At 41.4% G+C, this 288,358-nt stretch overlaps 2 protein-coding genes across 4 annotated transcripts; both read right to left on the bottom strand.

Annotated features, from left to right (window-relative positions):
• Window positions 1–182,632: 182,632 nt before the first annotated feature.
• faxcb (failed axon connections homolog, metaxin like GST domain containing b) lies at window positions 182,633–252,938 on the bottom strand. Of its 2 annotated transcripts, XM_048531385.1 has the most exons (7): window positions 252,834–252,938; window positions 252,164–252,285; window positions 247,034–247,169; window positions 222,562–222,758; window positions 200,628–200,845; window positions 197,979–198,095; window positions 182,633–183,587 (listed from the first exon to the last, which is right to left on the bottom strand). In XM_048531385.1, exons 1-7 carry the CDS (start codon window positions 252,864–252,866, stop codon window positions 183,289–183,291), a joined length of 1,122 nt encoding a protein of 373 aa, XP_048387342.1. In that variant the 5' UTR covers window positions 252,867–252,938; the 3' UTR covers window positions 182,633–183,288. The 2 variants fall into 2 exon arrangements, with proteins under 2 accessions (XP_048387342.1, XP_048387341.1); XM_048531384.2 differs by lacking the exon at window positions 252,834–252,938 and having other exon boundaries at window positions 252,164–252,638.
• Window positions 252,939–258,524: 5,586 nt separating this feature from the next.
• Window positions 258,525–282,385, bottom strand: coq3 (coenzyme Q3 methyltransferase). 2 transcript variants are annotated; one of them, XM_048531753.2, is made up of 6 exons: window positions 282,102–282,385; window positions 276,156–276,302; window positions 270,533–270,632; window positions 268,559–268,801; window positions 262,951–263,110; window positions 258,525–261,864 (listed from the first exon to the last, which is right to left on the bottom strand). In XM_048531753.2, the coding sequence occupies exons 1-6, from the start codon at window positions 282,308–282,310 to the stop codon at window positions 261,653–261,655; spliced, it is 1,071 nt and encodes a 356-aa protein (XP_048387710.2). In that variant the 5' UTR covers window positions 282,311–282,385; the 3' UTR covers window positions 258,525–261,652. The 2 variants fall into 2 exon arrangements, with proteins under 2 accessions (XP_048387710.2, XP_048387711.1); XM_048531754.2 differs by lacking the exon at window positions 282,102–282,385 and adding an exon at window positions 281,853–282,070.
• Between the last annotated feature and the right edge of the window lie 5,973 nt (window positions 282,386–288,358).

The raw sequence follows: 288,358 nt of genomic DNA, 5'->3' as shown, positions 1-288,358 counted from the left end.
ACTTATCTTATGATTTGAATTAACCACTTCAGGAACAAACTGCCTTTTACAGCACACTATCAGCTAGGCGAATAGTTTGTCTTAAGCACTCATTCTAATTCTTGCTGCATCCAACTGATTGTTGTAACTTTAAGGAGCCTATGTAACCTTATGGGTCAATTATTGATTTTGTGTAATTTATTTTCTGGGAAAATGGTATAACTTATACACAAATCACATGAGAAATAAAAATCTGTAATATGCAGTTTGAAATATGAGTGCTCAGCTAGGCCACTGCAATAATGCCAGATGGCATCATGACATTTCTGAAACTTCCTTCAGCTAGCTGGGAACTGATTTGAATGCTAAACACTTCCAGCAGGAACAAAGCATACATTTTTGAAAAACACAGTGGATGCTGGAAAGCTGGAATAAAACCAGGAAGTGCTGAAAATACTCAATATGTTTGGTTGCATCTGTGAAGAGAGAAACACAGTTAACTTTTCAGGTCAACTATGACTCTTCTTCAGACCTGCTGAGATGTTTTCAAGCACTTTCTAATTAACTATTAATGGTCAGTGTTTTGGCAGTGTGCTAGTTTGCATTCTATGTCTTCACCTGATTTCTTTTAAATTAGCTCCCGCCGTTTTCTAAAGTCCCTAAACATCAACAAGAGCAACCTTGCAACATCATACCAAAGCTAGCCCTATTCTCAGCTGGAGACCAGAGACTCAAACTCAGCACTGGAAATTTAACCCCTGCTCAGCGTATCAACACTCAAGAAACTTGATACACTCCAGGACAAAGCATCCTTCTGGTTTGAAACCACATCCACAAACATCCATCCACCACAGTAGCAGCAGTGTGTATTATTTGCAGAAATTCACCAAAGCTCCTTAGACAGCACCTTCCAAACTCACGACCACTTCCTTCAAGAAGAATCAGGGCAGCAGCTATGTGGGAACCCCACCACCTACAGCTACCCCTCCAAGCCACTCACCATCCAGACATGGAAATATATCACCACCTTTTCTGCATCATTGGGTCAAAATTCTGAACTCATTCCCTAATAATATTGTGCACCTACAACTCATGGACTGCAGCAGTTCAGGAAGGCAGTTCATCACCACCTTCTCAAGGGCCATAAGGGACAGGTTATAGGTGCTGGTTCAGCCAGTGATGCCCATATCCCATCAGTGGATTAAAAAAAAGAACTTTCACGCCTTTTGACCTCCTGGCTATTTACCAAGAGGCCAGGACTTTGGCACTGCTATCCACCTACCATACCATGTGGGAAAACAGAACCATGTAAAAGCATATTAATGGCCAGCTAGGCCACTGGTGGCAGGGCTAAGTTTAGCTACTTTGAGGCAACCTCCTGGCAATAAATTGGGAGGTTATGGACAGGGACAGCAATATGTTAAGCAGCAAAAGGACCCCGCTGTCAGACTAGGTACAGTATGCAATGCGCAGCACCCTGGGGTAAGGTTTCTCCTGCCCCTCACATCCTCAACTCCTCACCACTGTTGTGGACTGGATTTAACAATTATTTTTAAATTAAAGCTAGAAAAGCACACAGAGCCAGAGAATGTTTCCATTTTGAAATGCCCACTCCCTTACTTACTTGTCATGATAGCTTGCTGCAGTTTACAAGCTGATAAGCGTTTGCTTAGCCTGTCTTCTCTCCATAATTTGGTCAAAACCTGCTTTCTGACATTCACAGGTACACTGAGGCTATTAATAGTGCCATATTATTGCTCCAGTTTAGCTGAAGCAGCTAAATTGTCCTTCATTGCTAGAGAAATGGAGCTTAAAACAGGGAGGTTATGCCGCAGTTGTATAGCGTATATATACTCCACACCTCCAGCACCGTGTATAGTTTTTGTCTCCTTACTTGAGAAAGGAGGTACTGGCACTGGAGGGGGCACAGAGGAATTTCACTAGGGGTGATTCTGGAGTTGAGAGGGTTGGCTTATGTGGAGTGATTGAGTGGACAGGGATTACACTCATTGGAATTTAGAAGAATGAAGGGGAATCCTATAGAAACATATAAAATTGTGAAAGGAATAGATAAGATTGAAGCAGGGAGGTTGTTTCGACTGGCAGGTGAAATGAAAACTAAGCAACAGAAAGCCTCAAAATAAGGGACAGTAGATTCTGGACTGAGTTGGGGAAGAACGTCTTCACCCAAAGGGCTGTGAATCTGTGGAATTCCTTAACCAGTGAAGCAGTTGAGACTTCCTCATTGAATGTTTTTTAAGGCAAAGATTGATATATTTTGGAACAGTAATGGAATTGAGGGTTATGATGAGAGAGTGGGTAAGTGGACCTAAGTCCATGAAGAGATCAGCCATGATCTTATTGAATGGCAAAGCAGCCTCAAGGGATCAGGTGGCCTATTCCTGCTCTAATTCTTGTGTTCTAATGTTCTTAATTTAGCGTGGGCCACATCTATAGCATATCTAAAAATTAACATAAAGTATGCACACTATTAATTGTGCCAAAACACAGTAATTAGTGAATCCCTACAGCATAGAAGCAGACATTCAGCCTGTCGAGTCTACACCAATCCTCTGAGGATCATCCCACCCAGACCCTCCCATTCCTGTAATCCTGGATTTCCCATGACTAATCCACCTAGACTGAACATCCCTGAATGCTATGGGCGATTTAGCATGGCCAAATCAACTAACCTGCACATCTTTGGGCTGTGGCAGGAAACCAGCGTACCTGGAAGAGACTCATACAGACACGGGAAGAAGATGCAAACTCCATACAGATAACCACCTGAAGGTGGAATTGAATGCAAGCCTCTGGCACTCTGAGGTCCATTATAACACAGATCCAAAAATCACCTTTTTATGCACCAGTACAACAGCACTTATTTATTTAACGTGTTGCTTGTGTTTGAGAATTGACAAATTTCATTTCAGTTTGGATCTTTATAGTTTGCAAAGGGGGTTCCTTTATTTCAAACTGAAGCTACATATTTGAGGAGGAGTATGCACTACTTACACCCCGTTCTTGCAGTTGTATTAAAAATGAAAGGAAATAGAAAAATGGAATAAAAAAATTAATAAAAAATATGAAAGGAGGCAAGCGAAGATTAAACAAACAGGAAATTAAAAAGGAAAATTGAGGAAATGGAAAGCAACTGTAGAAATATGAACCTAAAGTCATGACTCAGAAAATATAAGGCGGCAAAGGGCCATTGATATGTAAGGCTGAAAATGATTGGCTCTGAAACAGTAACTCAAACAAAACAACAATCTGTGAAGAACAAAGTTTAAAACAGAGAAAGTGGTATTAACATGGTCAGTATGATTTTCTTCAAATTCATGTTGATAGCAGCCAGCAAAGGTCAGAGACACTGAACTGAAAACAGAAAGCTACCTGTGTAGTCATTTTTTCCTTCAACGTTCAGTTTTATTTGGAAGATGTATTAAGCAGTGAAATAGCTGTAAATTTTGCACACTGTGTAAGTGTTTAAACTACTTAAATTTTGATTTGTCATGAGCCAGGACTGCAAGTAAATTCATTATAAACATAACATTTTCAACAGCCATTATTTCCCCAGATTAATCAAAGATCAATTGTGAATGAAAGCAATTGACTTTCTTGTGGCAAATTTTAGAAATTTTAAATAAAGATCTAGATCCCGCACCTATTGAAGAGGGGCATGAGGCTGATTCAATGTCAGGGAAACATGTTGTTGGAACTGTTAGATAAAACCTGAACTTTTTAACGTTGGCAGAAGGTAAGTGGGAGGTGCAGAACAATGGCATGCGAAAGAGACATGTTTGATCTGGAGTTATGAAGGGTGTAGTTGCAAGAATTGCAAAATGATGGAAATAGAACTGAGGCCGCTGAGGAGGGAAGCCTTTAGAGAAGGAAATCTGTCATCCATACCTTGTCTGGCTGACGTGTGATTCCAAATCCACAACTACATTGACTTGGATCTACCCTCTGAAAACCATTCACTTCAAGAGGTAAGATAGATGGACAATAAATTCTGGTCCAGCCAATGACCCAATAGCCCATGAACAAATAATAAACCTCTTGAGAAAAGTTTCTGCTGAGGGGACTTGCTCTGTCCATGGTACTCACTTAAATGCACCTCCAAAGTCATGAGTCATTGCATGAGCCTGGCCTTGTGATTATTGTCACTATACATTTGGATGCCAGTTTGGGTGAAGGAGTGATAGTGCGGATATACCCAGATGCCTACAATTGGGTCCGGCTGACTCCAAACTCCTGCTCAGACTGTGGTTCCTTTAGGACAACATTCTGTCACTGTCACTGCTCCATAGAGTCAATCAAATATACTTGCCTTTAATGTTTTATCAATGATGCAAACAATGAGCAACCTCCATCTATGGTTTCTTTGTTACATGAGGAAACACCTTTACTCTTTGAAATGGTACACTATAAATGTCAACTATAGTATAAGTAAAGATATTTGTGAATGAATGGAAGTCATAGAAACTTTTTAATGCCTTTCGATGTAAGTAATGAAGATGGAAACGTGGACTTGTTGGCCATAACGAGTGAAAATAGAAGTACCAATAAAGTAAGCACATTTTCCTAATGCATATCGAAACGGCATTTCCTAAAGCAATCAGTTTTTCAGTTTTCATCACAAAAAGTACATTTGACTAAAGTCTAAGAAGGAGACCAACATGGCAAGCTTACGAAGATCTTTGACCTGGAATTTTGAGCTGGATTTTAAATGGGCTCACCAAACATATTTTCAACAGTGAGACACTTGAAATAGGTGGGTGCCCAGCTCACCATCTTCCCATCCATCCCTGACCTGACCCCTATAATACCGGAAGAGTGGGCGGGCACCAAAATTAATAAGTATTGATAGCTCTGTTGACACCAGTACCATACCCTGCCCATGCCATTGTATGGTTGGAATGGGTATCTGGAACAGAATGGGCAGCACTTTCTTATTAAGGTTTAAAATGGCAGAAAGAAAGGAGGTTGCACTGTCTTCAGAGGATGCCCTTCACACATCGGGGGCAGCATTCTTGTTGATACTATACTTCCTTGTTTCCTTCTTGGCCGATCACTAAAATTCACCCATACCAGCAACACTGGTCCCTTTCCTAAAATGTCTGAATTTTCCCCATTCAATACCCAGGACCTTGGGTTCCAGAATCCACTGAGGCCTTTATCCTCAGGTGGATTGTTGTTTCAGTAGACCCCACTACTGAAATCTGGCACCACTGGTACCGCTGCATCCGCTGGCCAATCTGATTGACCAGTTGTCCCAGAGGAAGGACTGCACCCTACTGAGGGACAGAAGTTCCACACTGTACCAATTTAGCGTGACCCCTCTTTTCTCCACTGCCCATCCTCCCACAACACTGCCAGCCTATTCAATTCTACCCAACTCTGCTTTTGTCTCCACAGTTGCTGCCAGACTGGTACTTTATATTTTTATTTTAGATTTCCAGCTGTCACAGTATTTTGTTTTTGGATACACAGGGACTCTTCAGTTAAAGTTGTAGTTGCAGTTCTAACAATCACAACTTTAAGTAAAATAATGACAAGTCATCTGATTTTCCCATTAAAACTAACATAAAAGCTGTAGTATGTTTAAGCAAAATATGTATGTATGTAGCAAAGTATGTTTAAATCCTGTCTCTGTTAAAGATCATATAAATCAAGGATCATGTGACTGATGGTAATGGAATTTCAGGGAATGATAAATATTGTGCTTCCTATATACTGCAGTGATTAGGCACACTGATGTGTAGATATGACTCTTGCTCAACAATTTTGTGCTCTATCTACGTTAGAAGGCACATGATAAAAACACATCTGTTTTACACTAACTGCAATGTGACTCTCATTCATTGACTAAATTACAAAAGAGTCATTAATATTTTCTGACAGTAATGCTGCTCCATGTCAGGTTGTGTTCTAGAGAACACACTAACCAGTTACAACTAAATTATTGATAGGTGAAGCAACATCCGTCATAAATGAATAATGGAGTTGAAGTCATTCAAGCCAAATCCAGCTTCTAACCAAAGTGATACTAATTGTTTAATAGAAATTTACTTGAAATTTCAATTGTGGTGCTCTTTTTGACGCTAGCACTTCCTCAACACTAATTTGGTTGATGTAGAGAATGATGCATGTACGCTACCCTATACTTAATAAACTGCACTTTCCAACAGTTAAACACCAAAAAAAAACAAAACAACGTATTTGGTTCCTGCCACAAAGTTCAACACAAATTCTATCTCCCTTTCAGTCATTGTTTTAAAATGAATCCATTGATTTGTAATTTCAGCTTCCGATTTGCCACTATACTAAGCTTACAACCTCTTATATTTTCTGTAATAATGCCTATTTCTATATCTATGTCCCTACCCGCTACGCCCCTGTCACCTGTCACTACCCCCACTGAAACTTTCATTCATGTCCTTCTTACCTTCAGGCTTGGCAATTCCATTGCTTGCTGGGCATCCCGACAATTCAACCATCCTCAACATCTATAAATTTGTTGCAATATATATACATTATGTTGCAATAGCCTATCCTATAGGCTATTAAATAATATTAATGTTAATAATTATTAATATCCTATCCTATCCAATATCCTATCCTCTGCAATGACCATTTCACCCATCATCCCTAGTACATCTGTTGTTGAATTCTTATGTTTGAATTCCATCACAAAATTACTTGTATTTATCTCTGTAACCACCTAGAGCTTAAAATGCCTTCTCCTCTTTCATTCCGCTCCTTCTCCCTGTTCCTCTGAATCTGGACTTTTAGTATTTCCAAATGCCTCCACCACCACCCCTGATTTCCACCCTCTATTCCATCCTTTCAGTGTTAACAAATCCTGGTCAAACATGCTTCTTGATGTATCATCATATAACCTCCTACTTTGAACCGTCTAATCTCCCACACACCTGCCACTGGCTATGCAGCACACCCTTCATGAAAGCACAGCGCCTTTCATGTCAATTGAATGTAAATTGAATCTAAACAGCTTTTTTTTACGCCTGGAACTTTTAAAACTAATAAACGAAAACATTTAAAACACATTTGAAGTAACATACACAGTTCTTTTATCCCTATCAGAGATAATGGGAACTGCAGATGCTGGAAAATCCAAGATAACAAAGTGTGGGGCTGGATGAACACAGCAGGCCAAGCAGCATCTCAGGAGCACAAAAGCTGACGGAAGGGTCTAGGCCCAAGACGTCAGCTTTTGTGCTCCTAAGATGCTGCTTGGCCTGCTGTGTTCATCCAGCCCCACACTTTGTTATCTTTTATCCCTATGATTTTTTTTTCCTAGCTTGCACATAGCAGTGAGTTGTAGATTAAGTTAAAATTCCTATAAAAACCCAAATTTATTCTTTTACCTCTCCATTGATGGCTGTGCCTTCAGGAGTCCAATTCTTTTCTTGCTGTCCTTAGTCTGTTTGGCTGCTGATGTCCCTTTAATACCTCTTTAAAGTTCTTTGCAGATCAACATGGTGCTTAATCCTCCTCCTGGTATTATCTTCCTTAGATTGTTCTTTCTTTAAGACTTTGAGATGATCTGCATGTTAAAACTGCTCTGGAAATGTAGGTTATTGCTTTTGTCTCAATTTTTTTATCTCTTTGACTGGCTTGGAGAATGCAGTATTACCATATTCTGTACAGTTGTGTCTCCATTTGGGTATTTGTGTGACCTGAGACTAGTACAGGTAATACCTCTAAGGCCATTTCACAACACTTTTCAAATTACTTCCCTCCCATTTCATATTTTATTTAACCTACTAAATAAAGAAGCAAATTGATAATAGCTGAGGCAATCAGGAAGAGACATTAAAACTGACGTAAAGCTAATAGATGGAAGCAGTGAGAAATAGTAGTGAAAAGAGAGAAAAACCATCTACACAAAACAAAGAATACTTAAAAATGAAGTAGGTTTTTTTTGAAATGGAAGAAAAACAAGCAGGGTGTAGAGCAAGGCAAAAGATTAATAATTAAAAAAAGAAGTCATAGCAAAGCATTGGAGGTTCAGAATGTGGAAAGCTAGCAAATCATAGAAATAATTGGAAGAAAACAGTTAAATATTAGGAAATGAGCATTTTCTGACATCTTCCAATATCAAAACCAAACAGTTGAGGTGGGAAAAGAGGGATGAGTTCAAAAAAATGAGGTAATAGCATCGGATCAATGGAAATCTAATTTCTAGAAATCTAGGGAGAAAAATCTAAAGTCTTGGAATAGGCCTGGAAACTAAAAAAGGCAAAAGTCAACATCTTCCAGGAAACAAATCAGCAAAAATAAACAGACACAAAGTAGGAAAACAGCAAGTCATATAACAATCTATAAGGAAATTGGGGATGTATGCTCTAAAGGCTAAAATTAGAGATGTTATTGTTGACAAAATTCCCATGATTGAACCCATATGCTGTTCTAGATACTTCAGGAAAAAGTATACCGAGATGACTTATATAAAAATATTCAGTTTTCCAATTTAGGAAGACAGGAGCAAGTGTAGATTATTCAGCACATCAAGTCTGCCCTACCATTCAATAAAATAGTGGCCAATCAAATATTTTAATGCCTTTTATCCACCTCATCCCCACAAGTTTATATGCCACTGATAATCAGATATCAATCAATATCAACCTTGAATATATTCAAAGACTGAACTTCCACAACCGTCTGTGGCAGAGAATCACAAAAATTCACAAACTGCTGAGTGAAAAAGAAATTGTCCATATCTCAGACCTAAGTGGCATCCTCCTTATTTTTAAATTCGTTCTGGTTCTCCTCAACCAGGTAAACATCCATCTAGCCTGTCCCAGTAAGTAAATGATTTGTATGTTTCAATAGATCTCTTCTCATTTTTTTTTTCAAAATTCTGGAAATTACAGGCTCTGTTTGCTTTATTTCTCTCTATAGAACAGTTTTGCCATTGTTGCACTCCCTCTAAGGCAATGCCTTTCCTGAGAATAGGAGACAAAAACTGTTCATAATACTCCAGGTACAGTCTAATCATGCTCCTATATTACTGAAGCAAGACTTCATTAGCACTACCCAAAACCTCTCACAATAAAAGTCAACATTCTATGACCCTTCCTACTAGCTTGCTGCAATCTGCATGTAAACTTACCGATAAGAACAACAAAATCCCTTTGTACAACTATGTTTTCCAACATCTTACCATTTGAGAAATACTCTGCTCAACTGACTCCTCTACCAAAGTAAATAATATTATAGTTTTCCACATTATATTCCTTCTGCCATGTTCTTGCCCATTCACTGAGCCAATGTGTATCCTTCTGAAGCCACTTTACATTTTCCTCACAACCAACGTTCCCACTGAGCTTTGTTATTATCTGCCAACTTGGAAATATTACTTCAATTATTTTATTCAACCTGTTCAGACATATGCCTGGAGTAGGTGGAACCTGAATGCAGGCCTCCTGTCTCAAAAGTAGAGATTCTATCATAGTACCACAAGATGCAACTGGTCACCAACTTCATATATTTTATAATCAACCTGTTCAGAGATGTCATGAATCAGCTCTGGAGTAGGTAGGACTTGAACCCTGACCTCCTGGCTTGTCCCCAATTTCAAATCATTGATGTATAGGAGATTATGAACAACTGGGGCTCACATATTGACCCTTATGATACCTCACTAGTCCCAGTCTACCAGTATGAAAATGATCTATTTATCTCTAATCTCTGTCTTTTTGTCTGTTAAATAATCTTTAATTCATGCCACTTCATTACTTCTTTAATTTTTATAACCAACCTCCTGTGGGATCTTTATCAAAAACCTTCTGAAATGTAAGTATACTAAAAGATCAGCTCTCCTTCATCAATTTTATTAGTAACATATTCAATAAAGTCCAACAAATTCATCAAGTATAATTCACATATTTATGCTGACAATGCTTGATCGGATCATTGTCAATCAAGTGTCAATTTATTCCATCCTTTATAACAGATTTGAGTATTTTCCTCACAACTGATGTAGGGTTAACATGTCTATAGTTGTCTGTTTTACCACTTACTCCCTTCTTAAACTGTAGGGCGATACTTGCTACCTTCTATCGGCAGAAGTCATTCCAGAATTTATAGAATTTCGAAAATAATCTCGAATACATCAATTATCCCTGTAGCCACCTTCTTCTGACTATCAGGTCCTGGAGATTTATGAACTTTCAGCTCCTTTAATTTCTCCAGTACTGTTTGCTCACTAATGCTATGGTTCTTCAACTCCCCATTCTCTGCACTAACTTGGATTTCTAGTTCTGGGAGATTTCTTGTATCTTCCTCAGCATAAGCAGACAAAAAGTAATCATTTAGCTTCACTGCTATTTTTCTATTCCTCGTTATAAATTCTCCTGATTCTGTGTGTAATGGACTCACTTTCATTTTAGCTTAGTATTTCTTTTTTACGTGCCCATAGAAGCTTTTAGTGTATGTTTTTATGCTTTTTTTGATTGTATGCATATTCTATTTTCCCATTCCTTGTCAGTCTCTTGATCCTCCTTTGCTGTATTCCACAAACTTGCCAATCCTCAGAAATACTTCCATGTCTAGCAACATTATCATCTTTTCATTTTATACAATCCAGAATTTCCTTTGTTAACCACTGTTGACTGACCTTGCATGAGTTTTGACAACTTGAAGGAATGTAAAATTGCTAATAATTATATGGTAGTATTTAAAAATATTGCCTAGGTACTGTCATGCCTTTTAATGAATTTTCCCAATCTGCTTCAATCAATTTGTGACTCATACTTTTATAATTTCCCTTATTCAAGTTTAACAACCTAACTTCAGAATGAACAATTAACTTTTAAACATAATGCAAAGCTATATGATATTCTGGTCACTCAAATCTAAAGATTTTTTTACAACAAGATTGGCATGACAGTACCTAGGCAAATTTAGACCTTTAACATTGCGTAACATTAGACCTAAAATAATTTGTCTTTCATTTGGCTCATCAACATACTGCTCAAAAAAAACCCTAATACACCCCAAAAACTCACCCACAGTTTTAGTGCTTAATTAGTTTACCCAGTCTACAAGCAAATAGAATTTATCCATAGTAACTGCGTCATCCATTCAACATGCCTCTCTCATCTCCACATTAATACCATGTCCCACATTCCCAGTTCTATTTGGTGTCTAATAAGTAACTCCAACTTATGTCTGCTGCCCTTTGCAGATTTTGAGTTCCAACAAAACAGATTCCATACATCGTTCTTCTGACCTGAGATCCTCCCTTATTAATGTACTGGCTCTATCCCTTAGAGAAACTCCAATTCCGCATCCTTCTTATCTATCCTCTTCAAACATTGAATATCCTTCAATATTCATTCCTAGCCTTGCTCACCACACAACCCTGTTTCTTAATGTCAATTAAATCATACCCATTTATTTATTTCTGCTGTTAGATTTTTTATGTTGTTGCATCTGCTGTGTGCATTCAGGTAGAGTGCCTTTAATTTTATCTTTTTGACATCATTTTACTTTTTAAATATACTCGACGTTAGCTTAATTTCTCCCGTCTTTTAGTTCCCCTCACTGCCTTTCTACTTCCTGTTACCAACTCTACTTCTTTTCAATTTGAGTTACTCCTCAGAATCCAATTCCCCTAGTTTAAACCCAACCTAACAGAACTAACAAATCTCCCTGTAAGGTTATCAACCTGAGTTCCTTTAAGATGTAACCCACCCAACCTACACAGGTCCCACTTACCTCATAATTGACCCCCCTTCCTCAGAAATCTAATGCCCTCCCTCCTAAACCAGTTCTCCAAACATTTGTTCATTCGATTGATCCTCCTAGGCTCACGAACGCATGGAACTATGGGTAATCCTGAGATTATTGCTCTCATGATTCAGGATCTCAGCCCTCTTCCTACCTATGTCATTGATACAAATGTAGACCATGACTTCTGGTTGGCCATTGCCCCACGAGCATGTCCTGCAGCCATTATATGACATCATTGACCCTGGCACTGGGGAGGCAACAGACCAACTTGAAGTCATGCATGTAGCTACAGAAATGCCTGGCTGATTCTCAGATCAGGGAGTTCCCAATAAATATTACTCTTCCATTGTTTTTCATCCTCCTTTCTACAACTGTGTCAACAAAAGAACCATGGGCTTGTCTTTGCTGCACTCCCCTGAGGAACCATTGCTCTGACCAGTTTCCAAAATGGAATACAGATTAGCAAAGCAGGACACACACTGCGTTATCTGCCTAGTTTTGTAGACTGTCTAATAGTATCATTCTCCCTCTGCCTGTACTATAGTGTGACTGCCTCTTTATAGGTGCTAACCACATAATGTTCTGCCTCCCAGCTGCAAAGTAGTGACTGCAGTCACTGCTTTAATTTTGAAACCCAGAGCTGAAACTTGTGTAGCTAGTGAGAATTGCTGCAGATGTGTTCCTTTTTTCCATGCCTTCACACATATCACAGCATGGCACTTAGCCCTTCCATCCTATCAGTCCATAGCTCACGAAACTATTTTTTACTCTTTGCAAAAGTATGAACCTACAAATGTAAACTTAACAAGTTATTTCTCAGAAAAAGAAAGAAAAATGTCTAGAGACTTAAACACAAATTTAATAAACAACTTCCACTTTAAAGATTTGAAATATTGACCAATTCTACTTACCAACAGCTGCTTTCTCTACATTCATGATGTCATGCCACCTTTGGTTTCAGCGCAGGAAGTCATCTCAATCCATGCCTTATTTCCTCTCTCACTTACCTCTCACTCTGGAAATTTTGTTTCTGGATGTCAACCTTAATTTAAAGCATCTCTTTTCTCGTCTGCCCCAAATTCCCACTTTAATCCAAATTCCCACTTTAAGCCTCTTTCTGTCTCACTCCAGTGAAGTCTCTCTCTCTGATTTTGCAGCATACTCTGTCTGTCCAATAAGCTACTCTGAATCAGCCTATTAACGTAATTCCTAAAATATATTACATTTTTTCAGCACTGAGCATGGTGGTAATTGACAGAATGAGAATCCTGATCCCTTCTCATAACTGGCTGTCTGGATGAAATCATCTAAAGTCAGAGCTATAGTTAGAACGTGCAACTAAAGCAAAACCAAGACTAATTGGGGATTGACTGGAATAAGGAATTCACTCATTGTTCTTTTACCTTTGAGACTTCGTTTGAATTCATAAGAGTGTGATCTGAAATAAGTTTCAGTTCTCCCAATTCAGTTCTGAGTAGGTTCATGCTATATTGGAATGTGAGGCTGGATGAACACAGCAGGCCAAGCAGCATCTCAGGAGCACAAAAGCTGACGTTTCGGGCCTAGACCCTTCATCAGAGAGGAAGATGAAGGGTCTAGGCCCGAAACGTCAGCTTTTGTGCTCCTGAGATGCTGCTTGGCCTGCTGTGTTCATCCAGCCTCACATTTTATTATCTTGGAATTCTCCAGCATCTGCAGTTCCCATTATCTCTCATGCTATATTAGATAAGGTTATCTATAGTTTGACACCTGCTTGTGAGGAAAACAGATAATTTATAAAGTTGTAATACATAATGCTGTACTTAAACCATTCATTGATGTAGCAAAAGTCTCGTATTCTATGTGATCAGAGAGCACTTGGTCTTTACAAATGAGTGCTGAAAAATGAATCTCTCTTCTGGCAACCTTCTTCAACTTGATGATTACAAATCTTCATTACTTAAAAATGACAATTGACAATATGGAAAACAGAAATATATTAAAAATACAAGTTATGGGAATTTCCTGATCCAGTATGTTTAGTTTATAATAATGAACTGAACTTACAAATGCTCAGCTCATACTTAAAACATTGATAACTTGCTACTTACACACTTTTAAACAGAGTTCTAAATATCAACACTGATCTATTGGGAACCTAGAGTGATCAGAAAAGCTCAGCATCAATTCTAACCAGTCCAGTCAGGTAATCACAGCAGAAATAGGAATCGGAGTTTTACAATCAAACCCAGCATAAATCTTAGTTTATTTCAGTGCAGATCATAACATTTGAGAACTGTACAGGTGCACAAGCATATAGTAGCCTAATTCTCCTGAGTGGCATACATGGTATGCTCTTAAGCGGTCAGATAAACATACGGGAAACTTGATGCATCCAGAAAGTACATCACTACATTGAAGTCGCCATAGTTTTACAGACCATAGGGCTAGTCTCCCATTAGAGAGAGACATGATGGTGGTTTGACTTGAGAATCACCACTCCTCAGGCAAGGCGAAAGGTTGAGAGGTGAGTCTTTCCAGATGACTCCAGACAGTGCTGGAAATGAACCCATAGTGTCAGCATCATTCTGCATCACGTGCCAGCTGTCCAGCCAGCTGGCAATGACAGGAGTTCTGTTTTGCATTCATAAAACACTGATATCTGTGTAGAAATAATTATTTATGAGTACACCTTTCTGATCTTTCCAATATAACTTCACACCTGCAATAAAAAAATGAAACTCCCCTAGGTTACAGCTCATTAGATTTCTTTTTTAAATAATTATGACATAAAGACTTTGTGGGCTCCATTTCTGTCAAATGCCATTTAATTCTCATAACCCTTCTTTTCCAGTTTTATTTTCCTTTCCACATGTGAGGGCCCTTGAGTGAGAAAAGGAGAGATTCATCAGGCAATTTCCAAAGATGAGGGATTTTAGCTACAAGGCTAGGTTGCAGAATCTGTACTTCTGAATCTGTGAAGTGGAGACTGAGGGAAGATTTGCTGGAGATGTAAAGGAATACAACAGTTTGTGAAAAGGTAAATGAGGAAAACTATCCCATGAGCTGATTAGGAACAGGAGCATATCCTGGAACTCAAGTTTTCACACGGCATCATGTTTACCTATGCCACATGGATTGCAATAGTTCAAAAAGCCTCCTCACTACCACCTCCTCAAGACCACCAAATGTTGGCCCACATCTCATGGATGAATTTAATAATAAACTAATTTATACAGATTTAAGGCTTTGGGCAAGAAATGAAGAAGAATGTGTGGAAGAAATTTTTCATTCAGCAAGTGGTACAAGCTTGAGAACGCATTCCATGGGGATGATGGAAGCTGAGATAATGATTTCTAAACTATGTCACTCAGAAATATTAACTGATTCCCTCTGCACTTGCTGGGAAATTCCAGTATTTCCAGTTTATATATTAAAGAAAGTTCCTTAAATCTGATGAAATTTGTTCATCAAATTCTATCTGGAATAGAAACTAGATTTTTCTTATTACTTCATTGATGTCTCATTTGTCAATAATATTCATTGTTCCAGGCAGGAGTTTCAATTCTTTGTCAGGAACCCAGCAACAAGATCAGTCTCCTCGTTGACACCACACTATCATTAAATAGACATTACCCATTCAGCCAAGAGAAGATTTCAATGCACAAACAGTTGCATCTGGAGATGGAACATGGTGGCTTTGAGTCATTTGAAAATGAGAGTAGAAAGCATGACTGAATCTGCCCCTTGTTGGGGCAGTGGCTGCCCAATGGGAAAAATGTCATTGAAGTGACAGTCAGGAATGGGAGAGCAGACTCAGGCAGCCCTCAAATTTTCAGATGTTCTCCAGAGTGTCCTCACCAAGGGTGTAGGCAAGAGGCGACAAATTTTCTTCCTGGGTTCTGGTCAATTGAAAGAACACGTTAGAAGAGTTCAACCGGCAGAGCAAGACCGAGAGGACATGAATCCAGTGTATCAAGTGTTTAAGTGACCTCCTAATCTGGGGCATCAATTGTTGAGTGGTATCAAAGTGACAAACATCTAATCCATTACACAGCAGCAGGTTTGCAAATTCAGCAAGCTGTGTGCGTGTAGCATTCCCTAACATTGTGAAAGCCCAGTCACATCTTTGAAATGTCAGACACCCTCACAAGAGAAAATAATAATCTAGGAGCATTAGTGAGGAATGTAACAACTCATGCCAATGTCTTAATGTTGAAGAAGGAGAGCCTACTCATGTTTCCTTCTCTTCTTATCCTCTGTTTCAGTAATCAACTGTCTTTTGTTTACCTCAAAGTGTAAGAAAAGTATGTCAGTGTGGCTAGCTACCCTGGTTCATCTGCGTGCTTCCATCAGTGCCTTCTTCTTCTTGACTCCCCTATAGGTCCTACTGCTGGGAATAACCAAAAGAGCCAAGGGAATTATCCTCACCTGTCTTAGGGTACAGAGACTTCACAGAACTACCATTAGCACATTGCACCAATTACCACTGCAGATATACTCACCTACTCGGTGCTACAGTCTAGACTACTGCAGGGATCACTGGCTGAGCATTTGATCACCAATTAGCAGCAGGAGGAGGAGAAAGGCAGAAGTGGACAGTCCTCTTTGGAGGACAGAGGATGCAGCTTGGACAGAGCCATACTTTGCAGGGTGAAGAGCCTGGGCCTTGGCTGTCACAAACAAGAAGGGACTTCCTAGAGCACAAGAGGCTGATCAGTTCAGATTATCAGAGATCCCTGAGACATTTCAGGGCCATGGACAGTCAGTGGAGAATTTCGTGCAGCACATACACCCAGTCATGTCACAGGAATTCGAGGTTACATTGAGAAAGTGGGCCCCTCTTGATGAGCCACATGCAGCAACACTCTGACTGAGTGCAGGAGCAGAACACCAATGTGTGCAGAAAGAGGAAGACTATCATGCATCAACTGCATGGCATTACTAATAGTGCAGAGAAATGAGGAGTGGATTCTAGCTGAATCCTAGTCAGTATCCTGGTCAATAGTCAGCAGACCCATTAAGATGTTGAGTTAGTCAAAGACTGATGAGGGCACCACTCATGGTCACCAGCATCAATCTTTGGCTCCTGGCTCCCTCCAACTCAGGAACTGTCCCTGATAACAAAGTGTGTGGCTGGATGAACACAGCAGGCCAAGCAACATTTCAGGAGCACAAAAGCTGACGTTTCGGGCCTAGACCCTTCATCTGAGATGAAGAAGGGTCTAGGCCCAAAACGTCAGTTTTCGTGCTCCTAAGATGCTGCTTGGCCTGCTGTGTTCATCCAGCCACTCACTTTGTTATCTTGGATTCTCCAGCATCTGCAGTTCCCATTTTCTCTGATCACAATTTTACCCAGGAATTGTCCCTGCCCTGTTGACCCTATAATGATGCAGCAACCTCCAATGGGCACATCTGTGACAAGGGCACCTCAGCTGCATACAGATACAATGTATCCTGAACCTTTGACGGGGCATTGCATAGGAGCAAGCATGTGCACAAGATACTTCCAAATTGACTGGATTAGATGGGTCACCTGGGTGATGTTTGCTCTGGTTTTGTCAATTTATGTAGTTATAAAATGTTGTTTTTTGATACCACACTGACTTCTCTATATTCATGGGCTGTGTTGGGATTGCAAAGAAGGGTAAGGGCCTACCGGGATTCAGAGGGCATGGGCCTGTTCCTGTTCCTGGGTCTTTAAAATAGGACTATGGTGGCATTCCCTTGCACTGTATCCGTGGATGGAAATGGGATTATCCCGGTGTGCACACACTGGCTGGAAAACATGCCTCGGTGTTTAAGGTTCTGAATGAGAACTGTCCTGCATGGAGCTGGGAACTGCACTGACCTGCCAGTCACTGTGAGGTCTGAGATGGTGTCAGTGATATCTCTCCAACATGTGGATATCAGTTTTCTCTGAAGACCCCACTTCATCCCTCTCTTCTTCATCCCCATCATTCTTTGAAGAAGAGCACTGTAGTTCCCACCGCCTCTTCCAGCTTTATGCTTGTTTTAAATTGTCACAGTGTGGAGTATGCAACAGTCAGAGCCCATATGAGACCCATATAAGACATCCTAGCTGGTTTGTACTAGGCAGCATCACCCTTCATCAAAACAATGAAAGTACGTCCTTAACGTACTAATGATCTGCTCATCGCAGACTCATGTTAATAGATTTTCTGGTCGTGGTTGCTCTGCTGCTCTGTCTGTGTATAACTGTCAAGAGCTATATGGCAATAAACCTTATCCCCAGTAGCTTCCCATGGAGCTTGGATGTTCACCTTAAGAGACATGGCACCACATAAGGGAGTTGTGAGAGCTGCCCTGGAACAGAGGGCAACATCTGTAAGATGCATTTCTTGTGGTCATAAACAACTGGATGCTCAGCAAGTTGGACGTTTATCTGTTGAAGTGATCTGGCTGGTTTGATGGCGTTTTGATGGCTACATAAATGAAACCAATGACCCCAAACCCAGAAGATTCCATTTGATAGTTGCAGTGCCCTCTGTGCCCAAATTGACCTGCCTGTATTAAACTGGATCTATTACCCTAATGTCTGGAGGAGGATATGAGTGACCTGCTAAATTACATATAGGGGTGCCATACAAGTCTGCAGCCGACATGTGGAATGTCTCAGATACACAAAAATTAAGAATGAAACTGCAGGTAGAGAATTTCCATGGGGACCATGGGGCATCAGATCAATGTGTATCTTGGATCAAATATCAGAGAGAATCTGCCTGGAAAGAGCAGCTTCCTTTAACATTGGCATTTTGTCATCAGAAGCTGGGAAACTCTTGGATACTCAATATTACAGGGAGTGTCTTCCTCTCCTTGTAACCACACCCTGAACTCCTGTATGTTCCTCCTGACCAGGAAGATGTTTCTGCTGAGGTTCCTACTCATTGCACAGTGTCAGAGTCTCCTGCTCCTGTCTCCAGTTACTGAGTCACTGGTGGTTCGTGCACCACAGTTTCCTCTGTTAAACTCTGCTGCCGTCATGAAGCTTGTAGTTTGACACACAGGAGTGTTTCCTACTTTCACAGCCTCTTTCCCTCTCTCCTTCCCAAACACTCTCATCCCTTTCTCCATTTCCTAACCCTGCCCCCTCTATAAACCTCCACCGCTCTATAATACCTGTTACATTGCCTGTTTTACTCAGTCCCCGTTAACGTCAAAAAACTGATCCATGTGCTTTACGCTCCAAAAAATTCCACCATGACCCAAGTCATTTTAGATATATTTTTCTGGAAAGACTCAGGTGCAATTTAGCAAAAGAAGATTCCTTCTTTAAAAATGAAATGCAATAAAGGTTACCAAGAACGATATTCATTCTACTCCCTCACTGTCACGCCCAACATCCTCAGTTTAAATTTTAATTTAAAAATCTCCAGCTGTTTTCCTCATCCTCTCTTCAGCCACTTAGTTTTCATCACCTTCTCCTCCCCATGCCAGAGTCTCCCTGAAAATAAAACCGTCCTACTTTTTGAATTTCACTCCCTTTGAACTGAAGGATAACATTCCGTTTGCCTTCCAGATGACCTGCCAAATTTGAATGCAAATTTATTGTGATTCATGGACAAGGACTCCGAAATCCCTCTGTCATGTGGCTTTCCATGGTCTTTCTTTATTTAAATAACATTCAGATCTTGTACTCTTCTTGCCGTAGTTGATGGCATGTTATGAAGCATTGCATTGTGGGAATGCTCCTTCTCTGAGTGTGTCATTTGGATGCTCTCCAGGCTCAACACTGTTTCTCAGCTCTGCAGCACTGATGGACCACTCAACTGGCAGACTGCCGCATTGATGGACTGCCGCACTGGCGGACTGCAGCACGGAAGCAGGAAAAGCAGCATTGACGTTCACTTCTGGGAATATCTGCCCACACCACTGTATGTGCATTTTGGATGCTGACCAGAGTGAAAGGGGTGAGAAAGATCTGTTAGCGCAATTGCTGTTATCATATGACCAACATAACAAACTGGAATAGTAAGTTTAACTGGAGGTTTGGACCCACTGAACATGGAAGATAAATCCTTGTTTCAACTTGTTCTTTCTACAGTCCAAAATGTGCAGGTTAGGTGGATTGGCCGTGCTAAATTGCCCTATAGTATCCAGAGATGTGCAGTATAAGCGAATTTAACCATGTTAAAATATGGGGTTATGGGGATAGAATTGGGGTAGGGTCTGGGTGGGGTCCTCTTCAGATGGTCAGTGCATACTTGAATGGAATGGCCTCTTCTTGCACTGTCGGGATTCCATTATTCTAATTACTGCTGCAGCTCTATTTATCTGCTAGCATAGGATTTTTACTATTTACCTGAACAGACAGACTAGGCCTCAATAAGGAAACATATTGTAGACATTTATATTACCAGACTTTTAAATCTTTGCTCATTTTTGTCTCCTGATGATCCTATTATCAGCATTGATATAGCAAAAAAGCTGGTTGAAATACTTATGCTGTCTGTAACTGGATGCTGCTTTTGTTTTAAATTTCATACATTTTTCACTTCTTTAAAAGCAGCTAGTCTAGAGAAATTGTATAATTGATCTACAATGAATTAATTACCAAAATGTGGGGCTGGCTGAACTTATATTGGCAAAGTCGTAACAGTAGCCATTGCTGCTCCATTTAGCAGTTCATTGGGCTGTACTTTGAGCAGCTTTTAGTGCATTCAGTCTTGTGTTCAACTCTCTACGTAATTACTGAGAGCAGACTGCATGGCTTCAGTGACAGGTTTGAACAAGGATGTTAGCCTTGAACTCATCAGTATTTTTCCCCCATGCTTCCCATTATGTTGAAAGTGTGATATAATAGAGGGTTTCTGAAAATGTATTCCATTTTGCTTTTACACTCTGTGTGGGAATGCCAGAACTGTCTGTTCAGCCAAGTTACATAGCTGTTTATTTATAACTGGGTACACAGTGTGGCTAATGGTAATATGAGGGCAGCGTGCATTACTTATTTAAATGGAAAACTTCAAGGATTCCATCCTAACCCTGGTAAATACCAGACAGTAATCTGTATTACAGGCTGTGCTGTGGTGGCTGCATGTTAAGAATTATGTTCGGGCAGTTATATCTGGTGATGATGGGATCTGGCTGATGTCAATACCTGATATTGGATGTCAACAGGATACTTTGTGAAGTGATTGTTCTGAAAGATGTCAGGTATACCAGGTTCACAGAGCTGAAAAGCTGAAGTATTCTCTGTCTGTTCCTCATGTACTTCTCCCAGTCCATCATGTCTGAGTCTTCAGCTGAAATTGCCATTGGTTGAAAAGCTTTGACTTAAGAATTCTGATGATAGCAGTGTCAAGCTGTTGAGTTTCCTGCCACCTTCTAAGTGCAATGTGTGCCCAATTAAGGTGTAGGACATCAGGATAAGGTTGTGGATATCTGTAGAAAGGAATTGATTTCCATCCAAATCCAGCACCCCATTCTTCTCTGGGAATACCATTCCCACTCCACTTACCTGGCCCCAAATTATCCATTGTTGATCGTCTGGATCAGCCCAGTGACCATCACTCCTCAAGATGCTGCCAAGGCCACTGAGCTGTCAGCCTTTTATTGGCTGACAGTTCTTAAGGCAGGATTTCCTCCCAAATAGGTCTTAATTCATCAGGAGGACCTGTTGTTCAGGTAAATGCCTGGAATAGCCACAGAGTAGCTTTGGGCCTTCCCTGGAAAGGCAACATAGACCCTCGACCATTTGCATCCCTAAATTCTGCCCAATGGTTTCACCCTTCCCAATATTTAGTCAAAGGAAATTTCTCTTTACGTAGCATTGGAAAAAACGAGGGAAATGGAGGTGAAGTGGAACAGGGTGTAGTCAGTGTGTATTTGGAAACTAACAATTGTACTTCTTAATGATGTCACTGACAGGCAGTATGTGAAGGGGAACAAGGATAGACCCTTGGGGAAAAGGGAGGAGGAACCCAATAGTAATGATGGGAAATTGGGAAGAAAAGCAATTGCACATGATAATCTGGCCACAATTTGATAAATTAAGAAACTTAGAACTAAGAGCAGTCAAACCCAGCTGGAAGGCAGTGAAGAGACATTGGAAAAGAATGATATGGTCAGCCGTATCAATAAATGCAAAAATATTGAGAGGAAAGGAGAGCGAAAGCTTGCCTTTTTCATAATCACAAAGGATATTGGAAGAGAAGATTTTGCTGGGCTATGAGGAAAGCACAAGGTAGTGAGATTAATTGAATAAGCCTTTCAAAGAACCATTGATGGCCCAATGGACCTAATTGCTCCCTCCTGCTGTTGTGTCCTTCCATGATACTTGGATAGACAAAAATGTTTTTTGCTGTCTGATTGTTCAAATATTTGTAGTTTTATGCCAAATGAACACAGAAAAATTGATCTCCAAACTGTACCTGTCCAATTACCCTCAGCTAGAGAAGGGACATTGTCATGATACAGCAACGGTACTGTCATTGATGGTCACATTGGTACAGTTATAGGAGTTTAGAGAAAGAAGATAACTATTGTTTTTCTTCCCGGTGTTGCAAGGTTCATGAGGCAATATTACAATTTTTGTAATTGTAAGTCCTGCTTCTGAAGAGTGAGGTCCTAGACACCCTAATGTCAAACTAAAGGCCTCTGTCAATCTGATGGTTACAGAGGAATGGGTCTTAGGAAACTGACGGCTTGGTTTAGAGGGAAATCAGAGGTTAGGAGAAAGAAATGGAAACTGAAATTAGGGCTATATTTGATGAGCAGACATCTAATGCTGTGGTGAAAGTCGGGACGAGGTTCAGGTCACAGGGAGGGGTGGAGGAGAAGGAGGAATGCGCACATTTCCTGCCTTTGGTATTCGGTAGCAGGTCAGTTGGCACTAAAACATGCTTGTTGGATGCTTAAATATATAGGTCTATTTATGCTGGTTTCCAGTAAAAGATGCAATGTGCTTCCTATATGAATTATGTGAAGTATTTTAATTGAAAGTTGCATTATTAGCTAAGTTTTAGTATCATTGGGAATGAGACATGTACTGAAACCCTGTCAAATCATTGTACAATTCTGTTTTTTTTTGCTCTGTTTGTTAGTCTCTTTTGTGAAGAGATATTGTTTGTGTTTTGCCTTCCGTTTAGAGTCATAGAGTCATAGATGTGTACAGAATGGAAACAGAGCTTTCAGTCCAACTTGTCCATGTCAACCAGATATCCTTCTAAATCTAGTCCCATTTGCCAGTAGCTGGCCCATGTTCCCTCTAAACCCTCCTACGCAGCTACCTTTTAAATGTTGTATTTGTATCAACCTCCACCACTTCCTCTGGAAGCTCATTCCATACACGCACAACTCTCTGCATGAAAAAGCTGGTCCTTGGGTCCCTTGTAAATCCCTCCCCTCTCACCTTAAACCTCTGCCCTTAAGGTTTGGACTCCTCAACCCCAGGGAAAAGACCTTGTCTTTATAACTTATCCATGCCCTTCATGATTTTATAAACTTCTATAATGTCACCCCTTAGCCTCCGATGCTCCAGGGAAAATTGCCCCAGCCTATTCAGCCTCTCCCTGTAGCTCAAGATTTCCAACCCTGGAAACATCCTTGTAAATCTTTTCTGAACCCTTTCAAATTTCATAACATCCTCCCTGTTGTGGGGAGACCAGAATTACACACAGTATTCTAAAAATGGCCTAACCAATGTCCTGTACAGCCACAACATGACCTTCCAACTCCTGTATTCCCGCCTTTCAGTGAAATTGAAGATTGAAAATGACTGAAATGCATATAAACATGATTGCCATTTCACAAACATGTTAATACTTTTATACCTGCTACTTTGTACATTGCTGAATAATTACTGTGTTGACTTTTTACTTAGATTTCTGATTGCTTTACTTCTCAAAAGTAAAAGGGTTTTAGGCAGTAACAGAAATAAAATAGGTTTAGCCATTATAGAAAATATCACCAGAAGTCTTTATGAATAAAATTTTCATTTTTATATAATCAAAGATATTAGTAAAGCATCCCAGGTGTAAGAACCCTAACTTCAAGTATTCTTTGGGAATAGAATTGAAATAGTTCTTCCTATGTGAAGTAAGTCTACTTATCTTCTAAAAAGTTGTTAACTATTCAATGCAACATGGTTATGTACTAATATCCAACTATTCAAGCTGCTACATGATCCCTCTTCACATCGTTGACCTTATGTTTTATTGTATACACACTGCCATCTCTCCCTTAACCAGTAAAAACAAATATAAGTTTGATACTTTTCATACTTCAAACCATGCCAGTGCCTGAATTCCTATAATTGTTACAATTCAGGGTTAGGACATACAGCACGAGGTCTGAGAGAAATAATTGGCCCAGGAAACAGACAGCCTCTGTCCGCTTATTCATGCATCCTCACTGCCATCCTTGTTATTAAACAGAGCTAGCATCTGCCAGCTGCAAATTCCCAACCCACTGTCAGGCAAGGGGGGAAGAACTGCCAGTAATCAGCCATGCCTGCCCTAGCCAGCTCATTACAAAGGCCTCATTAATGTTCGGAAACCAATACATGAGGGTGCTCAGCCAACTTTCTTTCACAGGACTGTATTCTGGGGCCTTAATTGACATGATTAATGAAGGCTGTGGGTGCAGTGGAATTTGTCCTCTCCTTTTGATTGGTTAGGAAAATTGCTATGATATGCAAGGCACACGTTGGCGAATTCTGCTTTAGGCTTTTGTTGACATCTTTCGATTTGCCAGTCTGATACAGCACAGTTTTGACACTTATACTAAGTCTGCTGTCAAGACCATTTCCCCCCCCCCCAGTTTCTGTTTATGAAGAAAATGTTAATTTTAAGGTAAATGATATGTTTACCCTCTAGTTCTTGGTATGCTACAGAATCCATCACTGCCAAATCTTGTTTAAAATGAATCTAATTCTGTTTAACATGCACAGTCACCAGACACGCAATAATTTGTACTCATTCTTTTTTACTTAATTCCTACATTTTGTTTCTCAGACATTTCTCCAAATTGATGGCTCTTCTTCAAAACCCTTTGACAACAGCACTTGCCTATTTATTCTGCAACTGCAGTGAATAAAGACTGTTCTGTGGTCCTTCACAGCTCTATAATTTCCTTTCATAATGTTAAGTATTATTTTTATAAAAAGCAGCTTTAAGAACATGAGAAATCACAGAACAAGAAAAGGTCATTTAACTCATCAAGCACACTGCTTCTGCAGATCATGTACCAAAAGATTCTTTATTGCAATTCATACTTGATAGAGAACACGACCTTTTTTCAATTTCAAATGACTAGGTGAAGGGACACGTCCCATATGAGACATCATATTGCAGCAACATGAAAATAGTACAAAAGAGTATGAGTGACCCTGGAATTAGTGATTAAGCCACTTGAGGAAAGATGGACTGATTTTGATCAAGCTTAAAGTAAAACCTATTGAAAATTCCTCTAAAGGTACAGGAAAAAATTTTAGTTTACTTCATCTGGAGGAAATGGGTTGGATCAGATAAGATGCTTGTTGTACATAATGTACTACTTTAATTTCTATTGCTTTCAATGGAAAGTCAACCATGCATCTCTGACAGCATTAGTTTCCCACCAACCAAATGAGGTTAGAATTACATTTGCTTCCCTAGCGTCCCCCCACATGCACAGTAAGCCCTCCGATCAGTTTTACAGTTTAAAAGTAGCAAATAGTAATCACTGAAGACAACCGGGAAACCACAAAATCATATAATTAACTTTTAGAAGCTAACAAGTAATAACTCTCAATGGAGAGATCACCAAACATAGTTACTTTTGGTAACAGGAACTCTTATCAACAGTTGGAAAAATTACATTTGCTACTGTTTTCTTTATGTTTATATCAATTTCTCATCCTTGTGAGTACTTGAATGAAAGTAGTATTTTCTTACTGAAATATTTGGCTTTTTTTTCTTTTGTGTGCCAAATATGTGTCATAATTGCATAAAGCATGCTGAGACAAGTAGTTATGTTATGAAAACTCAATTGCACCCCTGCAGTCATTGTTACAATTCAAGCCTCCACCAAACACATGAAATTGTGTTACTGGCAAAAAGGCAGTTTCTGTAAGCAACCTGCTTCCTTTGAACTGAAACATTAACTGTTATACATGTCAAGAGCAAGATAATATATGAGACTAACAATTACTTCCTTACTTTCGTATGTTGGACAAGAGTCCAGTTGGAAAACTCAGTGCCTTCCCCATCTAAGCAAAAAAGTATTAAATGCCAAGCTATCCAACCTATAAATAACGTCTAAAACTGCTTACAAATAAATGTCATTCTGAAAAAACATATACAATTATTTACTAATAATACAAATGTTTAGAAAACTGTAAACAGTGAATGAGTCTAAAGAATCAAAATACGTTCTTCATAATGCCCTTCACAATCAGATAATTTGCAAGTTTTTGGAAACTAAAGTTTTTTTTAATATTTCCTTTGGAAAAGTGTGTATGTGGGTGAATAACTCCTACAATGACTCGTAAAGTGCAAGTATCAATCTCAAAAATTCTAATGAACTGAAAATGGGACTAAACTGTAGGTGGGTAGAAAGTACTTATCCTCATCGATCAATCACAGACTAGCAATCTGTGGGTTAGAAATTCAACAATATTATGCCAATTTACTCTGACAATGATGACAAATGTAGCAGTGGGAAGGCCTGAGCTTGGTTTGCTTGACTGCAGAGGCCACTACTAAAATAAGCAGGGCTCTTTCTAACGCAGCAATGACATCTGCTGATGGATTTACCCAGAATATTGCATGGAAAGAGGTATTTTTGGACGGCAAATGCTGATATAGGCCACTTGGCCATGAGGTATGTTTCTATCCCATTGACAAATGAGAGATTTTTCAGGATGTAACTTGCATGGAGATAAAGGTAGAAAGGTAAATGCACCTGGATTTCATTTGATAACGTGCCACAGAAAAAGTTAATTGTCAAATAAGAACCAAGGAAGTTGAGGGTAAAATAATAGCATAGACAGGGGGATAGTTAACAGATAGAGGGCAAAACATTGGTCCAAAAGAGGAATTTTCAGTTCATAGACTGCCACAACAATCAGACTCAGCTATTTATGATTTATATTACACAGTACCTGTTGACAGTGGTGTTGCTGACAATTGTGCATTTGCACAAGCCTGGAAGCTCTAGCGATAATGGGAACTGCAGATACTGGAGAATCCAAGATAATAAAGTGTGAAGCTGGATGAACACAGCAGGCCAAGCAGCATCTCAGGAGCACAAAAGCTGACATTTCGGGCCTAGACCCTTCATCAAAGAGGGGGATGGGGAGAGGGTTCTGGAATAAATAGGGTGAGAGGGGGAGGCGGACCGAAGATGTAGAGAAAAGAAGATAGGTGGAGAGTAGAGTATAGGTGGGGAGGTAGGAAGGGGATAGGTCAGTCCAGGGAAGATAAACAAGTCAAGGAGGCGGGATGAGGTCATAGGTAGGAGATGGAGGTGCGGCTTGAGGTGGGAGGAAGGGATGGGTGAGAGGAAGAACAGGTTAGGGAGGCAGAGACAGGCTACGCTGGTTTTGGGATGCAGTGGGGGAAGGGGAGATTTTGAAGCTTGAGAAGTCCACATTGATACCATTGGGCTGCAGGGTTCCCAAGCGGAATATGAGTTGCTGTTCCTGCAACCTTCGGGTGGCATCATTGTGGCACTGCAGGAGGCCCATGATGGACATGTCGTCTGAGGAATGGGAGGGGGAGTTAAAATGGTTTGCGACTGGGAGGTACAGTTGTTTATTATGAACCGAGCGGAGGTTGAACACTTCAAAATCTCCCCTTCCCCCACTGCATCCCAAAACCAGCCCACTTCTTCCCGTTCCCCTACTGCATCACAAAACCAGCCCAGCCTGTCTCCGCCTCCCTAACCTGTTCTTCCTCTCACCCATCCCTTCCTACCACCTCAAGCCGCACCTCCATTTCCTACCTACTAACTCATTCTGCCTCCTTGACTTGTCCGTCTTCCCTGGATTGACCTATCCCCTCCCTACCTATACTTTTCTCTCCATCTTCGGTCCGCCTCCCCCTCTCTCCCTATTTACTCCAGAACCCTCTCCCCATCCCCCTCTCTGATGAAAAGTCTAGGCCCGAAACGTCAGCTTTTGTGCTCCTGAGATGCTGCTTTGCCTGCTGTGTTCATCCACCTTCACACTTTGTTATCCTAGAAGTTCTATGCTGGCCCATAATATTCCAATGATATTTTATGTAAAAGAACTGCATTTAAGAATTTAAGCAGTGCATGTGATGTCAATAGACATGTTCTTTACATCAATGTTTTCCATAAAAAGAGACTAATTTATCTATGTTCGCTGACAATATAAAGATACGTGGGAATGGATGCTGTGTGCTATTAAAAACAGACTGCAAAGAAATATAGGAGAATAGTAAACTATATTACACTGTGTTTAGGTGAGATAAAACTGAGAGCAAGAGATCAATTTTTTAAGAGTGGAAATGAAAGCTGGTGAACCATAAGTTTCAGTTCAGCATGACGTCTGTTCCATATATTTGAATAAGAATTCTTAGTGAAATTTGTAATTGACATAATCCATACTCATCTACTTTAAATCTGTTATCATCAGCACTCTCCTCAAAGTAACACTTGACCCCACCAACCTTGCAAACGATAGTTCCATCTCCAATGTGCCTTATTGTTTCAGTCCATGAACATGCTGTGATCTTTCAAATCCTTTGTCACCTTTCCTGAAACTCCATGATTGAATCCTTAAAATTGGGCTTTTGTCCCAGTACAGGATCCACAGAACCCTTAGCAAAATCACAAATCAAATCAAATCAGATGTGACTATAGGAGAGATAAACTTTCCAACTCACCTTTCTTGTTCTGTCTGCAACTTTTGACACTCTTGACCACATCATCCTCCCCCAGTGCCTCTGTGCTGTTGCCTAGCTGGGTTGGACAGCTCTCAATTGATTCCCTTCTAATATATCTACTTGTACTTGGGTCACTTTGAATGGTGAAAGCAGAATACTACAAAAACTGCAAGCCTGAAATAAGAGCAATTCATGCCAAATCTGGCTGCACCTGTGGCAAAAGAGGGAGAGAGGGATAACATGTTGTGACCTTTCATTTGAACCTATGAGAATCCCCAATTTTAGTCATTTGCCATTTTTCATTTGCTCAGGCCTTAATCTCTTGAGCTCCTTCCATATGCTCACTTCCTCTCTACCGTCTGTTAAGACAGTCCTTAAAATGTATTTCTTTAACAAGGAGTTGCTGATTTGTTTTTTTTTATTTCTTCCTGTTGGAGTGAAGAGTAAAGCTGGTAAGATTAAGGAACAATGGATTAATAAATATATTGAGGTTTTAGTCAAAAATAAAAGAGAACTTCTTTTTAGGTATAGACAGCCTGGTTCAATTGAATCTCTCAATCAATATAAAGACTGCAGAGGCATTCTTATGAGAGAAATCAGGAAGGTAAAGGGGGATATGAGATAGCATTGGCAGATAATGTTGAGGATAATCCAGAGATTTTACAATACATTATGGGTATCTTAAAGATCAAGGAGGTTGTCTTTGTGTTAAACCTTAAGAGATGGGAGAGAAACCAAATGAATATTTTGTGTCATTTTTTACTGTGGGAAAGAAATGGAGTGTAGATAATGCAGAGCAATAATCTTTGATGTCTTAAAAACAGTTCACATTACAGAAGAGGAAGTTTGGGGGGTCTTAGAGAATATAAAGATGGATAAATCTCCAGACATGATCCAATGTATCCTGCAATGTTGTGGGAAGTAAGGGAGGAAATTACAAGATCCCTTGCAGAATATTTGCATCATCTATAACTGTAAATGAGGTGCCTGTTGACTGGAGGGTGACTAATGTACCTTTGTTTGATAAAAGTTGTAAGGAGAAACTGGGGGACTATGGACCTTCTGTTGTGGTAAGTCGTTGGAGGTGATTATAAAATATAGGAGTTATGGATATTTAGAGAGGCAGAAATTGATTAGGGATAGTGAGCATGGTTTTGTGTGAGGAGAATGGTGTCTCACAAACTTGATTGAGTTTTTTGAGGGAGTTACTAAAAAAGTTGATGATAGCAGGCAGTTTACTTTGTATATTCAGATTTTTGTAAAGCCTTTAACAAGGTTCCATATGGTAGACTAATTAGTAAAGTTAGGTCACATGGGATTCAGGGTGAGCTTGCCAATTGGTTACATAATTGGCTTAATGGCTGGAGGCAAAGATTAATGGTGGAGGATTACTTTTTGGATTGGACCCTGTAACCAGCAGTGCTCCACAGGGATCAGTGTTGGGTCCTCTTTTGTTTGTCATTTATATAAATGATTTGGATGAGAATACAGAAGGCATGGTTAGTAAGTTTGCAGATGACATCAAAATTAGTGGCATTGTAGACAGTGAAGGTGTTCTAAAATTACAAAGGGCTTTTGATCGAATGAGTCAATGGTCTGAAAAATGGCAGATGAAGTTCAAACTGGGTAAATGTGTGGTATTGTAATTTGGTGCAACAAACAAGGGTAGGGCTTAGACAAATAATAGCAGTGCCATGGGAATTGGTTATAGAGAGAAGTTGGCCAGGATAGGACTTTATTCCTTGGAATGTAGGAGAATGATGAGGGGCACAAATTCTTTCTATCAATCTATATATCTATATAAAACTCTTCCCATCCATGTACCTATCAGAATGTTTGTTTTTTTTTAATTTTGCAATTGTACCTGCCTCAACCTCTCTCTCTGGCAGCCAATTCCATATATGCACCACTCGCAACATGAAGAAGTTGCCCCTCAGGTCCTTCTTAAATCTTGTGCTTCTCATCTTAAACCCTCATGATTTTATACACCTCAATAAGGTCATCCCTCAATCTCTGACATTCCAAGGAATAAAGTCCCATCCTGGCCAACCTTTCCCTATAACTCAGGCCTGCTAGTCCTGGCAATATTCTTGTAAATTCTCTTTGCACACTTTCCAGTTTAACTATGACTTTCCTATAACAGGGTGACCAAAATTGTACACAATATTCCAGGTGCGGCCTTACCAATGATTTAACCAACTGTAACATAAAGTCCCAACTCCAATGCTCAGTGTCTCAACTGTTAAATGCCAGCATGCCAAATGCCTTCCTCACCACCCTGTCTACCTGTGGCGCCACTTTCAACAAATTATGCATTTGTACTCCTAGGGAGCTGGGTGTGCAGGTACATAATTCTTTGAAGTTCATATCACATATAGACAGGATAGCTAAAAAGGTGTATGGCATGCTTGCCTTCATTGCTCGATCCTTTGAGTATCGTAATTGGGACATTAAGTGAAGGTGTTCGGGAGATTGGTGAAGTCCCTTCAGGAACGCTGTGTCCAGTTCTGGTAGCCCAGTTATAGGAAAGATATTGTTAAGCTGGAGAGGGTTTAGAAGAGATTTGCCAGGATGTTGCCGGATACAGAAGGTTTGAATTATAAAGAGGGGCTGAGTAGGCTGGGACTTTTCTCACTGGAGTGTCGGAGGTTGAGAGGTGATCTGATAGAAGTTTATAAAATAATGAGAGATATAGATAGAGTTGATGGTAGTTGTACTTTCCCCTAAGGTGGGGGATTTCAAGGCAAGGGGTACATTTTTAGGGTGAGAGAAGAGATATTAAAAAGATATACAAGGCAAATTTTTTACACAGAGGGTAGTTTGTGTGTGGAATGAACTTCCTGATGAAGTGGTGGGTGAGGTATAATTACAACATCTAAAAAACATTTGGAAGGATATCTGAATTAGAAAGGTTTGGAGGGATATGGTCCAGGAGCAGACAGGTGGGACTAGTTTAACTTGGGACAATGTTTGGCATGGACTGGTTGGACTGAAAGGTCTGTTTCCATGCTGTATGACTCTATGACATCTTCTAAGGTGGCTTAGCACCAAATTTTCCAATGCACTTGAGAAGTACTTTAGAATGTTTTACTACATTAAAAAGCAATATATGAAAACAATAAATATTCTTCGTGTAGTCATTGGTGATGATGATAACCAAATACAGTACAGTTAATTCTTAGAACACCAAAGAAAATTGCAAAGAAATATTACCAAGATGAAGGGAAAGTATAAAAGGTGGCAGATGGATGTTAGGGTTAATAGCCGTGAGTTGATGCATTAATGGCTGTAATTATAATTTGATTGAAAATAGGCCCAGGGCTATAAAAGAGCACAGGGACTTCAAGGAACAGGTTCGCAGCACAGCATCTCAGACTGATGAGGTCATGAAAAGGCCAATGGGATTCTATACTTTATCATGAGGTAAAGAATATAAAACCCAAAAGATTTTGATGAACCGATATAAAACATTAATAATACCTCCATTAGAATACTGTGTATGGTACTAGGTTCTGTATTTCCTGTGGCAACTGCGCTAGATTGCTGACTTGTAAGAAACAAGACAAAAAATGAAGGAGTTGAAAAATTAAGGTTTCCATTACATTAGCAAATGTTAGAGATAGCTGATACTTCCCGGTAAAGACATCTAAGCCACCTTAGAAGATGTCATAGAGTCATACAGCATGGAAACAGACCTTTCAGTCCAACCAGTCCATGCCAAACATTGTCCCAAGTTAAACTAGTCCCACCTGTCTGCTCCCGGACTATATCCCTCCAAACCTTTTTAATTCAGATATCCTTCCAAATGTTTTTTAGATGTTGTAATTATACCTCACCCACCACTTCATCAGGAAGTTCATTCCACACACAGAAGAAGGAATCATAGATTCTAGAATTAAATGTAAAATAATTAGGAGCAAAATAATCTTCTTTATAGAGAGTTCCAGGCCATGGATTCACTTACATTACTGGGAGTCTTAAATTCTTGGCCGCACCCCCTCAGGCAAAGTCGAAATAATACCCTGAAGTTGCTGGTTGTACAGATGAGGCCTCAACGTATTCAATCCAGCTCTAATTCTCCATGGTGTCTATATTACTCTAATTCTAGTATCACACCCATCCATACTTTTCATTGGAAGCCATTCACAACCATGGCTTCAGCTGCTTATCTTTGGAATCCCCTCCTTAAACTTTTCCACATTCTATTTCTTTCTTCTCTTAACATGCTTCTTAAAAACTACCTATATGTTTTAGTACTGCTGATAATGGCTCTATATCAAATCTATCAAATCTTATGAAGTGTTTTCAGACATTTTCCTACATTAAAAGCACAAGATAATGTTTTATTGTTGTTGCACCCGGTTCTCCCCTAATTTCTCAGCCTCAGCCTTCTTCTTGGGCCTTTCACCACTGCCTTGAAATGAGAGTTAACCAGAGAGGTTTGCACAAATTCTGACCATTCCATAAATTTGTGAGCCTTTTGTGATCACAATTTTGAAAGAAGTTGAAGCAAAAAGCAAAAACATACCATCTCCTGTTGACCAGAGTATAGAATGATTCAAAGCATTTCCTTAACCTAATCTTCTATCATCCTCTGTTGCAAGTATTTCTTCAAATTGTTTTTTCTATTTTTCTATTCTTGCTCAATGTTTCCAAGTGCCATACATGTCAACTGAGACAATGATCTAAACCAGCCCTTTCTGTCTTCAGCGTTAATACTGCGGGTTGAATCATATAGAAGCCTGGGTAACATGGGCTGTGGTGTGATGTGAAACAGAATCAGGTAACAAGTGCACTGAGACTCATCGTAATGTAAGGACCTTCCCATTCCAAGCATCATGCTGAGATTCTTGTGATGCAGCAGCAAGCTGACAGAAATGATTACTCACTAAACACCTTATTAACAGCCCTTATTAAAATTCAGCCTTCCGACTTAGCAAGTTCTCTATAAAAGCTCAATTTTGAGAAAACCAAAAGAACTGTAAATCTGTAAGATCTGAAGAAGGGTTGCCCGACCTGAAACATTTACTCTGATTTCTCTCCACAGATGCTGCCAGACCTGCTGAGCTTTTGGAAGCAATTTTTGTTTTTGTTTCAATTTCAGGAAAACATGGCAAGAAACTGAAGTGAGTACCTGAAGGGTCCAGCTCACAGCTTGCTCAGAGCTGCTTCCATTTTGGAAACCAGACATCAACTTCTCAGGGTAGGCTCCATGGGCACCAGCCACATGCACCTCATGTCCAGGGATCTTAGCATCCAACATGTGCCAACCTCTATGAACCCTCTTGACACATCTTACGCCCTCTTATAGATCACTTCTGCACTATAGATCACTTCAGGCTGCATTGGCAACTATTGTTATAAAGCTGCAGAAGGAATACCATTCAGCGATACACACTGAGTTCATAGACTGGACCAGTCTTCATTTTCTCCCATTGCACTCAGTCTGTCTGAACTTACCTGGACATTCCCAGCATATCTGTTCTGCTCTGCATTGCCTTGTTGCACTTTGCCCCTCAGCCAGAGAGACCAGGTTCGTGTTACTACCCACCTACACACACCTCCCACCTCAAGACCCACACCCATCTCCTACTTACCAGCCTCATCTCGCCTCCTTGACCTGTCTGTCCTGCCTGGACTGATCTATCCCCTCCCTAACTCCCGACCTACACTCACCTTTACTGGCTCCATCTCCATCTCTTTGACCTGTCTGTCTCCTCTAAACCTATCTTCTTCTTTATCCATCTTCTATCCACCTCCCCCTCTTTCCCTATTTATTTCAGAATCCCATTCTCTCCCCCATTTCTGAAGGAGGGCTGATACCTGAAATGTCAGCTTTCCTGCTCCTCTGATGCTGCTTGGCCTGCTGTGTTCATCCAGCTCTACACCTCTCTTATGTTAAATGGTGATGTATTTTAATGCAATACTCCATGCATTAAAAGATATTCCATTTAGCCTTCTAAATTAACTTATTATTTAGCTTATGTTTCCCCTGCCTTCCAGGCTCACTTACAGGCACTTTAACTCCTAACTAAATTACAGCTCTCCTTCTCTCTGAACCACTTGTCATGATCTCATCCCCCTGTCAATCTGGTTCAAATCTACCCCAACAGCATCAGAAAACCTCCCTGCAATTCCTGATCAGGTATAACCTGTAAAACTTATACAGGTTGCGCCTTTCCCAGGTTCAGGAATCTAAAACTGTCCCTCCTGCACCATCTCTTCATCCACACAAACATCAGCTCTATCCTTCTATTTCTGTACTCATGACTGTGAGACTGTGAGTGTGATCAGTAGATTACTGCCTTTGAAGTTCTGACTTTCAATTTCCTGCCAGCGACCGACATCTTCTTGCAGGGCCTCATTTCCTTTTCTTGCTATGTTCTTGGCCCTAACATGAGCCATGACCTCTGGCTGTTCACCCTCCTTCTTCGGAATGCCCTGTAGCCATTCTGTGACATCCTCGATCCCAGCGTCCTGGAGACAACAAACTCTGCTGGAGCCATGCCATTGGCTGGAAAAGTATCTGTCTGCTCCCCTTGTTAATGAATCCCTAATTGTTTTTCCTCTTCTATACTTCTTTTTCCCATTCCCCAAGCAGTTGGGCCATCATGGCCTTGGCTATGGCTGACCTCCACAAAAGAACCTCATTTTCACGATTTTCCAAAGCTGAAAAGCATTGCAATTGAGGTGCATTTGGGGATTCCCTCATTATCTCTGCTCCCCTTCTTAAACTATAAGAAATAGGAATAGGAAAAGATCATTCAACCCCTTTGAGCCTACTCCATCATTCAACAGGATCATGGCTGATCTGATATTCCTCACCCCTAATTTTCCACCCTTTCTCTGTAGCCTTTGATTCCTACTGATCAAGAATCTATCTATCTTTGCCTTAAATATACATAAGGACTCTGACCCCACAGCTTCCTGTGGCAAAGAGTTTCAAAAAATCATATCCCTCCAAGAGAAGAAATTCCTCCTCATTTCAGTCTTAAATTGGTGCCCCTTTATTCTGAGACAATGCTCTCTGATCCTAGATTCTCCCAGGAGGGGATATATCTTCTCAGCTTTTACCTTGTCAAGACCCTTTAAAATCCTATAATTTTCAATGAAATCACCTGTCATACTTCTAAACTGCAGTGAATAGCATCCTAACCTGTTAGTATTTCTCCATAAGGCAATCCCTCCATACCATGAATCATTATAATTAACCCTCTCTGAACCGCCTCCAATGAAATGGTATCTTTGCTGAAATAAAGAGACTAAAACAGCTCACAATACTCCAAATGTGGTCTCATCAGCACCTTGTACAGTTGCAATCAGATTTCCTTAATCTTATACTACAATCCCCTCGGAAGAAGGGTCAACATTCCATTAGCTTGCTGAAAACCTGCTGCGCCTGTGTGCAAGCTTTCTGTGTTTTATCCACATGGACCTCCAATTCCTCTTGTGTTGCATCTTCCTACTGATTCATTCCATTTAAATTATGATCTGTTCTTTTTGTTCTCCCTTCCAAACTGAAATCTTCATATTTTCCCACATTTTATTCCATTTGCCAACTTTCTGCCCATTTACCTTAACCCATCAATAATGCTTTGTAATGCACCCCATCCCCCTCTCTGATGAAGGGTCTAGGCCCGAAACGTCAGTTTTTGGGCTCCTGCGATGCTACTGGGCCTGCTGTGTTCATCCAGCCTCACATTTTATTAACCAATAATGCTTTGTAAACTGTTTATGTCCCTTTCACAGCCTGCCTTTCCAACTAGTTTGATGTCATCTGCAAATTTGGCAACAATATATTCACTTGTTTCCTTCAAGATGTTACAAAATATTGTATACAGTTATAGTCCCAGTATTGATTCCTATGCTCCCTTTGCAGAGCATATGTTTCCCTTTGTTCAGTGGATAAGATCCTGGGTTCTATAATACTGGAAATGAGCTGAGTGTTGCGTGATTCATTTAATCATTCCACCTCAGCAACCTTTTGTGAGATATCTTGTCTAATGCCCTCTGGAGGTCCAAACACAACACATCCACTGGGTTCCCCTCTGTCTACTCGCATTGAGGCTTCAATAAAAATCTCCAATAAGTTAGTCAGACAGAATTTCCCTTTCATGAAATCATGCTGACACTGCTTGATTAGATTATGATTTTCCATCTGATCTGTAATTACCTCCTTAACAATTGAATCCAACATTTTTCCAACAATAGATGTTAGGCTAATTGACCTATAGTTACCCACATTATGTCTCTCTCCCCTTTTTAATGTGGGTATCACATAAGCAGTTTTCCAAATCTCTTGCTCTTCTCCAGAATCCAACAATTTTTGGAAAATTACAACACATGTATTCATTATCTCTATAGCTACCCCATTTAGGATCCTGGGATGCAAGCTATCAGTGCCAGGGGACCAATCTACCTTTAGCCCCTTTAGTTTTTCTGTTATTACTTCTTTAGTGATGGTGATGTTATTTAATTCCTCCCTTATATTCTTTAGTATTAATGGAATGCTCAAAGTAACTTACACCATTCAGACTGGTGCAAAAAATCTGTTCAGCACCTCTGCCATTTTCTTGTGCCTCATAATAGTCTCCCCAGTTTATTTTGTAAGGCACCAATGTCCACTTTGATCTCTCTCTTCCATTTTATATATTTAAAGGTGCTCTTTTTGCTAGTTTTATACTCCTCGCTTTTTGCCCCCGTAGTTTACTTTTTCAATCTTTTATTTACGTCCTCCATTGCCAGATTCTGAATTTACCCCAGTCCTTAGAGCTATCTCTGACTTTAACCTCTTTACATGCTTTTTCTTTCAACTTAATACTTTCCTTAACTACCTTGATTAGCCACGATTGGTTCACCCTTCTCTCAGGCTCTTTCCTCCTTACTGTGATATATTTTGCCAAGAGTCATGAATTACCTCCTTAAATATCTAGTACTGCTTGTTTACTGTAATTCCTGTGAATCCATCTGCCCAGTCTACTTTAGTCAATTCTACTTTCATTTCATTGTAATTCCCTTTAAGTTAAACATAGTTGTTTCTGCCCTATGTTTCTTGTTCTTGAAATGAATATTAAATTCTATCATGATTACTACTTCCTCAGGAATGTTTTATTTAGAGGTCATTTATCAAAACTGCCTCATTACCCATTACCAGATCCAAGATAGCCCAGTCCTTAGTTCGCTCTATGACGTGCTCTAGGAAACCATCCGTTATGTATTCAATGGATTTGTTGTCATGCCTACCATTTCCACTTTAATTAACCCAATCAAGATGAAGATTAAAATCACCTATAATTGTTGCTCTATTCTTTTTTACATGTAAAGAATATTTGTTGATTTATATCCGTTCCTACAGTGTGTCTACTGCTTAGGGGTCTATACACTTACCGACATTTTCTTTCCCTTGTTGTTTTTACCTCTGCCCAATGGACTCCACATCATCAAAACTTAGACGATCCTTCACAACTTTCTTCATTTCATTTCTTATTAACAGGGTTACCCCACCACCTTATCCATCCCTCCTGTCTCTCCAAAAGTACCCCTGAATATTAAGTTTCCGGTTTTGGTCCCCTTGTAACCATGTTTCCATTATTAGATCATATTCATTTCTCTCACTTTACACTGTCAGTGCATTTACCTTTTTCTGAATGATTTGAATATGGTGATACAAAGCCTTCGAATTTGTTCTATTATTGATTTTCCTATAATTTTATGACATCTTGGTACAATATGACATTCAGGCATTCTGTCCCTTCCTTTTATTTTCTGGTAACAATTAACACCACTACTAACCTGCAATCCTACCATCTCCTTTATGTTGATTTTATACTTTGCTATGCAACTGAATTCACCCTCTACTATTTAAAGGCCCATCTACAGCTCTAGTTATGTGATTTTCCAGGACTCTAGCCCCAGCATGATTTAGGTGGAGCCCATCCTATCAGAATGGCTTCCTCCTTCCCCAGTACTGGTGCCAAAGTGTCGTAAATTCAAACTGTTTCTTCCATCACCAAAGTTTGAGCCACAAGTTTACCTGTTTAATCTTGTTGACTCTGTGTGAATTAACTTTCTGATTTGATCACTAGCTGTTCCTACTCCTTCAGCAGAACATCTTTCCTCTTTCTGCCTATATCATTGGTACCTACATGGATCATGACAACTAGATCATTCCCTTTCCCATCCAAGTGCCTCAGTAGCCCAGACAAGATATCCTGAGCCTGGGCACTGGGCAGGTAACACAGCCTTCAGGACTCTCAATCTAGAATGCAGAGAACAGTGTCTATTCCCCTGACAATACTATCCCTAATTACCATTCCATTTCTCCTTTGTGCCCCCTCTCTTGAACGGCTCCCTATACCATGGTAATATGGTCAGTTTGCTCATCCTCCCAATAGCGCCCTCTCTCATTCATACAGAGAGTGTGTGAGCAAGAATCTCAAACCTGTTTGACAAGCTCAAGGGCTGGTGGTCCTTCAGCACTACCTCGTGGACCCCTTCACCTGCTTCGCCTGTAGCCATACCCTTCTGTCCCTGACCGCTGACCAAATTCAAAGTGGTCAATCTAAGTGGTGTCTCTGCCTCCTGAAATACAGTGTCCAGGCAACTCTCCACCTCCTTGATGTGTTGCAACAGTTGAGGCTCATCAACTTTGAGCTGTAGTTCCTCAGATAACCAACACTAGCCACAGAAGTAGCCACTATGAACCACAATGGGGTCCACCAGCTCTCATGTCCTTGTCTGGCCCTGTATCTCTATATTGTTTACTTAGATGTTTTAAGTAAAATTTCCTACAGGTCTTTTAGCTTGTGATCTGTCAATATTTCTCTCTTTTACCTTCAGTCTGAAAGTAAGCTATAAAAGATGGTCAAATTAGCAACTATTACCAACCAACAATTCAATGTCCTTCATTGATGTTTCACTGTATGCTCCTCTCAGTGATGTTGGCTACCTACCACGAGATCCTCACCCCACCATTCCTCTCCCAAATTCTCAAACTTGTTCATTGAACATGTTTGGAATCTGGCTGACATCTGGGAAATATATCAAAATGAGATTTAGTCATGAAAGTTGGCTGGACCTTGGCATCTCCATTTACTCCACTTGAGTGACCCTCTTTGGGGGGTCATAAAACTGCTTTCTTCCTTCTCTGCAACCTCATTAAAATTTGCTTGATTACTTCAGCACCCAGAGTTTACTGTATCCTTGAGACAGTTGCCATTTGCTTTCCAGAATCAGTATTTGAACTTTTGAAACTAAAGTAGAAATTGCTGGAAAACCTCAGTAGGTCAGGCAGTAATAACAGTTCTAAAGAAGGGTCACTGGACCCAAAACATTAACTCTGATCTGTCTCCACAGATGCTACCAGACCTGCTGAGATATTTTCAGCAAGTCCTGCTTTTGTTTCTCATTTCCAGCATCCACAGTTCTTTGGCATTTTTTTAATATAAACTTCTGAATTTCGTCCAGTTCCAAGTATTTTGATTTGGGAAATTCCCAGGAGGGAGCTAACAGATTTCCTTCCTAACAGCACCTTGGCTATTCTCACCCACCGTGGACTCTAGTGGTTCAAAAAAGCATCTCACCACCACCTTCTCAATGACAGTTAGAATTGGACAATAAAGGCTGATGTATTCAGCAATGTCTTCAATGTACAAATAACACAACTATTTATAGGTTCAGAATAAAATCTTCAGCTCCAGGAAAGCCATTCATTTAATGCATCCAACTATCTCCAGCCCCCTTAGAATTCCCACAAAAATCATACAGTGAAACATCAACGAAGGACATTGAATTGTAGCTGATTTCTAAGACATCTACGTAAGCAATAACTGTGATAGATGCCATTTCTTTGTGCTTATCTAATCATTTCCAACCTGAAAATCCCAAACAGAAAACTCAGCCCCCATCTAAACTTTAATCTTCTTCTCTCTCACTGTGTAAGGGAAAATAATAAATCAAGCTTCAGGAAATAAAATTTGATGGGCAAGTGAATGAGAGTTCTGAGTTGACCACGCATCATCCTGAACCAGTCTTGCATCCCAAATAACGCAATTTAATGAAAGTGTTGTTTTACTCAAAAACAAGAGATTAGATTGCATAGAGAGCAAGCCTGGATTCAGAATGAAAGAATATGACAAAAAAACACCCAAGTTCTATAGCCTGGATTTCAAATCCAGAAATAACAAATGCTTATCCCCAGTGTGATAGGCTTGCATGTGCTGTATTAAGTATACTTAGTTGCAATAAAAGAGAGTAATCTAAAGCTGGGACCTAAGCCTGTGGATGTGATAAAGCAAGCCATTGTTTTGTAACTAGAGATTAAAGAATGCTTTTGCTATCCTATTTGCAGTTCCTTTTTCCACAGACAGCATTATCCCTTTCAGCTACAGAAGGCCAACACCATTAATGACAAGGATAACAATAGCACAGTAACCAATACTGATCAGAGAATTAGCTTACCCATCGTTAAAACCCTTTAAGTCACAGAGAGATAATCACAATTTTTGCACCATTCTCTTACAAACCAATCTAAATAATGAGTTAGTCAACCAAACGATTGTTTTCCTCATGATTATTGATAAGGAATGTACAAACCAGAGTTGGGAAATCAGGTGATTGACCCGACACTTACCCTTGTTCTAAACCCTTCCCTTAATCCTTACCCTAACCCTAACCATTACCCTGACACTAACCATATTCTTTATCCTCAGCCTAACCCAATCCTAACCTTCATCTTTATCTTTGCCCTAATTCAACCTTAACCCTTTTTCTTGCTTTCCAAATCTTACTACTCATGATGTTCGGGCTATTTTGCGCAAGATTTTAAATCATCCATACTCGGGCATTTTTTTAGCTGGATTGTTCTGTTTGCTAGCTATACTAGGAGACAATCCATATTGGTGGACCTGTTAAATGGACACAACCTTTTAAACATATTTCTCAAAATAATAATAACACATTTTATGGTCTTATTATGTTAAAATTTTGATTTAGAAGTTTGCAATGCCTTTTATTCTTTAAAATATATTTTTCAGCTAGTATTTCTTTTGTGAATCAGCTACTTTTAAGCCAGCCTGAAAAAAATAATCATTACTACCTTTTACTGCAAGCGATTTTTCTAATTCAACTTTTTTATTGGTTGCAATCCCATTTCTATCTTGATTCTTATGGGAGGGTGAGTGAGAGGAGGTGTAGTTTAAGTAGCTATGGGAATAGGTGGGTTTGAAATAGACGTTGATGTTGAGACAGTTACCAGAGATGGAGATGGAGAGGTCCAGGAAGGGGAGGGAGGTATCGGAGATGAGGTTGGGGTGAAAGGTGTTAAAGAAGTTGATGAACTGCACAAGCTCCTCATGGGAGCACAAGGCAGCGCCAATAGAATCATCAATGTAGGGGAAGAAGAGGTGAGGGACTGTGCCAGTGTAACAGTGGAAGAAGGACTGTTCCACATATCCTATGAAGAGATAGGCATAGCTTGGACCCATACTGGTTCCAGTAGCCACCCTCTTAGTTTGTAGGAAGTGAGAGGAGTTAATAAAAACTTTTACTTGGCAAAACTTGATTGGTACAAATGATAATAAGTTTATCTTTTTAAACAATAGGTACTTTGATGATAGTATCAATCCAACAGTTTTCTGTATCTCAATTTTAAATTACAAGCAATGACTGAATAAATATACACAGTTATTTTCTACTTAGATTGGGTTCAGCAGTTAGTTCCTTCATGAATACTTAAAAGAAGTTAAAACTTTTTAAAAACTGTCAAAGTGATTCATCTTAAACTTCAAAACCTACTCAAGGCCCCTAAACCTGCACAATTAGTGGGAACACTGGGTTTCTACTTCACCCCATGGCTGTGGACAGCTTTGGAAATGGTAGCTTTATCACCGACTAATTTTAAACTGACTCATTGAGATGTGCTGAGTGTACTTCGTCATGAAAATGTACATGGTGTTTCATTGCACCAACATTGGAATAATCACCAGGCCTAGACGTATTATTAGGTGAACTGTAGACCACAAGACATGATGGCCCACTAATGAATTAGTTTCCACTATAGCACCAAGGCTAAGTACCATGGAAGCTACCAAAGAGGTCATAAGAACTCATGTAGCTCCTTACTGTCCTTCAGAGATCCAGCTAAGTGTCTTTTTAATTTTGACTTAGATATACTAGTCAACATCCTTTGCCTGTTAATACTCTCAGAACAATTCAGGCTGGGTGAAAATGAGAGGAGATGGTGGTGTAATGACAATACTGCTACACCCCAGTAATCCAGAGATCCAGTCTCCAAGACCCGTGAGTTCAAATCTCACAACATCCAATGCTTTTTAAGTTCAGTTCATCATTTTAGAATTGAAAACTAAGTTCAGTAATGGTGCCCTTGAAGCTATCGCTGTTTTTGTAAAAATTGTTTGTTCTTTAATATCTTTTAGGGGGGAAATCTACCATTGTTTCCTTTTGTAGCTACATAAGACTCCATACACAATAATAATCGCCTTCTGAAGTGATCTAGCAGTTACTCTGCTCAAAAAGCCATTACAGTTGGGCAACAAATGCTGACCTTACTGGTGGTAGCAATATTTAAAAAAAAACAGTACTAGACGAACAGATAGTCAGCAAATTGTTGGGGTGTGCACCTGGTAGATGCCACTGTGCAAATAACATACCTACCTGAACAGGTGATTTAAATAGAACAAAAGCAAAGTTGCTGGAAAAGCTCAGCAGGTCTGGCAGCATCTGTAAAGGAGAATACGTCTCGTAATGTTAACTCTGTTTTCTCCTTTACAGATGTTGCCAGACCTGCTCTGCTTTTCCAGCAACTTTGTCTTTGTTCCTGGTTTACAGCCTCTGCAGTTCTTTTGGTTTTTATTAGGTCATTTAAATGTATGCTTTGGAGCAGAAATCTGTCAAAACAATAGTCCCCAAGGCAGCTCAGGAAAAGACCAGGATGCTTTCAGTTTCCATTTCCTGTTGTTGGGTTCAGGAGAATCAGAATCAGAAGACATCTTAAAGCATTTGCACTCATTCCTTTTCTTCATTTCCAGACAATAGGTTGGCCATTGCAGAAGCATTGATTGATTAGGCACCAGTGTTGCACCCTCTCCAAGGATGTTAATATTGCCATTCTCGCTTCTGGTGTGGAACCTGGAACTTCCCCTTTTGGCACACTTGGATCCTTCTCAATAAATTTCCATTTGCATCTTCCACCTTCCTGACCCTCCTACCAACCTGTCCTTGTCCTCCCAAATGCTTCTAGAATGTCATTGCAAACCTACCACTTTCATGTTAAGTGCAGTTAAGTGCAGTGAGAAATTGTGCCTAAACCTAAATTACCTATATACATCGACACCAGACACGGGCATTGTGCAGACCCCTGGATTCCATCAAATCCTTCAACAATCTTTCTCCAGTCTGAATTTTCTGAGAGTTTTTAAATACTCACTCATTGTGTCATCATGGAGTGCAGCAGAAACCTCAGCAAATTCCCAATTAATGTTGTATCGAGACAATTAAAATGGCCTCTTGCACAAGAGTTCTAAAATGTTCTTACAAGTTTTTTTTGTGAGATATCTTACTGAATGCCTTCTCTTTACAAATGTTGGAGTGTTGCAAAGTGGCTTTCTACCAGTTGAAGGTCCTTCTGGACTAATCAAGAGAAGCAGTGTTTACAAGAACAGCTTATAACCTATGAATGACTACTATTTCGATTGACTGTTCGATAGAAATTGGAGATATCTCTTCCCTCTTGCTCTTGTCTCCTTTCATTTTACTCCTACGAAGTAAAATGATTTACTTCATTTTAAATATGTTCTGTGTTCTCCTTTGTCATACGTTTTGGCAGAAAGACTGGATTGATTAGAACTTTCACCAGATGCTGAAAGGTTGGTTGTTGGAACTATTTCCCTGCCTGATATCTGGGAAACACATATGAGCAGTTTCAACAATTAGCTTCATTTTCACAAATTAGCAAGTTGTAAACATGAATCAGTGCTGACTGCAGTATGAAAGAGTGGCTCAAAATCAACTTCAGGGGGTCTTTTCCCTGGAGATTGTCTGAGCTTAAGGGGAAGGAGCAATTAAGAGAAATGAAACACAGAGGGAACAGAAGCACTTACGTGTCTCTGAGCCCCACAAACACTTTAACCAGAGTACCTTTGACATTTTTATGAGTGGCTGTAAACGTTCCATTACGATCCACTGCTTTAAGCCATGTTATCTAATGTCAAGCATGGAACGTTCTTTGTCAGTTGGCAAGAAGACAGCAAACTATGCATACATAGTATACGTTCTACCAACAAGCCCAGCACGTATACACAGCTTCAGCAGCCCATCGACAGACAGACCATCTGCCAATCCATCAACATACCTGGCAAGTGTACATAGGTTCTGCCAACCCACCAACATGCCTTCACAATGGATTAAGGATGTATCACACAGGTTCCAAACATGGACTGAGTTAATATGACACAGACTGCTCCGATAGACCAAGCTACATAGCACGAGTTCCATTAAACAGCCTATGTGATTTACTCAAGCTCTGTCAATTAGCAACTGAAAACTTGCAGTGAGATTTTCCCTCTCTCACAGGGCACACCTTGCCTTCATGAGCCTCCTGAACTGATAGGGCCTATTTCCAGGATCAACTCAAAATGAGAGCAAGGATAAACAATATTCATAATGCTTTACAAGGTGCTAACATCCCATTTCAGCCCAGAGGGAATAGCATAAAGCAATCCTACTAATGTTCAACTAATATTCAAGTGCCATTTTTTCCTTTGTTAGTTACATTATTTGACATGGCCGTTACCATACCTTCACAAATACTCAGCCAGATGTCAGATATCAGCAGTCAGAAATTTCAACTTTACTATTCAGCCACAGTTGAGGTAAAAACGATGGCAAAGGAGATCTTAGATGCCCACTTGTGTTTGAATGAATCCCACTGAAGAAATCTGACATCAGTGACATCTGGTCTGATGGTAATAATGTTGTAGATAATAACATAGCAATTATTATGCACCTTCAATGTTTCAGTTTCCATTGATTCATTCTGCATCCATAAACCAATTCAGAAACTCAAAATCAGTTAAAAAATGTCAATGAATTTAAGATGATGTAGAACAAAGGCTATCCATGAAGAGGTTCTTTCAATCAAATACTTAAAGAAATTAATAGAAAGTTGAATGACAAACATGCTATTATACTGCCAATGCTTTTGGGGGAAAAAGGATCATGTTTATATTCAAACGGATAATGTGCGCTTGAAATGGAAATACAGCAACTTGCATTAGCACAAAAGAGGTTACCTTCAGCTTTTTATGCATCTTACTTAAGGAAAATTTCATTCACACTATCCAGATCAGGAAGTGACAGTTCTTTTCCTGGTGCAACATTAGACAGAGTCTGATTTGACAGGTGGAAGTGGGGAAACAACAGGCTCACTGTACCTCTATATATTTTGGCATAAAACTAACAAACTGTCACATGAATCCATTCTGTAATGAGGACTGTCTTCTTGCTACTATCAAAAGCTGATTTTCATTTTTGCCAGTAGGCATATATAAACATGCATGACTTTGTAAATAAGTAGATTACCTACTCTCACTTCTGCATATGTATTAGGATGATTTACTACACAATGAAGCTTTCACTGATTCTTTCGCATTTTGTTTATTGAATTTCCTTTGCAATTTACTGTACACATACAGCAATACCAATGTCCCCATTGCAGATCTCGGAAATTATATTTTGTAATATTGTGCAGAATATTGTAGAGGAATGAAAATAGAAATGTGGAAGGTGGAATCATATACAGCAGAGACTTAGTATTATAATAACCAATCTGACAGCCACATTTATGATACTAAACAGGCTGAGATAATTAAGTGGGCTTTGATAAACAAATGAGGAATGGACGGGGAACAAATAAGAATGAAATAGAAAGGAAAGTGGCAATCAAACAAGATAAGAACAGAGGCAGATGGATTATAAAGAAGATTAGAAGAAAAATAAGAGACGCTTGCAGTGGTTTCACAAAGCAAAGGGAAAAGATAAAAAAATTCCAAGTTCAGATTTTTTAACACTTTCATGGGACTGATAAAGTGACAGCACCATTTAGTTTTAGGATAAGTGTGATTTCCTGAATACAGGCTGCGACTCACAAACTGAGAAACAATTCTCGTTTGGAAGAAATTATACTAAAGGAAAGAGTAAATAAATTGAGAATTTTCAGTTTCTCAATGATAAAACACACAAAAGAAATCTGTAGAAACCCAAGCATGTTACACTTGATCAAGGCATAGCCATACATTGCAGTGACCTTTGAGCACTGGATGCTGAAATGAATGTGTTCTTTGTTTTGTGCAATAGGGTCGGCCTTTAGGTCATTACAGAATGGCCGTAATTTGTAGAGATTAAATGTGTTACCTCACTATTAGTTGCTACTGTCTGATGAGGTCCCTTTGCTGGTTGAAACTGTGTCAACCCCGGTTTACAAAAAGGAAACAGATGAATTAAGATTCCTATACATAAAGTTCCCAATCTCTGGATTTGGCCTGGAGTCTCCAGGAATTGAAAATCATTTTCCAGGACACTGCGGTACGTAACCGCCAGGAAACATCTCAAGTGCAATTAAGTGTATATTAGTTTTCAGTTATTTTCTTTTAATGTTTTTTTTCTTATAGGCTACAAAATATTGAAAATAGGGATTAAAGGGCTGTTTGGCTGACAGTCAACCATCAGTTAGGTCAGAGATAGTAGGAACTGCAGATGCTGGAGAATCTGAGATAACAAGGTGTAGAGCTGGATGAACACAGCAGGCCAAGCAGCATCAGAGGAGCAGGAAAGCTGATATTTCAGGCCTAGACCCTCATTTCCCATTTCTGAAGAAGGGTCTAGGCCTGAAATATCAGCCTTCCTGCTCCTCTAATGCTGCTTGGCCTGCTATGTTCATCCAGCTCTACACTTTGTTATCATCAATTAGGTGATAAGTCTTTTCAATTTGCAATTGCTTGGGAAGGCTGTCCTTTGCAAGGATGGGATGGGATGTGCTGGGTGACGTACGGATGGAGAATGGGAGTTAGTCATGATAAAACCTTCAGCAAAATATCAAATCACAATTAGAAACCCGACCTATGAAGCAATGCATCTCATATTTCTGTGATGTGACAGTGCATTGAACATGAGAAGATTCGTCAAACATTCCCTATTGTTTGAATCAACTCTGCAAGGTTGAATTCATTGAGTACCACCCACTGTCAGAGCTGCCCACTTGAAAGAGATAGTCGCTGGGTGGGTCTGCAGGATGGTGCACATTTATAAAATTATTTCCTTTGGGAGTTTTAGGGTCTCTTATTAACAGCTTTTACCCTCCCTGCCCAGGGGCCATGGTGAGGAAGAAAGATGAACATTTTAAAATTCTGACTCCCCATTCCAAACCATCTTCTTCCTGACTATTCAAATGTTTAATCTCTTAATCAGAGTGTTGATGAAGCTTCCATCAAAGGCAAGAGGAAACTGAATCAACATTGATAAATTGCAGCCTGATGCTGCTGGTTTCATGATGAACAGTGGATTGAATAATGGGAAGATAGGAAGGGAATCATCTGTTAGTTGATCCAAGATAGGATCCATCAGCTGGTTGAGTTACATTTTCCCAGGGTAGGGGAGACCAGAATGAGAGGATATAGGATAAGGTGAGAGGGGAAAAATTTAAGAGGACCCAAGGGGCATCTTTTCATGCAGAGGGTGATGTGTGTATGGAATAGTCTGCTAGAGGAGGTGGTGGAGGCAGGTAAAATTGAAACGTTTTAAAGGCATCTGCATGGGTATTTGAATGGGAAGGTGTTACAGGGATACGGGCTAAATGCTAACAAATGGGACTAGACTAATAAGACTATAAGACCATAAGACATAGGAGTGGAAGTAAGGCCATTCGGTCCATCGAGTCCACTCCGCCATTTAAATCATGGCTGATGGGCATTTCAACTCCACTTCCCTGCACTCTCCCCATAGCCCTTGATTCCTTGTGAGATCAAGAATTTATCGATCTAAGCCTTGAATATATCTAACGTCCCGGCCTCCACTGCACTCCGTGGCAATGAATTCCACAAGCCCACCACTCTCAGGCTGAAGAAATTTCTCCTCATTTCCATTTTAAATTTACCCCTTCTAATTCTAAGGCTATGCCCATGGGCCATAGTCTCCCTACGTAACGGAAACAACTTCCCAGCGTCCACCCTTTCTAAGCCATACATAATTTTGGGTATCTGTTCGGCATAGATGTGTTGGACCGAAGGGTCTGTTTCTGTGCTGTACATCTCTGTGACTCTATCACTCTATCTGCTTTATAAAAATCCCATGTGTGCTACAAGGAACAAGAGTGCTGCCCACATGTCCCTCAAGGAGTTTGTGCTCCCCCAGAAACTGCCTCCAACCTGTCCTAATTTCACTGGCCAGCCCTGATCTCCAGTCTTCAGCAAAGTCTTCCTATCATTGATTAATGGACAGTACTCCTTCAAGTACTCCTCCTGTGGGGTTCCACAGGGCTCTGTCCTTGGGCCTCTACTGTTTGTAATTTTTATTAATGACTTGGACGAGGGAATTGAAGGATGGGTCAGCAAGTTTGCAGACGACACAAAGGTCGGAGGTGTCGTTGACAGTGTAGAGGGCTGTTGTAGGCTGCAGCGGGACATTGACAGGATGCAGAGATGGGCTGAGAGGTGGCAGATGGAGTTCAACCTGGATAAATGCGAGGTGATGCATTTTGAAAGGTCGAATTTGAAAGCTGAGTACAGGATTAAGGATAGGATTCTTGGCAGCGTGGAGGAACAGAGGGATCTTGGTGTGCAGATACATAGATCCCTTAAAATGGCCACCCAAGTGGACAGGGTTGTTAAGAAAGCATATGGTGTTTTGGCTTTCATTAACAGGGGGATTGAGTTTAAGAGTCGTGAGATCTTGTTGCAGCTCTATAAAACTTTGGTTAGACCGCACTTGGAATACTGCGTCCAGTTCTGGGCGCCCTATTATAGGAAAGATGTGGATGCTTTGGAGAGGGTTCAGAGGAGGTTTACCAGGATGCTGCCTGGACTGGAGGGCTTATCTTATGAAGAGAGGTTGACTGAGCTCGGTCTCTTTTCATTGGAGAAAAGGAGGAGGAGAGGGGACCTAATTGAGGTATACAAGATAATGAGAGGCATAGATAGAGTCGATAGCCAGAGACTATTTCCCAGGGCAGAAATGGCTAGCACGAGGGGTCATAGTTTTAAGCTGGTTGGTGGAAAGTATAGAGGGGATGTCAGAGGCAGGTTCTTTACGCAGAGAGTTGTGAGAGCATGGAATGCGTTGCCAGCAGCAGTTGTGGAAGCAAGGTCATTGGGGTCATTTAAGAGACTGCTGGACATGCATATGGTCACAGAAATTTGAGGGTGCATCCATGAGGATCAATGGTCGGCACAACATTGTGGGCTGAAGGGCCTGTTCTGTGCTGTACTGTTCTATGTTCTATGTTCTAAGTCCCAGGCTGTAGCCTCCTGTCGCAAAATTTCTGCTCCCACCCCACGTCCCTCCCCCTGCCCTGTCGAGGCAGGCAGTCAATTGCACTTGCATCCGGCAGGAGTAATACTCAATGGGTCTGGCATCAACTATGCTGACAGAAACACAATTTATAGTTTGAGCTGACTATGACTTTCCACCATGTTTCCAACCTTGTTGAACTTTTGTTGGCCAATACTCTGCCCTTTCCACTCTCCTCTCAGTATTCAGGTCACAGGTTCTGTATGCATGTGCTTTTCTACGAAGCAGTATTTGACTACCGGATGGGAGCAACAGAACTGGAGGTTATACACAGTTGCAGACTGTGATTTCAAGCCTTTGTTTCGCTGAAGCACGTCATCCTCCAAAGAGTAGAGAAATGCAGGTATTTTCATACCTAAGCAACATAGTGTCAAATATCACTTGCAAACAGAATGAGATAACACAGTATAGCGTTAAGACATTTATTGCATTGGCAGTCTGCCTTTCTGTCTTTGGAAGAAATTACGGCTCTTAAACGAAGGAATTCAAAATTCAGTAGAAAAAAATAATCAGAACTGTTCAAAAATTGAAGCTTGATGGCCCATAGACTAAACAGCCAAGACTTCCTTTATGGGTTACTGGAGGAAATCTGATGAGGTGGGACTTTGACCCACCTGACTATCTCACTACTGACCCCAGCAATATTTATGTACGTTGTCAGATTTTTTGAAATGTTTCTGGAAGTATTTCCACCTGCACTTATGAGCTGACGGCATGTTACTGACACCCAGCAGCTGCAGACATTAGCTGCTTAGTAGGCCTCAGGCCTGATAATAATAAATATCATATCAACAACTCCACAATGTCATGAAGCTCAATGAAGGCATTTATTATATTCTGATCTTCAATACTAATAAAGAGCAAAAGCACTTAGTGAAAAGAGATCATTTGGTTGTTTAAGCCAATATTCTCTAACACAGCAGGAACCATCTGTACCTTGGAGAGAGATAATGAGAAATGCAGATGCTGGAGAATCCAAGGTAACAAAGTGTGGAGCTGGATGAACACAGCAGGCCAAGCAGCATCTCAGGAGCACAAAAGCTGACGTTTCGGGCCGAGGCACTTCATCAGGAAAGGGGGAATGGGGAGAGGATTCTGAAATCAAAAGGGAGGGAAGGGGAGGTGGACCAAAGATGGATAGAGGAAAAAAATAGGTGGAGAGGAGAGTATAGGTGGGGAGGTAGGGAGGGGAGTCGTCAGTCTGGGGAAAACGGACAGGTCAAGGAGGCGGGATGAGGTAGTAGGTAGGAAATGGAGGTGCAGCTTGAGGTGGGAGGAGGGGATAGGTGAGAAGAAGAACAGGTTAGTGGGGCAGGGAATGAGCTGAGCTGGTTTTGGGATGCAGTGGGGAGGAGGGGAGATTTTGACGCTTGTGAAATCCACATTGATACCATTGGGCTGCAGTGTTCCCAAGCGGAATATGAGTTGCTGTTCCTGCAACCTTCAGGTAGCATCATTGTGGCACTGCAGGAGGCTCAGGATGGACATGTCGTCTAAGGAATGGGAGGGGGACGCCCAGGATGGTTTGCGACTGGGAGGTGCAATTGTTTATTGCGAACCAAGCGTAGGTGTTCTGCAAAGCAGTCCCCGAGCCGTCGCTTGGTTTCCCCAATGTAGACGAAGCCACACCGGGTACAGCGGATGCAGTATACCACATTGGCAGATGTGCAGGTGAACATTTGCTTGATGTGGAAAGTCTTCTTGGGGCCTGGGATGGGGGTGAGGGAGGGGTCGTGTGGGCAAGTGTAGCACTTCCTGTGGTTGCAGGGGAAAGTGCCGGGTCTGGTGGGGTTGGAGGGGAGTGTGGAGCGGACAAGGGACTCACAGAGAGAGTGGTCTCTCCGGAAGGCAGACAAGGTTGGGGATGGAAAAATGTCTTTGGTGGTGGGGTCGGATTGCAAATGGCGGAAGTGTCGGAGGATGATGTGTTGTATGCGGAGGTTGGTGGGGTGGTATGGGAGGATGAGGGGGATTTTCTTTTGGCAGTTATTGCGGGGGCAGGGTGTGAGGGATGAGTTGCAGGAAATGCGGGAGACATGGTCGAGGGCGTTCTCGACCACTGCAGGGTGGAAGCTGCGGCCCTTGAAGAATGAGGACATCTGGGATGTACGGGAGTGGAACGCCTCATCCTGGGAGCAGATGCAGCGGAGGCAAAGGAGTTGGGAATACGGGATGGAATTTTTGCAGGAAGATGAGTCAGAGGAGGTGTATTCTAGGTCGCTGTGGGAGTCGGTGGGCTTGAAATGAATATCGGTTTCGAGGTGGTTTCCGGAGGCGGAGACAGAGAGGTCCAGCAAGGTGAGGGATGTGTTGGAGGTGTGTTGGTTTCACGTGGACCATCTCCAGCACATCCCTCACCTTCTTGGACCTCTCTGTCTCCATCTCAGGCAACCACTTAGAAACCAACGCCCATTTCAAGCCCACCAACTCCCACAGCGACCTGGAATACACCTCCTCCCACCCACCTTCCTGCAAAAATTCCATCCCCTACTCCCAATTCCTTCGCCTCCGCCACAGCTGCTCCCAGGATAAGGCATTCCACACCCGTACATCCCAGATGTCCTTGTTCTTCAAGGACCGCAGCTTCCCCCCTCGCAGTGGTCGAGAACACCCTCGACCGTGTCTCCCGCATTTCCCGCAACACATCCCTCACACCCGGCCCCGGCAATAACCGCCCAAAGAGAATCCCCCTCGTCGTCGCATACCACCCCACCAACCTCCACATACAACGCATCATCCTCCGACACTTCCACCATGTACAATCCGACCCCACCACCAAAGAAATTCTTCCATCCCCACCCTTGTCTGCCTTCCGGAGAGACCATTCTCTCCACGACTCCCTTGTCCACTCCACACTCCCCTCCAACCCCACCACACCCGGCATTTTCCCCTGCAACCACAGGAAGTGTTACACTTGCCCCCACACCTCCATCCTCAACCCCATCCCAGGCCCGAAGATGACATTCCACATCAAGCAGATGTTCACCTGCACATCGGGCCAATGTGGTACATTGCATCCACATGTACCCATCGTGGCCTAGTCTACATAGGGGAAACCAAGCGGAGACTTGGGGACCGCTTTGCAGAACACCTCCGCTCAGTTCGCAACAAACAACTGCACCTCCCAGTCACAAACCATTTCCACTCCCCCTCCCATTCTTTAGATGACATGTCCATCATGGGCCTCCTGCAGTGCCACAGTGATACCACCCGAAGGTTGCAGGAACAGCAACTCATATTCCGCTTGGGAACCCTGCAGCCCAATGGTATCAATGTGGACTTCACCAGTTTCAAAATCTCCCCTTCCCCCACCGCATCCCTAAACCAGCCCAGTTCGTCCCCTCCCCCCACTGCACCACACAACCAGCCCAGCTCTTCCCCTCCACCCACTGCATCCCAAAACCAGTCCAACCTGTCTCTGCCTCCCTAACCTGTTCTTCCTCTCACCCATCCCTTCCTCCCACCCCAAGCCGCACCTCCATCTACCTACTAACCTCATCCCACCTCCTTGACCTGTCCGTCTTCCCTGGACTGACCTATCCCCTCCCTACCTCCCCACCTATACTCTCTCCACCTATCTTCTTTTCTCCACATCTTCGGTCCGCCTCCCCCTCTCTCCCTACTTATTCCAGAACCCTCACCCCATCCCCCTCTCTGATGAAGGGTCTAGGCCCGAAACATCAGCTTTTGTGCTCCTGAGATGCTGCTTGGCCTGCTGTGTTCATCCAGCCTCACATTTTATTATCTTAGAGTTGTCCTTTCCTTGGTTAACTGCTGCCTAAATGCTCATCCTTGCCTTTGTTACCAAAGATTATTCCTGTGATAACTGTGGCTGGCATTCCACATTCAGATTCAGTCAAAACCAGGTCATCTGAGGGTGAAGTGTTCGTCATGTACCTGACACAAGACTCCATAAGAACATAAGACATCAGAGCATATGTAGACTATTTGTAATATTGAATCTGCTCCAATTTGAAGAAGATCATGGCTGATCTGATAATCCTCAATTTCACTTTCCTGCCTTGTCCTCAGAATCCTCATTTCCTTACTGATTAAAAATCAATCTTTCCCAACCTTGAATAAACTTAACAACTCAACCTTGAAGCCCTCCATAGAAAAGAATTCTTCCTCATCTCTTCTGAATGGGCAACGCCTTTTTCTGAGATAGTGCCATCTGGTTCCATACTCTCTCTCACAATGGAAAACAACCTCTCCGCAACTAACTCATCAAGGCCCCAGAATTTAATACACAGCAGTAAGGTTGCCTCTCATTCTTCTAAACTCCAACCAGCACAAGTCCAGCCTACTCAATCTCTCCTCAAAAGAATGTCCCTCCACACCCAGAATTAATGTTATGAATTTTCTCTGCACTGTACCAATTCTAGTATATCTTTCTTAGATAAGGGGCCCAAAATTGTTCACATAATTCCAGCCATTGTCTAACTAATGTGTTATATAGTTTTAGTAAGACATCCTTTCTTTTATACTCAATTCCCTTTTAAATAAAGGCTAATATTCCATTTATCTGACCCCAATTATTTGCTGAACCCAGATCTAGCTTTACCTGATTCATGAGGAGTAGTCAACAAATCCCTCCATGCTGTAGCATTCTGCAGTCTTTATCCAATTAGATAATATTTAGCTTTTCTTTTCTCTGCCCAATGTACATAATCTCACATTTTTCCACATTATCTTCCATCTTCCAGGTTTTGTTTGTCTCTCACTTCAACTATCTATATCATCCATTGTGTCATCCTCACTACTTGTCTTCCCATTTATTTTTATGTCATCTGCAAACTTAGTACTAGTACATGCATTCAACTCGAGCAAGTCATCAATATGCAGTGTAAATAATTCTGGCCCAAATACTAATCCTTGTGACACTCCACAGATGAACAAGTTGCCATCCTGAAAATGCACGCCTTGTTCCAACTGTCTGTCTTCTATTGTTTAGCCAATCGCTTTCCATGCTAACATACTATCTCCAACATTTATCTTACTAAATAGCCTTGTGTGTCATACCTTATCACATGTCTTTTGGAAACCCAAATACATTACATCCATTGATTCCATTTGATCTACCCTACTTGTTGGATCCTCAAAGAGCTCATTAATAAATATGTCTCACATGATTTCTCCTTCATGAGGCCAAACCGACTCTGAATGATAACATTATGAATGTCTAAATGCTTCACTATTTCATCCTTTAAATATACACTAATTTATTTTATTGTAGATGTTCAGATAATTGTTACCTGTAGTTACTTTTTCTAAAGGGTGTTACATTAGCAGCTTTCCAATTCCCAGGGACTTTTCCAGAATCTGAAGATTCTTTGAAAATTACTACCAGTGCACCCACTAGTAGCTAATTCCTTTAAAATCATAGGATGCAACCCTATAGGTCCAGGGCACTTATTGTCCTTTAGCTCCATTAGTTTCCCAAGCACATTTTCTCTTCTGATAGTTACTGCGTTTACATCTTCATTCACGTTAGCCTCTGCATTGTTTAATCATTTCCAACTACAATTAGTGGATTCTACCGTGAAGACTGATACAATGTATTTGTTCAACTGCTCCACCATTTCCTGGTTTCACATTGTTATTTTCTCCGTTCTTGTTGTCCCAAAGCAATTACTCTTCTTGGAGTTTGGCTGAGGCAGGAAATCCCAGGAAATACAGTACAGTTGCCTTGGGGACATTCACCAAGCTTCCCTAAAGTGATCAAATATCCCTGCTTAAGGGAGACCCTGTCCTTTGAGTGACCGTAATGGAGAAGATTTATTCAGGAAAGCACCAAACACAAGGAAAGATTTCACTGTTTCAGGATTCTTGGGAATTTTACAATGGTCTGTAGCAGAGAAGTGGATCAGCAGTGAATTATGCAGTGGTGTGTTCATGTGGGAATGCTTTCAGGGGAACTGGGTTCTGATGAACTGCTCATGATTGACTGTCTGCAGTGAGATGCCTCAATTTCTCCTACTTTCCTCCTTCTTCTCCTTTTCTTCTTTGTCCTCCAAAACCTCCTCCCAACCTGCTCATCTCCTGACAGGAATGATGGCCTCATGAGAGCAAAGGAGTTGGAACCGGTGTGGAGAATGGATGTATAGGGTCACTCACTCAACATCAGAATGTCACTTAAATGGCTGTGTTCGTTAAGCAGGAGTATTTCAGAGAAAGCACACTCCTTAGCAGCAACTAGTTGTTTGATGCTAGGCATGACCTTGATGTCGATATCAGGCACTATTTAGTTGTTGCTTAAGAGGTACATACCTTTAAATGATTACTGCTGCTGTAAAAGAAGTCCCAAAAAGACTTTATCAAGAATTAACAAACATTTGAGCAACATCTATTTTGAAAGTTATTTAAGGGTTTCATCTAAAAACAAAATATGCTCCACTTGATAGAGTTGCCAGAAGAAAGCAGAGTGCTTTATCATGGGTGCTTTGTCCAGGGTTCTCCTTGTTCTGGACAGAGGAAGAAGATAGTCTTATACCCACTTAATAGCTTGTATTATCATTTGGTGTAACTATTCTTCATCATTTCCAACAGTGCAGCACTGTCTCAGTACTGTGCTACAATAGTAAATGATTACTTTTGCAAATAGCTGCTCAGGAATTCATCAGCAGCCTGTTATCTGAGATAATGGCAACTGCAGATGCTGGAGAATCCAAGATAATAAAGTGTGAAGCTCGATGAACACAGCAGGCCAAGCAGCATCTCAGGAGCTCTCTGATGAAGGGTCTAGGCCCGAAACATCAGCTTTTGTGCTCCTGAGATGCTGCTTGGCCTGTTGTGTTCATCCAGCTTCACACTTTGTTATCTACCAGTCTGTTATCTGTCCAGGATGTTCTACAGCTAAAAATGCTTATATGCTTTCATTGATAGAATCAGGCCCAGCATCAGAGGATTCAAATCCTACTCCAGGACTTGCACATAGAGATTCTGAAATTCTGTAGGTATTTACAGAGCCTTCTGCTGTAAATCCAGCAGTGTGGATCCTGTGCCCTTGAATATGTGTTATTTAATTGCATATATAATAAGTCTAACATCTGTAAGAGACATTGATCCTGTGAACATTTCCTTTTATGTTTCTACCAGTTTGGTGGGTGGCACACTTTGGTACGGAATTTGTGTATGTCATTTCCTGCCTACTAGATGATTTGGCACCAATTCTGTACCTGTCAGACAGGGGAAAAATCATCAGATTTCTAGGCCACAAAGTGCAGCAGTTATACTCAACCAAACTATCAAAATGTCAGATCAGTGGGTATGAACAAATGTGTGAGGAGCTGTGGCCAAAGGGAGCTTGGGGAGATAGGGTTTTAACATTATAGCCACGATTCTTCATTGCATGAAAATGTGGAATTATCCCTGATAAATATGAAACTATTGTGCTAAAGCCAAATACCTTGAGCATTGCACTCACTTCTGTGCAGTAGCTAAACTTTCAAATGCTGTAGGCTATGTAGAAAACAACAATAAGTCTCATCCCTTTTGGCAGAGGATTCAATTGTAGTCTTAAAAGAAGAATAATGAGAAGAGACCTTGTAGGAATATATAAAGCATTAAATGGAATTGAAAGGAATTATCTGGAACACCATTTCAAGGTAAACCACAGATGTATGACAAAAGGACATAGATACAAAGTTAAAAAATTGTAAGTTCAAGACCGGCATAACAAAGCACTTCTTTACACAAAGAGTATGTAATACATAATACATGAAATTGTCTCTGGGTAGAACAACGGCGAACGGACCTGGAATCATTCCAGAGGCTGTTGGCTGCTGTGGTGGGAGATTTGTTACCTTTACAATACTATTCAATTGATCAGGCTCATCAGTCATTCTGCCTTCAGTGGGAATCTCATTTAGAAATATCTGACACTTCCCTCACCCAATCCCACTCACCTGAGGAGCACAATCCTTCACCTGCCTCATACTTTGTAATGCAGATCTATAAGCTTTTCTCCTTTTTCTGATTGGAGCCAAGAAGATGGCTCCTATTCATGGATTACAGAAAATTTACCCCTTAATCCTTAATGTGCCAAATAATTCCCTGCAGAAGTGTAAGGGCCATCAAAAGTTATTTCCCATGCTGACTTCTTGATGTTACCCTCAATGAAGCAACATCAGGGATACTGATCTTTCATGATATGTGTTACCATCTGTCTCCAGATGATGTTTCTCAATTTCCTACAGTTCTAGATGGGATATCTCAAGTTATTAACCGTTCTGGTGAAGAGAAGTGAACTGGCTTTCCTTTCTTAAATCACCAAATGACACCCCATGCCCCCCTCGGTTGGTTGTAAAATAGTTCATTTAAAAAGGATCCCTTTCCTTATGGATATCTTTCTCCTAGAACCACTTGAACTCATGTTTTAAAAGGCACCAGTTTAACCAAGCCTTTTTTAAAGTAACAAAAAGAATGTGTTCATTAGTTACAAAATACAAGAAGAAATAATAACACATCACACATACAAACACATTAGAAATATAGAGGTCTGTCTAAAATATGAAGTTTAAAAATGGTATACAGATCAGTCACTGAATTACTTGTGAAGATGCTCACTGCTATTGCAGTGGATGTTGATAGTAGCATTGATGTCGGTAGTTGAGTAGTCAATTTCAAGTTTCTGACCTGTTTGTGTTGATGAAAACTCCTCAGCACTGATTCCTTTTGCCAGTGGCTGACTAGCAGCACTCATAGAATACCTGGAAGCTGGCCAGTTTGGTCTATTGAGTCCACACTGAACTTCAAAAGAGCACCCACTTGAACCCACCCACCCACCTACTCTATCCCTGTAACCCTGCATTTCCCATGGCTATTTGCACATCCCTGAATGCTACAGGCAATTCAGCATGGCGAATCCATTTTTCCTGAACATCTTTGGACTGTGGAAAGAAACCACAGTAACTGGAGGAAATCCATGCAGACACAGGGAGAATGTGCAAACTCCACACAGACAGTTGCCCGAGCGTGGAATCAAACCCAGGTCCCTAGTACTGTGATGCAGCAGTGCTAACCACTGGGCAGCCATGCCGACCATCACTCGGAGTGAAAGAATTCCCTTTGCTTCACTTGAAGTGCAGGGATGTTTAAATGGTTGTTCTCGGAGCTGTGATTCTCACAGCACACTAGTCAACATGCTAAAACGGCAGCCACTAACGTACACAGACCAGGGTTGAAGCTCACTTTTAATCAAAAGGGGAAAATACAAGTATGTCTCTTGCCCAGATTGCTGTAATTTATTTGACTCTCTTCACAGTTTGAGATACTCCCAGGAAATTACAAATTCAGTTTGCATTTCTTTTAAAAACTTCTATGACCCTTCATCAGGTGTGATACAACAGAGTCTCTGTCCAGCTGACCACTGAATTTACAGCTGTAGTCAACTTCTGGTGTATGTCTTCTTTTTAAAGAACAAGATCTGTGGTCATGACAGACAAAACCATAAGTCCACCCTCCCTATTCCTGTGCCTTGGTATGTAGTAAAGTTTTTAATGCGACTATTCAAAGGGCAGGGAGTTCTCCAAGTGTCCCTTAACCAACTCCACCAAAAGCAATTTATTCAATCATTAAAATGCTGTTTGTGGAAAGAATTGTATCTCAAAACTATTCAGAAATGTTTCAGGAAGATGTCAAAGTGCTACATTTTCAGATGTTTGATCGTGATACAGTTGTTTGGAAAGACCCAACTCAACTTTGTTATTTGAGATAATGGGAACTGCAGATGCTGGAGATTCCAAGATAATAAAATGTGAGGCTGGATGAACACAGCAGGCCAAGCAGCATCTCAGGAGCACAAAAGCTGACGTTTCGGGCCTAGATGAAGGGTCTAGGCCCGAAACGTCAGCTTTTGTGCTCCTGAGATGCTGCTTGGCCTGCTGTGTTCATCCAGCCTCACATTTTATTATCAACTTTGTTATTTTATTATTTTCTTTTTCAGTCACTGTTGTGCAATTGTATTACAGTCAAGTGAGCAAAAAAGAAGAAAAGGAACAGGACATAATGATTTAAGGAACAAACAAGTCATCCCTCAAAATTTATTGAGTGGTCGTAACTTGACTCTTCTACATTTTTGTGTTTTTGGTTCAACTCTCAACTGAAAATCGCATGGATAAAATTTGCAAAGCTATTTTTATCTATCATCAAATCTGTTTTTAATCAAATCAGCCAGATCAAGTAATGCTTTGTTACTGAATTTACAAGTTCGCCTGAAATTCTAATTTTCTTTTACACAGATAATATCACTATTGAGGCAATTTTAGAACACTGCCACATAAAGCCTGGCGATATGAATACAATGTGGTGAAGATTAGTGGCAAGCCAGAGGATTGGGAAGCATTGAAAAACCATCAGAAGATAGCTAAAGAAAATGCTATACCCCAGAGTTAAGAAGCAGACAGCTGAGGAGATTGTAAAGGTAGTTATGGTGATCTTTCAGGAATCACTGGAGTCAGAGATAGCTAGAAAATGGCTAATGTAACACTCTTATTAATGAAGGCCAGGATGTAGAAAACAGGAAATTATGGGCTGGTTAGCCTCACCTTGGCCAATAGTAGGAATTTAGAGTTCATTATTAAGGATGAGATTGCAGAATACTTGAAAGTAAAATAGGGTTGCGTCAGCACAGCTTCATCAACGGGAGGTGATGCCTGACAAATTTGTTAGAATTTCTTGGTGATGTAGTGAGCAAGTTAGACCGAGGACAGTCAGCAGACGTGGTCTGTTTGGATCTCCTGAAGGTCTTTCACAAAATACCACACAGATGGCTGCGAAATAAGATCCCATGGTGTTAGTACTGTGTGAATGACAGATTGAATGACCGGTAGAAGACAGAGAATGGGGATAAGGGGGTCTTTTTTCAGAATAGGGGCCAGTGATTAGTGGAATTCCACAGGGGTTGGTGTTAGGATCACAACTATTCACGTTATACATTAACTATTTGGCCGAAGGAACTGAGGATGTTGTTGCTAAGTTTGCAGATGACACAAAGATAACTGGAGGGATAAGTAGTATTGAGGAGGTGGGGACCTCCTGGCCAACACATTGCCTCTACCTGCTCCTTCCCCGCTGAATTTATCTCCACTTACTGTGACTCTGTTTTCTCCCCTCGGTCCAGGAACTCCCCACCTGTGTCCGGGACACCCCACACTCTCCACCTCCTCCAACACTTTCAATTCCCTGGACCGCAACACCTCATCTTCACCATGGACGTCCAATCCCTGTACACTTGCATTCCCCATGCAGATGGCCCACAAGCTGTCCGCTTCTTCCTCTCCTGCAGAGCCGACCAGTCCCCCTCCACCGACGCCTTTACCCGCTTAACTGAACTCATCCTTACCCTTAACAACTTCCCCTTCAACTCCTCCCACTTCCTACAGATTAAGGGGGTGGCCATGGGAACCCACATGGGCCCAAGCTATGCCTGCGTCTTCATAGGATATGTGGAACAGACTCACTTCGACAGCTACACTGGTATTATCCCCCACTTCTTCCTTTGCTACATTGATGATTGTATCAGCACTGCCTCGTGTTCCCATGAAGAGCTTGAACAGTTCATCACTTTTACTAATACTTTTCACCTCAACTTCACCTGGACCATCTCTGATACCTTTCTCTGCTTCCTGGACCTCTCTGTCTCCATCTCTGGTGACCGCCTCGAAACCAATATCTATTTCATGCCCGACTCCCACAGCTACCTAGACTACACCTCCTCTCACCCACCTTCCTGCAGGAACGTCATCCCCTACTCCCAATTCCTCTGCCTCTGCCACATCTACTCCCAAGTTGGGGAATTTCACTCCTGAACATCCCAGATGTCCTCATATTTCAAGGACCACAACATACCCCCCTTCAGTGGTCGAGAAGGCTCTCGGCCACATCCCTTGCATTTCCCACACATCTGCCCTCACATCCCCTCCCCACAACAAAAACAGAGACAGAATCCCCCTTGTCCTCACGTATCACCCTACTAACCTCCAGATTCAATGCATCATTCTCCACCACTTCTGCCACCTGCATTCTGACCCCACAACTAAGGATACATCTCCTTCCCCATCCCTATCTGCTTTCCGTAGGGACCACTCTCTCTGCGACTCCCTCCTCTGCTCCACACTTTTCACTAGCCCCACCACCCCCAGCTCCTTTGCCTGCATCCTCAGGAAGTGCTACACCTGCCCCTACACCTCCCCCCCTCACCTCCATCCAAGGAAGCAAAACAACCTTCCGCATCAGACAGGGGTTCACCTGAACATCCACCAATGTTGTCTACTGCATCCGCTGCTCCCGATGTGGCCTCCTATATTTCGGTAAGACCAAGCAGAGGCTCGGAGACCGCTTTGTAGAGTACCAACACTTTGTTCACGACAAATGACAACACCGTCCAGTCATGAAAGATTTCAACTCCCCCTCCCACTCCCTGGATGACACGTCCATCCTCGGCCTCCTCCAGTGTCACAATGACACCACCCAGAAACTGGAGGAGCAGCACCTCCTATTCTGCCTTGGAAGCCTACAGCCCAACGGTCTCAATGTGGACTTTACCAGTTTCATAATCTCCCCACCCCCAGCCTCATCCCATGACCAACCCTCCCTCTCATCCCCACCTCCTTGACCTGGCACAACCTGTCCATCTTCACTCCCACCTATCCATTCCTCCCACCTCACTGACCAATCCCCACTACTGCCTACCTGCACTCACCTATCACCATCCACCTACCTTCCCCAGCCCATCCGTCCACTCTCTATTGTTTCAGAGCTCCCTTTCCCCTCCCCCATTTCTGAAGAAGGGTCCTGACCCAAAGCATCGACTTTCCTGCTCCTCTGATGCTGCCTGGCCCACTATGCTCCTCCAGCGCCATACTGTGTTATCATAGATACAATGGTGATGTTTTATTTGGAGTTAAGAATGGAAAAATTATTGGAGATGAGTAAGGGAAGCTTTCAAAAATCATCACATAACTGAGCCAAGCAGTATCCCGTACTGAGGATGGGATAACATAAAGTGAAAGAGTAAGATATTTTTCATGAGCTTGTGCTGTTATAAAAACCCTAAATTCTTGACAGATAATACAAGCACTTGACATTCCATGTCAGGAGCACATAGTCATAAAATTTACTGTTTAATTTCTACACATTGAAAACCTTCATTTTTTGAAAATTGTAAGTTGACAGTCATTTTAGATTCCTCCAGTATAACCAAAAGGCACAGAGATAGTCTTCTAGTGTTTTTACTTTGAGCACATATATGGTAATTCCAAACTTTACTGGTTGCTATTTCATCGTACTCTTTCCACATAGGGAAAGAAGCTTCCTCGCTATCAATTGGACTCTTCTGAGATAGGTCATAGGTTCCTTGTATTTATGAATAAATTCCCTAACACTGATATCAGAATTAATTCAGGACAATTGGCCAAACAAATTACTTATACTATGTGTGACCTAACCCACACTCCTTAAAGCCACAAGTAGGACGCATGTGCAATTTGTAACTATTTTTTTGTTTCATTGTAACTTTGATGTAGCTGTGGCAATAACAGAATTACTCCATTTTGTCTCAATGCCAACCTATGCTGAATCCATTCCCATACTCCATTTCCAGCCCCAAACGCACTGGTGGGCTATTGCCTTTGAAGTTGTCAAAATTAGTTCCCAAAAATGGATGTGTGATAGGGTCTGCCAGCTCACCATTGTTATTACCATGACCCCTGAAGCCTAACTTCTGTCAAGTCTATGATAGTGTAGTTTGTATGCACAAAACACATTGTCATTCCATGCGCAAAAATAGGTGGCAACAAATTTTTATCTGACAGTTTTCTATAGAAAAAAAATTATAGAAATGGTTTTGCATTAACCACTGCAAAAACTTTATGTATTCACAGGTTTGGCTGGAAAGTATATCAGGCTCAGGAACTCTCTGGACTGGATATCGGTAGACTCAGTAGTCCCACATCATGGGCTGGATATCAAATGTCCCTGCCAAGTGCGTTATCAGCAATGTTGACAGCATGTAAAACAGGACAAATGCCCAACTCACCACCTTCCTACCCACCTACAGACTCACCCCATTCTACAGAGAATATTGAAGGTAGAGATTGGCAGCCCACCCATGACATGTAACAAAATAATTACGGATTTACTGTGCTTGTTAAAATTCAATTGACTGCAATGTTATACTCCTCTTGTCATGACATGGTTGGGGCAGGCAGGTGCATGAGAGACACACGCCTTTGTTAAAAAAAATCAAACAACAGGAAGGAAATTGGGAGCACTACTTTTTGACGGTTCACTTTATTCACTTAGGGAAATCCAAAGAACCCTGGTCTTCCTTCCTCATGGATTGGCCTCTAAAACCAGTCCTTCACCCCATCCCCATTATGGTCACCAAACCCTCCCTGCCTGATGCCACTTACTTCCCTCAGTCTGGAATCTAGTGGGGTCTTATTCTTGGGGCTGCTTGCAATTCTATACATGCCCATTACTGAGCTGTGGCATTGTTGGTGCTGCTGGAGCTATTAGCCAATCACTGAGGGGCAGAAGTCCACTGCAGCATGTTATGGATATAGAGAAGATATTGCCAAGGGCTGTTGGCTGGCCAATGACATTTTTATCCGGCTGGGGCTGGAGATTGGGGCGGGGAGAAGGTAAGCCTGTCTGACTTCCTCTAAGCCACATTGTAAATCTCTGCCCCTCAGCATATTCGCAAATACTAAATGATTTGAAATTTGTATTGTTAGTTTTCCTTTGAGGATTGAATCTAGAAATAGCATATTGTTATCAGAAATATTTATCTTTCATGTCCCTTGTGCCCATAACTTAGCCTCATGCACATATTTTAGTTTGTCTTTATCATCACAGCATAGAGGAAGATCACAGTGAGAAGTTAATTGTGTCCCTGTGCTGAATTACTATAACATTGGTATGCCCATGCAATCTTACTTGCCCAATTTTCCTCTTAGTGTTGTGGCCAGGCACAAAAAATGTGTCCCATTGTTTAAGAGTTTGAGTGTCTAGTAAATCCCCCATGATTCAAAATATAATGGCTAAGAAGCAAACATTTCTAAATGGCTCTCCATTCAAAAAAAAAGCCCCCAATTACCTAATCTTGTTGAAGGAGAAGTGATAGAGGCAATTAGTACCCAAGTGCAAGAGCAGAAAATTTGCTGCGTTAATTGTGAATTTTTGCCTGGCAGAAATCTTTACGAGTGGATGCTAGGCTGAAAACAAAATGAACTGAAGGAGTTTTATTGAGTACATGTTCATGCTTTACTGCAGAGAAATTTGATGCATTGCAATCGGAACGGTTTAACAAGTATCTTCCAAATTACGAGTTATAATATAAATTATTGTAATGTTATCATCATCGTTATAGAATGTTACATGTTGCAGATACTAAAAATTTGAAACAAAAACTTGAAATGTTTGAAGCAGGGATCAGATCTGTGAGAATCTAGAAAGAGAACAGACAAGCCAATGCTTCCTTTGAAATTTCTGATTCAAAAACTGCGAGTTTGCCCCTAAAACATTAATTTGCCCATTCTCTTCTTAGATGCGTAATGACCTACTGTGTTCTTCCATCATTTTGAGATTGTTTTTCTTTTCAATTCTACTCTTGCTTCAAAATCAGAAAAGTAATACTGTACTCAAATCTAATTACTTTCCTTTAAAAGATTGACCAGGGCTCTTGACAAGTCCTTGCTGTTAAATTACACAGATTTGCTTGGCTGTAAGTTCCAACTAAATTAAAAAGTCAAATGTGGTTGTGTTATGTCTCATGGTCAGTATACCTTTAAAACATGTGCTCATGATATCATTCATTGCATTTAGCATGTGACCTGAGAGTATAAAAGGCTCATGATCGTTCTTACTGTGAAGGCTTACTTGAAGCATGCCAGACATCCAGAAGCTTGGTGTTCTGTGTAATTTAGCAGCTTAATGTTAACCCAGATACTTAAGTGCCTACAAATATAATGTTTGTATATAATAGCAGTAAAAATGTCTGAGCAAATTACTGCCGATGAATTAGAATTAGAGCTAGAATTAGTTTCTGTCAATTATACTCAAACAAGTACAGTTAAAAGTGTACAAGTTGCCACTTACAGTATCACCTCAGGTACAAAAGCTCTTAGGTGCAGCTTTTTCAGTTGCAGTTCTTGGAAAAATAGAGAAATAAAGAAGTTCAGCATTGCAGATTTTCGGAATAAATTATAAAATGGAGAACAAATGTTCAAAACATTGGTCTTCCAACTCAGTCTGCACTGGTACCTTGCCTCCAGGTTGCTCTAGACCTTGACTCTAGGCCGCAACTGGTTTTATCTCAGGGTTCAAGCAACCAGGAGACTGCCCTGGAATCACTTCGAGATCAGAAATCTGTGACAAGGCCATAACAGGCCTGGAGACAGCCATGTATCACCTGAAGACAACCACACTGGGCCATTGCATCCGTAGAAAGACAGAGCAAGCTAACATTTTGGTCTAAATGTCTCTTCTTAAAAAATGTCTGTTGAAGTTTTAAATACCACGATAACCACACCCAGTTTATTATGTTACATGGGATAACATAAGCATTTCTGTTTCAAGTAAAACACCCCACTGGAGTCAAATGCACACCAAAATTAATTTAATGTATTGTGTTTCTTAGCTGTAACCCACTGAATTCAAGCAAGATTGTAATAGAGAATGTTTAGTGTGACCTGCACTAGGACAGCAGATTGCATTATACTCTATCAAAGCTGATATCTCATACTTGCCGGAGGCACTAGTAGTGTTCCGTCTCTGTATCTTTTCTTATATTTGTCCCAAAGAAATTAAGGCTGCTTACCAGCAAAGTGTGGGATGTGGAATTTATTTCACTCAAAGACAAGAACTTTCAGAGCCCACTCATGGCTTTGTCACTGGTGGCTTATAAAGGTCTTAGTTAAAAGTGCAATGAACTTAGTGTCCCACTCTTGCCCATTCAGTTTTGTTTTTGTGCTCCAATTTAAAATTAGATACAATGGCTCATTATATAGGGATAAGCTGAAAGCTGTCAGACTTTAGACTGCCAACATGCCCAGAGAAATTTTACATTAAGAAAATGAAAACACTTTGTTTTTCGACATCCTTTATTCTACCAGTATTTTCCTTCTACCTCTTGTCTTCTACTTATCTATTATTTATTAATTATCTTGATTCCTTTTCCCAGTAAACCCCTTTGTTCATAAATCTAAAGTACGTTGTATAATTTGCTATTATTCGTCAAATTGCTTGCTCTGTTTGTTCATTTTGGAAGTGAGAGCAAGTTTTGTTTTAAAAAAGATCTTATTAGAATCTTCCTATTTATTGGCATACTATGAACATCTAATTGTTTCCATTTTATTGTTTGATTTTGTCGCATAATAAATATGCACTGTCACCATCATGAGAAGGCTGGCATGCTACACATTTCTGGACTATGGTTGACTCTTGAGTTGTGACAGATATTAAATAGTCATTCATAAAATTACTCTATTGGAACCGTTGTTCTGGTCATTATATGGAGAGATGGATTGTAAATGTTTCTTTGACAATTCATTTTGCAGACCATGATTATGTAAAACAAACAATAAATTGGACCAAGTAGTACAGATGGAGAAGAATTACATTTAGGTCATTGTATTTATGGTAGCTTTCTAAGAGATATCCTTAAGTATCAATCCCCTTTCCCTCTCCCCATATGTCCTTTCAATTTTTTTATTTAAGTATTTATCTATCGCTCCTTAAAACTTGAATGAGATTTGTAGCCACAGACAATGTTAAAAACAGAAGATTATGCAAGACAAAGATAATTGAGCTTGAAAGGACTGATTACTTTCAAGAATATCCTTATTTAGTTCCTCAATAGCATTGTACAACCTAATCACCTCTTCATCTGGTACCCAGCCTGGGTCTCTTCTTTAACCTCAGAGTGACATGAACCCACTCTAATGGTCTTGAATATGTCAGGTAGCATTTCTAATGACTCCTAAAGCTCAGATATTTAATTGTCACCACATTTTGGTGTAGACTTAAAGTCAGCTTCGTAGATGGCAAATCTGTTCTGCCACATTTCCACTGCCACTATGATACTCCTGAAATTTTGAGTGCCTACAATCCATGAACTAAGATCAGTTAGTGAGCATTTATATCATTACAGCATTGTGTTAAATCTATCTCTCAGAAACATCCCATTTTGCCCAACTTGTCTATTCCATTCTTTACATTCCACACAAGCAAACTCACCCTCTAATCAGCCCTGAATTGCTCCTTGCCCTTGTCCTCAAATTTGCATTGCATTGCTCCACAAATGCATCAATTTCAAATGCATCTGTTTTGAGCATTCTATTTGGCAGTGAGTTCAACATTCCACAATTTCCATGTAACACAATCTCTTCATTCTTTTGTTTCATGCCAGTGACTATTTTATATTTACTTCCTCTGGTCTTAAACTGACAAGAAATCTCCTACTTTCAGTCTAATTAACTTACTACTTAATTTTGAAGAGCTCTCCTTCAAGTCTTCTCTCTGCCAGCTTCCCCATTCTTTCCATTCAGTTCTGGCATCAATTCATTTTCTTGCCAATGGAAATCCTCAAGATGATGAAAGTGGGGCATTCAATCATGGATAATGTCATAACAGTCAAAGAGAGATGGTTAGTGATAATGGGAACTGCAGATGCTGGAGAATCCAAGATAATAAAATGTGAGGCTGGATGAACACAGCAGGCCCAGCAGCATCCCAGGAGCACAAATGCTGACGTTTCAGGCCTAGACCCTTCATCAAAGAGGGGGATGGGGTGAGGGTTCTGGAATAAATAGGGAGAGAGGGGGAGGCGGACCGAAGATGGAGAGAAAAGAAGATAGGTGGAGAGAGTATAGGTGGGGAGGTAGGGAGGGGATAGGTCAGTCCAGGGAAGACGGACAGGTCAAGGAGGTGGGATGAGGTTAGTAGGTAGATGGAGGTGCAGCTTGGGGTGGGAGGAAGGGATGGGTGAGAGGAAGAACAGGTTAGGGAGGCAGAGACAGGCTGGGCTGGTTTTGGGATGCAGTGGGTGGAGGGGAAGAGCTGGGCCGGTTGTGTGGTGCAGTGGGGGGAGGGGACGAACTGGGCTGGTTTAGGGATACAGTGGGGGAAGGGGAGATTTTGAAGCTGGTGAAGTCCACATTGATACCATTAGGCTGCAGGGGAACAGCAACTCATATTCTGCTTGGGAACATACCCCCTGTCAAACAGGCCTGGGCTTAGGCAGGTCAAGTTCCATTAATTTCTCTGTAGAATTGAATTCAGTATATCAGAAATTTCAATGACTTCACACAAGCAACTTGGGCAAAAACAAGGTGGGGGGCCCAGTGACTCAGTTGTTAGCACTGCTGCCTCATAAGATCAGAGATGCAAGTTTGATTCCACCCTCAGGCAACTGTCTCTGTGAATTTTGCCAACTCTCCTCGTGCCTGAGTGGATTTCTGTCAAGCGCTCTGGTTTCCTCCCACAGTCCAAAGATGTACAGGTTTGGTGGATTGGCCATGCTAAATTACCCATAGTGTTCAGGGATGTGTATGTTCGGTACTTTAGCCATAGGAAATGAAGGGTTACAAGGTAAGGCTATGGGAATGGGTCTGGATGGGATGATCTTTGGATGGCCATTGTGGACTTGTTGGGCTGAATGGCCTATTTCCACGCTGTAGGGATTCAGTGGAACATCATTCCTTCCTTCTCCACACACACAGATCCTTCACATCTTTGAATATAGAATCATAAGTGTACCAAATCATAACAGTGGTCTCGGGCCAGGAGAAGTTAATGCTCCGTCAAGCAACAGCCACAGGGCCAGGTGAAGAGAAGTATAAAGACAAATTATCTCCACTGTTGCAATACAAAGCAGAAACAGATGCCGAAGTTTTCATAATCAGATTCCTATGATCCACCACTGCACAATTGACCTAATGTCAATTGGCCAGATTGGGCCATTGAGCATTACTGTGCCTATTGCTCCACCAGTGTGGCAGATCACCAACAGACATTGCCAAATTTGAGTCATGAATTCCAGTTTGAGACCTGTCTAAGGGGGATGAGAGATGGCATTACCTATTTGTGCTTCCAGTTTCGCCTCATTCCCCAGTTAGGAATGAATATTTAAATTTGTCTGAAAGCTGGTAAAAATGTTATCATTAGTGAAGAGCCAACAGTTTATAAAAGAGTAAAAAATTTAACAAGGTCCATTGGGTAACTGAAGAATTTTTAACATGTTATTAAATTTAAATCAACTATAGATAATCCACAGAGTGTAAGACATGTGATCCTCCCGCAAATTAAGGTGTTGTCTTATATCATTGGATGTCTGAATTTGGCATCAGTAATATTGTATATTTTGCATTACCACATAGCAAAAACCACCATAAGGACACAGACATTTTACAATGTGCAGTACCCAAATAAAACATATGAATGCACTACATAATTGTCCCATATTTAAGATAATGGGTTACTTTCTGATGTAAGCACATACATGCTTAAAGTATTCCTATAACATACTTTTACTACCACTTCAGAGAAGACATTAATCATTTTTTAAGAGTAATTTATTAATTCATATCACTGATACATTATGTACTGTCTAGTGCACAAAACTGTATATCACACAAAGTTTCACTAACATATTGTCATCCTTGTCCTCACTAATCTATACTCACATCCAGTCCTCTATGCCTTAATTTAAAGATTCTCATTCTTGGTTTTAAATTCCATCACAATCTTGCCCCTTTCAAACTCTGTAACCTCCTGTACCACACAATGTGACCACATAAAACTGAAACAGTCTATTCTTCTGGCTCCCCATTTCAATTCAGTTTTGGAACCTGTGCCGACAGCTACCCACCTTACTCGATAAGTCTTCCCTAAACTGTTTTATGATTTAAGATCCTCATTGAGCCCATGTGATTGAACCCACCACTTTCATCACTCTGACCTAGGATCTCCTCGTTGTCTTGGCCTAGGATCTCCTCCTTGTCTTGGCATCTATTTATCCAACTGAGCCTCAGTGAAGTAACATGGAACATTTTCTACATAATAAGAAGTTCACAAGAAAAGTTGTATAATATTTTAAAGTAATATAGTTACATTATGATTCCAATTTCATGCCAGCACTGACTCTCAGTAGATATTCTCATCTGCCATTTGAAAGTTTCTCTGCATTAGTTATTAGAAGTTTTGTACGAGGTACAAGTAATAGAGTGAATACTTGACACTGATTGCAAGATTCAGATGGCATTGTTACTGTCTATAGCTTTCAGATAATGATTGCACTATGATTCAAATGATTCAAACCTCTCTTGTGCAGGTTTAATTTTCTGCACATACATTAAAAAGTTTGCCTACAGTGCAAGTTATTTCAAATTAAACAATTTGTGTTTTTGAGATGGTTTTGAGAGCTGTGCTGGGTCTTGTAGTTCCTGAGGGGAGCTATTTTAGTTTTGTTTGATTCTATTTCAGCAGCGGGTGCAGTATGTCACATTACCAACATTCACATTGAATAGCTAATTATCACACCATAACCATTATAAATATATCAAATAACAATCAAAGTTGAATGATCAGGAATTAACAAAATCAGTCTAATTATATATATCTAGTCATGATAACTCAAGAACTGGATGTTAAAGTCTATAACACTATTGTAGTCAGAGAAAAATGACATGGGTTTCTTTTTAACTTTCCGTATTGTATATTCTATTGTTTGAGAAAATGCAGTTTTATGAGAATTCACAGCTCTGCAGTGCCATCCCACTACAATAGTAAGTAATACAGCACTACATGTCACTCTATTCTTTGTGCTCTACTGACAATGACTCCAATGTTAATAACTTATATTTCCCTCCATGGGTCAATAGGGAAGCTATCAAAATGATGTAATTTTTTTTAAAAAATTATGAAGACCATAAGAAGGACAACAGGTTGAGTTGATCACACTGGTATCCAGAGTGAAGCAACTTGAATTGTTTGGCCAACTCTCAAAAGTAGGCAGTTTCCTTAATACCCTTATAACTCAGTAAACACCATGCATGAGGGAGAAAATGAAGAACTGAGTAGAAAAAGAAAAGCAAAGTGGAAGAGAAAGCTCTTTGTGTATTTTTTTTAAGACTGTGGAAGAGAAGTGGAAATACAATTAAGGTGTTGAACAATGTAATAGTTGAAGGAAAGATCATTGTGGATAGAATTTTTAAAATGAGGAAAAGAATAAGATGCCATTAGAACATCAAAGATGCTTTATCACAGTATCCAAGGTCCAGAGGAGTAAAGTGGGGTTAGTATAGATAGTAATGTATATTTTGGCTGTACAGTCTTGATGGGCCAAAAGGCCTCTTTGGTACTGTATGATATTATGATTCTATTCTTGGACACATACAGCTGAAATAAGTTGGGATAAGTCTCTGTCGAGGGATTTAAAGGTAATCAAAGTGCTTCCTGGTTTGTGGCAAGTCAGTTGAGTTATTGAGTATGTAAACAAGGCGTTTTGGGGCGTATCAATCTCAAAAAATGTATCAAAGAGATTTGGTCAAGTTATAGTTTCTAGAGGATGTTAGCGTCTAGACCCAAAACGTTAGCTTTCCTGCTCCTCCGATGCTGCTTGGCCTGCTGTGTTCATCCAGCTCTACACCTTGTTATCTCAGATTCTCCAGCGTCTGCAGTTCCTTACTATCTCTGAATCAGAATGGAATGATTTGCATTTAGGTCTTAGAGGTAGGGCAATGCAAGTGATCTTCCAGAGGTAGATGAGTCTTCTTAACAGATTTGGAGGAGGAAGATAGGCTTTGGATAGAGAACACATTCTTTGTGCATGTTTTTGTAACACTTTGGAGGCAACAATGTTTCTTCCAAGTTTCAGTGACAAGCGAGCAGATAAGGAGCTGGAGAATAAAATTGGAATCAGTAAACAAAAATGAGAATTAAACTGACTGCTGTAGATATTACCAAGTGGATTGACAGAATGCAGAAGAAGGGGATAAGGATAGAGCCCTGGGTTTCAAGCAGACGCAGAGCGCACACAAAGCTTTCATTTGATTACTTGATTACCTTCTTCATTGCATTGCAGCTGATATCAGCCAAATTACACATAATACTCAGATGGTTAAAAATAGAGCATTGAACAGTATATAATAAGGCACAGAAGGAATTGTACAAAATTTGCACAAATCCTTTCATGGAGAACTATGTTTCTCTATGTTTCAAGCTAAGAAATTAAATTAAGTGACAAACATGGAACTGTCAAATTGGGTGTTAACCTTAGATTAGAGCAGGAAAGAATTTAGGTTTTCTCAAGTAAGTACAATCCAGAAATTACCAATATGACCATTTTGGGGCAACTACTTAGCATACACTGCATGGGGGGGAGGGTGTGTTGTGAAACTGTGAAAAGTTTAAATCCTATTACAGATTGTCATTTCTCTGTAGTTACTTCCAGTTCCCAGTTGAATAATGTCACTTGATCCACACAAAGTTTAAATTTGTGGGAGCTCCCAGCCTTGCTCCATTAATTCAGTATGTCCACCACATTAAAGAACTGTGGTATCTTTATGGTATTATCTGTGAAACTACTGCTCACCTTAAATAACTTTGAAAAACTCCCACATTTTTGCTCTTACACTTGGTTTCCTCTTTCTTCTAACTACCCTCTCATCAAATTTACTGCCCTTACCCTAATGTCATATCCCTTTATCTAGTCCAGCTATGTCCTATGCAGCATCTTTTCAAAGATTCCCTGAAAGCCCATGCTCAGCACATGAGCATGTCACACAGTTATGAAACCTCCTCAACAAACTTAAATTTGCTGTAACTTCCTTTCTGCAATCTGTTTTCACAATACTGTCTTATTTGAAATTAGGTTGGGGTTCTCTGTAATTCAAAACAAAATGATGAAGAAATGATTTTTCCAGGGTATAAAGTATATATATATCAGCAAGATTCAACAGCTTCAGTTTCCAGGCTAGTACAGTCTCGACCAAACCACTTGCTTAATGACATTTGGCTAGGAATTTCAGTTGTACATGTTGGCTCACAAATATTTTATACATTTGTATAAAATTTCATACTTTTGTAGTTGAGGCAATGAACTGTCTAAAGTAGACAGAACTACAGCTTCTGGAAATCAGAAACAAAAGCAAAAACAGAAATTGCCAGAAATAATGGGAACTGCAGACGCTGGAGAATTCCAAGATAATAAAATGTGGGGCTGGATGAACACAGCAGGCCAAGCAGCATCTCAGGAGCACAAAAGCTGACGTTTTGGGCCTAGACCCTTCATCAGAGAGGGGGATGGGGTGAGGGTTCTGGAATAAATAGGGAGAGAGGGGGAGGCAGACCGAAGATTGAGAGAAAAGAAGATAGGTGGAGAGGAGAGTATAGGTAGGGAGGTAGGGAAATGAAAGGGCCCGAAATGTTAGCATTTGTGCTCCTAAGATGCTGCTTGGCCTGCTGTGTTCATCCAGCCCCACACTCTGTTATCACAGAAATTGCCAGAAATGCTCAGGTCTGGCAATATCTGGGAAGAGAAATCAGAGTTAATATTTTGGGCCCAGACACACTTCCTCAGAAATATCTAAAGTAGATGCATTTAAACAGCAGAATTAGTACTGCTTTTTGAAATTGTTGGATATTCATTCACGAGGCTGTTATCAGATACAACTTGATAAAATTATATCTTTACGCCACATATTAAATCACAACGAAACATTGCCTTTTAGTGAAGGAAACCATAGCCCTTGAAGGTGGGTGTGGAAGAGTCCGAAAAAGTTAAGGCAAGATTGAGTGCAGTAAATACCAACTATTATAATGAAGTCATAGTGACTCTGTCGGAGCAAAGAATGAGCTTGTAGGAAACAGATCTGTGACTAGTGGGTTCTTAATAATCATTGTAGTAGTGTATTTCAAATTTATGTAATCTGTAAATAATTTTAACAATGCAATAAACTATGTGCTGTTTATTCAACAAGACTCTTCAAGTTAGACCAGAATGGCAGATATCCTAATTCAAATTCTATTACTTGAGGCTTGAAAGGACCCACATTTAACAGTATCAATTTTCACATATATTTTGAGTTTATGTGAATGCAATAAAGCTAGCCTATCAACATGCATGAAAATATTGTGCACTGCGCGCCCCGCATTTTCCTGATTGAAAGAATTTGCAGCTAAGACCATGTGCTTGAATAAGTGCCATAACTATGCCATTGTGATTATAGACATAAAACAAGCTTCTCACCACCACTCTGTTGCACGAAAGCAGCATTTGCATTTCTTATAGTAGTTATTCATATCTTTTTCCATGAAAATGTCAATTTAGTACCAGGTTTTAATTGATTTTTAGGTAACAATGAATGCGGGGCATACCATCACTTATTTCAATGCAACCACAGAAAGGGGCATTCAGACCACCAGCCTGCATAACGAGCACGCATCTGACTATTTCCCTCAATTACAAGAGTGATGTCATACTGTGCCATTGAACTTTGCATTATTTCAAACTCAAAGTATTGAAAGTATTTGTATGAAACTCCTGTGTTGGAAGATCTGAAGTTTGAAACAGTTAAAAGAAACACAGTTAGGTTCTGCCCTTGATGTAGTCCAAACTTGCTGATGTTTTCAGAACATATGTCATACTTGCCTAAAGACAATTATTCATTATAAATCAGTTGCAATAGTTACGAATTGGCTTCTGTGTTTTCAATTCATTATTGCAGTTGCTACTTCTAATAGATTCAGGTTCCTCATTCATTCCAAAAAATAAATCAACGCAAGAAGCAATTGGCTAGGCCCAGCCAATGCCTAAAAATGTACAATGTTCTCCAAAATAAAGTCTGGTCATTAATATGAGTGCTTGCTTATAATTGAGCTTAGATTTCAAACATATTATGCATTCCAATAAGTAATAGAGAAGGAAAGATGGCATTCTGCCTATGTAGCATTGCAAACGAGTATAATAATTGAAAAAAAAGAGCAATGTGTACATTTCCTGCATTAAAATACTTTTCACCAGTTATTTCCGTCAACATTGTGTACAATGTTCAGATGATGATCTAAATATGTGCAGTGAGCCAGTATTGCATTACACGTACACTTCAATCAAACCATGTGTTTAATATGCATCTCCGTTACTGTGTTGCTGTGCTTCAACTAAAATACTCAGACACACAGATAAGCTCAAAGTAACAATGGACAACTTCAACCCAGCATTAGGTAGGAAACAGCAGAATCTGTTTGATCTTAGTAGCATAATAGGTTGGCACAAGATTGTGGGCCAAAGGGCCTGCACTGTGCTGTACTGTTCTGTGTTCTATGTTCCATATAAAATGTAATTATTTTACAATTTATATTTGTATATTGAAATGCTTTAACAGGAGATAGCAACAAAACCAGTCAATCTGCGATGTAAAGAGGCACCATGAACTTACTGTTGCTTTGTTCAACAGGATGTTATATTGGTTTCCATCTGGCAACATAATGAAAAGGACCTTCGTTTTTTTTACACTGCTGGATCTCCCAAAGATCAAGATCCTATTAATAGCACTATTTAGTCAACTGCACAGAATCTGATAAAGTTTTCATTGTGTTCAGAGAGTAGCTCTTCAGATGATTCAGCATAAGACATTAATGGATTAAAGAACTGGCATCAAATTTTTTGTGCACCTACTGTGAAGGTTGCTACTGCATTGGACAGATTCCTTCTGTCAGGCACTATCAAAATAATCTCGTTGCCTGAAACAATATTTATGCAGAGATTTAGCTGGTCATCATTGTCTTGCTCCCTCTTAATGAGCTGCATGGAGTTAGATCCCCTTCAACAATTTCATGATGATAAGTGACTCGCAAAAAGGATAATGCAGTTGAATACTCCTTGTTTAGTCAACAGTCATACACTTCATCTCAAATGATTTGCTATGCTGGGTTATTGGTAGAGGAAGACAAATAACACAAATGGCTTCAAGATAGTCAGGCTGCTGTCTTCATACCTGGCTCATGATATTGTTGGGCAGCCAAGAACAACATTAGAGCACAGTAACAATGATATCCTCTAAGCCATCATGTTCGTTATCTAACATATTTTTGGGAACTAAAGTTGCTCTTCCAACATCCAAACAAAATAGGGGGCATCTTACAATACAAGACTGCTATTGATATCAAGAATATGTCAGTCTGCCCTACTTTCCACAGTGTTGCTATTAAGAAAATCCTAACGGATGAAACACTTGAAGGAGGAGGGAGTAAGCCAATGATAATCAGCTGCTTAAATATTGTTTCAGGCAACAAGATTATTTTGATGGTGCCTTATAGAAGGAATCTGCCCAATGCTGTAACAAACTCCACTACAGGTGCACAAAAAATATGATGCCAATTATTTAGTCCATTAATGCCTTATGCTGAATCATCTGAACAGCAACTCTCTGAATACAACGAAAACTTTACCTTTGAAGATGAGTAGTAAATGTTAACTTAACCTCTGGTATTTGTATTTGGTTACTGTATGCTTTCAATAGCTTAATATAGTCTTTCCTATAAACATAGAACCTTAGGAAATAGGAGCAGGAGTGGGCTATTTGGCCAGTCCACGATGCATCATGATCATGTTTAATCATCCAACTTGATAGCTTGTTCCTGCTTTTCCCCTATACCCTTTAATCCTTTTCACTCCAAGTACTATATCCACCTCCATCTAAAAATCATACAATATTTTGGTATCGGTGATAATGGGGACAGCAGATGCTGGAGAATCAAAGATAATGAAATGTGAGGCTGGATGAACACAGCAGGCCCAGCAGCATCTCAGGAGCACAAAAGCTGACGTTTCGGGCCTAGACCCTTCATCAGAGAGCATCATCATTCATCACCTCTCTGATGAAGGGTCTAGGCCCGAAACGTCAGCTTTTGTGCTCCTGAGATACTGCTGGGCCTGCTGTGTTCATCCAGCCTCACATTTTAATATTTTGGTATCGACTGCTTTCTATGGTAGTGAATTCCACACACTCACCACACTCCAGGGGAAGTTCCTCCTTATATTCCCCAGGGGCAGGAGAAAGTTGGATAGAGGTGGAGCTGTATTATTTTACACTGGACCACATTGTGACTGAGGCTAGTTTTTCAAGTGCTGAGGTGACTGTCTGGCTGCTTGCTTTCTGACATAGTTTTTGTAATTTAAGTGAGAATGGTGAAAGAGCTGGTTCCTGCTGGACACTCCATCAGCATCTTCACTGATCTGCAAAGAGAAACATTTCTTATTAGGTAGATAATTATGAGTGTAAGACAGTACGCATCGTATGAACGTGTGAATGAGTGATTGATCATACAATATCTGCAAGCTACTATCTTTGGGAAATTTCCAGCCCCACCATTGTCTACCACCTTCATGTTCATAGCACTAGGTTGCAAAGATGGCTTGTTCAAATTGATTCAGCTGTCTGAAATGAGAGCCTATAGCATCTATTTAATCATCCTTGCTGTGCGTTAGTCTACAAGCAAAAAAGTTATTGTTGGAGGTTTGAAAAGTAGATAGAGTGACAACCAAACTTTTACCCTAGATCCAGTTTTTTTTTGTCACTGGTAATGCATCAGAAGATGGAGAGAGGTGTTTTCCAAGTGATTATGATATGACCTCAGCATTAATTTAATACAGTACAGTGAGGTACTGGTTAGAGTTGATTCTACAGCCTTCTTAAAGCAGCCTGTTTTCTCATCAGCATCCACATTCTTTGCCCGTCCAGCCAAGCAGATTACATACCTTTGTTGCACGATTTCTCGCAGAAGAATTTCTAAATCAGCATCTGAATGTAGGCGTTCTGTGCTTTGGTTCATCATTTCCAATTTCCTGTCCAGTGGCAATACTTCTGCCTTTTAAAAGAACAGTGGCAGTTGTACCCACAAGCTACAATCAATAACCACCTCTATCTGGGTCAAGAGAACACAATGTATCCAAACTGGAAGCAAACACCAGGAAAGGCCAGCTTGATGTTTCTGATTGATAAAATGTCAGGCAATTTAGAAGTTTAGATGGGATTAACAATCAGAAAACAGGAGTTAAAATCCCACTTTGCCAATTTAAAAGATCGGAATTCAATTAACAATGAATAAATCTGGAAATAAATAACCTCATGCCAATAAGAATTCTCATCAAATTATAACTGGTGAAAATCTAACTGATTTGCTAACATCTGTTAGAGAAGGAAACATAGCATTTTTATGCATTGTGGTCTTTATACAAATCAAGCTCCAAATGTGTTTCCAAACTTAAAACCTATTAAAAATAAAACTAGGGCAAGTTGAAAATTATTTAACACATGCTCCTGTGTGAAGTAGCCTGGCAAGGCATTTACTTGTAACTAACTCTAGACGAAAAATAACTGCTTTGCTGGCAGTGACCACATCTTGCAAGTGACTTTTAACAAAGCAAACTCCATTTCAGCCAGCATTTATCGCCTTTTTTTTCAAAGATGTTGATGATAAAAATGTCATCTTGCTCAAGACTGCCTCATTGAATGCCTGTCATGGTACTTAACTGAACAAAAACAGAAACCGACTCTAATGGCCAATAAAGTTTTGTTTAGGTAAAGAACAGTGAGGTAATTCTCATAATTCAGGTTGCATGCAAAATTACTTTTTTTCAAAAAACTTCAATGCATTACAGCTTTCCTGACAACCCTTGCTGTTTATTTAACCTTGCAACACTTGGTTAAGCAATACAGATTTGTACAGTATTATTTGGGTGGTGGTAGACAGGGTATTATTGATGTACAAAGTGCTTTTACACCGGTCGCTGAAACAAGGGTGCAGGTGGAGCAAACACTAAGGAAGGCAAATAGTATGTCGGCCTTCATTGCAAGAGGGTCTGAGTATAGGAGCAAGAAGGTCTTAATATGGATGTACAGAGCCTTAGTGAGGCCACACCTGGATTATTATGTGCAATGTTGGTCTCCTGATCAAAGAAAAAATTGGCTTGCCATAACAGAGTGCAGCGAAAATTCACCAGACTCTTTCGTAGGATGGCAGGTTTGTTGTATGAGGAGAGAATGAGCAATGCCTCTGCCATATTCAGTGGGGGATAGCTTAATAAATATTAGCATCCTTCTTGAAGCTGGTTCTATGAGTGTAATTCCTGCAAAGGCAATTATGACGGACTGAACACTGTGTCTGGATGTCTACAGACCATCTCCCTCATCAGAGCCTATATTCTCAACTCTCAGATCATCAGCCTTCCAAGGGAGGATAAAGAAAATGCTTCAAAGACACTGTGAAGCTCTCTGGAGAATTTACTTCATAACTGGAAGGATCTTGCTGGTATTCATGCAAACTGACAACAAATTGTCTAATAGGCGGCATCATGCTTTGAACCCAATCTTTAATCAGGCCAAATGAGCCTGAATTCACTACAGTAGTGAAGAATGAGTGTGGATATCATTGAAATGTATGCAATTCAATCTGGATGCAGGGATTGGGTCAAGGGATCCAGAACAAAAGACCATGATCTCAGGATATGCAATAGGTCACTTCAGACTGAGATGAGGAGGAATTTCCTCACTGAGCAAGTGGTGAACTTGTGGAATTCTCTTTCACAGAAGGCTGTGGACATCAGGCCACTGAATATATTTAGAAAGAAATAGATTGATTTCAAGAGGCTAAAAGTGTTGGGAAGAGAATGAGAGTATGGTGTGGAGATAATGGATCAGTATGATCATGTTAAAGGACAGAGTGGGCTCAATGGGGCCAAATGCCCTACTGCTGCTCCTATTTCCCGTTTTTCCACAACAAAGGACTGAACTTTACAAAAAGTGACTAAGTATCAATGTCATGTGAGAGAGTTTATGGATGGTTTCTCTCCATGAGCTCACATGAGTAATTTTCTCTGTCCCGTCATTCTATATGTACCAGAGTTCTGTGGTATCACCCCAAAACTGTCATGTGTTCACCAGTCCTGGAAATACTTGGCACTTCTAGAATGTCCACAATTTCTAAAAAAGAAAGCTCTGAGGCCACAGAGGAGATACGGGCAACTTAGGGGCCTGGATATGGTCAGTTGGTCACTGGGCTGTCCAGGGTCAGGTATTGTGTATCATTACATTCTACGATTGGGTCAGGGTAAGTCCTGCAGGACCCGTGAAACCAGACAAGGGATTAACAGTAAATCAGTCAGGAGACCAAACAGAGATGGATCAGAACATTTATCAGTCAGGGCTGTACTCACAAGTTCATTGGATGTAGTCCATGGTCTGTTCCTGGGTCTGTTCACTAAAAGCAAAGCATGCAAGAAGTACTGTGAGAGTATAAGTCCTGAACGAGTCAGCAAAGCCATCCCATTCTCATCTCTGAAAAGGCTACGAGTGCCATTGAGATCTGATACTAGCTCAACTTCATACAAATATGGCAGCAGGTATTAGACAGCAAAGACACCACAAAACAACAAAAGTCCTCATATATATAGTACCTTATTTGTGTACTACAGTGAGAACTGGACTTTTTATCAGTGATACCACAAGGGAAATTCCACCAGCAATGTCTTTTCCACATTCTCAATACTTGACAGGGGATACTCAAACAATCACTAGTATCCGTCATAGAGCCAGTTCTGCAAGTATTCCAGCACATCTCTTGCAAAGTCAACTACTGTCTCTGGACAGTGGTAGAGGACTTCATAGAATCATAGATTTCTACAGCACAACAAAAGGTCCTTCAGCCCATCGAGTCTGTGCCAGTCAAAAACAACCATCCAGCTATTCTAAGATAATAAAGTGTGAAGCTGGATGAACACAGCAGGCCAAGCAGCATCTCAGGAGCACAAAAGCTGATGTTTCAGGCCTAGACCCTTCATCAGACACCTCTCTGATGAAGGGTCTAGGCCCGAAACGTCAGCTTTTGTGCTTCTGAGATGCTGCTTGTCCTGCTGTGTTCTTCCAGCTTCACACTTTATTATCTTGGATTCTCCAGCATCTGTAGTTCCCATTATCTCTGATCCAGCTATTCTAATCCCATTTTCCAACACTTGGCCCTGTGTCCTTTGGCATTGTGAGTGTAAATTTAATTACTAAAGTGTATTAAGGGTTGCTGCCTCTAGCACCCTTATATGTAGTGAGGTCCAGATTTCCATCACTCTCAGGGTGAAAAATAATGTCCTCATATTCCATTGAAACCTCCAGCACTTACATGGAATCCTGAATCTCCCGCATCAGATCCCACTTCTTCAACGCTCAGATGGTCAGCCCTCCAGGGGAGGATAAACATAATATTTCAAAGACATTCTGAAATTCTTCTGGAGCATTAACTCAAATAACTGAGAGAATCTTGCTACCGTTTGTTTAAAATAGCAACAACTTTTCCACAAGGCTGTATCATCCTTTGAGTCCAGACACATGGATTATGATACTGAGTCATGGTTGAGAATGAATGAAAATGAAACAAATCCTCTACTTTTACCTCATGGGATATCCTATCCGTTATGCCTAAAAATCTGTGAGAGGAGAGTCCTCTGTTCAGCCACCATTGCAGAAGCCTACTTCCCTGCATAGACAGCATCCTTGAATAGGCAGTCAAGATGTGTTTATTCTCATTCATAAATTTTCACCTTACCCTTTTTACATTTTTCAATAGTCTATAAGCTCAGAACTTTATGTCCTTGAAAACACCTTTGTATTATTTACTACTAGCTATGCTGAGTTAAATTTCAAAAGCATGTCTTTCATTTAACTGACAAATGCCAACTCAGACCTAATCTTCAGGACTCATTTCTCTCCTGGATATTTATTTCTAAGTTGTTCTTAATAGACCGTTAGCAAGAACATATTGAGCATAATTTTGTTTTTTCAATAAACTTCCATTAAGCAATTTTTAGATGGGAACCAGACTCAAACTACTATGGTAAGCAAATGAATTACCATGTTCTAACATTGTTGCACCTTTGTTAATATTCAAAATTAAGTTTAGGAAAACAAGGCAAAATTGAACCCCAAGTGTCTATTTAAACTTGCAATGTTTTTAACTGCAAAGTTGACAGGAACTTGCAAGAAGCAAGATTTGCTTATTGCTCTCAGTTGATTTTGGTTAATTTTACAACAGAGATATATTTATAATGATTAAGAACAGTACTATAATTCATATTTTGCCAGACATTGTCTAGTTGGTAGTTCTTTGACCCAGAATTGCAGTTTTATATTTCTTAGGCTTTCTGTATCTACCTCCATTAATCTTCCCTAAATATCCTGAAAACATTTCAACCAAGCATGACAATAATGACAAAAAAGGAAATACTTCTTGTAATAATACAAAACAGCGTTTTGTGCATCCAATCAGGTTATATTTTGTAAGTAGACTAATTTTTCAAAATGCCTGGTGCTTAAACATAGTTTTCTTTCTGTTAATTCATTTCTGACGTAGGATCCCAAGTAGGTCACTTTCACAAAATTATCCCCACCTTCAGTAAAGCTTTGCTTAATACACTATATTCAGGGTATTGCTGATGTACAATTTATAAAATTGTATTTATATAGCAACTTTCATAGTCATGGTACATCTCAAACATCAACTAAATGCATTTGTTGTGTAATAATGTGGGAAATGGGGAAGATGATTTGCACACAAGCAAACTCCCACAAATAGTAACATGATTAGACTGATAACTTGTTTCTGTAATCTTGACTGAGCAATAATTCTTGGCCAGAATACTGGGGATTATTATCATGTTATTTTTAGAAATTGTGCCATTGGATAGTTACATCCAATTGAAAAGTTGTATCTGGTCTCCCTTACGCACTTTATCCAATAGACAATATCTCTGACAGGGCAAGACTTCCTCAGTGCTGCATTGGAATCATAAATCTTAGAATCCCATGGTGTAGAAACAGGCCATTCAGCCCACCGACTCCACACCAACCCTCAGAACACCCCACCCAGACCTATCTCCCAAATCGACACATTCCTGAACACAACGGGCAATTTAGCACGGCCAAGCCACCTAGCCTGCATATCTTTGGACTTTGGGAGGAAACTGGAGCACCCAGAGGAAACCCACAAAGACAATGTGCAAACACCATACAGTCACCCAAGGGTGGAATCGAACCTGGGTTCCTGGCACTGTGAGGCGGCAGCTCGAACCACAATGCTGCCTGCCAGTGTTAGTTTTTGTGCTCAAATCCTGGAGTGGAAACAAAACCAAAAATCACTGACATAGATGCTGCCAATTAAGTTGTGGGTAACTGTATAACATGAACTGTTTATATACTTTAGCGTACAAACTTGTCCATTCAGACAAACTCGTCACTGAATGATAATGATTTTCAAAAATAAAGGCCTGATTAAGTTCCTTTATTCCACAAATGTGGGAAAAAATTAATGAAATATGAAGGAAAATGTATAATACCTTCACTAAGTGAGAATGTGTTGAATTTGGAGTGCAGAGGAGCAAATATAATGGTATCTTTGAATTGCTTCGCTGGCAAGCCTAGTATTTGACATCCATCCTGAATTGTCTTTGAACAGAATGGTTTATTTTGGAAGCTATTTTAGAGGATAGTTAAGAGACAATCACAATGCAGTGAGTCTGGAATCATGTGCAGAAAGTGGTTTTCCTTAACAAATGATAACAGGAATGTCTCACAAGAAGCGTTCAGATCTTGAACGTTTGAAGACAGCAAAGACATGATTGGTCTACAAGGATTTGAAATAATAGACATCGTCTTTAAGATAAAGATGGGACTGGAGAGGGGAACATCATTAACAGTGCTGAATTAAGATGTATCAGAGCTAATAGGAACTGCAGATGCTGGAGCATCTGAGAAAACAAGGTGTGGAGCTGGATGAACACAGCAGGCCAAGTGCATCTTAGGAGCAGGAAAGCTCATAAGATGCTGCTTGCCCTGCTGTGTTCATCCAGCTCCACACCTTGTTATCTTGAATTAAGATGCCTTCATTCAGATCGACAGGGAAAATCATTTCTGTAAGCACAATTTTTTCAATCATTATCTGGTAATGAACAGTAATAAATGGACAAATCTAATTCAGACATTTTGTGGAGATTGGCATTACTAGGTTTCTGCCCATTTTGTACACTTTGTGTATTTTTAGTGAGTGGGAACACTGGGTAAAATGTGTCTGTTTGAACAAGGAAGGAGCTTTGTTAAAATGGGAGTAGCAAACATCCTGATGCTTGTCTGCGTAGAATGTTTAAACTATCTTTCCTTCTATGAATAATGGGTTCTGCGGGCATCCACCAAGTGAGTAGCACATTGTGAAAATGCATTGAAATCTTTAAATGTCAATTGTTGCATTGTTTACTTCATCCGTGTTTCTTTTTTGCTGCAGTCACTTAGATGTTGTATGAAGTTCCAGGCATGCATGTATTTTATGCCAATTTCTTTGCTACTTTTCTTTCTACATTATTAGCTAAAACTGGTTTCCCATGAGGAAGCCTGTTATTTTAAAGCATTTTGTTGGTAGAAAAGGTGAGCCACGAGAGCAAGGACTAAGCTGTCAGCATCAGAAATTTTTGTTCCCACCTACCAGTACCCTCATGCCTAAATCTATAAACAAAAGTAAGCATATTTTGCTAAGGAGAAAGCGATATTGTTAGCAGCGTTCAAATCTTAAGTGTGCTGTTGCTGCATTAACTTGATTATTTGAAAATGATATGTTTAATCTGACTAGCTTCTTTGTAAGCACTCCATTCACAGTGTAAAACTGAAACAGACAGCACCCCAGAGAAATCAACAGGCAGCACAGTTCTACTATGCACATTGTAAAATGCTATCAGACCTTGGTGTGCCTATCTGCTAAGAACATTGGGGAGTTGCTTTCACAGCCTCTCGCTGAAGAGGGAATCAGACATGGAGCTGAGCTACAAGCACATTTGCAACTAGGCTGCAGAATAGGATTAATAAATTACATTGACAAAGGTTGTCTGGAAGATAGGTCTGCAGAAGGCTTCAACAACAGCTTCCCAGTACGGTGCATTGTGAAACAGCTAGGAACAAAATTATTTTAGATCTAGTACTATGTAATGATATAGGGTTAATTACTAACCTCATATAAAAGATCATCTGAGGAAAAAAGTGATCATAATCCAATTGAATTCTACATTGTGTTTGAGAGTGATTTATTCTAGTCTAAAACAAGAATCTCAAACTTAAGCATAGCTGATTACATCAGTATGATGGGAAAGCTGGCTAAGGATGGGTAAACACTATGGCAGGAAAATAACAGAGGGAAGCATCTAAAGAAATGATTTAAATTTTCAACAAAAAGGTAAACAATAAAAACAAAATCTCCCATTCCATCCTTAGCTCTTTAGGAATGACATGAAAAGTATTAATTTCAAAGAAAGGGCTTACAATGTTGAAAATTGAGGAATGCAAGAGTTTCTGAATCTTAAAAGAACGCCAGAAATTTGATGAATGGAGAAAAACAGAATATGAGCCAAGAATAGAAGAAACTTCATATCTCTTTATCCCAGCTATGTTTGAAGTAGATCTCCAAATGTGTTGAGGTGAACATATGAGCTTGGTGTGTCCTCGTGCGATGATTATCCTATCTCGTCCATCTCCAATTGTGTGGCTTTCCTGCATTTCAGCTAGATCTAGGGCTTCTTTCTCTGTGGCATTCAGCCTGGGAATACTGGGGCCATCTCCAGTGTTGGGTGACTACGTTTCTCTTGTGCAGCAGTGGCACACACACTTCTAATGCGACTGCTAAGATTTGTGCCATGCACACAAGGCTGAGCCACTGGTGTGCTCTCTACACAAAGGTGGGCTGAAAAATATCTGTGAAGCATTCATGGAAAATTGAATGCAGGCAAACAATAAATTTAAGGTATGGATTGAAATTCTCCCATTTTTTGTTAACATGTGGGGTGAGACATGTTAAATGGCAATTAGTTTTCCAACTCCACCACTGTGAAAACCCATCCAGTCACCTGCTGTTCAACTCTGCAAGAGCTGACAGGCAAGCATGAGCCAGTTTGTCAATGGCCTTCGACTTGGCTCCTGGGCCACCAATCATAGGCCATCAGTTTCCAAATCTTACAGTCCACTGACTGAGGCCTATTCCTCAGGGAGCAGCAAGACGGTAAATACTTGTCAATGCTTTCGTGCACAACCCTTGCCCACCACCTTTTCTGATGCCTCCAAGTGGCTCCATGTCACCAACCCAGTAGACATGCTGCACTGGTTTTACAGTCACCAATCTAGCTATCCTTCTCACCCACTCAGGATGCCAATGGTCAGTGAGATGGCACATTGAAACCATTAATTGACCACGCTTGATCCTTAATTACAGCAAGTTGAGAAGGTCATACAAGGACCTTCTCACATAGAATTGAATTAGTGAGGTGGCTAGAAGGGATGAGTTTCTCTCCAAACCCTACATCCCCATTATTTTCCCTTCTAACACCTTTCTCACCCCTCACAGGGCAAAAGAACATCTGGATATTATCGTTGCAAAAGAAAGGAAAAGATTTATTACCAGTAATCCAACAGTGCTATTTGTCTACCTTAGTAGCTTTGGTCTCTAGGAGACCAGCAAAAATGGCTGACAGCAGTAAATAGCTTTCAGTCACATTCATAATCATAAATGTGACTGATTTTTTTTAAACAAAAAAACATAAAAAATCTTTGCTTGTGAGAAAGACACATTAATTAAAGATGGTTTTTGAAATGTTACCAAAAAGTTATCCGTACATGTCAGACATTAAATTATATCCTTTTTGTCACTTTATGTCTCCAGTGTGAATTTTAAACAGAAGCACTGAATAACATTTTCCCATCACATTTCCTAATATTCACTATTTAATATGCAGAAGTATTCAGCACATTGCAATGATTTCAATTCACCCTGCCAGATGATGACTGGACTGTTTCAGACAAGATTCAGTCAGCAGTCTACACATTAGTGTCAAACTTAATTAAATCTGAGTAATTTATTAATAAGATATGAAATAAAACAACAGAGAAATAAAACAAATAAATTGTATTTATATCCAGCTATCCATAATCTCAGGCCATCACAATGCAATAAAGAAGCAGTGATATTTTTCCAAGGTAGGATGGTAAGTTGCTTTGAGGGGATCTTCCAGGTGATGATGCTTCGGTGTATCTGCTCCTCTTGTCCTTCTAGATGGTTAAGTTTGCAGCCTTAGAGGTTGCTTTTAAGGATCTTTCACAAGCTGTTCCAGTGCAACTTGCAGATGATACACATTATTTCCACTAATTTTGATAGTGGAGAAAGTAATTTTTTAGGTTTTGGATGAAGTGCCCATCGAGCAGTTGCTGATCTAAAACATAGCAAGCTTTTTTGAATTTTGTTGAAGTTGCATTTATTGAGGAAAGCGCAGCATTTTGCATCACAGTTCTAACTTGTGCCTTTAAGACTGCATACAAGCTTTGAGGAGATCGGAAGTGAGTTATTCACCAAAGTGTGTAGTTTCTGACCTACTCTTGTCGCTACAGTATCTATGTACAGATTCACTCCATTTTCTGCTCAATGGTAACACCCCCACGATGTCGACTTCTGTTATAATTACAATATTCACAGGCTCTGTGTGAACGTATGCTTCTGATTCAGCTCCTTTTTGCCACTGGAACTATATCATTTGTGGAGAATCCTTTCCGTGCATCAATTCCTGCTGATGTTTGACATTTTCTTCTCTTGATGCTTATTTGTATACCTGTTATTTTCTTAGATTCAACATTGGCTTCCTGTATTATATTCTAAGTCTGATTTTTGTTCACTTCTCCACCTTCGTTGGCTATCTTATACATTGATAGCAGCCTTTTTTCTGTAAATTCTTAGTTTAAATACTCCATTATTAGTTCATCTAATATCAGCTTTAGTTCCATGATGGCATCTTATACAGCAAATTCTATAACCACCACTTCAGACATTGATATTCAAAGTAAATTATGCAAACATAGGAAAAGGAATAGGCTATTCAGCCCATTAAGCCTGTTCAAACTTCAGTGTAATACAATCATCACTAATCGAACACTTAAATGCTTATATCCCCACAATTCTGTATGCCACTGGCAATCAGAAATACATCAATGTCTATTGTAAGCATACTCAAAAACTCAGCTTCAATGGAGAATTATAAAAGTTCACAACCTTCTGACTAAAAGTGTATCTCCTTATCTGAATGGTACCCCATTATTTTTAAATTGTGCCCCCTCGTTCTAGAGGGCCCCAATCAGGGGAGCAATCTTACCTGCTTTTCCCTCATCTATTCCTTTAAAAATTTTAAAAGTTTCAATGAGATCATATCTCATTCTTCGAAAATCTGGAGTGTACCATTTGTCCATCTCTCTTCAGTGGATAGCTCCTTCATCCCAGCAACAAAGTAGTGCAACTTCATTGGACTTCCTCCATAACAATAATATTTCTTGAGATAAGGAGACTAAAACTTCACAAAATACTGCCATGTGATAGAAACCAGAGACAGTAGGAACTACCAATGCTGGAGAATCTGAGATAACAAGATGGAGAGCTGGATGAACACAGCAGGCCAAGCAGCATCAGTGAGCCCGGGTAGCTCCGTCAGTAGAGTATCAGACTTTCATTCCAGCCTTTCTGCTCCTGTGACACTACTTGGCCTGCTGTGTTCATCCAGCTCTACACCTTGTTGTCTTATGATAGAAACCAGAGGCAGGAACACTAACATTTTTGTGTTACAAGGGTTCTATATTCATGCAATTATAAGCTTTCTCTTTCATCTCTATTCATGAATCTTTGCATATGAGTTTTTATACTTGCCAAGGAGGAAAAGTTCACCAAATTGTCTCTACAATCCCATCTTCCCCTTGTCATGAAAGGTTCATCCACATTATATACAATGTGCATGTATTCCTGATGTGAGTTATATGTATGAATATGATTGCATATTATAGATTTAAAGACATAGATGTTATATTATTAAGTCTGGAGAAAGCTGTACCGGTTTTCATGGATCTTGAAGTATGTGTCAAAGTCCCTCAATGCTTCTTCATATGACACAACATTTTTTTGTTGATCCTCTGTCTTGCAACAGGATAATTTGCAAAGGCCTCTACTACATACAGTAGCATACTGACCTGGCCATTTTACATTTGCTTCATCTAAGCCTGAAGCTGTTCAATACCTTGTAAATATATTTTCAGCCAAACCGCCCATTCACACAAAGACAGAGGCTACTGAAAGGTCTCAGCAGGTCTGGCAGCATCTGTGGGGAGAAATAGGACACAAGTAGGGCAGATAGGGTTAAGAATCAAACTTCAAGCACACTGAATAAACGAGTGACAATGAGAAGTGTGATGGCTAATACTCACACAGATTCTACACCATCTGATCCTATGTCATTTCTTCCTATTAATTTAATTTCATATCTTATTAATAAGGAAAGCCCACCCCCTCTGCCCATCCACCTATCTTTTCGAAAGGATGTCTATCGTTGGACATTCAGCTCCCAATCCTGATCCCCTTGCAGCCACATCTCTGTGATGCCCACCATGTCATATCTGCCAATTTCAGTCTGCGCCATTATCTCATTTACCTTCTTTCTTAAACTGCATGCATTCAGATATAAAACCTTAGTCCTCCACTAAGGTTTTATATCTGAATGATCACTGCCATTTACTCTGCAAGTTGAGAGATCGAAGATAGAATCAGAGGTAATGGTATTTCAGCTGAATAAAGGCAACTACAGAGGCTTGAGGGAGGAGCTGGGCAGAATTGACTGGGAGAAGAGTCTAGTAGGAAAGACTGTGGAACAGCAATGGTAGGCGTTTATTGGAGTAATTCAGAAGACACAGCAACAATTCATTCCTAGGAAAAAGAAGGATGGTACAGGAATGACGAGGCAACCATGGCTAACTGGGGAAGTCATGGATAGTGTAAAAGCAAAAACAGAAAAAACGAAAGCATATAATGTGGCGAAGGGCAGTGGGAAACCAGAAGATTGAGAGGCTCACAAAGACCAATAGAGGGCAACAAAAAAGAAATAAGGAGGGAGAAGATTAAATATGAGGGTAAGCTAGCCAGTAATATAAAGGAGGACTGTAAGAGTTTCTTTAGATATGTAAAAGGCAAAAGAGAGGCAACAGTGGCCATTGGGCTGCTGGAAAATAATGCCGGAGAGATAGCGTTGGGGAACAAGGAAATTACTGAAGAAATGAACAATTGCTTTGCTTCAGTCTTCACAGTGGAAGACACAAGTAATATCCCAAAAATTTGAGAGAATCAGGGGGCAGAGCTGACCGTGGTGGCCATCACCAAGGAGGAGATGCTAGAAAAACCGATTGGCCTGAAGTTGGATAAATCACCTGGACCAGAAGGACTACACCCCAGAGTTCTTAAGGAAATAGGTGAAGAGATAGGAGGCGTTAGTGGTGATCTTTCAGGAATCACTAGAGTCAGGGAGGGTCTCAGCAGTTGATGCCCTGACCTTCCTTGGAAGGTACGTGAAGGTGGAAGGGGACCTAACTGACATCATGGACCCCCTTTGGCATCTGGACCAGTAAGAGGCAGGTCAAGGTGACGCTGAGGATGGGCGCGGACGGGAACATCGTACACCCACCGTCCAGCTTCGCGATCGGTGGGAGCAAGGGCTACCTGACCTACGCAGGGCAACGTAAAGTCTGCCATGCCTGTGGTAGGTCAGGTCATGTGGCGGCCGACTGCAAAGCCACCATCTGCAGGAACTGTAGGGAGGAGGGACACCTTGCAAAGGATTGCCCACAAGAGAAACGCTGCAACCTTTGCGGGGAAGCGGGCCACCTCTATAGGGCATGCCCATGGCAGGGGACCACCTACGCCCAGGTCGCCAGCAGGGGCAATGCAGGGCCAGCCCCCCCGGAGGAAAGGAAGGCACCAGGGCCCTGCAAGGACCCCACTAATGTGCAGGAGGGCCAGGTCGTTCAGGAGGGCCCAGCCCCACAGGATGGGCCCGAGGCCAGCAAAGCGTCCCTGCAGGCTCTGCTCCCCCCAGACAACCCGGGGTCAATGGAGGCGGCGACAGGCGACCCAGGGCAGTGGACGATGGTCCGGAAAGCGAGGAGGAAGGTGCGTCGACGGGCCCAGGAACCACAACCATCAGGCGGGAAGAGGCAGCTACAGGGGGACTATAAGAGCTCCTCTAATGAGGGATATTCAGAGAGGGCCCGCCCAAAGCAGAGGCTAAAGATCTCAAGGGAGAAGGAAAGCAGCACCCCACTTCCAAGTGACGGGAGGCATCCTGAGGCTCCCTCCGACACCCAGTCACGTGCCGCTGGGGCACTGGAGGGCCCCGCGGAACTTCCAGGCGAGAAGGAGGAAACAGCGCGTCCCCAGCCTGACCCAGAGCCGGACTCTCCTGCCTCCGTGCCCCCAATGGGGGGATGCCACCCAGAAGGCAGCACGGACGGTTTCCTGAGCCCGGAGAGCGTCCAGCAGTTAGCCTGTGCAATGGGCATGAAGGGGCAGATGGAGGGGCTGGACCTTGGATTTGGGGAGGGTACTGCGGTCACTGCCCACAATGGGGGTACGAGTTGCGAGCATTAATGTGCACAGCATCAAGTCCACCGCAAGATGGAGCTGGAGCTGGATGAACTACGGATCATTCGGGAGGCAGAGGGGGTAATTGAGAGGAGTTATCGGGAGTTGGTCACTCCTAAGGCTCAGGACGAAGATAGATGGGTAACAGTTAGGGGGAGGAAAGGGGACAGACAGACAGTGCAGAGATCCCCTGTGGGCATTCCCCTCAGCAATAAGTATACCGTTTTGGACACTGCTGGGGGGGATGACCTTCCAGAGGAAAGCCATAGTAGTCAGTTCTCTGGCACTGAGCCTGACACTGTGGCAAAGAAGGGAAGGGGGCAGAATAGAAAAGTACTCGTGGTAGGGGACTCGATAGTTAGGGGAATCGACAGGAGATTTTGTGGGCAAGATCGGGATTCCCGGAAGGTATGTTGCCTCCCTGGTGCCAGGGTCCGGGACGTCTCCGATCGGGTGTTTGAGGTTCTAAAAGGGGAGGACGAACAGCCAGAAATCGTGTTACATATTGGCACAAATGATATAGCCAGAAATAGGTTTGAGGATATAAAAAGTGATTTCAGGGAGTTAGGATTGAAGCTGCAGAGCAGGACGAACAGAGTAGTGTTCTCTGGTTTACTACCGGTGCCACGACATAGCGAGGTGAGGAACAGGGAGCGGGCGCAGCTGAACACGTGGCTACGCAGCTGGTGTAGGAGGGAGGGCTTCAGATATGTAGACAATTGGGATGCCTTCTGGGGAAGGTGGGACCTGTACAAGAAGGACGGGTTGCATCTGAACTGGAAGGGGACCAATGTCCTGGGTGGAAGGTTTGCTCGAGTAGTTCGAGAGGGTTTAAACTAGTATGGCAGTGGGGTGGGAACCTGAGCTGTATACCAGAGGTGAGCGTTGATGCAGGTGAGGCAGTAGCAAGAGGTAGACCAGCTAGTGGGAAGGATTTTCCTGGGAAGGAACCAAGGGATCGTTTAAAGTGTGTTTGCTTTAATGCAAGGAGTATCAGGAATAAAAGTGATGAACTTAGAGCATGGATCAATACCTGGTGCTATGATGTTGTGGCCATGACAGAGACATGGGTTTCTCATGGGCAGGAATAGTTGCTGGATCTTCCAGGGTTTAGAACATTTAAAAAGAATAGGGAGGGGGGAAAAAGAGGAGGGGGTGTAGCACTACTAATCAGAGAGGGTATCACAGCTACAGAAGCTTCCATTGTCGAGGAAGATCTGCCTACTGAGTCAGTATGGGTGGAAATTAGGAACAGCAAGGGAGTAGTCACCTCGTTAGGGGTTTACTACAGGCCCCCCAATAGCAGCAGGGAGATTGAAGAAAGCATAGGTCGACAGATTTTGGAAAAGTGTGCACGCAGTAGGGTTGTTGTAATGGGTGACTTTAACTTTCCTAATATTGATTGGAACCTCCTTCGAGCAGAAGATTTGAATGGAGCTGTTTTTGTAAGGTGTGTTCAGGAGGGTTTCCGAACGCAGTACATTGACAGGCCGACGAGGGGAGAGGCCATTCTAGACTTGGTGCTCGGAAACGAGCCGGGGCAGGTATCAGATCTTGTGGTGGGAGAGCATTTTGGTGATAGTGACCATAACTGCCTCACATTCTACATAGCTATGGAGAAGGAGAGGATTAGGCAAAATGGGAGGATATTTAATTGGGGAAGAGGAAACTATGATGCGATTAGACATGAGTTAGGAAGCATGGACTGGGAGCAGTTGTTCCATGGGAAGGGAACTATAGACATGTGGAGACGGTTTAAGGAACAGTTGTTGGGAGTGATGAGTAAATATGTCCCTCTGAGACAGGCAAGAAGGGGTAAGATTAAGGAACCTTGGATGACGAGAGTGGTGGAGCTTCTAGTGAAAAGGAAGAAGGTAGCTTACATAAGGTGGAGGAAGCTAGGGTCAAGTTCAGCAAGAGAGGATTACATGCAGGCAAGGAAGGAGCTCAAAAATGGTCTGAGGAGAGCCAGAAGGGGGCACGAGAAAGGCTTGGCAGAAGGAATCCGGGAAAACACAAAGGCATTTTACACTTACGTGAGGAATAAGAGAATGATCAAAGAAAGAGTAGGGCCGATCAGGGATAGCATAGGGAACTTGTGTGTGGAGCCTGAGGAGGTAGGGGAAGCCCTAAATGAGTTTTTTGCTTCTGTCTTTACGAAAGAAACAAACTTTGTAGTGAATGAAACCTTTGAAGAGCAGGTGTGCATGCTGGAATGGATAGAGATAGACGAAGCTGATGTGCTGAAAATTTTGTCAAACATTAAGATTGACAAGTCGCCAGGCCTGGACCAGATTTGTCCTCGGCCGCTTTGGGAAGCGAGAAATGCAATTGCTTCACCACTTGCGAAGATCTTTGCATCCTCGCTCTCCACTGGAGTCGTACCTGAGGACTGGAGAGAGGCAAATGTAATTCCTCTCTTCAAGAAAGGAAATAGGGAAATCCCCGGCAATTATAGACCGGTAAGTCTCATGTCTGTCGTCTGCAAGGTGTTAGAAAGGATTCTGAGGGATAAGATTTATGACCATCTGGAAGAGCATGGCTTGATCAAATACAGTCAACACGGCTTTGTGAGGGGTAGGTCATGCCTTACAAACCTTATCGAGTTTTTTGAGGATGTGACTAGAAAAGTTGATGAGGGTCGAGCTGTGGATGTGGTGTATATGGACTTCAGTAAGGCATTTGATAAGGTTCCCCATGGTAGGCTCATTCAGAAGGTCAGAAGGAATGGGATACAGGGGAACTTAGCTGCTTGGATACAGAATTGGCTGGCCAACAGAAGACAGCGAGTGGTAGTAGAAGGAAGATATTCTGCCTGGAAGTCAGTGGTGAGTGGAGTTCCACAGGGCTCTGTCCTTGGGCCTCTACTGTTTGTAATTTTTATTAATGACTTGGACGAGGGAATTGAAGGATGGGTCAGCAAGTTTGCAGACGACACAAATGTCGGAGGTGTCGTTGACAGTGTAGAGGGCTGTTGTAGGCTGCAGCGGGACATTGACAGGATGCAGAGATGGGCTGAGAGGTGGCAGATGGAGTTCAACCTGGATAAATGCGAGGTGATGCATTTTGGAAGGTCGAATTTGAAAGCTGAGTACAGGATTAAGGATAGGATTCTCGGCAGCGTGGAGGAACAGAGGGATCTTGGTGTGCAGATACATAGATCCCTTAAAATGGCCACCCAAGTGGACAGGGTTGTTAAGAAAGCATATGGTGTTTTGGCTTTCATTAACAGGGGGATTGAGTTTAAGAGTCGTGAGATCTTGTTGCACCTCTATAAAACTTTGGTTAGACCGCACTTGGAATACTGCGTCCAGTTCTGGGCGCCCATTTATAGGAAAGATGTGGATGCTTTGGAGAGGGTTCAGAGGAGGTTTACCAGGATGCTGCCTGGACTGGAGGGCTTATCTTATGAAGAGAGGTTGACTGAGCTCGGTCTCTTTTCATTGGAGAAAAGGAGGAGGAGAGGGGACCTAATTGAGGTATACAAGATAATGAGAGGCATAGATAGAGTTGATAGCCAGAGACTATTTCCCAGGGCGGAAATGGCTAGCATGAGGGGTCATAGTTTCAAGCTGGTTGGTGGAAAGTATAGAGGGGATGTCAGAGGCAGGTTCTTTACGCAGAGAGTTGTGAGAGCATGGAATGCGTTGCCAGCAGCAGTTGTGGAAGCAAGGTCATTGGGGTCATTTAAGAGTCTGCTGGACATGTATATGGTCACAGAAATTTGAGGGTGCATACATGAGGATCAATGGTCGGCACAACATTGTGGGCTGAAGGGCCTGTTCTGTGCTGTACTGTTCTATGTTCTATGTTCTATGTTCTAAGATGTGCATCCACGTTGGCCTACCTGACCACCATCAAGGCGGACCTCCTGTTTCTTCAGGAGTGCGGGATACCGCACCTCAGCAGGTACGGGAAATGGTCCGGCGCCTGGACCTGTTGGCCTTCAATCTGGTTGGAGGGTAACAACTGTTGCTCCTCGGGCCTGGCTATTCTGCTGCGGGGGCGCAACTTCACCATCTCTCAAGTTTAGGAGGTGGTGGGGGGGGCGCCTCCTAGTGGCTGATGTCACCTACAGGAACGCTCCCCTGAGGCTGATCAACGTGTACGCCCCAGCGGTACGGAGTAAGAGCGGTTGGCCGTCCTGCAGCAGCTTCCACCCCTTCTGGCTACGTCCAGGCCGGTCATCCTAGGCGGAGACTTCAACTGCATCATCGACGCAGATGGAAGATCCGGCCTGGGGACAGCGGGTGGGGGGAGTCAACTGGATGTCACGTCCAGATTCCTGATGGGCACGGTGAAGGACGCCAAGCTGCTCGACGTCTTCAACACCCCTGCAGACGGAGCGCAGCGGAGGTACACCTGGTCGCGGCCAGACGGGTCTATTCGCGCAAGGATAGACTTCCTGTTTGTGTCACGGAGGTTCTCGGTCAGGTCCACCTGTGTCGAGCCGGTGTTCTTCTCTGACCACTGCCTCCTGCTGGCCGACTGTCACTTACAGGACGACCAGCCGGCCGGCAAGGGGACGTGGAAGCTCAACATGACTCTGTTGACGCCAGAGAACGTTGAGGAGCTTAAGAGGGAGGACGCCGGTTGGAGAACCGTGAAACCCCTCTTTGAGTCTCCGGGCGACTGGTGGGAGACGGTGAAGGAGACCATCAAGAGGTTCTTTGTCCTCAAGGGTGTTCGGAAGGCGAGCGAGAGGCGGGGAAAGCTGTCGCGACTCCAGAAAAGGATGCAGAACCTGCTCCTTCTGCAGTTGATGGGGGTCGATGTCACGGAGGACCTCCGCGAGCTGAGGGACCAGCAAGCCTCGCTCTTCACCGCGGCGGCCTCCAGGATAATCTTCCGGTCCAGGATCCGCTCCGTGGAGCAGGACGAGACATGCTCGCGTTTCTTCTTTCAGAAGGTGCACAAAGAGAGCTCTGTGCTTAGCCGGCTGAAGGAGGACGGCGGCTCGGTGACGTCGTCTCGGCCCAACATTTTGAGGATCAGCAGATCCTTCTATGCCGAACTGTACGACACGAAGCCCACGGACAGCACGGCCTCCAAGTCGTTTCTGTCGTCTATCACAGAGGTCTTAGACGACAGCATGAGGGAGTGGCTGGACCAGCCGATATCCCTGGACAAGCTGACCAGAGCCCTCAAGTCCTTGGAGAGGAATAAGACTCCCGGAAGTGACGGCTTACCGGTCAAGCTGTATTCCGCTCTGTGGGACCTGGTCGGCCAGGACCTGCTGGAAGTGTACGATAGTGCGCTTCGGGCAGGGGAAATGTGCAAGTCCATGAGGAAGGGCATCATCACCATCATTTACAAGAGGGAGGGGGAGAGGGAAGAAATTAAGAATTGGCGTCCCATTTCACTATTGAACATGGACTACAAAATCCTGGCTAAGGTCATAGCCAACCGGGTCAGGTCTGTCCTGGAGTCCGTGATTCACCCTGACCAAACCTGTGCTGTGCCGGGCAGGAAGATCGCTGAGAGCCTCGCGCTCATCAGGGATACGATCGCCTATGTCAGAACAGGCGGGTGGACACCTGCCTCGTCAGCCTGGACCAGGAGAAGGCCTTCGACAGGGTCTCTCATGCTTACATGAGGGACGTCCTCTCCAAATTGGGGTTCGGGGAGGGCATCTGCATTTGGATCTGGCTGCTCTACACCAACATCGCTAGCGCAGTCTCGATCAACGGGTGGGAATTGGACAGTTTTCCCATCAGATCTGGAGTCAGGCAGGGCTGCCCACTCTCTCCTGCCTTGTTCGTGTGCTGTGTGGAGCCCTTCACCACATCCATCAGGAAGGACGTGAGCCTGAAGGGGGTGACTATCCCAGGTAGAGGATGCCTTCAGGTCAAGACCTCGCTGTACATGGATGATGTCGCTGTCTTCTGCACCGATCATCGGTCGGTGAGTAGGCTGTTGGACATCTGCGGCCAGTTTGAACTGGCCTCGGGTGCCAAAGTCAATAGGGGTAAGAGCAAGGTCATGTTCTTCGGGAACTGGGACGACCGCTCCTTCATCCCCTTCACCGTCAGGACAGACTACCTGAAGGTGCTGGGTGTTTGGTTTGGTGGAGCTGGGGCGTGCACTAAGACTTGGGAGGAGCGTATCACCAAACTGAAGCAGAAGCTGGGCAGGTGGACGCTCCGGTCCCTCTCCATCGCGGGCAAGAACCTGGTTGTCAGGTGCGAGGGGCTTTCGGTACTGTTGTATGTGGCACAGGCCTGGCCTATTCCCTGGACCTGCGCCACTGCGGTCACCCGGGCCATCTTCCACTTCATTTGGGGATCGAGGATGGACCGGGTCCGCAGGAAAGACCTGGAAAATGGGGGAAAGGGCGTACCGAACGCCACCCTCGCCCTGATGGCTACCTTTGTGAGCGGCTGCATCAAGCTGTGTGTAGATCCTCAGTACGCAAACACCAAGTGTCACTACTTACTGAGGTTCTACCTGTCCCCGATGTTGCGAAGGATGGGCCTGGCCTCGTTGCCTCGGAACGCTCCAAGTAGTTGGACCGTCCCGTACCACCTGTCCTTCGTGGAGAAATTTTTGAAACGAAACATCTTTGACCACAAGGCCGTCAGGCAGTGGTCAGCACGTAGTATCCTCGAGACCCTTCGGAAAAGGAGAGGGTGGATCCCATCGTGTGGTTCCCCACGCAGACTGCCAAAGTCGTTTGGCAGAATGCCTCATCGCCAGAACTTTCAAACAAGCACAAGGACATTGCTTGGCTGGCGGTGAGAGGGGCTCTGCCAGTGAGATCCTTTATGCAGGCCCGGAATCTCTGCGCCACCGCACACTGCCCTCGAGGCGGCTGCGGGGTGGACGAGACTGTCGATCACCTCCTTCTGGAGTGTGCCTCTGCACAGGAGGTCTGGAGGGGAATGCAGTGGTATTTGTCGAGGTTCATCCCGAGCAGCTCCGTGACGCGGGACTCCCTGCTCTACAAGCTGTTTCCAAGGGACGCACACCGAGACCAACATCAACTGCGCCTGGAGGACCATCAATGCGGTGAAAGACGCTCTTTGGTCTGCCTGCAACTTGCTGGTCTGCCAGCTGAAAGAACTGACCCTGACCAAATGTTGCAGACTGGCGCGCTCCAAGGTCCAGGACTACGTGCTGAGGGACGCGCTAAAGCTTGGGGCAGCCGCCGCCAAGGTGCGGTGGGGAAAGACCACGGTATGAAACAGCTCGTCCAGAATAGGAAAAAGGGCCCTATCTGGTAACTGGGCCTAGCTGGCACCTTCCCCAACTGGTCAGGGGGCCAACGGGGACTGTGCTGGGTGACGACTGCCGGGGTATTTTCTTTACTTTGTTTTATTTTCTTCTTTGTTTATTTTTTTCCTTTAGTTGGTGTATGTACCCCCTGGGTAACCCGGAGCGGCCTGCATGACTGGGTAGGTGTATAAATATGTTTTATTTTTTGTACATCTTATGAATAAAGTATATTTTTTCAAATTAAAAAAAGGTGAAAAAAAATGACGAAACGTCCGAAAACTAACTTTCCAGCTCAGTGAGCAAACTCACATCCAGAACCTCAACCTGAGCTACAAATCTTCTCAAAACTCGCTAGAGAATATCCTGTTGTGCAAAGAGAAAGCATCAAAAAAATGTCTATGTCTCTTCCTTCTTTGTGTGGGAACAACACAAGGTAAAAGTGCCCAATAAAAGTTGGCTGCCTTCCACTTAGTTTCTCTGCAAATCCTATTGGAGGAAAAGTAAAACGCTTTTGAAAACAACAAAAAGGTGAATTCTCAACCAGTGAATGAAGAGACCATTAGTGTGCAAATAATCTTGTGCCAGCAGCAAGGGTCTAAACAGGAATTCTGAAGAAAAGAAATAAAGCAATTTAATAAATCCCATGGTCCAGACTGCAGCTATCACAAAGTTTTTCCTTGGATTTCTTTTTCTTTTTCCACTCTTCATGTTCAGGTCTTACCTGTCCTCATGTGTCTATTTGTGAGAGGGGGAATTTAAGAGGTACAGTAACGTTGCGTTGTTGTACGTTAGAAATGTGTATTTCCTAATTGTCATTGGACAAGACAACTTGTTTGTGATAAAGAGATAATGGGAACTGCAGATGCTGGAGAATCCAAGATGATACAATGTGAGGCTGGATGAACACAGCAGGCCAAGCAGCATCTCAGGAGCACAAAAGCTGACGTTTCGGGCCTAGACCCTTCATCAGATGAAGGGTCTAGGCCCGAAACGTCAGCTTTTGTGCTCCTGAGATGCTGCTTGGCCTGCTGTGTTCATCCAGCCTCACATTGTATCATGTTGTTTGTGATGAACATTTGTTTTCTTGTTAAGTTTAAGGGAGGCAATGACCTAGTGGTATTATCACTGGATTGTTCATCCAGTCAGCCAGATAATATTTGCCTCGGCAGATGGTGAAATCTGAATTCCAAAAAAAAGTTTGGAATTAAGAGACTAATGATGACCATGAACCCATTGTTGTTAAATTGTTGTAAAATCTCATCTGGTTCACTAATGTCCTTTAGGGAAGGAAACTGCCAAGCTTAAATGGTCTGGCCTACATGTGACTCCAAACCCATAGCAATGTGGTTGACTCTTAACTACCCGATGGCCAATAAATGCTGGCCTAGCCAGCAACGCCCTCATCCAATGAATGAATAAAAAGGCTCAGAAATCTGAGTGCTTTATTTTAAACCTGATTTCGGTAGGCAAGTAAATTGGGGATTTTCATTTTTGTGAGGTTTCTGGAGTAGTGGGACTTGAATTCCAGCATTCCGTAACAGTGAGTTGTGCGATGTGCTACAGGGATTGTTACAGAGAACAGAGCTGTTTACAATTGATATAAATGACTTGGGTGAAGGTGGCTGTCAAGTTTACAATAACGCAAAGATATGTGGCAAATTACATTGTGAAGAGCACACAAAGATGCTGCACAGGGATATAGAATTGAATTGGTGAAGATCCAGCAGAGTATAATTATTCATTTTGGTAGAAAGAATGAAAAAGATACTCTCAAAACAAAACATTGCAGAACCCTGAGATGTAGGGATATGAGTGTCCTATTGAATGAGCCGCATGAGGCTGGTATGCAGGTGTAGAAAGTCATTAGGAAAGATAACAGTATGTTACCATTTATAATGAGGGAATTGAATACAAATAGTTATTCATAACATGTTATGTTTCAGTTTTACATGACACTGATGCCACCACAAGTGGAGAGTGGACGGTATTGGTCACATTATTGAAAGAAGAATGTTCATGAACATAAACAGTTCAGAGAAGGATCTGAAAAAGTGGGTTATCTGATGTGAAATGTTTGGACTGGCTCGGCTTGTGCCTGTTGGAACTTAGAATAAAAGGTGACTTAATTGAAATATAAAAGTTTCTGAGGTTCCTTGACAAGTTGGATGTGGAGAGGATGGGACAATCTAGAACTGGAGATGACTGTTTAAAAATCTATCCTCACCCATTTAAAAGAGAAATGAGGTAAAAACCTATGGAACTCTGTTCCTGGAATGGTGGAGGAAACAGGGTCCCTGATTATTTTTAAAGCAGAAAAAGTTAGATTCTTGTTATGTAAATCAATAAAAAGTTACCAGGGATGAGTGGGAATTTGAATTTGAGTTTATCATCAGATCCATCATGATCTTATTGAATGGCACAGCAGGTTCAAGGGGATAAATGGCCTGCTCCTTGTTCATACGTTCATAACAGATAAGGTGAATGCTAAGAAATGACATGGTGTTGAGATGTTTATTGTACAGAATAATTTTATTGAAAATAATGTCTTTAACTAAAAAGGTGAGAAGGTTTAGTGTTTGATTAAGCTAGTCTCAGCACAACTCTTATACTGCCCTTAATTGCTTCAGCCCTGCGTATAGTTTTTGTGTCAAGTGATTGATTCCTGATTTTTAGAGAGAAGGTTCCACAGATTAGATATGTTTCTTCTGGCTATAACTTGGTATGCTGAAAGTTTGGTAAAGATTTAGGATGCTTTAAGTTATTTGAATAAACTTTTTGTGTTTAGAACTATCTTTGCATTACTGAGATAATTAAGATTTTAAACAACTTTATCAAAACAAAATGGTTTCCTCTCTGAAGATTGTAATATCTTGCAGTACCTTATCAAATGAGAAAATAGCTAAAGATAATTAAGGTCATCTAATATTTGGTTACAATTTCATTGCTAAAGAAATGGATTTTCCACTGTTCCAAATCCTCCTCAGGCAGTGAGGCTCCACCTCACCTTGAGTTTTTTAAACATCCCTTTCCTGATAGCTGTCACCTTTACCACATAGGCATCACACCTCCTCGTGTTCCCATATAACACATCTCTCTGAAACTGCATCTGAAAACCTATCCCACCCTCAGTCCCAGACACATGAAGTGAACGTGCCAGGCCAGGCAGTTCATTCTTCCGTCCTGGAAGCCAGGGCTGCTGACCATCAACAATCCCTCCCTTCCACATTACCTCTTGTGTTCCCATACTGTACCATCTCTCCATCTATCATAGTGAGCTGTTCTCACTTCACTATCATAGACCCCCCACATCCTGTCGTTCTGCCACCAACAAGTTCCCTAGCAACCCTCCCACAGCACCGCTCTCCTGATAATCTCCTTCCCCCTTGATCTTTTGTGGATGGACCCCCTGGACTGACAATGGCCTTGAGGAACATAACTGGGCAGCCCCAACTGATGAGTGACCAGATAGCTGACTGAGTTCTGTACAGCTCCCTGACTGCGTTCCTGTGATTCCTCACAACTGGATGTGACCCTGTACTGTAGAAGTCCAGAAACACTGACCATGAAAGCCTTAATTAGATGCCTGGCTGTGGCCAAGGCCCTGAACCCATGTCAGAGGCTGCTATTTATTTACTGACCTGGGACATCAGTGAAATCCCCTCCCCAGAGACTTTGAAACATGGCCGTTTGATTGATGCACATTGCACTGCGTTTGCTGTCTAAGCTCTTGACACATGTTGCAGGTGTGAGATTGATATGATGTAAAAAAAATGTCTGCTCCCTTGAACGCTGATGCCTAACAACCGTGACTTGCTATAATACAAGCAAAATGCTGCGAGTACTGGAAAACTGAAGTGAAAACAGAAAATGTGGATAAACCCAACATGTCTGGCAACATCAGTGGAGACAGAAAAACAGAGTTAACATTTCAAACCTGATATGGCCCTTCTTCAGAACTAAGTTTCTGAATTTCTCCAGCACTTTCAATTTTTAACTAGCTGTTTGACTTCATTTCTGTACGAAACAGTGAGGCAATCCAGCAACACTATGACTCTTTAAGTTCTGGCTGAGGGCTCAATGTGTAAAAAGACATTGATCAGGATGCTGCAAGCAATCAGGTAGGTACAAAGTGAGTGAACAAGAAGAGAGAAAGCAAGTAGCCCTGAAACACAACCAGGTCCCAGCCATGCACTCAATACCTGGTCTTGTATGCAAGGTGTTTTTGTAGCCGCGCTGCAATGAAAAATTCTAATGCACTCCAAAGTGCAGCAATGAAGCGCTGAAATGTGCTTTAAGTGGATTGGAGAGTCTGATGTGTTGGATGCCAAAGTACGTGGGTAAGGGATACATGCAACTACTGCCATGTAGTATACTCTGAAATGTTAGTGCCATGTGTCTAAGATGGGGATCCGAAGAGTGAGCAGCAAGCTGGAGTCACCAGGTAACTGCTTTGACTTTCATTTCAGGAGGTTTTAGCCTCTGTCCATTCCATGGTACAGTAAGAAGCTACATCCATGTTAATAAATCTCTTGCCTCTTCCTAGTAAGAGTCGTGTCTCAATATCTGGAACCCTGTTAGAAATTGTTTCCAACAATTGACAATGGTTTCATGATCACCAAATAGACTCTTAATTCCAGATCTTTTGTTGAATTAAAATTCCACAATCTGCAGTGATGGGATTCAAACTCTGGTTCCCAGAACATTGCCTAGGTCTCCAAATTAACAGCCTAGTGGTAATACCCCCTAAAAGTGCTTAAAGAGGTCAATGCAGCGCTCCCTTAAAGAAACATGATCAATAGGTACACTCAGGGCACTGATAACCAACAAAGTCCTTTGATAGGTAAGATCTGTATTAGAGTCTTCTTCCCTCTCCTCCTCTTTTTCCAATCAGACTGAAGACCATGAGAGAACAATGGACCCTATTACCAAAGCAGACTTTTTCCAAAAGACCAACAAGTTTCTCTGACCTCTTTGTCAATATACAAATCCATTCCTGTGAAAGCGTGAAACATTTGCTAATTTTCTCTAATAAAATGCCACCAACTCTGTAGCATCAGAAGTAACTCGAGGGCATCCCACCTGAAATGTGCTTTAAGTGGATTGGAGATGTGCAATGGTGATGCAGAGAGTCTGATGTGTCGGATTCTTTTAAATAACAATAGTTGCACATTTCTCATGTATCCCTGTTAGTTGGGAACATTAAACAACCAAATTTAGCAGCTGTAATATTGTATCTATTTCAGTGCTATCCTTCACCTTTGTCCTCACCTTCCATGGTTTCCTTCAAAATTTATACCACTTGAACTCCCATGTTTTATAGTGACTAGAATGTTTACCCAACTCATCAGGTAATGAAGCTCTGCTATTCATCAAAGTTATTTATTAATCTAAAACCACACTGAAAGATATTGCAATCATCTTGTGACTTCATTTGAGGAATTTGTTCCATTGCAGCATTCCATTAATTAGCTAATCAGTAACATTACTGAATAAACATTGAACTTTTGCAGCTTATTACAATGTAGACGAGCTGTAGATTTATAAATAATAAGTACTAATAGCACATGACCAACTGAGTTGTTAAAAATATTTTTTTAATCTGACATACATCTAAGACCATTTCCCTTCTTTGTAATATTTCTTTCCCTTCAGCTCCTGAAAACTCTGCAGGCTAAAAACCTAACAAATAAAGTTGTTCCAGCAGGACAAGCAACAACAGGTAGCTCTGGTAAGTTTCAGTTGGCAAAACTCTACCAATACTAAGGCACACTTCAAATCCTCTAAGCTTTTCCTTTGTCAACCAAAACCAATGTTCTCTGAATATGACTGATTACAATAGGAAGAGAGAATACACTTTGTATCGACTGAACAGAAACACTGAAGTTGGGCATAGATTTCTTAAAAGTCTGACTTGGAGACTATCCAGCTTGACAATGGATTTCTGTATTGAACAGATATTGAGCTTGCCAGGAACAAAGGGAGTAAGTTCAGCCTTAGCTGGAGTATTGCATCCAATTCTGAAAGATGCACATCAGGAAAGATCTAATTGCATTGGAAAGAGTTCAGAAAAGAGTCACAAGAATTATTCCAGGGATAAGAAACTTCAGCTAGGAAGACAGATTGGTGAAGCCAGGATTGTTTTCCTTGTAAATATACGGGAAGAGATTTGATAGAGGTATTCAAAATCATGAAGGTCTGGATAGAGTAGATACGGAGAAATTGTTCTAACTGATGAAAGGATTGTGAATAAGCACAGATTTAAAGTCATTGACAAAAGAACCAAGAGTGATGAAGTAAATGGAATATAGTGAATAGATGAATGGCAGAATCCAAACATTACATCACGAATTAAGAAGATTTTAGCCTCTGAATCACTAAATCACAGGTAAATTAGAGAGTTTGGCACATCAGTGGAAAAGTTTTATGTTTCACATTTTTCAACTGAATATTGCCTATAAGTAGTTGAAGAGTACCCAGCCACTGGTCCCTTCGAGTGGGTCAAAGATGGTGAATCTGGCCTTGCCTGATATAAAATATGAAGTGTGCCTACAAATGAAATGAAATTTGCCATTCATTTGATTCCTGAGGGTGTCTATGCGACCAAAGTTTTTATTTTTTTCTTTAATTGAGCTTTCATCAAGTTGAGAAATATTGTGTTTTCAATTCAGTGATGCCACTAACATGACAAAGTTAAGTGCATGTATCATGCGCTTTTTTCCCCAATACAAATAGAATGGCATAATCCCTCCTGGATACCTGTAACTTGTCTATTTCCACATTGCTATTGATGTATCTTTCAAAATTTCATCATGCTAGTGCCAAACTTGCTGATATCTTTGTCTTATGATTTCATAAATGCTTTCATAATACATTTATTTTATTACATTTTTAATACGTGTCAAAAGAGATTTAAATTCCTTGCAAGTGGAGGTCCAAATGTGAAACAGATTTCTTGCTGACCTTGAAAAATTCCACATGCTAACCAACACAAAGTAATTCATGTAAGAACTTTGATGTCTTGAAAAGGGAATGATCTGCTTTGCTGGAAATACTTCCGAGTTCCTGTCCCCTTATTCCTGCACATCACACACCTTATTCTACTTCTGTAGGGCTTTACTGTCATTTCCCTTTCTTTCTGAGCAATGCAATAGAAAGACAAACTTCAACATTGTATTTTTTTCCACGTGAATCTCATTTTTTTTCTCTTTCTATTTCATGGAATGTGAGCATCAGTAGCAATACCAGGGTTTGCTCATCCATGATTGCCCTTGCTCGTAGTGAGCTACCTTCTCGAACTGCTGTCATCCATCTGCTATAGTTGCACAATAATGCTATAATAGGTATGGGAGCATGGGAAGTTAATCTGTGTAGCTCTTTAATGATACCATAGAAAATAACTGCAAATAATACCCAACATTTCTGACACAACAATCTACCAATTAGGGATCCCAGGTCAAATAATTTTACATTAGCAAAACTTTTAGTTATTCCTTTCTAGTCTGATCCATTGGATTGTTGGATGTGCTGTTGGTAATCCAATTCCCTATTCTAAAAGGTCAGGATTTATCAAGCTTTTGAATATTTTGTTTTAACATTAAGGAATGTTCCATTGTTTTGATCCAAAATGGAATAACTACTGGATGTTGCAGATATGTACTTCATTAAGTCATCTGTGAACTTCATATAATGTTGTTTGATCTAGTTAGAACCGATAGGTAATTACAAGTTTAATGAAGCATGTAGCAGATAACTCAACTCTGCTGTTTGTTTCTCAACTGGGACTCTGCTTCACTTTGTACTTATCCTACAGCAAGCCTCCTACTCCACAGTCATTTTGGCAATAAGAAGTATTTAATTAGATTAATGAATTTTTATACTACCTCCTAGGAATCAGGCTTGTTAATTTCTGACAATGACAAAAAAATATTGTAACAGATTTTTCAATATGTCTTTGCAAAGACTCTGGTTATTTTGCTGTAGCAGTTTCATAAATCAGCTGCTTCAGGCTGACTCACTCCAGCTCTCCAGAGACAACAGGTACAACCTGTTTCATCAATTAAAGAGACAGGAATCCTTTTATTGTTCTTTAGTTCTACTATTTAAATGTTAACCAAAACAATTTTCAAACTTGTCCGAGGTCTCTTGTAGCTGTCATGTATCTTTTCTGTTATAAAAGTATCAGCAGACTGAAGCTAACAATCTCTTAGCTCTCGACCAAATGATTATGAAACGATAAGTGGAGATCATTTTTTACATAGTTCGCCTTCACAATTAATCCAACATCCTGCAAAATCCCAAACCATTAACAAACAGGTCAAATATATTAGTGAGAAATTTTAACACAAGCAACTTGGCAGAAAACAGAGGGTATTGGTCCTTGATCCACTCTCAATCTTACTTTTCATTAATATCAATGGAAAGCAACATTGGACAGAGTTTGGAGTGGCTGTACTATTGTTACTGAGAAACTTGTGCAATTCAATCAAAAATTGACCAGTTTCCACATTAGTAAATAATACTCATAGTAGACACTAGTAATTCAATCATGAAGATTATCTAACCTAAGTGTATTTGTTGTTAATCGTGTACTCTGAACCTAACCCATAACCCCCAGGTTCAGTTCACTCATTTCCTCCCACAGCTACCACCCACATCCTTGCACAGCCACGCTACATGCTGCTTTAATAAATGACATTTGTCAAATATCGCGGTGTTATCAGATCAAAGTCTCATGCTGGGTGTATATAACACCTCCATTCTGATATTTGAAACTCCATACGATATTTACTTAAATTTATGCCCTGTTCCCACTCTTTGGAGAAAACTAGTGACTGTCTTAGGGGGTCTTGTGTTTTCAGGCTTGAAGGACAGTATTTTGCCAGCATGCTGCAGTGAAGTGCTCATGTAATGCCATCTTTCCTGTCACATGATCATATCATTGCATAATCGCTTTGTCCGCTTATACCAGATCCTTACAGTCATATAGCATAAACAGCAGAATTCCTGGGAGGTAAAATAAAAATTCATGAATCTAATTAAATACTTATTACTGCCAAAATGATTTGGTACAGTAGGATACTCTGAGGTTGGCTGTAGGATAAGTGCAAAGTGAAATGGGGTCCCAGTTGATTGATCTGCTATATGCTTCATTAAACTTCCAATTACTTTTGCTCTTGTGGTTTGTGACATCCATGGAACCCCTTAACTGTAGCACGGCTTTAGAATATATTCTGACTGTAAATCCAGGCAACAAGGAAATTTAGAAACACGTAGATAACTCAAATACTCTGTATCACTCCTAAGATTTGCCGTTGGTTTTCAAAAGATGTTAAATGCAGTAACAAGTGCAAGCTATTACATCAATCATTGATTCCACAATTACATGTTTGTAATTTTATGGACAAGTTCTTTCAATGCTCCTAAATACTGACCTAACATATAGGCTATTATCATGTATTTTTGCTTTCAATTATTGCACTATCTAAAATGAAAGTATTCCACAAATGATAGGAAAACAATGAAATGGTTAGCATATGTTGCTGAGAAATGCAAAGAAGTAAATAAAGCAAAACATTTAATTGACCTACCACATTATTACATTGGTGCACCTAACTCATCATTGTACTTTACAGCAAAGAACCCACCACAGAATCTATCAAAATGACAACTGAATCTTGTCTACGAATGTATTGACGTTTTTGTGCTTTGTTATGGTATCAAACTCAAAAAAAATGCCAAAACAAAATAGCAAGTTCATCAAAATATAGTTCTCTAGGAATTACAATCTCTAAATACCGGAATAACATTAGAGAAATATTCAAATTGTATCTACCCAATTAACAATACTTACTCAGAAGCATTTCCCTGTTATGATATAATTTCAATTGACCCCAGGACAAACCTGATATACTTGCTCCAATGACTCATGAATGGCTTATTCTGTCAAACCCACAGAATGCCAAGTGAGTTTTGATCATTCTAATCTAGTGATATGACCAGTTAAATCTTTAAATTCCTAGGTCTCACTTGGCTTATTAAATTAATTGATGTTGCTGGCAGAATCTTCCCAGTTCTTGAACAAGGTGGGCAAAGGCAAATTAATTAGGAAAATGTGGCAAGATTGGAGAAATTAGATTCTCAATGTTAAGAAAAAATGTCATATTCTGTATCCAAGTTTTGAACAGCAAGACAAAGAATCCCACCATTGAGTACTGAGAGGCCACTTTGTATGCATTTGCATCCCATTAATACCCAATCTCTTGCATCCCATTAATACCCAATCTCACTTCACTGATATGCATTTTCCCTTCTCCACATGTCAGATAGAAATTTGATGGTGACAATTGCCAACACGAAGGTCAGAGGGGAACTGGTGCTCCAGCTCACTGCTTGGTCCTCCAAGCCTCCATCTTGGACTGTCAGGCACAGAAGCCAGGGAAGACTTAATTGAGATGCTGTTTCAAATCTGTGAGCTGGGTGAAGTCATAGTTGTATAGCACGGAAACAGACCCTTTGGTCTAACTTGTCCATGCTGACCAGATATCCTAAATTAATCTAGTTCCATTTGCCAGCATTTGGCCCATATCCTTCTAAACCCTTCCTATTCATATAACCAAAAAGGTGCCTTTTAAATGTTGTAAATGTACCCTCACTACTTCCTCTAGCAGCTCATTCCATACTCGCAAAATCCTCTGCGTGAAAAGATTGCCCCTTAGGTCCCTTTTAAATCTTACCCCTCTCACCTTAACCCTAGGCCCTCTAGCTTTGGACTCTTACTACCCTGGGAAAAAATATTCCTTGTCTAGCCACCCTATCAATATGTCACATGATTTCATAAACGTCTATAAGGTCACACTTCAGCCTCTGAGGAAAATAGTCCCGACCTGTTCAACCTTTCCTCTAGCTTAAACCGTCCAACCCCTGCAACATCAGAGTAAAACTTTCCTGCACTCTTTCAACTTGAGCAACATCTTTCCTGTAGCAGGAAGACTAGAATTGCACACAGTATTCCAAAAGTGTCCAAACCAATGTTCTGTACAGCCTCAACATAACATCTCAACTCCTTTACGCAAGTGTACTAAAACCCTTCTTCACTACCCTATCTACCTGTGAATCCAACTTCAACTATAAACCTGCACTTCGAGGTCTTGTTGTTCAGCAAAGCTCCCCAGGGTCTTACCATTAACTGTATGAGCCCTGCCCTGATTTGCCTTACCAAGAGGCAACACCTCACATTTATCTAAATTGAACTGCATCTGCCACTCCTGGGCCCATCGGCCCATCAGACCAAGGTCGTGTTGCACTCTGAGATAACCTTCTTCACTGACCACTACACCACTTATTTTGGTGTCATCTACAAACTTACTAACCATGCCTTCTAAATTCACATCCAAATCATTGAGATAAACGACAAAAAGTAATGGGCCCTGTACTGATCCTTATTGCATGTAATTCTTCACAGGCCTCCAGTCTGAAACACAATCTTCCACCACCACTCTCTGTCTCCAACATTTGAGCCAATTTTATCTTCAAGTACACAGCTCTCCCTGGATTCCATGTGATCTAACCTTGCTGGCCAGTCTACCATGTGGGGTGATCCTACATTGACTATAATTTTGTTGTTGCTTGAAAGGCATGTTTTTTTCCCCAAAAGTAAGTGCAACTTTTACTTTGTTGTTTTTTCACTTTGCTGTTGTTGAATAAAACTGAAAAATTTCAACCATTTAAAGGCTTTCCAATACTTGATGGCCCACATTGAACAATGAAAACATGCGTTACATTTGTGTTGCAATCCCTTGAACGGTATTGTAAGACAGGATGACAGTAAGGATGGATAGCCTCTGTAACTTGATTCTTTTATAGACAGTCAATCAGTCAGGTGCTAATGTCATATAGCAACACATTTATGAATGTGATGTTGTATTTGCAATGAAAGTTTTCTTTATTGTTCCTTTTCCGTTTCAAGCACCATGAGGAGCTGCTCTGGCAGTGCATGGCCTGGTGTACGGCTGGGCTTTAAATGGTGCCAATGCTAGGAATCCTGAGAGTGGTGAGTACTTCCACCATTTTTCACTGTCATAAAGCCCTCTGGCTCAATGATGTCTTCTGAGGAAGTAAACTGACCTCCTTACCTGATCTGACCCGTAGTGTAACGATAGACCCACAGCGATGTGATTAACTATGAACTGCCCTGTGAAGTAACTTTGCAAACCATCCAGTTGCATTGACTGCTAATATGTCTCAAAGAAGGAATGAAACTGAACGGGCCTCCTGGCATTGAGCTAGATGCCAGAAACAACAACAGCAAACTCAGCCCTGTCGACCTTGCAAAATCCCCTTAACTAATAAATCTGGGAGCTCATGCCAAAATTGTGAGAACTACTGATAGAAATATACTTTACGCACAATGTCCCAGAAAACATCATCATATGTCTTGGTAGGACCTATCCACCGAATGACACAGCATCAGGAGTTGCCCCAGGTCACCTCAAAATTAAGACCAAAACCATGAAGGCTTCATGGTAGGAGGTCAAAAATAGGCAAGGAAACCTCCTTCAGATTACCACTTATTGCCTTCCATTTGGTTGATAGATAAGTATTCCTCCATATTGAAGACAACTTGGAGGAGGCACTGAAGGTGATGTAGAACAGAAAGTAATCTGGGTGGGGGACTTCAATGTCCATTATCAAAATTGGATCAGCAACACTACTTCTTATCTAGCTGATTGAGTCCTAAAGGACATAGCCACAAAGCTGGGACTGGAAAACATATTTGACCTCATCCTCATCAATCTACCTGCCACAGATGCATCTGTCAATGACAGTATTGGTTAAAGTGACCACCTTGTGGAGACAAAGCCTGTCTTCTCTATGAGGAAGCCCTCCATCATGTTATGTGACACCATCACCATGTAAATGAGACAGATGTCAAGCAGACCTAGCAAATCAATGAAGCAATGTGGTAAACCATCAGCAGCAGCAGAATTGCAATGAATCATAATCTGTAATCTTGCGACCTGGAATATATCCATCTCTCTCATTACCATCAAGTCAGGAAATCAAACTGATTCAATCAAAAGTGCAGGAGGGCGCCAAGAGTAGTACCAGGCACATCTAAATAGTGGAAAGCCATAAAACAGAATAACTGCATACCAAAAAGAATAAGCAATAAGTTAGTGAGGTAACAAGGTGTAGAGCTGGATGAACACAGCAGACCAAGCAGCATCAGAGGAGAAGGAAAGCTGACATTTCAGGTCTAGACCCTTATTGTCAGGACTAAGCAATTCGAAAACCAGTGAATCAATTCTAAAATCTGCAGTCCTGCCAGATCCCATCCTGAATGGTCATGGATAATTAAACAACTCATTGGAGAAGGAGGCTCCACAAATATCTCCATCCTCAATGACGGAGGATCCCAGCACATCAGCACAAAGCAAGGCTAAAAGATTCAGAACAATCTTCAACTCAAAGTGCTGAGTGGATGATCCACCTCGGCCTCCTCCATAGATCCTTAGTAGAACAGAGGCCAATCTTTAGCCAATTCAATTCACTCCATATGATTCCAAGAAAAGGCTGGAAGCACTGACTACTGCAAAGGCTATAGCCCTGGCAGCATTCCAACAATAGTACAGAAGGCCTGCTCCAGAACTTGCAGCACTCCTAGCTAAGCTGTTCCAATCTCGTTACAACACTAGCATCAACCCAGCAATGTGGAAATTTGCCCAGGTATGTTCTAAATACAAAAAGCAAGATATATACAACCCAGCTACAACCCTGTTACTGCCTGATTACTTTACTTTTGATCATCAGTGAAGTTCAGAAATGACCTGTTCACTGGCACTTAACTCAGGTTCCATCAGGGCTAGTCAGCTCTGCACCTCATTGCAGCCTTGGTTCCAAAAGGAACAAGAGGGCTGAATTCTAGAGGAGATGTGAGAGTGGCATCAATGTCATATTTGACCAAATGTGGCATTAAGTAGCCCTAACAAAAGTAGAGTCAATAGGAAAACTCTCCAATTGTTACAGTCATAGCTGGCAGAAATGCAGATGGTTGTTGTTGTTGTTGGAGGTCAATCTTTTCATTATGGACATTTTTGTAGGAGTTCCTCAGGGTAATGTCCTAGGCCCAAACATCTTCAGCTGCTTCATCAATGATCTCCCCTCCATCACAGGTGTCAGTTTGTTGCACAATGTTCAGCACCACTCACAACTCCTCAGGAACTGCAGCAGTCCATGTCTGACATAAAGATGGCAGTGGTAATCCAGGGCCTAAGGCCCAGAGCCCCTCCTCCCATTTGCTGAAAAATGTGGAACCAGGAGGTTCAAATTCAGATCTATAATCACACATCTGTTGCTTATGAAACATCCCAGTCCACACTCGCCCTGGTTCTGTCTCACTCTCCTCTCTCTCTCTTTTCCTTCACTGGAGCCTTTATTCTGGCAGAATAGCGGTAGAGTAGGGCTTCTAAGCCTGGAGCATGGCCACCCTATCTACTTTTCTTTTTGTTTCTTTTCTTCGATTGTTTCTTTCTCTTTCTTCATTTTTTAAATCTTATTTTACTTACCTCTTGCCGAAGAGCTCGATTGCAGTGTCAGTGGCAGCAATTTGATGCAGTGCAGATTCGAGTCAGTCAGCATTTCTACAATATGGCAGCAGGGTAGCCTCTTCCATTCTGTCTACTCTTCTTACTTTCCTTTTTAATCCTTTTCTCATTTCCTTCTTCTTTTCAGTTTTTGTTTCCTCTACTAACTTACCTTCTGGAGAAAGGCAGCGACAGTGGGCGTATCGAGCTCGTTGAATTTGGCAGTCGGCAAGATGCCCAGTGTGAGGCAGCAGCTAGAGGCCTGACCTAGCACTCTTGACAAGTTCCCGACAGCCACCTCGCGAGACCAAGGATCAGTGCTCAGACCAAAGGTAAGACCAAGGCCCAGTGCGGATGGTGCCCGGATCAGGACTTTGCAGTCTGAGATCCCAGCAGCGAGCCCACTGCGGTGATGAAGGTTTCCCCCGACATCTGCAGCAACAGCGAGAGGAGGTCAAGCCAGCCTGAGGAAAGCATGCCAAAGCGGGGGAGATCGTGTCCTTGTGGGAAAAGCAGTCTCAGCATGGCTAAGCATTGCATTTAAGAAAGATTGCAATGGTTGAACTTTTAACTTTATTTTTGTCATGCTATATTAAGAGTGACTATAATTAGATTAGATTAGATTCCCTACAGTGTGGAAACAGGCCCTTCGGCCCAACAAGTCCACACTGCCCCTTGAAGCATCCCTCCCAGGCCCATCCCCCTATAACCCACACACTCCTGAACACTATGGGGCAATTTAGCATGGCCGATCCACCTAGCCTGCACATCTTTGGACTGTGGGAGGAAACCGGAGCACTCGGAGGAAACCCACGCAGACACGGGGAGAATGTGCAAACTCCGCACAGACCGTTACCCGAGGCTGGAGTCAAACCCGGGTCCCTGGCACTGTGAGGCTGCAGTGCTAACCACTGAGCCACCGTGCCGCCACAAGTGTTTAACTTTTAACTTTGCTCCCTATTTCTTTCTATCTTGTTCTTAAATTTTTGTACATATATACTTATACCTAAGATGATGCTGTGTGTGGCGACATTGAATACTTTTCACTGTCCTCCTGCACTTATATACTTAAGTACACGTGACAACAAAGTCTAAATTAAAATGGATCCACAATCCTTCATTCCACTGATGTTCGGTAGCAGCAATGTACATCTACAAAATGCACTGCAAAAATGTACCAAGGTTTCTGAGAAGGCAAATCCCAAAACTACCAGCTCTGCTATCTAGCAGGACAAGGAATGGGAACACTGCCATCATCCTGACTTGGAAATATATCACTGTTTATTCAGTCATACTGGGTTAAATCCTATGTCTCCCTCCCTAACGGCTTCGTGGATCTAACTACACCAAGTATATTGCAGGGTGTCAAGCTTCTCAGGGGCAACAAGGGATGGGGTAAAAAAAAAGCGCTGGCCCAGCCAGAGACATCCACGCCACACAAAGAAATGAAATTAGGAATAAATCAGCAACAATGAATGTAGTCTAAACACATACAATTATGCTTCTCTTTATTTTAGTTTTTCAATTTAATTGCAAGTCTTATAACCTATGCTAAATTTCAACGCAGCGAAGGGACAGGTTAAAGGCTCTTTAGTGTGAAAAATAATCATTCAATGAACTCATATGTATAATGCACAGTGATTCTGACAGCAGTATATAGTCTGCACGCATGCAAAAAAGGTTTCCCAGTTGCAAGCATTGATTTTTTAATAAAAAATTGCTGATCAGCTAGTTTATATGTTCGATTAAAATGTATGGGTTGGATGCTAAGAAATAACTGCCCTTATTTATTAACATAATCCATATATTTAAAAAGATTATGGCAACTCAAAATTTATTGGATCCCTGTACTAAAAAAAAATGAGTTTGATAAAATAAGCTTGCTGGCTTACTGCTAAGTACCATTGAAAACCATTAGAATTTTTCAAATATTACCGTAGAAATCATGTGTTTAAATAGTTAAACTATTTTTCCTTAAATTCAATGATCAATTGCTATTTAAATAGAGAACTTCAAAATCAGATCCTCAATTAATAAAGCAATGCTTTTGCATATTTTCCAAATGAAATCATTTAAAGTAAAAAAATGACATTACTATTTGATACTGAGAGTTAAAGTTAATTTGTTTAATCTTAAGGGTTTCAGAAATTACTGACCATTGTGAAGTAACAACTTTTCAAAAGGAATCATAACTATAGCATTTTCAATGTCTCCCATCCTAAATATTAAAATAGGGTTTGACAATAGTAGCGACAGATGTTCACAAAGTGTGATCTAACTAGAAAAAGAGGATCAGTTAAATCAGAGGACTTAGAAAGATAGCTGCTGCTATCATTTATTCCCAAGCCTCTCTCTATCACCTGGAAACATCCTCACTTGATATGATCATTCTCCTAAACAAAAAGGAACAGATGCAAACAGCAGGATTTAGTACTCAGCCAAAATGGGGACTTGCTAATCAATAATTTCCAAGTGCAAAGGTCCAACGGAATGAGACAGGCTTGGCATAACAATATGATTATTGTTATATTAAAAATATTAAATTTAAGATAAAGCTGTATAATAGTGCCCAAGAACCAAGCTTTAAAACGATCCTTCCAAAATAGAGTTTCACCAAATGAATGCAAAATTCTGAAAACTGACCATTAAGATGATATTTAAACTGTAGGCTAAGTCTGGCCTTGTTACTTTCATGTCTGCAGCTTCCCATGACGATACGAATACCTTCAATTATAAGAATCGATCCAACATCCAATGTGGGATACACTTCAGGACTCATGACTACACTTATTGATTTATATTTCTTAAGTTTGTAATTCATTTAATCTTTAAATAGGACAACATTGGCTATCCTCCAGCGCTACTACTGAATTTGAGAGGCTATGAAAAATATGGATCAGATCCTTCCATACTTACTTTCTTATATTCTTACAGTCCAGTGAAGTGAACAAAAAACTTGGATAATTATCCAAATTTCAGCATTTTTTGCTGTACATAGCCACTTATTATTACACAGTAAGAAAAAGTTATTTTCTGGGTGGGATGCTGCAAGGGGTGGTGTGGACTTGTTGGGCCGAAGGGCCTGGTCCCACACTGCTGGGAATCTAATCTAGTCTTACGAAAGACAAATATGCACATTTTATTTTCTGCACCAGCTTGTCATCTTAATGCAAGCTAGTGAAACTGAATTCAACTTTAATAAAAGCTTCACCAAAACCAAAGGAAAAGAAAACAGTCTGAATATTCAAATTGATTTTTATTTTAAGAAATCAACAGAGAATATTTCTACTGAGAATGTTTTTGAAAGATGATAATTTACAAAAAAAGTATTGTTTAATTTTGGTTTTCATTGTTACCACTTACTAAGAAGCTGAAAATGAAAATAAGTATGCATAACAATATTGTAAAATATGTAAACATTACACACATACTCACTATTCCAAATTTTGAAAAGAAACTTATTAAGCCCTTAAGCAAACCCACGCTATTCTCTGAAGTTTTCCATGGATAACAATGATTTTTCTGTGAATTAATGATGGTTGTCTAATTATTTTATTAACACCTTTGTTGTTGCAAAATGTTGCACAGATATTACATTTTATTATTTTTGAACCAACTAATTATGCAAACTAAGATTAGGGTAAATATTGTTTGCAGAGTAAGCATAGATTTGAGATAGTGGTATATTTAAAGACTGTTATGGGATTACATGCAACTTGTATGTAAAGTTGAAGTTATGTCAAGGTTAGTTGCTGAAACTAATTATCATAAATAATGATGCAGTAATCTATTGTACCAGCTCTCCATGTTTCTAATTAAATTTTAACTCATTCATTCTAGGACTCAAACTTGGTAAGGAAAAGTCAGTAAACAGTGTCCATTGCTGGATGATTTCAAAATATCATAGAAAGCTTAAAAGGACGAAACGCTATAATGAATCATCAGAATTTAATTTTTTTTTAAAATGTCATCGACAGATGAATTCAATCAATTCCCATCTGTTCTCTTTTCGCTGTTGTGCTCTGATCTCAGGGTCAATGACATATTATTGACAGCCAATTGCCTCTGACACTGACTCATTGAGAGGATAGAGCTTTATAAAGGCATGAATTATAAAGTATCAAAATGCAACCAGAACTCACAATATGTATTTCTATCAGGAGAATCTGTTCTCCCCTCATTGATGCCATAAAAATTGATATTGAACAATAGCTCAGATGGATGAAATAAGGAAGACCAAGCGATTAATTAAAATCATCATATTTTCAGACACTCGCAAATTTGCAAAAATGAAAATATTTAAATCATGAGCCATTTATTCTAACTTGTGGCCGTCTTCTTCCAAAGATCTTTTCTCAATAAATTGTTGAAGTACTGTAGGAGAGGTGAGTCGGGGCAATATTTCTGCCTGCTAGCAGAAATTTACCTGAGATTAGTTCAACTATGTATGGAGAGTGTGGCAGTGGGAGAGAATAAAGTAAAGCCATACTGCAGGGAAGGTAAATCACGTGGTGCTGCAGCAGGCTGACTGCAGCTTCAGAAATGCTAGACTCACATGAAAGTCCTCAGAAGCACCTTAAAATGCTATCCGTTCTAAAATATGTGACAGTGAATTAGCACTCACTCCAAAACAAGTCAATAGTTGAAGACGGAGAACCAGCAAAATCTTGATGCTCTCCATCCAAACGGGGACTATTGCTGATGAGATAATGGGAACTGCAGATGCTGGAGAATCCAAGATAATAAAATGTGAGGCTGGATGAACACAGCAGGCCAAGCAGCATCTCAGGAGCACAAAAGCTGACGTTTCCGGCCTAGACCCTTCATCAGAGAGGGGGATGGGGTGCGGGTTCTGGAATAAATAGGGAGAGAGGGGGAGGCGGACCGAAGATGGAGAGAAAAGAACATAGGTGGAGAGGAGAGTATAGGTGGGGAGGTAGGGAGGGGATAGGTCAGTCCAGGGAAGACGGACAGGTCAAGGAGGTGGGATGAGGTTAGTAGGTAGATGGGGGTGCGGCTTGGGGTGGGAGGAAGGGATGGGTGAGAGGAAGAACAGGTTAGGGAGGCAGAGACAGGTTGGACTGGTTTTGGGATGCAGTGGGTAGAGGGGAAGAGCTGGGCTGATTGTGTGGTGCAGTGGGGGGAGGGGACGAACTGGGCTGGTTAATGCCCTTGACCGCGTCTCCCGTATTTCCCGCAACACATCCCTCACACCCCGCCCCTGCCACAACCGCCAAAAGAGGATCCCCCTCGTTCTCACACACCACCCCACCAACCTCCGGATACAACGCATCATCCTCTGACACTTCCGCCATCTACAATCCGACCCCACCACCCAAGACATTTTTCCATCCCCACCCCTGTCTGCTTTCCGGAAAGACTACTCTCTCCGTGACTCCCTTGTTTGCTCCACACTGCCCTCCAACCCCACCACACCCGGCACATTCCCCTGCAACCGCAGGAAATGCTACACTTGCCCCCACACCTCCTCCCTCACCCCTATCCCAGGCCCCAAGATGACATTCCACATTAAGCAGAGGTTCACCTGCACATCTGCCAATGTGGTATACTGCATCCACTGTACCCGGTGTGGCTTCCTCTACATTGGGGAAACCAAGCGGAGGCTTGGGGACCGCTTTGCAGAACACCTCCGCTCAGTTCGCAACAAACAACTGCACCTCCCAGTCGCAAACCATTTCCACTCCCCCTCCCATTCTTTAGATGACATGTCCATCATGGGCCTCCTGCAGTGCCACAATGATGCCACCCGAAGGTTGCAGGAACAGCAACTCATATTCCGCCTGGGAGCCCTGCAGCCTAATGGTATCAATGTGGACTTCACCAGTTTCAAAATCTCCCCTTCCCCCACCGCATCCCTAAACCAGCCCAGTTCGTCCCCTCCCCCTACTGCACCACACAACCAGCCCAGCTCTTCCCCTCCACCCACTGCATCCCAAAACCAGTCCAACCTGTCTCTGCCTCCCTAACCTGTTCTTCCTCTCACCCATCCCTTCCTCCCACCCCAAGCCGCACCCCCATCTACCTACTAACCTCATCCCACCTCCTTGACCTGTCCATCTTCCCTGGACTGACCTATCCCCTCCCTACCTCCCCACCTATACTCTCTCCACCTATCTTCTTTTCTCTCCATCTTCGGTCCGCCTCCCCCTCTCTCCCTATTTATTCCAGAACCCTCACCCCATCCCCTTCTCTGATGAAGGGTCTAGGCCCGAAACGTCAGCTTTTGTGCTCCTGAGATGCTGCTTGGCCTGCTGTGTTCATCCAGCCTCACATTTTATTATCGGGGACTATTGCTGCTTTAAGCCACCATAGTCTTTGTACCGATTCCATCTCATGTATCTTACTGTATTACCGTACTTATTGGCATTGTGAAGGGGGGGGTTGGTTACAAATAGCTAGGTCTCATTTTATGAGTGGCAATATGCCAGTGAGCCTTCCTGCCCAAGTTCCTTGTTACAATGTCTTGGACCTACCTGAACATAGCTGAAGCCCTAGGGAAAATATTTTTATGCTATCTAGCTTCTAAAATAGAAATTTCTGGGAAAAATCAGCAGGTCTGATAGCATATGTGGAGTCAAAGCAGAGTTAATGACTTGGGTCCAATGAACTTTCTGTTCATTTTTTTAATTCATTCACAGGATAAGGGCATTAGAGTCAACCATATTGTGTGGGTAAGGAGTCACATGTACACCAGAACAGGTAAGAATGGTAGTTTCTTTCCACAAGGGCATGTGAGACAGTAAAGGGTACTAGTGAACCAAACAGATTTTTCCCCTGATCATTGCTTCGTGGCCATCATTACATCCTTAACTGCAGATTTTTAGTTGAATTTGACCATCTATCAGGGTGGAAGTTGTATCTGCTTCCCCAGAACACTACCTGAGTTTCCTGGATTATTAGTCAAGTAATAGTACCACTAGGCCATAGTCTCCTCCTGAAGAAATGTGACTGGTTCGGAAATGTTAACTCTGCTCTCTCTTCATAGATGTTGCCAGACCTGCTGAATTTTCTCAGCAATTTTTGTTTTCGTTTCATATTTCCAGCATCCGCTGTTCTTTCTTTTCACTTGCTTTTAGTTTGCTTTTTTATCAGCAACTGTCATTACAGGCAACTTTTAAGGCTGTAATTATGATGAGAAGTCGATTTGATCTTTTCACATAATATCCTGTTCATTAGTTGCCCAGTCTTTTTTGTTTAAAATTCATGCAAGATATTGGACAAACCCTTTTAATCGTGGTTTATTTTCAATGAAGACAAGCCATCACTATCTGAAACAAAGAAAATATCATCAAAAGTCATGAAATAAATTACAGTCAACTGTGCAGAGTGGACATTTAACAGCCATTGGTGAGTGGAAATTTAATAACAGATTTTGCAATGTTTAGTGTCTGATAAAATAGCCACAAAGATATTGGGTATTCTTTGCAGATAGCATAGAGGTTCTTAAGTACTAATTACAATTCCTATAGATTTTCCTTTGCCTGGCACTTTTTAACATAAATTGGTCTTCAGGATTAACGATGATTTTAAGACTAATGTGATCCTAACAAAGGTTACACTAAACAAATTAAACTAGTGCAATAATCAAATTCCAAGGCCACTACCTATTCGGCCTGAGTAAAGTCAGTGATCAAAGTCTAATATTAAACGGTGCTACTCTGGAGCCACCGATTAAACAACATTTGGTTCTGTACTTGTTCTATGACTGCTGTTGTTTTATAGTAGAAAGACAATTACACCGTAATATAATATTCAATATCACAGGCAGAAGTTAATGCTGTCCACTGAATCTACTGGAGGCAGGTTCTGAGCCCTTCAAGCCAGCTTCATTATTCAATAAAATCATGGCTGATTTGATTTTAACGTCAATTCTAAATTCCTGCACTTCCCTGATGATTTTTCATCTCCTTGGTATCTGTGGAGAGGTTTGTCACCACACATGCACAAAAGATGAGAAATCAACTCATTATGCAGCCAAGATAACAAAGTGTGAAGCTGGATGAACACAGCAGGCCGAGCAGCATCTCAGGAGAACAAAAACTGACGTTTCGAGCCTAGACCCTTCATCAGAGAGGCCGTTTGTGCAGGCACCAGCCCAAACCGAGATGCAAACATTCCATGTGAACATACTCAACGATCAAGGGTCATATCTCCAGGATGAGAAGAAACTACGCATGTGCAGTAGAGGTGTGCAATTGTTGTTGAACTGGCCTGCCTGCCTGGACAGGCTTCCATATTAGCATGCAAGGTTGGTAATCCACTCACTAACATGCTATTTACAGATGAAACATCCATCTCTGCTGAACAAACACAATCATTACTTCAAGAGCTTGACTGAATGGAACATCAAGCAGGCCCAACATGGAGTGTGCACGGGCACCGGATAAAGCTCAAGAGATTAGTTACTTGCTGGTTCAGCTTGCAGCAGAATCAAAGATGCCCCCTACCGTTACCAAAACCTTAAGCATGTCTGCATGTAAACATTTTGAAGGCTTATAAAAGAGATCCATAAAATTTCACCCTGATAAATAATAGTTAGACGTAAATCAATAATATCAGTGACATTAAGGAGATGATGCAAGAGGAAATAGCTACTGGTGGGTGTATGGTCTGCAAATTCGTGAGTCCACCACTATCAACTGGCAGCTAGTGATCAACATTCAGAATGTTGATGAGAACTCCATTTAGGTAGGCCTAGGTTTCTCATGAATCCAGTAAATTGAAATTTAATCTACATTGCATTTTGTTCTCATCCATTATTAATGAATAGTTAGAAACAGTTGAGTTAAGCTAATTTTGATAATGAGTCCGTTCTTACGGTTGAAGGTGGTCTATTTTTGCTGGTGGATTTGAAATATTAATACTTTTGATTCTTCTTTAACTTGCTCTATACCCTATGTTGCAAACTTCTCTAGTAAGCCTATAACCATAATAAATGTAAGTAAATATTTGAAGTAAAAAAAACTGGTGTGTCAAGGAATTGTTTGTCTCATTGAAGTGTGCCTTGATGCTGAAAAGTTTGGTCGAGATTCTCCCATAAGAGGAAATATCCTTTCCACATTGACACAATCAGCTCCCTTCAGGGTCTTATATGTTTCAATTAAATCACCTTTGAATTTTCTACACTGCAGAGGATACAATCCCAGCCCAATATTAAGAGCAGGTATCCCTACTGAGGCAGCAACTTAATTTGTTTTTTGGTTCAGGGAAACAGATGTCAGAAGCTTTTAATTTGACTTTGCAGCATCACTAGCACTCACATCTGGACCTCAGTTGACATAGGTTTGATTATGCATGATAGTGCAGGGTCGTCAATAGTGGCAGCCCAATTTACGCCGGTCCTGAATTAATTTCCATTGAAGTCAAAGAACTTTTTTTTTCCAATCAGGAGTTGTCTACCACCCATTTCACTTTTTGTGAAAAAGGGCTCATTAACAATCTTGTTGTAAAAAATCACTTAGCGATGAATGACCACAACATAGAATTTTCCATTCTCTTTGAAAGTGAGGTAATTCAATCCAAAGCAAGAGTATTAAAAGGTTTTGGCAAAGAGCTCGGGTTGTGAGCGAGATTGTTGACTTACTCATCCAGCTGGCTTGTTCTCGTTCAGGTGTTTCATCACCATGCTAGGTGATATAATCAGTGGAGCCTCCAATGAAGCGATGTTATTCTACTCCACTTGGAATTTATACTGTCTGGTCCGTTATGGTGAGTACTGTCACTTCTGGTTTTGATCTGTTTGGGTTTGTATAAGGGGTCCAATTCTTTATGTTTGTTAATTACATTATGGATGCAGAGCCATGCCTCTAAGAATTCCAGTGCACGTCTATTTTTGGCTGCGTCTACAATGGTTACCTTGACCCAGTTAAACTGATGGCCTTCATTGTCTGAGCTTACCGATATTAAGGAGAGTTTGTTGTGCTGTGTTGCTGCTAGTTGATGTTCATGTATTCTGATGGCTAGTTTCCTTCCTGTTTGCCCAGTGTAATGTTTGTGGCAGTCGTTGCATGGTATTTTGTAAACCATGTTGGTTCTGCATGTTGTGGGAATGTTGTCTTTAATCCTTCTACGTGTTTGTCGTAGAGTGGCTGTGGGCTTGTACGCTAACATGATTCCTCGTGGTCTGAGGAGTCTTGCTGCCAGTTCCGATATGTTCTTGATGTAGAGCGGTGTAGTCAATGTGTTAGGGCATACTGTGTCCTGCCATTGTTGTAACAACAAGACTCCTAAGATCACAAGGAATCATGGTGGCCCACAAACCTACAGAAACTCCAAGACAAACACTTACAGGGGTTAAAGATCCCATTCCCACAATATGCAGAACAAACATGATTTATAAAATACCATGCAATGACTGCCACTAACATTACATTGGACAGAAAGGAAGGATACCAGCCATCAGAATACACGAACATCAACTAGCAGCAAAACGGCATGATGGAGTCTCCTTAATATCAGTATATTCAGACAATGAAGGCCATCAGTTTAACTGGGACAAGGTAATCATAGTGGCCCAAGCCAGCCATAGACAGACACAGAAATTTCTAGAGGTGTGGTTCTCCATCCAGAATGCAATCAACAAACATATAGAATTGGACCCCATATACAAAGCCGTAGAGGTCAAAACCGGAAATGACATTTCTCACCATAACAGACTATACAGTATAAATTGAAGCCAAGTAGAATAACATTGCTTCACCAGAGGCTCCACTGATGATGTCTCCTAGCATGGTGATAAAACGTCTAAACAAGAACAAGCCAGCTCAGCGAGCAATCAACAACCACAAGAGTGTTAAATTTGCACAAGAGAAATTATGAAGGCATGAGGCATAAATTGGCTGAGGTGGATTGGGAAAATACACTTAACGGCCTGACTGTACATAGATAATGGGTAATCTTTAAAGAACCATTACATTCTTTCAATGTGCAAAAATTAAGAAAATATGAGTCAATAGTGGCTAACAAATTAAGTGCAGGATTTCAAGACATGAAATGAAAATGCCTAAGAAGTCATTTGAAATGATCAGAATTCTCATGATTGGGACAATTATAGAATACAACAAAGAAGGACTAAGAAACTGATGAGGAAGGTAAGCCATTTAGCAAGTAACATAAAAATGGACTGAAAAATCTTTTGCAGGTACATAGAAAGGAAGCAATTGGCTAAAGCAAGCGTGGGCCCACTAAAGGCAGATTCAGGAAAATTAATAGGGTGAAATACAGAAATAACAGAGGAGCTAAATGATTCTTTTGTGTGTGTTATCATCAAAGATGATGCTGGAAATCTCCAAAAAGTAGAGATCCAACTAGTTAGTTAGATAAAAAATGGAAATACTGTGAACAGTTCTGGTATCCTTATCTATGATATATTAGCATTGGAGGCATTTCAGAGAATTTTCACTAGGTTGATCCCAGGTATATAGGAGAGTTTGAATGGATTGGGTCTGTACTCATTTGAGTTCAGAAAAATAAGACGTGACCTTATTGAAATATGGAAATAATTTTTGTTTCAGAGTGTAGCAAACCTTTGGAATTCTTTACTACAGAGGACAGTCAAATAGTAAATTTCTGCTTCTACATCTTGTGTTCGTACGAGCAGTTGAAGGAAATTAGCGATAGTGAGAAACTATACTGCAGCATTAATGGAACTGAAAGTTAATAGATACCCAAGACCATTTCATTTTTATCCCAGACTGTTGAAGGAGGTGACTATTGAAATAGTCAAAGCACTGGCGATTATCTTCCAAAATATAGATTATGAGATGATTCCTGTAGATTGTATGGTAGCAAATGTTACCTCAGCATTTAAGAAGGGAGGGAAAGAGAGAACAGGCAACTGTAGACATGTTAGTCTTGCTTCAGGAGTAGACAAAATGCTAGAATCTACTATAAAGGATAGAATAAATACACACCTGGTTGGTAATGATCTGAATGGGCATTTGCAAATGTGGAATTGTGTCTGACAAACTTGCTGGAGTTTTTTGAAGATGTTACTTAACAAAATTGACAAAGGAGAATGAATTGGCATGGCTTACGTAAATTTTCAAAAGACTTTTCAGAAATTCCTCACAGGAGGCTGGTGAAAAAGAGTAAAGCGCACGAGATGGGAGATAATGTACTGACATGAATTAATGATTGGCTAACAGACAAAAAGCAGAGAGTGCGAATAAATAGGTCATTCTTGCATGGGTAGGCTGTGACTACTGGGTACCACAAGGATCAGTACTTGGGCTCCAGCTATTCACAATATGTATCAATGGTTTGGATGCGCAAATTCAGTATTTCCAAATTTGTGGATCATACAAAGTTGATGCAAATGAAGTATGTGATGTGGATTCAGGAAGATTTGGAGAGGCAAGAACATAGCACATGGAGCATTATATGAAAATACTGTGAGGTTATCCACTTGGATAGGAGAAACAGATGTGCAGAATATTTTTTAAATAGTAAGAGATCTGAAAGTGTAAAGGGACCTAGGTGTTCTTATTGATAAATCACTGGTGGCTAACATGCAGGTGCAGCAAGCTATTAGCAAGGCTAATGGAAGGTTAGCCTTCACTACAAGAGGATTTGAATAATACTACTAGAATCATGTAGCATGGAAACAGACCCTTTGGTCCAACAAGTCCATGCCAAACATAATTCCAAACTAAACTAGTCCCACCTGTCTGATCCTGGCCCATATCCCTCCAAATATTTCCTATTCATGTATCCATCCAAATGTATTTTAAACGTTGTAATCGTACCCTCATCCATCACTTCAACAGGAAGTTCATTTCACAAGCAAACCACCATCTGTGTAAAGAAATTTCCTTCTTATGTCTTTTTAAATCTCTCTCCTCTCACCTTAAAAATGTGCCCCCTCACCTTTAAATTCCCCGTCTTAGGGAAAAGACAACTACCATCACTCTATCGATACCTGTCATTATTATAAAAACTTCTATCAGGTCACTTCTTAACTTCTAAAGTTCCAGTGACATAATTCCCAGCCTGACTGAAACCTTCCATACCTGGCAACATCCTGGTAAATCTCTTCTGAACCCTCTCCAGCTTGATAATATCCTTCCCACAACTGGACAACCAGAACTAGACACAGTATTCCAGAAGTGGCCTTATCAATGTCCTGTACAGCCTCAATGTAACACCCCAACTCCTATACTCAGAGGATTGAGCAATGAAGGTAAGCGTGTCAAATATCTTTTTAACCATCCTGTCTATATGTGATGCAAACTTCGAAGAATTGTGTACCTGTACACCTAGGTCCCTCTGTTCTACAACACTACCCAAAGGCCTAATATTAATTGTATAAGCCCAACCTTTGTTTGTTGTACCAAAATGCAATACCTTGCATTTATCCAGATTGAACTCCATTTGATCAAGATCCCTTTCTAATCTTAGAAAACCTTCCTCATTGTCTTCAATGCCAACAATTTTGTTGTCATCCATAAACTTACTAACCATGCTTTCTGCATTTTCATCCAAATCATTCAGAAAAATGACAAACAAAAGAGAACCCAGAACCAATCCTGCTTACTCCAATAACATAGGATCCTGGGTCCAATGCACCCAAATTACTGTGAGCAGCTTTGGTCTCCCAGTCTCAGGAAAGATATTAATACTGAGAGAGTGCAAAGCAGGCTCCTGGGATGTCAGAACTGCCCTGTGTAGATATTTGGTAAATTGGGCATGTTATGTCTCGAGTTTCAAAGAATGAGAAGTTATTCATTGAAACCTAGAAAATGCCAAAGGAATAGACAAAGGTGGATACAAATAATGTGTTTCCCATGTAAAGAAGAACAGAACCAAAGGGCATAATTTAAACATAAGGGGGATGTCACTTATGTCTAAGGTGAGGCAAATATTTTTCACTCACAGGCTCATGAACATTTGTCATTCCCAACCACAGAAGACTGTGGATGGCATTAACGGTCTTTGAATAAGTTTTCTGTAGAAATTGAGAGATTTCTAATTATCTGCAGTGTGTGGGGTCATGGGGATGTGGTGAGAAAAAGGCATTGAAGTGTTTGATCAGCCATAATAGTTTGGTGGGGCAGATTTGTAGGGCTGAATGGCCTACTCCTGTTCTAAAGCTGCTACATGGTAACACAAAGTACAACCACTACAACAACAGCACCATAGCCTCACCATAAATATACTATATTGGAAACATTTGTATTTTTACTCAATATTGTTTTGATTTAGAAATTTGAAAAATTCACTCCCTCAGATTTAACACTCATTGTTTTGGAACCATTTGTGTAGGTTCTAATGCAACCATATAGCCTGCTGGTATTTATTTGTCTAATTGTAAAGGCAGAAAGAGCAGCAGAAAATGGTCAATTGCATCACCTGTCCCAGTAGCAAACTTTTCATAATTCACTTCAGATTTTGTTGTTAATTGGTCATGAAGCCTCCCTTGATGTTTGGATAAATGATTATAAACATACAAATTCTTATTATGTTGTAGCTCATTGTGCATCTTTATTTTAGCAAAAGAAAACAAAAATGTTTGAAAGTATGAAACCAAAAGTAGGACCTTAGTTTTGCAGACTTTAAATTGCATCAGTCTAAAAGCGTGAAGTATTTTGTTGTTGAATATTAACAAATGCAGCAGTTCAGAGTTAAAAAGGATTGTGCCATTTTGCAGGGGTATGCAAACAACACAGACAAGGAGCTTGGAACATTTTGAAATGATGCTGTCTGCATGAGGCCTTCCCAAGATAATAATGTAGAACATTAATTTACAGAATTCTTAATTCTTATCATGTTGCTTTATATATATATATTTATTCAGACATAAATGGGTGAATCCAATACACAGCTGTTTGCTGTCCACTAATGATCATAGGACAATTAGTGCAGAGCTGAATAATCACATCTTTCCAGTGAACATTGTCTTTTCTGTGCACATTAAAATGACACACTTTAAACAACACAATTGCTTTGATTTTAGTCCCTTTTATGCTATATAGCATAAAGCTTAGAAAAATATTTAATCGAAATCTTCTGTTGGGTTTCAGAAAACTGAAAAACGAATCGCCAGATTTGGTATAGATTAATACCCAACTTGCTTCACACACCGAGGTGGTAATTATTTGCTGGGATTCGTGATTTTTTTTTAATCATTTATCAACTCTTAATTGGTTCGCATTTTTTTTTTCGTTTCCTTAATCTCTCCCTAATCAGCTCCTTGGAGGGGATGAAGTCTTGCAATCTTGCAGATGTGAACACACACCAAGCACATGGAAGTAGCAGGATTTAGAGGGCCCTAGAGTATGTCACATGGCTTGGGAATTTCACAGGGTGAAGAGCTGCCCACAGCAAACATTTGACTGCTAGTTTGTTCCAGAAAGGCTATTGTTCGCCTGGTTTATCAGGCATCACGGCTGTTTGTAAACAACCAAAAAAATGTGCCAAATTCAAATTTTACTTGTCCCTGAACGAGGGAAAGAGTGAGGAGGAACAGCATGACAGATGGTCTTTTGAAGATATACTAAGCCCATTCCACATCAGGCTTTCTTTTGAGAAATCTTTTTTGGATGAATTTAACTTTTGAGAAATTGCTTTCTGTTTAATAGTTATTTCATAAGCGGTCCCATTTTGTTACTTTTGGCATTTGTTTAATTGGCTGTTAATTGTTTTCAGGACAGCATCCTTTTTGATACAAATTTTAGGTTCCAACGTAACATTTATGGAAAGTTATTAATCATTTTGTAACAATGTTGTTTTCAATTTTCTCAGTGAAGAGACTACCAAAATTCCAAATGGGTGCAGGAAGCATGATTTTCTGGAGATACTTCATCTGAATTTGCCACAAGTTCTATGAGCTCGATGGTAACATTTGGTGTTCTACAGAAGTTCAACTGAGTGGGCTTCCTGATGTGCTTGAAATTACTGGTTAATTTCACACTAAATTAATTTTAATAACTACAGACAAATAAATTCGAGGAATCAGTGAAATCAGCAGAATTATTGTTTCTTTGTTTTCATCAAAAGGTATTAATTGATGCATGTAAGGATGGTAACCTGACACGGTTTTATTAAAATAGCTATAAATAAGTTTTTACAAAAACTATGGACTTTATTGAAAAGAGTTTCTTCCTCCACCTGTGAACAATTTGATTGTAAATCACTGAAACTTAAATATCGATCCTGATTCACTTGATTGGTTAACAAAGTAGTCACTTCCTCAGTAAATTTAATGTTTCTTATTATAGAAGGGAAAATGTTATATCACTGTAAGAGAGACAGAAAACAAGCATTAGTGGTTTTAAGTTTCCTAATGCTTTGCAACTGACTCCACATAAAGATTCCGAACCTAAATTTACAAAAATGCATCTGCGTAATTCTCAACAAAAGCAAGAAATGTGAGGCTGTATTTTATGGTACTCCCATGAGCTAGATGGCAAGCTTGAAGGCAGGGAGAAGAAGGGAAATGTTAAATTGGCATCGTGTCTGCTGCATCTGTCCACTTACCATTGGTCAATTGAGACTAATTATGGCCACTTCAGAGCCCTCGCCCATTGTCACTGAAGTTTTATCCATGGCAAAGGGATCATAGAATCCCTACAGTGTAGAAAGATGTCATTCAGCTCATCGATTCTGCACCAACTCTCTGAACAGCATCCAACCCAGACCCAGCCCACCAACCTGTCCCAGTAACCCTGCATTTACCATGGATAACCCACCTAACTTGCACACTGTGGAGCAACTTAGCATGGCCAACCCACATAACCTACACATCTTTGGACTGTAGGGGAAAACCAGATCACCTGGCAGAAACCCATGCAGACAGAGGGAGAACTTGCAAACTCCACACAGACAGTCACCCATGGGTGGAATCAATCCTGGGTCCCTGACTCTGTGAGGCAATAGTGTTAACCACTGAGCCACCATGCTGCCAAGCTAGGCAGACTTTCTCCTTGATTAATTTTCACTGACATTTAACTTAAATCCATTTAAAGAATTTAATTACAAAGAGCAACAAGATTAAAGTCTTTACCTTGCTTTTCCAAATTTGTTTTTTCTGCTCCTGCACTGTGTTCTGTAAACCCATCACCACCTTATGTTAATAAAAATTATTTCATGCGTGAGACTTCCCAAAGTACCCAGATTGCCCACAAAACATTACAGGCTCGTAATCAGTTTTAATTCTGGTCCGCTCTCCACAACTGCTGCCAGAGCTGTTGAGTTTCTCCAGTATTCTCTTTATGTGTTGCAGTTCTCCAGCGTGCACAGTATTTTCCCCTGCAATAAATTCTGCCTGTGTTCGATTGCAGAAAATTCCAAAAATGTATCTTTTAAAGATGTGTCATGAGATGAAGTTCTTGCAAAATTGCAGAGGCGTGGATACAAAGTAAACCGGAGACCTGCTAATAAATACATATCACTGCAGTATCACAGAACCACTTCAAATGAAAGATAGGAAGTGTTTTCAGCAACAACTCCACATACATCCTTTGGTGATAAACCACTGAGGAACCATGGCTTTCTGAGGCAGTGCCTGCAGACATGTGTAATGCTATTTGATAATGCTGAACTGCAGCCAGAAGTATTGTCATGGCCATTTTTATGTTTCCCCATGGAGACTACCGCGACATCATGTCCACAACTTATATGAAGGCACAACATGTGATCTTGGAATGGCATGTAAACCAGTTTGCACATACTCCCCATGTTTGTGTGGGTTTCCTCCGGGTGTTCTGGTTTCCTCCCATAGTCGAAACACATGCAGGTTAGGTGGATTGGCCATGGGAAATACAGAGTTACAGGGATGTTGCAGGGGAGTGGGCCTGTGTGGGATGCTGATCAGAGGGTTAGTGTGGACTCGATGGGCCAGATGGCCTGCTTTCACACTGTCGGGATTCTATGATTCCATGTTTCTATAATTCATTGACATCTCTAATCATTTGCCAAGAAAGTCAAAGCTGGATTTGATTTGGTTTTTCGAACCATAGCAGTTGTAGAGGCATTGATTAGGCAAAATCCTGTTGATGAATCTATGGTCTACATTGACATTATTGGTGCATTTCTGCCTGTTCAACGTCATACTGGAGTGGATACAAATATTTATCCAAATTACGCTCTGCTCTGGAAATTGAGGTCAGTCACTTTCCATGTAAAGTCAATGTATTTTGGCATCTTCACTGTGTTCACCAAGACTTCACCTTTCCCTATTTCCAGAACAACGTTTACGTGCAAAAGCAGCCGATTTTCCACCATAAGAACCTGGCGATCTGCAAAAAATGCTGCAATGTACAATAAACCTTTAAATCAGACCAGAATCTGAATATGGTTTATACGTGCTGACTGTATGAACAGACCATCAGCTTGTGTCAGTTTGAGTCAACATTGAAAATCCAGATATTTAAGTACAGGCAAAGTTTGTTAGGCATATTAAACTAACTCTCCTTGGTTCACCCTTGACACCATAATCAATCTCTGATTATGATTCAGATCCAATGCTGACTTAACAAATGCCCAGTTTTTAAGATTTCAAACACAGATGAGGAGTCTTAGAAATCTCCTACTGCATCCTAACCAGTATTGCTTTCATAAAATCATAGAGTAGTGCAGCTTAGGGGGAGGCCATTTGTCCTATCAAACCCTCTGCAGCTCTTTCAGAGAAACTCTCAGATTCTTTCACTCTCCTGCTCCTAGCCTTTATCTCTTTATCTTTATCTCCTTGAAGTATTTGTCTGAGAGAGCTACCATTGAATTTTAATCCACCATCCTATCAGGCCATGCATTCCAAATCCCCCCAAAAAATTCCTCATATGCTGTGATATTGCAAAAATAAACAATTGAACTTTAATTCAGTCAACTGACTGAACATGTGGGACTTCTGTTTGAAAGAGGACAACTTAAAACGAGCCAGGAAACTGTTTTAATATGACTAAGATGTCAAATACAAAAATTGTACAACATTCTAAGCCAGCTGAAATGGATTAATAGCAAAAATGTTTGGGCAGGTCCTCCAAAGAACATCACTGGAACACCTTGTAAAATCTTCTTGACTTCCAATTACAAAGAAAGTCCACCAAAACTCATTAAGCCAAGAAATGGCTGAAGATTATCGCCTCTATTTCAATGGTATATTGATAGCTTTGATAATGGGAGATCAAAAGTCATTTATTGGTACTGATTGAGCCCATTGTGCACCAGTAGCTAGCTAACACATGATTGAAACAACCCCTTAAGAAATGCTATGATTATAAGCTTCTGTATCTGTTTGTTACAGGAGTCAATAATATTAAGAAAGTCTACATTATGGAACTGTAACAGCAGAATTTTTTCTCTACAGTTTTGTTTCAAATTCAAAGCCTACATCTGTTATTTTTTGGGCTATAACATAGAGAATTGTAAATAAAAGAAACTTAAAGCACAAAAAGGGGTGGATTGCTGTTACAAAAAGACGGTCAGAAGAAAACAAACAGCTTGCATTGGCCACAATGCCACTGGGGTTTCAATACTACCAGTGAAGTGTATTTTACATTTTCTACTGTCGACATTAACTCTTTTCCAACTGCCTGCCTCGCCCTTCAACCAATTCGGTTTCTGTATGTTTGCATGTAAATCACAGAATTTGAGATGAGTTTTGCATTTTAACGTATTTTCTACTTAAAGTAAGTTTCATACAAAATTAATTGATTAACTTTGTTCACTCAAGAGATCTGGTTATAAGACCATAAGGCTATAAGACATAGGAGCAGAAATCAGCCATTTGGTCCATCGAGTCTGCTCCGCCATTCAATCATGGCTGATAAGTTCCTCAACCCCATTCTCCTGCTTTCTCCCCATAACCCTTGATCCCTTGATAATCAAGAACCTATCTATCTCTGCTTTAAATGTACTCAATGAGCTGGCCTCCACAGCTTTCTGTGGTAGTGAATTCCATAGATTCACCACTCTCTGGCTGAAGAAGTTTCTCTTTATCTCTGTTATAAAAGGTCTTCCCTTTACTCTAAGGCTGTGCTGTCATGTCCTAGTCTCTCCTACCAGGAAAGCATCTTCCCAACATTCACTCTGTCCAAGCCATTCAGTATTCTGTAAGTTTAAATTAGATCCCCCCTCATCTTTCTAAACTCCAATGAGTATAGTCCCAGACTCCTCAAATGTTCCTCATATGTTAAGTTTTTCATTCCTTGGACCATTCTTGTGAACATCCTCTGAACCCCCTCCAGGGCCAGTATATCGTTCCTGAGATATGGGGCCCAAAACTGCACACAATACTCCAAATGTGACCTGATCAGAGCCTTATAAAGCTTCAGAAGTACATCCCTGATTTACATTCAAGCCCTCTCAAAATAAATGCAAACATTGCATTTTTCTTCCTGACTACTGACTCAACCTGCAAGTTTAACTTGAGAGAATCCTGGATGAGAACACACAAGCCTCTTTGCACTTCAGACTTCTGAATTTTCTCCCTATTTAGGAAATAGCCCATGCTTTTATTCTTCTTACCAAAGTGCATAACCTCACAGTTTCTCACGTTGTACTCCATCTGCCACATCTTTGCCCACTCTCCTAACCTGTCCAAATCCTTCTGCAGCCTCCCCACATCCTCAGTACTACTTGTCCCTCCATCTATGTTTGTATCATCTGCAAATTTAGCCAGAATGCCTTCATCTAGATCATTAATATATAAAGTGAAAAGTTGTGGTCCCAACACTGACCCTTGCAGAACATCACTTGTCACCAGCTGTCATCTTGAGAAAGATCCTTTTAACCCCACTCTCTGCTTTCCGCCAGCCAGCCAATCCTCTATCCATGCCAGTACCTTGCCTCTAACGCCATGGGCCCTTATTCTATTCCTGTGCAGCACCATGTCAAAGGCCTTCTGGAAGTCCAGGTAGATAGCATCCTTTGGCTCTCCTTGGTCTAATCTGCTCATTACTTCCTCAAAGAATTCTAACAGATTTGTCAGGCATGACCGCCCCTTGATGAAACCATGCTGACTTTGCTCTACTTTACTATATACTAACCAAATATTCAAAAATTTCATCTTTTACAGTGGACTCTAAAATCTTACCCACGGCCGAGGTTAGACTAGTCGGCCTGTACTTTTCTGTCTTTAGCCTTACTCCCTTTTTAAGCAGGGGTGTTACATTAGCGATTTTCCAGTCCTCAGGGATCCTCCCTGACTCAAGCGATTTCCAAAAGATCACCACTAATGCTTCCACTATGTCTTCAGCTATCTCCTTTATAACTCTGGGATGTAGTCCAGGTGATTTATCCACCTTCAGGCCAACAGTTTTACTGGCACCTTTTCCTTGGTGATGGCCACCACACTCACCTCTGCCCCCTGACTCACTTGAATTTTTTGGAGATTATTCGTGTCTTCCACCGTGAAGACTGACGCGAAGTAATTATTTAGGTCCACAGCCAGTGGTTTTCTTGCTTTTTCATATGTCTTTAACTGTGCAAGATTATATTGAATTAAGGAAACAGAAATCATAACTTTTCAAAAATTTGATCTCTGTTATAATTAACCTCAAGAGTGAAAAGAAAGGAATTCATTAACCTCTCCAGACTTGATCGTAAGATACAAGTGATCAGTTTATTTTGCCAAGATCTTCAATTTTGGCCTAATCGTTATCAACTCCACAGCGGTTGAAAATGGATTCTCCTTTTTTTCCTAATAAATCCTTCATTATTTAAAAATACCACTATGAAGTATCCAATTAGTCTCTACTCTGAGTTGAATGGGAGCAGCATCTCTCGTCTATCCATATAACTGTAATCATCCATCTTTGGAATACCTCTAGGATATCACATTCTTCCCTTTCCTAAACCTTAGCAATCTTCCGAAAGGGTTCTACCCAGATTTGGGCAGAATGCTACAGCTGTGGCCCAACAAGTGCTTTAAATAATTTAGCTTTATTTTCTGGCTCTCATATTCCTTGCTCCTATTTAGAAATCCAAGGATGTCAAATGCTTTATTAGCTGCTCTGTTTACCTTTTATTATTCTTTTCTTTGGGACTGCTGACATTAAATTCATTTCCATTCCATTTCAGAGGAGAGTGAAAAGTCAATTACATTGCCATAAGTCTTTTAGTCAAGTGGTGATCAGACCAGTAAATCATTGCAGATTTCCTTCTCTAAAAGATGTCAGTGAACCTGATGAGTTTTTACAGAAATTGTCAATGATGACATGGTAGTTATTAGACAAGCTTTTTAATTCATGATTTGACTGAATTCAAATTTTAAACCATGGTGGCATTCGAATGCATGCCCCAGGACATTCGCCTGAGATCTGGATTATTTGCCCCGTGACATTACAATCATGGCACTGCCTCCCTGCGCTGTCTACTACCGTTTAGCATTTATTGTCTCTAATCCATCTTTGTTACAAAATATATCACCTCATGCTTTTTTCCTTTGAATTTAATGTGACAAGTGAACCACCCATTCCACCAGCCTGTCTATTTCATTGCAAAGTATATGAGCTGAATCTACATTTTTTTGGCTAAGTGCCAGCTGTGTCAAATTTTCTGGAGGATTTCTCATCACTAGGCCTGGTAAGATTTCTCACTGTGTCTTATGAAACTTGCCTCATTAACTACCTACCCCATTCTTATAGCTCCACTCTTGCACAATTCCAGCCCCAACTCACCACATTCCTAAAATAACTCGGCACTCAGTGCATATGTGCCCAAAGACTGACATCCCATGCATCCTCATCGTCTATAGAAGAACACTGTGCACTCTTTTAGGGATTGGCTATCTGCCATTGCCCTCACTGTGGCAACAAGACCACACTTCTCACAGCATATAAGTGACACTGCTTCACATATACAAATTCCATTCTCTCACTGTAGTCAGCGTTTAATCAACAAGTCACACAGTGTACCTGAGCTTAGCTATATTCAGATAAGCTTTTAATTACAAATAACAAAAGTGAGTACAAATAAAACAAATCAAGACTGTAGTTCACCCTCACAAAGCAAACCAAATGCTGGCATCATGACTAACAACTATTCTATAGTCCATGATGATCTCCTGTACCTAGCTCCTGTGCTAGAACTGGATGTATATCTGGTCCTCTCTCTCTCCACCTATCTTCTTTACTCTCCATCTTCGGTCCGCCTCCCCCTCTCTCCCTATTTATTCCAGTTCCCTCTCCCCATCCCCCTCTCTGATGAAGGGTCTAGGCCCGAAACGTCAGCTTTTGTGCTCCTGAGATGCTGCTGGGCCTGCTGTGTTCATCCAGCCTCACATTTTATTATCTTGGAATTCTCCAGCATCTGCAGTTCCCATTATCTCTCGTATATCTGGTCCTGTCTGGTCTGTAGTGTACTACTCAGCTGAGCTCTGTCATCCTCTTGATTTCATGCTCCTCAACATCTATCACATCACATTATTTCCTGCTTCAACTGTACTGAGCACAGCACAGCATGATGATGCAGCAAACTCTGTTCAAACTATACTGCAGGGCCCCTCCTGACCAGCCCAAGTATTGGAACCACATCACTGGAACCATGACATCTGCACCAACACACCCCTCATCTTTGTATGTGTACCAACACAGTGAAAGTGGCAAACTCATTCCATCAAAAAGTGATAACCTTCTGTTCTCTGACCCCTTCCCTTCCCAGACCCACACCAACCACGAAACTCTTCATATACTCAGTGCAGTCTATCATCATACTTACGTGGCATATGATAAAACAATGTTCCTTTTCTCTCACAGCAACATGGAGGTTCCACATGTAATGAGATACTTTTCACCAGCATTTGTCTGTTAGAACATAGAATATAGAACATAGAACAGTACAGCACAGAACAGGCCCTTCAGCCCACGATGTTGTGCCGACCATTGATCCTCATATATGCACCCTCAAATTTCTGTGACCATATGCATGTCCAGCAGTCTCTTAAATGTCCCCAATGACCTTGCTTCCACAACTGCTGCTGGCAACGCATTCCATGCTCTCACAACTCTCTGTGTAAAGAACCCGCCTCTGACATCCCCTCTATACTTTCCTCCAACCAGCTTAAAACTATGACCCCTCATGTTAGCCATTTCTGCCCTGGGAAATAGTCTCTGGCTATCAACTCTATCTATACCTCTCATTATCTTGTATTCCTCAATTAGGTCCCCTCTCCTCCTCCTTTTCTCCAATGAAAAGAGTCCAAGCTCAGTCAACCTCTCTTCATAAGATAAGCCCTCCAGTCCAGGCAGCATCATGGTAAACCTCCTCTGAACCCTCTCCAAAGCATCCACATCTTTCCTATAATAGGGCCACCAGAACTGGACACAGTATTCCAAGTGCGGTCTAACCAAAGTTTTATAGAGCTGCAACAAGATCTCACGACTCTTAAACTCAATCGCCCTGTTAATGAAAGCCAAAACACCATATGCTTTCTTAACAACCCTGTCCACTTGGGTGGCCATTTTAAGGGATCTATGTATCTGCACACCAAGATCCCTCTGTTTCTCCACACTGCCAAGAATCCTTTCCTTAATCCTGTACTCAGCTTTCAAATTCGACCTTCCAAAATGCATCACCTCGCACTTATCCAGGGTGAACTCCATCTGCCACCTCTGAGCCCATCTCTGCATCCTGTCAATGTCCCGCTGCAGCCTACAACAGCCCTCTATACTGTCAACGACACCTCCAACCTTCGTGTCGTCTGCAAACTTGTTGACCCATCCTTCAATCCCCTCATCCAAGTCATTAATAAAAATTACAAACAGTGGAGGCCCAAGGACAGAGCCCTGTGGAACACCACTCACCACTGACTTCCAGGCAGAATATTTTCCTTCTACTACCACTCGCTGTCTTCTGTTGGACAGCCAATTCTGTATCCAGACGGCTAAGTTCCCCTGTATCCCATTCCTCCTGACCTTCTGAATGAGCCTACCATGGGGAACCTCATCAAATGCCTTACTGAAGTCCATATACACCACATCCACAGCTTGACCCTCATCAACTTTTCTAGTCACATCCTCAAAGAACTCGATAAGGTTTGTGAGGCATGACCTGCCCCTCACAAAGCCGTGTTGACTGCATTTAATCAAGCCATGCTCTTCCAGATGGTCATAAATCCTATCCCTCAGAATCCTTTCTAACACATTGCAGATGACAGACGTGAGACTTACTGGTCTGTAATTGCCGGGGATTTCCCTATTTCCCTTCTTGAAGAGAGGAATTACATTTGCCTCTCCTCAGTCCTCAGGTTCAACTCCAGTGGAGAGCAAGGATGCAAAGATCTTCGCAAGTGGCGAAGCAATTGCATTTCTCGTTTCCCAAAGCAGCCGAAGACAAATCTGGTCCGGGCCTGGCGACTTGTCAATCTTAATGTTTGACAAAATTTTCAGCACATCAGCTTCCTCTATCTCTATCCATTCCAGCATGCACACCTGCTCTTCAAAGGTTTCATTCACTACAAAGTTCGTTTCTTTCATAAAGACAGAAGCAAAAAACTCATTTAGGGCTTCCCCTACCTCCTCAGACTCCACACACAAGTTTCCTATGCTATCCCTGATCGGCCCTACTCTTTCTTTGACCATTTTCTTATTCCTCACATAAGTGTAAAATGCCTTTGTGTTCTCCCTAATCCGTTCTGCCAAGCCTTTCTCGTGCCCCCTCCTGGCTCTCCTCAGACCATTTTTGAGCTTTTTCCTCACCTGCTTGTAATCCTCTAGAGCTGAGCTTGACCCTAGCTTCCTCCACCTTATGTAAGCTACTTTCTTCCTTTTGACGAGAAGCTCCACCGCTCTCGTCATCCAAGGTTCCTTTATCTTACCCCTTCTTGCCTGTCTCAGAGGGACATATTTATTCATCACTCGCAACAACTGTTCCTTAAACAGTCTCCACATGTCTATAGTGCCTTTACCGTGGAACAATTGCTCCCAGTCCATGCTTCCTAACTCATGTCTAATCGCATCATAGTTTCCTCTTCCCCAATTAAATATCCTCCCATTTTGCCTAATCCTCTCCTTCTTCATAGCTATGTAGAATGTGAGGCATTTATGGTCACTAGCACCAAAATGCTCTCCCACCACAAGATCTGATACCTGCCCCAGCTCGTTTCCGAGCACCAAGTCTAGAATGGCCTCTCCCCTCGTCAGCCTGTCAACATACTGAGTTAGGAAACCCTCCTGAACACACCTTACAAAAACAGCTCCATTCAAGTCTTCTGCTCGAAGGAGGTTCTAATCAATATTGGGAAAGTTAAAGTCACCCATTACAACAACCGTACTATGTCCGCACTTTTCCAAAATCTGCCGACCTATGCTTTCTTCAATCTCCCTGCTGCTATTGGGGGGCCTGTAGTAAACTCCTAACGAGGTGACTACTCCCTTGCTGTTCCTAATTTCCACCCACATTGACTCGGTAGGCAGATCTTCCTCGACAATGGAAGCTTCTGTAGCTGTGAAACCCTCTCTGATTAGTAGTGCTACACCCCCTCCTCTTTCTCCCCCCTCCCTATTCTTTTTAAATGCTCTAAACCCTGGCACATCCAGCAACCATTCCTGCCCCTGAGAAACCCATGTCTCTGTTATGGCCACAACATCATAGCACCAGGTACTGATCCATGCTCTAAGTTCATCACTTTTATTCCTGATACTCCTTGCGTTAAAGCAAACACACTTTAACTGAGCCCTTGGTTCCTTCCCAGGAAAATCCTTCCCACTAGCTGGTCTACCTCTTGCTACTGCCTCACCTGCATAAACTCTCACCTCCGGTATACAGCTCAGGTTCCCACCCCACTGCCATACTAGTTTAAACCCTCTCGAACTACTCGAGCAAACCTTCCACCCAGGACATTGGTCCCCTTCCAGTTCAGATGCAACCCGTCCTTCTTGTACAGGTCCCACCTTCCCCAGAAGGCATCCCAATTGTCTACATATCTGAAGCCCTCCCTCCTACACCAGCTGCGCAGCCACGTGTTAAGCTGTGCCCGCTCCCTGTTCCTCGCCTCGCTATCTCGTGGCACCGGTAGTAAACTAGAGAACACTACTCTGTTCGTCCTGCTTTGCAGCTTCCATCCTAACTCCCTGAAATCACTTTTTATATCCTCAATCCTTTTTCTGGCTATATCATTAGTGCCAATATGTAACACGATTTCTGGCTGTTCGTCCTCCCCTTTTTAGAACCTTATACACCTTATATCATTGCTGCTAACTTCGGTATCACTTACAGGCCAATGTTAATTTGCAAAGAGCAATGACATAATGCCTGTCCCTATCCAAAAAGTATCCTTGCAGTCTTTCAATGCTAGTTGCTGTTGTCTCCTGCACTGGAGTTGTGTTCTTCCTAAGTGACCTGCAAGTGGATCGGTGTATACCGTGAGGATCCTGAAGGCTTGAAAAATATCAGATGCCATGCCCATGGAAAAGGAATGAGTGCAGCTGGTGCCTATGCCCTGAGATGCTATTGCACATTGAGCTGCCTGCTTGGTCTTTGCAGCCAGCGATGGTTTCCCAGGCAACTGCTTTGACCTCCATGTTGAGGATTCTCAACATCGAGTTGGCGCAATTGGTAAAATAGAAAGCTGAATATTATTGAGATGAGTTTAATAAGTAATAATGCTTCTTAACTGGTAACTCATCGCTGCCTGCTAAGAAACTTGCCTGAAGTCCAGCAGATGCACCAAAGATGAAGAGAATTTCTCCTGACATCACAATAGGTCTTGTTGGGCTCCTCAAATCTTGTGTCCCAAATCTTGCCATTGACCACAGAGAAAATTCTGCCCATTAATTGTCTTCGCTACTCTTTACTACACTTTCAGGATTCATGGCATCTTCAAATTTTGGAATTGCTCCCCCATACAGAATCAGTTGTAGAAACTGCACTTCTAGTCTAATAAACAGTTGAAGTTTGCTTTCCTCCCATGGATTATTGCCTTAATATTGTAACAAGTTACTTTACACCATTTATATCGACTGATGTTTTTGGCTTCAATGACAGTATCACAGATATGAAGCACAGTTTTAATAGACCTGTTTCATACATAATTTCTAAATTAACTGTTATTTATAAAAGCACAATCTTCAATACTATCTCAGAGCAAAGCGATTCAAATTATAATGAACATTTATTGCTAAATGCTGAAATTAAGAATGAAAGTGAAATGGTATTTTTTCAAGAATAAATTATGTGTTATGACAGATGGGATGAAGATCTGCTCTCTCAGATGTCTGTTAGAAGTTAGTTTCAATCCAATTCCCAACAGACATGAGTCTGTAACAGTATACTGTCCATCAATTGTCACCAATTAGTCATAATTTCATTCAAAAGACCATAGGATAGAAGGAGAGGCATAAAATGCGGTGCTGATCTCAAATGCTTTGCTTGGCGTAATTGAAAAAGATCTCTACCCTTCACTTAACCTGTATCATTCTTGACAGGAATGAATTCTCACAGGTTGTGGGAGTTAGTTATATTGTGTACGTCATTTGATTAAATTCACAAATGCAGTCTATAAATTTAAATATATTGAGTCATTTGACAATAACATCCAACTTTATAAAGCACAAATTCATTATAATCGGACGTCATTCGATCGTGCTTTAGAAGAACAATTCTTGTCTGTCCAATCACATGATACTAGTCTTCCTCTCATGTACTTCAATATTTCCACATTTAGTTACTGTTGTAAAACTGAGCTATTCTTACATCATTTTTCAGTTTTACTGGGTTTTAACTGACAGCTACAGTAAGGTAAGTGAATCAAATAGTATAAACCAGCATTAATTACTATTAAGTTGCTTAATAAGCACAAAATGATATCCATCCCCTTTTAGGAACAGTAGTATGACAACTGTCAGAGGTGATGATAACAAACAAAATGTTTTGGAAGTTATAAATCACTGAGATAACAAGAACTGCAGATGCTGGAGTCAGAGATAACAAAGTATGGAGCTGGACGAACACAGCAGGCCAGGTAGCATCAGAGGAACAGGAAAGCTGATGTTTTAGGTTGGGAGCCTTCTTTAGACCTGGAAATTATGTTTTTCTCACGCAGGAGTTAAAGATTCTCGATGCCATGTACAACTGGCTGAGCCATCTGGGAACATGGGGCTGGATTAAATGCATCACCAGAGTTCCTCTGACTTCAACATTCTTTTCATGGACTCATTGGACTTGGATGTTGCTGACTGGTCACCATTTATTGCCCATACCTAGATACCCTTGAGAAGGTGATGGTGAACTGCCTTTTTCAACTGCTACAGCCCATAAACTGTAGACAGACCTACAATGCCATTTGGAAGGGGATTTATGTAAAAGCCAATGCCCTAATGTTAGAAATACAGTAGCCTATTTACATGAATTGAGTTGCACCAACAACAACATCATAATGAGCAGATAACCTGCTTCAGTGACATTGATTGAGGATAAATACTGGTCAAGGTTTTGGAAATATCTCCCTTGATAATTTGAACCAATGCTGTGGGATCTTTTACAACATCTGGGAGGATGGACAGGGACTCTGTTTAATTTCTTATTGAAAAGAAGACACTTCTGGCAGTGCAGCTTTCCACAGGACTGTGCTGAAGTATCAGCTTTGAATATTGGACCTGAAATCTTAGCTCTGTATCTCTATCCCTAAATGATACTGGACCTGTGGAGTTTCTGTCGCATTTTCCATCTTATTTCAGATTTCCAGTATCTGTAGCATTTCTCTTTTATCGGAGTTTGTAGAATGGTTGGCTAGTGCCGAAAGCTGACTTTGTTACCGAAACATCCAGATGATCTGTTATTCAGACCTCATGGGACTATGAAACTGATGATGCTTCAATACCCCATCTCCTTTTACAACAGGTTATAGAAGCTTGTAAATAGATGGACAATGCTGTATAGTAAGAACTCTTTTGTCTGCAAATGACCATAAAATACCTGACAAGTGGTGTTGACATGTCACCACAAAAGTAGGGCTTTTAAAAAAGTATGTGAAATGATGTAGTCATGGTTTTACAGTTAAAAAATTCATGGAATTATAATCAGTAACTATAATAAAGTTGAAGGCAGATTCCAAATTACCATGAGAGAGAGATTCAGAGACCAGAAGCCACTGCTCCACCAAGACTACTCAGCTTCCAACAGTTATGTGCCATCAATACAGAAAAATAAGTTACTGCCAATCTCTAGCATTCACCTTCTCTGAAGTGACAGAAGAACCCCTCAAACTAAGAGCATCCTTCCATAAAGCCACTAATTAAAACATTGGAAAAAGTTTGAGATCTGCTATACATAGCATTAGGACACGAGTGGGCTTCTAAGAAAGTCTCCAAAGTTACTTCTTCCAGAACAATGTCATATAGGAGTAATACTTTATAACAAATGTGTCTTAGAGTTACAAATATCTCAATAAGAGGCTAATCACATTGACTTTTGAGATTATTTTCAGGATGGGATGCAAAGGCATCTTCAGATGAAAGATGAGAGATAACAAAGTGTAGAGCTGGATGAACACAGCAGGCCAAGCAGCATCTTAGGAGCACAAAAGCTACAGCTGGTCTGCTGTGTTCATCCAGCTCTACACTTTGTTATTTTGGATTCTACAGCTTCTGCAATTCCTATTATTTCAGATGAAAGATGATTGGAAGACAGGTGCAGCTCCCAGTTGATGAATATCCCGAGAGAGTTTTCAGGAATGATGTTTATGAAAACCTCCATGAAGAGGGAGAACATTGATTAACATTCAGGAAGTGAGAATCCTGGGAGGGGGTTTGTGGTGGTGTCGTGGCAATGTCAATGAGCTAGTGATCCAAAGGCCCTATTTAATTCACTGGGAACATGGGTTCAAATACGATAATGGCAGCTGTGGAATTAATCTATAATTATTAATAGATATGGAATTGAAAACTAGTAGTGACGACCCTGAAACTACACTGATTATTGTAAAAGCCCATCTGCTTTATTAATGTCATATTAAGGAGGAGGTCTAACATTCTTACCTGGCCTGGCCTACATGAGATTCCAGATCCAATGTGATTAGCTCTGAGTTGCTTTCTCAAATAGCCTAGCAAGCCACTTAACTCAGGGGCATTTAAGGATGAGCAACAAATGCTGGCCTTCCCAGGGATGAACATATTCCCTGAAATAAATAAACAAAGCATTCTCAATTTGACAAATTGTGACCCGTAGAAGGTACAAAGGTCACAGTTATTTAAAATCGGGTTGTCTTTTCATAGAAGTTATCAAAGTAATGCATCTTAGTTTGCTGCTATTACAATGTGAGGTACGACTAAACAGCGAGGAGGATGCAAAGTGGCTGCAAACAGATACAGCCCCGTAAAGTAAGCAGCCAACAATAACCAGCTGAACATAATGTGGGAAAGTTTGAAGTTATTTACTTTGGTCATAAGAATATGGAAGCAGAATTGTTTTTTAATGTATAGAACTTTCTAAGCTGCAGTTCAGAGGGGCACGGGCATTCTCATTCAAGGAGAACACAAAGTTAGCAATTAGGAATAGCAAACAGGTTAAAAGTTGAACGGCATGTTGTCCATTAATATAAGAGAACTGGAGAATAGAAAATCCTTCATCAATTGTAAAAGGTTTTAGCAATATTGAACCTGGACTATTATGTGCAGTTTTGCTCTCCATATTTATGGAAGGATATACTTTATTTAAGGTGGGGCAGCAAAGGTTCACTGGATTAGTTCTTGTGTTGAGAGTTTTATGTGAACATGAGAGGATGTGTAAAATGGGCCTTGACTCTCTGGAGTTTACATGAATGAGAGCTCATCTCATTGAAAAATTCTGAAATAAAGAAAGTAGATGCTGAGAAATTATAATCAAGCCAGGAGATCAACCCTGATACAATGAAGAATGTAGGACGGCATGTCGGGAGCAGCAGCAATAGTGACCAAAAACTAGGTGTCAACCTGGTGATGCTGCAACACAGGACTGTAACATGAGAGCTAAACAAGTCAATGCAAAAGAAAAGCTGAAGGACTGGCATCCATTTTCAGCCACAGAAATATTGAGTCAGTGACACATCTTGCTCTCCTCTAGAGATTCCCAACATCATAGATGCTAGTCTTTAGCTTTACCAATTCATTCCACATGATATTGAGAAATGGTTGAAGTTATTGTACACTGCAAAAGCTATAAGGCCTGATAAAATTCCAGCCATTCTACTGAAGGCTGTTTTCCAGAATTAGCCACATTCCTAGCCAAGATTTTCTAGTACAGTTACAATATTGGCATATTCCCATCAATATGAAAAACTGCCCAGGTATGTCCGGTCCATAAAATGCAGGGCAAATCCAACCCAGTCAATTACGAACCGACAGTCTTCACGTGATCATCCCCAAATCATTGAAAGGGGTTGTCAACAGTGCTATCAAGTCGTGCTTGCAAAGAATTACCTGTCCATATTTATTCAGTTTGTGTTTGTCTAGGCCCCAACAGCTTTTGACCTCAATCTAGCTTGGTCCAAACATGGACAAAAGACCTGAAATCCAGAGATGAGGTGAGTATGATTGCTTTCGATAATCAAAACAACATTTGACTGAGTATAGCATCAAAGACCCCTGGCAAAACTGGAGTCAATGCAAATCAGCAGGAAAACTTTATCACTCAAAGAGTTCTGCATTTTTAAAATTCTTGACCACAGAAGGAATGCTTCATTTTGGAACATATTTGGTTTGAGAGGCTGATTTTTGGCTTCTCAGAGAATCAAAGGATATAGAGAGCATGTGGGAAACTGAAATTGAGGCATAAGTTTAGACATAATTGTATTGAATGTCTGAGTGACACACAGTCTCCTCCTGTCCCTATTTCTTGTATTCTTATGAGACATTACAGAATAACTCCCATGGCATCTTTAGTACATCCTTGAACATTCGGGGTTGTGAATTTCAATTCTTGGATGGATTTGACTATAGGAAATCTGTGCAGAAAATGTCTCTGGCAGCACCAACCATGCTCAACCTGCCAACAACTGAAGTCTGACTCTTGCTACTTTTTCCAGCAAGGGCCTTTCTCCCTGCCAGCCAAAGTGTCACTTAGAGCATGTATGGCTGAGGGCTACAAAGGAGCATCTCAGCCAAAATTAGCTCAAAGCAACCAAGTTACAGACTTCTAGTAAGTTCTAATGGAAGACCAAAATCTCCGGTGCAGATGCTGAAAATTTTCTTTGACAATCCAATCTATCTAATATATTGAGATAAGCTAGTGTGCCCAGGCTGGCATATTGCCTACAGCACTGAGTCGTCCATTTCCATATCTCACACTCTTCTCTTTTTTGGACATCTAATCACTCTTTCCACTACTTTACCACCACTACACTGGCTGTGATTAATGCCGTGTGAGCTGGAAAGCACATATGAGCAAATTAGTATATTCATCTTTCATTGATAATTAACAGACCAAAAAAATAGCACGGTAAGGTCAGTGCATTTGGTGCACATTAATTCAGTTTGCTCCCTGAAGGAATTACAAGAGGCTGGACAAAAATGTGTTAATGCACTAAATTACTATATATAACATTCATTGAGCACATGCATTAGCTTTAACACAAAGAGGAATTCCCCTGCTGTTGACGAAATGGATTTCTATCAAGACTAAGGGAGAAAGTTACTGTAATTAAATGTTACCAATACAAATTTGTAAAATTAGGGCGGCATGGTGGCTCAGTGGTTAGCACTGCAGCCTCACAGCACCAGGGACCCGGGTTCAATTCCAGCTTCGGGTGACTGTCTGTGTGGAGTTTGCACATTCTCCCCGTGTCTGTGAGGGTTTACTCCGGTTTCCTCCCACAGTCCAAAGATGTGCAGGCTAGGTGGATCGGCCGTGCTAAATTATCTGTAGTTTTCAGTTGGAATGGGCCTGGGTGGGATGCTTCAACGGGCAGTGTGGACTTGTTGGGCCCAAGGGCCTGTTTCCACACTGTTGGTAATCTAAATTGGGTTCCCTGACATTATATATTCAGATATACTATTCTATAATCTAAAAGAAAAGTTTTAATGTTATCAGATGGGCTAGCATGTTTACTGGAGTGGCAAAATGTCAGCAGAGTACAGTTTTAAGAAGAAAGTGGAGGAATGGTTTGATGCATGAAAACATGAGACAAGCAAGTTGAACAGAGCAGGCCAAGCAGCATCTAAATTGACTCAAAAGATGCCTTGATCTGAGCCAGTGTTGTCAGGTTAAAAAAAAAATCAGGCATTTCAGGCTTATTTTAATTTTTTAACAGTAAAGAGGTTGAACAAAACCATCTAGGTTCGCAATGAGTTCATTCAATGTGATAACAGATTTAAAATAGGATTTATAATAAAAATAAATGGCAAGTAAATGTTTGACTGCGGTTCAGATACATATAATATTTCATATCCATTTCAATTGAACTAGCTATTTGAATTTTATTACTCGACAAGACACTAAATAACTTTTTATGTGAGCACTCGATTGTTTTTTAATTGATGCCACAGCTATAATCATTCTTTTCTATTATTACAATGATATTTATCATAAAAAGAATTACCATTGGCAAAGCAGAAAAGATTAGAATAGATTAGATTACCTACAGTGTGGAACAGGCCCTTCAGCCCAACAAGTCCACACCGCTCCTTGAAGCATCCCACCCAGAAACATTAAAGTATGAACTTTTTGGTAATCTGCCACTGTACCCGTGTCTAAAATATGTGGAAAACCTGTGGAAAGAGTTCAAATATATATAGTGAGCAAGTAACCGTAGATTTCTTCCTTCACAAGAGTTTACTTCCACCTTCCTAGATGGAATAAAATGTATGTAATTCTATTAGCAACTTAGTATATCTTAGATATGGCCTTGTGCTGCATGGAATTAAATCAGCCACAGTCTTTCTAGCACGGTGACTTTCAAGTATGCAATGTTCTAGAAGATTCCTCCAAGGTTTCTGAGTTTGGAAAGAAGAAGCAAATCTGAAAGCGGCAGGAGATTCTTACCTGGAACAAAAACGAAGATGCAACACTTTTGCTGGCCTTCTGACTAACTGCCAGGGATCGATTTGAGGAAGCTTTATAAAGGGTAGCTGTGATATTCTGAGACTATGACATTTCCTGTAAGGTCCAGAGTGGGAGCATTGCTGCTCTGAGACCCACAAATCAAAGTTTTTCAAAGACCTGATGAAGGCTTTTCTGACAACAGCCCTGTTTCTGCCTAACAGGAAAGAACATCATGTCTCTCTCTGCTCAGGCCCAATTTTAAATTGCATTTGATGCCAGTTGATGTAATCAGACCCCAACCTAGAGTCATAGAGTCATACAGCATGAGACTCCACTAAAACAGCAGGATAAACTGGAAGTGGTTGTGATCTGAGCTGGTAAGTAATTAATTAATTGCCCACCTACCAGGTTTCTGTCACAGCCCCCAACAACGAACTCACAGTCCATATCAAGTATTGATAAATGCATTTTTTTTGTATTAAAAACTTCTGGAGGCTCATCTGAAACTTTTTGAAAAATATTCCTTTAATCTATGAAATGCATGCTGCCCTTAATATGGTCTTTAAAGAGTACTCATGCTCTTTGTGTCATTTGTAGAAGCTACATGCTTCTATGCATACGAGCATAATTATTATATTCTATCAATATTACTGAGGAAACCCAGTTACTTGTTCAGTCATCTTCTCTCACTGAGAATTCGTTGAGTTACTAATCATCTGCAGAAGAAATCATGCCTTTGTTTTCTGTTGTTTCCCCGGTCTCCATAAAACATTCATTTAAATAGTATATTTTCTTATTAAGCAAACAGAAATTTATAACTGTACACATCTGCCTTCAGTACCGTTGATATTCATTCTTGTTTACAAAGTAGTTTAGCTGTGAAGTCAACTTATGAGAGAGTTTGGAGGCTTTTAACTCCATTTACATAGTGTCATCTCAAGAACTTCCATGAGATAGGACTGTGAGGCATCAGCCAGGCAGCTCAAAAGATGCAAGTACATATACAAAAGATGCTTATGAGGCTGAGAAGCAATGAAGGTGCCTGTAAGCTTTTTATTCATGATTTATACGCCATACTTTCCTTTTTCAAAGATTTAAATAAACTTCCATTTGTCTTTATATAAGTTTCATAGTTCTTGAGTATTTATTCCCTTTTTTATTTTCTCTCTCATCCCAGTAGAGGACTGAACTATTGTTAATAGTAAAGTTAAATAATGCATTCTCATTGCTGAAACAGATATTCCTGATCATTTTGGAGTGGCGTAATGAGTTATAATGCCCTCCAGCAAATCATGGCCACAAGAGATTTTACTGTGCTCCACTTTCTGGCTATTTCTGCAGCTGAGCAAGTACCACAACAGTGCTCCTTTGTAAAATGTTAATGAAAACTGGACTGGTTAGAAGGCCAACTAGTTAGTCATCACTGCCTGACTAGGTCAACTACGATCAGCTAATCAAAAACTTCATTTTCAATCAATTGAACACTTGCATTTTTGGTTGATAACAAGTTGACTAATTCAGTCACCAATTCGAAGTATAGTAAAAAAGCTGAAGTTGCCATAATTCTAGAGGACCACACACCCATTAGGCAGACATGACTGGTGGTGGTTTAACCTGAGAGACGCCACGCCTCAAGCGGGAGGAGAGATTTACAAGAATAATGTTTCATGGTAGCCTCAGCTGGTGCAGGAATTGAACTCATGCTGTTGGCATCACTCTTGAGTCACAAACTAGCCATCCAGCGAACTGCAAAAACTGACCCTGCCCTTCATGTGTGCACTAATGCGAAGGTACAAACCCAAAACGTCAATTATTTGTGATGGGAACATAGGAACAGGAGTAGGCCATCTAACCCTGCCCACCATGCAATAGAATTGTGAGTTGATCAGACATTTCAATACCTTTTAGCCACCCCATCCCATGACTATTGGTTGCCATTATGCCAGAGGATTAGATAGGGTGGACAGTGAGAATCTTTTTCCGAGGATGATGACTTCACCTTGTACAAGGGGGCATAGCTACAAATTGAGGGGTGATAGATTTAAGACAGATGTCAGAGGCAGGCTCTTTACTCAGAGAGTGGTAAGGGCGTGGAATGCCCTGCCTGCCAATGTAGTTAACTCAGCCACATTAGGGGCATTTAAACAGTCCTTGGATAAGCATATGGATGATGACGGGATAGTGTGAGGGAGGGCCTTAGATTAGTTCACAGGTCAGCGCAACATCAAGGGCCGAAGGACCTGTTCTGCGCTGTATTGTTCTATGTTCTATGTTCTATAAATCCAGTAATCTGTGCCTTAAACATCCCTGTAATCCTGCATTTCCCATGGTTAATCCACCTAACCTGTACGTCTTTGGACTGTGGGAGGAAACTGGAGCACCTAAAGGTGTTGACTCTGTTGCCGCTCCACAAATGCTATCAGACCTGCTGAGTTTCTCCAGTAACTTCTGTGCTTGTTACACTACATACTTGCCTATTGGCTATGATCAACACTACCTCATAAAGTTTTTAGATTTTTCAAACATGATCCTTCTGAAATCTGTGTCGATTGCAACAAATTATTTCTTCATCTAAAAATTTTGCAACCTACCCTTTAAATTTTTCCCTACCTTCAACACACAATGAAACCTATAATATAATTTTTAGTATTTCTGATGTATCACTATTTCTCACAGAGTCTTTGAATATATTCCATCAGGTACTAGTAATTTGTCCATCAACTAAACTTTTCAAACACTTTTTTTTAAACTGATTTACCATTTATCACTCCCAATATTGTTCCCTTGTAAACGTTGAATCAAAGTAATTTTAATCTCATCATCAATTTCCATCAATTCATGATTCACTCATTATTATTTGCTTCCAATCATAATGTAACATTATTGTTAATTCCTGACATTATTCCTGATCTCATCCTATGCAAATTTGGCCTGACTTCTTCAAGCATTGTTACATTTCCCACTCCAAGGCCAAATTCGCCTATCACCATAGGTTCTTTCTTGACTCTAATTTCATCCTTAACCTAGATAACAACTTATCAAATAGCGCTTTGGCACAGTGAAACCTTCTAAGATGCCAGACTCCGGGCAAGTAGTGATAGGCAATAATGCTGGCTTAGTCAGCAATGTCTACATCCCGCAAGCAAAAGAAACAGTTAAGATTTTTGAGTCTAATATGAATCTTCTTTGGCCTTGGCAGAATCCAAACTAAGTATTGGTGAGCAGGTTACTGCTGTGTAAGTGCAACTTGACAGCAGTGTCAAGCACACATTTATTTTACTGATGATTGCCATGTCAGTCTACTTCAGTAATTGGTCTGATTGGATTTGACCTCTTTTTGCAGAAAGGACATACCTGCTCAACTTTCTGGGTTATTGGGTAGATATACCTTGCAAATGCGAAGTCTTGCACTTTGGAAAAAATAATACAGGCATGGACTATTTTCTAAACGGTGAGAAAATTCATAAAGCTGAAGTACAAAGGGATCTGGGAGTGCTAGTCCAGGATTCTCTAAAGGATAACTTGCAAGTAGAGTCCGTGATTAAGAAAGCGAATGTAATGTTGCCATTTATTTCAAGAGGGTTTGAATATAAAAGCAGTAATGTGCTTCTGAGACTCTTTAGAGCTCTAGTAGGCCCCATTTAGAACACTGTGTCCAATTATGGGCCCTACACCTCAGGAAGGACATACTGGCACTGGAGCATGTCCAGCGGAGATTCACACGGATGATCCCTGGAATGGTAGGTTTAACATACGATGAACGGCTAAGGTTCCTGGGATTGTATTCATTAGAGTTTAGAAGGTTGAGGGGAGATCTAATAGAAACTTACAAGATAATGTATGGCTTAGAAAGGGTGGGCGCAGGGAAGTTGTTTCCATTAGGCGGGGAGACTAGGACCCGTGGGCACAGCCTTAGAATTAGAGGGGGTAAATTTAAAACGGAAATGAGAAGACATTTCTTCATCCAGAGAGTGGTGGGCCTGTGGAATTCATTGCCACGGAGCGCAGTGGAGGCTGGGATGTTAAATGTCTTCTAGGCAGAGATCGATAAATTCTTGATCGCAGAAGGAATTAAGGGTTACGGGGAGAGTGCAGGGAAGTGGAGTTGAAATGCCCATCAGCCATGATTAAATGGCGGAGTGGACTCGATGGGCCGAATGGCCTTACTTCCACTCCTATTTCTCATGGTCTTATGGTCTTATACTGAAAGACTGAGCTTCCATAGACCTATGTGACACAGAAGCCCAAAGAATTGAGCTACACTCTGATGAATAGGGTTTCTCCTTATCTCAGACTAAAGCGGCGGCATACCCATTATTTTTAAATTATGCTTCTGATTCTAGCCACCCCAAACAAGGAAAACATAATACCTCTTTCTTCTCTGTTTATCCCTTTAAATATTTTATACAATTCAATGTGATCATTTTTGCAATCTTCAAAATTCTTGTGTGTACAGCCCCAGTTTGTCTAATCTGTCTTCATAAGGCGGTCTCTTCATCCCAGGAACAAGTCAGGTTGCACTCCCTCTACAGCATTAATATTTTTCCTGAGATTAGATGACCAAAACTGCTGACAGTACTCCAGAAGAAATCTAAGCAAGCTCTGGTAATCATAAATAAATCTATGTACAACACCAACAAGTTCACATGGCAAGGAAAAATGAAAACAACAAAATACTAAATGAAAATTCATGAGAAGTGTAACAATGTTGGCATCTTCATAAAATCTGTGAATCTTGCCCTCATCCCCCATTCAACTGAATGAGCACAAATTAGTACATGCAAAGAAAGAGCAGTCTGGAATTCACTGGGGAGCAACATATGTGCCAACAGTGGCATTGTGAGTGCCCAAACACCCCCTGGATGTTGGCACCTTGATATCCGAATAGGTTGAATGCCTGGGCGTCCAATCCATCCTGATAGCGAGTTTCCATCTTGAAATGCCTGGAATGAGGCAGGTTCCAGACCAGACAGCAGTGGAATGACTGATGATAGGAAATTACAGACTAAAACCAAAGGAATTGTTACCCACAAGAAGGTAAAATCTTGCGGAGGAGATTTTGTGATGGTTTCATGATTCGAGAAAGAGACGAGCCCTGTTTGGTTGCTTGGAGACCGCTTTGTGGACCAACTATGCTCAGTTCGTGACAAACGACTGCACCTCCCAGCGTGAATCACTTCAACTCCCCATCCCACTCCTTGGATGGCATGTCCATCCTTGGCCTCCTCCAGTGCCACAACAATGCTATTCGAAGGCTGCTAGAACTGTTCACTCATATTTTGCTTGGGAACCCTGCAGCACTGTGGTCTCAATGTGGGCTTCACCAGCTTCAAAATCTTCACACCCCAACCTTATCCCAAAACCAGGCCAGCTCGTCCCCGCCTCCTTGACCTGTCCGTATTTTGTCCCACCTATCTGCTCCTTTATCCACCTTGCATCATCACTTCTCCCCCTCTCCCTATTTATTTCAGAGTTCCCTTCCCCTCCCCCATTTCAGAAGAAGGGTCCAGACCCAAAATGTCAGCTTTCTTGCTCCTCTGATGCTGCCTGGCCTAATGTGTTCATCCAGCTCCAGGCCTTGTTATCTCAGATTCTCTGGCATCAGCAGTTCCTACTATCTCTGAGTATGTATTATTTACAAGATGCACTGTAAAAATTTACCACAGATTCTTGATAGCACTTTCCAGACCAATGATCACTTCCACCTAGGAGGACAAAGACAGCAGGTACATGGGAACACCAAATTCTGCAAGTCACTTCAAATCCCCTTCAAGCCACTCACCACTTTGACTTGAAATATATTACTGTTCCTCCACTGCCACTGGGCCAAAATCCTGGCATTCCGCCCCTACAACGCACAGGCTGCAGCTCACCACTACCTTCTCAAGGACAACTCTGACCAGCCAGAGATTCCCATTTCCCATGAGTGGGTAAAAAATAATGAACAGTTTATTCTCCAGGAACCAGTTGAATGCTATTGTCAGCTCCCAACATTTGACTTCTTATAGCTATTCCAGCCAGATAACTCATCTGGTTCACTAATGTCCTTTAGGGAAGGAAATTGTTCATCTTTACCTGGTCTGGCCTCTGTGTGACTCCAGGTCCACAGCAAATACTGACTCTTAACTGCTATCTGGGCAATTACAGATGAGGAATAAATGTTGGTTTAATCAGAGACACCCACAGCCTGTAAATTAAAAAAATTGCCAAATGACCTACACATAGAGGATTACTCTCTCTCCAAAATAAAGTGACTCTTTCAGATTTGTTTAAATCTTCATGAGTTTAGTCTGTTCAATCCCAGTGTTCCCACCTGCAATTTGCATGGTGAACAATAGAAGTAAGGGAAGGGTGGAGTGAAGAAATAATAACCTGTCTGTGAGGTTCAAGGATGTCTTAGAAAAAGTCCTGTATCACAATGGACACTATAATAGTTTGTCATAGAGTCTTCTCCTAACAAAGCCCATCTGCATAGCAATGTGAATCACATGAGCCTAATATCCAGGTAGAAAAGATAATTACTCATCCTCTAGGTACCCAGGTCTGGGAACTAATTAGAAAGTTTAAAATACATGTTTATTCAACCTGATAGGCTGAACATTTGCCTATTTGATGAGATTTATGATTGACAGTCTATCCACCTGAACATAGTCCCCTTCCCAAACCCCTTCCAATGGCACCTCCCCATGTACCCCAGAAGTGCACAGCTGCCCCTTCACCCCCTCCCTGCTCACCATCTAAGGGCCTAAACAGTCTTTCCAGGTGAAGCAGCATTTCACCTGTACCTCCTTCAAGCTTATGCAATGTATTCGCTGCACCCAATGTGGCCTACTCTGCATTGGAAAACTAAATGCAGACTGGATGACTGCTTTGAAGAACACCTCTGGTCGGTCAGGAAGCCTGACCTCGGCCTTCCATTGGCTGGTCATTTTAACACAGAGCCTTGCTCGCATGCCCACTTGTCTGTTCTCGGCATGCTGCAATGCTCCAGCAAATCACAGTGAAAACTGGTGGAGCAACACCTCATTTTCAAACTACACACTTCATAACCCTCTAGGCTCAATACTGAGCTCAACATTATGAATGCAAGCTTTCTCTTTCTTTTAGCTTTACTTGTTACATTCTGTCACCCTCTCCCCTCTTCCCCCAGCCCAGTGGGACTCTGTTGTTTCCAGTCTGGCAATTAGACACACCATTGTTCTGCCTTTCTGACATTCCGATCACCTAATCTGAAATATCAACATTCTCTCTCACACAGAACACCAACCACCCCCAACCCTCCCTCCCACTATCGCATAAATGCTGCTCCCTTAACATTTCACTTCACTCTGATGAAGAGGCATCTGGATGAAACTTCAGCTTGCTTTCGCTCCATGGACACTATCTGACCCACTGTGATCTCCAGCACTTTTTTTTCCATTCAGATTCCAGCATCTGCTGTAATTTGCACCGAGCTGCTTTGGTCATTCTTTAGGGTTGCAAAAATTTCTCACCTTCTGTCCAATAAGTCAACTTGGGACCCTTCTTAACCTTTAACAACTAAGCCATCAAAGTTTATTTTCAGAAAGAATTCAGGCCATGCACATGACCTCCTTAATTCCTCCATTTTATCCAGTGAAGAAAAAATTGCAAAAGTAGTATTCTCACAAACTACAAATTTTTATCAATATAAAATCTCATCTGGTTTGTGAATGCCCTATAATGAAGAAAGTCTGACGTTCTTTCCAGGTTTGGCCCACACGTGAGTCCGGAACCCTGGCTAAGGAAGAGTCATCAGACCTGAAACATTGACTCTGTATTTTCCTTCACAGATGCTGCCAGACCTGGTGAGCTTTTCCAGCAACTTTGTTTTTGTTCCGAACTTACAGCATCCGCAGTTCTTTCAGTTTTTACCATAGCTATGTGCCTAACTTTTAATTGCCCTTTGAAATGGCTATTCAGCTCAAGAGCAGGTAGAGACGTACAACAAATACTGATAGTGTCTGTGATGCCAACATCTCATGAAAGAACAAAAACATTTTTAAAACCACAGTTTTAATATGGTCACCCCAATTCTTTTAAACCCCAAAAAGCATTGGCCTAACCTGTCAAAGTTTACATACAGTGATTTTTTTCAGATAGATTAGCTGTTCATTCTTTTGCGCAACTATACTTTCAATAAAATTGAAATGCTCACGTCATTTAAAAGATGTCTGAACAGGTTGCTGAAGTCCTGTAATCTACAGGAATGCTGACCAACTGGTGGAAAATGGAATTAAGCCAGCAGTCTTGTTTTTCAGTAGGTGCAGAAACAACAGTCAGAGTAATATCCTTCGGTAGCCGAATGCTATCTTTTTTTTCTATGTATCTCAAAAGGAGAAATGGGCAAGGATTTGCAAAGGGGAGGGAACATTGCAGTATGTGAATTGCTCCTTAGGAGGACCTAGCACAGATATTTAGAGTTGAATGGCCTTTCCTGTAGCGATTCAGTCATACTAATAACAAATACCTGGGCTGATTAAAACATTTTTAAATTTGAAAATGCAGTAAGATAATATTATTTTGCACAACCTTTAAGTAACTACTATTCATTTGTGATGGATTTAGTTGGTTTTTTTAACTTTATAAAATAAACAAACCACCATGTACTTGACATTACATGGTTAGCATCTCTGGCTCAGATTGTAGTGCCTCTGTTGACAGTTATGCACTTGCATTCCATAATCAAATGCTTGAGCATGTAACCTTAGTGGACACTCTAAAACCAATATGGAGGCTGTGCTGCACTGTCAACCTTTGAATATGACATCAGAACTAAGGCCTGGTGCCCCCTCTCAGACGAATGCAAAGATCCCATATCACTGTTTGAAGAAATGAGTAGAATATTCCAACTAACATTTATCTCGCAGTCAGTATTAGTAACAGATCTCTGATGAAGGGTCTAGGCCCGAAACGTCAGCTTTTGTGCTCCTGAGATGCTGCTTGGCCTGCTGTGTTCATCCAGCCTCACATTTTATTATATTAGTAACAGATTACCTAGTTTTATCCCCTTAACACTTGGGAGATCCTTCTACCCACAAATTGACCACTGAGTTTTCTGCCTAAACAGTGGCAACAATTCTACAGAATCTCTTCAGCTATAAAGCACTTGGGCCATCTGAAGACCATGTGAGGTGTCATGTAAATGTGTATTTTTTTGCTATGATGAAACACACTTTAACAATGGAAATTTGAATTGTACATAGACTGAATTTCATTTGCCTTCAAGAATGAAAGATATGGAAGCACTAAGAGGACTTTTACAACATTGCTATTTCAGACATTACTACCTCCAATTTCCGAGAATCCATCCCTTGAGATTAGCATCTCTTATTAGTTGATTAATGATATGTTATTCCTGCAGTGAAAGCTATTGTAAACAAGTTGAGTGGCTTAATAGGTGATCCCGCAGAATTATCTTTAATTACAAAATTCAATTATTCATGTTTACAACTTGTCCTTCATCACAAGTGCCGACTGAGAAATACGGTAACAGCGGCAAAAGTTTTCCCAGCCTGAACTCCTAACAGTACAAAGTCTTCAAGTTTTACCATTAACAAACACTTCCAACACTGTAACAATTATGTCTTAAAATGAGTGGAATTTAATAAAGCCAGGTAAAGTATGAAAAAATACAAGTTATTCGTAAACAATAGAATGTATCAGAACAGCCCAAGATTCCATTCTTCAGCCAGCCCTCCATTCCTTACCCACATGCTATCCCCAGGAGACTTGCAGGCTGACCAAGACTTCAGGCTATGGTTAGGCCTGGGTACCTACATTGTTGGTTCCAAACATTTATATGGAGATAAGAATTAGACTTTACAATCTGGACAGTTTTTTTGTTTCTTTTGGCTTTCTTTACTTCCTGCTGTTTTTATTTAAATTCTGGTTTTGTAACCAAGATGGCACTGGAGAGTGATGACTTTGTACACTTTTCACTGTACTCATGTCTTCATGTGACAATAAAATCGAATTCAAATCTAGTTCAAATTCTCATTGTCAAATTATGTATTGATCGGGTCATTTATTGATTATGTTGCTAGTGTAATAATCTAGAGAACATTGCTTTGTCCCCATGATAGTAATTTAAGAGTTTGAATAAAGGTACTAATAAATCTGAGGACTGTCCCTGCCACTAACACTGAGTGAGTTGATGTTAATGCAGTTTGCCCACTAAAAGTGTGCCTCTTCTCCAGTGTAGAATTAAATGTATTATCTAAATGACTGATGTAAAGGAAAAGAAAATGTGATTCAGGAGCGTAAAAAATGTTGTTAAGGATTGAGAACCACAATTAAACTCCAAGGAAAAGCAAACATTGTATTTGCTCCAACTTTCAAACGAAATTCAGAAAAGAGAGGGTTAAAAAGGATCACTGGCATTTCTAATAAGCTCCATGAAAGAGCATCTCTGCTGTTTGAAATGCACAAAGTCTCCACCAGCCTGCATACAACATCCATGCTTGAGAGCCAAGGAATATGTTCCCAGATGCTCCTCTGTTTATTGTTGACTCCGTGTAATTTGTTTGCCCTAATTTGTCTCTGTGTATCAAGGGAGTTCCCTTTTTAATTTTGCTTTCACTGTTTACCGCTCTTTGTGGAGCAGCGGGCTGTTAAGCTGTGAGAACCACAAGCCAAAGAAGAAGGGAGGCAAAAAAAAGTGATGCAGATTGTTTTAAGCCTCTGCTGCCCCATGGGCCCAAAGGCCTTGCTTGAAGCCTGCACCTGCTCCTCCTCCTGAGACCTGGGGCTCCTGATCTTTATGCCATGCCCTTCAGCTGCCCGATTCTGATTATCCTAAATCAAACAGCGTTTTCTACATTCACGCCTCCAGCACTTGGCATGAAATTAATAAGTCTCGCTGATACATTTCAGTGGAAGTGTGGCTCTTTCACACAGCAGTGGTAGATTAAAAATTTTGGCATCAGTAACACTCACTGCATCCAGGCACACAGTGTGACAAAGATGAGAGACATTTGAATTTAGCACATTATACTTTTAACTCTTGAATATCAAGATATCGGCAGAGCTCAAAATTATCTCAAATCAAAATGAATAATTTTTTCAATGTACATCAGAGTCTGGTGTTATAACCCACTGCTTTTAGTTAATTACTATTATTACTCCTCTCCTCTGCTCTAGAATCGATTGTATTATTTTCCTCACTTTAGGTCTACGTACAAACAATATTAAATTCTGAAGAGGTGACTGAAAAGTCTTTTTAAAAGGTAGAATTGAACTGAATGGTCCTTTTTTAAGTGAGCTGTTCAGAAATTTCTAATATGCAAAACAAACGAGAGTTCATTTTAACACACAGCAGAACGAGGCAAAAGAGAAGTTCAAACCTAAATTCCATTGTCACTAGATTCCCACCTTGCAGCTATGCTTTCTGGTGGTAACTGAGGCACCATCAAACATACAGAAACAGATTTAAAATCTATCGGAGCACATGCGTTTGGGTGCAGATGGGAGCGGTTAAAAGTGATGAATTTGAATGTCAGGAAGTCACTTCCAATCTACTGCATTCTGCTTTTGACTGGAGCACATTTGGCTGATTGAACGCAAACCCTTGGGAGAGATGGGTTGTCAATTTTCACATGTTAATCGTTCAATTAGTGCCATACTGACACAATTTAATGGCAGTCCATGAGTTTCCTGAAACTCACCAATTAATGGAGTTAAATTAATCACATGGAAATACCCCATAAATAGTCAATATTCACAGTTGCTTTCACACCTGCTTGTGGGAAGAAGATTTGCTCACAGTACTTTTGCTCCAACTTAGAGCTGACATCCACACTTTGGAGCCTTGCTCTGTTACATCAGAATAGAGGACCTGAGGCTGCCTTGGATTAAATTTCACATGAGAATCAAGGTGACTAGCAACAACTCCTGCAGCGATTGGCTGAAAGCAGAGAGAAGACCGGTACAGGGCTGCAGTTTATAAGAAGCCTGACCCATTAAATTGTGCCTATAGTTAGTTTTCCTTGAAAAATCTGAATACCAGGGTTACAGGAAGTTCACGATGCCCGGTCAGCTGGTAGGAGACGCCTACAGTTTTCTAACCGAAGGCTTGCTATCTAGTGTGTCTAGTGCTACACATTGTCAAAGCCACTATTCTTGCTTCCAAGCTTCCAAAGCTGTGACAAGAAAAGTTTTATAAGGTAATGGTTCTGAAAGTGCTAATGTTGAAAGCTTTATTAACTCCACCAGGATTATTTTTGCGGGACCCTAATTGCCTTGAGAACATGGTGGTGAGCTGCCTTCCTGAACTACTGCAATCGATGGTAGACACAGGTACACCCACAGTAACATAAGGAAGGGAGTACCAGGATAGTGACCTATTGACAGTGAAAGAGCAAAGTAATAGTTCAAAGTTGGGACGATGCGCAGCTTGGAAGGAAACCTCTTCTATATCATTACACGATTCCCATCAATTCATGTCTTTACAAGTTAAAAATGCACTTACTGAACATTTAAGAATAGACAACTGAGGACTGTGGTGAGGAAAAAATGGCATTTATCTGAGTGAAATAAAGAACAAAAAAGTGATCATAACAAATTTTCTCAGATCGTCTTATGCAACTCCAAACTTCTCCTTTTCCTACTTTTGCTGTAAGATCAGGAGGTGTTGAGGAATAACGCTCTCTGATTTAAACACTCTAAGTTCTTGATTTATAAATATGGGCTCTCCAGTTTTGCTTGACCTACCAAGATACTGTACAAATAATCATTATGTATGAATCAAGTAAAATATATTTACTAAGCAAACTCTTATAAATATTTAACACAAATGAACAATGAAGACAACATGGAACACTTTAAGGCACAGGATGCTTTACATATTGACAACAAAGGCAACGCCTTTCTTCATCAGTCTCTGAAATCATGTTACATTGAACTATGTCCCTGAAGAATTACACCACAGTGACGATGGAAAAAACTATGTCAACAATTATATTAGTCCTAATTTTTGCCACAACATAATGGAGATTCTTTCTTCTGAAGCAAAAATGCAGAAAATGACAGAAATCCTGAGTCCTTCCTGAATCTGGTATTCCCCATTTTCAACAGGCTTAAGACATGGTTAACGCAAGTGCACTTCACAGAGGTAACTGACCTTTTAAATGCTGAACTGCCTCCACTCAAATTTGGCTTTGACTCTCTTGTGTCTACAATGTGGAGATTAGACAGAGTAAAAGCAGTTCTGTTCATAGTGCTAGTAGGAACTGCAGATGCTGGAGAATCTGCGATGGCAGCGTGTAGAGTTGGATGAACACAGCCAGTCAAGCAGCATCAGAGGAGCAGGAAAGCTGGCGTTTTGGGCCTAGGTCTAGGCCCAAAACATCAGCTTTCCTGCTCCTCAAATGATGCTTAACCTGCTGTGTTGATCCAGCTCTACACCTTGTTACCTCTGTTCTTAGTGCATTTGTTTTGGATCATCAAGATATCATTTGGAGAGCTGAGGTACTCCAGCAGGTATGGTCCCAGGACATTTTTGTGATGGAGTTTGAGTTCCCTTCAGGGTGGTTAACTGTAGAGCAGATTGTGCATGAGAGTTGCTTAAACCCCTTGGAACTATCCAACTTGTCAATACCTAGCAAGAAGTACCAAATATCAAAATATATCAAGACGTATCAAAAGAAAGTCAACCTCTCAAGATGTGTAAAAAACTGAGATGCACTGAGTTTTCCTTGGCCAAAATGCTGAGAGCTGAGGAGTAAAGGGACATCAATCTTTTCCTAAAAATCTAATTATATTTGCATCTTGCATTCAATAGTGAAATGAAATTAACAGATTAAATTCTATATTTTATTCAGGCTTAATCAGGGACGTACAAGTTCTCCTGTAGAGAGCAGCTGAAGTTTGTTAATTTAGGAAATTAATTTTAAAAACCTGGGCTCAAATCCCACCTGTTCCAGAGGTGTACAATAACATCTCTGAACAAATTGAATAGAAAATATGTGGTCTTTTGTGGGACAGGGGTAACATCCCTTACTCTGAGACAGGGGACCTGGGTTCAAGTCTCACCTGCTCCTGACCTGTCAAATACTACTTTTGAACAGGTTGATTAGTAAAATAGGAAACTGATTTAAACTGTTTTTTTTTGTAGCTGGATCTAAAATAACTCAGAATATGTGCATATAGGGGTCTGAGTAACTTGCATTGAGATAACAAAGTGTGGAGCTGGATGAACACAGTAGGCCAAGTAGCATCTTAGGGGCACAAAAGCTAACGTTTTGGGTCTAGACCGTTCATCAGAAAAGGGGGATGGGGAGAGGATTCTTAAATAAATAGGGAGAGAGGGGGAGGAGGACCAAAGATGGATAGAGGAGAAGATAGGTGGAGAGGAAAGTATAGGTGGGGAGGTAGGGAAGGGATGGGTTAGTCCGGGGAGGACGGACAGGTTGGGTGGGTGGGGCGGGATGAGGTTAGTAGGTAGGAAATGGAGGTGCAGCTTGAGGTGGGGGAGGGGATAGGTGAGAGGAAGAACAGGTTAGGGAGGCGGGAACGAGCTGGACTGGTTTTGGGATGCAGTTGGGGGAGGGGAGATTTTGAAACTTGTGAAATCCACATTGGTACCATTGGGCTGCAGGGTTCCCAAGCGGAATATGAGTTGCTGTTCCTGCAACCTTCGGGTGGCATCATTATGGCACTGCAGGAGGCCCGGGATGGACACGTCTTCTAAGGAATGAGAGGGGGAGTTGAAATGGTTCGCAAGTGGGAGGTGCAGTAGTTTATTGAGAACCAAGTGTAGATGTTCTGCAAAGCAGTCCCCAAGCCTCCGCTTGATTTCCCCAATGTAGAGGAAGCCACACTGGGTACAGCGGATGCAGTATACCACATTGGCGGATGTGCAGGTGAACATCTGCTTGATGTGGAAAGTCTTCTTGGGGCTTGGGGTGGGGGTGAGAGAGGAGGTGTGGGGGCAATTGTAGCTCTTCCTGCGGTTGCAGGGGAAGGTGCCGGGTGTGGTGGGGTTGGAGGGCAGTGTGGAGCGGACAAGGCAGTCGTGGAGAGAGTGGTCTCTCCGGAAGGCAGACAAGGGTGGGGATGGAAAATGTCTTTAGTGGTGGGGTCAGATTGTAGAAGGCAGAAGTGTCGGAGGATGATGCCTTGTATGCGGAGATTGGTGGGGTGGTGTGTGAGGACCAGGGGGATTCTCTTTTGGCGGTTATTGCGGGGGCGGGGTGTGAGAGATGAGGTGCAGGAAATGCAGGAGACACGGTCAAGGGTATTCTTGACCACTGCGGGGGGGATGTTGCAGCCCTTGAAGAACGAGGACATTTGGGATGTAAGGGAGTGGAATGGCTCAACCTGGGAGCAGAGGCAGCAGAGGAGCAGGAATTGGGAATAGGGGATGGAATTTTTGCAGGACGGTGGGTGGGAGGAGGTATATTCTTGGTAGCTGTGGGAGTCAGTGGGCTGGAAATGGACATCAGTTTCTAGCTGGTTGCCTGAGATAGAGACAGAGAGGTCCAGGAAGCTGTGGGATGTGTTGGAGATGGTCCAGGTGAATTTGAGGTTGGAGATGCTGCTTGGCTTGCTGTGTTCATCCAGCTCCACATTTTATTATCTCGGATTCCCCAGCATCTGCAGTTCCCATTATCTAACTAGCATTGAGTGTGATTTTTAAATAGAGTGTTGGTCATTAAAGCTATTTGATAAGAGGTACACATTTGCTTTTCCTAACTATTTAATTCAGTTAGAATTGGTTCTTCCACAGGAAAAAGGACTAACTGTTTAGTAAATAACTGGGATCTGGTTAAGGTATACTCTAATTCCAAGTATAAAATAGTATACAGAAACTGGCGGTAAACATAATGAAATAGTTTTTAAAAATTACATAATTGAATCTAGTAATTTAGCTAATTACAACATATTTAAGGATGTCTGGATAAGTGGTGTGTCCTGGCTGCAGCAGTAGTTTGTGTTGCCTGCCTGATTCCAGGGTTTGGGATATCTGTTCAGCACTGGAGAGGAACAGACAGTCGGAGAAGGAGAATTCAGCTGTTATGGTCCGTGTAAGTAACATTGAAATTGGCAGGACAAAGAAAGGGATTCTCTAAAGTTAGCGGAGGATTCAAACAGTGAATTAACAGCCAGAACCTCAAACAAAACATAATATGGAGCTGGATGAACACAGCAGGCCAAGCAGCATCTTAGGAGCAGGAAAGCTGATGTTTCGGGCCTAGACTTGAAGAAAACATCTCTGAATTATTACCTGAACCACCTACAAATTAGCAAAATGGCAATAAGACTAAAGAAGTAAATTTGTTGCTCAAAGATTGGTGTGATAGACTTTAGTTCCATTTTGTGGGCTACCAAGTCCAGTATTGGGGAAAGTCAGGCAGTATTAATGGGACAGTCTATATCTGATAATACTAGGACTAGTGTCCTATCAAGCTGCATAACTGGAAGTAGAAGGTGTTTAAAACAGAATATTGTGGGCAGAGGATCAAATTTGGGAAGATGTAGTCAATTCAAGAATACAGAAAAGGCAGGAGAGAAAGGTATTAATATGGGAAATGATATGCTGGCCATGAGAGAATTGAACATAGAGTACAGGGTTAAATCACAGATGAGGTTAGCAGATACAAAAATAACATAAAAACTAAAATGAAAGGTTTGTGCCTAATGTGCATTGCATGGAAAACAAAACTGATAGCACAAATAAAACTAAATTAGTATGATCTGATAGCTATTATGCAGAAAGGGCTGCTAGATGACATCAATTGAAACATGAACATTGAAGGATTCATGACTGTTCAGAAAGTTAAGGTGAAACAATGGGTCTGTCAATTGATGATGATTTTTAGCACATTTATGAGGGATGATCTAAGTGCCATAAACCAGACCAAAGATGAAGCTTGGATAGAACCGAAAAATGGTGAGGGCAAAATGTCACATGGGAATGAGCTGTATATTTAGTCAGGTACCGTTAGGCCCCTGGCAATAACGACATAGCAGAATGGCATGTAGGAAAGAAATAATGGAAGCTTGTCAGAAAGGTTCAGTAATAATCATTAAGGATTTTGATCTATGCATAGACTGGAAAAATCAGATGAGCAAAGGCTGCATAGATGAGGAACACATAAAATGCTTTAGGAATACTTTGTGAGATCATCACATGCTGGAGCCAATCAGACAGTAGGCTACGCTAGATCTTGTATTGTGCAACGAGATATGATTAATTAATGACCTTTTTGAGGAGGCACCTCGAGGTAGTAGTATTGCAAAGTTGGGCAGAGTATTTGTAGATTGGAAGGCAGGATGTTAGAATTTGTTTGTAAAATGATAAGGGGAAGAGTGTGTGGTACCTTTAAAAGATGAAGTGTTTTATCTATGATGTGTTGGAGATTAGAAAAATGTGGAGGTGTGCAGAGATCTCCTGAAATTGAAACGTTGTGTCAAAAGGCTGATGGTTAGAAACCCATGCAGTAGTGTCATTTTATTAGCAAGGCAAACAATCTGAATATCAATCAATTAATTTAAACCAGGTACTTAGAGACTAAGAATCAATTACATTTCAATTTGATGGTCTTGACAACCTAGGACCAATCCTATTGTAAGAAACTAATAGGTCACCAAGGATATAAAAGAAGAGGGCATTTGAAAATTGGGGTGAGAGTAACAACAGCTTTTAGCAGCCAATGACTACGGAGACGGAGACGGAGACATCATTGGCTCTCACAGAAAGCACCATCTAAGCTAAAGGTACAGCAGCAATCTTAGCTAATATTCTTGACACAAGAATTCTACAAAGATAGGTGTTCCTGGCTGAGGATGAGTGGAGAGCACGTGGAGCATTCTGGAAGATGTGTCCTGGCTGTAATTTCAAGAGATTAAGTTTTTAAATTTTTTTTAATAATTTGGTTTATATAAGTGGGACTTACATTTATTGGAACAGCGTACCATTGGAATTTTGTTAAGGGGGAATTAAGCTCTGTTAATATGTTTACCGTTAGAGTTAGATAAATAAATTGTTACTTGTTGATTATAAAGTGAATATCAGGGATTTCTTTCATTTAGCTACTCCTTTAAAATAGATTGGGGAAGTGAGAGGCAAGTTATGTCACTTTTCACACCTCTTTTAACTGATTACGAGGCAAGGCGAGCTTCTCTGGGTGTTTCGGTTTAAGGTATCAGAACAAGGTCAACATCTGCCTCATAGCAAGTTGTAACAATAATATGACTGAATTTTGCATTCAGTTTCAGGGAGAGAAGAGCAGATATAAGACTAACATTTTAAAGACAATTATGAGGGCATGAAGGCAGAGTTTAACTGGCAAATTAGATTCAGAGACAGGTCTGTAGAGATTCACTGATAAACATTTGAGTGGTAATCCAGAATGTGTGGAATAGAGAGAAGAGAGAGAAAAATTCAAGGTGAGGATCTTGGTGAGGTTATCTCTGGCTAGGCAAAAAAGTTAAAGATAGCACCAGGTGTTCCCAATTTTGATACTATGATGTTGTGGCCATAACAGAGACATGGGTTTCTCATGGGCAGGAATGGTTGCTGGATGTTCCAGGGTTTAGAACATCTAAAAAGAAGAGGGAGGGGGGGGAAAAGAGGAGGGGGTGTAGCACTACTAATCAGAGGGTATCACAGCTACAGAAGCTTCCATTGTCGAGGAAGATCTGCCTACTGAGTCAGTATGGGTGGAAATTAGGAACAGCAAGGGAGTAGTCACCTCGTTAGGGGTTTACTACAGGCCCCCCAATCGCAGCAGGGAGATTGAAGAAAGCATAGGTCGACAGATTTTGGAAAAGTGTGGACATAGTAGGGTTGTTGTAATGGGTGACTTTAACTTTCCCAATATTGATTGGAACCTCCTTCGAGCAGAAGATTTGAATGGAGCTGTTTTTGTAAGGTGTGTTCAGGAGGGTTTCCTAACGCAGTACGTTGACAGGCCGACAAGGGGAGAGGCCATTCTAGACTTGGTGCTCGGAAACGAGCCGGGGCAGGTATCAGATCTTGTGGTGGGAGAGCATTTTGGTGATAGTGACCATAAATGCCTCACATTCTACATAGCTATGAAGAAGGAGAGGATTAGGCAAAATGGGAGGATATTTAATTGGGGAAGAGGAAACTATGACGCGATTAGACATGAGTTAGGAAGCATGGACTGGGAGCAATTGTTCCATGGTAAGGGCACTATAGACATGTGGAGACTGTTTAAGGAACAGTTGTTGCGAGTGATGAATAAATATGTCCCTCTGAGACAGGCAAGAAGGGGTAAGATAAAGGAACCTTGGATGACGAGAGCGGTGGAGCTTCTTGTGAAAAGGAAGAAGGCAGCTTACATAAGTTGGAGGAAGCTAGGGTCAAGTTCAGCTAGAGAGGATTACGCGCAGGCAAGGAAGGAGCTCAAAAATGGTCTGAGGAGAGCCAGGAGGGGGCACGAGAGAGGCTTGGCAGAAGGAATCAGGGAAAACACAAAGGCATTTTACACTTATGTGAGGAATAAGAGAATGGTCCAAGAAAGAGTAGGGCTGATCAGGGATAGCATAGGAAACTTGTGTGTGGAGTCTGAGGAGGTAGGGGAAGCCCTAAATGAGTTTTTTGCTTCTGTCTTTATGAAAGAAACGAACTTTGTAGTGAATGAAACCTTTGAAGAGCAGGTGTGCATGCTGGAATGGATAGAGATAGAGGAAGCTGATGTGCTGAAAATTTTGTCAAACATTAAGATTGACAAGTCACCAGGCCCGGACCAGATTTGTCCTCGGCTGCTTTGGGAAGCGAGAAATGCAATTCCTTCACCACTTGCGAAGATCTTTGCATCCTTGCTCTCCACTGGAGTCGTACCTGAGGACTGGAGAGAGGCAAATGTAATTCCTCTCTTCAAGAAAGGAATTAGGGAAATCCCCGGCAATTACAGACCAGTAAGTCTCACGGCTGTCGTCTGCAATGTGTTAGAAAGGATTCTGAGGGATAGGATTTATGACCATCTGATCATGGCTTGATCAAATGCAGTCAACACGGCTTTGTGAGGGGCAGGTCATGCCTCACAAACCTTATCGAGTTCTTTGAGGATGTGACTAGAAAAGTTGATGAGGGTCGAGCTGTGGATGTGGTGTATATGGACTTCAGTAAGGCATTTGATAAAGTTCCCCATGGTAGGCTCATTCAGAAGGTCAGGAGGAATGGGATACAGGGGAACTTAGCTGTCTGGATACAGAATTGGCTGTCCAACAGAAGACAGCGAGTGGTAGTAGAAGGAAAATATTCTGCCTGGAAGTCAGTGGTGAGTGGTGTTCCACAGGGCTCTGTCCTTGGGCCTCTACTGTTTGTAATTTTTATTAATTACTTGGATGAGGGGATTGAAGGATGAGTCAGCAAGTTTGCAGACGACACGAAGGTTGGAGGTGTCGTTGACAGTCTAGAGGGCTGTTGTAGGCTGCAGCGGGACATTGACAGGATGCAGAGATGGGCTCAGAGGTGGCAGATGGAGTTCAACCTGGATATGTGCGAGGTGATGCATTTTGGAAGGTCGAATTTGAAAGCTGAGTACAGGACTAAGGATAGGATTCTTGGCAGTGTGGAAGAACAGAGGGATTTGGTGTGCAGATACATAGATCCCTTAAAATGGCCACCCAAGTGGACAAGGTTGTTAAGAAAGCATATGGTGTTTTGGCTTTCATTAACAGGGGGATTGAGTTTAAGAGTCGTGAGATCTTGTTGCAGCTCTATAAAACTTTGGTTAGACTGCACTTGGAATACTGCGTCCAGTTCTGGTGGCCCTATTATAGGAAAGATGTGGATGCTTTGGAGAGGTTTCAGAGGAGGTTTACCAGGATGCTGCCTGGACTGGAGGTTGACTGAGCTCAGACCTTTTTAATTGGAGAAAAGGAGGAGGAGAGGGGACCTAATTGAGGTATACAAGATAATGAGAGGCATAGATAGAGTTGATAGTCAGAGGCTCTTTCCCAGGGCAGAAATGGCTCACACGAGGGGTCATAGTTTTAAGCTGGTTGGAGGAAAGTATAGAGGGGACGTCAGAGGCGAGTTCTTTACACAGAGAGTTGTGAGAGCATGGAATGCGTTGCCAGCAGCAGTTGTGGAAGCAAGGTCATTGGGGACATTTAAGAGGGTGCTGGACATGCATATGGTCACAGAAATTTGAGGGTGCATACATGAGGACCAATGGTCGGCACAACATCGTGGGCTGATGGGCCTGTTCTGTGCTGTACTGTTCTATGTTCTATATTCTATGGGAAGAAAAGAATTTAATTTGCAAAGATCGGTATCAGGTCAGACATTGAACAGAATACTAAAAAACAGCAATAATAAGGTGGGGCAAATTAGATAAAAGAGAAAGCTAGCTAGAAATAGAAAACCAGATGGTAAGAATTTCTCTCAATGGGTTGAAAAAGAAAGAGTTAAAGTAGCTATTACTCCTCTCGAGAGTGTAGGGAATTAATAGTGGTAAAAAAATTGATAGATTAATTTAGAAGTACTTTACTTTGCTCTTCATGATATAGGCTATAAAGTACTATCCAGAAATAGCATTAAATCAGTAACAAAAAGGAGGAATAAATTAAACAGAATTTCAATAACCAGGGAAGTTGCACTGAGTACGTTGATGGAGCTGTAGGCCAGCAAATTCTTGGATCCCAATGGATTTTATCCTTGGTTTTTAAAGGAAGTGGATAGTAAGATAGTTGATGAGAAATCTTGTAAAGGTATGAGCAATGTATACAATGGTGAAATTAGTAGCAGAATCATGTGTTGGAGTTCAGTCAGGCCCATCACAACAACAAGAATATCTTGCTATATCTTTTATGCATTTTACAAGCGGTGAGGTGAAATTCTCATCAGGTGCCAGTGACTTACCAACTGACATGTTAGCATGTTAAATTCCTCATTAACTCTGCAGCTCAGTGTTACTACTCAGATTCCTTTCTTGCCAAATATGCTGAACAAGTAGGACAGTGAGAAACGTATCGTGGAAATCTGAGCATGTACCTGGTGAATTCAGCTCACTGCTAACCGTAACCAGTCTCCATGTTGCTCCAAATGAAACTCTATCACAGGGCATGAGCCTCATGCATTTCTCATCCATAGATGCTGACATCGTACATCTGCCAAATGCTCAAGACCATCATGGTGCCTCTGATTCACAGCAGGCCAGTTAGGAGACATACACTAATATTGCAGACCACACTGGCAACTAGCATTGAGAGGAGGTGACACGGATACTTTGAATATAAGAAGTAGGATCCTAAAGCTTGCTCCTCCATTTGACGTGATTGTGGCTGCTCTCATTGTTGGCTTCAACTCAACTTTCCTGTCTGCTCTCCTTACCTCTTCAAACCATTGTAAATTAAAAATCTGTCTAGCTCATCCCTAATTTATTCAGTTACCCAGCATCCAGCGCCTCTGGGATAATGAGAGCCCTTTGAGAGATCGTTTCCTTCTCAGCCATGTTTTAAATCTGCCACCCCTTAGCAACCATGACCCCTTGTTCTCGATTGCCCCACAATGAGAAACATCCTCTCCGTGTCTTTTATGCCAATTTCCTTTAGCAATTAAATTTTCTCTCATGCTTCTAAATTCTCACAAGCATTGGCATAAACTGCTCAATCTCTTTTCATAAGACAAGCTTTTCATTTCTGGAATTAATCTAGTGAACCTTCTCTGAAGTGCTTCCAATGCAATTGCATCCTTTCCCAAATAAGGGAACAAGAACAGTACTCCAGATGCAGTCTCACCAATGCCTTGCAACAATTGAAACAATATACAATTCCCTTAACAATAAATGCCAATATTTCATTTGGCCTTCTTAATACCTGCTATGCCTGCATACTAGCTTCCTATACCCCATGCAAGAAGAAACAAAGATCCCACTTCACCAAAGCATTTGAAGTTTCTCTCCATTTAGATAATTTGCACATAGGGACAGGCAACCAGCTTTTCTTGCTGGTCACCAGTCTCAGTCAAGGTCCCCAGTCGCTGGCACCACAGAATCTTTCCCCACTTAGGTCTGAACAGTTGGCAATCGTCAGAGTGTCAGCAGCCTGGAGCTTTCCTTCTCGCCCAAACTGCAGACATACCTCGGTGTGTTGGTCACTGGTTTTTGTATTCCCAATCTCTCTAAAGCTAACATTCCAATGAAGGTGTCAATATCTGAACTGCTGGGGCTGCAGGAGGCAGCCTGGCCAATGCCTTCTCTGAGACCTTGGTACATACATTCTAAGTAACTAGAGTCACCTAGGCAAAGATGAAAGTCAATCTCTTATTTCCCAAAACAGGACTAGCAGGTCAATGTTCCAGGATACAGATGCTCTAAGAAAGATAGAAGGGAAAGAAAGACAGGGGAAGGGATGGCTTTTTTGATTAGGGAAAACCCCACAGCTGTACTTAGGGAGGATATTTCTGGGGGTTCATCCAGTGAAACTGTAAATAAGGGTGGGGGGGGGGGTTCATCGCTTTGATGAGATTGTACACAACACCTCCCAGTGGTCAGTGGGAATTTGAGGCACAAACATGCAGGAAGACTGCAGATATCTGTAAGAATAATAGGATTGTAATAGTGGGGGATTTAACTTTCCAGACATAAACTGGGACTGTCATTGTGTTAAGGGCTTGGACGGGAAGGAATTTGTTAAGTGTGTTCTAGAAAACTTTCTCAATGATTATGTAGATGGACCTACTAGAGAAAGGGGAAAACTCGACTTTCTCTTGGGAAATAAGGCAGGGCAAGTAACTGAAGTCTTTATCGGGGAGCACTTTGGGACCAGTGACCATAATTCTATTAGTTTTAAAATCATTATGGAAAAGGAAGGGCCTAGTCCACAAGTTAAAGTTCTAAATTGGAGCAAGGCCAATTTTGATGGTATTAGATGGAACTTTCAAAAGTTGTATGGGGAGGCTGTTTGCGGGTAAAGGGACATTGGGTAAGTGGGAGGTTTTCAAAAGTGAGCTGATGAGAGCTCTGGAAAATCACGTTTCTGTTGGTGTGAAGGGCAATGCTGGCAGGAGTAAGGAACACTGTATGACTAGAGATATTGAGGCTATGGTCAAGAAAAAGAAGGAGGCATATGTCAGGTACAGACAGCTAGGATCAAGTGAATCCCTTGAAGAGTATCGGGGATGTTAAAGTAAACTTAAGAGGAAAATTAGAAGGACACAAAGGTGATACGAGATAGCTTTGACAGATAAGGTTAGGAAGAATACAAAGAGATTCTACAAGTTATAAAGGGCATAAGAAAATAGGCCCTCTTAAAGATCGACGAGGCCATCTATGTGTGGAACCACAGCAGATCCTAAACAAATATTTTGGGTCAGTATTTACTGTGGAGAAAGACATAGAAGCTAAGGAAATCCGGGAAATAAATAGTGATGTCTTGAAAAGAGTCAACATTACAGAAGAGGAGGTGCTTGAGGTCTTAAAATCCATAAAGATCAATAAATCCCTAGGACCTGATCAGGTGTATGTCAGGACATAATGGGAAGCTGGGGAAGAAGTTGTGGGGCCTCTAGCAAAGATATTTGCATCATCCACAGCCACGGGTGTGGTGCCAGAAGGCTGGAGGGTAGCTAATGTTATGCCATTATTTAAGTAAGGCTGCAAGGAAAAGCCAGAGAATTACAAACTGGTGAGCCTAAAGTCAGTGACAGGTAAATTGTTGCAGAGGATTCTGAGAGGCAGGATCTGAAAGCATTTGGAAAAATTACAATTGACTAGGAATAGTCAACAAGGCTTTGTGTGTGGAAAATTGTGTCTCACAAACTTTATTGTGTGTTTTGAAGAAGTGGCCAAGTAGATAGATGAGGACAGAGCAGTAGACATGGCTACATAGACTTTAGCAAGGCCTTCAATAAGGTTCTGTGTGGTACACTGGTTAGTAAGATTGGGTCACATGGGACCCAGGGAGAACTAGCTAACTGGATATAAAATTGGCTTGATGGTAGGGGACAGAGGGTGGTAATGGGGGATTGTTGTTCAGACTGGATGCCTAAACCAGTGGTATGCCACAAGGATCAGTGCTGGCTTCACTATTGTTCGTCATTAAAACAAATGATTGGGATGAGAATATAGGAGGAATAGTTAGTAAGCTTGCAGATGACATCAAAAGTAGTAGTGTAGTGGACAGTGAAGAACTTTATCTAAGAGTACAACAGGATCTTGACCAACTGGGCCAGTGGACCAAGGAAGGACAGATGGAGTTTAATTTAGATAAACGTAATATGTTGCATTTCAGTAAGACAAACCAGGCCAGGGCTTACACAGATAATGGTGGGGGCCTGGGGAGTGCTGTCGAACAGAGAGACCTAAGTGTGCAAATACAAAGTTCCTCGACAGTGGTATCTCAGGTGGACAAGGTGGTGAACAAAGCATTTGGCATGCTGCCTTCAATGGGTCAGTGCATTGAATACAAGAGTTGGACATTATGTTACAGCTGTACAAGACATTGGTAATATCACATTTGGAATATTGTTTTCAATTCTGGTTGGCCCTCTACAGGAAAGGTGTTATTAAACAGGAAAGGGTGAAAAAAAATTTACAACCATGTTACTGAGACTGGGGGGTTTAAGTTATACGGAGAGGCTGGAGAGACTGGGACTTTTTTTCCCAGCAGCATAAGAGGCTGAGGGGTGACCTAAGAGAGGGTTATAAAATCATGATGGGCAAAGATAAGGTGAATGGCTAAGGTCTTTTCCCCAGGGCAGAGGAGTCCAAAACTAGACAGTAAAAGTTTAAGGTGAGAGGAGGAAGAGTTAAAAAGGACCTGAGAGACAACTTTTTCACACAGAGAGTAGTTTGTATGTGGAACGTGCTGTCAGAGGAAGTGACATAGGTGGTATAATTACAACATTTGAAAAAGACGTACGGATAGGTACGTGGATAGTAGATGTTTAGAGGGATATGGGCCAAACACAGGCAAATGGGACCAGTTCAGTTTTGGAAACCTGGTCATCATGGACAATTTGGGCTGCAAATGGTCTGTTTCTGTATTGTATGACTCTATCACTGTATGAGAGACTGCAGGTTGTTGTGGTAGGGGATATTTGGGTGTGCTTGAAATGGTATACATGAAATCACAGAATGTTAGCATTCAGGTATCGTAAGGTTGGTCATTGTAAAGATGTGGAGGTGCTGGCGTTGGACCAGGGTGGATTGTTGTGCACTGTCCCTTCATCTGTTATCTAAGCTGACACTTCAGGGGTCAAGGACATTCAGCCTCCAAACTTTGGGTAAACATCCTCCAAGGTGGCCTTAAAGATACACAACAATCCAGGATTGCCAAGCAGAAACTGATAGCCAAGTTCTGTACCAAAGAATGTGACCTCAACTGTAATGCTCAGCAGGTCTGGCAGCATCTGTGAAGAAAAAAAGTTAACATTTCGGATCCATTATGGGTCAGAACAGAGGAAGGGTCACCAGACCCGAAACATCAACTCTGTTTTTTACTTCACAGATGCTGCCAGACCTGCTGAGCTTCTCCAGCAATTTTGTTTTTGTTCCTGATTTACAGCATCCGCTGTTCTTTCAGTTTTTACCTCAACCATAATCTTGGGTACATGTCACACTGCATGTGACCCCACCACACTGTTCTTTAAAATCTTCCATGCTGTCCTGTTTTGACCCATCACCTCCATAACTTGTAAAGATCTCTCTACATTAATTATTTGTACAGTTTTGGATTCGGTTAGATCCTCAGCATATGACTGTTATACCTATCATGTTATTCTAGTCATTTAGTTTGTCTCCAGCACCACCTTATTTTTATTTTTCTAAGTTATCTCTCTGCCTTAATAAATCAGATCATAGGTCATTCCTTCACTTGTTATTCAGCTGTTGACATTTTACTCGCAATCTGACGCTCTTTATCACCTGCAGAGACCAATTATTCGGATTATTGACACTCCACTCACACCATTTGTATGACCTTATAGTCTGTGCCTGGGTGCTCTCTTCACCATCTATGAAGGGTCAGTCCTCCCAAAGCTCTGGATTTCAAATAAACCTGTTAGACTACAACCTGGTGTCATGTGACTTCTGAATTTGTTGTAAGGGGGAATGGTGCATATAAGAAAGGAGATCTTACAACTTAAGGTGTTTGCAGGTCAGACCATGCCAAAATCATGATGTACAGTTTTGGTCTTCTTGTTTAATGGATTCACTTGCAATATAGTCAGACAAGGTTCACAGGATTGTTTCGTGAGATGAAGGGATTTGTCCATTGATGAATTCTTGAGTTGACTGGACCTATACTCATTGACTGTTAGAAAGATGAGAGGTGAGCTTATTGAAACCTATAAGATTCTGAAGGGCTTGACAGGTGATCACCTAATGACGGAATCTAGAATTTATGAGGCACTATTTCAAAGCAAGAGCTATCCCATTTTAGATGGAAATCAGCAAGATAATTTTCTCTCTCTGAGCTGTTAATTATTAGAGCTCACTGCACCTGCAAGTAATGGAAACTGGATCATTGAAAATATTCAAGGTCTGCTTCAGTAGATTTCTGATCTACAATGGAGTCAGTTATGCAGGGGAGGGGAGCAGGCAGGAAAGTGGAGTTAAAGGCCACAATCAAATCAGCAACATTCATGTTGTTGGAACAGCCTCGAGGAGCCAAATGTCTTACTCCTGCTTTTATTTCATATGATCTTATGTTTTAGAACTGAAGTAAGAGAGGAAATCTGACTTGAGGGCTCCAAACATGGTGCTCAGAGAATCATGGGAAATATTTAGGTGTCAACAATAGGTCAGGGCTTTAGTGAGGAAAGTGGTGTTGGAAAAAATAATTATCAATATGTCCCAAAGGGTATACTGAGCAGCCATATCACTAGAATTATAAGAATACACACGAAGAAAATAATTGAGGAGTTAAAGATACTGATTACACTTTTGTTCTTATACTTCGAAATTTCAAAAGAACTGTGGATGCTGGAAATCCGAAACAGAAACAGAAATTGCTGGAAAATCTCAACAGGTCTGGCAGCATCTGTGGAGAAAAATTAGAGTTAACATTTCAGATCCAGTGACCCTTCCTCAGAACTGAGTTCTGAAGTTCTTAGTTCTGAATAAGAGTCATGGGACTTGAAATGTTAACTGATTTCTCTCCAAAGTTTCTACCAGACCTGCTTAGATTTTCCAGCAATTTTGGTTTTTGTTTCTTACGCTTCAAGAGAGCTAAGAGCCTATCACTGAGCCAATTTTACAGCCAACATCATGGTGAAGTGAATGGCATCACCATAATTTACAAATAAATATTGCATCAAATTTAGGCCAAAATGCCATTCGCCTCACTGTGATGTTGACTGAAAAAATTGCTTCGGTGAAGGACTCTTACCTCTCTTGAAGCATAAGAAACAAATCTATAATTGGTGATCTGTGGTTAAACTTAAAACTTCAAAAGTTCAGGGTACATTACTCAACCATTATTAACTTTATGAAAAAGAATCAATCTCACTGATTATCACACTAATAAAAAATACTAAATGGTGTAAATTTGCTGTATTTGCATCACACTAAACGTGCTACAGAAGTTAAATCTTATTATTTAAAGTGTTAGAACTCCTTTAACAATGTGTTGATGACTCCCAATCAATCTCTGACACTGAAAATTAAGTCAGAAGTCACACAACTCTAGGTTATAATCCAAGATAATAAAATGTGAGGCTGGATGAACACAGCAGGCCAAGCAGCATCTCAGGAGCACAAAAGCTGACGTTTCGGGCCTAGACCCTTCATCTCTGATCCCTTCATCTCAGAGATGAAGGGTCTAGGCCCGAAACGTCAGCTTTTGTGCTCCTGAGATGCTGCTTGGCCTGCTGTGTTCATCCAGCCTCACATTTTATTATCTTGGAATCTCCAGCATCTGCAGTTCCCATTATCTCTAGGTTATAATCCAACAGGTTTATGTAAAATCACAAACTTTTTAAACTCTGCTCCTTCATCAGGTGAAGTGGAGGGAATCACACAGGCACAAAATATATAGGCAGAGATATAATGGCAAGCTAATTAAAGGTGATTAAAAGCGACACTAGATAAATACAAATAGCATGAGTGAAGTGTCAATAGGCTGAATAACAATTGATTGTTTGATTATTTGTAATTACGTCTCTGTGTTTCAATTAATCAGTTCACCAGTCATCCCGTCACCTGTTTTTCAGTTGTTGACACCTTACTCACACCATTTGATACTTTTAATCACCTGCAAATACTTGTTATTCAACTTGTTTACACTCTACTCACACTATTTGTACTTATCTGTTGACATTTAATTACCCAAATAATCTTATTATCTCTCTGCTTATGTATTCTATGCCTGTGTATTTCCCTCCACTTCATCTGATGAAGGAGGAGGGTTCCAAAACTTGTGATTTTAAATAAACCTGTTGGAACTAGAACTTGGTGCCTTGTAACTTCTGACTTTGTCCACCCCAGACCAACACCAGCACCTCCACCTCACTGAAAATTAGCTATAACAAATTTGAAGATACTTTCCTCAATACTAATGCTGGATACTTTTTTACTTTAAAAACAGTTTTGTTAGATGATGTTAGATGCCCTACAGCGTGGAAACAGGCCCTTCGGCCCAACAAGTCCACACCGCCCTTTGAAGCATCCCATCCAGGCCCATGCCCCCATAACCCTGAACACTACGGGCAATTTAGCATGTCCAATCCACCTAGCCTGCACATCTTTGGACTGTGGGAGGAAACCGGAGCACCCGGAGGAAACCCACGCAGACACGGGGAGAATGTGCAAACTCCACACAGACAGTCGCCTGAGGTGGGAAACGAACCCGGGTCCTTGGCGCTGTGAGGCTGCAGTGCTAACCACTGAGCCACCGTGCCGCAATTTTTGCTCTTTGTGCTTTTTATGTTCTTTTGCTTTTAATCCAATCCTTCTTTCCTTCTCTTTATTTTTTGTCTGTGTCTGATTTAACATTGAGTTCAGTTACTTGAATTCACACTTCCTTCTGAATCCTTGTGTTGCTAATTTCACAATCCTTCAATCAGAATGGTTCAGGAGATATATGGTTGGTGTTTTTCACTCAGACCCCAGATGCTGTTTTTCTGTGGTAAAGTTATCAATCCACATGTTTAGCAACTTAGCATACAAAAAATGTTTTTATAAAGCTTAAAGCTGCTATTAAATACCCTGCCAAAGCAAATTTGGGCAATTGTTTGCTCAAGAACTATCCGATGCAGCTTAATTTGTCAAGTAATCTCAAACTCTGTGTCCTGTGCTGCAAATATCATGAAAAACCAGCCCTGGTATTCAGATGTAATTTATATTATTTCATTTCCAAAAGTTTTCACGTTGAAATCTATTTACAATAAACTACAGTATTGGTTTTTCTCTCTCTTTTTGAGAAATGTACGGTTAACAGAATTGGCAAATCCAAACCAGTAAGAAATAAGGGATGGATTTAAACAATTGGCAAATATTTCTTTCTCCTTTCCAGCACTAAGACACAATAGCCTGGATAATTGTTGAAAGTAATATCAATGGATAGGCATTTAATGTATTCATTTGAAATTCCGTTATCTGATATTTCTGTGAAGGCATTGACTTACTTAAAGTAAATGGGTTAAAGTCTGCAATATAATTGGAGTCGGGCATATATATCTAACCAAAGGTGTATGTATGTGGTCTGTTCCCAGGCCTTGAAGTGCCAACGTGAAGTTTAACAATGTCAAAGGTTAATCTGACACCTCTATCCAAGGTTATATTAGTTAAATTAGAAAGACATCATATGTATTTTCCACATTTTGGGACACAAAACAATTAATAAAAACTGTAATATAGCTAAGTAAACATACAGCGTGCGCTTTGGTTGAGATGTTAAATTGAAACCCCTGCCTGCTCTCCCAGGTATACATTAAAGATTTCACACTACTTAAAAGGAACAATGGGAATTCTTCTAGAGCCTGGAACGTTATTTACACCGCAAAAAATATCATTCCAAAACATTACAGAGTTATTTATCACTTTGCTGTTTGTGAAGCCTGTGTCTATACAGAATGTCATGTGTCTTGTGATTTCAAATAAACCTGTTGGACTACAATCTAATGTCATGTGACTTTTAAATTTGTTGCAAGGGGAAATGGTGCATATAAGAAAGGAGATCTTACAACTTAAGGCATTAAGACATCAGACCACACCAAAAATATGATGTACAGTTTTGGTCTCCTTGTTTAACCGGTAATACACTTGCTACGTTACAACAGTGACTACATTATATAATTACTTAAAAAAAAGTATCTTGGGACATCCAGAGGGCATGAAAGGCATTGCATTAATGCAAGTTTTTTTTTCCCCTTATCCAGCTGAATTAATTGAGAGAGAAAGAGAGAATCATGGTCCTAGTGAGTTTAGCAGCCTTACAAGTGATCAAGCCTGGAAACCTGGGTGAGATGTGTCCCAGGCATAGGAGGAGATATCAGGGCTTTGGCAGTAAATTCCAAACCCTCTCTGGCCACAGCTGAGGAACCAGAGGACTGAGGAGGCTGGAGTTAATTTGTAATTTCAAAGGGGAGAAAGGAATAGACCAGGAAATTGCAGGCCAGTCAATCTAGATTTGGTGCTCAGTAAGTTATGAGAAGGGATTCTGAGGGACAAATATTTCCACATTTGGACAGACATAGATATATCATGGATAGCATGGATTTATTAAGGAAAAGTCATGTCTGACAAATCTGATCAATTTTTTTGAGACAATACCCCCATGTGGTAAAGTATTTGATTTGGTTTCCATGGATTTTAGCAAAGCTTTTGATAAAAGTCACTCATAGCAGACTGGTCAAGAAAATAAGAGCCAACGGGATCCTTGGAAAAATTGTATGTCGGATTGGAAATTGGCTGAGATGATGATGACTGCAAGTCTGTTTCCAGCGCAGTTCTGTAGAGTTTGGTACTGGAGGCCTTGCTGTTTGTGGTACACAGTATGATTTGGACTTAAATGTAGAAGGTATCATCAAGATGTCTGAAGTTGTCACAAGAATTGGTAGGAAGGTAAATAGGAGGATGGTAGCCATTGCATGGCAAATCAGGTGGATCATAAATGGCTGACCAGCCAGGTGGACCACTGGGAACTGGAACTCAAATGGAAAAATCTGAAGTAATGCACTTGGAGAAAACTAACTAGACAAAGGGTCACACTGTGAATGATAGGACCCTGGAAAGTGCTGATGATCAGATATCCTTGGTATGCACATCCATGGATCCCTGAAGGGAGCAGGAATGGGAGATAAGGTGGTTAAGCAGGCATACAGGATACTGGCTTTTATTAGCTTAGGCATAGAATACAAGATCAAGGGGATTATGCTGCAAGTTTTATAAAAACACTGATTAGACCACAAATGGGGTACTGTGTACCTGTCCCAGACCCCACAATATAGGAAAGATGTAATTACGGTAAGGTAAGGGCAGCGAAGATTTACCAGGATAGTGCCTAGTCTAGTGGGTCCATGGTATGAAGTAAGATTGGATGGTAAGCTTTTCAGAAGAAGGGTCTAGACCCAAAATGCCAGCTTTCCTGCTCCTCTGATGCTGCTTGGCCTGCTATGTTCATCCAGCTCTACACCTTGTTACCTCAGATTGGATAAACTGTTTGTTTGCAATTAGGCATCAAAGGTGAGAGAAGAACTGATAGGTGTGTACAAGATTACTAGCACATAGATAGGGTAGATCAGAAAACACATTTTCTATTAGTACAGAGGTCAGAAACTCAGGGCATAGATTTAATGCAAAAGTTAGAAGGTTAAGAGACAATTGATAATTTTCTGTCACCTAGATGGTGGTAAATGTCTTGAATTTACCATCTGAAAGTATAGTTGAGTTAGGAACTCTTGTAATTGTTAAGCAGTATTTAGATATTTATTTGCATTGCCATAATCTCCTGTGCTATGGGCCAAGAGCTGAAAAATAGGATCAGATCTTGTTGACCAGTCTGGAAATTATGGACTGAATGCCCTCCTTTTATGCTTGTAAATATCTTATTACCCTGAGTCAATCTGGTTTGAATTTTCTCACCCATGGAATTAAGATTTAGTGCCATTTGCAGCGGAGTTAACAATGCAGTGTGTATATATATATTTACTGTGCCCAACTATCTGAGTGGTTATATTCAGAGAGAATGCTCCTTCCAAGTCCTGTGCCAGAGAAATAACATAACAAGGAAAACCATATAGGCAAATATGTATGTTACAGAGTACTTCGTTGAAAATAATTTTCACTCCACACACATAAAGATTCTATAAAAGCCACATGGTTTAATATATAAAATCCCAGAAAACTGCTACATAATATTGTTCAATCCATTTATAATTGAATCTAACAGGTACGTGTGAATTTCATTAAAGTACACAGTTGCTTTCCATGCACACTTAAAAATTTGTCTCATTGAATTGGCATTTACATTGCATGTTCTAATGAAAGCAATTTACATTCAACTTTATATCACAGCGTAAAACTCTGCACATTGTAGAACATGTTAGAGTCATCCATGCGCCTTGCAATGAAGGCCTTATTTATACAATGACAGACCTTGATTTCCATAGATATCACAGTATGTTTAGATGTATGCAATTTTTGAATTTCCTCAAATTAATGAAGGAGAGGAGCATGTTCTTGTAGGATAGCTATAAAGAATTGCAGTGTTACTTACTGTACAGTGACTATTACAACTAAATGTTCTGTTCTATTAGTTTTATTTAAGCATATTGTTCAGTTAATTACGACACATTTGATAGAAGTGTAAAGGCCTTTCTCTGTGATTCTAACTGGCATGGCAATATTATCACATTGGTCCAAATAACAATACCTGTACTGACAGATTCCCAGTAATCTCAGGACTAACTGTGTAAGGTGCAAAATCTGCAATAATGTACTTTCCTTCAGCCTAGAAGATATTTTCACCTTTATTTATTTTCCCAACTCATTGTCTACATATTCTTCCATCTCAACATCTGAATCAAAAAGTGAGTGGCCTGTATAATCAGTGTCCGGAGTCTGGGAATAGGAAACACTGTTCTCAGTTACTTCTTCATCAAAAGTTTCTGTGCGAGAGTACAAGCTGAAGTCTTGTAGTGGTGTGGGAGTCAAACTGTCTTCACTAGAGACATCTTCATTGTCATATGAAGCATCATCACTCTCTTCAATCCATTCAGGCCAGAACTTCCTTTTAATCCTCTCACAGTACATGGCAAGGTTAACCAGCTCATCTGAAGAAAAATCAGAAATATGACATACATTTACCCTGCATCTCTGAGTATGCTGTGTTTTAGAACAACTTCTCAAAAGAATTTCAATACTAGGTTTTCTGGAATAACTTGATCCCCAAGTAGCTGATGGCAACAAGTAATCACCCAGGCAAAGGATAGGGAGGATATTGAGGTTTACGTAGAGCATGCTAATGTTCTAGGGCATTTTCAGATCAGAAAAACTGGTGTTGGATCTCCTAAAGAGCATTAAGGTGGTCAAGTTCCCAAGGCCTGATGGTATCCACCACAGGTTATTTAGAGAAGTGAGAGAGGAGATTGCTGGGGTCTTGACCAAGATATTTGTACCCTCACCAACCACTGGAGAGGTCCCAGAGGACTGGCAAGTAGCCAATGTTGCTCCTCTTTTTCAAAAAGGGAACCAGGAATAAACCACGAAATCTACATCAGTAGTTGGAAAGCTACTGGAGAGAATTCTCAGGGATAGGATTTATGTACATTTGGAAGAGCATGACCTAATTAGAGACAGTCAGCATGGCTTTGTGCAGTGCAGGTCATGTCTTAGTAATGTGATTGAATTTTGAGATGACAAAGGCAATCGATGAGGGTAGAGTAGTGGGTGTTTTTTACATGTATTTACAACAAGGTCTTTCAACAACACCTTTCAACAAGGTCTCTCATTCTAGACTCATCCAGAAGATTAAGATGCTCAGGATCCATGGTGACTTGGCCACTTAGATTCAGAACTGGCTTGTCCATAGAAGACAGAGGGTAGTGGTAGAACGTGTTTCTTCAGGCTGGAGATCCGTGATCAGTGGTGTTCCATACTGGGACATCTGCTGTTTGTGATATATGTAATGACTTGGATAAAAATGAAAATGGGTGCATTAGTAAATTTGCAGATTATACAAAGATCGATGGAGTTGTAGAAGGTTGTCAAAGAATACAGTGGGATATAGATCAGTTGCAGATATGAACGGAAAAATGGCAAATGGAGTTTAATCCAGGTAAGTATGGGGTGCTGCATTTTAAGAGATCAAATGTTGAGGAAGGGTATACAGTTAATGGCAGAACACTGAAAGGCATTGATGTACACAGTGACCTTGGGATTCAAGTCCACAACTCCCAGCAAGTGGCCACACAAGTAGTTAGGATGGTAAAGGCATACGGCATGCTTGCCTTTATTGGTCAGGGAATTGAGTACAAGAGTCAGGATGTTATGTTGCAGCTCTGTAAGATTTTGATTAGGCCGCACTTAGAATATTGTGTTCAATTCTGGTTGCCACATTGCAGGAAGGTCATGGGGGCTTTGGAAAGGATGCAGAAGAGGTTTACCAGGATGCTACCTGGATTAAAGGATAACAGCTGTGAAGTGAGGCTAGAAAAATGCTGGTTGTTTTGTCTTGAACAGTACAGGCTGAGGGCAGACTTGAAAGGAATCAATAAAATTATGAGATGCATAAATGGATTATGTTAGAAAAAGTTTCCCCATAGTTGAAATGTCAAAATACTAGAGGGCATGCATTTAAGGTTAGAGGGGGGCAAGTTCAAAGGAGCTGTGAGGGACAGATCTTTTACAGAGAGAGTTAAGAGTCCAGAATGCACTGCCGGGGTGATGGTGGAGACAGATATAACGAGGGACTTTTAGATAAGGACACAAATATGCAAGGAATGCAGGGATAGGAACTAAGGGCAGGCAGAAGAGATTAGTTTCATTTGGCATCATGCTTGGCATAATATCATGGGCCAAAGGGCCCGTTCCTCTGCTGTAAAGTAAATTTTGACCTAGACGAGAGCTCTGGTTCTATTTTCATGAGCTCCGAATCAATCCAATCAATGTCCACTTTTGTGGGCTTATCATATGAGAAACGGTTGAAAACTCTGGGTCTGTACTTGCAGTTTAGAAGGATGATGAGGGATCTCACTGAAACTTAGAGAACACTCAGATGCCTGGATAGACTGGACATGGAGAAGCTGTTTCCACAATGAGACTAAGACCTGAGGGCAGAGCCTCAGAGAAGGGGCCGCGCTTTAGAATTGAGATGAGGAGGATTTTTTTTCAGATAGAGGACAGTTAATTTGTGGAACTCATTGCCCCACAAAGCTGTGGAGGTCAAGTTATTGAACATATTTAAGACAAAGACGGATTCTTGATTAGTAAGGGGCTCAAAGGTTATGGAGAGAAAGCAGTAGCGTCAGATTGAGAAACATATCAACCATGATCAAATAGTGGAGTAGACACGACAGAACGAATGGCCTCATTCTATTCCTACATCTTGTGGTCTTACGGTGTATGGTGAAAGTCCCTGTTGGCTCAAACAATTTCACCAGATTAGAAATAATGACTATTTCCAGACATTCTCAAGATCCAGGCTCAGATTATGTCAGAAACCCTGGTTACCCCTATATTGAGGGAGTCAGTTGACTGGATGGTTTGTTTGCAATGGAGTTTCTACACTGGCTGAGGTTACCATGAAGATCTCATCTATTCAACCTTGTCTCTCGTGAGACACATGTTGACTCTCAGGTTAAAATGACCACCACCAGTCACGTCTCTCCAATACATGAGGAGTGTTCTATGGTCCTTGAACTGTGGTGACTAATGAATATATGATAATAATCATAGAACATGGAACAATACAGTGCAGAATAGGCCCTTCGGCCCTCGATGTTGCACTGACCTGTGAACTAATCTAAGCCCATCCCCCTACACTATCCCATCATCATCCATATGCTTATCCAAGGACTGTTTAAATGCCCCTAATGTGGCTGAGTTAACTACATTGGCAGGCAGGGCATTCCACGCCCTGACCACTCTGAGTAAAGAACCTTCCTCTGACATCTGTCTTCAATCTATCACCCCTATCTATCGCCCCCTTGTACAAGCTAACGTCATCATCCCCGGAAAAAGACTCTCACTGTCCACCCTATCTAATCCTCTGATCATCTTGTATGTCTCTATTAAATCCCCTCTTAGCGTTCTTCTCTCCAATGAGAGCAGACCCAAGTCCCTCAGGCTTCCTTCAGTCAGCCTTCGCTCCAGACCAGGCAACATCCTGGTAAATCTCCTCTGCAGCTTTTCCAATGCTTCCACATCCTTCCTGTAATGTGACGACCAGAACTGAACGCAATATTCCAAGTGAGGCCGCACTAGCATTTTGTACAGTTGCAGCATGACATCATGGCTCCGGAACTCAATCCCTCTACCAATAAAACCTAACACATCGTAAACCTTCTTAACAGCACTATCAACCTGGGTGGCAACTTTCAGGGATCTATATACATATACACCAAGATTCCTCCGCACATCCACACTACCAAGAATCTTTCCATTGACCCAGAATTCTGCTTTCCTATTATTCTTCCCAAAGTGAATCACCTCACATTTATCCGCATTGAACTCCATTTGCCACCCTTCAGCCCAATTCTGCAGTTTATCCAAGTCTCCCTGTAACCTGCAACATTCTTCCACATTGTCCACCACTCCACCGACTTTAGTGTCATCTGCAAACTTACTAACCCATCCACCAATGCCTGCGTCCAAGTCATTTATAAAAATGACAAACAGCAGTGGTCCCAAAACTGATCCTTGAGGCACACCACTAGTAACTGGACTCTAGGCTGAATATTTTCCATCAACCACCACTCGTTGCCTTCTTACAGAAAGCCAGTTTCTAATCCAAACTGCTAAATCTCCCTCAATCCCATGCCTCTGTATTTTCTCCAATAGCCTACCATGTGGAACCTTATCAAAGGCTTTACTGAAGTCCAAGTACACCACATGAACTGCCCTACCTTCATCCACATGCTTGGTCACCTTCTCAAAAAACTCAAAGAGGCTTGTGAAACAGGACCTGCCATTGACGAATCCATTTTGACTAACTCCAATCAAATTGTTGCTTGCTAGATGATTATAAATCCTATCTCTTAGAATCCTTTCCAAAACTTTTCCTACAACAGACATAAGGCTCACAGGTCTTTAACTACATGGGTCATCTCTACTGCCCTTCTTGAACAAGGGCAAAACATTTGCAATCCTCCAGTCCTCTGGTACTAAACCTGTAGGCAATGAGGACTCAAAGATCAAGGCCAAAGGCTCCGCCACCTCCTCCCTAGCTTCCCAGAGAATCCTCGGAAAAATCCCATCTGGCCCAGGGGATTTATCTATCTTCACACCTTTTAAAATTGATAATACCTCCTCCTTACTAACCTCAATCCTTTCAATTCTAGTAGCCCATAAGTCAGTCTTCTCCTCTACAATATACAGATATTATTACTTTAGTAAACCACAGTTCCCTTATCACTTCCCCCTTCTAACAGTTACCCAGCTTACTTCTAGTCAATTGCCAGAATTTTCTGATCAATTAAAAAACAACTTTGTATCAATAAATCTGAATGATGAAAGCTGCTAGGTAAGGTTCATCCTTATCTTATGAACATATTATACGTGCCATATACTGGGAATAATTGTGACACAGCCCATTTCAGTATAAACTGAATTGGCTTTGACTTCAATGAGATGAAAATTGGACAGGTTTTACAATGAGCTACAGTGAATTGTACAATCAATCAGAAACTATAACCCCTCTGAGTGGAACTCATCTTGTTTTGCCCTTGAAAAGCCATGAGCTCATTAAATGGTGTCAGTGGAATGCCAGCAAATCCTCACACATACTGAGCAAGGAGGGGACATGAGTTTGCAAGATGAGTTAATCCAAACCATTTAAAACACTTCCTTCACAAAGCCCCCAAGAGGTTAGAGTGATGTGCAGGTGAGATATCTGTCACAATCCAGTGGCCCATAAAGCAATGTCATCACTTGCAGATAACATAGGTGGGTTACCATATATAAAAAAAAAGACTGGTGTGCTAAAATTTTCAAACTTTGGAATAGATGACAATAATTTCAGATGTCCAGCCTTGGGGTATCTAACATTACTCTCAACTTCATGTCTCCTTATCATGAAAGATTCTATACTTACTCACCTGAGCAGACAGACACTGGGCATCACAGTGGTTTTACCTCTGGTGAAGACAAAACTCCAGCAGAGGCCCTAATGCAAAACATTCCTCAGTCTGATAAAATGGAGTTGTATTTCCCAAATGTAAACAAACCGAGTGTGGTCAACAGAATGTCCCAAGGTAGATTTATGCTAGTTTCAGCCTAATACCCTGGTTAACTTTAAGACTGTCAACAGCAGAATTATCCACTAGCAACAGAGAGCAGCATCACTCTGCTTCATTCATTCATTCAATCAATCAGGGAACAATAAACTATTATCACCTGATGTATGAGTTGCATCTTTCTTCTCTCTATTTAACTTGTGGAATATATTGCAAGTGTTACTTCATAACTAAACTGCTATAAATCACTTGTGATCATGATCTATCTTTTGTTAATCTCTGCCTCTTGGATCAAGTCTTACAGTGGGTTCAAGCTTCACTTCTTGAGCAGATAATCTAATCTGGCATTTCAGTCCATCACTGAGAAAGTGCTATACTGTTTGAGGTGCAGTTTTTCAGATGAGACATTAAACCAAGGCCTCACCCACCTTTGTAGATAAAAGGACTACGGCATATTTACAGAGTTTTCCAGGTGTCAGTATCTGTTCTTCAACTGTCTTCTATGTGATGGAGATGCACTGGCCTAGTGGGATTATTGCTAGACTATTAATCTAAAGGTAATGTTCTAGGAACCCGGGTTTGAATCCTGCTGCAGCAGATGGTGGAATGTGAATTCAGTTAAAATAAAATCTGGAATTAAGAATCTAATGAAGACCATTGTTGATTGTTGTAAAAGCTCACCTTGTTCGCCAATGGGAAGGAAACTGCCAACATTACCTGGCCTGGCCTATGTGACTCCAGACCCACAGCAATGTGGTTGACTTTTAAACTCCCCTCTGGGCAATTAAAGATGGGCAATAAGTGTTGGACTAGCCTGTGATGCCCTCATCCCATGAGTGATTTTTTGAAAATGTTCCTCACATTACAATCATGTATGCATTTCAACAGATTTGCTCAGCTGTAAAGTGGTTTAGAACCTGGTGAGATTGTGAAAGATGCCTTTTCAATAGATGTTTTTCCTTCTGTTGGCTAAACAAAAGCCAACGCCTGGTTTAATCCGTACTGGAGGATTGCGCAGGCCTGCCTCCACTTGTTAATCCACATGCGGAGTGGCCACCCTTAAGCTTTACTGAAGTAATTTTCGCTCTAATGAAGAGAGAAGGCAATGTGCTGTTGTGGCTCTGTATCATCTCTTCCTTCTTTCTAAGCATCTGTTAGCCTCTTAAAGGCTGCATTGAGGGGAACAGGCAAGGCACATCCAGTGAAGGCAAACTGGATGACAAAAACCACCCAACAAAGTTTAACTGCTGCCAAGCTAGATGTGATGCTAAAGTTAATGCATGAGCTTTGATCTGTTCAACACATTAATATTGAATATCTCTGTTAGATCTTCTCATATCCTCCCTGCTCTAAAGAGAATAATCTTCTCTCTCTATTCTGACTAAAATCTTTCATCCCAAATACAATCGTATAAAATTTCTCCGTACTTTCCTCCAGGGTAAGAGTTTTATTGCTTTAATTGAAGAGCAAACTCAACCAATTCTGAACGGGGCTGATGGATGATTTTTATCCTGCACATATCTAAAAGCTGTGGTCAGTTGCTGGAGACGTTAGTACAGATATGCAGCACTCTAAATCAGTGATGTAGTTTTGGGAAAAAACACTTGGTAATGTTTTAAATATGAGGGCAGTTTTTCATCTGAATCTGAAATGTGGTCTGAAGATTTTCGCCATTCTGCAACCGACAGTAACGTGAACTCATCGACAAGAAAGTGACAACGGTTGCCTCAAAGTGTCCTTTTCATGTGGCCTCATGGTGGGGTATGGGTCATCTTAACTGTGTAGCAATGGGCGAATGTGTTTGGGTTTAAGGGGGATATACTTTATTTAACATAGCAGCTTGGTTGATGACTGGTTGCTTGTAGAATGTGTTTGCCTGTATTAAACATGCTATTTTTGAGTCTATTAAGAAGACTGGTGAAAACCTAATGTCTAGTTAACAGTTATGCTTTTAGTAAGGCACCTGATTTCCAGTGCAATCCAACAGCCAGGGTCTTGATGACTATCTTAATTGAAGCTGACCTTTCCTTATGCAGGCTTTGCATTGTTTATCAATTCTTTTAAATCTGTCCCCTTTTGTTTCACTAGTGGGAATAGTTTATTCCCATCTACTCTGTCCAGACAACTCAATTTTGAATGTGTCTAACAAATCTGATTTCAAGCTTCTTTTTTGCAAAAAAAAACTCTCCAATCTATCTTTATAACTCACACTCCCCATTCCTGGAACCATTCTCATGAACTACTTATGTTGTATTGTGACTCATGGTCTGTTAGCTTGAAGCAAAACACTCATTATTACCTTACATTATTACATTACATGACATTATTACTACATCAGAGCATGTGACCTGTAGGTATAAAGATTTCAGACTCCATCTTAACTCAGACCATTTGAAACATGACACGCTATTAACATTACACTGCTCTTTTAAACACATAACCACCTATCAGCCCCGACACTTTGATATCCCTGCAAATGTAATGTTTGTACAATAATAGTTAGCTATAATGAGTGTCTCGTAGATTCTTCAATATCATATTGTGCTTGCCCAGTTTCTTTCATTACAGCAGATAACACAGACATTGCAGCATCAGGTAAAATACTGTGCTCAAGGCAAAAATTACATAATTTCTTTTATCTCTCTCATGCCTTCACTTCCTTCCTAAAATGGTGCCCAGATTTGAAAGCAATATTCCAGCTGATTGACCTTATATTGACAGGAAATAGCAGACCCTGCCCATTATGGCCAAAGGTCAAGGAGAGACCTGAGCAAACTCGACCAGCACAACCCACAGGCACATAATTACCTTCAGGCCTTTAATTGGATTGAGGTGGAACTTCTGCCCTAAAGAGAGGAAATCTTGTCTCTGGCAGTTGCCAATCAATCAACAGGAGCAGTGGAGAAAATGGCACCAGTAGGCCCAGGGTACCATCTGGGCAAGACAGACCCATCAAGGAGATTTGGGACCAGGATCAATTTGGCCATAGAGGGGTGTAGGGAAACATGGTGGGGGAAGGGGAATATGTGTTTGGTTAAATAAGAGGAAGGAAGGGACAAGCATCCTTACATTGCATTCTTGCTTTGTCACAATTTATCCTTTCCTTCTGTGAGAATTATCTAGTTGCATACTGAAGTTGGAATTAAAGCACTACCTTAAAAATACATAAAATAATCTAAATAATGCATATTATAAATCAAATCATTTATAAAATACATTAAATGGATACGTCTATACACCTTATGATTGTTACTAATATATTTCTTTTGTTTGACACTGTTTGGATCAACTACAACTATTTTTTAATAGTGATCTTTGTAACTAATAGATTAGCACTATCAGTCAGTTTACAAAAAGGACATGACTAAGAATGCTTTTGCTCCAGTGGTTTAAAGAGCGAAGATATTTTGACCAGAGCGCCACCTTATAGCCACACTGAGAACTCCATGAGATAGATGTTGCTTGCTATGACTTATCATAACCACTTGAGGTCACTTTCTTTTCAAAATACCAAAGGCTCCACTTTGAACATTAATGCGTGGAATTCCTCACAAATTTTAACTGAAGCCCGTGAACACAGTACCGCTGATTTTCAGTGCAAAAGATTGAGGAAGTCTGGATGCGAATGATCGACATGCATTTTTAGAGGATGTCAGAATGTCCCCGATCCTTCGAGTCAGAAAGTCATGGAGATATAGAAGGAAAACAGACCTTTCAGTCCAACTCATCCATGCCAACCAGATTTCCTAAATTAACCTGGTCCCATTTGCCAGCATTTAACCCAAACCCCTCTAAACCCTCCCGATTCATACACCCATTCAGAAGACTTTTAATTGTAATTGTACCAGCCTCCACCACTTCCAGTGGCAGTTCATACCATACACAGACCATCCTCTGCGTGAAAAGTTATCCCTTAGGTCCCTTTTATATCTTGCCCCTCTCGCCTCAAACATATACCCTCTAGTTTTGGACTTCTCTACTGTGGGGAAGAAACCCTTGGCTATCAATCCTATCTTTGCCCCTCATGATTTTATAAACCTTTGTAAAAGGCCCCCTTCGGCCTCAGGCACTCCAGAGAAAATAACCCCAGCCTATTCAACCTCTCCCTATTGATCAGGCCCTTCAACCCTGGCAATGTTCTTGTAAATCTTTTCCTGAACCCTTTCAAGTTTTACATCTTTCCCATAGCAGGGAGACCAGAATTGAATGCAGTCTTCCAAAAGTGGCCTCACCAATGTCCTGAACAGTTGCAACACGATATCCCAATTCTTATACTCGTTGCACTGACCAGTAAAAGCAAGAATACCAAATGCCTACTTCACTACCCTGTACTTTATAGTGATTCTATGAAACTGCTATGAGAATCTTCAGCAGCTTACAATCACACTGTTTTCCCATGCAAAAGCAAATTCCCTGAATTTATATCACTGCTGAAAAGGACTCAAATTTACACCAATGATATCAGACACAACAGGGCCCAAAGTCATATTTCTGCTATTTAGTGGGACTATTTTTTAGATTTGGTTTCCTCATCACTACAATCTTTGCCATGCAGTTCCTATATCTTCTGAGGCATTTTTATGAAGCAAAAATTATTTATTTAAAAATATAAAAAATTGCACAATCTGCATAAAACAACCAGTTTGTAATATGTGATAACACAGTGTAGAGTTGGATGAACACAGCAGGCCAAGCAGCATCAAAGAAGCAGGAAAGCTGACATTTTGGGCCTAAACCCTTCTTCAGAAATGGGGGAGGGGAAGGGGGTTCTGAAATAAATAGGGAGAGAGGGGGAGGCGAATAGAAGATGTATAGAGGAGAAGATAGGTGGAGAAGAGACAGACCGTTCAAAGAGGCGGGGATGGAGCCAGTAAAGGTGAGTGTGGGGGGGGAGGTAGGGAGGAGATAGGTCAGTCCAGGGAGGGCGGACAGGTCAAGGAGGTGGGATGAGGTTAGTAGGGAGGAGATGGAGGTAGGCATGAGGTGGGAGGAAGGGATAGGTGGGAGGAAGTACAGGTTAGGGAGGTGGGGACGAGCTGGGCTGGTTTTAATGTGCATCAATTATTTGGATGACTTGAATGAAACTGAATCTATGGTGTCATGACAGTCAAGGTTATAGGCCTAGTGTAGGAAAATGGGACTATTGTAGGCAGTGTTGTAATTTTGGCGATACACACTCCTTGGGCCAAAGTGCCTCTTCTGTAATGTATGATTGTATACTGTAGTTAAATTTGCCAATAACTCCCAAGATAAGTGAAAAAGCAAACAGTCAGGAAGCGGTAAAGATCCTTTAAAGGGATACAGGCAATTAAAATGTGTGCTTATATTTTGTAAAGAAAACTAAACTGTTTTTCAAAATGAACACAAGGAATCAAACAAAATATTTCCCCAAAAAACCTACAAGTTTCTCTTTTGGATTTAACTGCAGTCAAGGTAGATGATCAGATTATACTATACTACGGTTAATCATAAAGGATCATTAATTTACTCAAAAATTCCAAGACTGTCCATTGAACCTTCAAATGGTATGAAGACTCAATCTTTCTGTAGTGTTGAACACAGACATAGGGACAACACAAGGAATTTGGGCATAACTGACTTTGCTTTGTGGACAATGATTTATATTTAAATGGCCAGCATTTAAAGATTTTTAGACTGGTTCTGATAAAATATGGCTGTGGACATGAGAGGAGAAACATCTGAACAGCATAAGGGACATCTTGAAACAGAAACTGCTTCTCAACAGGCAGGCAGAGGCAGGCATCAAAATCAAAGCGAAAATCCAGCCAAGCTCTAGCCTGCAGTTCCTTAAAAGTTCAATAATGGAGACTTCACTGACTCCCAGACTTATTCTCCAGACTGTGTATACCAGAGAGTAGTAGCGAGTATTGAGAAGATTTGTAGCTCAGGTTGAGGTTCTGGATGTGAGTTTCCTCGCTAAGCTGGAAGGTTAGTTTTCAGACATTTCGTCACCATTCTAGGTAACATCATCAGTGAGCCTCCGACGAAGCGCTGGTGTTATGTCCCGCTTTCTATTTATCTGGTTAGGTTTCCTTGGGTTGGTGATGTCATTTCCTGTTCTTTTTCTCAGGGGATGGTAGATTGGCTCCAAAATCAAAGTGTTTGTTGATGGAGTTCCAGTTGGAATGCCATGCTTCTAGGAATTCTCGTGCATGTCTCTGTTTGGCTTGTCCTAGGATGGATGTGTTGTCCCAAGCAAAGTGGTGTCCTTCCTTATCTGTATGTAAGGATACGAGTGATAGTGGGTCATGTCGTTTTGTGGCTAGTTGATGTTCATGTATCCTGGTGGCTAGCTTCCTGCCAGTTTGTCCAATGTAGTGTTTGTCACTGTTCTTGCAAGGTATTTTGTAGATGACGTTCGTTTTATTTGTTGTCTGTATAGGGTCTTTTAAGTTCATTAGCTGCTGTTTTAGTGTGTTGGTGGGTTTGTGGGCTACCCTGATGCCAAGAGGTCCGAGTAGTCTGGGATTCATTTCCGAAATGTCTTTGATGTAGGGGAGCGTGGTTATGGTTTCTGAGCCCGTATCACTCGTATCCTTACATACAGATAAGGAAGGACACCACTTTGATTGGGACAACACATCCATCCTAGGACAAGGCAAACAGAGACATGCACAAGAATTCCTAGAAGCATGGCATTCCAACCGGAACTCCATCAACAAACACATTGATTTGGAGCCAATCTACCGTCCCCTGAGAAAAAGAACAGGAAATGACATCATCAACCCAAGGAAACCTAACCAGATAAATAGAAAGCGGGACATAACACCAGCGCTTCGTCGGAGGCTCACTGATGATGTTACCTAGAATGGTGACGAAACGTCTGAAAACTAACCTTCCAGCTCAGCGAGCAAACTCACATCCAGAACCAGAGAGTAATTTCTAACTGTTCAACTACAGAAATAATCCGCCAAATCGGACTTCGTTTTAACACATTCACTTTAGAAAGAAGAACTTCAAGTGACCTGCACTTGCAATGATTATTTTTACCCTTACTTTAGATCCTTATGTCTGTATTTTGGATCATAATTATTTGTATAAGGAATGGAATTGAGAGAAATATAGTTCTAACATCACATGCTCAATATCCAGTTGGTCAGAAAAAATGATCTGGTTCAAATTCTATCGTAACTGGTAGAAACTAAATCGAACTAAAAAATCTGAAATTGAAAGTTTGCCTGAGTAATAATGACCAGGAAACTATAAATCTCATAAGTAACCGTCTGGTTCATGAATGCTCTTTAGGGGAACAAATCCACTGCCATATCCCATCAGACTACTCAATTCAAAGACATTTGGGGATAAGCCATAAATATTCACCTTCACAGTGATGCCCACATCCCATGAAATGATGTGCGTTTTCTACCAAATGAAAATTTTACCACTTTCTACTTTAGTAACTTTCATCAATACTTGTCTAATAAGCTAACCTTTAATCTTGTTTAAAGCATAAAGCTTTGCTGATGATTACTTTTGAAGTGAAAAAGATTACAGTGCTACATCTGTATTCAAATTCTTGGTTCACAGACTTGGTACACAGTCATGACCAATATGTTGGCAAAAAATTTGCAGATGTAGCTCAATAGAGTTTAAGCACACCCCACCTTGCAGTCTCTCTCTCCCCGCTGCAGTATCGCTCTCTCCCACTCATTTGCAGTCTCCCCCTCGATTCTTGCAGCCACCTCCCCTACTTATCCCCTTGCAAATTCTCTTCCTCTCCCCCAACACTTTGCAATCTCCCTCTCCCCAAACCTTTGCAGCATCACTCTCTTCACTTTGTACCTTCCTTTGAACCCATACTCCTCCGGCTGTCGCACTCTTAGCCCCAGCAGCCCTATCCCCATGAACCCTAGCAAAAGTCTTCCAGGCTTACTTACTTATAAAGTCACTCACTGCCTCTCCAATCACATCCTAGTTCTCCTGTCTTTACTTCTGATAGATTCAGTCGTGAGCCTATCAGGCCCAATCAGAGGAGAGGACCAATCTGTGACTGGAAGAGCAACTCCTCAAGGATTTTGCACCTACACAAGTAGAGTCACATTTTATCTCACTGGTTGCCCCTATGATTGAATTTTCCAGGGAATCTGGGACAAATTCATCCATTCCCACCACTGACATTGTTGATTAAACTCTGATACAGAAGAACTTGCACATCCTGGTATGTGAGTTATAAAATGCTAGTGTGCAGGTAAAGCAAGTGATTAGGAAGGCAATTGAAATGTTACTGCATGTTGCCGGGGAAATGGAATAAGCTGGAAGTTTCTACTACAGCTCTCTAGGCTTTTTGTGAGATTTCATGGAGAGTACTGTGTATAGCTTTGGTCGCCTTACTTGATTGAAGATATAATTACAGAGAAGCCATATCGAGAAAGTTCACTTGACTCATTGCTCAATGAAGGAGTAATCTTATGAAGAAACCTTACATCCATTGGAGTTCAGGTTTCTATCTCAGGCCTGCTGCAGTGCTCTAGCAAGGCTTAACGCAAGATGGAAGAACAACACCTCATCTTCCACTTGGAGACATTACAACCTTCAGGTCTCAACATCAGGTTTAACCATTTTAGAGCATGATCACTTCCTACCATGTCTATTACCCAAACCACACTCCAGGTTCTGTCATAACATAGGTTGCTTTCAGCACAACCAGCTTATTTTGAACTAATCATAGGCCTCAAGATCATCTAACTAGCTTTTCTTCTTCCCTGACTTACTATCTCTCAGTCTGGGCTCCATCTCCATTATCTGCTCAGTTACCCCTCTTGCCCAACCTCTTGCCACCCCACCTCCTGCAGATCTACCCCACCCCTGCCAACCACCTCATCAGTATAAATACCATCTTTTCCAAGCTGCTTTCAGTCATGGAGGGTCACGAGACTCAAACCAATAACTGTTTTCTCTCCACAGATGCTGCCAGAGCTGCTGGGTTGCTCCAGTAATTTCTGTTTTTGTTTGTTTATCATTGAATTTATTCAAAGTTGAGCTGTATTTTTTGCCAGACAAAAGGAGTCAAGGGTTAAGAAATGCAGACAGAAAAGTGGAATTGAGACCACAACCATAATCTCCTCGAATGGTAGAACAGGCTCTAAGGGTCAAAAGCCCTACTGCTATTACTGAGTTCTTTACGTCCCTATATTTCTATGATCATATGCAGCTTCATGCTTTAAATGACATGGAAAAGAGTGAGATAAACACAGAAATGAAAGTTTGCTTACATTGTTGAGATCACTCCTATACGTTATAACTTCTTACCTTTAATCAGTCTTTCTGGCCTGGTTCCCGGCAGTGTCCACATAGCCTGGGCCAACTGACCAAAAACAGCAGCATCCACTGTAGAAGGCCTTGGGCCCATAATGTACTTTTTATCACCTAAAAACATCAGACCAGATCAATTTGTATTTGTTTTGTGTTTTTTTCCCCATTTCCTCCCCTTTAACACCACACTGCCTTCTCCCCAACTCCATCCTTTAATGACTTTTCTTAGGAAGGTAGATAAAAACACATTGGCAAAATGAATCTCACTCCTGAACCAGTGACTGTAAAACATTTAAAATCAGTGCTGACTGTCTTATTTTAATATTCTCTCCTTCTACGTTCTGTACCTTCAATCTTTATCCAATTAAACTCAAAAGTGCAAACAAAAATAAAACTTAGTCTCAACATTACCTTAAAACTACCACTATAAAAATAGAGTGAGCAGTACATTTTTGATTACTATCATGTATACTAGGTACATCCATTCAATTAATATTCTCTCTCATATTTCATTTCATTAATGTGGAATACTCTAATTAGAATAGCTTGAACTTTAACTTAAGATAAAATAGAATCAATATACTGTACTCTGCTGCCCAATAATATCAGTGCATTATGTTGTAACACACACATCAGAAAACATTACACGGTGCTAGAATATTGTAATGTCATATCCAGTAAATTAAGCTACTTCTTGTCCAGTCGCACATTGTATTACACAGTAGTATTAGCATACAATGATGCATGAACTGTGACACTGCTATGCTGTATTATTTTATGCAATTGGTGCTATTGAGTCTTAGCAAAGGGAGCAGCGAGACTAATACCTAGTATATACTGTAAGGTAGGGTAAAAGAGTTGACAGTCTAAACTTTAGGGAAGCACAACTTGGGGTGTTCCTGTTGAGGTTTATAAAATATGATTTAGACTCAGTGAGAAAAAAGAATGGATTTGAATTATGTTATATGTTATGATTGTATATTCCCACTACCCCCACTATAAGAAAACCCTATTGTGAGGATACCATTTAATTCGACACCTCACAGAATTTGGGATCAGGGCAAATCATCAGCAACCAATTCTCTCATAGGGCAAAGCTACCACCACTTGCCCTATCATCATATTGTAACTTCAGGCTGCTGGAATTACAGCCTTATCCGGAGCCGATCCTCCCCCACAGGGAGCCACAACTGTAAATCAGGCTGCTTTCCTGGCATGGAATCCACTAGAAATAAAGTAGGCTGTGAAGTCCAAGTTACTGGGTGTATATAAGACAGAGATAGATAGGTTTTTTATTAGTAAGGGGATCAAAGGTTATGGGGAGAAGGCAGGAGAATGGGGTTGAGAAACATAGCCATGATCAAATGGTGGCGCAAATTCGAATGGCTGAATGGTGTAATTCTGCTCCTGCGTATTATGGTCTTATGGGCCCACTGACCAAAGTTAGGTCCCTTAACTGAGGACTTCTGACATCCACGATAAGCTTAATGAATTTGCATCTACTCTACATGGCAAGACAAGACAGAAACACCTTAGGCCTGGTATATCTGGTTGATGGGCAAGGCAGGGATACTGTGAGCAGTGAGGAAGCAAATAGCCCAGAAATGCAGTCTACTCTAATTAATGAGCTGGGTGCGTGGCCCTGTGGGCAAAGTGTCCTTGCAGCAGCATTACAATAATGGTCGCCATTGCACGCCAGCATGCAGACTTGGAATGCAGAAGTGTATTGCAAACAGATCAGAGATGTGCCATGAGAAATTAGAGATATCGGGACATGTCAGATGCCAATGTCCATGAATGTGAGGTGTATATGGCTGGTACCCATGGAGAGTGCCCTGAAATGTTGCTGCCTGGTGTCCCACATGGTAATCCTTTGAAGGAAGAAGTGAGCTGGAATCTTCAGGTACCTGCTCTGATTTCCATGTCCGGAGCTCTAAACATATAGTTTGTTCACTGTGAGTGCTCCTATAGAAAGGTGAATATGAATAATGATAAAATATTATTTTAATTTCCCCACCCACCCCTTCCTAAGTTTTTTTTTCCATTATGATTGTCGTACGTTAAACCTTCATTTCTTTAGAAAGGCCTGACTTCCTGAGGAACGCACAAAGTAACCTGCTCAGCACCCTCTAATCAGGACAGAGATCTAGCGTGATAACTTGGACTCCGATAGGTCACTCAGCGATCGTTCTAACACTCAAATTCCTGTGAAATGTAAATGGAATATGTAATCTGCAGTTATTAAGATTGTTAACAATCAATAATTCTCCTTTATAGGCAACTCAATGCTGACTTGCAAGGATCTCACACTGGTGCCTGGAACTTAGTTAAAAGGTGTAACAAGTTGATCCCAATATTGAGAAAGGTCTCAATGGAATTCTTGTGTGATCCTGCCAGATTTCCTACCATTGTCCATACTGTTCTGATCCCTACAAGATTCTGCTGTATCGTTCTACAGTTCTAATTCCTTCTGTAGTTCCTATAACTAAGACTCATGTATAAAGTAAATTGAGGGTGAGGATCTGCAATGGGGTAAACTTTCTCTAAATGCAGACTAATAAACAATGGAGGTGAGGTTTGCATTCAAATGAGTGTTAGGACGATGAAATATACAGCACATCACACCAAAATAAGCTTCCATCTCACCCAAAATCACAGAAAGTGATCGCATATCCTTCTCCATTAAGGTATATATTTCCTCCTTCGAGAAGCGACCAATACCTTGACCGTACATTTCCCGTTTAACAATTCCTCTTGTTAGGTGGCACAGTAACCATTTCAGAAAACCACTAAATGGACCTGACACAGACAATATTTTTCTGGTCTCATGGAGGTTGTCAATCCACTGACAGTACACTATGGCCCTATAATATTAAAAAAAAAGAACAACATTCACAAACAGCCTTTTAGACCTGACTCTAATGCATGGATGTGACAAAATATACTCAGTAGTGAAGACAAGCACATTTCTTGTTCTCCTCCTACATTCATCTACACTGGAAACAGGAATTTGGCAACACAGTGATAGTGGAGGTGGAAGGATCAAACAACAGATTTTGGTACATCAGCAGCTTCAGCAAGCAACATCCCCCAGATCACAGATGGGGGGATTTAAACAAACAAATTTAGTTGGCAAATGAAATTGGCAAAACCTGTATACTTCCTTTTAAAAAATGAAACTTCTCACTTTGAAACCCAAATGGGATTCTGATGATGTTTACACTATTTGACATTTTACTCCAGATAATTTTTAAGATTTTAGTAAATTTCCCAGGTTAATTTCTCTGTTCAGCACGTCGGTCAAAATCAAATTTGAATGTGATGACAATGCATGATCCATGCAGCACTGCACTAATCTGGAGCTGAGCTGTTTGTGCACTGGCACAAGAGCCACAGTGATGCCTGATCATATGTCCAATATTTGTGTTTTTGATAGGAAAACAGGCTGTTACAGCCATAAAACAGCTATACAGTTGAAGTGACAAAATGGCAAATTCTCTCTCCAACTCCATCTATTAACTTTGTGATGTCTTTTAATATAATCTCCATTGGCCATAAATATACAGAAAAAAAAACGGTGACATGAAATGCAACAGTCAACTTCTCAGGCTCCAAACTCCAGGCAACTTCAGCATCCTGCTCATGACAGAGCTTTGCAATGAAGCATAAGTTGCCAGCTGTGATCGAAAAATAAATGCATAAGCTTCAAATAATATCAACCGTGGCAAGATTAAAATCATGCAAAACCATTTCAGTCCCCTTGTAATTTGAAATCTCATGACCGACTTTAATTTAGCCAACCCAGCAAAAAGATCTATTGTATCGAATCAAATGCTTTATTTCTATTAATCTCAATGATTCTTATTTACCATGATCATCAGTGCTTTTCTCACAATTATTTGATTTTAATATTGATGCAGCACTTTTTGACTGTCATTAAGGGTTAATTTTGATACTATGTAAATAATAACACCATAAGTACAAAAAAAATTCCACATTTTTATCAGAGACAATAAGAACTGCTGATGCTGGGGTCAGAGAAGACACAGTGTGGAGCCGGAGGAGCACAGCAGGCATCAGAGGAGCAAAAAAGTAGGAAAAGTAAGAAAGGCTTTTTTCTGAAGAAGGGTCCTGACCCAAAATGTCAACCTTCCTACACCTCTGCTGCTGCGTGGCCAGCTCCACACTGTGTTATCTCCAAATTTTTATCGTCCACTTTCACTGTTATCACAACTGAAGACATCACCCCTCAGCAATGAGTGCTTCCAAAAGGTAAGATTTTTCTCTTTTTCCAGTAGCTAGGCAAATATTGATTGAACTGTTTTGTGATATCTATATCCCATGTGTTAACACATTTATAGGAAGACAATTCAGCCTATTAACCATTCATTATTAAACTTAATTATCACATTGGAATTGCTCCTCGCCAGCTATTTAAGCTCGCGAGTAATACATCAATACAACCTATTTTAACAAAAACATTAATCTATTTAAAATTTTAAATTCAGATAACATTAAAGTAGCCCGCAAAGGAATAGTGCCTAAAACCAGGTAATAGAACTGAGAATTTTGACTTTTTTGATTGGAGAACTGAGTAATTTTCCTAAGTGTCAACTGTGTTTCCGGAAATGTTTCATGTTCTCAGACTTTGAGCAAGTAATGTTGGATAACTTCATATTTTAAATTGACTATTTTCATTTTTGTTGTTCAAACTGTTGCCAATTTTGTCATCTTAATCTACTAGTGATACAAAGTCAACAGTAAAGCCCCAGTCACATTAGGTGACACTAATGGTGCTTTTGAACGTCAGTGATTGACTGAATTTAAGATGAAGCTGACAACCAGATGGAATGCGAAAGATTTTGACATGAGAACTGATTGAATTGCACTGTCTCATATATTTTGCATGGTAACCAGTGGATTGTTTCATACTCCTGGTTTTTACCTTCTGAAAGTTGTGATATACACAAAAGTCAGCAAATTTGAAATTATGGTAATAAAACCAGTGATGCTGGTAATTTGCCTTTCCATTACTTCAACCAAACTTTAGTTGATGAAAATGGAACAGTTCAGAAGAAACTTTCTCTAAAATAACACGTTATTTGCAGATGAAAATTATCTCTTCTCCTAACCCCATTCCTCACCATTTCACTGTCTCACAGCATCTCTTGCTGCTGTTTCAAGAGTTGGAAGTCTACTCTAGGTGGGTATCCTCACAATGTCTTTGCAGAATCTGGCATTTGGTACCACTGGAATGCTCTATCCCAAGGATGACAGCTGGACCAAGTGGAAGGTGCAGAACTGATGAATTGTCAGACAAATAGTCGGAACTGCTGATGCTGGAGAATCTGAGATAACACGGTGTGAAGCTGGATGAACACAGCAGGCCAAGCAGCATCAGGAGAGCAGGAAAGCTTGACGTTTCAGGTCAGGACCCTTCTTCAGAAATGGGGGAGGGGAAGGGGATTCTGAAATAAATAGGGAGACAGGGAGAGGCAGATAGAAGATGGATAAAGAAGAAGGTAGGTTGAGAGGAGACAAACAGGTCAAAGAGGCAGGGTTAGAGCCAGTGAAGGTGAATGTAGGTGGAAAGTTAGGGGGGGATAGGTCAGTCCACGGAGGACGGACAGGTTGGGGGGACGGGATGAGGTTAGTGGGTAAGGATGGGTGTGGGGCTTGAGATTGGAGGAATGGTTGGGGAAGCGGGTAGCTGGGCTGGTTTCGGCATGTGGTCAGGGGAGGGGAGTTTTTGAAGCTTGTGAAATCCACATTGATATCCTTGGGCTGCAGTGTGCCCATGCTGTTCCTGCATCTTTCGGGTGGTGTCATTGTGGCAATGCAGGAGGTCCAGGATAGACATGTCGTCCGAGGAGTTGGGGGTGGACGGAATTGAAATGGTTCGCGACTGGGAGGTGTAGTTGTTCATTGCGAACAGAGCATAAGTGTTCTGCAAAGCCTCCATTTGGTTTCCCCGATGCAGAGGAGGCCACAACGGGAACAGCGGATACAGTATATAACATTGACAGATGTGCAGGTGAACATCTGTTTGATGTGAAAAGTCTTCCTCGGGCCTGGAATCTGGGTGAGGGGGGAGGTGTGGGGGCAGGTGTAGCACTTGCTTTGGTTGCAGGGAAAATGCAGGGGGTGGTGGAGCTGGAGGGGAGTGTGGAGCGGACAAGGGAGTCACGGAGAGAGTTATCTCTCCGGAAAGCACATAAGGGTGGGGAGGGGAAAATGTCTTTGGTGGTGGGGTCGGATTGCAGATGGCAGAAATGTCAGAGGATGATGCGTTGGATTTGGAGGTTGGTCGGGTAGTATGTCAAAACAGAATCCTTCCAGCACCACTACCCCCGGCACTTTTCCCTGTCACCGCAGCAAGTGCTACACCTGCCCCCATACCTCCCCCCTCACCGCCATCCCAGGCCCAAGGAAGACTTTTCACATCAAACAGATGTTCACCTGCACATCCGTCAATGTTATATACTGTATCTGCTGTTCCCGTTGTGGCCTCCTCTACATCGGGGAAACCAAACGGAGGCTTGGGGACCGCTTTGCAGAACACCTATGCTCTGTCCCAGTCGCGAACTATTTCAATTCCCCCCCAACTCCTCGGACGACATGTCCATCCTGGGCCTCCTGCATTGCCACAATGATGCCACCCGAAAGATGCAGGAACAGCATCTCATATTTCGCTTGAGAACCCTGCAGCCCAAGGGTATCATTGCGGACTTCACAAGCTTCAAAATCTCCCCTCCCCCGGCCACATGCCAAAACTAACCCAGTTAGTCCCGGCTTCCCTAACCATTCCTCCCACCTCAAGCCCCACCCCCATTCCCTACCCACTAACCTCATCCGCCCCCCTGACCTGTCCGTCCTCCCTGGACTGACCTATTCCCCCTAACTCCCCACCTACATTCACCCTCACTGGCTCTAACCCCGCCTCTTTGACCTGTCTGTCTCCTCTCACCCTACCTTTCCTTTATCCATCTTCCGTCTGCCTCCCCCTGTCTCCCTATTTATTTCAGAATCCTCCTCCCCTCCCCCATTTCTGAAGAAGGGTCCCGACCCAAAATATCAAGCTTTCCTGCTCCTCTGATGCTGCTTGGCCTGCTGTGTTCATCCAGCTTCACACCGTGTTATGATGAATTGTCAGAGCAGTTTATGGCTGCAGACAAAGGAAATGCTAAACTCTTACATCGCATTTCCACTGAGATATAGTGGGAGAATGGAGACAGTTAGGTATGAATGGAAAGAATGGGGAAGATTCAAGTCAGTTTGAGAAATGATAAGCCAGCACAAACTGGGGAGGGAATAGGAAGAGGAGAATGCAAACATTAATTGAGGGAAGAATAGAATCAGGCATTTATTGTAATAAACAGGCGGAGAGTATGAAAGATGATAATGCCAAGAAAAAATACAGATTGGGGAGGAAAATTATTAATGTACAGTTACTTTACCTGAAATAAAACTGCATGCATAGTCACATGGCAGTAGAAATATATCTGTACAGCAAAATTTGTCAGCTAGTTCCTACTATAGTTAGTATTCAGTGGGAGAGAAAATGGAAATCCTGGCAATGATGTTGCTGACAATCAATCACTAACATAGATAGAGACAGACTGAAACAATGAGCTCAGTGGTGGTTCTCCCTCCCACTCCAATCCTTTGACAATGGTACAGTGGCACTGCCTTTTCAACACTCAGTTACGTGATCATTTTTAAAAATTCGTTCACAAGATGTTTGCTGGCTAGGCCAGATTTTATTGCCCATCCCTAGTTTCTCCTTAAGAAGTTGATGTTGTGCTACCTTCTTAACTGCTGCAGTCCATGTCCTGGAGTGACTTCATTATATGGAATGCTTGGGACAAGGTGGGTCATCCACTCTGCAATTCTAGCTGAAGGTTATTGAGAATGTTTTAGTCATCTTTTGCACTGATGTGCTGTGGTGCCCCATCATTGATGATGTGGATATTTTTGCAGCCTTTTCCTCCAGTGAGTTGTTTAATCGTCCATCACCATTCATGACACTGTGGTCATGCTGATTAGTCTATGTGCACCTTTACCAGCATCAATGAAGATGAGACACCTACTAAAATAAGGGAGAACCGACTATCGTCAATACGTTGCTGAGGATGATAGCTGAAAAGTCAACAGAAGTGAATAATTTACCCCTCACACTAGCTAACATAAGGGTAGTTGCCAAAAAGTATCTCGTGGACCTTGAGCTCACCAGATTTCTCTAGCTGTGGCATACAATATTGGATTCAGCTTCCTTGTGGTATGCAATTATTTTTCACTTGTGATAAAAATTCACAATAAAAGATAATAAGAATGTACTAAAAGAGTACAGCAAACATATTAAACAACTACAATGTGGTTATCCTACACTAATCCACATCAGCAATGTTTCGATTTAGCCCATCCTGCAATGACCCATATTCAAAGTACTTTAATGTCATTCATCCACTTGTGACAAAAGTTACCGACATGTGAATGTTGCTCATTCTGAACTGACCCACATTCATGACACTTGGAAGCCAGATTAAAACAACTTAAAGTTCTTTTAAGAAAGCAAATAGGAATGATAAAAAGATAACAAAGTGGGGAGCTGGATGAATACAGCAGGCCAAGCAGCATCTCAGGAGCACACAAGCTGACATTTCGGGCCTAGACCCTTCATCAGAGAGGGGGATGGGGAGAGGGCTCTGGAATAAATAGGGAGAGAGTGGGAGGCGGACCGAAGATGGAGAGAAAACAAGATAGGTAGAGAGGAGAGTATAGGTGAGGAGGTAGGGAGGGGATAGGTTAGTCCAGGGAAGACGGACAGGTCAAGGAGGCGGGATGAGGTGGTAGGTAGGAAATGGAGGTGCGGCTTGAGGTGGGAGGAAGGGATGGGTGAGAGGAACAACAGGTTAGGGAAACAGAGACAGGCTGGGCTGGTTTTGGGATGCAGTGGGGGGAGGGGGGAGTTGGGCTGGTTTTGGGATGCAGTGGGGGGAGGGGAAGAAGTGGGCTGGTTTTGGGATGCAGTGGGGGAAGGGGAGATTTTGAAGCTTGTGAAGTCCACATTGATACCATTGGACTGCAGGGTTCCCAAGCGGAATATAAGTTGCTGTTCCTGCAACCTTTGGGTGGCATCATTGTGGCACTGCAGGAGGCCCATAATGGACATTCGTCTGAGGAATGGCAGGGGGAGTTGAAATGGTTCGTGACTGGGAGGTGCAGTTGTTTGTTGCGAACCGAGTGGAGGTGTTCTGCAAAGCGATCCCCAAGCCCCCGCTTGGTTTCCCCAATATAGAGGAAGCTACACCAGGTGCAATGTATACAATATACCACACTGGCAGATGTGCAGGTGAACATCTGCTTGATATGGAAGGTCATCTTGGGGCCTGGGATAGGGTGAAGGAGGAGGTGTGGGGGCAAGTGTAGCACTTCCTGCGGTTGCAGGGGAAGGTGCCGGGTGTGGTGGCGTTGGAGGGGAGTGTGGAGTGGACAAGAGAGTCGCGGAGAGAGTGGTCTCTCTTGAAGGCAGACAGGGGTGGGGATGGAAAAATAGTACCTCTTCCCACCCAGCCTCCTGCAAAAATTCCATCCCCTATTCCCAACTCCTCCACCTCCACCGCATCTGCTCCCACGGTGAGGCAATCCACTCCCGCACATCCCAGATGTCCATGTTCTTCAAGGGCGGCAACTTTCCCCCCGCAGTGGTCAAGAACGCCCTTGACCGCGTCTCCTGCATTTCCCACAACACATCCCTCACACCCCGCCCCCACCACAACCGCCCCAGAGGATCTCCCTCATTCTCACATACCACCCCACCAACCTCCAGATACAACGTATCATCCTCTGACACTTCTGCCATCTACAATCCGGCCCCACAACCCAAGCTTTTTTTCCATCCCCACCCTTGTCTGCCTTCCAGAGAGACTACTCTCTCCACGACTCCCTTGTCCACTCCACACTCCCCTCCAACCCCACCACACCCAGCACCTTCCCCTGCAACCGCAGGAAGTGCTACACTTGCCACCACACCTCCTCCCTCACCCCTATCCCAGGCCCCAAGATGACCTTCCATATCAAGCAGATGTTCACCTGCACATCTGCCAATGTGGTATATTGTATCCAATGCACCTGGTGTGGCTTCCTCTACATTGGGGAAACCAAGCGGAGGCTTGGGGACCGCTTTGCAGAACAGCTCCTCTCGGTTCGCAACAAACAACTGCACCTCCCAGTCGTGAACCATTTCAACTTCCCCTCCCATTCCTCAGACGACATGTCCATCATGGGCCTCCTGCAGTGCCACAATGATGCCACCCAAAGGTTGCAGGAACAGCAACTTATATTCCGCTTGGGAACCCTGCAGCCCAATGGTATCAATGTGGACTTCACAAGCTTCAAAATCTCCCCTTCCCCCACTGCATCCCAAAACCAGCCCACTTCTTCCCCTCCCACCACTGCATCACAAAACCGGCCCAGCTCGTCCCCTCCACCCACTGCATCCCAAAACCAGCCCAGCCTGTCTCTGCCTCCCTAACCTGTTGTTCCTCTCACTCATCTCTTCCTCCCACGTCAAGCCGCACCTCCATTTCCTACCTACCACCTCATCCCGCCTCCTTGACCTGTCTGTCTTACCTGGACTGACCTATCCCCTCCCTACCTCCTCACCTATACTCTCCTCTCTACCTATCTTGTTTTCTCTCCATCTTCGGTCCGCCTCCCCCTCTCTCCCTATTTATTCCAGTTCCCGCTCCCCATCCCCCTCTCTGATGAAGGGTCTAGGCCCAAAATGTCAGCTTGTGTGCTCCTGAGATGCTGCTTGGCCTGCTGTGTTCATCCAGCTCCACACTTTGTTATCTTGGATTCTCCAGCATCTGCAGTTCCCATCATCACTGATACAGGAATGATAAAAAGGTTATTTAGTGCTTTTGGACCTTCATCATCCAGGTGTATAATGAAGACCAAATCAATTTCGTTGTCATGTTTCTATCAGTTCTCTTTTAGTCAGGGACCTGTGCCATTATTGAAAAATTAATACAATTGATGCCGAGGACTAACTTGAAAGAGATAATTGATTTAGACACTGCACCCTTTTGACTGTGTTCCACTCCCAGCTTCGAGACAACAAGCTAGATCCAGGTGGACAGTGGAAATGTTTCGATGATAACCACAAGGCCTCACCGATGTTATGCAGCATTCCCACTGACACCAGGGGATCACTGACCTATGTTTGTCTAAAGTGGAGAAGGAGCATCCAGGAAGGCAGTGAGCACCTCAAGGCTTGCCATCGGGTAAAAGCGGAAGCCAAACAAAAACAGCGAATGGAGTGCGCTGTCATACCAATGCCCCACTCACCCTGTCCTATGACCACCACCTGCTCCTAGTGCCAGCATTGGACTGGGGCAATCAAGGTGAAAAAATCACATGACACCAGGCTATATTTCAACAAGGTAGACTTCGAGACACACAACAACGCAAACTTGCTGAGCAGAGGGTGTGTGTGCATGTGTGTGTATATGTGTGAGAAAGAGAGGATGTGTGTGTTCATTTGTGTATGTGTGAGAAAGAGAGGGTGTGTGTGCATGCGTTTGTGCATGTGTGTATGTATGTGTGAGAAAGAGGCGGTGAGTGTATGTGTTTGCTTGAGAGTGGATGTGTGAGAGAGGGTGTGTGTAAATGTGTCAGCATGTGTGCATGCAAGACAGAGTATGTGTGTGAAAGTATATAGTGTGGTGGGATACTTGTAGTGCAACATGAACCCAGTGTCACAACTGAGGCCATTCTCATGGACATGGAGCTTGGCTATCAGCCTGTGCGATTTTGCGTTGTCATATATCTCGAAGTCTACCTTGGAGGATACTTACCCGAAGATCTGAGGCCGAATGTCCTTGACCACTGAAGTGGTCCCCAATGGGAGGGAACACCCCTCTCCTGTGATGGTTGCATGCTATCCATTCATCCATTGTCATAGTGTCTGCGTGGTCTCGCCCATACAGCATGCTTCGGGGCATCCTTGCTTGCATTGTATGAGATAGACAATATTGGCTAAGTCACATGAGTATCTGCTGTGTACATGGTGGGTGGTGTTCCCACGTGTGACGGTAGAATCCATGTTGATGATCTGACATGTCTTGCAGAGGTTGCCATGGCAGGGTTGTGTGATGTTTAATTACCTTTAATTAACCTTTAATTATCTTGGGACAATAACTTGAAAGGAATATGGATTTTGCATTTTGATCAGTAGTCTCCTTCCTAACTGATTAAAGATTCAACAAGAAGCAGCCAGTGTTAGGATTGTTACCTTTCAACTTATATATTCTATGTCGTATACCCGGTCTCTCATACTATACCTGATAAAGGAGCTGAGCTCCGAAAGCTTGCGTTTTCAAATAAACCTGTTGGACTATAACCTGGTGTCATGTGATTTTTGACCTTGCCCCAAGTGTAGCAGAGCCTGCGGTGGCTGCATTGGTATGTACAGCCACCGAGAGACTCACCCTGAAAATGGAAGAGAGTTATCCTTGTCTGCAAGTGACCACTGATGATGGTGATGGTGACGATGATGAAGATAAGGGATTCTGTCCAAGCTGCTGTGATTATACTGAAGATTCCACAACATGCCATCAACGCCTTACATCTACCTCGAGTTCCCTCATTCCTTTTAGATTTCACAATGTTACCCTGATTATATAGCGATTATAATACCTCAAACTTGCTGTCTGTGACCTCAAATGTTTCTCCCTTATGATTGGCCAACTTATTGTCACTCCCTTTCTTTAATGCCTTGCACCAATTATCATGTTGGAGAGTTGAAGGATCTGCAGCACCAACAAACTTTTAATCAAATCTAGTCCATCAATTAAAAAAGACACACTGTCAACTCCCTCCATACTTTATGCCAAGCTTATTTCTAGAGCAACACAATTATAGATATTTCATTATTGAGGTGATAGAAGATGTTTTTAAAACAAAATATGCCAACACTGGCTTCAACTGGTCTGCAAACATTCACACAGCTTTAGTCTAATGGATTTTGATGCTATAAACACTGGTTGTATGCTAGACCACAAGATACTGCTTTAGACCAAGGAAACTGTCTTAGAACTTGTGTGCAATTTTAGAAACAAGTTTACTGGAGCACATTGTGAATTAAACATATAACAGTGCATTGTATTATGGGATTAGTGAGAGGGTGTATTCCAAACAAACAGCACTATTGTGATACAGACTGATGCCAGACCTGAGCTTGTCTTTTTTCCCTTCCCCAAACATAATGTTTGTATCCAGTCTTGTTTGTTTATGTTAATAAAATGTGAGGCTGAATGAACACAGCAGGCCCAGCAGCATCTCTGGAGCACAAAAGCTGACGTTTCGGGCCGAGACCCTTCATCAGAGAGGGAGATGGGTTGAGAGTTCTGGAATAAATAGGGAGAGAGGGGGAGGCGGACCCAAGATGGAGAGAAAAGAAGATAGGTGGAGAGGAGAGTATAGGTGGGGAGGTAGGGAGGGGATAGGTCAGTCCAGGGAAGACGGACAGGTCAAGGAGGTGGGATGAGGTTAGTAGGTAGGAGATGGGGGTGCGGCTTGGGGTGGGAGGAAGGGATGGGTGAGAGGAAGAACAGGTTAGGGAGGCAGAGACAGGTTGGACTGGTTTTGGGATGCAGTGGGTGGAGGGGAAGAGCTGGGCTGGTTGTGTGGTGCGGGGGGGGAGGGGACGAACTGGGCTGGTTTTGGGATGCGGTGGGGGAAGGGGAGATTTTGAAGCTGGTGAAGTCCGCATTGATACCATTGGGCTGCAGGGTTCCCAAGCGGAATACAACCAGCCAAGCTCTTCCCCTCCACCCACTGCATCCCAAAACCAGTCCAACCTGTCTCTGCCTCCCTAACCTGTTCTTCCTTTCACCCATCCCTTCCTCCCACCCCAAGCCACACCTCCATCTCCTACCTACTAACCTCATCCCACCTCCTTGACCTGTCCGTCTTCCCTGGACTGACCTATCCCCCTCCCTACCCCCCCACCTATACTCTCCTCTCCACCTATCTTCTTTTCTCTCCATCTTCGGTCCGCCTCCCCCTTTCTCCCTATTTATTCCAGAACCCTCTCCCCATCCCCCTCTCTGATGAAGGGTCTAGGCCCGTAACGTCAGCTTTTGTGCTCCTGAGATGCTGCTGGGCCTGCTGTGTTCATCCAGCCTCACATTTTATTATCCTGGATTCTCCAGCATCTGCTGTTCCCATTATCATTGTTTGTTTATGTGACTGTTTGTTCATGTATGGGCATTTTAGAAAAGAATAGAGTTTAAGTCATGGAATTAAAGATTAGCAATTCAATTTCTTTTTTGTCTTGGTTAAAACAGTTTCATTGCAACAAAAGTCATTTTCTTGTTGGGTGGAAAAAAACTTGAGTGCATGTTCTTTTGACCTGACCTATAAATATTTTCTAATCAATCTGTTCAGAGATATTATTACACATCTCTGGATCAAATGGGACTTGAACATTATGCAATTCAGTATTTAAGCAGTATTTGTGATGACCCTAGGAATGATGTAGTTTTAGTTCCAAAGCACTACCCCAGTAAGACAATGCAGATCAACCAACAGCTCTGTCATCTACAGCACACTCTCCTACAGAAAGCACGAGTCACAGAGGTAGTCAAAGGGCAGTCAGAAATAAGATCACCAGTGTTTTTTCTTGGGGTCCCAGAAACTCAAAATTATCACATTTTTGGCTGGAAATGCTACGTCTGACACCAAAAGTATATTTTAGATCTCACCATGCACTGTGGAATAATACAATAGCAGTTCAGTGCACAAAGGGTAGTGTATTAGTGTGTAACATGGCATCCTGGATTTACATGCATATAACAATGTAGTTCCTAACATTCTCAAATTATACACCACATCATCCCTTGTTTTTTTTTTAAAAATGTCTTATATATCAATATAATTGTTCCAATAATTAACTTTATATAACATCTGAAAAAAATTAGTAACCGACTATTATGATCAAACTAACAGTCCTAACAGTCTTTTGCAGTATGTTGTCTTTTCTCAAAAACATTAGGCTATCTCTTCCTGTTGTTGGCTAAGTGTCAGTTTCCTTGAGTGTTTTGGAGAGTTCCCTGCCACAAGGCCTAGTGCAATCTCTCACTGTATCTTACCAAACATACCTCATTAACTATCTTTTCCACATCCAGGGCATTCCTATAACCAGATTCTAGCCCCATCTACCACCAGCCATTTCTGGAACAGCTTACACACACACAATAGCTGCCAAAAAACCAGAATCCTTGGAGATTGTGATTTAAAATATCACTGTGAACCAGGTCGAGTACTAGTATCTTAAAGTTGCCTTGCTCAGTGATAGACATTCATTCTGGAGATGTTAGAGAAGAGGAAAATGGCATCACAATTCTCCAACAGGTACACAGAGGACAAGAAAAGGCCCAGATTCCATCAGACCCTGGAAGCCTGGTCCAAGGTCACCACCCAGGTCAATGTAGATTTCACAGTCTAGAAAACAGCCAACAGTTCCACAGAAAGTCAATGACCTTCCCTGCTCCACCAGGCAAAGTTCTCTCTGCTACATCACACTCTGGTCTGTCTCTGCTATTGGACCAACATCCCTCTGCCACGCTCACCACTGCCTGCAACATCCTCCCTCAATTGTTCTTGTTTCCGGCCTCTCAGATCACCCACTCTGCATGACATCTGTGCTTCCTCCTGACTTGCACGGGGCATGTCACCATTTATTGTCCACCGCAGCTTTACAAACAACTATGCCAGCTACGTTCACCTCGCTCAATCCCTCCTTTTCTCTCATTCCAAGAGAAAACAGCCCATAAGAGGGCAGAAATAGGCAGTCAGGATGAGTGGAGGGGTACCCGACAACAGGCTCTCTACCAAAAATAAGGAGAGAACCCTGTCTCACCATGCACTGTGGAATAATAGAATAGCAGTTCAGCGCACAAGGGGTAGTATATTAGTGTGTAACATGGCATCCTGGATTTACATGCATATAACAATATAATTCCTAACATTCTCAAATTACCAACAATAAGGAGAGAACCCTGTCTCCCACGGGAAAACACCACACTGACTCCTATAGAAATTCTGATGCCTCCATATGTCATCAACCAAGTTAATACCACATTGCCACTCTGTGCAATTAACCCCACATCAATGTCATTCATTACATACCAGGTCTAACCACTGGCCTTGACTCCTTCACTCCCAATGTCCATTGCAGGTACCAGAGACATATCCAAGGCCCCTGTGATGAAACAGACTGCTCTGTCAGAAATCATATCCTCAACCTCTGACTAGACAGTTCAGAGGCCTCACAGAAAACACTGGGAAAGCTCTTTCCTGCACCTTCCATCCACCCAGCAGTTCAAATGCTCATACTTTGAGGGGAGCATCATGTGTAAAAGGTTTGGGAGCACAACTGGGTCAGCATCTCACTGGACAGCCCCACAGGTGGCTGAGGAAGATACACCCGAGATGACTGGCACTTGGAGGACTGCCGGATCCCTGTGCAGCCCCAATATAAGGGACTGAATGGCCCTCATTGCCAATGTGAAATCACAACCCTGTGAGCCAGATGCCTGTCCATGTGCACAAAGTGCCACGCAGCAGTCTTTCACTGTTAGCTGCTGGTGCGCCCCGCTTCCTCAGTGTTCTCTAAGTGAATCCGAGAGGTGTCCTGAGGATTCTGAAGGGTTGGCAATTATCACATACCAATGTCCATGGAGAAAGGGTGCACGTGCCTAGTGCCAGTGCTTCATGCCCTTAGACACTATTGTACAGTGGACAACATGGAACCTCTTCGCGATTAGTGGTGAGCTGAAGTAACCAGGTGTCCATTCTGAATTATGTTTTTGGTATCCAGGTTGCTCACTGCGAGTGGTAGGCTGAGGAAGCTGCATATTAATGAGGCAAAATGTACAGGGATTACAAACATTAACAAGCAACAATCCTCCTTAATAGGCAACTCACTGCTCCTTAGCAAGAATCTGGCCTTGACACCCAGCACTTAGTTATAAGATGCGTCAAGTTGCTGGCACATTGAGACAAGCCTCAACTTGCATGAGTCTGCCACATTTCCCATCACATCACATGTTATTCAGGCCTCTATAAAATTCCAGCCATTATTTGTGGCAAAGCTCAGGATGTAAGATGTCGGGCTTCATCTCTTGGATTTGCTAGGGTGTATCTTCCTGAAAACCTGCAATCCAGTCATTGTTGTGAAGCAAAGGTTCCATCAATTTTCATCATTGTGACTGGGACAGTAAGAAAATGCGAATAAACAGAGTTTATTTTTGACAACAATGTTGTAGATATCACTCGCAGTGTGGGAGTTGCACTTGATGTTACTCACGTTAAGTTTGCTGCTTTATTGCACTGCTTGCTGGTGATGTTATTGACATTGCGTCACTGTTCAGTGATGTTGCTCCCTTGTATCCCTGCATTTCAGCCCAGGTGTAGGTCAAAAATAAACTGTTTATTCGCATTGCAGTCACAATGATGAAAATTGGTGGAAACTTTGCTTCACAACAATTACTGGATTGCAGGTTTTCACCACTGGATAATTCCCATGTACACTTTGTCATCTCAACAACTTTGGACAGGATTTTACATGTTTGTTGAACTGTTGACCTCCTTCTATCTGTGCATCAGCAAGGTTTCATACTTCCCTTGGTCATTTGGAGGCCATACCTTGCTTGGCAAAGTTATCGTGTACTTTCTGCCATTGAGAAGCTCGGTGGGTGATTTCATATCAACCTTGAAAGTTACAGCTCAGAGTGGCAGGAAGGCAATGTGTGTGTTTTCATTTATCCCTCTTATAAGCATTCTCTTGATCATCTAGACATGTCTTTCTGTACATCCATGTTCTCAGAGGTAATGATGTTGTTGAACCGCTTCTGTTCAGTAAATTCCTTCTGTTTCGTGGAAATGAATTGAGTTTCATTATCACCTATTGCTCTTTCAGGAATTCCTTGTTCAGCAAACAAAACATATACTGCTGAGATAGTTACTGCAGGTCTCAAACATTTCACCTTTCTGTTGAATGGGAACTTGGAGTAAAAATTTACAAAAATGACATACCATTCTTGACTGTGTGTAATGTGAATAAATCGGCTCTCATGGTATGCCTTGGCCTGGGTGATACCTCAGTAGCAATCATTCCTTCCTTCTGTTGTATTTCTGTTCTTCAACATGCATTGCATGTGGGCACCATTCTTCTGATCTCCTTGTGAACATCTACCCTGTACACAAATGGCCTGGTTCTGAGTTAATACTTTGCCTTTCCCATGCAGCCTTCAAGTACATCCTGAACAAGTTCTTCCTGTATCTCTTTGGTTTCAATTATTCTGGATCTGGGAGGATGAACCAGTAGATCTGTTTTGAGTGAATTCTGATCAGTCTACTCCATAAACATTCACTTACGGAGATATGCATGATCTTTTCTCATCCATACATGACTGCCAAAAGCTGTCCTTTTATACTAACATATCTGATTTCAGCTGATACTAGAGCTTTGGATGTGAATGCTATTAGGTTTTCCCTCTTGTACCAGAATTACTCCAATTCTTCTGCAGAAGCATCTTCCTGGAGAGTGTCAGGCTTGGCTTCTTGCACATACTTAACTGAGTTTGCAAAAACTCCTCCCAAGTGTCTCTAATTACTGGCACTCAACATCTTCTCTCATCAGCTCAGCAGATTTGCTATGTGCTCTGAAATACGAATCATGAAAGAATGCAGAATCTGTGTACTTGATCGAGCCAAGGAAACTTTTTAAGTTGTTTTTATCTTTTAGGCTTTCTGTCCAGAGGTAGCTGTGACTTTTTCAGAACTTGGCTTGACTCCATCACCATTTAGAAGAATCACATTTTGGAACCTTCACAGTGCATTTCACTGCAACTGTCTTGTTCTCAGTTCTTCTCGTTCTCTTCACAGCTTCACGCAAGTGGTTCCCACAATCTTTTACACCTACATCACAGATTCAAAAATCATCAGCCATGCCGACTGCTCCCTTGTATCCTTCTATGTGTCACCTATTTTATGCTCTGAGGTATCCTTGCTCATTTTTAAGTTAAAAGGTTGATGCACATTTTTGTTCTTTATAAAGAGTTACTAAATATTGTAAGCAGCTAGGATTGTTGAAATTTCTGTCATAAAGAATTAGCTGAGGCTTATACCTCAACGTTGCTCTGGGTCTATTTATGACTTCATCAATCAGTTCTTGTCTCCTGCCCTTATACAGACTTTACAAATCCATGATCATCACTGCAGCATTGAAAACAATGTTTCATTGTTTTGGCTTGCATGTGTTTAGCCCCTTAAGCTCTCAGTACACTCTGTGCAAAAGGCTTGAGCTGCCCAGGTAGCACAAATAAATGAATAAAGTAAGCGCAACTCAGATAGGTTAGCACCCCACTCTGTTAAATATAGCATTTTGTTCAAACAGCAATCCAAGGGCTGTTTGCCACAAGATCTCTGAACTGGTATTTGATTTTCTGGAGAAATACAAAACAAAATCCACTTTGCAAACAAGTTAAAACCCAATTCATAGAATCCATTCATTGGGGATGCATGCCAATCAGTCCGTTGATTCCACACCAACCCTCCAAAGAGTATCTCACCCATAAGACCATAAGGCCATAAGACATAGTAGCAGAAATTAGGCCAATTGGCCCATCGAGTCTGTTCAATCATGGCTGATAAGTTCCTCAACCCCATTCTCCCGCTTTCTCCCCTTAACCGTCAATCCCTTGATAATCAAGAACCTATCTATCTCAGCTTTAAACGTACTCAATGACGTGGCCTCCACAGCCTTCTGTGGCAGTGAATTCCATAAATTCACCACTCTCTGGCTGAAGAAGCTTTTCCTTATCTCCGTTCTAAAAGGTCTTCCCTTTACTCTAAGTATGTGCCCTCGTGTCTTAGACTCTCCTACCAATGGAAGCATCTTTCCAACATCCACTCTGTCCAGGCCATTCAGTATTCTGAACCTTTCAGTTGCATCCCCCCTCATTCATCTAAGCTCATATCAGTATAGTCCTAGAGTCCTCAAATGTTCCTCATATGTTAAGTTTTTCATTCCTTGGATCATTCTCACGAACCTCCTCTGAACCCGCTACAGGGTCAGTACATCCTTCCTGAGATATGGGGCCCAAAACTGCACACGATACTCCAAGTGTGGCCTGACCAGAGCCTTATAAAGCCTCAGTAGTACATCCCTGCTTTTACATTCAAGTCCTCTCAAAATAAATGCAAACATTGCATTTTCCTTCCTGACTACTGACTCAACCTGCAAGTTAACTTGAGAGAATCCTGGACTAGAACCCCCAAGTCTCTTTGCACTTCGGGCTTCTGAATTTTCTCCCCATTTAGAAAAGAGTCTATGCTTTTATTCTTCTTACTGAAGTGCATGACCTCACACTTTCCCACGTTGTACTCCACCTGCCACTTGCCCACTCTGCCAACCTGTCCAAGTCCTTCTGCAACCTCACCACCTCCTCAATACTACGTGTCCCTCCACCTATGCTTGTATTGTTAGCAAATTTATCCAGAATGCCCACTGTTCCTTTATCAAGGTCATTAATGTATAAAGTGAAAAGTTGTGGTCCCAGCACTGACCCTTGTGGAACATCACTTGTCACCAGCTGCCATCCTGAGAAAGACCCTTTTATCCCCGCTCTCTGCTTTCTGCCAGACAGCCAATCCTCTATCCATGTTAGTACCTTGCCTCTAACGCCAGGGGTCCTTATCTTACTCAGCAGCTTCCTGAGTGGCACCTTATCAAAGGCCTTCTGGAAGTCCAGGTAGATAACATCCATTGTCTCTCCTTGGTCTACCCTGCTCGTTACTTCCTCAAAGAATTCTAGCAGATTTGGCAGGCATGGCCTCCCCTTGATGAAACCATGTTGACTTTGCCCTATTTTACTAAACATTCCCAAATATTCAGCAATCTCATCGTTTACAATAGATTCTAAAATCTTACCCACAACTGATGTCAGACTAATCGGCCTATAATTTTCCATCTTTTGGCTTACTCCCTTCTTAAACTAGGGTGTCATGTTAGCCATTTTCTAGTCCTCTGGGACCCTCACTGACTGTAGTGACTCCTGAAAGATCACCACTAACACTTCCACTATCTCTTCAGCTATCTCCTTTGGAGCTCTGCGGTCTAGTCCATCTGGCCTAGGTGATTTATCCACCTTCAGACCAATCAGTTTTACCAGCACCTTCTTCTTGGTGATGGCCACCACACTCAGCTCTGCCCCCTGGTTCTCTCGAATTTTTGGGATATTACTCAAGTCATTCACCAAGAAGACTGAAACGAAGTAATTATTTAGTCCTCAGCCATTTCCTTGTTCCCCACCACCATCTCTCCACTGTCATTTTCCAGTGGTCCAATGTCCACTCTTGCCTCTCGTTTGCCCTTTATATACCTAAAGAAACTCCTGCAGTCTTCATTTATATTACTGGCTAACATACCCTCATATTTAATCTTCTCCCTCCTTATTTCTTTTTCTGTTGCCCTCTATTGGTCTTTGTCTTTTTTGTTACAGAGATAGTAGAAACTGCTGATGCTGGATGCGTTGCCCTCTGTTACCCTTTCCCTGTAATCCTGCATTTCCCATAGGTAATCCACCGAGCTTGTACATCCCTACACTCTATGAGTAATGTTAGCAATCGACCTAACGTGTACACCTTTGGACTGTGAGAGGATGCCCACACAGCCAGGAGGAGAATGGGAAAACTTTACACTAAGGCTGGAATCGAGCCTGGATCCCTGTCACTGTGAGGCAACCGTGCCATCCACCAAGCCACTATGCCACTCAGTTGCTTCAGTGTTGCCCTTAATTGCTGAATTCAGTCAACGAAACGCCACACAATGAACAAACATGGATCACAAGTCAGAATTCAAAGTGTTTAATCACCTGACATTCCACAGCTGATGGAGAAAAATGCGAACAGGAAATCTATCTCTCATACAACCCACAGAAACATCAGCCTCTCATGCAAACATATGTAGCCTCATCCACCATTCAATAAAATCGTGGCTTCTGATTTTAACTTCAGTTCTACATTCCTGCATAACCCCTGTATCCTTCATGCCCCTAGTAATCAAGAATCTGTGTGCCTCAAACATTCTGCATCCACTGTCTTTTAAAGAAAGGGATTTCAAAAACACATAATCCTCCGAGAAGAAAACATTTCTCCTCTTCTCTGTCTGAAGTGGACAACTAGTTATTTTGAAACAGTGAGCCCTAGTTATAGACTCTCTCAGAAGAGGAAACATCTTTTCCACATCAACACAATCAAATCCCTCAGGATTTTGCATATTTCAATAAAATCACCTCTGTGCCTTTCTAAATGACAATTCATTCTATCCCTCATAATTTTAGCCAATAATTTTCTCATCACTGAGGTTAGGCTGACCATCTATAATTACTCACCTATTTATTCTTCCCTTTTTAAAGCAATTTTAGAACATTAACAGTTCCCCAGCCCACCAGCACCACAGCTATAACACAGAGGTTTGGTAAATGATGAGTCAGAGCCACTATTTATTCATTTGCTTCTCTTAATAACCTGGGATATATTTCTTTGGGTCTGAAAATTTACCAAAGAAATTTAGCACATCAATACTTCCACTTTCACTATGTTTACTGGTCCAATATTTCACAATCCTCCTCGGTGCCAAAGATCATCCCACTGTTGTAATGGCACATGTGAAATATTCATTAGGGATTATGTCCAAGTTTGCTGCCTCCACAGTCATTATTTTCTTGGTTTGTAATCAATACTCTATCTTTAGTAAGTCTCCACCAGCTTTTTACGTATATGGAAAATAGCTTTGAGTATTCCTTTGGATCACTCGCCAACATTTCCTTCCTGAACTACATTTGCAATTTAAATCATACCAGCATTTCCACTGCTGCTCCAGTCCTTCTGCAGTATTAACCTTTCATCAGAGCTGGGACTGAAATTGGAGGCTGGACGGTTATAAAGCAAGTACAGAACCAAATAAAAGATGGATGGCAAGGGCCGTGGGAAGAGAAAAGAACGAGAGAAAGCTCTCTGATAGCAGAGCTAGCAGGATGGTTTCAATGGCAACAGGAATGATGGTCTGAAACAAAAAGGCAAAGGAATGAGATGAGCTAATGAAACAAAGACTGAGTCTGAAGCATGAATGTCCACAGCAGAATAGCACAGGATCATGCAATCAAAGAAGATCAAGACAGGATAAAGCAGCTTTGAAATGCAGTAACACAGAAACACAGCAGTAGGCCAGTTGGCCCTTCCAGGCTGTTCCACCTTTCAAAATGATTATGGCTGATCATCCAACTCAGTATCTGTTCCAGCTTTCTCCCCATACTCTTCATGTCTTTAGCCCTAAGAACTATATCAAATTGTTCTTGGAAACATTCCATGTTTTGTTCGTATTTGCCCATGATTCTCTGGGTGAAGAGAAATCTCCTCATCTCATTACTAAATGGCCTACCCCATACCCTTAGACTGTGACCCCTGGTTCTGACCCCCTGTCATTCATAACATCCTTCTTGCAGTTACCCTGTCCTATCTTATAAGTGTTTTATAAGTTTCAATGAGATTCCCCCTTATTCTTCTAAATTCTAGTGAATATTGTCCGAAATGATCCAGTCTCTCTTCGTACATCACTCCTGCCATCCCAGGAATCAATCTGGTAAATATTTGTTGCACACCCTCGATAGTAGAACATTCTAATCAGATAAGGAGACCAAAACTGCACACAATACTCCAGATGTGGTTTCACTATGGCCCTGTAAAATTGCAGCAAGACATCCCTGCTCCTGTTCTTGAATCCTTTTGCTACAAAGGCCAATGTACTGCTTGCCTTCTTCGCCACTGCTGCACTGCGTGCTTATTTTCAAGGACTGGAGAATACCCATGTCATGTTGCACCTACTTCTTTCCCAATCTATCACCATTCAGATGGTCCCTTTTGTTTTGCTTTTGATACCAAAGTGGATAACCTCACATTTATCCACATTATACTTCATCTGCCATGCATTCTCCCACACACTCATCCCGTCCAAAGCACAGTGAAGCATCTCTGCATTGCCTTCACAGATCACCCTCCCACCCAGCTTTGTGTCATGTTAAAATTTGGAGATTTGGTTCCCTCATCCAATGGTTCAAACTGACTAAGCACTCTGAAATGGATGATGATTTGATCTTGCCAATTCTTATCCATAAACAAAACTATATATACCTATATATATAAAACAATACATACCATATGTTCTTGTAACACAGCAATCATGAAGCTTTGTTTTTGCATTTGGCAAGCATTCACACCTTACCAGTAGAGATAATAGGAACTGCAGATGCTGGAGAATCTGAGATAACAAGGTGTACAGCTGGATGAACACAGCAGACCAAGCAGCATCAGAGGAGCAGGAAAGATGACGTTTTGGGCCTAGACTGATGAAGGGGTCTAGGCACGAAATGTCAGCTTTCCTGCTCGTAAGATGCTGCTTGGCCTGTTGTGTTCATCCAGCTCTACACCTTGTTATCTTACAACTTACCAGTAGAAGTGTTCTTCCATCATTTTTGTAATGGCTCTTGAGACAGCTCTTTCACTGGAATCCAGATGTTTATTTAGGTTTACTCCCAGTTTTTCCTGAAGAAAATCAATAATGAACTCTGTCCCTGATACCTTTTGATGATTATATTCAATCCATGGCATCTTTCCTTGAGGAGAGAGTTTGCCATCAAAGTAATTCTAAAAGAAAACCAGGAAAAAAGCATTTTAGGAAAAGCATAAATTGCTACACACATATTTCTTCGTATTAGCAGTTTAGACAAAAGGAAATCATAATTTTACTCTTCCTAAAACATATTAGTGAATACAGTCACATTTGTCTAAATATATTTTCATTGGTCCACAGAATCAAGTTGCTCGGAAAATCAATGCTAAACAAGTATTTGAAAGGACATCAGGGTGGCTGGCATGGAAACGTAGGAGTTTATTCTGCAGAGAATGTCATTGTATATTGTTTTGGCAGCAGGTAGTTCTGTTCATTGCCTGAAATTTGGGCAACTGATTTACCATTTTGCACTATTGTTGGTGTAGGCTTCCTGCCAACAGAATGAATATGAAAATCAATCCGCTACAGCCTTACATCCTGTATCTACTCTTGAAGGTTTGATGCTGATGTGTGTGGTAAAAATGGAAACTTTGGTTTTTTATGATATCAATATTATGACAATTTGTCAGTTTTTCTTGAAGAAAATCAATAACGAACTCTGTCCCTGATACCTTTTGATGATTATATTCAATCCATGGCATCTTTCCTTGAGGAGAGAGTTTACCCTCAAAGTAATTCTAAAAGAAACCCATTCAATGTCAAGAACTTAAACTCAAGCAAATATAGTTCTAACCCAGTCAATCCTGGCTACAGTTCAACTGTAGTTAGTCAATCACAGATGTGCGGTCACCAAAAATACTGGTCACTGTGGATACCATTTGTTAATTGTCATATGTGCTTTGCCTGAAGACAGGTCCTTTGCTCATCATCTGCTGCTGCTTCACCTTAGCTGTCTCCTTGCAGTTTTTTTTGTCAGGGATAGCTTGTCATTACCTTCCACTCTCAGGCACAGCCTGAGGAAGCAGGTCTTAAGTCTGCATCATTTGCAACAGTAATTGGATCTGCACTGTTGGCATTATACTGAGCCATATACCGGCCATCCAGGCAGATAGGTTAATGAGCAGCATCATTTATTATTTAATCTTCAAATATGTTATTCAATTTCCAAATGACTTTGGAAAGAGATTATTAAAGGAATTTCAGCCACAATTTTCTGAAGATCTCTACTACCGTATATCTTAGAGGTCAAAAGTCACAACTGCAGTCCACGGGCATGATTTTACTGGTGAGGGTGTGAACACATACATAGTGAGAGTCTGCTTGCAACTTGAGTAGTTAGATCATGACAGCAATCAGCATGTAACATTATTTGACACCAGTACTGACATTTTGGAGCTCAAAATGCAAACAAATGCTCTTTTTCCAAACTCACAAATTAAGCACACCAGGCCTTCTTCTCCAAGGAGAAGAACGAGAAGGAGGAGAAGGGTTCTCAGCAGGAGCTCCAACCTGTCCAAGGTGGTCGGGGGCAATGCTCTAACTAAAGCTCATTGAGGAGCATTTGGGAAAACAATTTTGATTGTGCTGCGCTACTTCAAGCAACACTATATGAATTAAGAGATAACAAGGTGTAGAGCTGGATGAAAACAGGCCAAGCAGCATCAGAGGAGCAGGAAGGCTGACATTTCGTGCCTAGACCCTTCTTCAGAAATAGGGGAGGGGAAGGGGGTCCTGAAATAAATAGGGAGAGAGGGGGAGGCAAATAGAAGGTATATAGAGGAGAAGATATGTGGAGAGGAGACAGACCAGTCAAAGAGGTGAGTGGAGGTGGGGAGGTAGGGAAGAGATGGGTCAGTCCAGGGAGGATGGACAGGTCAAGGGGGTGGGATGAGGTTAGTAGGGAGGAGATGTGGGTGGGGCTTGAGGTGGGAGGAGGGGATGGGTGGGAGGAAGGACAGGTTAGGGAGGTGGGGACGACCTGGGCTGGTTTTGGAATGCGGGAGGGGGAGGGGAGATTTTGAAGCTTCTGAAGTCCACATTGATACCACTGATACTTCAGGTAGCATCGCTGTGGCACTGCAGGAGGCCCAGCATGGACGTGTTCTCTGAGGAATGGGAGGGGGAGATGAAATGGTTCGCAACTGGGAGGTGCAGTTGTTTAGTGCAAACTGAGCGTAAGTGTTCTGCAAAGCAGTCCCCAAGCCTCCGCTTGGTTTCCCCAGTGTAGAGGAGGCCACAACGGGACCAGCGGATGCAGTATACCACATTAGCAGATGTGCAGGTGAACACCTGCTTGATATGTAAAGTCTTTTTGGGGCCTGGGATGGGGGTGAGGGGGTGGTGTAGGGGCAAGTATAGGTTTGGTTTACCCAGGAACAGCAACTCATATTCCGTTTGGAAACCCTGCAACCCAATGGTATCAATGTAGACTTCACTGCTTCAAAATCACCCCTCCCTCTACCGCATCCCAAAACCAGCCCAGGTCGTCCCCACCACCCTAATCTGTCCTTCCTCCCACCTGTATCCCCTCCCACCTCAAACTGCACCCCCATATCCTACCTACTAACCTCATCCCACCCCCTTGGCCTGTCTGTCGTCCCTGGACTGACCTATCCCCTCCCTACCTCCCCACCACTCACCTTTACTGGCTCCATCCCTGCCTCTTTGACCGGTCTGTCTCTTCTCCACCTATCTTCTCCTCTATCCATCTTCTATCCGCCTCCCCTTCGCTCCCTATTTATTTCAGAGCCCCCTTCCCCTCCCCCATTTCTGAAGAAGGGTCTAGGCCCGAAACATCAGCCTTCCTGCTCCTCTGATGCTGCTTGGCCTGCTGTGTTCATCCAGCTCTACACCTTGTTATCTCAGATTCTCCAGCATCTGCAGTTCCTACTATCTCTGAAACTATATGAAGCAAATTGGTTGCATGGGGCACGCATTCTCCACCTCTGCACACCTTCTTTCCAATGATATCAATTAAGAAACCAATTCGGGACATAGATTTAACAGCTTCTGGTGCAGTCTGTCTCTGGAGAATCAACATAAATGTGCATAACAATCTTTAAAGTCGGGCTGTGCAAACAAAATCATCAGCCAGTGTGTCAGCATATACACTTCAAAAGGATGCTCTTACTGAAGTGTGCCATTTGATCCGGTCACAATTCCAACCTCGGGGCTGTGAAGGTCTCTCTGGCAATGAATTCTTAAGCATTGGCTTCCCTTTAAACTGAACTTAAAGAAACTTGCAACATCTCCCAATTCGTTGATTACCTTCTGTGGAACATGCCTATGCAGGGACAGGCACAATAGTTTTCACTGATGTTCATCCGCAAGATTTGTGATGTAGAAATCTGTGATCGAAGTGGCTGGAGCCAGTGCTGAATCCATCGGAAGATTTCTGTGGTGTGGTGGTAGAGACCCTCCTCAAAGTCAGGTGGATTAGGTTCAAGTCCCACCTGTTCCAGAAGTATTTAATATCATCTCTGACTGGGAAATATCTAGAATCCGTTGGGCTGTATGTCTGACAAGGGATGCACTTTGGGAATATCATTTGAAAATGTATGAGGCACCTCAGAATGGAAAATGCTGTGTTGCACTTTCCATAATTTCAATTTGAAATGACTTGTCTACTGGCTGCATGCTTGACATGGAATAAATATATAAAATATAAAATATTAGGTGTATTACGATAGTATTAAGGAACTGCAGGGGACATGTCACATTGGTAACAAGTTGAATTTCATTGCACTTCTGTAACTTTCAAGTCGAAATGTTTTGTAATACACCTTTAAAGTACATTTTTGGAAAATAAAATCCAAGTTTGAATAAGGCAGGTGACTGAGGTTCTGCATTCCAAGGAGGCAGAACACATATTTGTCAGTAAACAGCAGGCAACAATGATACTTTTGAGTTTGCTCAGCTTCCACATGGTGGAGGGTGCTACTGACTGCACACACATCATTCTGCAGGCACCTCCCATGTCAATTCTGAGGCACACAATAAATGAAAGGGATATCACTCCCCCACTGCAAACCAGGTGCTGCAGCTGTCCGCAAAGCCAGCTGCATTTCAACCACCAGAACATACCGAAAGGGGGCAATTAGAAGAATGAGCTATCTATTGACGACATCATGATTCCAATACACAAAACTTTAGCATAGATGGGCAGCTGACATATGGTAAAACCAATGAATGGAATTTACCCAACCCCGCACTGGGGCGGGCTTAAAGGCAATGAGCAGTGGGAAGTGAGGACATTAGGCAGAAAAAGTGAGGGGAGTTGCTGTAAGGGACAATCCCCTGATTCATTATCGCCAGTAGGGGAGTGTTCCAGAGATGGTTAGGAATGCAATCAGAAGTCCACAGTTAAAAGAATTAAAACCCTAATTCGGGGTGGTTTATCTTTATCCAGGCAAGTATTCCAACAAACTTCAAAATGTTGCCTTGTAGATGCAGAAACAGGTTTTTTGGGGAGTCAGTACTTAAGTTATTTGTCACAGAACTCCCAGCCTCTGGCTTCTTCTTGTATTTCTAGTATTTATATAGCTGTTCCAGTCAAAATTCTGGTCAGTGATAACAACCTCCCAGATGTCAATGACAGGGAAATTTAGTGACGACAATCCGTGATGAAGGGTCTAGGCCCGAAACGTCAGCTTTCCTGCTCCTAAGATGCTGCTTGGCCTGCTGTGTTCATCCAGCTCCACACCTTGTTATCTCGAAAGTCAAGGAAAGGTGGTTTAAATGTTCCTTGCTTCCATCAACTTTTCAGGGAGATAGAGTTCCAAAGACTCAAACACTCAGAGAGGATGCTACCACCCTTAATGTATTCTGAGGAGGTACTTTATTGTTTTATTCAACTTTATATTTAGTTGGTTTTAAATTAAACTTCCCATCAGCTGCTGTACTTTGAACCTCAGGAATATAATGAACCTTCTTTGGTGCACTGGTAGTGCCTGTGCTCCCCTGGACCAGAGATGCCAGGATGCAAGTCCTGCCTGCTCCAGAGGTGTGCACTAACTTCTCTGGACAGGGTGAGAAGGAAAAATAGACTTTTTACAAAAAAACCTTCTTCGCTCTTCTGCCTCTTCCTCATTCATACTTCTTTTATGTTTTCTAACCAGCCTGTTCACAGATGTTATTACACACATCGGCAGCAGGTGGGAATTGAACCCAGGGTTCCTGGGCTCAGAATTAGCCACATTGCCATCGCACTGCAAGAACCCTTTTTCTCATTCATATCCTCAATGGATTCAGTTCAATATACATTACAAAGCAGTCAATCAATCAGTGCTGAAATGTCTTCACAGGTTGGAACACTTACTCATTTGATCGCCTAAACAAGATAATTTGGGGGGTGGGGTGGTTTGGTAGCACAGTGGTAGCATTCCTAACCCTGAGCCAGGAGACGCTGATTCACGTTCCAACTACTCCAAAGGTGTACAATAACGTCTCTGAACAGACTGATTAGAAAACATATTCCAAAACAGATTATAGAGGGCTCTTATGACACAATGGTAGCATCCATCCCTTACAACTAGGAGGCCTAAGTCAAGTCCCACCTGCTCCAATGGTGTGTAATGACATCTCTGAACAGGTTGATTATGAAAATATCCGAATTATCTTATCAGTGGAATCAGACTGGCTCCTGATTTCTATAGGGCTTTCTACCCACAGCTTTAAGGGCTTCTTGACCTGTAATGACACTTTGGAATCCAAGCTCTGAAAGCAATGCACACACCAGACCAAAACAATCATACATATTTTAAGGAGGCAGAAAGACAGTTTGACTAATATTATCTGTGACTGATTTCCAGTGTAAGTCCATTCCCTCTCACAGTACATGCATCTAACATCTATTTTATCAATACCAGTTCTTGATACCTGCCTATCATTTAACGTTAGGAGGTTGTGTTTGAATGCTGCTGTTACACATGTTTTTAACATTGCCTTGGGTACAGGTGCTGGACAAGCCAGGTGCTGCTACTGACATTGTCTTTAATGCAGGACCTGGGCAATTCTTACACTTCTCTCTCTCCCAAGTCCGCTTCTCCCTTTTCCACAGGCTCAGGATATCTACCGTTTCCTTAATTCAGATACCACTAACTGGGCTTGGGCAAAAGAATGTCCCAGCGATAAAGATATCCCACCAGGCCAAGGAAATTCGCCGTGCACTTGTTCATTCTTGGCTACTGGCAGCTTGATGGATTTCCTGAAACCTTCTCATACACTCAAAGTGTCCTCAAACCTGAAGAACTCCTGATGTAAAGGGTTCAGTAAATTAGTTTGTACATTTAGTCAGAAAAAATATTTGTCATTTGCAGCAGTGCTTACAATTTATGTTCCAGTTTTAAGGGCCTTCACTGCAGCTTAAGAAAATTACACTGAACGATTTTAAAGTCAGGGCATATGTAGATTTATGCTAAATTGAACTATACCAAGAAGTGGGAGACAGAGTGTTTGGAATTGAATGTCAATCCAAATAAAGAGCTGTAAAATGTTCCTGATTCTGGCAAGAAGCCCTTGTGAACTGCAATTGACTATGTTACTTCCAAAGCAAAGCAGAATGAGAATAGAAAAATGGAGCGGCACAGGAAGAGTTGGATAAGGGCATTGAGAATGAGCTGGGGGCAGATAGTCAAGTGGGCAATTTGAAAGACAAGTGGGAGCTGGGCAAGTGGATGGGGGAGCTCAAGAGTCAGACAAGGATCCCTGGACTTGATGAGTGAAATGAGAGTAAGGCAGGTGGACAGTTAGGATGAGGGGTCAGAGGTCAGTGAACAGACAATATACAGGCAAGGTGATCGACTGAACTGGTTTTGACACCTGGAGGAATCAGGGGTGATCAATCTCATAACAGTTCTGTTTCCTTTATTTCATTTTTGGTCCCCTGTTTGCAATTGCATGGCTGTGGGCGGCAGGGGTTGGATAGAGTGAAAGTGCCTTATCATAATATTCCAGTCGTGATGAGCGTATAGCGGGCTGAATCACCAGCTTTTTTTTCTTACTCATCATTTTCACATGATCATAAATATTCAGTGGCAGCATCAACCAATTCTTCCTTGGCACGGAGCAGCAAAAAGCTGAATAGAATCAGGTTAGGAGAAGATCTATATTTGAATGAGTTATAATAGCCTCATAATCCTGCACATTTGACCTAAATCTGAAAATGTGGTTTTCAATACCTTGCTAGATATAAGTACTAGACAGTGGCAAGTGCCCTAAAGATTCAGCCATGGGGTTTGCCAAGCCTGTTTGCCACCACTGAATAATACCAACGACAGATCTGATCAGAAAGTTGCTTCGGCTATAAAAGAGTTTAAGAATTCAAAGAGGCCGAGGTTCACTTTATCATAAAAGAGGTAATGTGCAAGAAAGCGTGGGCCTTGAAATCCCTTAGACATTGTGTGCACAGAATAAGGTTTCTATCGCATTTCCTGCAAAGCTGCAGAAAATTAGCAGAGAGTCAACAGTTTGTTTCTGAAGCTTTTACTCCACACAGTAATAGAATGAAAAGTGAAACATTGAACCATTGGCTCATTACAGAACAGCAGAAGGCTATTCAGCAGTGGTACCTGGGATACCAGCTCTCTGCAAGACTAACTCAGTTAGACCTACACCCTGTTGTCTTGCAAATATATTTCCATCAGCTGTTTATCCTGTTCCCTTTTGAGAGACACAATTGAATTTGTGTCCACCACACTTTCAGGCAGTGCTTCCAGCTCCTGACCAACTGCTTGTAAAGGATATTTCCTTGTATTGCATTTGTTTCTTTTATCAATTACCTTAAATTCGTGGACTCCAGTTCCCAATGTTTCTGCCAATAGGACCAGTCCTTTACCTCCACCCTGTTTAGACCCTTCGTGATTTTGAACACTTCTAACAAATCTCCTCTCAACTTTCTCTTCTCCAACAAGAACAGCTTCAGTTTCTCCATCTATCCACACTTCATAAGTCTTTTATCCCTGGAATCATTCTCAATTTTTCTACACCCTTTCTGAAACCTTCACGACCTCGTGAATATGTGGTGCCCAGAATTCAGCATAATGTTCTATTTTCAGCTAAACATACGTTTCATAAAAGTTCATCATAACTTTCTTGTCTTGTACACCATGCTCTATTTTTAAAGTCCAGATCCCAAATGACTTGTTCAAACTATTTTCTCAAACTGTTCTGTCGCCTGCAATGATTTTTGCATATACATGCCCAGATCCCTCGTTTCCTGCACATGTTTTTAGATAGCAACATAATGCTTTTACGTGTTGAGTGCTATTCTTCTGTGATCTGGATTTTTCAGCTAAAAATGTGCTATTCGTTAATGTTGTATTTGACCCTTACCAGAAAATGTACACTGTCATCGGGGACATTCATACAGTGCCTTTAGTTGACAACTTATGTTTCAGAGCTGCTCCCACTTCATCACAATAACACCATTGTAAATTCAACAAAAACCAAAACAACGTTCATAAAAGAGTTTCAGCCGCACCTCAACAATGTTACAGCAACAGAGAAGGAACAGCTTTGATGAACATCCTGGTTAATGTCCAGAGGGGGAACAGATGTCAAGTGAAGATAAATTAGTGAAGATGATCAAAAACAGGTTATAGTGGCAGGCTTTCGAAAAGCAAAGCTTTGAAGTAAAGTCCCAGTAGATCTTAGAAATCTGAAAGCACTGCGATCATTTGTAGAACAGACGGATGTCTAATACAGTATGCAAAAAAAGAAAAACCTGCAAAAGAAGGGCAAAGTGAAGATGTGCAAATTTCTTCACCAAAACTGCTACTTAGCTGCTCAAAGTACCACTTACTCCTTCTTGTGAATTAAAAGAAAATTAACTAAGCCGATAATTCAACCTCCATTTTTTTTAATTAAAACTTTGTCAGGACATAATATGTGAAAGGACAGAAGGGGCGGCCTGAAATAATGAGGGAAGTGCTGGAAGTCTATAAACAGTCTATATTAATTCACAAACAATGGATATTTTTCAGGTATGAGATGTTCAGAATGGTGCAAAAGATGGATAATGATGTCTGCTCCTTCACTGATAGCTATTCTGTTTCTTCCAGCTGGCCCACCCACACCAATGGTGGAGCAGCTCTGATCACCAAATCCTATCTTGATCCGTCCTCCGCCATCTTCTTCTGCAGTGAATACCACACAATGTTTCACCTCCTTTTACCTTTTTAAATCCTTGTTCCTTGCCACCCACCAAATTCTCATTGAACACCTTCACTGTTTTTCTCCTCTTTCAGCCTCTAAGCTGAATGACTTCTCAACACTTCCAATCTGCATCTTGGTGCACCTTATTTTCTGTGCATTCAGTTACCAATATGTTTTTACCTTCTTCCTTCACCTTGCCATCTCACTTCGCTTCTCTGCTCCTATCACGTCAATATCAGATAAGATCATCTCTGGGCATTTCCTTAAATCTTTCTCTATTCACATCATCTTCTACATTCCAATATCGTTTCCAGTTCCCTACTGATTACGGTTGTTTTAAGTTCCTCCTTCTGTTTTGCCTCTTTGTTTCTTGATTTAAAAATATTCTAGACAAAATATACTTGTTCAGTACTTTTGTGAATTCATTATCTCCCACCATTAGTTCCATAGTCTCTCCCTCTAACATATCAACCTTCACTTCAGTCACTCTTTGCCATTTTAGATTCTGTATCTTCTCTGCCACCATGGTTTTCTGCTTCCAAAATTAGAATTAGAATGAGAGACATGAGTCCAAAGTTTACAAAGTTGCCAATTACCTCATCATCTTAGCTACAAAGATACCTGGATACATGATTATAGGAATAAATCAGAAAAATAAAGAAATAAAAAAGTCAGCATGACAGATCTTTAAGCTGACCGCACTGGGCCTCACCTGCAGACTACGCTGGGCCTCTCCTACACACCGCACTGGGCCTCACCTGCAGACTACACTGGGCCTCTCCTACAGAGCGCACTGGGCCTCACCTGCAGACTACACTGGGCCTCTCCTACAGAGCGCACTGGGCCTCACCTACAGACTATGCTGGGCCTCTCCTACAGACTACACTGGGCCTCACCTACAGACGATGCTGGGCCTCTCCTACAAACTGCACTGGGCCTCTCCTTCAGGCCACACTAGGCCTCACCTACAGACTATGCTGGGCCTCTCCTACAGGCCACACTGGTCCTAACCTACAGACTACGCTGGGCCTCGCCTACAGACCGCACTGGGCCTAAAATACAGACCACACTGGGCCTCTCCTACAGACCACACTGGGCCTCACCTACAGACCTCACTGGGCCTCTCCTATAGACCGCACCGTGCCTCTCCTACAGACTACACTGGGCCTCTCCTACACGCCGCACTGGGCCTCACCTCCAGACCTCACTGGGCCTCTCCTACAGGCTGCACTGGGCCTCACCTACAGACCACGCTGGGCCTTGCCTACAGACCGCACTGATCCTCTCCTATAGACCTCACTAGGCCTCGCCTACAGACCGCACTGGGCCTCGCCTACAGACTGCACTGGACCTCTCCTACAGGCTGCACCGGGCCTCGCCTACAGACCACACTGTGCCTCTCCTACAGACCACACTGGGCCTCACCTACAGACTACATTGGGCCTTGCCTACAGTCCGCACTCGGCCTTGCCTACAGACCGCACTGGGCCTCACCTACAGACTACGCTGGGCCTCTCCTACAGACTACGCTGGGCATCGCCTACAGACCACACTGGGCCTTGCCTACAGGCCGCACTGGGCCTCACCTACAGACTATGCTGGGCCTCTCCTACAGACTACGCTGGGCCTCGCCTACAGACGACACTGGGCCTTGCCTACAGGCTGCACTGGGCCTCACCTACAGAATGCACTGGGCCTCTCCTACAGACTACGCTGACCCTCACCTACAGGCCACACTGGGCCTCTCCTACAGACCGTACTGTGCCTCTTCTACAGACTACACTGGGCCTCTCCTACAGACCACACTGGGCCTCACCTACAGACCACACCGTGCCTCTCCTACAGACTACACTGGGCCTCTCCTACAGACTACACTGGGCCTCACCGACAGACCGCACAGGGACTCTCCTACAGATCGCAATGGGCCTCGCCTACTGACCGCATTGCGCCTCTCCCACAGACTGCACTGGGCCTCACCTACAGACCACACCGGGACTCTCCTACAGGCCGCACTGGGCCTCTCCCAGAGACCGCATAGGGACTCTCCTACAGACCGCACTGGGCCTTGCCTACAGGCCGCACTGGGCCTCGCCTACAGGTCGCACTAGGCCTCTCCCACAGACCACATTGGGCCTCGCCTACAGACCACACTGGGCCTCGCCGACAGACTGCACAGGGACTCTCCTACAGGCCACACTAGGCCTCTCCCACAGACCACACCGGGCCTTGCCTACAGACTGCACTGGGCTTCACCTCCAGACCCCACAAGGCCTTGCCTCCAGACTGTGCTGGATCTCACCTTAAGACTGCGCTGACTTGGTTTCCATGACCTATTGAGTCACCGCAAAGAGCTACCACAGACCTGCTGTAGGCACCAAGCTCTGCCATCTGTCATATTGACAATACTGGACTCCATCCATGTGCACTGCTGTAATCCATGTTCGTGCTTTCTCACCTCTGATTCAAATACTTGAATGAGCTCCCTCCTAACTATTCATCTTTCGCTTTCAAAATATGTCAGACTTTCCAAATATCCACTGCATGAATCCTGGCTCGCACCAAGTTCCTTTCTTTCAAATGTTTATTCATGCAACATTGTCATCATTGGCTAAGCCAACATTTATTAACCACCCTAACTGCAATTGAAAAGGCAGTAATGAGCTGCTATCATGAACTGCTATGGTATGTAGGATGTAGCTACTGTGCTGTTGCAAGATTGACTCATTGACCATTAAGGTACAGTGATATATTTCCACATCAGGATGCTGGGTGGCTTGGATAGGAACTTCCCTGTGACATATCTACTGCCCTTTGTAGTTGTTAGGGATTGTGGGTATACAAGGTGCTGTTGAAGGAGTCTGGGTGAGTCTGGTGAGTTGCTGTAGTATAATTTGGAGATGCATCACACTATGTATAGCTTATGCAAAGTTCATTGTGTTGTTTTTTTTTCTCTTTACTCATTAACAGGAGGAGGTCATTGCTGGCTAGGCAATATTTATTTCCCATCCCTAATCAGCCAGAGGGCAGTTCAGGGTCAATTACATTGCTGTAGGTCTGGAGTCACATGTAGGTCAGACCAGGTAGGGATGGCAGTTTCCTCCCTTAAAGAACATTAGCAAACCACTGTGGCAGAGTCTGCCAATCATACATTGGAATTATCAACCATCTCAGAACCCACTGAACCAGAGTGGAAGCAACTCAATTTCAAGAAGTTGGCTAAGGATTGAAGATGTACATATTCAATGTTCATGTGTCAACCAACCCTTGTTTTACCTGTTCATGTGATGTGGGATTCACTGCCTGGGCCAGCATTAGTTGACCATTCCTGGTTGTCCTTGAGAAAATGCTGCTAAGTTGCCTTCATGAACAGTTACAATCCATGTGTTGTAATTAGATCCACAATGCCTCTCAGGAGGGAATTCCAGGATTGTGACTTAACAACAATGAAGGAATAGTAATATGTTTCCAGGTCAGGTTGGTGAGTGGCTTTGAAGAGAATATGAGGGCACTGTTACTCCCATGTATCTGCTGCCCTTGTCCTTCTGGACACTACTGTTTGTCAGTTTAGAAGCTGCAATTTAAGGAGCCCTAGATGAGCTTCTGCAGTGTACTTTGTAGATGGTATACAGTGCTGTTACTATATATTTGTGGTGGAGTTGCTGAATGTTTGTGGATGTGGTGTCAGTTAAGTAAGTCGATTTGTCTTGGATGGTGTCAAGCTTCCTGAGTGGCGTTGGAGCTGCGCTCATTCAGCAAAGTGAGGAGTATTCCATCACAGTCCTGACTTGTGCCTTGTAAATGGTGGGCAGACTTTGGGGCGTCAGGAGTTATTCACTGCAGGATTCCTAGCCTCTAATCTGTTACTGTATTTCTACAGCCAGTCCAGTTCAGTTTCTGAACAATGATGACCCCCAGTATGTAGCCAGTGAAGGATTCAGTGATAGTTATGCAATTGAATGACAAGGGGCAAAGTTTAGATTCTTTCTTATTGGACAACACTGTGTGTGCCTCATGACCCTTTATTGTCTTTTTAAATTGTTTTCAGTACACATTACAAACAAACTAGGTAAGAGATAGAGGGAGAGAGAAAATTTCTGTAATAAGATTACAAGCTCTGAGTAGTCCAATAAAATTTGCATGTCAGCCACCAACGAGAACATGTAATAACTCTCAGAGAAAAAAATCAGTCATAAGCTCATTTGACTGCTGTCTAAAGTGTTTGGGAAAGGCTAGGCTAATGAAAGCTTCACAAAACCCATGAGCTATCAATGATGTCAAATTTCAGCAGAATTAACATGTTTACTTATAGTCACAGCTGTAACTGATAACAGCCCCAACAGCCAAGTTAATTCTATTGGGTGTCAGAAATCAGACCCGAGTGTTATTAAAGATGCGTTGTCCCAGCTGACTGGGACAAGCCAAACAGAGACATGCCTGGCAATTCCTGCAGACCTGGCATTCCAACAGAACTCCATCAACAAACGCAGTGAACTGGATCCGATACACAAACCACTGAAAAACAGAACTGGAAGCGATGCCGACCAACCCGGCAAACTGAGGTATATAAATAACAAGTAGGATAGAACACAAATGCTTCACCAGAGGCACGCTGACGATGTTACTGAGCAAGGTGACAAAACGTGTGCAATCAAACACACTGGCTCGGTGAACAAGTCTGCAAACATATTGTGCGTGTGGCATGTATTTAACTATACAAAAGTAAAATGTGTGCAAGCCTATGATTGACCTAGTAAAATTCAGGAACCTTTAATTCTTGCAGACAATGTAAAAATAGGGTCTAAATGGAGAGAAGATATAGAAGACTGAAGAAAGAATTCACTGAATTTGAGAGAATTAGAGGATGAGTCAGGAGTTCAAACCACGGAGTGCAAACATTTATTGCAGTGAATTTTACCCTTTTCAGAGCAAAGTAATAGAACTCTCAACAACATGAGCTAAACTCCAGCTTAGATAATGTATGCATCAAGTCTTACTTGTGCTCTCTACAATTAAATTGCTCTCAATAATGTAGTCTCACTGGATATCAAGATTCATCAAAGCCTGACACTGATGTAATGCTGCATGCTCAGAAATGTTACTGCATTATCCCTGACAGGGCTATATGAAATATCCCATCTCACCATTTGATGAAAAGCCGATGAGTTCTACCTTGGATCCCGGTTAATGCTTATCTTTCAATTATGTCGAAAAAAAATACAGATTAGTTGATCATTACCTCAATGCTGCATGTAAGATCTCTCAATGGCCTAATTGGTTGCTGCATGCCCTATGTTAAAACAGTAACCACATTTCAGAAATATTTCATGAATTGTAAAATGCTTTCGGTAAAATTGATATTGTGATAGTTTCTCCTTTCACGAAGAGAAGGAATAACATGGTGAAGCAATATAGGGATTAGTAGTAAACCTGGATCTGATGGTATCCTTTACTTGCTTATTTCTGGCATAGTTAATGGCCTCTCATATAGCTTTTCACCAAATTTTGCACATGTAAAACACAAAACAAATTGCTGTGATCTACAGGTGTTTTGTGACATGCAATTCCGATTTATTTTTACTGTGAATAAAATTGAATCACATTTTATTTTGAATTTTTTTTTACTTTATAATGCCATGTGGGATTTTGGTGGAATCTTAGTCTGGATGGTTTCTCTGATAACTGCTATTAAAAGATGACCATTGAACTACTTCCTCAATACTTGAAATTTTATACTCCCTTATCCTGATGAAAGTGTGAGAAAAAGAAATTCAGAGAAAATCACCTCCTCCCATCCTTGTAATTCTTCTGAAATGTGGCTCGAAAACTTCTTTATAAAAATTCCTGCAACTCATCCTAATAATCTGGCTGGCAGGTTAGGACTGAGGGGGATGCCTAAAATACCCAGTGGCTCTATACTACAGATCCAATCAAGTAGGCCCCACACAGCACTGCTGGAACTGGGCCTGAGACTGGTGCTATTCTTGTGTTTCAATACACCATGCAAGGGACAGCTGCTCACAATCCAAAAGTGGAAACTGATCGAGCACAGCAAAAATCACAGTGCAGCCCTCTGTAATTTATGGCACACTGATATTTCAGGCATTTGCAGCCAGTCAAGAATTGTTTGCAGCTCACCAAACACAGGCAACATTTTCTGGATTGGGGAGCTGGGAAAACAGAAAGCTGGGTATGACCAAGTACCAAGAAATATTTTATACAATTTATTAGGTCTCCTGCTACATGCACCAAATATAAATCCTGCACCTGGAACACTGCTTTAGTATTACTGATGCACATTGAGGGCAATTCCCTAATTTGTTTTCTTCCCCAGGACTTTGGGTGTCCGCAAAGGTTTCCAGTATCCGTCATGATAGAAAGTTACATTTTAATACATAAGAAACATTGGCTCACAACATTTAGGGTTCCTTGCCTATTACAGACTACAGACACAAAAGCCCAGCATCTCACTACTGTTTTCAAATGTGCAGAGGCTGAGTGAAATGAACCCAACACTCCCCTCTGTTTAAGAGCCAAGGGGTTTGGAGAAATCATTACCTGACAGATATCCCTAACAAACCATGTCTCAATCATTCTACATCTCTAATGGGGTTGGGATATTCAAAATGTCTACAGGACTTCACAATTTATTTCATAAATAAAAACAGAAATTGCTGGAAAAGTTCAGCAGGTCTGGCAGCATCTGTGGAGAGAATCCCGAATTAACATTTCAGATTGAGTAACCCTTCCTCAGTGAATCTTTTGGTTTTTCCAATTCATTTCACGTTGAACTACCAACCTCCATTGCCACCCCAGGATGTCTAACAAATGTCAGTAATGAGCAAAAAAAACTATAAAATATCCTCAGGGTTCAACAATCAGTAAAAAAAAATTGACTGTGGAGGTACGTTAATATATTCATATGAAACTTTTCATTGAATCTCTCCAGTGTGGAAACAGGCTCTTCTGCCCAATCAGTCCACACTGAATCTCAAAGCATCCCACCCAATCAACACTACAAGTGGGAACAGTTTCTCCCTTACTACATTATCCATACCCAGCATGGCTTTGAAAACTTTGATTAGATCTTCTCTTAGCTTTCTCCTCTCCAGGGAAACCAGATCTAACTTCTCCAACTTAATTTCATGAATGAAGTTTCACACCTCTGGAATGATTCTTATAAGCATCTTAGAGTCGTAGAGTCCTACAGCACGGAAACAGTTCTTCGGTCCAATCAATCCATGCCAACTGTAATACCAGATTAAACTAATCCCACCTGCCTGAAACTGGTCCATATCCCTCCAAACCTCTCCTATTCATGTAGTTATCATATGACCTTAAAGCATTGTAACTGCACTCACATCCAACACTGCCTCTGGGAATTCATTCTACATATGAACCACTCTATGTAAAAACGTTTCCCCTCATGTCCTTTTGAAATCTTACCCCTCTCACCTAAAAGTATGTCCCTTAGTCTTGAAATCCCCCACAATTGGGAAAAGACATCTGCCATTCACCCTGTTTGTGCCCCTCATCATTTCAAAAACCTCCATTAGGTAAACCCTCAACCCTCTACACTCCAGTGAAAAATGTTCCAGCCTATCCAGCCTCTCCCTACAAATCAACATTACATTCTCAGCAACATCCTGGTGAATCTGTTCTGAAGCTTCTCCAGCTTGATAATATCCTTCCTATGACAGGGCGACCAGAACTAGACACAATACTCCAGAAGAAGTCTCACCAAAGTCTTTGTACGACCCCAATATGACTTCACGACTCCTATACTCAAAGGTTTGAGCGATGTCTTCTGCACACTCTCCAATACATTCACATTCTTCCTACGGCGTGCCTTTCAGAACTGTATACAATCCTCCAGTTGAGCTCTAACTAGTGTCTAATACAAGTGCTCTTGCACTCTATGCCCCACTTAATAAAGCCTTGGATATTGTTTGACATACTTTCCTCACTGCTTGCTGTACGGTGCATGCTATTTTTCTTTCAGTTATTAACTACACACTGATCCCTTTATACATCAACATTTCCCAACCTAACACCACTTACATAATACTCAACAATTCTGTTTTTCCTACTGAAGTGTGCAACACTACACTTGTCTATGTTATACTCTGTCTGCCATGCATTTATCCACTCCTTGAGCTTTCTGAATAGCCCTGAAGCCTTTTTACTTCATCTTCACAATTTCTCCTAGTCTTGTGTAGTCATCAAACTTTGAAATACTGCATTTAATTCCCTCTTCCAAATCATTGATATATATTATGAAAAGCTGGGCCCAAGCACTAATCCCTGTGGTATCTCACTACTTACCATCATCCACTCTGAAAAAGAAAACTTTTGTTCCTTCCTTCTGTTTCCAGCCTGTATTCCTTGCCAATCTACTACCTCCAATTGCACTCACTTTAATCTTGTACCCTAACTTCAAATGTGGGACATTATCAAAATCTTTCTAAAATGCTTTATTAACAACTCTCTCTACCTCTCCTGTCATGTTTTATGTCTTTGCGTGTATAAAAGCAGGTTTCACTACTTCTGCACATCATGGAGAGAGATAATTATCATTTTATCCTGTCTCTCCATGTTCTTCCTCCCCAAAATGTAACAACTCACACTTATTTGCTTTGAACTTCATCCGTCACCCATCTGCATGCTCCACCAACTCACACATGACCATTTGAAGTTAGGCATTATCCTCCTCACAGTTAATAATGTTTCTAAGTTTTGCATCATTTGAGAATTTTGAAATCTTTCCCTGTACATCATATTTTAGATCAATAACATATATATCAGGAAAGGCAAAGCTCCTAATGCTTTATTGCATTCACTCCTGGGATCTAGACATTGCTGGCTGGGCCAGCATTTATTGCCTATCCTTAGTTGCCGTTTAGAAGGTGGTAGTGAGCTGCCTCTTGAACTGCTGCAATTCATGTGCTACAGGTAGATCCACAATGCCCTTAGGGAGATAATTCCAGGATTTTGGCCCTGTAACAGAAGGAACAGTGATATATTTCCAAGTCAGGGTGGTAAGTTGTTTGGAAGAGAACTTGCAGGTGATGATATTCTAATGTAACGACAGCCTTTGGCCTTCCATTTGGAGTGGTCTTGGGTTTGGAAGGTGCTGCCACTGCAAACCTTCCTTCAACTCGAAAAACATCACGAACGATCACTCTCCATTTCCTTTCTCTCACTCAATTTTGTATCCATTTTGCTACTGTCTCTATTTTTTGCGTAAATTCTAATTATCGTCACAAATCCGTTGTGTGCCAGTGTAACAAACACCTTTCGGAAGCTCGTTTATGCCACAACAACAGCATTATTAACTGTTTCTGTTATTGCTTCAATGAGCTGTAAGAAGTTAATTAGACACAATTTGTCCTTAACAAATCTACACTAACTCTTCTGAATTTGTTCATGTGGCATTTTACTCTATCCCAAATTATTGTTTGCAGAAGCTTATCCAACACCAAAGTTAAACTGACTGATCTGTAAATGCTGGCCCAACCTTACATGGCAGGCACATCTAAGACCGGAGGGCGTAAGGTGAAATGGGAGAATCCTTTACAAAAAGAAGTACAGTGCTGGTCTGAGGCAGCGAAAGACCCTCAATGGGACAGCTTGGACTCAGTAGACTGAACCGTGTTCAAGTGTTCAGCAAAAAACCTAGATGCGTATGCTACCACAGTCATGGGCTTCATTAGCAAATACATGGAGGGCTGTGTACCAAAGATGTCCATCCCAGTGTTCCCCAACCATAAACCTTGATTAAACCAGGAAATCCACTCCCTATTGAAGACCAAACATGCAGCATTCAAATTTGGGTGACCCAAACCAAAATCCAGATATGGTTGCCGCAAAGCCTTCAGGGAGGCCAAGAGGCAGTACTAGTCCATGTTAGAGGACCAGACCTACCACTATGGCAAGGCCGAAACGACATTATGGGATACAAAATGAAACAGTGTAAGATATCTGACAAAGACACATCCCTCTCTGATGCGCTCAATGCTTAACATGTTCGCTTTGAGCAGAATGCCAGCGACGCGGACATTCCTGCCCTGACAGCCCCAGGCACATTTGTTCCCTCTGTGACTACTTCAGAAGTCAGATCAGTCTTCCCGGGAGTCAATCCAAGGAAAGGAATGGGCCCGGACAGTGTTCCCGGCCGAGAACTCAGATCCTATGTGGACCAACTGGTGGAGGTATTCACCAACAACTTCAACCTCTACCTCTTACAAGCCAAAGTCCCCATCTGCTTCAAGAAGACCACCATCATCCCCATACCCAAGTAAGCACATGCAGTGTGCCTTAATGACTGTTGACCAATAGCTCTGACTTCAATCATCATTAAGTGCTCCAAGAGGCTGGTCATGGCCCACATCAACTCCAGTCTCCCAACCTGCCTCAATTCCCTACAGTTTGCCTACCAACATAACAATGGTCTACAGAAGATGCCATATCCCTAGCCCTGCACTCATCCCTGGAACATGTGGACAACAAAGACACCTATGTCAAGCTCCTTCTTGTTGACTACACCTTCACCTTCAACACCATTATCCCTCCAGACTGATCTCAAAACAGTGTGACCTTGGTCTCGGCTCTGCCCTCGGCAAGTGGATCCTCATCTTTCAGACCCACAGACCGCAATCAGTGAGGAGAGGTAACTGCCCAAGGATGCGACTTCAGCCCCGTACTGTACTCCCTGTACACCTACGACTGTGTTGCCAAATTCCAAACAAATACTATCTACAAGTTCGCTGAAGACACCACTAGTGGGACGGATATTTAACAACAAGTCAATATACAGAAGGGAGATAGTGGGCTTGGTGACATGGTGCAATAAAAACAATCTATCTCTCAACATTGGCAAAATTAAAGAAACTGATCATCAGCTTCAGAAAGAAAGGAGGAGAATGCGCCCCCATCTACATCGATGGAACTGAGGTTGAGAGAGTGAACAGCATCAAGTTCTTCGGAGTGACGATACCTGATGACCTGTCCTGGTCATCAGTCAAGAAGACACAACAACGCCTCTCCTTCCTCAGGCAGCTGAGGAAATTTGGCATGTCCATAAGGTCCCTCGCCAACTTCTACACATACACCATGGAAAGCATATTGTCCAGGTGCATAATGGTCTGTTGTAGCAACTGCTCTGCCCAGGACTGTAAGAAACTAAAGAAGGTGGTGTGCACAGGCCAGACCATCACAGAAGCCAACCTACCATGGACTCTATTTACACGGCTCACTGCAAGAGAAAAGCAGCTAACATCATCAAAGACCCATCTCGCCCTGATAACACTCTCCTACAACCTCTTCCTTCAGGCAGAAGATACCGAAGCCTGAACACACACACAGGCTGTTTCAGGTACAGCTTCTTTCTGGCCATTATCAGACTGTTGAATGGACTGTCACCTCAAATAATGCAATGTAACCTGTACGCCTCTAAGTCTTTTTGATTTGTACACCCTTTGCTTGCTGTAATCTGCCTATACCACTTGTAAACAAAGCTTTTCACTGCATTTCAGTACACATGACAATCAATCAATCGTAAGTTTAAGATGAGGAGTAAGTGGTTTACAGGAGATCTGAGAAAGATGTTTTCTCCCACATTGTGGTGGAAAGACAGAAACTACTTCGAACAAAGGCATTACACGTACAATTCTCCGATCCCCTGGCAGCACCCACCCCATATCTAAGGAAGACTGAAAAATTATAGTCAGTGCCTCAACAATTTCTACGCCTATTTCCTTCGGTATCTTTGGAAGCATCCCATCTAGTCCTGATGCTTTCTTAACCTTAAAAAGTAACAGACTACCCGATATCAAATCCTTATCAATTTGGAATGCTTCTGGTGATTTAATTTCCTCCTCTGTCACTACGGCTTGGTAGAATTAGTTTTATTGGTAAAGACAGATACAAAATATATATTTAACACCTTAGCATGCCTCCATGTATGATTTCTGTTTATGGTCCCTAATCAGCCCCAATCTATTTACCATATTTATATTATTAACGTGTAAATAAAAGATTTTAGGATTCCTTTTAGGTTAGTTGCCAATTTCTCTTCATTGTTATTTTCCATGTCATTCTCTCCCATAAAATACAATGAACACAATCCCCAATATGTTCATCCATTGATCCTTGATCTACCTGCTCAACCTTATTTCCAAGAATCAGCTCTAGCAATGACGCCTTCCTTATTGAACTGGTGCATATTGCTGTAGGAGATTCTCCTGAACACACAATCTAGGAACACTTGCCCCTCACTTCTGTTTACATTAACACTATCCCTATCTACACTCAAGATAATTAAAGTGCCTATTTTATCTCCTCTATAAGTTTGTACTACTCAGTAATTTATTTTCAGATTCATTTCTCTGCATGTTTCCCATGAGTTGATGACCTATAGGCTACACTGAGCCCGTATCTGCAGATTTTTTGATTCTCTTCCTCCAGCTTCACAATATCCTTCTTACAATCAATTCTGACACACTTCCTTCTTTTCTTACTTTCCGATCTTCCCTGAACACCTTAAATATAGGAATATTTCATGCTTAGTCCTGCTCTCCTTTGATGAAAACAAAAAATGCTGGAAATCATAGGGGGATCAGGCATCATCCAAGGAGATGGCGCAAGCTAAAGTTTCGAGTCTAGATTTCTCTTCTTTGGAGTCCTGATGCAATGTCATCTAGACTCAAAATGTTAGCTTGCTCTCTCTCCATCGATGCTGTCTGACCCATTGTGATTTCCAATATTTTTTGTTTGCAGTATAGATTCCAGCATCTGCAGTAAATTGTTCCTGCTCTTTCTTGAACCAGGTCTCTGCTACATCACGAACTAATATTTCCAAATAGCAATCTGCATCTTTAAGGCACCCAGTCATATTTACTACACTCTGTGCATCCACATACATGCACTGAAATCCTGGTTTAGATTGTTTTAATTCCTGCCTTATTTTGACACCACTTGTTTGCATATTCCCTATTCTATTAGTAATGTCTCTCCAAGTAATTTGAGCACCCTGGTATTCCACTATGATATCCTCCCTTTGTGCCACATCCCTGCTGATTTAGCTTAAACATTTCCCACAGTATTAACCAAACAACCTGCAGGAACTCAGTCCCATCTGTTTTCAGATGTAAACTATCCAACTTCTACAGGTGCCATCTCCCATAGAACTGGTCCCAGTGTCTCGGCAATCTTAAGTCCTGACTCTTATTTTCCTACTCCTGTTCTCACTTGTGTGAGTCATCCATAGATTACTACGTTTGTGATCAGGCTTGCTAATTTTCTACTTGTCCTCCTAGGTTCTGACTGAACCATTTTGTCCTTCCTATCAATGTTGTTGGACCAACACAGATCTGATGACCCACCCATAAAAAACATCCAGCAGCCATCTTTGGTCTTCATACGAGGAAGGTGACATACCATCCTAAAGTCAACTACAGTTGCAGAAATACCGTTCCACTAACTAATGAAACCACTTTCACTTCTGCTTTTCCACTGTTTTCCCTTTTTCCCTACAGAGCCAGCCCATGCACAATGCCACAGGTTTACTTCTTGCCGCACTCTTCTGAGGCATCATTGCTCTCACCAGTATCAAGAACAGAAAACTGTTTCTGCAGCTGGTGATACTTCCTGCACATGCAAAGTATCCCCGACTTTCCACTTACCACTAAATGGGCATTCTATGTGGTCAAACTGTCCTGCCACATCTTAAGCTTATTTTTGTCCATTTTGTTATAAACTGAAGAATTAAGGGTGGAATAAAGAATCATTCACCCTTACTTAGCAGTCAGCTCCTTCTGCTGTGCCATAAATTGGATACACAAGGATAAGAATAAGAATCAATTCCTAAAACATTAAAATAAAGCACCACCTTCCCTATCTTCCTCAACTCATCAAACTCACTACACTCCATTTCAGCCACATTTGGTGCTAAGGTGCTATATTTATATTTTTTGAAATATAGCTGTACATTGGTCACAGAGAGAAGAACAAAGACAGACAAAGCTATCGACACAGGAGTCAAGTTGGATACCTGAGAAAGCAGCCATGGAGAAGAATGGAACTGGTGGGTTTGGATATGTTTGGTTAATACACATTAAACCATATTTCCTCTATTCAATCAAAACTTAAATTAACATTTAGTCTTCAACTCATATTTGTCTTTTACTAGGGACTGTAAACATGAATGCCTTATCTTTCTGTCTTGCCAGCTGAGCATTTTAAAAAAACGACAAAATACTACAAATGCTGCAAATCTGATTTTTAAAAAAGCACATTGGAGAAACTCAGCAGGTCTGACAGCATCTATGGAGAGATATTCTGCCACACCTGCTGAGTTCAACCAGCACTCTCTGTTTTTATTCCAGAGTTTAAAAATCTAGACACCTATTCCCTGAACCATCTAATCATCTGTTTCACCCTTCCCAGCTTCACAGTATTACACATTACTGATCTTGGCCCTTTTCTTGAATTCTCAATGAAAAGATCAATGATGAGGGTAGGAAATCTCTTATTATCAATTTCTATGAGGCTGCTGCAAAGTTATGCATTTGTTGCCTTTTTTATAAGCAATGAATTTTGATCAATACTGAATAGAACTCTGCATCCACTCAGCAATAAATGTGTAGAGATATGTCTTGGCACGCTGCTCTTAAAAAAAAGGATCCTACATCATGCAAAGTAACTGAGGCATGAGCCATGAATCATAAAAATATGTTGTACGCAGCTATTAACTAGTGTCCATTACTTATTTGATATTATGAACATCTATTTATACATTCAAACTAATATGGCTATCAGCTTCTTCTTTAAATTAAAATGTAATGCAGAATAAATTCAATTACAATATTAAAACTTTTATTTAAATATACAAAAATACATGGCCTTTCTTTAAATAATTTTTCTCGAATATTTCTCACCTCTACTGCTACTTTGCATAGCCAAATGTTTTACTAATGTAAGAGCTGTAGATGTTGTTATGAACAAAAGGTCATAATGCTTGAATGTAGGAAACAGAAATGGCTCAGGAAATTGATGTTCAAGGGTAATAATGCTGGAATACTAAAACTGTCAACTCAATCAGGCCTCTTCCATCCAATATATTAAGGTGGTCTTGGAGGCTAACAAGAAGATCAACCACTAAAATGTACCATGAAATATGGCAAATTTAAAAAGCTCAGCCACAAGCAACATTGCATGCATTTTGACCAGTAATCATACAATTAACTGAAATTTTAGCAACCTGGTATGGCAAGTCTGCCATTCGAAGATATGTTTCCATCTTCAAGCAAAAAGGAGACAGACTAGGTACCTCACACTCAGGTCGTGAAAACTGATGCAGAATAATTGCATCTTTTGAATCAAGTTTTTGTTCCTTTCTGAAAGAAAAACACAAGTTACTTGCTAAAAGATCACTACCATTAACATTTTTAATACATCTGAAGGTAAGTTATTAATTGTTAATGGATATGATAAAACCTGAACTCTGTTGAAGACAGAGGTATGATCAGAAGTGCTTAAGTCTCAGAAACCAGTCTGGTTATTGGGGGCACTGGTGGCTAGCAGCAATATTTGCAGCACAGTGAGAGAAAAATCTAGATTAATCTAAAACATTATGAGTTATTCAGCTGTAAACACAAACATGTTTGAGTTCTATATTTTTCGAGATGTTAGATGCTGAGGAACAACCTCCTTGGTAATGACACAAAATGTGGAAAAACTGGCTTGTAATTTTTGAATTTCTTAGTAACGCAGCTAATAATCAGTTTATCTCATGTGAGTTTTGGAGAAAGATAAATACTGCGCTATGTTTATCCAATCCATTCACTTAAGCATGATTGCTTTGAGAACTTTGTTACTGTTTTCCATTTTTGTAATTCTTTACATTTTAGGAATTTGTGCACTTCAAATATACTTTATTTGCTGAGAAGTATTTTTGATTCCCTGAGCTTATGAACAATGCTATATAAGTGCATATTCTTTCTCTGGCAATGCTAATAATAAAGCTTTTAATAATTATCCATGCAACCAACATTGAAAATAATGCAGAGCCTGTGCAAAATGCATTTGTTTATAATTTTTAATTTTAATAGATTTTGCATTATTTTCATCTACTGATCCAACAGTTACCAACTCCACCTCTCCCACGGCAGCAGTCTGAGATGAAGGCAGTCAGTTTAAATGATTGTTGTCATACCTGACCTAGAATGAGCTTTGGACTTCATATTAACTTTTTCATGAAAAGTGGCTATTTCCACTTCTGTTACGTCATCTCAGTACTCCGTCTCTCCAGCTCCTTTATTCATTGAAACACTCCTTGAACCTAACACATTGACAAAATCTCTGGCCATCTGATCTAATGTCTCCTTATGCCAGTTGGTGTCGTACTTTTTTTTATAATGCTCTGGTGAACAGACTTGGATCTTCAGGGCAGCACAGTAACTCAGTGGATAGCAATGCTGTTTCATGGCACCAGTGATCCGGGTATGGTTCCAACCTAGGAATGACTGTCTGTGTGGATTTTGCACATTCTCCCTGTGTCTGCGTGGGTTTCCGCCAGATGCTCCAGTTTCCTCCCACAGTCCAAGGATGTGCAGGCTAGGTGGATTGGCCATGCTAAATTGTCCAAAATCCCGGATGTGCATTTTGGGTGGATTAGCCATGAGAAATGCAGGGTTACAGGAACGGGGTGGGTCTGGGAGGGACGCTCTTTGAGAGGTCTGTGTGCGTTTGATGGGCTGAACAGCCTGCTTCCACACGATACGGAGTCATTCTAAGCGTCACTTCGTTAAGTTAAAACATGAGAAATAGGAGCGGGAGTAGCGAGTCCAGCCCCTCAAGCCTGCTCCAACACTTGATATGATCATAGTTGAACTCTTCCTGGCATTAGCCCACTCTGCATATACTTTCAACCCATTAGTAATTAAAAATTTATCTATCTCCTTCTTAAATTTATTCAGTGTCCTATTATCGCTACACTCTGGGATAGTGAGTTCTACAGATTCATGAGCATTTGAGAGATGTAATTTCTCCTCATCTCTGTTTCAACTCAGCTACCCCTTATCCTGAAATTATAATCTCTCAATCTAGACTGCCCCACGAGGAAACATCTGCTCTACATCTACATTGTCAATCCCCTTTACCATCTTATACACCTCAATTAGATATCCTCCCATTCTTCTAAATGCCTGATACTGTAAGTCTGAACTGCTCAATTTCTCTTGAGAAGACAAAGCCTTCATCTCTGGAATTAATCTAGTGAACCCCTATTGAAACGCCTCCAGTGCAATTACATTTCTCCTCAAGTAACTAGACCAAAACCATACACACTATTTCAGATGTGGCCTCATTAAGGTCTTGTACAGTTGCAGCTACACCTCCCTATTTTTATAATGTCTTCCTTTAGCAATAAATGCCAAAATCCATTTACCTTCTTTATTATGTCTGCATACCTGCTGTCCCTGCATTCTTGTTTTCTGCGAATCAAGCACAAAGCACTCTGAAGTTTCTCCAATTTAGATAATAAGTTGCCTTTCTATTGCTCCAACCAAAATGGATAACTGACCCATGTTAGCTTCATCTGTCAAATTCTGGCCCATTCACATAAGCTATCCATATCCACTTATAAATTTTCTTATTTTTTTCATTACAATTTACTTTACCACCCATTTTAGTATTTTCTGCAAATTTGACTATTTTACTTTCTATCCCTCCATTCAAGTAATTAATATATATTGTAAAAAAGTTGGGCCAAGGACCGAAACCCGTGGCACTGACTTAGTTACATCTTGACAAACAGTGGAAGACCCATTTATGCTGAGTCTCTGCTTTCCTTTGGTTAGCCAATCCTATGGTGAACTTGAAAGGGTTCAGAAAAGACTTATAAGGATGTTGTAAGGGTTGGAAGGTTTGAGCTATTGGGAGAGGCTTAGTAGGCTAGGGCTATTTTCCCTGGAATGTCAGCGCTGAGCGTTGACCTTAAAGAAGCTTATAAAATCATGAGGTGCATAGATAGGGTGAATAGCCAATGCCTTTCTCCAAGGGTAGCGGAGTCCAAAACTAGAGGGCATAGGTTAAACGTGAGAGGGGAAAAAATTAAAAGGGGTCTAAGGGGCCACTTTTTCAAGCAGAAGGTGGTGTGTGAATGGAATAAGCTGCCAGAGGAAGTGACGGAGGCTGATACAATTACAACATTTAAAAGGCATCTGGATGGGTACATGAATAGGAAGGGCTTAGAAGGCCATAGGCCAAATGCTGGAAAATGGGACTAGATTAATATAGGCTATCCGGTTGGCACGGACGAGTTAGAGTGAAGGACCTGTTTCCATGCTGTACAGTACTATGATTCTATGACTTTATCCACGCTGACAAATTTCCCTTTATCCCATGCAATTTTACCTTGTATATTAATCTTTTGTACAGCATCTATCAAATGCCTTCTGGAAGTCCAGATATACTGCATGCAAATAATTCACATTATCTACATCTGATAATATCCTGCATCCAGGTAATCTTGGAACATCATACCTAATGGATCCACTATTTCTGCTGCCACCCTTTGATGTAAGCCATCAGGTCCTTGTGCACCTTCAATCCCATCAGTTTGCTCTGTACATTTTCCCTCATTATTATTGTTATAAGTTCTTCCCTTTCCATAACCTCTGCATTACCTGTAATTATTGAGATGGTACTATGGTCCTCCGTGATGAAAACTGAAGCAAAATATTGATTTAGTGACTCCCCCTTTCTGTGTTCCACACTATTAACTCTCCAGCTTCATCTAAGGGACCAATATTCACTAGAGCTATTCTCTTCCCTTTCATATACTTATAGAAACCAGGTAAATCTAAGTTACTATTGTTGTTTTTATGACAATATTAATATTAAAATCATGATTACTATCATTTATCATAATAAAATATTGTTGATTTTATTCACCAAATTTGAAGCACGTATAATGTGAGTAATGGATATAGGCTTCTTAACAGAAGTTATGAAATTGAAAAGAGGATAAGTTTGCCAAAATACCTGTCTTCTAGAGCTCAACAATGATTTCCAAGATTTGAATCAAATATCACTAATGATTGCCTTTCATTGCTCAGTTTGCTTCCGAAAAAGCACTTTTTTACTTATAAATTATTATTCCATCTATTTTAATCAAATTTTTTAACTTTAAAAACAGATTTATTTTCAACTGAATTTGGTACACCTAAAACGTACAGTATTTTGTCACTGTTAACAGCTATATTTTCCTACTTCCAGGCACCTATCAGAACAATCTTCAGCATCAGGGAAGTAAAACAGGATTTCTTTTAATGCATGAGTCCTTCAAAAATGGTACATTTGTTTAATAATCCTGTCACTTTGTCTAAGTTGTGTAAGTAGTAGAAACCTCGTCCGATTCTCCTTGGTGCTAACAGTACTAATGACCTACATTGTCTTCTTTATGGTCTTATAGTGTGCAGCCTATAGAGTAAACAGTTCATTATTTGATTTCTGGTGTTTGTTGAAATAACCAAGTTATATGGATTAAATAAGTGTTACAAGCTGTCTGCAAAGTTTCCCTTTCTGATACTTCCTAATAACTTGCTTAATAAAGGTATCAATCAACTGGATCAGGTTTGAACAGACAATCTTGAATATCTCACTGTTGTGGAAACTATGTTAAGGAGTGTGTTTATGAGAAATGCATTTGTTGTTTAATTTGTGACCCATAAGGAAACTAGGTCGAAGAATAAATAACACAATCTGCGTGTTTTATAAATAAATATACACGTTACGTGTACACACAGCACAGATAAGCACAACAACGGACATATACACGCATAGACACGCACATGTTAGGCTATTTAGTTAAATGTTTTGGGAGTTATGATATCTTGAAGGGATTGCATACATTAGTGAAATAAATCGGTTTTGAAGACTTAAAGGTGGATCAATAGAGGCCGTTTGGCATGGTAAAATATCTCAGGAAACGTCTAATTTACACGAATTTTTAAAAAAATTCTGTATTGGTTATTCAAGAACGTGACTACATCGTACAAATACATTCAAAATTGCATTTAAGGAATGCCTACATTAATAAAACTAGGCGTCCGTACCTGACCTGATTTATGTCAACCGATGGAAAGGAGACAGTGTCTGGCCTACTTACAATTTGAAGCCAGTCTTAATGAAAAATCAAAACGTTTCCGATTGATTATGTTTCATCTCTTTCAATGTCAATGTATTTTCATTTTAATAGGTTTTGCAATTCGTTCTGCTCAATCGCCATTCTCCTAATTCATGGGCAATATCACTTGTCAATTACGGTTAGCTTCCCTTGTGCCCAACCCGTGCTGTAACCATCAAAGAATGGACGGTGAGCTATTACCTGATTGCTAGCAATTCATGTAAGAGGTATGCAGCGGCTGCCAGCAGGGCTCCACCGGTTAGACACAGCGTTTTCTTCCACCATGATTCCGCTCCCAGCCCTGACATGATGCTACAGTAATCCTGCAAAGGAAAAGTGATTATGTATCCATAAAAGGAATAGTGATCGTCAGAACCGCACAGTCCCAGGGAAAAGCTTTGATTCCTGCTCAGATCAACCACGCATGATCTGGACGATGCAAAACCAACACCCCAGTACATTCTTCGATGTTCAGCTGGATCGTCCCCGAATGACTGCTGTTTCTGCTCAGAGATGGAACTATTGCAGATGATTGGGGAACTGTAATGATGTTATGCCGATGTATGTTGCAGAAGAAGCAAACATGCGAACACCGTTTATGCATCTGTGCAAAACACGCAACATTTTGCTACCGCTCCTGCCGCCTGCCTTTGTCTTCCTGTTCCCCCCACCCAGCTATTCAGTGATGTCATTGTATGTCAAATTAATTCGCCGAAGAGACGTAAATGGTGTTAACACCTCAACCATATACTCATATTAACCGAAATATTCCAATCCTCACAACAGTCAAGCCCTTACAGCTATGTTTCAATAGCTTCAATATGTGATATTCAGCTGATGTTAAGTAGATGAGTGTTTAGTTTATTCTTACACGGAATCTCCCATCGCTGACTAAGGCCAGCATTCATTGTCCATCTCTTCACAAGCTGGCAGTGAGCTGCCTTCTTGATCGACCTCACTCCATATAGTCTATATTGCTGTTAGGCAGCGAGTTCCAGGATGTTGGCCAGCAATAGTGAAGGAATGGTGATATTATTTCCAGCAGGGAAGTGTGTAATTTGGAAGGGAAGTTACAGGTGACGATGACTTCATGCATCTGCTGCCCCTGTCTTCTAGGCATTAGAGACTACAGGTTGAAAGATACTGTCAAAGTGGCCATGGTGAGTTACAATGGTGTATCATGGAGATTGCCCACACATGCTATGGTTGGAGGAGTGACTGTTCAAGGTGTAAATAGGGTTCTGATTAAGTGGTCTGTCTTAACTTGGATGTTGTCAAACCTATTGTATGCTGTTGGAGCTGAGCTTAGCCAAGCAAATGGAGAATAGTCCAATAGTCCTAATGTGGGTCTTGTAGATGATGAAAAGGTTTTGGGGAGGTTAGAAAGCCAGGAACTCACTGAAAAATACCCTGCATTTGCCCTGCTGTCAAAACTCAGGATGTTGATGGTGGGGTCTTCAATGATGGAAATGGCAATTATTTTTAGATGTATATATTTGTTCGTGTGTTGAGGGCATTGCTGGCTCAGCTAAATTTCCCAGACAGCAGTTAAGAATCACCCTCATTGCAGTGAGTCTGGAATCAAATGTAGCCCAGACAAGGTAAGGAATGCAGCATTCTTTCCTGAAAGAACATTGATGATCTAAATGGTATTTTTATGACAATCAGTAGTAGCTACATAGTCACATTAGCCTAGCATTTTATTCCAGATTTTTATTTAATGCAAATGACATGAGCAGCCATCCTGGGGTTCAAATCCATGTCCATAAAAACTTAACAGCAGATTGAGGCCATTTGGCCCATCAAGTCTGCACTGCTATTCATCACGTTTAATATGTTTCTTAACCCTGCTCTCCTGCCTTCTCCTCATAACCCTGCATCCCCTTATTAATCAAGAACCTATCGATTGCTGTCTTAAAGACATTCAATGACTTGGCCTCAATAGCCTTCTGTTGCAGTGAATCCCACAGATTCACCACCCTCTGACTGAAGAAATAACTCCTCATCTCCAGATTTAAAAGGTCATCCCTCACTCTGAGACTATGCCTTCAGGTCTTAGTTTCTCCTACTAGTGGAAACATCTTCTGTAGCTCCACTTTATCAAGGACTCTCAGTAATCTGTGAATTTCAATCAGATCCACCCCCCACCCCCCACTCCCGCTCACCTTCTCAACTCACCATTCAGTACAGACACAGAGTCCTCGACTGCTCCTCATACAACAAGCCGTTCATCCCCAGGAACATTCTTGTAATCCTCCTCTGAACTCCCACCAATGTCAGCACACCCTTCCTTAAATATGGGGCCCAAAATAGGTCACAAAATTCCAAATGCAGTCTGACTAGAGCCTTTATACAGCGTCAGCAGTACATCTCTGCTCTAGTAGCTCTCTTGAAATGATTGCTAATCTTGCATTTGCCTTTCTAACTGCCGATTGAGCATGCATATTAACCTTGACAGAATCCTGAATTAGGAATCCTAGGTCCTTTTGAGCTTCAGACTCCCAAAGCCTTTCCCTATTTAGAAAATAGCCATTGCCACTTCTTCCAACCAAAGTGTATAACCACACACTTTCCCACATTGTATCCTACCTGCCACTTCTATGCCCATACTTCTACCTTGCCCAAGTCCTTTTCCAGCCTCCCTGCTGCCTCAACACTACTATCTTTGTATGGTCAGAAAACCTAGCAACAATTCCCCCAGTTCCTTTATCCAGATCATTAAGATATAACATGAATAGCTGTGGTCCCAACTTGGATCCCTATGGAACTCCACTTGTCACCAGCTGCCATCCTGAAATAGACCCCTTCATCTCCACTCTCTGTCTTCTACCAGTCAACTAATCGTTTATCCATGCTGGTACCTTACACCTAACACCATGGGCTCATCTTATTTAGGAGTCTGCTATACGACAAAGTCTGGAAATCCAAAAAGATTATGACCACTAGTTCTCCTTTGTCTAACTTGCACTTTCCCTCCTCAAAGAATTCCAGCAGATTTGTCAGGCATGACCTTCCCTTGACAAAGCCAGATGACTCAGCCCTATGTTACCATGCACTTCCTAGCACCCTATAATCTCACCCTTAATAATGAATGCTAAAATTGTACCAAGAACTGAAGTTAGGCTAACTGGCCTATAAATCCCAGCCTTCTGCCTCCATCCCCTTAAACAGCATGTCCCATTAGACATTTGCCAATCCTCTTCAATTTCCTCTGACTCCAATGGTTCCTGAAATATCACCACAAAACTCCACAATCTCCTCAGGTATCTCCTTCAAAACTCTGGAATGTAGTCCTTCTAATCTGTGTGATTTATCCACCTTCAGACCCTTCAGCTTTCCCAGCACCTTCTCCTTAGTGATGACCACTATAGTCACTTCTGCTCCCTGACTCTCCTGAAGTTTTGGTATGCTAATGGTGTCTTTTACCATGAATATCCTACAGAAAATTAACAGAAATTGTTGGAGAACCACAGCAGGTCTGGCAGCATCTCTGGAGAGAAAACATCCTACGTTTCTGATCCTGTGACCGTTCTTCAGAACTGATTATAGCTAGGAAAAGATGTTATTTATGCTGAAGACTGGGGGTAGGGAGGAAGGGAGGAGAGAAGGTAGTGAACAATAGGTGGAGATTGAGCCAGAGAGAGAGAACAATAGTTGGCCCGACAAAAGAATGGATAATGGTGAGCCAGGGAGAAAGAAAAGTTGCTAATGGGGACCTCAGAGGATGAAAAGTATGTTGATTGTGATGATAGCAGCCCATGTGATGATAAAGCATGGGGTGTGCGATGTCATCCCACTGGAAGTGGTGGAAATGGTGCTATTGATCCTTGAATGTGGATGTTACTGGGTGGTGAGGACTTCTGAAGGGACCATTCTCTCTGAGACACCTTGGTCACACCCTTCCCCACCCCAGTTTTCAGCATAAGCGCTACCTTTTCCCAGCTTCAATCAGTTCTGAAGATGAGTCACTGGACTTGAAATATTGGTTCTGATTTCTCTCAGAGATGTTGCCAGATCTGCTGAGTTTTCCCAGAAATTTCTGTTTTTGTTTCAGATTTCCAACATCCATTTTTTTTTTGTTTCCATAGAACATTTGCCTCGGTTGTTGATTACTAGTTCACTGACAATACCTCCAAACAAGCATCTCACCAATGTCAATAAAGGCGCTTATACTTGTAGTTGTTGGAGATGGTCACTCTCTAGTACTTCTGTGGCACAAGTTACCTGCTGCTATTCACTCAAGCTTCCCTACAGCCCAGGTCTTGCTGTGCGCATGGGCAGCTTGCTACATTATCTAAGCACTTTGCAAAGAATAGCCCCAGTTCTGATCTTATAATTCAGGGAAGACATTGATGAAGCATTTGAAAATGACTGATCCTAGGACACTTCCTGAAGAACTGCAACAGTGATGTCCTCAGAATGAAATGTTTAGGTTTCAGCAACCTCAAAACTTTCCTGTGCAATAAGTATGACTCCAACCAGTGGAGAAATTATTCTCATTTCATTTTCTTCACTTCCAATCAGGTTCTTTGATGCTGTAGTTGGCCAAGTGTTGCCTTAATATCCTAGGTAATCACTTCCACATCATCTCTGGAATTCAGCTCTTCTACTCATGTTTGGACCAAGGCACTATTGAATCAGAAACCAAGAGGTTGTTCTGAAAGCGATGGCAAAAACTGCAGATGCTGGAGTCAGAGTTAACCAGGTGTGGAGCTGGAGGAACACAGCAGACCAGGCAGCATTCGAGGAGTAGGAAAGCTGATGTTTCGGGTCTGGATCCTTCCTCAGAAAAAAAATCATTTTTTTGAAGAAGGCTTCCTCTGATACTGCCTGGCCTGATGTGTTCCTCCAGCTCTATACTTTGTTATCTCTGGTCCTTGTGAAATCTTTTTTCAGTGTATCTGACATTTCCCACCATCTGCATGTCCATCAATTTTTATAGTGCAACTATTAATTACATTTGAAGGAAAATAAGGACTAATAGCTACTTCCAATATCTGGATGAAGGTATATGCTGCTAGTCACATATCTACAGAATCTTAGAGCAAAAAGGAAGACTATTCCACCGATATTACCTATGCTAACTCTTTGAAGCAGCGATGGAATTGGTCTCAATCTCCCATTGTTTTACAACCATTTTTATTAATAGCGATAGTCTTAATGCCAGTGCTAGCACTTACTCTGGAAAAGGTTAATGGAAAGATCTGAATGACAGCAATTATGCTCGGAAAAAGAGATGGTAACTATCCAAACACAATTTCACCCAAATAATACAAAACCTGCAATGCTTAGCTGCCATAATGCCCAGGGATGTTAGCTAGATAGGGTTCAGTGATTCTCCGTTGATGTTCAGGGATTACATTTCAAAGCTTATCAATCTCATTGCTTTGGCTTCCTCCTAGTACCTGGATCTCTTGAGAGGGTGGAAATCACATCTACTTAAATCCAATGTCATGTATTGGAAGAGATAGTGATGAAATAGAAACCTGAAATAATGAGTAAATGGTTGAAGCGAGAAAAACAGGCCAAGCATAGCTCGTGCTGTGTGACTACATGCCTGTTTGACAGAAGGTCGTGGCTGATGGCAGGATAACTATGCCATGCTACATAGACCACTGCCTGATCTGCACCAAGCTGATCTAGTCAAAATGCCATAAATCAACTTGCCAACCAGGGCCAAAGCTAGATGCCAGAGTTTAAAAACATCCTACTGTTGTCTTAGATCTTGCTACACATCACAATACTACTCTGCAGTTTGACTTTCTTTTCGCTAGTGCTGTAGAAACTGCAAGGAAAGTTTCATAGATAGCATAAACTGCAGATGCTGGAGGATCTGAGATAACAAGGTGTAGAGTTGGATGAATACAGCAGGCCAAGCAGTATCAGAGGAGCAGGAAAGCTGGCATTTTGGAGCTAGACCCTTTAACTTTACTAATGACCTGAATGCAACTAAAGGGAATGAGATACAATGTACATAGACAATGAATCTTTGTATAATAAACTAAGATTCATTGTCTATGTACATTGTATAATAAACTAAGATTCATTGTCTATGTACATTGTATCTCATTCCCTTTAGTTGCATTCAGGTCATTAGTAAAGTTAAAGGGTCTAAGTCCAAAACGCCAGCTTTTCTGCTCCTCTGATGCTGCTTGTCCTGCTGTGTTCATCCAACTCTACACCTTCTTATCCAAGAAAGTTTCATGATCAGTTCTTCAAGACTTTAACAGACACATGTAATATACAAGTAGTTCACTGTACTCAGTTTATTATACAAAGATTCATTGTCTGAGTATAGTGAACTACTTGTATATTCCATGTGTCTGTTAAAGTCTTGAAGAACTGATCATGAAACTTTCTTGGATAAGGTGTAGAGTTGGATGAACACAGAAGGACAAGCAGCATCAGAGGAGGAGGAAAGCTGATGTTCCAGGCCTAGACTCTTCTTGGATAAGGTGTAGAGTTGGATGAACACAGAAGGCCAAGCAGCATCAGAGGAGCAGGAAAGCTGATGTTCCAGGCCTAGACCCTTCTTCAGAATACACATGGAATATACAAGTAGTTCACTTTACTCAGTTTATTATATAAAGATTCATTGTCCATGTACATTTGTATTTCATTCCCTTTAGTTGCATTCAGGTCATTAGTAAAGTTAATAACATCTAGATACCTAACACATCCCTGCAGGGCACTCATGACAAATGGTCTCTAAACAAGTCTACAACCACTAATAGTTACTGCTTATGCAAAATCAACTAATCCTCAACCCATTACAGGAACCTCCCAGCAATCCCAAAATATGCAAAAGATAAATTTTTGTGAGGCACCTTCTCAAAAGCTGTCTAAAAATTGAAAGGAATCATTTCTACTGAACCATATTTGATAACCCAGTGGCTTCTTAACAGAGCTATTCTTTTCAGAAGCCGTGCTCATTATTTCCTGGGTTTCCTTCTCTATCCAGATCCCATTTCTTGGAACCCTCTCAGCATCTTGCCAATTACTGAAGTTAAATTAGTAGTTCTCTAGTAATGACTTGGCATTCTTATTGATCCTTGGATCTGTATGTGTCTAAAGTAACAAGCTCAAACACTCATGATATGGGCAAAAATATATGCTAATGTCATCTAGACTGGCAATCCTATCTTTGGTGGCTCCTATTTCCATCTAACTGATCATTCAACCTCAGCTACGTTAGGTTTTACAATTTCCAAATTGACAGCGTAGTTCATTGTTAGTAAACTGAACTTGCCTATAGAAGTGAAATCTGCAGCAAGGTAATAATTTCAGACTTCACTATACCCCAAGAGTCCATTTAAGTCAATCCTATGAATCCTTCAGTAGCCCTATGCATCTTTCATGGCAATCTGACTCCTGACATAGCCAAAAAAGCTTTTACCATTGTGTCTTACAGCTGTCCACGATCTTCTCCAATGACCTTTTAGTTACTCTGGCAACAGCTTTTGTTGCTTCTAATTGTGCACAATACTTGTCTCTGTTCTCCTGTGAATTATTTTTCTCAAAACTATAAAAGCATGTTTGTTTGAGCCTAATTTGCCCTTTGCCAACTATCACTTTTTGCTCTTACTGTAAAATCAGCACATATTTCATAAGGAAACATCTAAGCGGTGAGTTTTGTAAATACACAGATGTTCTCATTTATTTCTATACCATTTTGGCATACTAAAGTAACAACATTGCTTATATGTAAATAAACTATACACATATGCCAGTACAATCTTTTACAGTTTACATCATCCCACATGAAGTGACTGTTGTCTGGGAAACTCGAGCAAAACTCATCACTTCCAGTTCCGATAGAAAATCATTGACTTGACATGATTTTGTTTCTTTCTTGACAACTGTTTCCAGTATTTACTATTTTTGTTTAAACTTCAGATTTCCAAACCTGCAGTATTCAATTTTATTTTGTGCACAGATATCTGACAAATTTGCTTGCTTTGGAACAAGTAGTCCTTCCAACCCTCTGAGTTTACTTTTACATGAAATTAGATTGTGCTTGACACTCACTTCTTTGTACTTTATCCCGTGACATCCTATGCTGAAAAAAGAAATTGATCAATCACAGTTGAACAGGGAAGACCCACTGCAGCTGTACACTCCCATGGTCTCCCAAAAGCCACCTTACAGATAATACAGCCTTGCACGTAAGGTTAATGAAATGAATTGCCACAGCATGAATAAATAGTGGCTGTGCCATGGGAAAACACAGCCACATGTACAAGATAACAACGTGTGAAGCTGGATGACAACGCAGGCCAAGCAGCATCTCAGGAGCACAAAAGCTGACGTTTCGGGCCTAGACCCAATTCTATTCTCGTAGTCATTGAGCAAATGTACATTGAGAGCATGGTAACAATTTTTAATATTTGAGCTGGAAGTACGCAGAGCTTCAGATTCTTTGGGGGTGCCCAGCATGAATTCTCATTGCCAGAGAATTCATGGGCCTGGAAATGAATATGCAGCTTAAGACAATAAGAAACAACAATGATAGAGTTGTGGAGATGAACATTAAGTTCAATTTTAAGTTTCTGTTTGGTGGGCTCAAACAAGTTTACAACAATGAATGAACTGGGTGTGAAGGACTTTAGTACACTTTGAAAGATGCTATCTAAATGAAAATTCTTTCCTTGTTCACAAACAAACCAGAGACAAATGTGCAACAAAATGCTTATATTATTATTGCTTTGAACGGAGATTGGTCAAAACATGACCTTTGTATGATTCAAGGCATATTGAGAAAGCAGAATGAAAATACACATCATCCTGATATTTGTTAGCAAAAGGGTGAATGGTCCTCTGCAGAAGAAGAATCATAACCATCAGGTAAGGTTTTATTATGGAGATCACCGCCTGTCCCACCTTGTTCTTTCCCTCAGTCTGCAGTAATCCTCACTCCTCACCATATACAGAATGCTGCTTTGAAGCAACCTTTTTGGTCTCACAAACTGGTACTTCAGTGCCTTCAGGATTGTGTGCAAAACTGCAGGCATTAAAGCCAACAAAGATCAACATACCTTTGAGAAAGCATAAACATGGTAATTTGCAGGAAAATGTACAAGATCACAAGTTCTAGTAAACAGCAATATTAAAAATAACCAAGTTTATTGTTTATTACTCAACAAACCCCAGAAGACCCACAATATAATTAATTTATTAAACATTAATTGTCAACTATACCAAAATCATGATTGGCTGTTAAACTTATACAAAAAAAAATCCCTGTTGGATCAACAAGCTGTGATGCTGGCATTGGCAGCTTCAAACACGGTGTGCAAAAATACATTTAAAACTTCTTCAAATCAAAAAAAATTACAATAATCTTTGTAAATAGGAAGAGCTGGGAAACAAGAAAGACCACAGCGAAAAGGAATAAGACTGAATGGTTTTGAGCTTTTAAGTAATTAGTTTGAAACAATGTATGCTAAAAGTAACACTGCAAACCATTTTTGAAATTAACTTTATTATAATTACAATGAAGTTACCAGTCAGCACACCAACACACTGTATTTAAAAATGATGGTTCATCGGTTACAATTTCGTTGGCCAGATGCAAAATGTTCTTCACTCTTGATGTAGAAAATGTTCCATCAAGCATAATCACTATAATCAGGCAGTTTAATCAGTAAAACTGCTTTTCATAGCAGTGCTGGACTAAAAAAGCTCATTCTCTTATGAGTGTACTGTAGAACCAGCATCGGATTTTGATTGATAGGAGCCATTGTCTTTCCCGTCACTTCTTTCTGACATGAAATCCGATTTCTCTTCAGTTTTGTTTTTTACTGCGTGCAACGCATAATTGACACTAGCATTGATAATCCAACTCCAGGAACCAAACAGGGGATTATACAGCATTCCATTGATAGTCTCTACTGTGAATCCACCTGAAAATCATAAACAGAAAAATAAGAATGCATTTAAAGAAAAACTATGGATCATAAACGAATATCAGACATAAGTGATACTTTCAATAAAATACCAATGTATTGTTTATGTTGTCGAACAATTGCAGGAGGCCTTCTTACATGATTTTCTGAATAACAAATAAAGCACAGCAAAGCCAGGTTTCAATGTTTTGCACAGGAGCAGAATTATGAAAAGCAGTTTTTAAACATCATCTCACGGTTGCAAAATAATTGTCAGATATTGTTGCTTTGGATATAAGATTATACTATTCTTCAGTTGTTTCTCAGTTTGCTTGCCACAAGTACCAACTATTTGTCGAACTCAGCAAAATTAAACTTCCATAATTCTAAGAACTCAGATAAACAGTGTGAAGTGAATGGACACAAGGTCCTTATTTGTTCATCAAAGATGCACTTAAGCACACAACATTTGCACTTTCTGGTGTTTGTAATTAATTGTCACAACTGTGGCCACAATCTAACTAAGCAAGGTGGGAGGAGGGAAGGGGGAAAAGGTAAAAAGTTGGGACAGAGGCAGGAAATCATCAGATTAGGTGCATTACTCTTTGCTTAAAGGTTGTCTTAAAAATATCACGGCCACAAAATCAAGTATTCTCATTTAGCTGATCTCTCAAAATGGAAACTAAAGAGAATTATATTTTGTTATTGATATTTTTACATTTGCAGCACATAGCAATGAGGTTTTCTTGCTTTTCTGCTGCAATGAGGCAATTTATCACAGCATCGTCCCTGCCATCTGTGCTTTGCACAACAGTTTACTGGGACCATTCACACAGATCACCTACAATGTTTACGACCTTTAACCTTTATTCAAAAAAAAAATTCCCATTTCCAAACATATTTCAGCTAACCATTTGTACTCTCCTGTGTAACAAGGTGAATGATAATAAATATGAGCATTTGACTTACTTAGAAAGATACACTCCCAAAATATAATCCATTTAGCTCTAAATCAATTCATGGGTAAGATACTGGTTGCCCTGTTTGCTAATGTAAGAAACATATCCTTGAAAGTACAAAAAGGTAAATATTAACACTACTCACTGGATATTAGATGAGCCTCCAATTTATTAGGACTAATAAACTTTTCCCATTCATGTGTCCCATTTGGTACAATTCTTAATATCTTCTCAGCTGCTACAATTGCCAATGCATAGGACAGGAATGTTTTGTTAATTGTTGTTATAAAAAGCGATCCTCCTGGCTGATTAACAGGGAATAAGAGATTTCAGTTATTTGAGGCTGTGAACAACACACTACATTATTTCAACTAAATTATTATTAAGGTCTTCTGGTCAGCTGGATGTCTGATATATAGAAGCTCATTGTCTTCCAGTTCAAATCTCCCCCAAGAAATTCACATTCACCTTTTTGTTTCCCGATACTGAATGCATACTTGCTGTGTGGGAATGCATATTACTTCCCAATCTGCCAAATTAAGGCACAACCAAAGCTTAAAAAGATGCCAAGTGAATCACCAAGAGCCACAGAGTCTACTAAAGTGGATCATCCCTACCTCTGAGCCAGCAGGACCAGATTCAAGTCCCACCTGTTCCAGAGATGTATAAAGGCGTCCCCAAACTGGTTCTTACGAAAATATCTCCCAAATCAGATGGAGGAAAACTTTTTATTTAAGTTGTAAAAATATACTTTATTCATTAAAAAAAAACTATACTAACAATTGGAATTTGACATTCCCTGCCAATTTGCAAACTAAAGGCATTTCTTACTCACGTAGGACACTATTTACAAACATTGAGACAAGGAGAGGGTCTGATGCCTGAACAGACCCTCATTGTAGTTTGGCAGGAAGACCTGCGACAGTGGCCTTTCTCCACTGTCCCTTGGTGGAAGCTGCTCCAAGCTTTAGTGCATCCCTCAGTATGTAGTCCTAGAGCTTGGATTGTGTCAGTCTGCAACACTTGGTCGACATCAACTCCTTGCTCTGGAAAGCCAACGAGTTTCGGGCAAACCAAAGAACATCTTTCACTGAGTTGGTGGTACTCGAGGCATAGTCTATGCTCATCTTGGTGTGTCCCCCAGGGAACAGCCCGTAGAGCACAGAATCCTGTGTCAAGCAGTTGCTCCAGAAAACCATGACAAAAACCACTGCATCTCCTAGAAGGAGATGTATGACAATCTCTACCCCCCAGCTTAGAGGACAACCTGTGGTGGTGTAGGCAGTTTGGACATGCATGAAGGCAGTGCGCTTCTCACCATCAGCCGAGCAGCATCTTGACACTTGTTGAAAAGTTCTGGCAGTGAGGCATTCTGCCAAATGACTTTGATAGTCTGCTCAGGGAACTACCTGACAGGACCAACTCTCTCCTTTTCCAGCGGGCTGTTGAGGATGTGACATGCCGACAACTACCCGATGGACTTGTAAACTAATCAAAGGTGTTTTCCTTCACAAATTTTTCCAAGGCAGACAGGTGGTATGGAACTGTCTAACCAGTAGGAGTGTTCCCTGGCAACGAGGCCAGGCCCCATCCCCCTAACACAAAGGGCAGGTAGAGCCTCAGTACATAGTGATACTTAGTGTCTACACACAGATTGATGCAGCCGCACACAAAGGTGACCATCAAGATGGGGGCGGCATTGGGTACTTTCTTCCCCCACTTATCCAGGGCTCGTACAAGGCATCCCAGATGAAGTGGAAGATGACTTGGGTGACTGCAGTGGGGCGGCCTTGGGGAATGGGCCAGACCTGTGCCACACAGAACACCGAGGGTACCTCTCACCTGATGACCAGTTTTTCACCACAATGGAGAGTGAATGGTGTTCCCATTTGTCCAGCTTCTGCCTCACCGTGGCAATATCCACCTCCCACGTTTTGGCACACATCCCACTCATTCAAACCACGTACATTGAGGCAAAAACCGACCTGATACAACTTTAATCTGCAGGATAACCAAGCATCAAGTGGGAAAATTTAACAGTTCTTACTAACAGATAAGCTCCATCAGAGGTTACAGTGATCAAAAACATTATCCCCGAGGTGCATCTGACTCACTCTCAAACATTCACATGTAAATTTTCAAGAATACTAAGCCTGTCATGTAGGGTTGACATAGCCTACATCACCCTCACCCTACCAAACAACCAGCGTTTACAGGTATGAGCCATGACTGGCTACCCGGAATTTGCAAACAGCGTAGCAGACTATAAAAAGTGTAAATCTATTACTACAACTTTTATTCAACTTTATGATACTACATTGATAATGCAGTTCTTTCTAAATAAAATTGTGACATTCATAAAGGGATTGGCTTATACTGACTTTTCCAGGCGATCATATGTGCAGAAATGATCTGATTCCCTGAGAACTAACTGGTTTGTCCCAGGGAAAAGTCATGCAAGTTGACAAGGCAGAGTGTTCAAGAATAGTCAACGAGTGGACAGGCCTGGGACTGTCGGTCACACACCATGGCAAGTCTGGCTAGAAAATGACCATCCAGACCCAGGAAGCTGTTCTGAGGGTGAGCTATGTCTTGGCAATGTAAGCAAGGGGATACCACAAAAGTGAACACAACCCAGTAACGGGGATAGTTCACTCCTCAGAGTGTCAGATGGCCAGAAACACACTTTCCACTGGAATTCATAGAAGTGCATTTACCTTTCCATGATGGTGGCGGTGGGGTAGGCAGCATTCAGGTTCCTGAGCTTGGGCTTGTCCACTCCTCAAGTCAGCCACATCTTTTCTAATCGTTCGGTAGTGATGGCGGACAAAAGGCATTGGTGGGCCTGGCTCAGGACTCATGGTGGCAGTGACGGGTGAAGTCCTGAACCATGACCCCCGCAGGGTCCCTGGGAGGTGTTGGGAGTTCCAGAGGCCTGGCTGCTTTCTGTGTCTTAACCAAGTAGGCAAGTGGCTGTATCGAACGGGATCAATCTTTTGCTTTTGTTTCTTTGTTTTCTGCTTTTTATTTAGAATTTTTAGACTGTGCCGGACAGTGGTGATTCTGCACTTTCCATTCTATTTCTGTACTGGAGTACATGTGACAATGAAATCTAATCTAATTCTGAAGAACAAGGAGGTTATGCTGGAACTGTCTAAAATGTTGGTTGTGTCACAGCTGCACTACTGTGTGTGGTTCTGAAGTCCACAATATAGGAGGGATGTGACTGCCACGGAGAGGCAGCAGAGGAGATTTATCAGGATGTTACCTGGGCTGGAGTGTTTTAGGACAGACTAGGGCTGTTTTCCTTGGAACAGAGGGGACTGAGGAAGCAAATGATTGACATGTATAACATTATGACAGTCATAAATATGATAGGCAGGAAAAATGTTTCTCCTTGGTGGAGGCATCACCAGGGAACATGAATTTAAGGCAAGGAGCAGGAGATTTAAAAGGGTGGTGGGAATCTGGAACTCACTGCTTGTAATGGTCATAGATGTAGGAACCCTCAATAACATTGTAGTATTTGCAATGCCAAAGGATACAAGGCTATGGCCAACTGCTGGAAAATGTGATTAGAATAGTTGGTAGAGAGAAATAATGGGAACTGCAGATGCTGGCGAATCCGAGATAACAAGGTGTGGAGCTGGATGAACACAGCAGGCCCAGCAGCAGTTAGTAGGTTGTTTTTGACCAGCACAGACTCAATTACCTTTCTCTGTGCTGTAGCCTCTTAACTCCAAGGGTTTCATTGTAAAGGCAGAGATCAACACTGTTTATATACTCCAAGAAAGGGGTGTGTATTATTGTTTCAATTTCTTAAATGTGTTGCTTCTTGAAATATTATTCATCGTGACAGTGAAATTTAAGTGTAATTCAAAATGTTTTCAAATAGAACAGTCTGTGTGCTTTTACACCAAAATCATAAAAAATATTTACCAACAAGGACTCACAGTACGAACTGTGGCATACAGGGTCAATCAGGTAATTTCTGACATTTAAAGAATTTTTTTTTTCTGGATTTGGCTGATGGCAGTGTTGCCCATCCTTAATTCACTTGATATGAAGTTCATGATCTTTCACCTTAAACTCTAAAATACTGGTTGTAAACAATGCACTTAGTGACATTATTTATTTAATTTCAGAATAGTGTCCTAATGATGAAGGAGCTGCATTATATAAGTACATGAATTAAAAGCACTGTTCCACCATTCAGTAAGATCATGGCTGATCTGATTCCGGCCTCAAGTCCAAAGTCACACGTAACCACAGCTGACTCTCTTATTAGTCAAAAATTATGAAGATGTCAACATCTGCTTTAAATACATCAATTGACCCTGGCTCCACCACTGTCTGGAGAACAAGTTCCAAAGACTCATCAGCTTCAGAGAAAAGATGGAGATGAGAAGAAATCTTAAGCACTGACCCCTAATTCTAGACTCATCGAGAAAGGGAAACAAGATCTTGCTCCTCTTGCCTACCTGCCCTCCCAGATGGATACTCAAGATCCCACAGCACCATTTTAAAGCACAACAGAAAGCTTTGCCCAGTGTGCTGGGCAATAATTATTTCCTAATCAAAATCACAAACAGATTATGTACATTATAGCATTTCTACGCACGGGTTGTATTTTTTTCTGCTTGGAGAACAATGACTAAACTTCAAAAGAGTTCCACTGGCCATGAAGTACTGAAATGTCTAATAATCCTAAATGACACTGTTTAAATGCAAGATTTTGTTTTCTTCCTGTTGCTAGATGTCACAGAACTGGGGGATGTTAACAAGTAAATTTGGCAAGTTTCTCTAATCAAGCCTGAAGATGTACATATTGCAGCCAAAGTGCACTGGTGGTATAGTGGATGCTTAGTACAGTGGTAATCTGCACAGACCTTACCTGTACTGAATTGATAACAGTATTGCAATGCACCCGTCATAATCCTAACTTGCACTTTGCTGACTGTGAAAAGTTTTTGTGGGTTCAGGAGAGGCTCCCAGAAGTCGTTCTAACACTTATCAGGCACAATTCAGAAGTGTGATGACCTGCCACTGCTCCATATTAGCGTAGTTTAAATAATGCTCAAGAAGTGCAACTCCATCCAGGATAAACAGTTTTCTTGATCAGCATTCCATCAACCACCTTAAAATAATCACAACCTCCAGCAACAGAACTACATGGTTGTATTATGTGCTGGCAATCAAATACACTGCAGAACATCGCCAAGGCTCTGTTAACTGCACCTCTCAAAGCTCTCCCACTTTGAAGGGGGGTCTACCACTACTTGCAAGTTCTTATCCAAGTCACACACTATCCTGACTTGCAAATATATCACCAATGCTGTTTCACAGCTCGATCAAACCGCTGCAGCAACCTGTCAGAATTAATTGTCTTCAGATAAGACAATGTGGCATCAAAAAGAAATAAACAAGCATGAATTACAATCCTGCACTTCCAACACAAACTAAACAGCAGTGAGCTAAATCTGCACTTTAAACCCGAATGATCAATTCTCACCATTTAATTACTTCTGGCTACAGCATCTAGAAGACATTTATAAATAAAATTCTCAAAACATACACAACTAATCCAAATCCTGACTCTATTTTTATGTGTATTCTACCACCAGATGACAGCGCTTAAGATGGCAGTTCATCAACTTTACCTTGACAGCCATTTGGGACAGACAATAAATGCTATCCTTCAGTGAAGCTCACACTGTGCAAGTAAAGTTGGATTTTTGTCTTTTAAACTGTACCTTTAAAACTTGTGCAGCACATCTGATAAAAGTTTCCACATCACTGACATGTTCCACAACTTCAGAGGCTATAACAGCATCAAACATTCCAGGTGCTTCCATTGCCATTTGTTCCAGAGGGCAGGCTAAATACTGAACCTGTTCTTTCAGGGCTGGATCAAACGATTTATGTACATCTGCTATTCTGATGTTATCTTCCAGAGGGTCAATTCCTGTAACCATCGCTCCAAGCCTACCAAGAGGCTAAAGAAGGCAAAAGTAAAATTACCAATGATTATCCTGAGAAAATACAGTCACTATTTTATAATCAATGTGAGAAGAGCCAAAACAAAATCCCACTGAAATATCATTAAAGAAAAAGCACTTGAGTAAAGAAGTGGAGAGAACCCAATGATTATATCCGAAATTGTGCCAAGAAAGGGCCACAACCAGTTTAGTCATACGGTAGTGAATATATGGTAACAGATTGGTTTAAAGAAGCACATCATTCATACATGAGAACCAGACAGACATTTGAGGCAGTGAGGAATTCTGTTTCCTTTAAATTTTGCCAGGGCTGTCTAATTGGTGACCCTGCTGAAGGGCTAATGTGGCCCACAAGGGCCTTTGCAGCAAAGATACTGGTGAGGACAAGGGGAAACAAGAGGGTCAGAATGGAGGAAGCACGTGGGAGTTTCAATGAGCAGGAAGCAGCAAGTTAGATGCAGCGAACATGATGGAATTAACAAGTTCTTAAATTAAGAATTCTAAGGTATTAAGAGTTTTAGCTGCATTGGATGTTGATTCTATTTCTAACTTGCTTTGAATTGCCACTACCTCATTTGAGATGCACTGCTGAAGTTTCACATCATGCACTTATCAAGGCAAGCACACAAAGGTCAAATTTCAAATGTTACATCAGTCATACTGCTTGAGGAAAGTGCGCTTAGCAAGTGCACTCTGATCACCTATGGCAAAGTGTTGACTGATGCACTAGAAAATGGGTGTCCCACAGCTTTTGTTTATTTGAAAAAGATGCAATGCGTGGATATGTTCTCTGTTAAAAGAGAACAGGTCTATGTATATGAATGTATGCAGGTTTCAGTAAGAGGGTTGCAATGCGAGTCTGACTGATGATTTTAGATTGGTTTGTTAGTGTAATTACACATTAGGATTGTTCAATAAGTGCTGTCCAATTTTGGAACGTTGCCACAATGTTGTGGGTTTTGCAAGCACCAGCTGTTTGTGTCTGATCAGTGATTCACTGTGAACAGCTGAAGGAGTGTGCTATTTGATCTGTTAATGGACTGTCCTGGAAACATGCCCTTTTTGAATGTAAATGCTTCAGGGATAATCATTCCCTAATGCATTCTCCAAAGCAACACCTTGATTAATCGGAGTTTACTTGCCACCTAATTAGAAATTTTGTTTCTTCACTTTTTTTAAAAATGTGTTTGGAAACTAATACTTCAGTTATCTTTAAAAATTCACTCATGGGACGTGGGCATCACTGGCTGAGCCAACATTTCTTGCCTGTCCCCAGGTGCCCTTGAGAAGGTGGTGGCAAGTTGTGTTCTTGAACTGCTGCAGTCCATATAGTGTGGTTAGACCTATGATGCCATTGGGGAGAGATTTCCAGGACCTTTTTTTTTAGGAATTATCATTATTCTCGAAATTATTATTTATAAGCTTATTCTTCATATATTGTGCTATGTACAAGGCATTGGGTTCCATTTGGGTGTAAAAATGTTTCTGTTTTATAATTTGACGTATGGGGGCATATCCAAGGCAAAACATCATTCCTCTTGGTTGTAAGTGGACAGTCTTGATCTAACGCAATAGGCTATAGTTCCTTTCATCCACTTTCCCAGGTCCCTGACCTCCAACATTTTGCTGAAGTAAGGCACTAGAATGATGCAGACTGTCAGTAAAATGTTCTCTATTTGTACATAAACTGCAAATTGGCCTGTCATTAATCACAAATCTTTATCATACCTCACTCAGCAGTCCTCCTCCACAACCAACATCTAAAATTCGATAGCCATGAAGGGGATGTCCTAATTGCTGTTTTTCACTATGCATCAACAACGTATCTCTAGTAAAGGTTAGGGAAAGAAAAAGAATGATTACCTATATAAAGCATTTCCCCAAGAGGCTGCCAATAAAGTGAAACGGAAGACAAAAAAAAGCAAAGTCTTATGTTTACTATGTTCATCCCTTAGGAAAACATGTACTGATTTACAGATTATAAAATCAGGACATACCAATTATGTAGCTAATAACTGATTAGTTTTAGGCATAAATAAATCAAAAATTGACATGCATTAGCTGTCACTTAATTACCATTTAGATTTTTTAAAATGTTTTCCAAAATTTAACTAAAGCATGGAGTTGCCCCAGTGAATGGTTTTGGAGCACAACTGGATAATAAAGCTGGACCAATTCTGTTAGAATGATGATTATGTAAATCATTTGATTTAAAACTTCATTTTTATTCAGGTCTGTAATAAGCTATAACACACTGGAAGCAATTTCATCTGAAGATAGGAAAACAAAGATGAGCTTGTAGTTGTGCACTGAAGCAATAAAGACGCAAACGCCCACAAGCACGCAGTGCCTGCTTTAAAAAAAGCAGTGGATTGAAAGCAATTCAACTCCATATAAATTGATTAAAAAATTCAGGGACATATTGGGCAGATGTTACCTAGGTTTTTGCAGGCAACTGAGACTGGGAAAATTCCACAGAGACTTCCTGAGATGCTTCTAAAACCGTGCCCTTGTTCCGCAAGAGGGATAAACAACTCTGATGGTAACATTACCTCATCCGCACTGTCTCTTGCAGTTGACTTTATATTCTACAGCTTCCACCTCTGGAACTTGCCTACTATCCCAAACTGGAGAGTGAACATGGACACAAATTAATGGCTGATTCTGGTAAAATTCAGCCAGAAGGCAAGTTCTAAAGATTAAGTAGATTAAAAAGTGGGAAATGATTCCAAGCTCAGGTTCCCAATGGTCAAGGCTTTTCCTTCAGGCAATCTCTTTAATGTGGAAGCTCGGAGTGGTGACTCCCAATGACTGATGGAATAAGATCATTGTGATGTGGAAGTGTTGGATGCATACCTATGCAAGTTACTTTCACAACATTTGTAAAGTCTCAGATGCAGAAGAGATAACACAGTGTGCAGCTGGAGGAACACAGCAGGCCAGGCAGCAGCAGAGATCTGAAGGACGGTCCCAAACTGAAATGTCAGCTTTCTTGCTCCGCTGATGCTGCCTGGCCTGCTGGGTTCCTCCAGCTCCACACCGTGTTATCTCCGACTCCAGCATCAGCAGTTAGAATATAGAACAATACAGCGCAGAACAGGCCCTTTGGCCCGCGATGTTGCACCGACCTGTGAACTAATCTAAGCCCCTCACCCTACACTATCCCGTCATCATCCATATGCTTATCCAAAGACTGTTTAAATGCCCCTAATGTGGCTGAGTTAACTACACTGGCAGGCAGGGCGTTCCACGCCCTTACCACTCTCTGAGTAAAGAGCCTGCCTCTGACATCTGTCTTAAATCTATCACCCCTCAATTTGTAGCCAAGCCCCCTTGTACAAGCTGAAGTCATCATCCTCGGAAAAAGACTCTTACTGTCCACCCTATCTAATCCTCTGATCATCTTGTATGTCTCTATTAAATCCCCTCTTAGCCTCCTTCTCTCCATTACTATTTCTCAGATGAAGAAGGCCCTTTAGCTCATTTGATTTCAACCTTCTACATTATCAACTTTATGTTTCTGTTGCAGATCTGGTACAGCCACCAGGCAAATTAGGTGGTCACTTCAGATGGGAAAAGCATTGCTGGTTTTTATGTAAATTGGGAGTTGCTGCAGGCTGGAACTGCTACTTCTGATTTGCAGGTAGCTTTGTAGTCATACAGAAGACTTTCAAAACCAGAGTGTCCCAATTTTCTCTCTAAGTCTGGCAATTGAACTACAAAGCTGCCTGAAGGCTCCTTCCACTCAGAAACGGTCAAGTTCTTTCTAAAAAAAAAAGACAGAATTTATGAAGAAGGGTCCAGACCCGAAACATCAGCTTTCCTGCTCCTCTGATGCTGCTTGGCCTGCTGTGTTCATCCAGATGTACACCTTGTTGTCTCAGAATTGTTAATTGCCAGTTAAACTGCCAGTGTTGAAAGTCAATACTAACTGCACAGTCGTCATTGGAAAAACGGTGAGAGCAGGAGAGATGGAGCTACCTTAGGAATCACAGACTCTATCCGTGGAGGAATGGGAAAAGCAAGAGATAGGAAATCTTTGATTGAAGGACCTATAACAGCAACCTTGATCTGTGATTGCAAGAGCAGCTGTCTCCTTCTCACTTGCTGTTGCGCCAACTGCAAATTTAGCTAGACGCAGCAAGCTTTCAGCCTGCCCCCTACTGCTGCCAGGCCACTAAATGCAGACGGCTGAAGTGAGAACTTTGTTGTCCCACTGTCGCTCCACCCTACTACTCGAACTCTTGTCCCTGTAGTGCAGCATTCTTACAGGCAGCAACCATGGCAATGTATTCATTCTGGTGCATACTGCTGGCAGATACCAGCTTACTGGACCCTCTTGTTAATGCTAAGAAAACTGGTCCAGATGGATGGAATGATTTGAAGCCCCCACACTATGCCTCCATTTGAACTAGCGTTTTGAAATTCCTATTAGTGACTTCAGTCATTTTCAAAATTAATACTTGGATTTAAGTTTCCTCTCTTATGTTAATATTGTTAGGAAACATAAATTATGAGTGAAGCTGAGGGAAACCAAAGGCATTATTCACATTTTCTTTCACAATCTGAAAATACTATCGGCCTAGGGAATCTGTATTTCTTGAAATGGTCAGCAGTAAAGCTACATAGAATGGCTTCAAACCGTGAATCTATGAACATCTTACACTTAGCTTCAATTAAGTTTAATACCTTCTTTTGTCATTATTCCCTATGCAATCTCCACTACATGCTGGTCAGCGATATCCTCCTCAGTGTGGATTGCTTAATAGAACTTTCTGAAAATAAAATTTAATTTTTTTTCCCCACTTCCCCACATGCAGCATACAGAATACATTCCACATTAAGCAGAAGTTCACCTGCACATCTGCCAATGTGGTATACTGCATCCACTGTACCCGGTGTGGTTTCCTCTACATTGGGGAAACCAAGCGGAGGCTTGGAGACCGCTTTGCAGAACACCTCCGCTCAGTTCGCAACAAACAACTGCACCTCCCAGTCGCAAACCATTTCCACTCCCCCTCCCATTCTTTAGATGACATGTCCATCATGGGCCTCCTGCAGTGCCACAATGATGCCACCCGAAGGTTGCAGGAACAGCAACTCATATTCTGCCTGGGAACCCTGCAGCCTAATGGTATCAATGTGGACTTCACCAGTTTCAAAATCTCCCCTTCCCCAACAGCATCCCTAAACCAGCCCAGTTCGTCCCCTCCCCCCACTGCACCACACAACCAGCCCAGCTCTTCCCCTCCACCCACCGCATCCCAAAACCAGTCCAATCTGTCTCTGCCTCCCTAACCTGTTCTTCCTCCCACCCATCCCTTCCTCCCACCCCAAGCCGCACCCCCATCTACCTACTAACCTCATCCCACCTCCTTGACCTGTCCGTCTTCCCTGGACTGACCTATCCCCTCCCTACCTCCCCACCTACACCCTCTCCACCTATCTTCTTTACTCTCCATCTTCGGTCCGCCTCCCCCTCTCTCCCTATTTATTCCAGTTCCCTCTCCCCATCCCCCTCTCTGATGAAGGGTCTAGGCCCGAAACGTCAGCTTTTGTGCTCCTGAGATGCTGCTTGGCCTGCTGTGTTCATCCAGCCTCACATTTTATTATACAGAATACACTGTCTGAGAATGTGGAGGTGGGTCCAATTGAAGCAAGGGAAATTAGATTGTTATCTGAAAAGGAAGCATATGCAGGGGGAAAGTGAGGAGAATTAAACCTAGTGAACATTTCGTTTGGGGGACCAGTGCTGACGGAATTGGTCGAGGGCAACAATTCCACGATTCTGCAATTCATTGCAGTGTTTACTTCCTCTTTGTTACTAAAGGAACTGCATATTTATCTACAGGTGTTGCTGTGGGCATGTTGGTTGGTTGTTAATGCAAGATCCCTGATCAGCAAAAATTAGACCATGTGTCAGGCTTGGGCACAAGAGCACAAGGCTGAAAATTCACGTAGGGTGCCTCATACACTTGCACCAGTCCTGTTCCTTACATGAGTTCAGTGCTCCAGTCTCATTCACCCTTTTTAGCACTTACTTCAGTTGTCATTCTGTGACTAGTTGATAAGATGTCGAAAATACTGCTTGCAAAAGTCATCAAATCATGTGCGTTGCAGCTGTATGGGACATTGGTGAGGCTACTTTTAGAATACTGTATTCAGTTTATGTCTGTGCCATAGGAAAAACGTTGTTAAACTTGAAAAGGTTCAGAAAAAATTTACAAGGATTTTCCAGGGTTGAAGAGTTTGAACTATAGGCACAGGCTGAATGGACTGAGGCTTTTTAACCCTGGACCATCAGAGGCTGAGGGATGGCCTTATAGGGGTTTATAAAATCATGAGGGGCATGGATAGGACGAATAGCCAGTCTTTTTCCCAAGGTAAGGAATCCAAAACTAGAGGGTATAGGTTTAAGGTGAGAAGAGAAAGGTTCGAAAGAGACCGGAGGGTGACTTTTTCACACAGAAAGTGGTGCGTGCATGCAACGAAGTGCCAGATGGGGAGAAGGCGGCTAGTGCAACTACAACATTTAAAAGGCATCTGGGCAGGTACGTGAATAGGAAGAGTTTAAGAGGGATACAGGCAAAATACAGGCAAATGGGACTAGATCAGGTTAGGATATCTGGTTGGCGTGGACAAGTTGGACAAATGGTCTGTTTGAGTGCTTTATAACTCTGTCAAAAATGCAGCTGAAATCAGTGCAAAACAAAAAAAGAAAATTGACATTAAAAATCTATTTGCACATTCACTAAATTCCCTCCTTTTCTTCATTCATTTTCTTGCCCAGGCTGAGACAAAGGTATAAGTCTCATCCAAAACAGAAGAAGTCACCACCGTGAGGTTCTATTAATTAAAAACAAAAGACAAAAAGTATATTTGAAATGACAAAAGATTTTTAAAAACACAAGATGTGACGGTATGTATAAAGCAAATGAATACAGTGATAAGGAGGAATTTCTTCTGTTAAAGGGTAGTGAATCTGTGGAATTCTTTACCACAGAGGGCTGTTGAGGCTGAGTCATTAAGTATATTCAAGGCTGTTGCAGATGGTTTCTAATCAGTAAGAGAATCACAGGTTATGGGAAAAAGGCAGGAAAGTGGCTTTGAAGATGGCCAGATCATGAATGGTAGAGCTGACTGATTGACTGAATGGCTTACTTCTACGCCAACATCGTATTCTCTCATTGCTGTAACAAGTGCTCTTGCGACAAACTAACCTATCGCTCATCTCCAAAAGCAAATAACAAGGAATTAGAAAGACAATTTTCCCAGTCTCCTGAATGTGACAAATTCTAAAATCGAATAACACGATTCCACCACCACAGGGTGAATTGAAATGTTACCATACCGGATAAAAGGAACACGGAGGTCATTCAAAGCATGTAGAGCTGCAAATTCTCCATTTCTATCCCACCATTTTTGTGATAAAGCCTGAAACTTCTTCAGTTCACCAGATTCCACAGTTGTCTTTGATGTGCTGTATTTCCTAAAAAAGCTAAGGAGCAAATTACAGTAAATAACGCCTCTTAGAACCTCTTCAAAAATCAGGTTTTCATACCAAATGATATTTAAAATTAGTATGTAGATTTTCATAGGAAAAAAATTTGAAAATCTGTTTGGGTCAATGTGTCATTTTATTGACAGCAAACCTAATCTTCTTTATATTGAGTCCAGCAGATCATTAGAGGATGTGATATTTTACGAGTGACGTTATTGTAATCATATCCATAACAAAAGCCATTACATTGCTATTAATTTAATAAGTTTAGATGTTTTTTTCAAAAGAACATACAAGGTGTTTGCCTGTTCAAATATGACGGGACAGAAAGAACTTTTGACCAAGTACAGGCCTCCATTTTTGCAGATAGCAGGAGCAGATGGAGGAAAAAAGAACTGATGCAACAAAATTAATCATGAGAATATAGAAGGCATGGTAAGTAAGTCTGCAGATGACATTGTAGACCGTAAAGAAGGTTTTCTAAGATTACAAAGGGATCTTGATCAAATAGGTCAATGGGCTGAAAAATGGCAGTTGGTGTTCAAGGTATTGCATTTTGGTTCAACAAACAAAGGTAGGGCTTATGCAATTAATGGTAGGGCCTTGGGTAGTGTTGTAAAACAGAGGGACCCACGGGTGCAGGTACATAATTCTTTGAAGTTTACATCACATACAGACAGGATGGTTAAAAAGGTGTTTGGCATGCTTGCCTTCATTGCTCAGTCTTTTGAGTTTAGGAGTTTGGGACGTTATGTCGAGGTTGTACAGGTGAGGCCTCTTCTGGAATACACAGTGTCCAGTTCTGGTCACCCAGTTATAGGAAGGATATTATCAAGTTGGACAGGGTTCAGAAAAGATTTAGCACTATGCTGCCAGGTATGGAAGGATTGAGTTAAAGGATACGCTGGGACGTTTTTTGTTGGAGCATACGAGTTTGAAAGGTGACCTGATAGAAGTTTATAAAATACTGAAGTATAGTCAGGGAAAGGACAAGTACCGTTAATTCTAAGATGGGAAGTTTCAAGACTAGGGGGCACATTTTTATGGCAAGAGGTGAGAGGTTTAAAAAAGACATTAGATGCAATTTTTTTTTAAAGACAGAGGGTGGTTCACATATAGAATGAACTTCCTGATGGAGTGGTGGATGCGGGTACAATTACAATGTTTAAAAAACATTTGGATGGATATAGGAATATGAAATGTTTGGAGTGATACAGGCGGAGAGCAGGCAGGAGGGACTGGTTTAGTTTGGGATTATGTTCGGCATGGACTGGTTGGGCTGAAGGGTTTGTGTCTGTACTGTTCAACTCTATGAAAGGACGGAGCAGCACATAAAGGTGCAACGGCAGTTTCTCACCTTGGATATAAGAGTTTATAAAAAGACTCTGTTTTTCCTAGTGACAGGTCAGAAAATTGTAGGTTCAAGTTCGTGCTGATACAAAATTGATAGGCAATCCAGTGCAGTTCTGAGGCAGTGCTGCATTGCAATTTTTGCCTTTTGAAAGAACTGCTAAACCAATACTTGCTTCACATGTTCAGGTGGATCCAAAAGATCCCGTTGTATCTTTTTCACGAAGTGCATTCTTCAGCTGACCTGGCCACTCTTCACCCCTCAAAAGACTATTCACGTCATGATTTTGTGGCAGCTTGCTATGTAAACTTGCAGCTACCTTCCTAATTAGTGACTACACTTCTAAAGTGTATACGAGAAGTTTTTTTGAGGGACCAAACGTTACTATGTTGAAGCAGAAACTATTCCCATTAGCAGAAGGATTAAGAACCAAAGGATGTAGATTTAAGGTGAATGACAAGAGAATTAAAAGGTGAAATAAGGGAAAAGATTTTTATGAATGATGAGGGTGTGAACTGTGCTGCCTTGGAGTGCAATAGAAGCAAATTTAATCATGGCTTTCGAACAGAAACTGGTTAAGCATTTGAAGGGAGAAAAAAAAACACAGGATTACACAAGGGCAGTCAGTGAGAATAGATCAATTGCTCCTTGCAGAAATGACAGATGTAGAATGACTTGCAACCACTCTCTGATTCTAGGTCTTTGGCTGAAAGCTTTTAGCCATCACCTCGAGTATCACACAAAGCGCTTTCATGTCAAATTTTGCTCTACATCTTTGAAGTGCTTTTCTGTCTCCAAAATATAATAGAAATGAAAGTTAAGTATAAATCTTATTTCAAGTTCCAACAAAACTTTCATCCTTCGCAGTACTTCTGCCACTTCCCTCATTCCTTCATTATTATTCCTTATTTTTCTTTGTCTAATAAAGTACCTCAAAAATTCTAAAATGGGGACAGGTCACAGAATCAACTTATACTCCTGATATGCTACCTCTGAGGAAAACAACTTATAGGTACCTAGAGTCATACAGCACAGGGACAGACCCTTTGGTCGAACTCATCAGTGCCAATCAATCTGATTAAGTCTCATTTGCCAGCATTTGGCCCACATTCCTCTAAATCCTTCCTACTCATATACCCATTCAGATGTTTTTTTAAGATGTTGTACTCATGTCCACCACTCCCTCTGGCTGCTCATTCTATACATGCACTACCGTCTGCAAGAAAAAGTTACCCCTCAGGTCCTTTTTTAATCTTTCCTCTCCCACCCGAAACTTCTGCCCTCTAGTTTTTGACTCCCCACCCTAGGAAAAAGCCCTTGGCTATTCACACTATTCAGGTCCCTCATGATTTCAAAGCCTCTGTAAGGTCACCCCTCAGTCTCCAACGCTCCAAACAAAGTTGTCCCAGTCTTTTCAGCCTCTCCCTATAGCTCACACCCTCCAGTCCTGGCAATCTATTTATAATCCTTGTAAATCTATTCTACACCCTCTCCGGCTTTCCAACATCCTTCCTACGGAAGGGTGAGCAGACCGATACACAGTCGTGTAAAAGTGGCCTCACCAATGTCCTGTACAGCCACAACATGCTGTCCCAACTTTCATAACAATGTTCTAACCACTGAAGGCAAGCATGCCAAACACCTCCTTCACCACCATGTCTACCTGCGATTCCACCTCCAAGGAACTACTCACCTGCACCCCTCAGTTTCTTTGTTCGGCAACAATTCCCAGGGCCCTACCAGTAACCGTGTAAGTCCTGCCCTGATTTGCCTCGCCAAAATGCAACACCTCACATTTATCGAAATTAAGCTCCGTGTGTCACTCCTTGGCCCACTGGCTCATCTGATCAAGGTCCTGTTGTACTCTGAGATAATCTTCTTTACAGTCCACAATACCACCTATTTTAAGTATCATCTGTAGACTTACTAACCATGCCTCCTATGCTCATATCAAAATAATTTATATAAGCAACAAAAATCAGTGGACCCAGCACGTATCCTTGCAGCACACTGCGGGTCACAGGCCTCCAGTCCAAAAAGCAACTCTCCACCAATACCCTCCGTTTCCTACCTTCAGCCAATTTTGTATCCAGTTGACTAGCTCCGCCTGGATTCCATGTGATCTAAACTTACTAACCAGCCTACCTGTGCAACGTTGTCAAATGCTTTGCTGAAGTCCATATAGACAACATCTATACTGACATGTTTAACAAGTTTAAACTTCTGATTACTATTTTTACCCTGCCTGGATTGCTCCATGTTTCCAACAACAGTGGTACCAGAAGCACAAAGGTATGGGCGCGTCTATAGGAAAATGCTTCAACACCTACAGCATTATTCAATAGGTATGGCATCAAGGAGCGCTAGCAAAACTGCAGCCAACATGATCAGGAGTCAAATCTCAATTAATTTGGGCTAATACCTAAGACAAAAGGAAAATGGTTGTTGTTGTGGCAGGCCTAGGACATCACTGCAGGAGCTCCTCAAAGAAGTGTCTTGGAACCGGTATATTCAGCTGCTTCATCAACCACATCCCCTTGGTTGTGAAGGTCAGAACTCAGGACGTTCATTGATGATTGAACGATGTTCAATATCATTCACACCCGAGGTTGTAGGTTTGCTCGCCGAGCCGGTGTGTTTGATTGCAGATGTTTCATCATGCTGCTAGGTAATATTGCTGGTTTTGTATTTCAGTGGAAGTAATGCCTACCAACCCAGCAAACAGAGGCATTTAAATAACAGGTGGGACAGAACACCAACACTTCATCGGAGATGCATTGGTGACGTCTGCAACAAACAGTGGCTCGGCGAGCAAATCTACAACCTCATCCAAAATCCGATATACAAATCTCAAAAACTTTAACAATTCACATCTTCTCAGGTACTGAAGATGTCCAAGTCTATAATGCAGCAAAACCTGGATAATACTACTTCTGAGCCAAGCTTGTGTAAGTGTGACAATGGGAAATGGCTGAACCCTTCCGATAATTAAATTAAAGGTTAAGCCCCAATCTGTTATGACAGAAGTAGGGGGATCCCCTCTAAGAATTACCCTCAAAACACCCAGAGAAGCTCATCTTTCAACTCACAATCTATTAAAAGAAAAAAAATCCCTGATCTCCACTTTAAAAGTAACAAGAAACAATTTATTTAACCCAACAATGAACAAATTAATAAAATTACTAACAAACCAACAACTCCCCCTTAGATTAAATACTTCATAACTTGTCTAAATTCTACTGGAACGCTGTTTGAATAAAGACAAGTCCCACTAATATAAACCCAATTAATAAGAAGCAATAAACCATAACTTAAACTCTCTAAATTCACATAAGCTGTCTTCTAGAAGATTTTGTTGACTGCAGTCTCTTCAGAAATATCCTCCTTCTGTTAATTTTCTCTGTATTTTTTCCTGTGAAGACTGTGAGCTAAAATACCATGGTGCCTGTGATTAATTAGACGGGCTTTCTCTGAGAGCTGAATAGTGCTAACTCTGGCAGGTAGCAGATGACTCTCTCTTTCAGGTAACAGTCGGCTCTTCCCAACTTGCCAAATGTCTTTGACATAATCAAATTCTTATATGATTGGTGTTGACAACCTGAAACCATCAGATTTAAATTCAATTGGCTTTCTGTATCTAGGTGCTTTGTTTAAATTAATTGGCAAAATTCAAAGAGTCTCTTTATCTGCAGCTCGCCCTATCCGCACAACCAGTCCTGAAGAAGGGTTATACCTGAAACATTGACTGCTCCTTTCCTCCAGATGCTGCCTGGCTTGCTGCGTTCATCCAGCTTCCTGTTTGTCTACCTTGGGCACAGTTCAGGAGAATGATAGAAATATTATGTTTGCTTGATTACGTAGCTCTAGCAACACTCAAGAAGTTTGAAATGATCGAGCCTATTTGATCAAGACACTATCCAACAGTTGGAATGCTCTTTCTTTACCAACCAGCACACATTAGCAACAACACATGCCATCTCCAACCAGCATGGCAAAAATACAATGGAAGCTTGTTAAACAGTACATTCCAAACCCACGGCCATCTCCATCTATAAGAACAAAGATAACAAATAAACCACCTGCAGGTTCCCCTCCAAGCCAGTGATCATTCTGATTTTTAAAGAAAACGCAACCTCCTTCAATGTCGCCTCATCAAAGCGCTGGAAATCCCTCCCCCAACAGCATTGTGGGTGTACCTGTATCCCCAGGATGGAATGTTCAAGAGTGCCATTCTCTCCAAGGTTTGGACCAGGCAGTAAATGCTGAGCCAATCGGCGAAGCCCACGACCAAATAACGATTTTTTAAAAAAGATCTTAAATACACAATACAAATGTGCAAGTGGTTGTTGAATTCCTTCATGCGGAGACCATGGATAAATAATCCCACTGAAATTTACTCTCGATAGTTACCAATAATCACGATTATTGACGTTGCCATTTCTTACCAGCTACTGTGAGCGCCACCCCCGCCCTTTCCGGGGTCCGTGCCGTCTGCAGACGGCTGCAAACTCGCGACTGCTGGCGTTCGAACTCCGGGCCGTGCTAACACCGCGTTCCAATCGCAGAACGCAGCCCGGACAGCGCGTTCTCGAATCCCGAACACGCGCCCGGTCTGCAAACTGACCCCCGAAGTACACAGCAACTTTCTCCACATTGCTATCACTGACCCTGCTGCAGCTCACCAGTCTCGGTGTAGCGCTTGTTATTGTCCGCCGGAAACACGCGCACTTGACAACTCCATCCCGTATCATTAACAGAACGGGTTGTTGAACAAACTGCACAACATGCAATTAATTGAAAAACCGCCTTGCAATTTCTTACTTTGGCTGCATTATTTAGTTGATATTTCCACAATCACCCATTCCGCACGAGTGCTTACTAAATGGGGAATATGTGTCTTGTACTTCACAAAAAAATCAAAAATATTAAATTTAATCACAAGCTGCCACAGCTTTCTCCAGGCGTGTTTCACATCAAACTGTGCACTACTGAATGATGAGAGATAATAGGAATTGCAGATGCTGGAGAATCCGAGATAAGAAGGTGTAGAGCTGGATGAACACAACGGGCCAAGCAGATTCTTAGGTGCTGGAAAGCTGACGTTTCGGGCCTGGGTCAAGGTTCGAAACGTCAGCTTTCTTGCTCCTAAGATGCATCTAGCCTGCTGTGTTCATCCAGCTCCACAACTTCCTACTGAATGCTGGATTATTTCCTCACTGCAGAAACTGCAGTGCTGGGGTACGTAATGTGGCAGTCAGAATACGGTTATTGCAAAATAAAAACCGAAAGAACTGTAGTTGCTGTAAATCAGGAACAAAAACAAAGTTGCTGGGAAAGCTCAGCAGGTTTGGCAGCATCTGTGAAGGAAAATACAGAGTTAACGTCTCGGGTCCGGTGACCAACTGTTCTGAGGAAGGGTCACCGGTCCCGAAACATTAACAGCTTTTTTTTCCTTCACAGTTGCTGCCAGACCTGCTGAACTTTTCCAGCAACTTTGTTTTTGTACGTTTATTCCAAGCTGGAGATGACGGCGTTACAATATCATTGGATTAGTAGTCTAAAGATGAATGGCCTGCACCGTTTGAAATATCACCAAGGCTAAATTCAATTAGCAAAACCTGGAATTTTTTATGGTTACTATTACTGAAACTAGGTATCATCAATAGTCAAAAAAATCATTCTGATGTACCTGGGTCTGGGTGAGATGCTCTGAGGATCAATGTGGACTTGTTGGGCCAAAGGGCCTGTTTCCACACAATAGGGATTCTGTGACCTGTGATCTTCATACCAATGTGAGGTAGCAAGAATCACAGATGCTGGAGTCAATACAGCGTAGAGCTAGAGGGACACAGCAGATCAGGCAGCATCAGAGGAGCAGTATAGTCGACATTTCTGCTTTACATCCTTCATACTGCCCGACCTGCTGTGTTCTTCAGCTCCACACTGTATTAAATGATGTACCAATGTCATTTAGGGAAGGTAATCTGTCATCGGTACCTGTCAACTTATGATACCAAACCTACAATAATGTAGTTGACGTTCAAGTGCTCCTGAACTGGCAGTTGCAAGAGTGACAAATCCAAAGAATAAAAGAGTTTGAACATGTGTACGACACAGCAGCAACACAAATGGTATTTTCCACTAAGAAGACGCTGCCAAGGTGATGCTCTACATAAAACAAAATGTGTAATGTGTTATTGATTTCAGTGCTGGTGGAATGTCAAGTACATAAACTACGCAAACCAACGCCAAGTGGGCTGTTTGAAACAGCAAATTCTTTTAGCTGTGTACAACAGCCAAAGTACTGAGTGTACACAACCAGCCTATGCTTGCAAACAACATTAGCTCTAATTTGGCTATTGGACAGCACTTGCTGAGCAATCCTGGGGATGCCAAGAACTTTACCAGCAACTAATTTAAGATAATCAAACGTGTACTGTGACTCACATTTGCTCGAAGGCTCGTAGAGCAAGCATTGTTTTAACTGGCACTTTATGAACTAGCAGAAAGAATGCGTCTGAAGTACCAGAGGTTTACTGGATGACCGCGAATCTGCGAAGTCCATACTGAGAGCTGAGGGGCCACGTGAGAAAGCTTCCTACGAGTAAAGTTTCATTTAAGGCACAGTTGCGTTATTATTTAAGTGATTTATGCTGAAATAAAGTGTAACAGTATGTGTATACTCCTGCATTACTATTTGATATGTATATTTTTTACAGGTTACATGCGGACCTCTTCATCAACCAGAATATTTGATCAACTGGCACACTCCAGGTCGCAAGGGCTGGTTAATAAAAAGTTTGCAGTGCAATTATACAGAGATTTATCCACCGCAGACATGTATTGGGTCCAAGGTGGCGATGAAGTAAGAGACTCCAACTAGAGCTTGTCTGCTACTTTTTCTTTTCGTCTCTCGTTTTTGTTGTCTTTTTCCCTCTTTGACCCGGAGCAGAGAGGGGTAGCCAGAGGCCTAGAAGAAAGCGGAGATGGTGGCTAGTACCTCAGAGTGAAGGTAGAGGTTGTAAACCTGAAATGTCGACATTCCTGCTCCTCTGATGCTGCTTCACCTGCTGTGTTCCTCCAGCTCCGCACTGTATCGAAGATGGTTACTGGTTGGGAACCAGTGGAGTCCATATGGAAGCCTTTATAAAGTTTGCAGACTGTAGCTGTCTGCCTTTTCAAGCTTTACTACTTATTTTCCTAACTTATGCTATGTATATCTATAATGTAATGTAACTTCTTTTATTTTCTCCATTTTTTGTACCTATGTATTTTGAACCGAAGAAGGTACCATGTTAGTAACATTATATGCTTTTCACAATACTCCTGTTCTTTTGTAACTTGAGTACACATGACAATAAATGTAATTCTAATTCATTGCATCCATTTTGAATTATTCAAGAGTCAGACTAATAGCCTCCTGGTGCATTCTCCACAGCAGTAAGAGCAAACAGTAAATTGCTAATCAATAAGAACCAGTTTATCTTGCACTATAAATTATTGCGGCCTTTGAAATTTAGCTTTTTTGCTTTATCCTGCATAGTGAAAAGCTTCATAGGAACATTGAACTTGGGAGTAGGAAAAAGTCATTTGGCTCTTTTGATGGTGTTCTGCCATTTAATAAGACCATGGCTCATTGTGTTGTGGTCTCAACTCTAGTTGCCTGTCTGCCCATTTAACAAACTTTCTGTTTCCATCAATACTCAAGTTCTGTACTACCAAGCAACTATAATGAAATGTCCCTCTCTTATAGCTTGTTATAATTTCCTCAAACATTATACATGATATTATTTAGGTGATAAAATGCATATCTTTTATTCTGAGCTGAAGCAGTGCACTCCAGTTTGTCTTGAGCCTGACAGTAATTCTTTTCAAACTCTGCTTCACAATTTTGCAGCTTATGTTGCTTTACCAATAATTATATACATTTGGTTCCACCAGTTTTTCAGCTTCTCACTGTGCTTGACTTTTAACATTAAGGATTGCCTTAAATGCTCCAACATTCCTTGCAGTTTAGAACTGATCTCAGCAAATCATTCTTTGACTGTGATATCATGTTAAGGTGCATCTGCAGTCTAATAATTTCACACCTGAACTGGGCATTGTCACTAAGTGGGAGCTGGATGAACACAGCAGGCCAAGTAGCATCTTAGAAGCACAAAAGTTGACATTTCAGGCCTAGACCCTGCTTTTCTGATGAAGGGTCTAGGCCCGAAACGTCAGCTTTTGTGCTCCTGAGATGCTGCTTGGCCTGCTGTGTTCACCCAGCTCCACACTTTGTTATCTTGTATTCTCCAGCATCTGCAGTTCCCATTATCTCTGGGAATTGTCACTCATTTCTTTTTCAAGTTCTATTTGAAGCACACGCTTTTGGGATTTGCACCCAAGGTTTTAGAATATGCCTGCTCTGGCAACTGTACAACTTGCAGTTTTGGTCCTCTAAGCACACTGTCAAGTAGCAGCCACTGTTTTTCCCAGGTTAATGACTTTATTCACTGCTTCTATCTTTTTATTTTGGCCAATTTTTGATTTTTAAATTTTAAATTTTAAATGAAATCATTTTATTCAGCTCGCCAAACTTTCCAACGTGGCTTTTTCTTTTCCTCTGATGAAAGCTTCATGTTTTTCAACATGTGCTTTGAGAATGCTAATATCGGATTGCAATTTAATGGAATGCAATCTACTGATTGCCCAATAGACGTGACAGACAGTTTTCAACCTAGTCTTCGTACAAGATTTTGGCCAGTATTCTTTCACATAGTGCATCCAATGTAGATTGGTTATATTTAATAAATGTCCACTGAAACCTTACAATTGCTAAATCTCTGGTTTAAAGATAAGAGAAAGATGAGAATGCTGTCAGCTGTTACAGGTACATGAAACTGGATAAGATAAAATAAGCATCCTCATTAAACATAAACAGGTAGGAGATTTTGTGTCTGTAGAGATGTAGCAGGATGGTGTGCTGTCTCCTAGGCGCCAGGGTCATAGGGACCTGGAACAAGCGGCCTGTGAATAGCAAGGGGTAGACAAAGGCATTGGGTCTTATGAAATGTGTGAAGGGGGTTAGGTAAGAAGTTTAAAAAGCAGGATCTCCAGATTACTCCCAGTGCCAGTGAGGATAGGAATAGCAAGAAAAAAAAACTAGTACACAGGAGGGTGAGCGTAGAGAGGACATGGTCAGGACCTCACTGTCACAGGAGTGTGCCTGCAGACAGCAAGCTGGATTGAAGCGTGGCAACTTTAATGCCAGGAGTATCTGGAATAAGGTAGGTGAGCTTGCAGCTTGGATAGGTACCTGGGACTTCGATGTTGTGGCCATTTCGGGGACATGGATATAGCAGGGTCAGGAATGGTTGTTGCAAGTTCCAGGGTTTAGATCTTTCATTAAGGTCAGGGAAGGTGGTAAAAGAGGGGGAGGTGTGGCTTTGTTGGTCAAGGACAGTATAACGGCGGCTGAAAGAGCATTTGATGAGGACTCGTCTACAGAGGTGGTATGGGCTGAGGTTGCGGAGGAAGGTTTGTCGACTGAGTCAGTATGGGTGGAAGTTAGGAACAGCAAGGGGGCAGTCACCTCATTGCGGGTTTTCTACAGACCCCCAAATAGCAGTAGGGAGATCGAAGAACTCATTGGCCGGCAGATTGTTGAAAAGTGCAAACGTAGCAGGGTTGTTGTTATGGGTGACTTCAACTTTCCCAATATAGATTGGAACCTCCTTAGGGCTGATGGTTTGGATGGAGCTGTTTTTGTGAGGTATGTTCAGGAGGGTTTCCTTACTCAGTATGTGGACTGGCCAATGAGGGGGGAGGCCATTTTGGATTTGGTGCTCGGCAATGACCCAGGACAGGTGTCAGATCTCATGGTGGGAGAACACTTTGGTGACTGTGACCACAACAGCCTCACATTTACCATAGCCATGGAAAGGGAAAGGAGCAGTTAGCAGGGGAAGATATTTAACTGGGGTAAAGGAAACTATGACGGTATCAGACAGGAGTTGGGAAGTACAGAATGGGAGCAATTGTTCCATGGAAAGGGCACAGCAGACATGTGGAGGCTGTTTAAGGAGCAGTTGTTGCGAGTGATGCATAAATTTGTTCCTCTGAGACAGGTAAGAAGGGGTAAGATTAAGGAGCCTTGGATGACGGGTACAGACGTGCTTCTTGTCAAAAAGTAAAAGGCAGCTTACATAAGGTGGAGGAAACAAGGATCTAGCACAGCTTTAGAGGATTACAGGCTTGCTTGGAAGGAGCTCAAAAGTGGACTGAGGAGCGCCAGGAGGGGCCACAAAAAAGGCTTGGCGGGAAGGATTAGGGAGAACCCGAAGGCATTTTACTCATACGTGAGGAATAAGAGAATGATCAGGGAGAAGGTAGGGCTGATCAGGGATAGCGTAGGGAACTTGTGCGTGGAGTCTGAGCAGATAGGGGAAGCCCTAAATGAGATTTTTTGCTTCGATTTTCACTAAGGAAAGGGGCCTTGTTGTGAATGAGAACTTTGAGGAGCAGGAAAAGAGGCTTGAACAGATCAAGATTGAGGAAGTTGATGAGCTGGAGATTTTGGCAAACATTAAGATTGATAAGTCCCCAGGGACAGACCAGATTTATCCGAGGTTGCTCCGGGAAGTGAGAAAGGAGGTTGCTAAGCCGCTGGCGAAGATCTTTGCTTTCTCACTCTCCACGGGAGTCGTACCAGAAGATTGGA

This window comes from Stegostoma tigrinum, chromosome 4, assembly GCF_030684315.1.
Source record: "Stegostoma tigrinum isolate sSteTig4 chromosome 4, sSteTig4.hap1, whole genome shotgun sequence".
NCBI lineage: Eukaryota > Metazoa > Chordata > Chondrichthyes > Orectolobiformes > Stegostomatidae > Stegostoma > Stegostoma tigrinum.
Note: the sequence above shows the minus strand (reverse complement) of the source record. Positions and strands in the feature narration are given on the sequence as shown.

Coding starts and splice junctions, on each gene's coding strand:
- faxcb (XM_048531384.2), bottom strand. CDS start 252,423: ATGTACTGGGGTGTTGGTTTTGCATCGTCCAGATCATGCGTGGTTGAT. Junction 200,846..222,561: donor ATGGAAGAACACTTCTACTG/GTAAGTTGTAAG, acceptor TTAATATTATAG/GGCCATAGTGTACTGTCAGT. Junction 198,096..200,627: donor ATCACTTTCTGTGATTTTGG/GTGAGATGGAAG, acceptor TGATGTTTTTAG/GTGATAAAAAGTACATTATG.
- coq3 (XM_048531753.2), bottom strand. CDS start 282,310: ATGTGGAGAAAGTTGCTGTGTACTTCGGGGGTCAGTTTGCAGACCGGG. Junction 276,303..282,101: donor GGTGGCGCTCACAGTAGCTG/GTAAGAAATGGC, acceptor TTTGCTCCTTAG/CTTTTTTAGGAAATACAGCA. Junction 261,865..262,950: donor GGAGGCTCATCTAATATCCA/GTGAGTAGTGTT, acceptor TATGATTTTCAG/GTGGATTCACAGTAGAGACT.